Below are 216,375 nucleotides of genomic sequence, written 5' to 3'. Positions count from 1 at the left end.
GGTTTAAGTGTAACCAAAGTTTTACCGTGTATTACAAATCAGGGATCGATGGCGGATCCAGGATCTTGAAGTTATGAATTATGGCTAAAAGATTATGCTAAAACGGAACTGGATCCGCCTATTATGAAGATGGGTCATGCAAAGTTGCATAGTGGGTTTTTTCTATTTCTGTATATTTGTTTATGCTGCCAAGATTTTACCAGCTGTTTGTTATAGCAAACTCAAAATTGTAAGATCTAAAATAATTATGTGGCATGGCTACTAAACATGTTTTTCATTTACGCCTAAAATAATCAAATACTGTATATGATATTTGGCTTATAGAACAAGAAGCCATAGCCAGTTGGTTCGTAGGTTTTAAATAAACCATTTGATTAAACCCATTTTTTTCTACAGTACCCTTTCAAACTTCAGACTAGCATCAAAACTTCTAGTAATTAGGCCTGGCCGGCTCTGGTCCCAATCTTACCTAACCTAACAGGCAAATTCATTGACTAGGTGAAACTGGAAACAATCTTTTCTTCAGTAGTCCCCGGCTTCCTTTGGTCCCCTAGGGGGAGGTGGACAACCACTAACAGTCATATCAAAGTAATGGGTTCTTTTGGTGTTGTGATGCTTCTGTTATGTGTTCACAGACATAGGTTTTGTGTATTATTTCTGGTCTGCCACGTTATTCCTGCAGTACAAAATTTTGTTGCCAAAATATCTTGTTTTCTGAAACAAAGTTGTGTATTCCTCGGAAGAAATCTTCCACTTAATTGTATTGTTCAACCATCCATTTCTTTTGGACATCCCACTTGAGAGGGCACTTTCCCGTAACGAGGGGGTTTACGGCTAACCCTGGAAAACATTTAAGACGACACTAGTATACATTGAAATAAAAAAAATGAAATTAAATAAATGAAAAATAAGCAATGGGGAAACTTTTCTAAAAGTTTTTCTTTAAAAAAAAACAGGGTGCTAATGATTCGCATGGTGCTATATCTGTCCACTCATTATTATTATTCAATTTCCGAATATTAATAATTGCTTTTAAACTTAGGATATAGTTGGTTAATTGTATGTTAATCATTCCAATAGTTTTAAAAGCATATTTTAAAAATTAAGTTATTATCTTGGTTTCTTTTCTCCCTCCAGTTTCCCTTACAAAGATTAAACTACTGTGATTAAGATTTTTGATTAAGGGTAGCTCCGGGAATAAAGTTTCAATTGTTTTAAATATTTTTCCTGTGCGGCTACTTTTTTTTATTTAAAAAGAGAAGAAGCTTATTTCACCTCGCCCGTTCTGCTTTACCGCTGACGACGAAGTTATTATCAATGTTTTTGCAAAGGTTCATAGTTTACAATAGAAGTTTAAACCCGGACCTTTACATAAACGTGAAGATTTGAGTAGAAATGTACTGTTAGTACTCTATGAATATTATAGAATACGGTATTTATGTCCCCAAAATTATTATACCTAGTTAGGTTACCTCCATTATGCTTTGCAATATAAAAGAATGTTATTGTCTTCCAGTTACATAAGTTGAATTACTTCTTGTTTCCTTGACTTTCTCGGTCAAGTGTCTATTACTCATATTTATATTAAGCCCAATTGAATCCTGGGTCAGTAAAATGTTCCTATTTATATTCAAATGCATTGCTATAGAACTGTTCACTATTTATAGTAACCTTGTAATTATACAGTTACTTTATATTAAATATGTATCAATTTACTAATTTGGCAAGTAATACGTCCCTAACATAAAATTAACGAAATGCCATTTTGAGCGTCGCGTGAAATCAAAATATTTCCTCAAAAACTTTTTTTTTTTTTAAAGTTTATAATAAACAATGGATAGGCCTACAATGTGCATTTTTATTTTATTATTATCCAAAAGTTACTTCTGTTTTGCGAGGTTCTGATTGTTATATCATATTCAGTATATAAGGGAATATGATGGCCAACATTTATAGCATGGATTGTCAGTACATTAATCAGGCCTATAATTAATAACTTTTAATATACAAAAACAGTAAACGTTAAGTCCTTACCTATCATGTTTATGAGCCGTCATGAATGAAGAATCCGGCTCATTACAGATTAGGCCTAAATACCTACCATTTAATAAGTTTTAATCTAGTCTTAGATTGGATTCGTGTTGACTTTTAATAAAAATATTTTCACAGTTTCAGAATGTGAATAATAATTATATCGTATATTGTTTTTTTTGTTCCCGCCATTAAGTCATTTTGCATCGATGCGAGTTAAAAAATGTAGCTACACGCTTCTAAACTGCGCAGTAGCGAGGCTAACCGCGGCTGTTCTCACAAAGGACGTAGTAAGTCGCCGGAGCGATTGTAAAGTTATTTTATTTCCGTGCGAAAAATAAAATCCGTGTTGTGTTGTTTATAGATTACGTGACTCATTCTTTTAAGATACAATGATTGTGTTTGTATTCGTCGTACAATAACTCTAAATCAGGTTGTCATTGTTTCCCTTTTCCTGGTTTCATTTGTCTTTTGCTTGATCGTCTAATTCTTTGTAAAACCTCTTAAAATAAAATGAAACTACCAACAATTCAAACTTGATATTTCAATGCGTCTGTTATTAAGCCAAATCACTGAATTCGTAAATATTTGTGATTTGTATCGAATTAAGCCGAATAATCCACTTAACTGGTGTTGTGATTGCATACGATATTGAAGCGATCGTGATTATATCTGTTCTTGTAGCAGCAGCCATTAATTGGCAAGTTCAGGATAGGAGGATTAGACTATGACAATGACATCCGGTACTGTATACTTGGGGGGAATCTCACAAATTCGAACTAGACTTATTCACAGTAGGAGTCACCACCAAGAAGTATGGCATCCCGTGTTGTGTTTATATTGTTAACCTGTGTTTCTTATGTTGCTTTTGGGTGCCAAAGATCTGGTGAGCTGTTAGCCATCGTTGAAGATGTAGTCACGTTAAATTGTAGCTACAATGAGAAATTTAATTCTAGTTTGACGCTATCGTGGGTAACAATTGCCAGTGAATCGGGAACAATCACTAACGGCTCTCAAGTCGTTGCTGATCAAACTAAATACAGCTTAACAGATGATCGAGAAGAGATGACATACAATTTAGAAATTAAAACTGATTCTACGGATCTACCTAAGCGTTATGTCTGTTCATTATCGGATGGTGAGAGTGCAACCGAATTGTATTATGGATATTCTTTAACTGTTTTACCAAAACCAAAATGCTCGTTAAAAGCGAAACAACCGAGACGTCGTACATCGCAACGCGGTAAGAAAATTGATCTAAGATGTTCTTGGAATGCGTCGGCTTTGTCAAAGCCACTCTTGGTGTCGTGGGTTCAGATACATCATCCTGATGTGTTAGATGAAGAAACGATAATGGAAGTTCCAGAACTGAACACTGCCACAAACACTTCTCAATACCAACTAACACTCTCACCAGAACATTACGGTGATACCTTCGCGTGCGTTGCGCGAACAGAAACCTCAAACAACACGATAATTGGCTGCAGTTACGTAGCACTTACGCCACCCGACATTACCATTACACAAAACGGGGATTCTGTTATTGGTGAAATTGCGTTATTTACGTGCAATGTGTCTGGCTTTCTAACCAATGACTTTGGGTTCTCATGGACCATAGATGGTGTTAGCATTATGGAATTAGAGGATAATCATTTTAAACTGATTTCTGACAATGTTTTAAAGATTAATGCACTTGAATTAGCTGATGATGGTTTGGATATAAAGTGTCTTGTTACAGAGGATGATATCACATTCAGTGCTCAATTTTCAGTTGCTGTCCAAGACATGCCGGAACCAAACTCTGAAAATATATTTGTAGTTACTGGTATTTCCGTTGCAGGTTTTGTTGTGATATGTGCTGCCATTGTTGGGCTTGTAATTGTTATCAAACGTTTTTGTAATTCTAGAAAAATAAAGGAGGGTACTCATACCAACACACAGAATACGGCAAAAGAAAACGCTCACAATAGTACTTCAGATGGTGATGATTCATATTTAGCGTTGCAATATCCTCACTCTCCATCGGCCTACGAAACTTTACAGTCTGGAAAATCTGAAAGGGCGCCAAATGAAGAACCTTCTTCGAATGATGATTACACTGATTTAGGCCCACAATATGAATCTGTTGAAACAAGCACTCGGTCTAAGAAAGCAAATGCTGGGGACACATCTAAAAGAGCGCCACAAGGAAGAAAGACTACTGCACCAAAAAAATCGACAAATAAAGGATCCTCTTCGAATGATGATTACACCGATTTAGGTCCACGTCTTTCATCACAATATGCATCTCTTCACGTGAGCATCCAGTCTAAGAAAGCAAATACTGTGGACAAATCCGAGGAGTCTCATTATGCAAATCAAACAGCTGTTCCCAATGACTATGCACATGTGTATGATTATGCAGAACCAGTAACTGGAATTAAAATCGTTTTAGAAAGAGACACAGTTTATGCAAATGTACTTTAAAGATGTATTGTCCCCCTGAAAAAAATTTTTTTTTAAATATTTTTGTTGAATAGGCCATTTTAATTGCACATAAAAGTTATTCACTTTGACCTCAATTTGGATTGAAAAAAATAATTTTTTACACGGGAAAATCGCAATTTAATGCAAAAATTAACCAACCGGAAGCTATTTGTCTGGAAGACAAATGTGTTCCGGTTTAATTTAACCCTTGACCTGAGTTAGCTCATAAATATTCATATTGTATGGATACATCGTGTGGATGATGATGCTTTCCAAATCAACAGCCTAGCCAACAACGATAGCAATGTATGCGTGCGGGAGAGAGTCGAGTAGTGATGCGAGACGAATCTTGAAGAAAACAAGAAAACTATAGCTAGCAGAATGCTAAGTTAGAATTACAGTTGGTAACTTTGATGTTGAATCTTATTCATTTAGGTGAGTTTTTGTTTCGCTAACAGGAGAGGCCTAGCTAGGCCTAGGCCCGAATTTGCTGCTACTGTACTACTAGTTTTCTTAGTCTACTACTAGGCCTACTAGTAACTACTACTACTACTAGCACTGACAGTCTCGAGTAGCCTAACTGCTGCCTACTTCTGTCTCTAGAAGTAGAGAGTGTAGTAGGCCTAGGCAGTACACTGCTAGCTAGGGCTACAGTAGAACACCACCAGAAGGGATGTATTTTTGTTTTAATCATGATGAATTGGTTTAATTTTTAAAGATTTCGACTATCTATTCGGCAGTGAAAATTTAAAAAAAAAAAAATCTAAATATTGTTTTGGATGTTTTACTGATGCAATATTTTTAAAATATTTTCTGTATCAAATGCAATAGGTTCAAATTAACATTCTGCAAATAAACATTTTATGCAGATATTTTGACACAAATTCCTTTTTTTTTTTAGGTTGATTGATTGAACAATAAGAGCAAGTAGTGAGAAACATAAAATGTATCGTACAGTGGCAACATTCACAATTTATTGAAACGTTTCTTACTATTAAAATGACACTTTGTAATGGATGTGAGCGATCTTAGAAGACTATAGCTGTCGTAATTACTGCCACAATCAACACATTGATAATTAAAATTGACACAAAAAACAATACAGGAATTCAATCAGATATACTGTATATATATATTTTATTAACTCCTTTTGCACTGTAATATTTACAGTAAAATTATGAAGTGTAAGTAAATTTGAAGAATTTATCCTGTGTACTGTTGTAGTAGTTTTTTTTTTATTTATTGAATGTTATGTTTACAAAATAATATACTGTACATATAATACAAAAAAAATGATACAATATTTTACAAGCTGGACAAGAACATATTGGCCGAATGCAGCAGGAGAGTCAGAAATATTTTTCCTGCAATATCCAATCATATTCCAATACCGAGTCTATCATTGTTGTCTTTGGGTGACCTCTGTTCCAGTCTTCATCAGCTCAACGTAAAAGCAAAGTATGAAAATCTGGAAAAAATAGATCATGCATATTTAGTGCAAAATTGGGCTAGTGAAATTGCTTACTTTGACATAGTCAAATAAGTATACTACCTTTCTATGGTAATTAAAACACATTACTTATAATGTTATAACTTATAAAAAGAGAAAATAAATATTTGACTTACTACAGTACAGAGAACATTTGTTTGTGTTGTAAAATGGCTAAGCTGACTTTTCCCCTCTGTCTACTTGTACAGTGCTGCTGGAAGGTTCTCAATTTCAGGCTTGTATTGTATTGCAACCATTTTCCCTGAAAAATGTTTGTTTTATTTTTATCATAAAAATTAGTTAAACAAGCTTCAACTGTAAATATATATGGTACAGCAAGCTGGCTGTATTTTCGGAATGTAGCTAAGATTGATGGCATATAGCCTAGGCCAGTCTATGAAGAGTACAATGTATAGATAGGGCCTAGCTGGGCATCTTCTGCAGGGACCCGATTGTCACAGTCTGCTTGCTACTAGCCTACTAGTAACGCCGGCGTACTAGTAATATGCAGCAGCATGTATTAATTATTCTAGGCCTAGCCCTGAACTGAAAAAATCCCAGGTTAAGTTAATTAATTTACCTTCCTGTTATTATTGCGTTATATATATTATTATTATTAAAATAACCGTCTAGGCCTACTTACCGACAAATTAACAGCTCAGCTTTACATATTTATACGATCAGGCCAGGGAAACCCACAGTCGAATCGCGTCGATCTCTGGTGGTGGTGTTGTACATACAACGTGCATCGTCCATTGTTAGATCAGATCTCTGCTGTGTGGATGCTCATTAACATATCATGCATATGTATGAGTTAGCTCTACCGGCCTAATTTCTGAGCCGATGAGTTCGAAAAAATGGTAAACTTATTTTGATTTTTTTATAAGCGAAATCAATATTTTTTTCGGATTTTTTTTCGGTGGAAGTGAATAACTTTATGTTAACTACTAAACGGTCTATTCAAAATTTGATTTTTTTCATCTTTATTTTTCATTTTTTGGGGGACAATACATCTTTAACCTATGCTTACTAGAATTTACATATTATTTAAATTGAGGTTGAGATATACAATTTACCGTAAGCCTATATCTATGAATTGGCCATTATTTTGATAACTATTTGATAATAAAATACTTGTGCAGGTATATTTTAAATTGCTTTTGTATCTGTATACTTAGAAAATGGCGTGTTTAGTATATGACGTTGATATTGAGGTAATGAATAGAGATGTTTTGATTTATTAACTACTGTATTTTGGCCAGGTTCTGGTCCATTTAGGGATCCAGTCTGCTTTTTTTTTGGCCATTTTGTTTACAATGTGTATATCTTTGGTTTTATGTATGGTATATTTTGCTACATCCCGCATTTAAGTAAACATGTTTAGATTTTCGGGTGAAAGTACGTCATTAATTAAAGCTATAATTATTCAAACAATACTCATGTAACGGTTTATGTCGCAATTATTTCTTATTATCGTAATTTGAATATATCGTTTTGAATAACCTTGTCTTAAAGTTAACTCAAGTGTTTAGAATATAATATCTATTATAACACTTACATTTATTACCGGTACTTACTAAACGTTGAGGTTTCAATGTAAATAGAGCATGATCAACCTAATGTATCGAGGTTGTGACCTATTTATTCCCGCTTTTTAAATTCTTGATTAACCTACTGACAACCTCCATGTGAACAAGTCTTCTTAAATAATATTCTTGCATTTTCAATATTATATTGTAATGTTACTTTTCTACGTGAAAAAAATACAAGGTACGGTAATCGTAAAAAAACACAATTATTTATACAATAACAGGAATTGTTGAATGACTTTGAGTGTTCAAGATGGTAGCCAAGTACCCAGAACATGATATGATAATGTTTCCGACTCGTTTTTAGTTAAGTTTCTTTTCCTTATTTTAATGTGCGAATCGGTTTATTATAATATGTAAGAAGTTGAAACCAGCAATCCAAAAGTTGAGATGTTTGCGTCAGTTATAGTAAGCCAAACATATTTTAATAGGAATCTGCAAAGGAACCAACTGCACATTTTGTGTGTAGTTTAATAGGAATAGAGAGATAACTGTTGTATCAATACATCTATTAAATCGATTATAATTTGTTTTGTTTCTGAGCTTGTAGCCTTTATGTGGACATTTCGTGTTTGGATTACGTCTGTACCGTTAACATTGGAATCGTGCTAATTCGAACAGGATTTGCCTTCACAACAACTGAAAAGCATGATGTCTAGTTTAGCTTTCATGGCTTGCTTTCTCGGATGTCAACGAATTGATATCGTGACCATTGTACAAGATGTGGTTACGTTAAAATGTACCAACGGTAATTCAAGTCTAACGCCACGTTGGTTTAAATTCGAAACCAATGATGGATTTTACATCACAAATGGTTCTAAAATTGTGGTTAGTAATCAGAATAAGTACAACTTAATTGACGATCGAGAAAACATGACATACAATTTAGAAATTAAAACGGATTCTATGGATCTACCCGAGTTTTACATCTGTGTGTTATCGGATGGTGACAAAGTAATTTCTATTGCTAATAGATATTCGATAACTGCTCTACAGAAACCTACTTGCTCGTTGGAAGCAAAACGAAACAAACGTGGAAAACGTAGCAAGAAAATCAATCTAAGATGTTCATGGAATTCGTCAGCTTTGCCAAAGCCACTCTCTGTGTCGTGGGTTAAGATACGTCATCCTGATGTATTGAATGAGGAATCGATAATGGAAGCTGACTTGCTGAAGACCAAAAAAGACTCTACTGGCTACAAATTAACACTCTCACCAGAACATTACGGTGATACCTTCGCGTGCGTTGCGCGAACAAAAACGTCAAACAACACGATCATTGGCTGCAGTTATGTACCACTTACGTCACCTGACGTCAGCATCGCACAAACAGAAGATGCTGTTGTTGGCGAAATGTTGCATCTTACCTGCAAGGCGACTGGGTTTCTGACTGATGACGTTGTGTTCTCGTGGACCATTGGTGGTGTTGATATTATGGAGGTAGATGACGATCACTTTAAACTGATCTCTGACAACGTTTTAAAGATTAATAAACTGAAATCAGCTGGTTTGGATATAATGTGTCTTGTTACAGAAGACGATATTACATTTAGTGCTCAATTTATTGTCCAAGACGTACAGAAACCAAACTCTGAAAATATCTCTGTCGGTATTTCTGTTTTAGTTGTTGATGTTGTAGGCCTCTGTGCTGTCATTTTTGGACTAGTCAAAACCTTATATTATTCTACAACTAATGATAATTCAAACGCTCAAAATAGTACTTCAGACGGGGATAATTCTTATTTAGCGTTGCAATATCCTCACCCTCCATCGGCCTACGAAACTTTACAGTCTGGAAAATCTGAAAGGGCGCCACAAGGTAGTACTGTACCAAAAGCATCGGCAAATAAAGAACCTTCTTCGAATCATGATTACACTGATGTGGGACCTCAATATGAATCTGTTGAAACAAGCACTATGTCTAAGAAAGAAAATACTGGGGACAAATCTAACAAGTTGCCACAAGGAAGCACTGTGCCAAAAGCATCGGCAAATAAAGAATCTTCTTCGAATGATGGTTACACTAATGTAGGTCCACAATATGAATCTGTTGAAACAAGCACTATGTCTGAGAAAGAAAATACTGGGGACAAATCTAACAGGGCGCCACAAGGTAGTACTGTGTCAAAAGCATCGGTAAATAAAGAATCTTCTTCAAATAATGATGATTACACTGATTTAGGTCCACGTCTTTCATCACAATATGAATCTCTTCGAGCGAGCACCCAGTCTGAGAAAGCAAACACTGTTTACAAATCGGAATGGGCGTCACAAGGAAGTAGTGTGCCGAAAGCATCGGCAAATAAAGAATCTTCTTCTAATAATGATGATTACACTGATTTAGGTCCACGTCTGTCATCACAATATGAATCTCTTCAAGTGAGCACCCAGTCTAAGAAAGTAAACACTGTGGACAAATCCAAGGATTTTTATGCATATCAAGCAGATATTCCAATGGTTGTACTAGAATAAAAATCGCTGTAGAAAATGAAACGGTTATATGCATATTTTTTGTTCACAAAAGAATAGCACGAGAGAATGTAGGCCTACTATATTCTGACATTTTGGCAAATTCTTGCTTTGTTAAAATAAGTTTTGTTATATACTCATTTTGATTATTCAATGTATATAATTAAATAACCAAAAATGTTTTAAACCATAAATCTAATAAATGTTTTAACTTTTGTTCATGTTCTTCAAGCGACCACTCAGTCTAAGTGAGCAAATACTGTAGACAAATCTAAAATGGCGCCACAAGGAAGTACTGTACCAAAATGTGCCACTTGTTTAAGTCAAAGCATAATGTACTTACAGATCTGTATCGAGACAGGAAGAACATCCTTTTAATGGTAATCTATCATGATATAGATAGGCCTATAATGTATGATATTGAACCCATGAATTGTATCCGAGAACCAGTAAATTTAGGATAGGATTAACACTGACGATAATAATATCCGGAAAAGGGTGCGGAACTACTTATGTAGTAAATGAATAGGAGTCTTGCTAACTTGAAGTAAACTTGTATTTATAACAACCAAGAATTATGATGTCCCGTGTTGTTTTGATTGCGATGCTGTCATCTTATTATGCTTGTGTAGTTTTTGGATGCCAACGATCCGGAGACCTGTTAGCCATCGTAGGAGATGTAGTCACGTTAAATTGTAGCTACACTGAGAAACTAAATTTAACGGTAGCTTATTGGGCTAGAGCTACTGAAGACGGCATAGAAGAAATGATCACTAATGGATCTAAAATCTTGGCTGATCAAAATAAATACGACTTAACTGATGACCGAGAAAACATGGCGTACAATTTGGATGTTAAAACCGATTCTACAGGTCTATCAATTTACGCATGTGCGTTATCGGATGTTATCGATACAACCAAGCATGCGTTTTTGTACACTTTGACTGTTTTACAAAAACCGAACTGTTCGTTGAAAGTGAAACAACCTAGACGTGGTACATCACAACGCGGTGAAATTGTTGATCTAAGATGTTCTTGGGATTCATCAGCTTTGCAAAACACACTCTTTGTGTCTTGGGTTCAGATACGTCATCCTCATCATCATCATCATCATAATAACATTTATTTCCTTCATAATATACAAAAAAATATAATACACAAAATTCATGACAACAAGAAAGATAGTTAAAACAATACAATTTTTTTTTTCTCATCTTTAACATGAATAAAACAATATTATGAAGGAGGCACAATTTCTAAAAAGCAAAAGCTTGTGTTGAAAGTGCCTGAACAAAACAAAAAGTAACTAAAATCAAATTAGTAAATAATAATAAATGGTATATAGGAATAAAGTAATTACCATAACGGAATATGAAAACAATAAAAAACTGAAACCTAGAATATAACTAGTTAATTAATTTACTTTTGTATTAGATATTGTTTAGTGTTAAAGACGAAGCTATGTTTGTTTGCAGAAGTTGTAGGCCTAATTTTGTTAGGAAGTGAGTTCCATATCTTGGGTCCAGTAAATCTAATATTATGTTGAAAAGAAGTCTTTTTATGTTTAGGAATATGAAGGTTATTGAGGATTCTTGTGGAATAGCCGTGAAATTCATAATTGGGAGAAAACATATCGCGTAAATGAGATGGAAGAAGAGCATTTTGGCTTTTGTAAATAAATAAACATTGTTGGAAAATATTAATATCTGTTAATTTTAATAATTTGAGAGAACGAAATAAAGGATCTGTACTAGTTCTAGGTGAAACATTCGAAATTATTCGAATGATTTTCTTTTGTAGTATTTGAAGTTTATTTAAATTAGATGGGAATGTGTTACACCAAACGATATTGCAATATAAAAGATATGGCAAAACAAGGGAGCAGTAGAGTGTTCGGAGAATATGATGTGGAAGAAAAGATGCCAGTCTACAAATTATACCAATATTTTTTGAGATTTTGTTTTCAGTCTCAATAACATGGGGTTTCCATGTCAGACGACTATCAATGGATACATCCAAAAATTTTGCATGATTGACCATGGGGAGAACAGAACCATTTAGTTTAATTTGCAATGGACCTAATTTAATCGGCATCGTACTACTTCTAAACAAAACATAGCTGCACTTTTTTAGATTTACAGAAAGGCTGTTTGCCAGAAACCATTCGGATACATTAATTAAACTTGTATTTACAGTGTTAAATAACGACTCTAAGTGTCGATTTTTACAGATTAGTGTTGTGTCATCTGCATATAAAAAGTAAGATAAAGATACTGACGAATTGTAAATATCATTCACATATAAAAGAAACAGAAGAGGACCTAGTAATGAACCTTGTGGTACTCCACAGGTAATAGGCAAATAGTCAGATTGGGAATCACAAAACTTGGTACATTGGTAGCGGTTGGATAAATAGCTCTTAAATAAATTGAGAGGAACACCGCGAATACCATAGTGATACAGTTTTGAAAGAAGAATGGGATGGTTAATGGTATCGAATGCTTTCGATAGATCGACAAAAACACCAATTGCAAACTCATCATTTTCAAATGCATCTATTATTTCATTGGACAAATCAATTAAGGCCATTGCGGTATCAAAATGTTTGCGAAATCCAAATTGCTTATTGCATAGAATATTATTTTTTTCCATAAAGGCATAGGTTCTATTATAGATAATTCTTTCTAATATTTTAGAAAATAGCGAAAGGACTGAGATCGGTCGGTAATTAGATAAAGTGTCCTTTTTTCCTGCTTTAAAGATGGGAGTAACTCTTGCCAATTTCAATTTATTTGGAAAAACTCCTTTTGTTAAAGACAGATTAAATATGTGACATAGAGGTTTAACCAAAAGGGAAATTGATTGTTTAATAACTTTTGGACTGAATTCATCAAGTCCTTGCGCTTTATTAGTTTTAAAACACTTGACAATATCTATAATTTCTGTATCAGACACTGGACACATAAATAAAGAGTTTAAAGTAGGTAAGGGCAAATACGTTTTAAAATAAGATTGATCGGTTGGCAATTTTTTGAAAGAGTTGGTCCAATTTCGACAAAAAACTTATTGAATTCATTTGCGATTTGAGACGGGTCTTCAATGGATTCACCATTATTGCCTGTTAGAACAACTTTCGTATTCAAATTCGGAGACCTTTTAATCAAGGAGTTAATTACGCGCCAAGTACCTTTAATATCATGTTGACATTGAGTGAATCTGTTTTGATAGTATTCGGTTTTAACACGTTTAATAAGTGAATTTAAGGTATTACGGAATTTAGTGTATTTTATTTTATTATGATTGGTAGGATTATTTAGGTATTTAGCATATAACTTGTGTTTATATTTAGTAGATTGCAACAGACCATTTGACATCCAAGGTTTTAATTTTGTGTTTTTTTTACTTTGCGTAGTCATTGGAAAATGTTTATTATATAAAAGTTTTAATTTAGTTTCAAAAGTATTATAAGCTTGATTAGGTTCTTGCAATAAGTTCACATCGTTCCATGTTATTACGCTAAGCTCTCGTTTAAATTGTTTGATGTTATTTTCATTAATTTTCCTAAAAGGTTTATTTGGAGGTCTACTGACTGCTTGAGTATTTTTGTATGTTAAGGTAGATATAGAAAAAACAGGTAGGTGATCGGAAATATCGCAATAGAGCTGTGCTGTGCTGTGCTGATGTGTTAGATGAAAAAACAATACGGCAAGTTCCAAAACTGAACACGGCAACAGACGCTTCTGAATACCAATTAACACTCTCGTCAGAACATTACGGTGATACCTTTGCTTGCGTTGCGCGAACTGAAACGTCAAACAACACCCTCATTGGCTGTAGTTACGTACCACTTACGTCACCTGACATCACCATCGCACAAACCGGGGATTTGGTTATTGGAGAAATTGTCCTGTTTACATGCGATGCGACTGACTTTCTGACCAATGACTTTGTGTTCTCTTGGACCATTGATGACGTTAATGTTTTGGAATTAGATGACGATCATTTCAAGCTGATTTCTGACAATGTTTTGCAGATTGATAGATTGGAATTAGTTGATACTGGTTCAGATATAACGTGTCTTGTAACAGAGGGCAATGCAACATTCGGTGCTCAATTTTCTGTTGATTTTGAAGACGTACAGAAACCAGATCTTTCTCTCATTATTGGTATTTCTATTGCAGGTTTTGTTTTGTTATGTGCAGTAATTGTTAGTCTAGTAATTGTAAAAAAACGTTTATATAATTAGAAACCAGACAAAAATCTGCTCAACCAAATGCCAACTGATCAGACAGTATGTAAATCAAGTAGCTGTTCCAATGGTTTCACAAGAAACAACATTGAAAAATGAAATCGTTACTATTTGCACATTTCTTTAGAAATACTTAACTTTTTCTTCATGTAAAAATATGTTTTGCTACGCCAAATAAGGCTTTATTTCTCCATATACAGTAGTCGATTTTGTGTCACCATGTATGTTAATTCCTTAAGAATTATGACCACAGACTGTCATAAGGCCAAACATGAGTATGCTTCCTAAATAGATACATTTATTGTATGTGTATGGGGTGCTACTACTATACTGCTGTATAGTACTTTAGTTATAGTTAATAGGATAAGAATCAGTAATGATAACAAAGCTGTAAAGAAAGAGTCTAATGCTTCTTATTTTGTACTATCCCTGGTACATTGCTTCCTGTAGTATTGTCATGTGAAGGTTGTAAAACACTATTTTGTTGGTACCAACTGATACCAACAAGTACGATATTTCCTGCGCGATATATTTCTTTCTTTACAAAGCAGTTTAACAACTAAACACACCGCTTAGGAGGATGTGTATACGTCTAAAATATTTATTGAAGCCAGTCCTTCGCTTGTATTTGTCAAGGTAAGATAGCTCTCCCAATAACTCTGAATCAAAAGGTTGTGGAATACTTCAGAATCTTCTGCTTTCACACAAACTACCATCATGATGTCCCGGGTTGTTTTTATAGCGGCACTGTTAAGCTATTCTTCTTGCGTTGTCTCTGGATGTCAACGAGGTAGCTTCGAGCTGTTAGCCTTTGAAGACGACGTAGTTACATTATCATGTGACTACGATAAACTACTTGATGATCAATGGCCAACTTGGTTTATAATTCATGGTATGGGACAAGGCAAAACGATCACTAATGGCTCTGACGTTTTGGTTGAAAATAAAGATAAATACAGCATAACCGATGACCGAAACAACATGACGTACGATTTGAAAGTCACGCCTGATTCTGTACATCCAGATGATTTTGCTGTTTGTGCCTTAGGAAATGATGGTAATATAGCTAACCACATTCCATATTATGGTTATACCGTAACTGCTTTCCCAAAACCAAATTGCTCCATGGAAGCGAAACGAAACAGACGTGGAAAACGCAGTAAGAAGGTTAATCTAAGATGTTCTTGGGATTCGTCAGCTTTGTCGAAGCAGAATCCACTTTCGGTGTCATGGGTTCAGATAAATCATCCTGGTGTGGTAAATGAGGAGACAGTCATGGACGCTCAAGTCCTGAAAAGAAGAACAAACTCTGTTGGATGCAAATTAACACTCTCACCAGAACATTACGGGGATGCCTTCGCGTGCGTTGCGCGAACTGAAACCTCAAACAACACGCTCATTGGCTGCAGTTACGTACCGCTTGCGTCACCTGACGTCACCATCACACAAATAAAAGATTCTATTACTGGCAAACATGTGCTGTTTACATGCGATGCGACTGGCTTTCTGACCAATGACTTTGTGTTCTCGTGGACCATTGATGGCGTTGATGTTATGGAATTAGATGACGATCATTTTAAACTGATCTCTAACGATCTTTTGAAGATTGATAAACTGAAATTAGTTGATAATGGATTAGATATAATGTGTCATGTTAAAGAGGACAATGTTACATTTAGTGCCCAGGTATATGCTACTGACCAAGAAACAGATACGCACAATCAGTTAGAAAACGAATACTATATTACCGTTATATAGCCCAACATTAGTTAAAACGTCTACTATAACGATGATTTAAATATTTGAATAATAATCATATTTGAAACAGTTATATAATGTTATTGTTTGAAGGTTTGCATGGCGAAATCAAATGTTGATATAAAGTTTACGGTACACCACGTAGCTGCTTTGATCGTCCTCATGAGTGACAATGCCTTCTCACACTTGAGGACGATCAAAGCATATTGATCGAACCGTCGAGAAACTCAACAGTTCTTTTCAGAACTAACATACGTGGTGTACCGAAAACTTATATCAACGTTTTTCAAGTTACTATACATGTACTGTATATAGAATTTAACAAACAGTTTATTCAAATTAACGTTTTTATAAAAAGTTGGTAATACTCATTGTAATTGAAGTAATAAAGATATTAGCTAAAACTTTGAATATGTTATCATTTGCTGTCCCGACCCGACAACACATCCTATCCGCTTCGCTGACTTAAAATCGTGGCCTTTGACATCTAAACGTACAACACGTTACAAGTACAACTTCGTTTCGTTTTCACGGCCCGTATTAACGTTTATATGCTCTCGCATCGGCAGTGATGTCTCTACTTCCGAGTTACTATTTAGCGACGACCAGTGCCTGCAACTTAGTACTTGTACATGGAGAGTCTAGAAGTCGGCGTAAAAACGTTTAAGGTATGTCTGTAATCTTTTGATTAGATTTAGTTTCCTGTTAGGTAGAGTAAGGATTTCCTATGTACCATAATAGTACTATTATTGTGTATTATTGCTACGAGTGACCTCGGTGCACTATGCGTCACGTAACGGAGTTTTCTGTCTCTAGATATAATATGCACAACATACAAAGTACTAGAGATTAGTAGAAATAACGTATATTACCTATCGTCTTACTTGCCATTTAATGTACGATGTCGGTATTGGTGGTATATACGCACCTGCTATTGTATACAATTTGTACCACAGATGGTGTAAGAAATAGTCCGAGGTTTGTAATAGGACGACGAGGTAGGATATATTCACTGGATGTATGGATATTCATTATTATAATAATTTGTACCTTAATAGGGAATACAATTTCTGCATGTTTTACCTAACCTTTAGTAGGCCTACATTTATAATCCGAAAAATAGCACCAGTCGCACTTTGTATTAACGCGTCGAATTCTGTAATAACGCGTCGAATTCTGTAATAACGTCTCGAATTTTGTAATAACGCCTCGAATTTTGTAATAACGCCTCGAATTTTGTAATAACGCGTCGAATTTTGTAATAACGTATAGCACTTTGTAATAACGTATAGCACTTTGTAATAACGTATAGCACTTTGTAATAACGTATAGCACTTTGCAATAACGTATAGCACTTTGTAATAACGCGTCGCATTTTGAAATAATGCGTCACATTATTTGTAATAACGTGTTGGACTTTGTAATAACGTGTAGCATTTTTAAATCATTGTTTTCGCATCAAGTAATATGGTTATTGGCTGCAGTTACGTACCGCTTACGTCACCTGACGTCACCATCACAAAAACCGAAGGTTCTGTTATTGATAAAATCGTACTATTTACGTGCAATTCGACTGGCGTTCTGACTGATGACGTTGTGTTCTCTTGGACCATTGATGGGGTTAATATTATTATTAGAATTAGATGATGATCATTTTAAACTGATCTCTGACAATATTTTGAAGATTGATAAACAGAAAATAGTTGATAGTGGTTTAAATATAATGTGTTTTGTTAAAGAGGACAATATTGTATTCAGTACCAAAATGTATGTTACTGATAAAGCTACTGTACACTCGGAAAATTGGAGAGCAAATACAGTATAAGGATTACTCCTATATCATACTAAAACTGAAATAACCAAATTGGAAAAATAAACAGATATATCTTTGAATTTATTATAGAATGTTAATTATAATATAACCAGTGCATTCACATTTTTGAAAAGAGATTGTTAATAACCATTCGAACTATCTATATATCTAAGGACATATTGTTTACAGTAACATCCTTTTGTTTTAAAACAAGGCCATATACATGGCTGCAATTGCGTGCTCAAGTAAGTGTTTACCGACCGACCAACCGACCGACATAGTGAGCTGTAGGTCTACTTTATTTATACAATAGATAATACCGTTTATAAGAGTGAGAACAGCGTCCTCTACAGCTTTAAAATATAATGTTGAAAAGAAAAAACGTAGTAGGCCTACCAGAGACCTATGATTGTGTCATATAAAGCAATTTGTCTTTTAAAATCCCTGTTGCATTGTTTCCTATAGTCTTTATTACTTTTCTGTTGGTACCAACTGGTACCAACAAGATGATATTTCCTGCGCAATCACTGCCAGATGCTTTTCATACGTCCAAGTAGTAACACTTAAAACGTTTTCTGTCGAATGCAATTGCTTTACAGAAACACAGAAAATACCAATCATGGTCCGCAATGGTTTTACAGCGGTGCTGTTAACTTGTTCTTTTTGTGTTGTTTTTGGATGTCAGAGATCTGTAGAGCTATTAGTTATTGAAGACGATATAGTCACGTTGAATTGCACTTACTTTAAACAACCGTATTCACGTCTAACGCCAACTTGGATTACAATCGATATCGATACCGATATGGCTACAAATACTATCAGCAATGGTTCGGAAATCGTTTTTCGAAATCAAGCAAAAAACAAATTCAACATAACAGACGATCGAGAAAACATGTCTTATAATTTAGATATTAAAATCTCGTCTGCTGATTCTACGTATTATGTTTGTGCGTTATCTGATGGTGGTCCCAGGATGGAAGACTTTTTATTTTATGACGGGTATTCTTTAACTGTTTTACAAAAACCCAACTGCTCGTTGAAAACGAAGCAACCAAGACGTGGAAGACCTCAACTGAGTAAGAAAGCTAATCTAAGATGTTCTTGGAATGCGTCAGCTCTATCAAAGCCACTCTTTGTGTCTTGGGTTAAGATACGTCATCCTAATGTGTTAGATGAGGAAACCATCTCGGTGGCTCAAGTGCTGAAGACCAGAACAAACTCTGTTGGATACAAATTAACACTCTCACCAGAACATTACGGCGATGCCTTCGCGTGCGTTGCGCAAACTAACGCATCAAGTAATATGGTTATTGGCTGCAGTTACGTACCGCTTGCGTCACCTGACGTCACCATTGCACAAACAGAAGATTCTGTTATTGGCGAAGCTGTGCTGTTTACGTGCAATGCGACTGGTTTTCTGACTGATGACTTTGTGTTCTCGTGGACCATTGATAGTGTTGATATTATGGAGGTAGATGACGATAACTTTAAACTGATTTCTACAAATGTTTTGAAGATTAATAAACTTAAATTAGGTGCTGATGGTTTGGATATAAAGTGTCTTGTTACAGAGGACGATATTATATTCAGTGCCAAAATAAATGTTACTGATAAAGAAATAGGTACTGTACAAATATAAGGATTACTGTCACTTATATCATACTAAAACTGAAATAACCAAATTGGAAAAATAAACAGATATATGTTTCTTTGAATTTATTATAGAATGTTAATTATAATATGAACAGTGCATTCACATTTTTGAAAAGAGATTGTTAATAACCATTTGAATCGAATTATATCAATAAATCGATAATCTACCTATATGTCTAAATACATATTGATTACAATAACATCCTTTTGTTTAAAAATAAGTCGACTGTATTTATTCATGTAAAAATACTGTTTAGAAGAGTAAAAACAGCGTCCTCTACACCTTTATCAAAATGATATGCAACATTTGCTACGATAATGATTAAAATATAATGTTGAAAAGAAAAAAAGTAATAGGCCTACCAGAGACCTATGATTGTGTCATATAAAGCAATTTGTCTTGTAAAATCCTTGTTGCATTGTTTCCTGTTGTCTTTATTACTTTTCTGTTGGTACCAACTGGTACCAACAAGATGATATTTCCTGCGCAATCACTGCTTTGTTATAGGCTGTTACAAGCCAGATGCTTTTCATACGTCCAAGTAGTAACACTTAAAACGTTTTTCTGTCGAATGCAATTGCTTTGCAGAAACGACGGAAAATACAAATCATGGTCCGCGTTGTTTTTATAGCGGTCCTGTTAACTTGTTGTTTTTGTGTTGTTTTTGGATGTCAGAGATCTGTAGAGTTATTAGTTATTGAAGAAGATGTAGTGACGTTAAATTGCACTTACTTTAAACAACCGTATTCACGTCTAACGCCAACTTGGTTTACAGTTAAAACCACTACTAATACAAATACTATCAGCAATGGTTCGGAAATCGTTGTTCGAAATCAAGCAAAAGAAAAATACAACATAACAGACGATCGAGAAAACATGTCTTATAATTTAGATATTAAAATCTCGTCTGCTGATACTACGAATTATGTTTGTGCGTTATCTGATGGTGGTCCCAGGATGGAAGATATATTTTACGACGGATATTCTTTAATTGTTTTACAAAAACCTAATTGCTCGTTGAGAACGAAGCAACCAAAACATGGAAGACCTCAACTCGGTAAGAAAGCTAATCTAAGATGTTCCTGGAATTCGTCAGCTCTATCAAAGTCACTCTTTGTGTCTTGGGTTAAGATACGTCATCCTGATGTGTTAGACGAGGAAACCATCTCGGAGGCTCAACTGCTGAAGACCAGAAAAAACTCTGTTGGATACAAATTAATACTCTCACCAGAACATTACGGCGACACATTTGCATGCGTTGCACAAACTAACGCATCAGGTAACATGGTTATTGGCTGCAGTTACGTACCGCTTGCGTCACCTGACGTCACCATCACACAAACTGGGAATTCTGTTATTCATGGCGAAATTGTGCTGTTTACTTGCATTGCGACTGGTTTTCTGACTGATGACTTTTTATTCTCGTGGACCATTGATGGTGTTGATATTAAGGAATTAGATGATGATCATTTTAAACTGATCTCTGAAAATGTTTTGAAGATTAATAAACTGAAATTAGCTGGTTTAAATGATGGTTTAAATATAATGTGTGTTGTTACAGAGGACGATATTACATTCAGTGCTAACGTTAATGTCACCGTTCAAGACAAAATAGTAACGGAAAACACATCCAACTTTAAGAAAATAAACATACGGTGACAAATTCGACTTTTGTTATATAGTCAACTCAAACAAATAGCCTTTTCTCTTATATCATACCTGTGTTAGAAACAGCAATAAGTAAAAATATTTTAGAAATGTATAGTTTTAGGTAGTAGTTTTCAGTGAGTATAATTATTAGTTGTCGCCCTCTTTTATTGTTTTGTCATGAAACATATTACACAGTTCTTTAAATATGATATAAATGGATCATTCCAGATCAAAGAATAAATAAAATAGGTTTCTAAGTGAGACCACTTGTTTCCGATATGTGTGTTTTATATTGTTACTCGCTTTATTACATTCTCGAGTTACTGTTCTGTTCACGAGTTTGCTTTTCGTTTCTTGAAAAAATCACAATCATTAATAATTATCCGTTGCTTCACCAATTTGAGATTGTGATTTCGACATGGAAGTACGAGACCTAGACGTTAGATCATAGTATTTGTGTCCGTTTCTTTTCCAATCGGTAGAGCGCGATCAAGTGCTTTTTCGTGGATCACATTTGTTGTAAATATTTCAATTCGTTTAACAAGGAAGGGTCGTACATTTCGTGAAACGGAACTGGTGTAGTTTTACATCTATCCTCAATAGGAGGTGATAGACTCATAATGTAGGTGATATACCTTCCTACGCATTTTTACACTTATTAGTCGCGTGCAACGCGACTCTACAGGCTCACTACGTCGGTGGGTCGGTTGGTCGGTAAAAACCCAACTTGAGCACGCGACTGCAGCCATGTACATGGCCTTGTTTATCTATTTCCAGTCGCAATCAACAGTCGAAATACGCCACTAACAGAATGGATTTTAAAAGTTAAATAAAAAACGAGTTTTAAAGTCTTCCACTAACAAAAATTAACCAATCAAATCAATCGATCAATTTAATCAACCAGATTATTCGATAGATTTGATATTGTTACTTAAGTCATTACCCAGTTGTATCAGGGAAGAGCGAAATTTCACTCAAGAGTATCAAATATATTAACGGCAAATTTTGTATAAAAGTCATTAAATTAAACACCGCATTGATGACAAATAATATCAAATAACATTATGACAAGACTGTTTTATAGCTAAAATAAGACAAACGAAAATTACAAAACAAGTAAGCGCGCGTATGTAAAACTGTAAATACTTTATAGTGCTTTCAAATAATGATGTTCTGATACTGAATTTGTCATGTTTTAATGAATCAATTAAGTCCGCATTTTTGTCAGAAAGGTGTGCGCATATTTTAATAGTCGGAAAACGTGATGAACTTTGCAAAAAATACCAGATGATACAATGACATGTTATGATTACAAATGGGGTAGGCGATGACAAGATAGTTAAATATCGACGATCATGATGCTACTGATAAATAATAACCCGAGGAAAAACTACAAACAGATCATTAAAAGCACAAAAACATACAAATGTAGTCGACAAGTTGCTTTTGTATCAGCGTAATACCATCTGCGCGATACCCGATTAAAACCTATTTATCTTGCGTGGCCAATTCGTACGATTTTTTTGTGACAATTACACACACGCTTAATTACGCTTCTTGATTAGGATCAAGAAACTGACCATAAATCATGAGGAATGTTGCATGTTCGACTATAACTTGGCAATAAGTGAAGGTTACGAAATAATTATTGATTCGATTTTATGTGAATTTGGAAGGTATTATTTCTATAAATATTTCTTTATTCGAATAAAAATAAATTCTCCAATAATACTTATGATTGACATTCAAGTAATCCGGAACAAAAAACCAAAATCTTAAAATCAAATAATCTAAAACCTTTGTTAAGCTTGATTTCGTCTGTGGACGTTAGCCGTAACGTAAGCCTAGTGGGAACCAAGCTCTGTTAAACTGATAAAATGACGTTAAGAAATATCAAAATCTACTAGAATAAACATTTTAGTAAGCAAAAACACTTTTTTTTTTAAGCCCCACAAATTGGTTTATTTTTTCGCATGCGAATCGACCAATCAATTTATTTCTTTTTCTTTCTTTTAGTTTCTTTTTTTCTCCTTTTTTCTTTAATTTTTTCTTTCCTATTTTGCTTCTTTTTAGTTTCATTTTTCTTTTTTTTTCTTTCTCCTTTAGGTTTTTTCTTTTATTTTTCCCCTTTGTTCCTTTTTTCTTTTTTCCCCTTTTTTGTATCTTTTTAGTTTATTTTTCTCCCTTTTTATCTTTTCGTTTTTGTATCTTGTTTTCTTTTCTTTTTTCAAATTTGAGCACGCGACTGAAGCCATGTATATGGCCTTGTTTCTTTTACTACTTTGTTCTATTTTTGTCTATGTTTTTCTCTTTTTCCTACTTTCCCGTGTTTTAACTTCTTTTTTCTTCTTTTCTCCTATTTTTTGTCCCTTACATCTGTTTATTCTACTACTCATTTTTCTCTTCTATTACCGAATTAAAAGTGTCAACCAGATTATAAAAAAGTAATTAAAAAAGTACTCGCGTTATTTAACAGGTTGATAACTGACGACAATTTAAACATTGAGTGGCTAATTACCGTAACCTATGACGTGTGACGTATACGTTTAGTGCGCTCCTTACCGATCTCAAATAATGAACCTATGACGTGTGACGTATACGTTTAGTGTGCTCCTTACCGATCTCAAATAATGCATCAAACTTACTGACAATTGAAGTGTCGTTATTAAATTATCATTATTGCTATACCCTTTTGACTGGTTCACCGAAAGGCGAAATAAATAGAGATAAACAACATTTAATTAACAAATTCACTTTATTGTTAAACATGTATGAAAAATGAAGAATAATTAAATCAGACTTTAAATAGGTTACTTAAAATAGGTTACGTTAAAAAAAACAAAACTAATAATGTTTTCTCATATAAAATATAAATAAAATTCAACAAAATTCCCATTGGCAGTTTTTTCAGGTGAATACAATTTTTCTTTAGAAGTACTATTATGTGACACCAACAATTTAGAGGACAATACATCTTTAATGTTTTGGGGACAATACATCTTTAGTATAAATAATCAACGAATACTGTAATTAAAATTATAAATATTGTATTTTTATTATTAAGTCTGCGCTCAAATGTTGCGTATAGGCCTACTTAATTGATCTAATTTGCATATACCACAGGTGGACGGCTTCGCATTATATTTACTGCATAAGCATGGCTGGTAAAAAGCCATATTATTTCCGTAGCGAACGTTTATTTGTTGGCTAATGAAATTCAGGCAATTTGTGCAACAATAACAATACTAACGATCAATGAACGAACCGACTTGTCGTACTCATGTTTTCCCATTTCGCTCTCAATTAGATTTTGTCTAAGAAGGTAAATTTGCTTTAATGAAAAGCCTTATTTAATTGAATCTCACATTCCAGTTATATTTTTGTAACTCTAGAACAAGCAAAGACTGAACCGATTTTCTGCTCTTTCCGTTGGCGTATTGATCTCTTCACACCCATTAACCGCATTACTGCTAACGCGAGGTGTCTAGCCTCAAGGTTAACGTAGATCTTGGATAAGTGACACTGCTTAACACCTACACATGACAAATATGACAAGTATTTACTCCACTAAACGATATGTTTAAGTTTATTGCCTAACACACATTGTCATATCTCTTAACTCTTTCGTCGTAGAACAATTAAATCGGTGTACAATTACGTCTTTATTTTTGCCCTAAGCCTACATTTATGAAATTAAATTCCATTTCTTTAATTGTCATTACCATTTAGTAGTAGTCACTTTTTGTTTTATTATGTTATAATACTTTTTTTTTAAACTAATTCTGTTAACTGTTATATTTACTTATATTAACTTATATTAATATTTATGTCTCGCGTGATTTTTAAAATATATTAAAACAATAATAGTATAATAATGGTATTAAACAGTTACTCATTTACCAAAAGACGAAGACCTCTTACTGTGTACTGTAAACATTAGCAATCTTTTCTATGTATATTGATAATGTGACCTATCACCCACTCTATTCAATATTTAATAGTATAGAATATCGCGATATCCAGATTTTTATTTGGCAGGCCTAAGGTAATATCATTCACATTCAAGACTGGGACAATCTGACTGAACTTTACTTTGATAAAGAAATATGAGGAGGCATTCATATTTTAAACGAAATTGTTAGTAAACCATCACTGTCGACATCGCATAAGAAATGTTAACACATTACCATTGCCGCTGTTCCCTATTAACCCTATTAAAACAACGTTCTGAGTGGGCCTTTCGACTTAAAGTCATTAGTAAACTCAAATCAACGAATATTGCACCAAGAATACATGGTTATAACATCACTTATGTAACGCAACGTATTTTATTAAGTCTTTTGTATGCTTTACCAACATCAAGGTGAGAATTTCAATAAAACAATGTTTTTAAAGACTTCTGGACGTATATTACATTACTTTGACTGGGAAGCGGAGATTGGAAGACATTTATCACTAAATTGACCAATCAACGTTCACACTGAATACGTTAAGTAAGTAAGTACTCGCCAATCAGAAACTCGATTTCAATAACGGCAGATGTACCATCGTGATGACGTCATGATCATTGCGTTATGAATTTTTGATTCCAATGTAATCAGTGAGCTGTGTGTCCGTTGATTTCTAGACGTGCTTCGCAGATCACGCGAAACAATTTCAGAACAGAAAACATTTATTTTATCTGAAGTTAAACGAATTTTATTCAACCGAAGATGACAGAAAATCTTACAAACATTGACATAGAAGAGCAAGGTAAGATTATTTTTAAAATATAAAACGTGTTTTATTGTTGTTTTTTTTTTAAAGTTTGACCACAATCACACTGTAGAATAATTGTTTATTTCATATTTTAAGTTTTGTAACGAGTTTTTGCTCATTTAAAAATGTCATTTCAATGTGACTTACAATTTTTCAGTAAGCCTAGAAATCAAAATCAGCACTTCAAATTGTTTCCCAGGAACTCGCATATGTTGCCATTAAGTGTATAACAATTATTTGAGACGTAAGCCTAAACAATATATTGTTTTGCCAAATTTGGTTAATGTTTATAATACAGAATGTTTTTTTTTTCGTATTTTAGTGGTATTTTGCAGAATTGTACAATTCTCAAACTCTTAGTTTGTTTAAATATAGCTTAGGCCTATAGTTTTGTTTGTGAAAATAGTTTCTCATCTTTTTAAAATCAACACAATTAGTGACATGTTTGTATAATAATATATTTATGGTAATAGCAAATTTGTCTAGTAGTGAAAGTAATTGTTATCAAATATTTATATGTACCATTTTGCGCACTGTACGCGACGGAATCCGTCGCGTTGTGGTAATTGGTCAAATTGCGTTGCGCTTACGTCCTTGCCATGCGTCCTTATTGGAAAAACCATGCTTTTGAAATGGTTGTACTTTATAAATCAAGTTTGTGATTATTGCAAACAGCAAAGATCATTTACACTGTCCAATTGTAAGTTGTAACGATATGCTTGTAAATGAATATCATCTTATCTTGCCAGTAATTAATTTTCTCCAAAGATTTAATCTAGATAATTAGTTTAACCCAACAAGTACAAAAGAATGGGTACAACATAGATTTGATGAAAATTAGGTTTACAGTGCAAAATACGAAATATGCTATGTTTACTAATTCACCGACAGTTATTATTTTGTTGTCATAATTCTTACAGTCATGTTATAAGAGACATTCATTATTATCATCATAAGTATTATTCTTAAAGATGTGTTGTTTCCAAAAACATGAAAAAATTAAGATTGGGCCTAATAAAAAAAATTAAAGAAGAAAAAAATGTAATTTTCAAGTTAATCACTTCCGTAGAAAAAAGAAATTAAAAAGACAAAATAAGCGGTTAAATTCAACAAACTATAAACCCATTGACTTCCAGTCAATTTTTCCTTAAATTACAATTTTATTTTCGATCTAATTTTTGGTCAAAGTGATTAACTATTATGTGACATTAAAATGGCGCATTCAACAACAAAAATGTAAATAAAATTTGTTCAGGGGGACAATACGTCTTTAATAAATAGAGGCCTAATCTTGTTAAAAACATTTAGTATTCATTTCACAAGATGTGAACAAAAAATAATGAAAGTCCATCGACACAAAAATATTGGGGGAAAATGTTGTTAATTTATAATGTTAGGCCTAAGTATAAATTGTTTGGGCATATGTGTGCCTACTCTTTAATAAATAGAGGCCTAATCTTGTTAAAAACATTTAGTATTCATTTGACAAGTATGTGAACAAAAAATAATGAAAGTCCATCGACACAAAAATATTGGGGGGAAATGTTGTTAATTTATAATGTTAGGCCTAAGTATAAATTGTTTGGGCATATGTGTGCCTACTCTTTAATAAATAGAGGCCTAATCTTGTTAAAAACATTTAGTATTCATTTCACAAGTATGTGAACAAAAAATAATGAAAGTCCATCGACACAAAAATATTGGAGAAAAAGTTGCTAATGTATATGTTTTGTTAAGTGTGCCTACTAATAAATGTATTAAAAGATAATGATCAGTGAGGGTTCAGTTGCTACACTTGTAAAAATAATAAGATGTAAAAACAGTTTTTGACTTGCTTATATGGAAAATCTTTATGTTTAAAAACATTTTTAAAACATTGAAACCAAACCACGAAATAAATGATATTAATTAATAAACTAATAGGAATAATATAATAATTACAATGAAATAAACATTTATATTAAAGCAGATTTATTAATCTAAAGTCTTGTATCATTATTTTAGGATCTATGTTAAAAAGAAGAAGCAGATCATCGTCATCATAATCATTATTTTGATCATTATTTATCATCATCACCACGATCATCGTCATCATAATCATTATCATCATTAGAATACCGTAAACATTGTATCATCATCATCATCATCATCATCACCATATCAATTACAAAAATTACAAACAAATTATAAAAATAATATTTATTTCATTTTATTTAAATTATCACTCTTTCATTTATACATTTTTATTTTACTTTTTCAATCAATTTGTGTAATCACAATAATTTAAATCATTTTATTCGATTACTAATAAAAGCTATACTAGATATAAACAGTTTTATAAAAGTATCGGTGTTTGAATTTAACAAGTATGTAAATCTTGAGCCTTTTTAAAAATCTTTTTTATAAATCTTTTTTAAACATCCACATACATCATCTGGTTTTACATTTTATAGTTGTTATTTATTTATCTTGCTTTGTTACGGAAAGCAAACACAATTACTTATATTTTTTTAAAAATTAAACATGTTATGAAATTATTTAAAATCTTTCTACATAAACAAATAATGTTACTTGGGAAAAAGCAAAAGTAATGAAACTGTCGTTTTATGGTGTGCTTCACCTAATCCTTTTCTGAGATATATAATACTTCTATTTCTGATTGTCATGGTATTTATTTATTATTGTGCCTTGAAAAAATAAAACAAACACAAATTATAAACAAATTATTTTTATTTGAATTAACATGAAACAAATTAATGTCAATTAAACATAAAAATAAATACTAATATAATAATGAAATACCAAGCCATAAAATTATCATAATAATATGATGATGTTTGGTATAATGAAATATTTATTATCCGTATATATATATATATATACTGATAATAAATATAAAAAATACGTTTCATTTGAATACATTATTGATAAAAAAGGGCTTTAATTTTTTTTCTTCCAAATAATACCAAACAATGGAAAGTAGACAATAAAAAATACCAAAAATAAGATACAAAACAAAACGGAAACAATTTTCTTAGAAAGTATTTAGTAAAAATAATAAGTTCTGTCTACACTATCAAACATTATGTGACAAAAAATGTGCCCATATATGGACATGATGATGTCATATCACTACCATATTTGGGCATATAACTACCATATTGGGGCATATCACTACCATATTGGGGCATATCACTACCATATTTGGGCATATCACTACCATATTTATATAACATACCTGGTCTCTTTTGTTTTACCTAAAAATCAAAGGATAAATAAATCTGTTTTAATATAAATGTTTATTTCATTGTAATTATTATATTATTCCTATTACTTTATCAATTAATATCATTTCTTTTGTGGTTTGGTTTCAATAATGTTTTTAAACATAAAGATTTTTCATATAAGCAAGTCAAAAATGGTTTTTACATCTTATTATTTCTAGCAACTGCCATTTTTGATTAAAAGTCGCTGACTATTTTTACTTTCTTTTGATAAAAGATGTCTTATATTTTGATCAGCTCGACAGAACAGCTCACAGCAATAAACCAATACATTATTCAACGATAATTCATCTCTCTGATCTTTTCATTGAATAAAGATTGTAATTTCCTGACGCTAAATATGTACTGTAATTCTATGTACTGTATGTTGTAATGTATCATTTTTGCTAAACAAACGTCCCTCCTTTCAAAGTTCAAACACATCGTCGATTGGCCGTCGACAGTATTTTCCTGTTGACTTTGTCCTAAGTCGACATTCGTTGTCTTTTATCTTTCGTGATTTTGATTAATATGAGTTTTTAGAACGACAGATGAAGATGATAAAAGATTAAAGCGTTTAACTTCCGGAAAATACTCATCAATTTATTGTCACTCTTTATTGTAAAATCATGAGAAATTTGGGAAGAGGGGGTTTCCGGCACCGCCAAGTATTTCACATCAAATCAAAAGATTCACTTCCGTTTGTATTATTGATAAACAGAGAGCATGCCACGGCGCGGTGTGGTAACCATTGCTATTTCCCGTGCGTGTTTTGATTATTTTCGATACTTTGTATCTCGTCATTTTAAATTGTGAAGGAGGGGCAGGTGGAAGAAATCGCCATGGGCTGTAACCCCGAGGAACCATATTCTCATCAACTATCTCCTTCGTAAATACACATCTTCATTTAGCAGTGACTATACGATGCCATCACACCTGTAAACCAATCAGCAGTGTACTGGAGATTTTTTTTCTACCTAACATCGACCCGATCCTCAAATGATAATACGCCTGAGACATCTCTTTAACGTAAGCGCTTAATCCACCAATCACAACGCCCCGATTCGTTCTTTTCTTCGGAGAATCTTTAGGTGATTATCAAAACCAGAAATTGATGGCTGCTAATCAATGTACAGAATTAACACTACTCGACTTAAACGACTGGCATTTAACAGATATAAGAAACGCAAGGTGTCTTTCGTTTGTGTGATATTCAAAAAATTGTACAAATGAACAAAGAGTAACAAAGTCATTTGTACTAATCTGTATAATTAGTGAATAGATGTTCAATTATTGAAAGATGTTTTACATTTATTCGAAAAATACATTGCGTTTATCGCGTTTGATTTGTTTGTAAAATCAAGGTTTTTTACCGTAAATTAACGCGTTTCCTTTGCCCAAACATATAGTCATTTTGTCTTGATATAATTAATTAGCATAGAAACGATTATATTATAGTTGTAGTAGGGCATACCATACCGTAACCTAAACTTGTATCTGATAAAAGGCGTCATATAGGCCCTAAAAAAGTATGACACTATAGTAAAGTCTTGTATGGAGGTGTGTAGGCCTACATTTTGTTTCCAGACATACGAAATGGGACCTATAAAAGCTACAATAAGGAACCAATCATTTTACATTATTATGCTGAATACTCAGACCTGTGCCTAACACCAGTCTTATACGACATGTTGTTTATATAATATGTTATTGATTGACTCGCGTATCATACAGCTATAGTGTTCGACCGCGGGTGGTTACTAGACGCGTAAAATAGGAAATGCACCATTGCATGATGTGCACTCAAGCGCACAACACCAAACGCCAAACGCGAAAAGACGGATCGAAGGCAATGACTTTCTACACCTCTATAACACCGACTAACAATATAAATCAGATCTATTTTGCCATCGAATTTCAAGCAATTAATTCGACATGGATGTAAGTTTTCGCTTCATTAACCTTCTTATAGCATGGAATGTTAGCCTTCCTGTTATACTGGCTGATATGGTAATTGAATTGAGAGAATCAAGCCGAATATACAACTCAAACGCTTGGGCTTGAATTCCAGAGGCTAGAGAAATTATCATAAATGGGCCAGAAAACATCCGCGCGCTATATATTTCATTGCGTCAATCCGTGTCTTGGTGCCGTTGTATCATGTTTAAACCGAAGTTCACAATTATATGAAAATGGAAGTAGTGTCATCAAAGTATACCGACTTGGAAAAAATACAATCCCATTTCACCTGCCCCTGCTTCCAATCGTTTAATTTGTTGAACGGTAATAAGGGTTATCCTCATTTCGACACAAGTTCAAATTTCCTTTGCGTGCAATAATAAAAGACCGGCAGTAGTAAGCGATTAGTTGTTTCATTTGTCGTTATCTCGTTTAAAATTTAAGTCAAACGATTATGACTTATGCGTCAGAGGAGTAATTAATAGACAAAGCAACACACACACACACACACTCATTTAGGGGTTGGGGGGGGGGGGGTGTTATTTTACCCGTTCATCCTTGAAGATATACGGAAATTGTTTACAATGTAAATTGCTATACATAAAATAACTGTATTAGCGTATCATGTTTTTATAATATAATATTTTAAATAAATAAATTGTAACAATTATTAAAGTAAACCAGTTATTTTGTCATCCTGGTGTATTTCATTTCCTTCATTTATTCTTTATTTTGTAATCAAATGTACATATACAGATACAAAGCTCTTAACTATATATACATAATAAAACAATACAATAAAAATACAAAAGCCCATGGACCACAAACTGGTAATACGTGTACATTACATTAAATTAAATTATTATTTACCAATAATGCGACCATTTGGTGATATAAATGAAGTGCATAGTTATTAAAAATATTTTGATTGATAGTAATATTATTATTACTTGGTATTAGGACAAATAAGCCTCGTGAATTAAAAGTTTATGAATTATGTAAGATCATCGTTAGTTAATTTTGTTTTAGATTTTCTTCATCCTTTTTTAAACGTTACATTTATTTCTAGCTTGAAATATTTAATTACGGTAACGCTTAAAAGTAACATATTTAAACACTGTTGTTAAAATAGTTGATTATAATCACCATTGATAGCGAATATTCTCTTAAAAATACATGTTATTGAGTGAAACGTTATCCGCCATCAGATAAAAAGAAATTTTTCCTAATTAAAAAAATTGTTGATGATTATAGTTAATTTTTTTAGACGTTTAGTCGCTTGTTGAAAGGTTACTAACTTCCGAAACAATAAAAAAAAAATTTTTGAACAAATTGAACGTTAAATTATTATCGGAACGCGCTAAAAAAAAACCATTTTTAAAATGTGTAATTATATTACTGAAAAGATCATTGTTCGTTAATAGATAGCGAGGATTCTTCACAAACCTGTTGTTACAACAACGATTTAGCGCCTGGAGCTATGATGTATTGTACAACAATATGAATTCATATACGTATGACAAATTGATGTTGAACAATGGTAAAGAACGAATAAACTTGAGTTCAATAGGCTATATTGTACATTCATGCCATGTTTCTTTGCACAATGAATTTGTATTGTTGACTTAATAACTCTATATACACCGTAAATCAAGGATATATACATCTAGACATAATACTTGTCTGTGTATTTGTATTATCTATGGTGTTGTAATAAAAAAAATAATGCAATAATGAATAATATTTGTATCATTATATTGTAAATCAACGTATATTACTTTTTAAAGATCTATTATTTCTAAAAACGTGAAAAATAAAGATGAATAAAAGTCCATTTTATAGATTTGAAAATTTACTTCTAATTGGCTTCCAGTTGGGAATTTAAATTACGGTCAGGCAAAATCAATTTTTAGATCCAATTTTTGTCAGTGATTAACTATAATGTCAACAAACATTATTTTGTTAGTTTGTTCAGGGTTAACTCAAAAATATACTGTATATATATATATATATATATATATATATATATATATATATATATATATATATATATATATATATATATATATATATATATATATATATATTTTTTTTTAAAAATTCTTACTCAGCAATGTAAACTGAAGCAATGTAAAATAGGCCTAATATTTTTTTAATTAATTTTAATGACATGTTGAGGCTAAAATCCTTATCATTGCCTTAATGCGCAAAGTATGCTGTGATCACAACCATATTTCTGCTGTTTGAACCAAAATCCTTCGTCCATAAACAGGAAATGTATTTATTTATGTATTATTATTGTGATAATATGAAGTTATGTAAAAGAAATCATTTTTATTTTCACAGGGCCAAAATCGCTCTTTCCTGGTATGACATGCAAAGTTTGCGGAGACATTTCTAGTGGAAAGCATTATGGGATATACGCCTGTAACGGGTGTAGTGGCTTTTTCAAAAGAAGTGTACGCAGAAAGCTGGTATACAGGTGAGCACATCACCAGAGACATTTCTTAGCACAAAAATACTTTTTCATGCGTTAACATTAATAAAGCGTGGTTCACACTACTAGCGACTCAACGTAACGCAACGCAGCGGCTTTTTTGACGCAAAGTGCTGTATTGCGTAATCACGAGTGAGAACAGACGACGCAACAGTGCTGCAAATATCGCAGGTTTGATTTCACGCAGGCGGGAGTAAACACAATTATTGGAAGGTTCTTAAGCTTGGTTCCCACTAGAACGTAACGCAAGGACGTAAACGCAACGCAAGCGTTTGAACCAATGACAAGCGAAGTTATAGACAGCAATCACAGGCGAATAAGCCATCGCTTGTGATTGGTCAATTCACTTGCGTTGCGTTACGTCCTTGTGTTGTGTTGCGTCGCTAGTGGGAACCACGCTTTACGTTGCGTAGATTGCGTTACGTTGCGTCGCTAGTGGGAACCAGGCTTTAGTTGTTGGTATCTATATCCTATACATAGAGGAATTATCCAGACCTACACGAACAACGCGTATTTAATACCGGTGTCATTTTGAATTTCCACGTCGGATGTATCATAATAGGCCTATATAGGACGTGAGAACCATCATGTTTTTTTAAATGACGTAACATTTTGGTTGTTTCTCACACAATCCGTCAATGAAACCGGGTTAAAATTAGCGCGTGTATAAAAACTATTTTTTCCCCCTTTTTTTCTTTATTTCATTTCAAAAACATTTCATCTCACATTTCAAACTATGAACTATTTAGGATGTCACGTATTATTGCAATGGCATTATGATATTTTATTTGAAAGTCCAAGTACAATACCTGCCATGCGTTTGCATGGTGCATCACGTCATATGCGGTTAATCACAGTAGTATCGGATGATAGAAATTCACTCCATTGATGTTAAATATTATAGACTGTCTCTTTAAACATACGTTTCGTCTTTAAACATACATTTCGTCTTTAAACTAATAATTGAATATTTAATTTCAGCCACCATTTAATTACCTTAGACGCAACAGCTTTGTTGAATCGAATCAAACACTTGACTTAAAACTCAAGTTCCTATTACATCATAATAAAGTTACGGAGCTATAACTCATTCAAAAGCTATTTGACAGTAATGAAAAACAATCACTTGAACTCGTGTTTGCACACTAACGGTTGTCTTGTTCAGACACTTAGCATCGCGTATTTGTCTGTTATTTAACCAAACTCCAGCTAATTAGTTGTATTGACTTGTGTGTTGATATATTCAACGATTTTTCTAGCGCGGCTCTCGGTTTATGATTGTAGAATGTAGAAATGAGTCAAAGACAGAACTCGAAATTGCCGATATCAGGTTTCATAAGACATCGATCGAAGCAAACAATAGGTAAATTGGAGATTAATTGTTATACAAGTGATTGTAGAGAGAAGTGAGCACTTCTTCACATTGGTATTTCATTTCACTCTACCCTGGTATTTCTACCAAAGGCCTACTGGTAATATCAAATCGATAGTAGCACGTGTTGTTTAAGAGAGGTGACAGTATTACTTAAGTAACGGCGTATTATTATCGATTATTAAAACATTAAACGGATTTGATGTCTAATAAATACTGTTGTGACTGAATGAAAAGTTCAGTATACTAAAGCTTGGTTCCCACTAGAACGCAACGCAAAGTGATTTGACCAATCCCAAGGGATGGATTATTCGAACAGCCGCTTGTGATTGGTCAACTCGCTTGCGTTGTGTCTACGCCCTTGCGTTGCGTTCTAGTAGGAACCAAGCTTAAAAAATACATTTCGTCGCCTGTTTCCAAAACTTACTAAAGACACAGACTAAACAAAAACATTATGTCCCAAGTGATCTCGATATAAATATAAATAAATGTATTACCTTATACAGTAGTATTACAAGACAGTTATAACATAGTATATTATAGATTAAAGTTTGAATGTTGTTTTAGGTGCCAAGCAGGTACTGGTATGTGTATGGTGGATAAGGCACATCGCAACCAATGTCAAGCATGTCGACTTAAAAAATGTCTCGAAAGTGGAATGAATAAAGACGGTAAGATATTGAAATTAAAATTCCATATTCTAATATCCACACGTCATAGATATAAGAATTACCAAACAGTTTAACAGACTTAAAATGTCCTCATCTCTTAAAAACAAAAAACTCCTTTTTCATCAAAATGAGATGTGGAGGTTGGCGGTAAAGATGTTCATCTACCAGTCTCTCAGTCAAAAGTCAACCCCTGCCAGATATCAGAATTTGTTCTCATGACAAAAAACAACTTTGTATGTATGTGAACTGGGGCAGTGAAATTCCTCTTTGATTAACGATAAAGGTTGCATTATCAAGCAATTGAGAAAGATTTGCGAATGAGGTACTAATGAAATTATACAAATTTTATTTATAAATCGACACGCATCATCAACACCAGTCTTTTAAAATGATTTTTAACTTAGTGTCGTAACTAAGCAACGGATCTTTTTAGAATGATGGATATGGCGCGAAATTAATGATAGATGGCGCGAAATGAAATTAGACGAAAAAAGCCATGCAACGCAGCACATACGCTATTGTGCGTAATCAAATCGATTAGAAACTATTCTCAGTAATTCAATCACAATCCACCATCCATATACTTTTGAAATCAAATGTGATGGCGCGAAGAGCTAAAGGTTTTAATTCAATTTGTACGAAAGTGTTGAAAGCACTAAACGTATGTAATGTATGCCCTTCCGCACTTCGAAACATATTAACAATGTATATTACATTAGTAAAGTAAAACAGTGTTTGTTCTGACCACAATGATTTTAATTCACCATCATTTTATTGCCTAAAGATGAAAACTGTGAACATAGACATGAACATAATTCAATTCAAATTATTATTCTAAATAGGAAAGTTTGTATGGCACTAGGCCTATATAACATATTACAAAATCGCATAATCAGTAGTAGGCCTACAAAAGTATAAAATATCGTTTAAAAGACATTATGAACAAAATATTTTGTTATATATTGTTATTATAAAAATTATAGTTGGGAATAAAATATTTAATTTCATGTAATTCGTGTATGTAGGATTGGATCCATGACATCATATACTTTTTGACAAAAAGATTTAATAAACTTGAATCCACTTTTACACATTTTGGCTCGCTTGCACTTTCAGGAACACATCTTAACATTTAATAAGAGAGCACTATACCATTTTGAGAAAGCTAATTGAAGAGCCAAAACAGAAAACTCAAATTTCCACAACATGTTTTCTTGTTAACTTGTGAAAAAATTAAATTGTAGGCCTACTGTATTTTTTCTCAGAAACAAATTTTCATTTTAAAACGTATGTATCACTAACCCCTAGTATATTTTCTAAACCATTAAAATACATTTTATAATCCTTAACTGTTGCGTGTCATCAATGCTAATAAGTAGGAAATTCATTTTAAACTTCGTCGCTATCTAGCGATCCTAGGAAATGGTCATGACGCCGTAAAACAGATGCCAAGAAGAAACTGATAAACAAGTACATCATTTCTCGAATCATTAAGGCTAAAACCGCGACCTGTTGTCATTGATGAAGAAATTATTTTAATTACGCCAGAAAACATTTGATGGATGAAACAAATTACCTACTGATGAGCGATCATACGGTGTATAATAGTGTACAGGAAAGATAACAACTCGAACAATTGTTTTTATGACGTATGCGGATAACATCTTCTAAAATTACATAATACATTTTTTTTTTCTAAACCTTTTCGGCAAAATATAACAACGTATTTTTTCATCATACTTGTCAATGTTTTTTGGGAGTTCTTTGCAATACGGTTGCCATGTTTTGTTTATTGAACTTCAACCTTTCATTTCAGCTGTACAAAATGAACGACAACCCCGCAGTACGTCACAAATCAGAATTGACCGATCACCAGTGGTCACTGCAGTTGACCACAGAGAGATGTCATGTAATGGTCTACACACTAGCCGTGATTCAAATTTGTCAAACCACCAAATTCAGACGAATGGACAAAGAAGTCCAATAGCAACGCACCGCTTCATGGTTGGTTTGATGAATGCTGAAACGTGTGCAAAGTTGGAACCCGAAGATGGTAGGTGATTAGATCATTACTACTGGTGATCTTAAGGTGGAGTGGGTTACGTGTTCTTCATTTGTGACAGAAATGAAATGATGAACTTTTTATATTACTATAACGTCTTTATGATATTGTTTCATACCCAATTTGCATATCTTGATTAGGCCCTCCACGGATTAGGCCCTCCACGTCCCCACGGCAGTCAGGCTCTTTGCCTATCACATGCTAATCCGATATTATCATTACACAATCATCACTCTCCGGTATATACAGCAACTGCCGCGACTTTAACATTACTTAACTTTGGTGACGATGAGCCGGTGTTTCAATGCTGCATATCGGTACATTATGAACTTTTCATATCACTAAAAAGATCACATTGCTTTTTTAAACAGGTAATCATACAAAAACACTCAATCCAATCCCTTAAACCCGTTTCTCCTCCCAAAATCTATTTAGCTTACATCATTTTAAAAACTTCTCAATCCGCATTCGATTGTGTTTTTAAAAGTACCCGTTCCTTGTCTTTCTTTTGAGCCGTTAATTTGTTTTCATTTCACCAACAACAATCAAAACTCCAGACGTAACGGTCATTGTTCTTTGTTGAGTACAACATACTTTGTAAGAAAATCCAGTTAACTAACATATAGATTACATCCTGAGGGTCTGGATTAGCAAAGACTAACCGCTTTTCAGACAACCTTAGCGTTCATTTTAACGTCCCTGGACAATCCAAATCGATAGAAATAAGCAAAATGGGTAAAACTGAAGCAAATAAATAAAGCTCCTTTCGCAACAATCCAATTATGCATCAACTTGTTAAAAATTATCTCACCTAATATACCTTCTCATATTTCAATGAAATATTAACAATAACTAACGTTTATAACTTCAAAGGCGGTAAGAAGTTTAGTTGGTTGAATTATGTCATGGTGACCATCATAGGGATTAGAAAATCGTTTGTAACAATCGTTGAAACTGTGACGGTGGTGTAATGCAATAATCTCATTTCTTTAAAATGATGAGATTTAGTTTATAATTAATTTAATTTATAAACACGCTATACCTCATGATTGTAATTATATTTTTACTCATTTTTTACATAATTTTGTGTTTAAAACCTCAAGATTATCTTGATGAAACTGTTTCGAAACCTATATTTCTATACCTTATTTGCATATCTCGATGACACTGTATTGAAACCTTTTTTCATACCTAATTTGCATTGATTACACTGTATGGCATTCTATATTTTCATACCTAATTTGCATATCTTGATAACACTATAACAAGTTCTATATTTCCATACCTAATTTGCATATCTTGATGAAACTATATGGAATTCTATATTTTCATACCTAATTTGCATAGTTTATGATATTGTAAAAAAATAACTAAAATTATCATTGTTATTTAGCAATACAAGTTGCCGAAACGACTGGCTACATGCAGGAAGAACAGACACCTTATGGAATGGAATTACTTGGAGTGCCTCGAGACTTTACCTTCTTTCACGAGGGACGCGAGAACGTTTATGAATACTCGGCACGTCTTCTTTTTATTGCTGTCAAATGGGCAAAGTCACTACCATCATTTGCTCACCTTCCATTTAGAGATCAGGTGCATATTTTCTTTATTTCTTTCTTTTTTCAATAAAATTTATTCCATAATGGTAAGACAAATAATAGAATAAGAATAAGAAGAATAATAAACAAAAGAAACAGTAATACAATACAAAAACAAGAAAAGGTAAATAAGAGAAAGGAATGCCATCATGGGGTCATGATTAGAAGTAAAAACTTTCTCACCATGACCCCGAGGGAGAGAGAAAAAGACTGTGTATAATAAAACAATTGCAAAGTAAAAAGTAATGTTCTCGTATATTGTTCAACAATATCCAGTGTCTTAACATCAGCTGCTGAACCTATATGATACAATTTTCTCCTGGGTCTAATTCTTTTAACATCTTCATTTTGATTTTAGGTCATTCTTCTGGAAGAGTGTTGGAGTGAACTGTTTCTCTTATGTGCAATCCAGTGGTCAATGCCTGTTGAGTCCTGTCCATTACTGACCATCTCTGAGTTCTTCAAAAACTCCGAGATCAACAGTAAAACATCGATGATTCTTGCTGAAATTAGAGCTCTTCAGGAGATCATAGGTCGTTTCAAGGCTATCGGAGTGGACGCAGCGGAATTTGCATGTATGAAGGCTATTACAACGTTCAATCCAAGTAAGTCACTTTAGAAAAAAAAAATACTTAAGTTATACTTTTAAGCATGTTTTATTAAAACTGATGGAAAAGCCTAACTTTGTGAATGTGGAAAATAATTAAATAATGTACACATAATATCCCGACGATTTCCTGCATGAATTTCTTCTCATATTTCCTATTCATGAAATATCTGTTGGGGTTAAGTATTTGTTTTCGGGTGCCCCATAACAACAAATCCTTAAAAAATCACTGAACCACTAAAATAATTATCATTTCTTAAATTATCGATTAAGAAATTTGATTCTTCAAGATGCAATCTAACAAATTGAAATATTATTTATTTTCATAACAATCAATACAAATTAATTTCAGCAACAAAGGGATTAAAAGATCCGCACCAAGTAGAAACACTACAAGATCAGGCGCAGATCATGTTGAACCAGCACATCCAGGCTCGCCATACATCGCATCCAGCAAGGTAACATGCATTTCTTCTACGTTCACCGCCTACTAATTTGTGTACTTGTCTAAGTATATTATTTGCTTTGAACACGGTTTTATTGACCTATTGGTTCTCGTCCTTATTGTTTTTTTTTATTTGGTATATATCTTTGTTTCAAGGTTTGCATGGCGAAATCAAATGTTGATATAAAGTTTGCGGTATACCACGTATATTGGAAAAAGAACTGTTGTCGACGTTTCGTGAGGTTGATCAAAGCATATTGATCGAAACGTCGAGAAACTCAACAGTTCGTTCAGAACAAATACGTGGTATACCGCAAACTTTATATCAACATTGGTATATATCAAAAGACCATGTCTATATTGGTTTCAGAATAAGATGATGACGTAAGAAAAGCATATTAAAATCTCGATTTATCTTCAATAGGCCTATAGGCCATCTATCTATTTATTTTTCCAACTTACTTACGCTAATTTATTTCGCTCAGTTTCTGAGCGCTTCGTTTTATTATTCTTTACTGGTTTTCAGCAATTAACGCCGAAGTTTGTCCCGTTTATTGAAAACAGCCTAATTGCTCTTATTGACTTTTTGTTTTAATGTTTTTATCTTCATTTTCAGATTCGGTCGCTTACTTCTTATGATGCCGTCTTTGCGATTGGTTTCAGCAGACAAAATCGAGCTTCTTTTTTTCCGACCTACAATCGGAGATACGCCTATGGAACGCCTACTATGTGATATGTTTAAAAATTAATATAACCTTACCTGTACATATTTAATTGCATATTAATTTATTAAGTAAATTCTCTAATATTGAGATAATGTACATAAAATGGGGCGACTGCAATTTATTTAATATCAGATATGTTCTAAGGATTCACTGTACTATATAAGACTGTTAAAAAGTATACACTGCGCGAAAGAGATTCATGTACTCTCCATGCAATATTCGACAAATTAAAAATCAGTTGTAAAGCAGTCGTTATTTAAATAAAAATAGCGACGATATCTATAAAAGAAAACGTCAGAATTATTATATTCTTCATTTACGAAACTCAAAGAGCAAAACGTAATTCCTCAATGTTCAATAATATGAGTCCCTGTTTAATTTTCTAAACATATTTTCCATCCACTTGGCGAATTTAGTCATTTTCGCAAAAACAAAAGAATCTCCCTATATTATATACGGTACTCTTTCCACACGTAAGGTTGTGTCAAATTCCTGAGTTATGATTGGTAGCAAAACACTCAAGGAACTATAGATTTCGTTGCATAAATAGATTTGAAAGATGGAAATAATGCGCTGCGCAGGTGTTTAGAGTTAACGCGTTTTCGATTCGCGTAAACGAATTCGCCCGTGGAAAGCAGGTTTTAAATTTACTTTTCTTTAATGGTCAATATACGATAACCTTGAAGCACAATTTAACACACAATGCAGCTCTATGTATTAGCCTACAGTATTAATCTTCTTTAACGTTAACTGCTATTGTAATTATATTAATAAATGGTCAGATGATTTATTCATCTTGTGTGATAAATAGCTGCCTGTCATGATAATATTGCGCGCTAAATAATAAAAACGCGCGAAAACAATAAAAACGCGCGAAAACAGGAAAGTGTTAAAGAGGGATTAGCTTATACATGGTCATCGCGGATTAGAGCCTGGAGTGCGTACAGCGCGTACTAACGCAGGTGTAATTTAAAGACAAGTTGATGAACCTGTATATTCATTGTATGATTTCTATTTGTTTCCTGCTAATAGTGATAGAAAAAGATGAGAAAAACGCTCAATAGTTGATGGGTCACCTGTACACGGATTTTATTTGTTAATTGTATTTGATGCGATCAATTTAAATTGAGCAGTAGGTTTTTCATAACTTCAACGAGTTAGACAAGATATCTTCAGTTAATAGACATATAGGCTAATTGCCGCAAGCCTTTATTGAATGGTATAAACAAATATTAGTTTGATTTTATTGACTTTAAACTTATCGAATGTTATTATTAAAATGTTGTTTTATTCTATAAACAATTGTAGAAAAAGTGCTTCGGGGCGGCAGACTCGACTTATTTAACGACGCTCGTTCTGCTTCACCGCTTTCAGAAAATAAGTGGGGATGTTTAGCTGTAGCTACCCTTTAAATATTGTAGATTATAGGGTCTAAAACTAATCGATGCAGAATGAAGAGTGTACGTTGAATCTCACAAAAATGTGTAAATATGGAGTCGTATACATTCTTAAAAATGTTGTTGACTAGACTGAGGATGTAATAATACCGAAAGTGAGGCAAGCCATTATGATTCAATGTTGAACTTGCATTGTAAATATAATATATATTCTTTAAGATGATCAAATATAGTTCAAAACAATAATAATGGTTTGCCTCAGTCGTTGCGAAGTTTGTTTATCATATCAAACTTAAAGTATCATTAGATCCTCTAGATTTTATGTGATTGATTAGTTATATAAGATCAATGATTTGGTTTGCTCTTGCAGATATACTACTACTATACTTGTATATATACTGTAAACTGAATAAATACTTGTAAAAATAATAAATATCTGAAATAGAGTACCCGTAGGAATGTTTCTGTAGGTGTAGGCTATATGCACTCGGGGAAGAGAAGAATGCACCAAAGCGCACGCCGCTCTTTCAAACTAATTCTGTTTGAAAAGGGAAAGTCCTGCTAGATTTTTTACATTATAATTTTCATAAAATTATGCTCTTATAAAAAGTTTTAAATCTGGACTATATGCAAAACATCATGTACACTACTCAGGAGGATGTGCAGTAATGTCAAGTAGGTGGCTCTAGGTTCAAATCTTGGTTTGGGTAGTTAGAATTAATATGAATTGAATACTGTATGTACAACAAAATGAAATTTAAATCACACATTATCAGGATTCAATTAAAATTTATTAGATAAAATATACAGACGATGAGACGGCATAGGCCTAAATATATACTTGTACTTATTAGAATAAGCCATTTGTCTCTGAAATATTTGGAATAAATTGAATTTTGAATTATTTATAGTTGTATATTATTTTTTGGCGAATTAAATTCAAATGAATAACAACGCGCTGTTACAGCAAAACGCCCTCTCTCGTCTGGAATCGAAACATCATAAACATGGCGGAGTTCAAGAAAACAACAACTGCGAGGTTTCCACGTGGTGGTAAAACTTTGACAAAAGAGCAAGAATATTGGAAGAATTTTCAGGTTAGAATTATCTAATAGTTAATTAGTTTAGATTCCAACTTACTGATGTTATTTTATATAGGCCTATAGGTTTTCTTAGATTATATAGGCCTAGGTAAAACTACTAGGGCTAGAAGCTAGACTAGGGCCCTGGCTTACACTACAGTGACAGGGGCCGTAGTAGGCGTAGAGTACTAGGGCCTAGGCCTAGGCTAGGCCTAGTTGGCAGCCACTCTCCAGACAAAGTCTTGGGTAACACTAGGCCTAGCAAAAATGAAAGTGTTTGTTGCCTACTATTTTTTTAATTAAGTTTTAATTTTAATCATACACATTATATTTAATAATATGCTAATCTGAATTATTTTCCAGTCTCTGATGAGTTTGAGTGTTTGTTTAAATACACATTACAAACCAACCTAACATTCATCAATCATCAATCTACAATGACGATACATAAATATCTAAGTAATTTATGCTTTTATTATAGTTTCCAGTGACGGTAAAAGACTATGCTGGAATCACTCACATTAACTTCTCACGACTAGAACCCTATCAATTTGTTACATCCTCATCAACCAGGGTAAGAAATGAATCCCTCATTATTGCATTATACTACTGCTGTACTTCTTTTTAGCAAGCGATTGCAGGTTTTAAATCCATTATAAATATTCTATACTACAGTACATACGATGTTCTGATTAAATAATCTTGGTTATTGTTTTTCCCCTCTGAAGTAACTGAAAATGCCACAGTTTTCTTAATTAACTAATAACAATAGGGAAACTTTCATGTTTTTAATGATGTACCACTTTAATAGTAAGCACATACAATATATATATAAAACTATAGAGGTAGCAGCAAATGCAGAATGACTGTTTGACTCAATAGCTACATAATCACATGATGAATCTTTAAAAAAAAAGATTTCTAATGATGTAAGATAAAAATATATCATCATGACTGAACATACCTATTTCTATTCATTATTTCGTGTTAAAACAGGTCCAGATATACAACCCTCTGACAAATAAAGTAGATAAAACAATTTCGCGATTTAAAGACATAGTATATGGCGGGATACTACGAGATGATGGGCGACTCTTGGTGGCAGGCGGAGTTGAAGGACTGGTGCGATTATTTGATGTTAGCGGGCGTGCAATACTGCGTACTTTCAAAGGACATGATAAGTAAGTAGCAAATATTAGTCATAAGTCGTTGTTTTAAACAATGAATGCCAGCACGTTTTTGAGACAAGAGCATAAATTCAATTCCTGCTAAATTTATCCTGCAGCACTAAACATGTGATCATATTTAAAAGAATGCCTGTACAGTTATAATTAATTCAATTTAACATTTCTCTCTTCAGAACAATACAAATAACCAAATTTTTAGCGGATAACACCCATATCATGTCATGCTCAGATGACCAGACAGTTCGATGCTGGGACATTCCAAGTGAAACAGAGGTGGTCAAGTTTGAAGACCATTCAGATTATGTTAGAAGTGGTTGTATCAACCCAGCTAGTAAAGATGTTATTGTTACAGGTTAGTGTCTTAAGAGTCCTTCACACCTGTTCCAACAAGCTTCCTGTGCAGCGACGGCAAATCGAACTTGAATGTTTCGTTTTCATGATTCTCCACATGGCTATGTGCCAATTGATACGCGTAGCCGCGTGAAGATAAAACATACATTGATGCTCCATTTGATTTGCCGGCGCCTAGCCAGAACAGGTGTGAAAGAGACCCTTTACACTTTTTAAAATATTGTCAAGAAAATTATCTATGAATTTGGTGTATAGAGGAGAGATATTATTAATGTTAATGCGTTGGAACAAAACAAAATTATCATATTAGACATTGTCACAACAATTCTAAGCAGCAAATCCATTGTATGAAATGAGATATTAATGTTGAGCCAATAATCTATGATTTCCTAATATTTTATATTGTGAACATATTATATTCCATTGTAGGTTCTTATGATCACACTGTGAAGCTGTTTGACCTTCGAACTAAGGCCAGTATCTTGTCAGTTGACCATGGTCAACCGGTAGAGAGTGTCCTCATGTTCCCTGGTGGAGGAGTCTTTATCTCCGCAGGTTAGTCACTTTTTCAGTGTTATTCTTGGGGGTGGGGGCGGGGGTGAAAGAAGCAAAATTATACATTATCCTTTAGGTATGATTTATTGTGGATACCACCTCACGACTAAGATAATCTGTCTACATATCTAACATTCAATTTAGCTCAAACTGCCTGTCTCCGCAAAGTCATTTATTTTAAATCCTCTGTGCTGTCTTATCTAGGTAGGTAAGACACCTGTACCCTAATGTTGCTTGTTATTCTGATTTTAATGTTATTTAATTTACATAAACCAGGTGGAAATTACGTCAAGGTATGGGATGCCCTCGCTGGTGGTCGTCTTCTAGCAACTCTTGGTGAGCACCACAAGACAATCACATGTTTATGTTTTTCTGGCAAATATGATCGCCTTTTTACAGGATCCCTTGACAGGTAGGACGATTAATTTAAATTTAGTTTTAAACAAAATATTAGTGTAAAGAATAATATAAATAGTTTTGGAAGGATGTTCTACACTCAGACTTCTTAATGTCCCGAATACAAACAAACATAGAATGTTCAGCAGTGTCTCCCTTCAATGTTTTTATTTTTAACGTTTTCTTTCAGGCATGTCAAAGTTCATGATGTAACAACATACAAGACAGTGGCTGGAATTACGTGTTCTTCACCAATCCTTAGTGTTGGAATCTCTGTAAGATATTTTGGGGTATTTTTTTTCATAATTCGTGGTTGGGTAAAAATAACCAGTGCATATTATTGATGGAAATTAGATAGTAATTAGTGCTTTTACATTTAATTACCTAATTGTTTATTTATTTTATATGTGTTTAATTTAATTAGGCTGATGATAAAACATTAGCTGTTGGAATGGCAGATGGTTTACTTTCAATAAAACATAGAAAACAAGAAGAAAAAAAAGAAAAGACAGAAACAACCAGAACAGGTCCAGGGTCATCCTACCAGTATTATGTCAAAGGTCGTATGTATCAACCAAAACAGGTAAGTAAACAATCTGAGACTCAGGATAGTCATGTGATGCAGTTTCAACCAATCATATTAACGTAAATCATGTTCACATAATTACATAGGCTATATAATATTATACAAATAATAAATGTTTATGAGTGGAATGGTACAAATAACAAATACAAACACGAAAAAAATTACTATTAAACGATCGTTTAATAGTGCGTACTATTGCATGCCATGTGACCCACATTCGTCCAATCAAATGACAGGAATTTATTTAGGTGTTATTAAAGACATTGTATTTTTTATACTTTTGTTTCAGAATGATTTATTAGTTGATCATCGAAGGAAAGAGAAGATGGCAAAATATGATGTTCATTTGAGGAAATTTGAGCACTCTAAAGCACTAGATGCCTCATTACAAGTCAGTAGTGTTCTTTTTGCTATTATTTGATAAATAATTTATGAATTAGTTGTTAAATGATATAGATAGTGTTTTTTTAATTATAATATTTAGTTTTAGTCCCTGTGTCAGTTTGGCATTTTTTTAGAACAATTACACCCTTTTCTTATAATATTTTGTTTTCTTCCTAGACCAATGTCAGAACTATTACACCAAATGTCACCATAGCAGTTTTGCAGGAACTGATAAGACGGGATGTTATAAATATGGCCCTTTCTGGACGAGATGAAAGATGGTTGCGTATTATGGTCACATTCATCAGAAAGAACATATCCAACACAAGTTTTAATGCAACATTAGTTGATGTAGCTAATGTTTTATTAGGTATGTCATTTTTGAATTTGTTATTTATTTATACTGGGTAAGTCAAAGAATAGTCTCCCAGAGGGCCCAGTTTTGATCAGTCGCTGTGTGTGTACTACTAGTACACCGGGGTAATCCCCTACTTGTCTCGAAAGATGTACTAGGTTCTTTAAAGTGCACACGAGCTAGATGTGTACACTGGACCTCAGTTTATAGTCCTTATCGAAGAAAACTTGTTCTACCACCAGAACCATGGTGCGAGTGAGCCTTAAACCCTTGCCGATGTTATGGCTACATAATCATGGTTCCTCTGTCTTAACCGCTCGACCACTCCACACCAAAAACAAACCTGCTCAGCACTGAGCTGACATCCAATTTAAGATGAACACTGCAGGCCAAAACCAACATAAATAAATTAAGTAATCTACAATAGAACCCCTATAATGGGGACATCTTTGGGTGCGGTGTCCTCTTAATAGGGGCGTCGCCTGAACAGGGTGTCCTCTTAATATGGGCGTCGCCTGAACAGGGTGTCCTCTTAATAGGGGTGTCCCCTGAACAGGGGTGTCCTCTTAATATGGGCGTCGCCTGAACAGGGGTGTCCTCTTAATAGGGGCGTCGCCTGAACAGGGTGTCCTCTTAATATGGGCGTCGCCTGAACAGGGTGTCCTCTTAATAGGGGTGTCCCCTGAACAGGGGTGTCCTCTTAATATGGGCGTCGCCTGAACAGGGGTGTCCTCTTAATATGGGTGTCCCCTGAACAGGGTGTCCTCTTAATATGGGTGTCCCCTGAACAGGGGTGTCCTCTTAATAGGGGTGTCCCCTGAACAGGGGTGTCCTCTTAATATGGGTGTCCCTTGAACAGGGGTGTCCTCTTAATAGGGGCGTCCCCTGAACAGAGTGTCCTCTTAATATGGGTGTCCCCTGAACAGGGGTGTCCTCTTAATATGGGTGTCCCCTGAACAGGGGTGTCCTCTTAATAGGGGTGTCCCCTGAACAGGGATGTCCTCTTAATAGGGGTGTCCTCTTAATAGGGGTGTCCCCTGAACAGGGTGTCCTCTTAATAGGGGTGTCCCCTGAACAGGGTGTCCTCTTAATAGGGGTGTCCCCTGAACAGGGGTGTCCTCTTAATAGGGGTGTCCCCTGAACAGGGGTGTCCTCTTAATATGGGTGTCCCCTGAACAGGGTTGTCCTCTTAATATGGGTGTCCCCTGAACAGGGGTGTCCTCTTAATATGAGTGTCCCCTGAACAGGGTTGTCCTCTTAATATGGGCGTCGCCTGAACAGGGTTGTCCTCTTAATATGAGTGTTCTCTGAATAGGGGTGTCCCCTGAACAGGGTGTCCTCTTAATAGGGGCGTCGCCTGAACAGGGGTGTCCTCTTAATAGGGGTGTCCCCTGAACAGGGGTGTCCTCTTAATAGGGGCGTCCCCTGAACAGGGTGTCCTCTTAATATGGGCGTCGCCTGAACAGGGTTGTCCTCTTAATATGAGTGTTCTCTGAATAGGGGTGTCCCCTGAACAGGGTGCCCTCTTAATAGGGGCGTCGCCTGAACAGGGTGTCCTCTTAATATGGGTGTCGCCTGAACAGGGGTGTCCTCTTAATAGGGGTGTCCCCTGAACAGGGTGTCCTCTTAATATGGGTGTCCCCTGAACAGGGTTGTCCTCTTAATATGAGTGTCCCCTGAACAGGGTTGTCCTCTTAATATGGGTGTCCCCTGAACAGGGTTGTCCTCTTAATATGAGTGTTCTCTGAATAGGGTTGTCCCTTGAATAAGGGTGTCCCCTGAATAAGGGTATCCCGACTGCATTTACTTTTAGACTGCCAATTTTTCAACTCGCAAACATATCATCTTTAATTTTGAGGTACTGTACACTAATGGGACAGAAACGTATTTCCAGTCATTCCTATACATTTATCTAAGTTTTTCTTTGTTTTTTATTTATTTTTTTTTCCTCTTTTATTTCTTCAGATATTTATTCACCAGTTGTGGCAGAATCTCCAGCTGTTACTAACGCACTTCGACTGTTAAGAAACACGCTAAAGCAAGAGCTAGAATTTCAAGACAATTTACATGAAGTTTCAGGGATGTTAGATTCAATATTAGCAGCGTCACAATCACGGCCGTCAGTGACAGTCACCAGTTCTAATGAACCTTTGATTAAACCCTTAACTGTCAACGGCATTTCTTAGTATTTTTTTGTTATTAATGGATTTAATAGTTTATTAAAAATATACAAAACCATGGACACATGTGAATTATTCTGCTTTATTTTTAATTTATGTCTTAAATTAAAAGCTCAAAAAAGTATCCATGTCCCAGTCAACTTGAGCACTTCATTTTAAATGATCTATTTAAAAGTATTGGATTGAAACTGGATCTGAAGCTATAATAGCTGAATGTAAGGGAGGTATAAAATAATTATTCTATACCTTATTTTATACCTCCCTGATCAGAATTTCGAACAATTTTATAAACATGGACAATTTTTTAATAAAAACTAACGTTTATTAATAAATGTATCGTTGTACCGCACAGTACACACTACAAGGTATAAAATATAATCAATTTGCTTTTTAAAGTACATGAATGAATCACAATATATTAATAATAAAAATATCTTTATAGAATACCTACTGCAAACAAATTAGAACATTTGACAAAAATATTACAATATAAAGTCATAAGGCAAAAATCTATTGTGCTTAAGTCAGTTTCAAAATAACCTAAGCATTTTTTTTTTAAATTGTCCTCTTAAATTTAAAAGTACTGACTTGAAAAATAGCCTCTAATCAGTATGTCAATATGTATGTACAGTTCTAAATTTCACGCATGAATGGTCACGGAGCAAAACAAACCTTACCCATTGTTTATTGCCATCATTTACGTCTTTACAGTAGAGCCGGTAGGACGTGAAGTATGGCTACCTCAGTAACTACAGAAGATATTATTGTTCTTGTAATATATTTTGCATGTGTCCTGTCGGTGGGAATAGCAGTAAGTATTTACTAACTGGTTTTTATTCGGATAGGGTTAAAGTAGGTCAACCAAGGACACCGACCGACAATACAACTTAGGCCTAGCCCCTTTTAGTACAAGTCAATACAATACAAAAGGTTTAGGGCCGGACATGCTCTTAATTAGCCAGCCAATTCGTTTAAACATACACTCAGATTTGCTGGTGGTTGATCACTCAGCTTTATAAATCCATTTTATTTTATATTTATCAATAAACAAAATGAACTTTAAATAGGGTAACACTGAGCAGTGTAAAAATGAATTTAATAATCTTGTATATATGTTAATATAATATATTGTATAATATTGTTTATCAATTTTAAAAGGCCTCACCATAGAGATATTTTAGTTCACTATGGCCTCACTCAGAATATCAATTGGAATTTTTATATCAATGAAGGGTATAGTTACCATAAAGTTTAACAAACATTTATTTAAATTTGTCTTTTGATGAGGGTTCAAAACAGTCAAAATGATTGTTATCATCAAACCAGATTCTATTCTTGCTGGTTTTCTAGACAAAATTGTATTTTTTTTCATTTCAGTCATTATTTCACTCATCAAGATCTACATCAAAAGAATACTTTTTGGCTGGAAATTCTATGTTCTGGCTACCAGTAAGTACAGTAATGATTCTGTGTACATGGACAATTTGGACATATGTTTAGCAATAGTATAATAATTATGTATATTGGTGTAAGCTAGTTGACAGTAAGTCCTTGATAGCAGATGATGCATACTGTAGCTGATTAAGCTGTCCTAATGATGATGACATCAAAACATTGTACTATCTTATTTTTTGTTGAATGAAGGATTGACTGTTCTATTTAATGACTCGGATCCGACAAATTAACATATTCTCTTCATTTCCACAAATACTGTACAAAACAATATTTGTTTTATTATTTGTTTACACACATCTGTTCTAAACGTTTATAGTCTGTTACCTCTACCATATAGAGTGGTATAATCCCACTTCTGGTCTAATCCCACCCCTACTTTATTTCTGATTTCACAAACAGGAATTTGGATATAGTCCCAGTATTGATTTTTGTCTGGATGTAGACTAGAAAGTAATGCTTAACAAATCATGTTTTTCCTGAATCAGGGATTCCCCGGGTATAGTCACACCCCCCTACTGTAAGTTGGCACAATTTCATGTTCTAGGAGGGTGGGGTTATACCAGAGGATATATGGTATAATCAACAAATATAGAGAGTTTATTTCATGATGTAATTAGATATTCTAACCAATGAAATGTTGCTAATGTAGGTGGGTGCGTCACTGTTCGCAAGCAATATTGGTAGTGAACACTTTATAGGTCTTGCTGGGTCTGGTGCTGCGAGTGGAATAGCAGTTGCAGCATTTGAGCTCAATGTAAGTATGAGTCACCAAGATTCCTCCAATTCAGTTCTTATAAAGGTGATGCCTGGATGTTCCAAATATGGTGTGCGGCATCAGAAAAACAAAAAAAATATAATATACATTAATAAATATAATGGTACTTAAATAAAAGTTTATTTATATGGTGACAATTTTTGTTGAGCGCATAGACGTTTATTTGAACTATATAAATCTATCTTTTATTTTTATTTTACAACGTTGTTTGACTGGTAGATAACTTCAGAATTTTAACTTAACGTAATTATTAAAGCAGGCTTTATCAGATAGGCAGTCACTGCTTTTACATCAAAAATGATTCTCGCAAAAGATAAAAAAACTTGGAAATAACAACTTGGCTCATAATGTACCAATCATCATCCTATGTGTGTATTTTGAAAAACTTTAAAAAAATCTACCTATCTTATCATATGGAAACTGACAGTATATAAATATATTTTGAAAATTTAATGAATGCATGTTTTGCTTTTCTATATAGGCATTATTTCTACTTCAATGTCTTAGCTGGATATTTTTACCAGTTTATATGGCTGCTGGTGTATATACGATGCCGGAATACTTATCAAAGAGATATGGTGGTCACAGACTACAGGCCTATGTAGCTGTTTTGAGTCTTCTGTGGTATATACTCACTAAAATATCGGTATGAATTCATAATTTTTATAGAGCCTTTAATTAATTAATAAAAACAGGTATTCTTAAGCCGTATCTACACTATCAAACTAGTTTGACAAAAAATGTGTGATGTGACATGTCCATATTTGGGCACATCACATTTTTTTTGTCACATAAAGTTTGCTAGTGTAGACCAAGCTAAAGATGTATTTAGAGAAGGCTGAGCCTGAATTATAATGAGAAAATGGGGTTTCCATCCCCCTGTTTTCCTCACCGACTTTCCTTTCTTGAATCCTCCTCTTTATGTGACAACAAAAACTACCGTGCCCATATATGGACATGATAATGTCATATCACTACCATATTTGTGGCACATCACACCTTTTTAGTCAAACTAGCTTGATAGTGTAGACAGAGCTTTATACTGAAGAAGTCACCCAGTTTATAAACGAAATAACATAAACATTTGTATATTGTTTATATACAGGTTGATCTGTATGCAGGGGCTTTGTTTATCAATGTTGCATTTGGATGGAATATCTATGCGTCTATTGCCATTTTACTCGTTATTATCTCTATCTTCACAATTGCTGGTAAGCAAACGAATCAATTATCTCTATTGTTATTCATAAATTCCTTTGAATCATCCTGGTTTAGAAAAGTAATTCATACCTTATACTGTATTTTAAATACACAAAATAAGTGCACCTGTTATCCCAACCAACAGATGTGTAACATTCTTTCAGATTAACTAAATTTAAAATAATCCTTTAAAAAATAAATGAAAAGCTTATTGTTATTTATAAAATATTTCATTTTACAATATTCCTATAGAAATATATAAAAAGCTTATTGTTATATATAAAATATTTAATTTACAATAGTCCTATAGAAATACATGAAAAGAATAATAATAATCAGAAAATCACAGAAAATAATTTTTATAGTTTTTAATCAATATATTTCCATAAAACCGTTTACTGTGTTTAATCATAATATATTTAAAAATTAATTGTTCTTGTTTTTTTAGGAGGGCTTGCAGCTGTTATTTACACAGACACGCTACAAGCATTTATAATGTTCATTGGAGCGGTTATATTAGCTGCAATTAGTAAGAAATATCTGAAATTTAAAAATAATACTAAATAGTGTTGTTGACAGAAACTACTGAGATGACAGTAAGAGAAGAAAGATATTATACCAGAAAAATATATAAATAACTACTAGAAATAAACATCTGGCATTGTGTGCACTTAAAGTACGTAAAGCTCTGTCTACACTATCAAACTAGTTTGACAAAAACAAATTGTACCCAAATATGGTAGTGATATGCCCAAATATGGTAGTGGTATGCCCAAATATGATAGTGGTATGCCCAAATATGGTAGTGATATGACATCATCATGTTCATATATGGGCACATCACATAATAATAATGATAGTGTAGAGAGAGCTATAATCCATTATCTTTTTTTTTATTTTATAGGTTTTAATGAAATTGGTGGTTACCAGAATCTTGAACCTTTATATGCAACTGCTGTGCCAAATGACACGTTATATAATAACAATTCATGTGGCCTCCCACGGGAAGACTACTGGCATATATTCCGTGATCCTTGGGATTCAGATATGCCTTGGCTAGGCTTCTTCATTGGAGCACTGCCTTCATCTCTCCAATACTGGGCAATGGATCAGGCAAGTTGTCAAATATTTTTTAAACTGACAGACAGTACAAGTTTGATATTCCCTCGCTAGGAACTTCAGAAATGAAAGCTAACAGATTGACATCAGCATCTCTGAGTACCTAATTTTAAGTGCCTTCTGTTTATCACAGGTTATAGTTCAACGTGCATTGTCAGCGAAGAACCTCTCTAATGGAAAAGGCGCAACATTATTTGCTGGTTATCTCAAGATACTCCCTATGTTTGTTATTGTTATGCCTGGTATGATTAGTAGAATCCTCTTTGCAGGTAAGTCTATGACCCCATTCTTTACTCTTAGAAAGGTTTTTTCAAAGATGCACTTTCTTCCTAATAAAAAAAAATATGTTATTTATAAATGTTAGGGTTCACAAAAAACTGGACACCAAAAAGAAAATGGTAAAACGCAACTTTTGATTTTTGGTGACCAAGTTAGGTCATGTAAATTGATCCACATGCAGGGTTGTGACATGCTTCCTCAATCTATTCTTTGACAATACGTAAACACATATATAATACTCTGAAGGCTTGGACCCACCTGAAAATCGGACATTATGGTCCAGTTGAAAGAGGCCCAGTGATGTGACTGTAACTTGTTAACATCAATTCTTTAACATTTTAGATCAAGTTGCTTGTGTAGATCCTGATGTCTGCTATAAGGTATGTGGTAATTCTGAGTCATGCTCCAACATAGCTTATCCATTGATGGTAGTTGAACTGCTTCCCTCAGGTAAATAAGAGAAAGAATCTAAAGCCTTGTCTACACTATCAAACTTTATGTGCCAAAAAAAAAAGTGATGTGCCCATATATGGACATGATGATGTCATATCACCACCATATTTGGGCACATCACACTTTTTTTTGTCAAACTAGTTTGATAGTGTAGAGAGAGCTTAATGCAATATTAGGCCTGGTTATGTTGCCCAAGCAACTGATCCTAAATTTATGAAAACTGCTTTGAGAATAAAAACAAGTGAGAAATAATATATCCAGCATGAAAATCTCTAAATTTTATAACTCCAAAACATTGTAGAGTCCAGTTTGGGTACCATAGGCAGTGGTTAGTAATAAAACTCAAAAAGTAGTAGCTCCAATGAATCTCTTTCTTTATTTTACACATTGTTACAGTTAGTATAAACAGACATCTGTAGCACCTGACTGACAAAGCATGATTTTGACAAATAATTCTTTCTCAATTCATTCATAGGTTTAACAGGACTAATGCTAGCTGTCATGTTATGTGCATTGGTGAGCTCACTAACGTCGATATTTAACAGTTCTAGCACCATCTTCACTCTTGATATTTGGCGAAAATTGCGACCATACTGTACGCAAAAAGAACAGGGTATTGTTGGAAGGTATATAGTCAACTCATATAAAACCACACCTTTTTACCTAAATGTCTTGTTTTTTAGAAAGTAGTCTGATTGTAAAGAATACATTTTACATACATACATAGAGAATAAACACTAGTCAAATAAAATGATTGGTTCACAATCTTATTCCTAAAAAGGTAGTAAAGCAAAGTTAAGAACGTCTCAACGTTTCTGTTGTTATGCTACTACTGCTGCTACGACAGGACAAACATTTGGGTTCTTTTTTTGAAAGTTAAAAGAAAATTCTGGTTGGTCACACAATTAAAATTAAATTTTTTTTTTTTTTTTTTCAGATTATTTATAGTTCTAATGGTTATAATCAGTATATTACTAATTCCTTTGGTGGAGTCATCCAACAACGGAGAACTTTTTTACTACATACAAAAGATATCGATCTATCTACAACCACCGCTCACTGTTATCTTCTGCCTTGGTATATTCTGGGAGCGAGCTACTGAAGCTGTAAGTAATTGTTGAGTTTCTAGTTTAGAGTGTATTTGGACTTCTCAGATTTGATGGCCCAGCATCATTTTTTGAATTTGTTATTTATTTATACTGGGTAACCTCTTCAGTCAAAGACTGGTCTCTCAGAGGGCCCCTACTAGGTTCTTTAAAGTGCACATGAGCTAGATGTGAACACTGAACCTACGGTTTATAGTCCTTATCCGAGAAGACTTGTTCTACCACCAAAGCTGTGGAGCGAGCAAGCCTCGAACCCTTGCCGAAGGTTATGGCTACATAATTACGGTTGGCCACTCACAACATATGTTGTTTAGATTTGTTGGCACATATTTCAATTCCCTGCTCACTAGAGGGCGTATCAAAAATTTAAACAAAAAAAACAATACACACTACTTTCTTTCAAATTTATTTAAAAATCTAACCATTTCCCCTTAAAAATAATTACATTTTGTTTTCATAGGGAGCATTCTATGCTCTTATTGGAGCTCATCTTGTTTCTCTAATTCGCATCATTTTGGAGTTTGTATATCCGGAGCCTGCCTGTGGTGAGCCTGACGATCGGCCTAGCATCATGAAGCTACACTACTTTTACATTGGTACTATTATTCTGGTCATTGCTCTGGTCATACAAATCACACTCAGTTACTTTACAACACCAGTTGATAAAGATAAAGTAAGAATTTTTAAACATTTATAAAGTTAATAGTATACAAATAATGAATGTTTATGAGTTTAATGGGTTGAATATTTCATGAGTTAAAAATACTATTTAACTGTATATAAGACAATCTTTCAACAAATGAAATATTCTCTCCATTCAACAATAACAAAACATTCATTGTTGGTTTTATAACACATCTATTATTCTAGTAGTAAGTAAACTTTTATTCAATTAATCCACTTGTTTCATCTCGGTTTTTGGCAGCGGAGTAGGAAATTAAAAATGCTTTTGAATACAGACAAAAATAATTACTATTTTTACCTTTTTATAAAGTTATTTAAACTAACATGGTGGACACGATATGGCGACCCTAACAGAAGTGATACGCCACTAGTAGACAATGAGGAAACAGAGACTGGTAACTATGGATTGAGTACAGTGTCTAATGTTGAAACTGAAATACCAGTTGATAATGAAAAAACCAATCAGAAGGCTCCAGCTGTAACAGGTAACATACATTAGTATAAACTACACATCTTCAGACATCTTTAGTTTTTTTTATTGTAATAGGACGAGTCCATACACACTCATGTTTTAAAGTTGGCAGAATTACAAATCCCTCTGGAAGTGAAGATTAATTTCCATAAATTAGCAGCAGTGAAATGCCAGAGCGGTTAAGTTTACTGTAAAGAGCTGTCAACATCGGCAAGGGTGGAGGATGACTCGCTCTTAGTTCTGGTGGTGGAACAAGTCTTCTCGGATAAGGACTATAAACCGTAGGTCCAGTGTACACAGTTATAACCTGTGTGCACTTTAAAGATCACAGTTCATTATTCGAGAAAAGTAGGGGAGTTACCCCAGTGAACTGGTTCACAAAATAGCCCCTATCTGATTAATTTACTATTGGTAATCCTTGGCCACATTGCCTAAAGACATAAAATAAAATAAATATACTATTTAAACCATTGTAACATGTGTTTAATAATTTCAGATGATATTACCGACATACAGATTGAGGAAAATGCTAATAAGACAAATGTATTTAAGTTTTTCAAGTGGTTCTGTGGCGTCCCAGACGAAATAGAAACAGAACCAAAAACAACAGAAACATCAAGAAGTATAGGGCAGGAACCAAGGCATAAACTCATATTAAACAGTGTGTTAGTAGCTCTGTTAGGAATCTGTATCTTTTTATATGCTTATTATGGTTGATGCATTTTTCTCAGTTTGTATTGATTGTATAATTTAGAATATTTTTTCTTTTTATTGATGTATTTAATGAATATTCCGAAGAAACAGCATGGTGAATATAATAATAGAGAATATTTTAATAGAATGAAAAAAAACCCAGTGGTCTAAAGGTTAAGAAAAATCTGCATATCAAGCAAACTGTTCCGGTTTCGAATTTCGATTTTAGCGACTTTTCCATCTTTATCGTTTTGAATTTTTCTGTGCCTGTGATGAGTATATGTATATGTATATATATATTTAATTGAATAGATTTACAAATATTTTAATATTGATGTATAAAGTTATTTTAAGTCTTTTTATTGGTATAGATATATATATATATATATATATATATATATATATAAAAGTTTTACATCCGGGTATGAAGCGTCTCGCATACACACAGAGTCAAAATACTATTTTGGACTTGCACAGTGTGGACTCTAACCTTACGGTTTTCATTAAATAGATTCCATCCTATCCATTCTAAATATCTTATTTTTCACTTTTGCATTCTTCTTACTCATCTCATTCATTTTTGTCTTGGTGAAAAGGGAGAGTATTTTATATTCCTCCCCTGAGTTTATAGCCTCTCTACACGAACACGAACACAAGCTTTACAGAATAATTACAACTGTCAATCAATTTTTAATCAATTTTTATCGTCTTTTATTAGGCATTTTGTTAATTATTTTATATATTTAAATTACTTTTTTTAAATGTAAAATAATGAATGCAATGTTTTTATTACAATTACTTTTAACATTGTAAGATGCGCAGAACCCATTATTCGCCTCTGTGCATGTTTATTATGGCCGATTTTCGACCCTTTTATTTTTTGACATAAATGGTTACTATAGCATAATAAACATGCGCAGAGGCGAATAATGGGTTCTGCGCATGTCAATTGTGCTATAGTAACCAGTTTTATAGAGAGAAAAAAAAAGGTCGAAAATTTGCCATTTTTTGAAAAATCCCTGTACTATAGTACAGGGAAATTTTCGAAAAATGGCCGATTTTCGACCTTTTTATTTTTTGACATAAATGGTTACTATTGCATAATAAACATGCGCAGAGGCGAATAATGGGTTCTGCGCATGTCAATTGTGCTATGGTAACCAGTTTTGACATAAATGGTTACTATAGTATAATAAACATGCGCAGAGGCGAATAATGGGTTCTGCGCTTGTCAATTGTGCTATAGTAACCAGTTTTATCAAAAAATAAAAAGGTCGAAAATTTGCCATTTTTTGAAAAATTCCTGTACTATAGTACAGGGAAATTTTTGAAAAATGGCCGATTTTCGACCCTTTTATTTTTTGACATAAATGGTTACTATTGCATAATAAACATGCGCAGAGGCGAATAATGGGTTCTGCGCATGTCAATTGTGCTATAGTAACCAGTTTTATAGAGAGAAAAAAAAAGGTCAATTGCCATTTTTTGAAAAATCCCTGTACTATAGTACAGGGAAATTTTCGAAAAATGGCCGATTTTCGACCCTTTTATTTTTTGACATAAATGGTTGCTATAGTATAATAAACATGCGCAGAGAAGAATAATGGGTTCTGCGCATGTCAATTGTGCTATGGTAACCAGTTTTGACATAAATGGTTACTATAGTATAATAAACATGCGCAGAGGCGAATAATGGGTTCTGCGCTTGTCAATTGTGCTATAGTAACCAGTTTTATCGAGAGAAAAAAAAAGGTCGAAAATTTGCCATTTTTTGAAAACTCCCTGGACTATAGTACATGGTAATTTTTCGATAAAATGGCCGATTTTCGACCCTTTTATTTTTTGACATAAATGGTTACTCTTGCATAATAAACATGCGCAGAGGCGAATAATGGGTTCTGCGCATGTCAATTGTGCTATAGTAACCAGTTTTATCAACAAAAAAAAAGGTCGAAAATTTGCCATTTTTTGAAAAATCCCTGTACTATAGTACAGGGAAATTTTCGAAAAATGGCCGATTTTCGACCCTTTTATTTTTTGACATAAATGGTTGCTATAGTATAATAAACATGTGCAGAGAAGAATAATGGGTTCTGCGCATGTCAATTGTACTATGGTAACCAGTTTTGACATAAATGGTTACTATAGTATAATAAACATGCGCAGAGGCGAATAATGGGTTCTGCGCTTGTCAATTGTGCTATAGTAACCAGTTTTATCGAGAGAAAAAAAAAGGTCGAAAATTTGCCATTTTTTGAAAAATCCCTGTACTATAGTACAGGGAAATTTTCGAAAAATGGCCGATTTTCGACCCTTTTATTTTTTGACATAAATGGTTGCTATAGTATAATAAACATGCGCAGAGAAGAATAATGGGTTCTGCGCATGTCAATTGTGCTATGGTAACCAGTTTTGACATAAATGGTTACTATAGTATAATAAACATGCGCAGAGGCGAATAATGGGTTCTGCGCTTGTCAATTGTGCTATAGTAACCAGTTTTATCGAGAGAAAAAAAAAGGTCGAAAATTTGCCATTTTTTGAAAACTCCCTGGACTATAGTACATGGTAATTTTTCGATAAATGGCCGATTTTCGACCCTTTTATTTTTTGACATAAATGGTTACTATTGCATAATAAACATGCGCAGAGGCGAATAATGGGTTCTGCGCATGTCAATTGTGCTATAGTAACCAGTTTTATCATAAAAAAAAAAAGGTCGAAAATTTGCCATTTTTTGAAAAATCCCTGTACTATAGTACAGCAAAATTTTCGAAAAATGGCCGATTTTCGACCCTTTTATTTTTTGACATAAATGGTTACTATTGCATAATAAACATGCGCAGAGACGAATAATAGGTTCTGCGCATGTCAATTGTGCTATGGTAACCAGTTTTGACATAAATGGTTACTATAGTATAATAAACATGCGCAGAGGCGAATAATGGGTTCTGCGCATGTCAATTGTGCTATAGTAACCAGTTTTATCAAAAAATAAAAAGGTCGAAAATTTGCCATTTTTTGAAAAATTCCTGTACTATAGTACAGGGAAATTTTTGAAAAATGGCTGATTTTCGACCCTTTTATTTTTTGACATAAATGGCAGGGGTCCCAAGTCTACCGCTACTCGCGGTAGTCTACCGCTTTTAGTACCCATCTACCGCGCTACCGCTATCTCGACGTTTTCTACCGCATTTTTATTTTTTTACCGCATTTTCAAATTTCCCCATATTTTTGGCCAAATTGATTTACGGTTACACCCAGGCTCAGCCCAGGTCAACAATAGTCAATAACCAGACAAAAGTGAGGCAGGATGTTGAAACAATGTCTATTCATGCAGTCTCCGTGGTCTATTAATGTATTTTTATTTGTATGCACTGCCTTTTGTTAAACCGTAAACAATAATATAAACATGCACGGTACTACACGCCGGACGTAGAAAAAAAGAAGCGTGCAACCAACCATGAATCAATCACGTGGTAACCGGAATAAGCGATTATTAATTTTGGGAGGATCCAAGTTTTAACTAAATTAACGCTTTGATTACACAGTGGTTGAGAAACGTTTTTAATAGTTATTACATTTTTAAACACCCTCGTAATTAATGGACTCTACTAATGTTGATCCGCTGCAAAGAACAACAGATCGCACATCGCACGAGGTTGTTGAGGCGGTGTTTTATTTGGTTTTACTGTACGATCCGATAATACGAACATGTTAAATGAATTCGCCAAGCAAGTACTGTAGGCCTACGTTTAATAAAAATTTACCTAAGATTGTCGTAAGCTCTTTTGTTCAAACTTGTTATTTATAGCAATAATCCACCCGTTCCGGCATGCACGCTAGGCCTCCAGCCTAGACCTACTCCTCGATCGATCGATGTCGCTGGTGGGGAATTTCCCAGCGATAAGAAATCGGCGAAATAGCTCATAAAACGGCCTACATTTTAATGTTATATCTTTAATGCCAGTGTAATTACGTATGGATAAAACAATATAAAACTCAATGTTTTTCGCGTAATGAAGCATAAGACGGATTCGGGATAGTTTTTGGGTTTAAAAATGGTAGCTAGCTAGGCTAGGGCCTAGAAGTAGAAGCCCTAGGCTATAGGCCTGTGCCTAAAAAAAATGAGTAAATTCTATTGGGCAATACTATCATGTGTAAATATTGTACATTATGTAATTAAGTTAAATTATGTTATATACTGAATTTTAGTTACAGTATATATTTTTAAAATTCTTTGTACTGAGGCTATAAAAATCAAACGATTGATTGATTGATCCATAAAAAAAATTAGAATGTAAAAATATTGATGGATAAACCTATGTAAAAATTAAGCCAACTTATAAATATTGTATATTATGTAACATATTTAGTTAGTTAAGAGACGTAAAACGACACGCGTGTTGATTTTCGATTCCCCGCGCGTTGACTTTCGACGCCCCGACGAATTGAATGTGATTCACGACAAAATCTCCTGCGAATGGACTTTCTCAAGTTGGGACCTCTGAAATGGTTACTATTGCATAATAAACATGCGCAGAGGCGAATAATGGGTTCTGCGCATGTCAATTGTGCTATAGTAACCAGTTTTATAGAGAGAAAAAAAAAGGTCAAAAATTTTCCATTTTTTGAAAAATCCCTGTACTATAGTACAGGGAAATTTTCGAAAAATGGCCGATTTTCGACCCTTTTATTTTTTGACATAAATGGTTGCTATAGTATAATAAACATGCGCAGAGAAGAATAATGGGTTCTGCGCATGTCAATTGTGCTATGGTAACCAGTTTTGACATAAATGGTTACTATAGTATAATAAACATGCGCAGAGGCGAATAATGGGTTCTGCGCTGGTCAATTGTGCTATAGTAACCAGTTTTATCGAGAGAAAAAAAAAGGTCGAAAATTTGCCATTTTTTGAAAACTCCCTGGACTATATATAGTACATGGTAATTTTTCGATAAATGGCCGATTTTCGACCCTTTTATTTTTTGACATAAATGGTTACTATTGCATAATAAACATGCGCAGAGGCGAATAATGGGTTCTGCGCATGTCAATTGTGCTATAGTAACCAGTTTTATCAACAAAAAAAAGGTCGAAAATTTGCCATTTTTTGAACAATCCCTGTACTATAGTACAGGGAAATTTTCGAAAAATGGCCGATTTTCGACCCTTTTATTTTTTGACATAAATGGTTACTATTGCATAATAAACATGCGCAGAGAAGAATAATGGGTTCTGCGCATGTCAATTGTGCTAGGGTAACCAGTTTTGACATAAATGGTTACTATAGTATAATAAACATGCGCAGAGGCGAATAATGGGTTCTGCGCCTGTCAATTGTGCTATAGTAACCAGTTTTATCGAGAGAAAAAAAAAGGTCGAAAATTTGCCATTTTTTGAAAACTCCCTGGACTATAGTACATGGTAATTTTTCGATAAATGGCCGATTTTCGACCCTTTTATATTTTGACATAAATGGTTACTATTGCATAATAAACATGCGCAGAGGCGAATAATGGGTTCTGCGCATGTCAATTGTGCTATGGTAAACAGTTTTGACATAAGTAAATGGTTACTATTGCATAATGAACATGCGCAGAGATGAATAATGGGTTCTGCGCATGTCAATTGTGCTATGGTAACCAGTTTTGACATAAATGGTTACTATAGTATAATAAACATGCGCAGAGGCGAATAATGGGTTCTGCGCTTGTCAATTGTGCTATAGTAACCAGTTTTATCGAAAAATAAAAAGGAAATACGGTAGTGTCTGTAGGCCTACAAAAACAATCCCAAAAATGAATTAATTATAATATATCATGTTTTAAAAGGTGTCATTCATTATTCTGTATAACTTATATATATATGTCAAAAGTGGTTGAAAAATGTGTCAGTTGAGAAAAATGACGAAATTTCGACCTTTTTATTTTTCGACATAAAGTGGTCCCATGATACTATAAGATGATGATATGGTACTATACGTGCACATATAGCAAGATTAGTGCATATTAATTGGATTTTTAAAAGGTCGAAATTTTGGTGATTTTGACAAAATCCCTGTACAGGGATTTGCTCGAAAAATGACAAAATTTTGACCTTTTTATTTTTTTCAACATAAAGTGGTCCTATTACACTATAATATGATGATATGGTACTATACGTGCATATATAGCAATATTAGTGCATATTAATTGGATTTCAAAAAGGTCTAAATTTTGGTAATTTTGCCAAAAATCCCTGTACTATAGTACATGGATTTTCTCGAAAAATGACCAAATTTCGACCTTTTTATTTTTCCACAAATGTGGTCCCATGACACTATAAGATGATGATATGGTACTATTCGTGCACATACAGCAATAGTAGTGCATATTAATTGTATTAAAAAAAGGTCCCATTACGCTATAAGATGATGATATGGTACTATACGTGCACATATAGCAATATTAATGCATATTAATTGGATTTTTAAAAAAGGCCCAAATTTGGGTGATTTTGCCAAAAATTCCTGTAAAATAATTTGAGGTTAATATATATATTTTCATGTAATTTGAATCCTTTTTAAATTTTTAAAATGAAATGTAATTCTTTGTGGAGAGTCTCTTGATGATTATGTTTGTTATAACATTTAGGTAATCTTGCCTCATTGGTTTACATTTCTCATATCTGTTTGATTGTTAGTGTTTTATATATGGCAAAATAAATCTATGATATTATAAGTTTGTAAAATTGACATAGCTTTACTATTCACCACCTCATGTTATATGACAACAGTGATACAGCATTTCAACTTTAACTCAGACAACTTTGTACGACAAGGCCCGACGAGATGGTAGGGAGAAAATTAAACATTTTTAAAGTTCTTCCGGCGATCTATAAACTACGCCTGACGCTATTTCAAGACGACTTGTCTTGTCGGGATTCAACTCAGACAGCACCGATGAGTCAAGACGTTTCATCAAGCTTCGTCGTATGATGCTATCTGAGTTGGCCTTTAGGATTTTAATAGCAGATCATGCTTTACACCAATCACCTATCTTGTTTAGATAGTAAAACTTATAATACTGCAGGTACAGTAGTCGAACCTAACTTGAACGAGTAAACGAACATGAATGTGAGACTGTACATCCTCATTCAGCAAATATTAACTTATAAGCTAATGTAGAAATAATACAGCATTTCAACCTACAGTAAGACCATCAGGTTGTCTTTAAGACCATCAGGTTGTCTTTAAAATCATCTGGTTGTCTTCATTTCTGGTTATAGTTCTTAAAGCGTTGGTTCATAGGGTTGTCTGGGCATTTCTGCCATTGTTTCTTAAGCATCTGCTTCAACTGAGATAACCTCAAGTTTGGATTTTCAGCTTTAAGTATGGGTAACTGTTCTGCTTCGTAAGCGGTATAAGCGGCTTTCATCCGCTTTTCTGGATGCTTCTCAAGCTGTTCTGCATCAGCGACACTGTTTAAAAATAATATAAAATTATCATTTAAGCATTTTGAGTATATTTTATAGCACATTAAATGATACATATTTATAATGCGCTTTTAGACGATAACTGTGTAAAAACTTTCATGGAGTTGTGGCTTGGTGGTTATGATGGCTACCACTCCAAGGGTCTTGGGTTAAAGTCTTGTCACATGTCAGGATTTTTTCTGATGACAAATTACAACTCCACTCCCAAAGACTTGTAATAAGACTTTGTTTATGTAGAGCATCTGTATATGTTTGTCTTGTGAACCTCTGAGGGTCCCTAATGATCAGCAATTGCTGGATGGACCACTCTCATTAAATATGGTAAAAAAAAAAATCTTCCTTATGGATCCCTTCGTGTCGAGTTCTGCCATCAAACGGCTCTTATTCGTCTGTGCAAAGTGCACACAAGTGTACACTGGTCCTCATGTTTGAGGGCCTTGCTCGATAAGACTTGTTCTACCAGAACTACAGTTGAGGAGGCCTTGAACTTGTGGTTACCCTGCCTAATCCTAAACGCTCAACGAATTGATTTAATATTTATTCATTTTTGTAAAATTCTGTTGTGGAAGTTGTAAATTAAAAGTACAGCAGATGTTTCTGACTTTGACCGTGTATTTATTTAATACTCAAATTTTAAATTGGTTACTTTATTTTAAAACATGCATAAATAAATAGCAAAGATAACTGCAGTGGCAGATGGGTAGTATAGCGACAATTGCATTGTTATTACAATAATGGCTAATATTAGCAAGACTTTGTTTAGACAAAAAAGACGATAATTGTGTACATGTGGTAACCATGCTTACCTAAGCACAGAAATTGCTTCTTCAACACTTCGTGCTTCTACAGCGCCATCTGTTGCCAATTGTTGTGAAGCAGCTATGTTAGGATTCACCTCTAATGGAGCATCAATATGGCTTGTTGGTTCCTTTAAGGCTTTAGCAACTGGAAAATTATCAAACACCCATAAAATTAGATGAGGTGGTGGAGGGTTTTCAATAAAGCTCTGTCTACACTATCAAATTAGTTTGACAAGAAAAGTGTGATGTGCCCAAATATGGTAGTAATATGCTTACAGTAAATGGTAGTGGTATGGCATCACCATGTCTATATAGGGGCACATCACATTTTATGTTTGGTAGTGTAGAAAATTTTTACATGAGGGAAGTCTTACCAGGGAATTTGAAATTAAAACCGGTGTAAGACAAGGAGGATTGATGTCTCCGTTCCTGTTCAATCTTGCAATAGACTGGATAATGAAAGAAACAACACAAGGAAAAAGAAATGGGATTCAATGGACTTTATGGGAACAATTAGAAGACCTGGACTATGCTGACGACATTGTTCTGTTGTCACAAACACATCAGCAAATGCAAACCAAAACCAGACTTCTTGAAGAAACATCAAGTATGCTTGGCTTAAATGTAAACATAGCGAAAACTAAAGTAATGATGGTCAACACACGAAATAATCAGGCAATCCAGCTAAGGAAAGGAGAAGCAGAACCAGTGGAAACTTTTACTTACCTTGGTAGCAAAGTCAACATCAGAGGAGGGACAGAGGAAGATGTTAAAGGAAGGATTGGGAAAGCACAGGTGACTTTCAATATACTAACAAAAGTATGGAAGGCAAGATACATCAGCACAAAAACAAAGATCAAAATATTTAACTCAAATGTCAAATCAGTACTGTTATACGGATCAGAAACATGGAGAACTACTAATCAAATAATAAGGAAAATCCAAGTGTTCATCAATAAATGTCTGAGAAGGATTCTCAGAATATGGTGGCCAGAAAAAATAAGAAATGAGGATCTATGGGTTAGGACTGGACAAGAGCCGGTGGAATTTGAAATTAGCAGAAGGAAATGGAAATGGATTGGTCACACACTAAGGAAACCAAAACACAACATAACTAGGCATGCCCTAACATGGAATCCCCAAGGAAAACGAAAAAGAGGACGCCCAAGGAACACATGGAGGATGGAACTGGATAAGGAGGTGAAGGATGCTGGCTATAACTGGACAGAGGTGGAAGGAATTGCCCAGAACCGTGTGAGATGGAGACGTGTAGTTGATGGCCTATGGACTGCTAAGTGTAACAAGGCTTAAGTAAGTAAGTAAGTAGTGTAGACGAACCTTTGATTTATACAATCACAAATTTCATAATGGATGTCAAAGAAATCACTCATTGTATATTCATCAGTCATAGCTTGCATTAACCATGCACCAGGGAGGATATTTTTAATTATTTCTCCCTTCCAGTCTGCATTTATAGCCTCAGACCAATATTGAGGCATTTATATATGTTAAATATATGACAATAAAAGGGGGAGAGCACACAATGACAAAAAAAAAACATAGATGTTCCACTACCTTGATTTTCTTTTACCTCTTAATATTGAGATGATACATATTTATAAACATCGGCGCAAGAAAATTGCCAGTATATTTTATTGAAACACTTTGAGTAAAGTCCAATCCGCACACTGTAGAACCAGTAGAATTTACCTCGGTAAAATTAACCATGCCAGCTGAGAAGTCCAATCCGAACGTGCGTCTCGGGTAACCACATGACCGTCACCATGCAAGTCCATCATATACAGGTAGTTGTTAACATCACGGTTACATTTTGATAAAACCATGGTAAAACTTACTGTGTGAAATTATCCATGTGCGAACAATGGTCAAATTGACCAAGTCCAATGTGAACAAGGCTTAACACTTACCTCTTTCTGCTGCCTCTCGTTCACGTTGAGCTCTTATTTCCGCTTGACTGACCTTTGCCGTCTTCACTGTTTTCTGCTTTATAATGCTTTCTTCTTCATCAAGTAACCTCTGACTGTCCTTTTTTCTTTCTACAGTTTCAATTCGCTTCTTCTCTTTTTCAGCCTAGACAGCAAAATCAATAAATAGAACATAAAGTCTGTTTTACACTAATTGTTTATGTGAGAAAAATCGAGCTACCATTTCCACAACAAGAGTGAATAGCTGCGATTTTTATTTCCATCACATGTCTGCTGAGCTTTTTGATTCATATGAGTGCTCCTTAACACGTGACAACTCATTTTCTGAGCTCTGATTGGTTGTGAATGTTTGCGTTTTGCAAAAGTAGAAACTGCTCAAAATACTCAATTCGCTGAAGTGAAAAACTTGAGGAAATAGAATTCATCACAGAATTTTGAATATGTATGGGCATAAAAAGCTGAGGTTTTCGATTGTTAATAAATTCACCTAATGTAAACAGGCTTAAAGGATTAAAATCATCTAAAACCTTAAAATTTAAAAGAAGATGCAATACACTAACGTCCTTATTTATTAGGATAGTTATTTTTGCTAATTTAACAAGAAACAAAAACAAATTATGTTTGTGAAATCATTTCTAGACTTTTAGGCTGTTTTGTAATCAATTAATGGTGCAAATTTGGTACAGTACATTTTCAAACCCACTGAGCACAAACAAAGATTGGTTGGCTGGGGCAGAGATTGAATGGAAGATAGATAATTTCCACCCACCTTTCTGTTAGCTTTTCTTTCAGTTAATTTATCATCATCCTTCCAGAAAGCATCTTCCTTTTCTTTCTCGACTCGTGACTTTTCAATTTGTCGGGCTTCTTCCTTCCGCGCTTTTGCTACCACTGCTTTCGAGTTTTCTCCTTTAAACTTTTTCGGCATTTCTCTTTGATTACTGCACTGTAACAATTACCATTCCATTGTCTTTGACGTTTTCATACATACAGAATCTAGAAAGAAGGATGAAATAATAATTAATATGAATAAATTTACGGATATATAAAACTACACCACTGCTACATACAGTAGGCCCACAATTATCAGTCATGCAAGGCTATATCCAGCTACCTTGACCAACATGCATGCTATAGTAGCTAGGCTAGCTACTAGTCAGATTTCTGCTAACCTAGGTCTAGGCCTTAGAGTAATACTAGGCCTCCTAGTACTAGTAGTAGGCTACAGAGTGCCCCGTACACCGCAACCGAAAGCGGTCCAACCCATACTCCTGAGAGTCTTAGGCTAGCTGGGCCTAGCTAGGCTCGGTCTAACCCCGTGAAAAGGACTGGGAAGGCCAAAGTGTCTAGTACAAGCATTACTTTCGATGTTTTAATATATTTTCCTTACCACTCCTTTTTTTTCTGAGTTTTTCGATGATTTTCAGTCTGTTTTCATGCACGCATATTGCATAATCAAATAAAATATAGGGAGCCCTCTATCGAAGATAAACTTTTTTTTTCTTTTTAGCTTCCAAAACGGAACAGACATACCATTCAACCAGTTTAAGTTTAACTTAAAAAACAACATTATTATTAATACTATTAATAATATTAATAATACAAGAAAAGATTATATACTCAAACCACACAAATACACCGCAGATTTAGGAATTCAAATAAGGCGAGCTAAACCATAGTCAATAGAGTTAATTGATTGACTATAGTATTATGGTTAAACCAGGGAGAACCCACACACTTATCTCCGTAGGCCTACCCCACCCTACCTATCTACAATGTGGCTACATCAAAATGGATATTAATACTGCACTGTGTAGTATACAGTACAAGCATGGAGGAAGTATTGGTACAAGTAATGGGATTCGTTGTTATCAATGAATATTGAAAACGCCATCTATAGTTCAATTGCATACTTGAGTTATGCTCAGATCATACAGGCAGTATTTCAAACAATGTTGACCGAATTAGTTAGCCGTGAACATTCAGAACAGAATGACACATAATTTACACGTTCTGATTTGAAGCGATCAGAAGGCGGTTTATATCAAAGTACAGAACGTGTGCGTGAATTGGAGTTTGAATGAACATGGATGAACGACGTATGCTAAGAAGATAAAAGAGTCTTTTTTTGGATGACTCGAAGACGCTGTTTTTAAAATATAAAACAGTGTGTCTTGACATTGAAGGCTGTGTGTGGTGCACTGTGGACGTGTATTCATATAATTGAATTACACATTATGCGCATACCACATTAATAAGATGACACTTTCATATACATTGGATTACATGTGATAATTCGAAATAATATATATTTTTTTATTTTACAACGTTTGATCAAAATCTAAAGTGCTTTTAAAGATGCAAGAATAACCCGGTGGAGCCGTAAATATTGGAATCGTTCTAACATTATATTAGCAAATGGACCAAATAATGTAATATTTGGAAGATATTGTTGGAGATTTATTGGTTACGTGATATGTCATCAAGGTCAAAGATGAGGACGACAAGCAGTAGTTCCCTAGCAACTCTCCCAGAATTTAAAATTGCTCTGTTGGGTTGTCCAGGCGTTGGGAAATCAGGTAAGATGCTTAGTCGAACTTCAAGAGATAAATAATACGTATGGTTCACTTTAGACCTAAGGGATGTGTAAGTATGATGTTTTGTGTGCGGTTGTAAAAATATGAATATATGGATTTTGTCTTTATTTCGATAAAATTGTTAATTAATTTTCTTGGGTTTTGGCAAAAACCGAAATTAATAGTAGGCCTACAAGCATTTTTAAATAGTAGATGGTCCAATCTTCAACACGTGGTCCCTGATTCCAATAAATTATTAGAAGGTTGTTGCTTACAGGTGAGTAGAGTGGTCGTATACGGTAGCTCTCTTTCACATTGGTCCTAATAGTATAGTTGTCCGATATGTCAAGTCTACCCCGTCTACTGACTAGTCATTAGTGATTCACCCCGTGTGGTACAGCCGTATCGACAAATGATCGTTTCTCCTCCTAGCCTATTTGACAAATGATCCTATCTAGATATCTAAATATCGGTATTTTTAAAACTACGTACTGCGTACTTAGTTTAATTATAGCTGTGCGTACCAATAATGTCGACATTGATACTTAAGTCTACTTGCACAATTGCAGTTTACAGCGCTCATATTTTCAATTGCGATCGTAACATTACAACTTTTATGTCTAATGTTCTTTAATGTTTCCGTTTTTAGTAGTTTCACCGATTTGTAAACCCGTATGATGACTTAACGAACATTTCAAACTTCTCCTACTGACAATTTAATGACAGTGTTTGCCAGTCGAATCTCATGCAACTATAACTATAAATGTATTAAATAGTGCATTTTTATCGTCTGTAAATCTGGTTGTTATGCGAATCGTGATGCTTTCACGCAAAGTACTCGGGATTATAATTGATATGTTTTTATCGACATGGTTTTTTTAAGATCTTTGTAGTCGCTAGCTACCTTTAATATGTCCCTGATGAGCAAGATTGAATTAATTGATATATGTGAATGATGCTTGACGAAATGCGCGGGAAAAATTAGAACAGACAAGTGCTGTGTTCTGAATATCTTCATGATGTGTTAAAAATCTGCTACGAATTTGATGTGGTATTCCGCATGATTTCAATAAAGTGTAATGATCTGTGTGTAATGGTTAATTACTCGCATCTGGAATTATCATTAGAATGTAATGGTGGTATAAACATCTGCGCATGTGTGCGTTTGACATGATATCGTTTGGTTAGTAATGGTAGATTTCATGATGTGTCAATGGTTACCGTTAAATGACGTCACAATGGTGAACATTGAGTTGAAAGTAATTCAAAAAATTAGATTTTATTAACTCTGATAATAAGAAGGTAAATTTACTTTTTTGTTAAAATTTAAAAAAAATGAAATGTGAAAAGTGATTTAAAAATACACAGTTTATATTACGCGTTAAAAAAACATCATTCGGGAGCGGATTCGGGGGCAATTCCTATTAGGAAAAAAATTTGGGGCAACGAAAAAGGGCACGTAGGCCTATAGGCCTATGTTTTAACACTTCCGACACAGACACCCCTAAACAGTTTGTCTCAATGGTGGAGTCCCCTTAATAGGGTTTTATACCGTAAAATGATGACAGGACCACAATGTAAATCAGGTTTTCTTTTAGCGGATTGTGTAATCCTGTATAAAGATGTTGTTAAATAAATAAAATAAATAAATAAAATAGACATTTCGTTTCGACTACGTCACTATCAACTACAAAAACAGCTGCTGTTTACATTTCCTAAATTTATTTCTATTTATTTTTCTATCGACAACAGACGCACGCGTAGTATTTGTTTACACACATTCAGTTTGCGATTAGACTGATGTAAAGTTGACGAGATTTCTCTACAGTCTATTGAATACGGTACGAGGATGAATTTCCAATGTTCAAATCCATTCGTAATTTTCATTTGCAGTTTTTAGTGTAATATAAAGCTGTATAGTCACCGAGAACATCATGGCTGCAGTCGCGTGCTCAAATTTGAGTTAGGTTTACCGACCGACCGACCAACATAGTGAGCTGTAGTAGAGTCGCGTTTGCACGCGACTAAAAATTACTCGAAGAACGCTCCGCCATTATACAGATCGACAGAACGATCGAGCTGAAAGTAAGCTCATGAGCTTATATTGGAAATATAAGCACTGTTAATGCAGCTACTGATTCTGAATAATCCACGGATACCCTTTTTCGCTGTTTAAAAATCCTATTTGAATTGAGTCAAAATCATTCACAAGACTTCAACTATTACTAGAATATAATTTCGTACTTATTCTCAATTTAATTGTATCGTTTAAATGTTCTGATTAAACCGAATACATCGCATCATCAATCACATCTTACTGTTTGATTGTAATTTAAATGTGTTTTCATACACTTTTTATAAGCAAACTAATACAATTAGCACTGCTACTGTTCTTTCAAGAACTAATGTTAAAATATTTCTGTATAATGGCTATTAGTATAGTTTACGGCACGCTATCATCGATAGTAGTTTTTTCTTGTTTCTATAACCTCCGCAAAAACTTAATTTAAATTAATTTAAAGTATGGTTCAGTTTATATAAAACCACATGAGAAAGAAAAAATATGTAACCTACGATTTGACAGAGGTTACGATTTTAATTTTCTAACAGGTACCATTTCTTAATAAGCCCTGAAACGTACGACTCAGCATCTATAATAATACCCCAAAGTAATATTAACATGTATGATGGCACACTGAGAAAAGCAAGCAAGTATCTTTTTTTACAGCTACTCTCTTAAATTGGTCGACTGAATATTCAATCGATACGGTTGATTTTTCAACTTTTGGCCGACTGTGAGTAGGGACAAATCGGATTGATTGAAATAACGATTGAAGATTTTCAATCGATTCAAAGATTGAAAAATTTCAAACTAAGAAGATTGGAAAAATTATTTTTTCAACCAAAATCGATTGACTTTTTTGTTTAAATACGATGCTTAAAAAAGATACGTTTCTTATATATATTCCATTTTGATTTTATTGAACATAACAACAGTATATTACAATAGTCAAGACACTGCTGTAGTCTTTGTCTTTCAGTAGTATAATTATAAATTCAAAAACTATCTTATATGCCTTGGTGATATACCCTAATTCTTGGGAGGGCATCTACAAAGTCCACAAATATCATTCAGGAAAATATAGTGCAGCCTAAATAAAAGCCCAACCATGGCTTCTATAATGTGTCTGAATGAAAGTACATGTTGAGTTATGATGACCATCCAATTGACAATAAATATGGCTGTGCAAATTTTTGTCCTGAATACTATTTTCTAACATCTGTTGCATCCTGTAAGAATAACAAAAAGCATAACAAACTGTTATTTATCATAAAATATTTGATAAATGTACGCATCTTTAGTAGTAGTACTGTACTATCTTTATCATTGATAATTTTTTATTTTCAATATGGTCTTAAAAAGCAACGGTGAATAGTTTTGCTATTCAATATTATCAGAAAAGAGTATCATATAAAACTCTTTTCTCTAATTTAAGTAAATTTTGACATTCGTAATTTTTAAAATGAAAATAAAAACTGTACTATTAGTATTAATTAATATGCTTACATGGATATGTTGAATGAACAAATTCACAGCTTCTGATTTGGTTCATGCTCTGTAGAAGATTGAGACATATAGTATGCTTCATATAAATCAGCATAACAAGACCATTAGGCCTAGTGCACAAAATAAATTATAAAACATTAATAATAGTAACACAAATAGTAAAAATAATAGGCTAGTTCAGATTCAGTCAAGCCACCAATAATTAGGCAATCTTTTTCTAGCATCAGGTCGGTATGTCGAGTAGTTTCTTCTAGGTTGGAAATATTTTTTAATCCAGTCCCTGTTCAGTTTTAAAGCTTAAAAAACACGAATTTATACACAATTGACATGTATAAATACAGTGATTTAAATACAGATACACAACATATTATTATTACTTACTATCAAAAAATAAATATAAATCGTTCAAGATGATGTCCATGTTGTTATTGTGAATGATTGCAGCCCGAAACATCATTGACATTGTGTAGTCAAGCATTTTTCCTGTGCAATAGATAGAAATAATATGTTTCTACTAAATGTTATAGTACTGTACAGTATACACAGTATAGCCTATCGTCATTATTTATTAATATTATAATTATTAATTATATCATAATTTATTCGTAGGACGCCTAGCTAGGCTAGGCCCTACTAGAGGCTCTAGCTATAGGCCTAGCTAGGCCTCTAGGGCCTAGTCTAGGAAATAGTATTAAAGTAGGGCCTAGGCTTAGTAACTAGGCCTAGTCTAGCCCTATTTATTAGACCTAGCTCTTCTCCAGCTAGACCTACTAGTTAGGCCTAGCCTACTAGGCTAGTACTAGCCTAGGCTAGCTAGGGTAGGCCTAGAGAACGTCATCAAGAATTACAACAAAGTAACGTTTTTTTAGTATTCATTAAAATTGTTTATACAATGGAAATGCCTATTCAACTAGGCTAGGCCTAGCCTACCCTAGATAGAATAATATTCAAGGCATAACACATTTGATTTAGTAAATTTAACCTAGGCTACTCACTAGCTAGGCCTATAGCCTAACTCGGTAACCGGCAAAAATAAACTCGAGCCGTAACCGTACACCACACTCGCTGCTGTCACGTCAACTAGCCTACTAACTAGGCCTAGATCTGTGCTGTGGCCAGAAAATGTGCGCGGTGGTGGTGGTGTGAATGTAGGCCTCAATGTAGCGTATGCCTTAGATTCAATTTAAAATAAATGATTACCAACCTTCTAAAATAGATATTGATTCAATTGGTATATGTTACGAATACGGTAGCTCGTAAATTGTAGGCAAAGAATCTAAAATACGATCGAAGAGCATGAAGACACTGACTCTGAAGATCAGGCGGGCGGGAAGCGAGGAGAGGGAAGACAAACTTTTGTTGTCCGCGCGCTTTCACGTCACAATATATTAGGCGCTGATTGGATGTTGTAATCAAACTTTCTATCAGTTGAAACTTTATTTTCAACTGGAGCGTATTTCACATTCATGAATACCATATTCAGTCTAAAAAGTTTGGTTTTAATCATCAAACGTAAATACGATCGAAATTTCCAATCGATGAATTTAAGAGAGTACATTCTCGCGCTAACCTGATGACAGAAACACAACCGGTATTATGTGAAGTTTTCAATTTGGCAGAAAACCAATTACACCTCCAAAAATAGATACTTGATTGTTGAAACTAATGCAGGCGTATACATTACAAATTTGTAATAAATGGCAATACATGTCTAAAGTACCTCATTTCTGGTCAGTTTGTTAGTTTAGCATTTCTTTGAACTGTGTTGAACGTACAAAAATGTGAATGCATTTGTATATAATTATACTGTACAACATAAAGAAGAGACACAAATAAGGCATTGTTATTGTTATGATTCCAGATAGTCGGAAGTACAGTACACCTGTTAAAGGGGAGCTCCAGGTTTAAAATGTCTATTTTCTATTTTAACCCAGCTTTTTCCCGAACAGCGGTTAAGCGGGCATGAAATATGTCCTCTTTTCCTTTTGCGGTGCTACATACAGGATAAGCCATTGAGGCTGTTACTAAACTATAAACAGATGTTTTCACAAAATCTGACGTTAAACTGTACCGAGAATCATCAGTACATTTAAGATACTACGGATGGGATTTGAACCACCTCTAGCCTGGTGTTGATATCTCTAGACCATACCACACATACACCCATCCACCCACGCTTCTCAACATCGTACCTTGAACACCGCTGCATTTATGTTAGCCTCTTCTGTAAGAAGATAATTATTCATGGATTGATTGATTGACCGAATCCTATATTAATATAACTTTTATTTCCATTTAGGAATAATCGTGCATCGAACTATTTAACATTAGCATACTAATACTGTAAATTGCTGTATAATGGGTCAATCACCAAACCCTAAAGCAATGACGTAGACCTAAATATAATATACATTTTGAATCTTTCCTCTGGTTATAAATTCAGCTGCGACTCGGTCGTGATATTTACCGAAACTAAAATGCATTTGACCTTTTGTAACCTTAGCTTCCGGTTTCAAAATGTCACTTATCATTAATCGTCCACCATCTTGCTGTCGTGGGGATCTACTTTTTGTTTTGCCAGGTGGAATGCTATGGATTTATTCAAAATCCTGATCACCGACAATTTTAATAAAATCACGTTCCGATTATCTCTAAAGGAGTGTATATCCTTGCCCGAGAAATTATTTATAATTAGGTTTCAGTGACTGACTACAAATGGATAACCGTAGGCCTACGTTCACCGTTAGAGCATTTTGAATTATTATTATTTGATAGGTTACCGATTGGATCAGTTAGATAGTTTCGATTCTCGGCGTGAAACTTAACCTTGACATAATAGGCCTAGACCGTGACACGCGGGTTTAAAACCATGTTATCATTCTCATTTAATGTTACAAATTATGAAATGCGTATCATATTACTACAACTCATTTAATACACGTTGAATAAAGTAATTTAAAATGACAATATTCAGTTGAAGACAGGTGCGGATTTACACTTATTCCTCGTTTGAAGCTTGGTTAAACGTGAAGGCATGCACCGTCCGATACCGATGGATCATGCGCCATAAAAGTGGAAAGGAACATTTCTTCATGAGTATGCCCATAGAGATATTATATAATATCTCTATGGTATGCCAAACTACATTACGTTCTTTCTCTTTATTATGTCTTCGAAATCTCATGCAATTTTAAATCGTACAGTTCACAATGTAGACAGGTAGGCTATGCCTAATATTGGCATAAAGCATGTAGGCCTCAGATACGACTAGGCTACTCTAAATACATATTTCGATTTACCATATTTGTATTAGGCCTACCATACCATTATTATCTTATTAGAAGGAGAATAAGGAGATAATCCCGACTTTCATAAAGCCCTATCTACACTATCAAACTTTAATTCCCCAAGAAAATGTGTCGCTACCATAGGCCTATGTGAGCCTCACTACCATGAGCACATCACATTGTCAAACTTTTGATAGTGTAGAAAAGCGAATAGACTCTCAATATATGGCCTCTGTTCTGTGCAATAACAATGAAATATATTATATTTCATAATATGGAGACGGGAGAACATTACTGATTTCCCACATGTCATAAATCAACGAACAAAACATTTTGAAATTGTAATTGGTTTTTTAAATAGTTTCCGCAATGATCTCATATTCCTATAGCGTCCGTGAGACTCAGTAAAAAATGTTGATATACGCTATAAAACATAGACAAAAGTCCTGACAACCTTTAAAATATCCAAGAGATTATAGACGCACTGGGACTTGCACCATACCTTATACCTGTTATAATAACTTTTTTTTTAATAATATGAAAACAATATTGATTTACATTGAGGAAGGTGAGAGGCGCCAGTAGGCCTACTCAGAACCGATTTTTATAACGAATATGAATACTAAGAAAGACGTACTTAGTTAAGAGGTGAATTTTTTATTGATATTTACTATTTATGCCCATTTCAATTTGAGTAAATACATTTTAAATGGCGTAGACTCCGTAAAAACTGTCGCCAAATTCTAGGTACAAAATCAAGTTATCAATTTACGCTTTAAGTGCGTACAGAAATATGTTTTCTTTCGTTTTATTTTTGTCGAAATACTAATAGTATTATATTGATTTATATCTTTCAGCCCTTACAGTCAAGTTTATTACCAAACGATTTATCAATGAATACGACCCAACGTTAGGTAAGCACGATGCTAAATGTACAAACTTGTGCTCAAAAAGACAAGTTGCAAGCGATAGATTATTCGAGCTGCCGCTTGTCATTGGTCAATTCGCTTGCGTTGCGTCTGCGTCTTTCTTGCGTTGCGTATAGTGGGAAACAAGCTTAGGAAACAACGCAATGACGTAAGCGCAATAACCAATCATGATGCGATTATCATGCATCGCAAACACTATGACTGATATGATGCTAAAAGGTTTTATACACATAAGTACAAATCTAGAATTGATCACAGACTAAGCTCCAGCTACACATATAAATAAGACGCCTTCTTGTAAGAATCACCATTTCCACAGTACAATGACCTACATTTACGCGATTCACCTCTTCAGTCTAGGCAGGGAGACTCCCTGGTCTAGGCTAGGCCACAGACAACTTCCATCCCTTTGACCTATAAGTACCAAAGAGCATAACTCATGATGCAGACGTTACTTGTCGCGACGTACTATTTTACACCTGTCGTCATGGCGTAATTGATTACACACCCGTTGGAACGCTACACCTTAAAACGAATCAATCATGTTTGGTCGCGTGTCTAACCAAGACAACTGATGATGTACAAATATATACAAACAATACGTCGATGTATCCCTTGCATTTCCATGAATAAAGGGTAGTCGATCCTCCTCCCTAATAACCTTCACTCAAAATGCAACATCTATATAAAGCACTTCCCACAATTGTAAGGATTAACAACAGGACACTGAGCTCATCTTGCCAAGATCGAAACTCGTAACAACAATCCTTTGATCTTAATGTCTGTCTGCAACAACTACCAAGAGTTCTGTACTGTCTGAGAAATCTACATAATCTCCGCGGCGTGGAAATGGACGTGTTGCAGCCTCGGATGAATCCTTTGGTCTTCAGATCTCAGCATCCTATATTGTTTTGATTACTTGGGTTAACTATGTTTATTTGCATGGAGCCCATCTTCCCGCCAAAAGATACAAAATCATGACGCACGTTTGAAAGCGCGTCGTAATCCATTTTATCGATAGAAAGCAATAACGAAGTTTATTTTCGTCTAATCAGTCATCACCTCATGTTCACTGTGCCAATAAACCACACGCTACACGGATTATTATTCTTAATCACAAAGTCAAAGTAATGATGTAGTGTAGACAGGTAAAGGTGTATCCATCACGCACATATTTACGTCACAGATTGGTGTAAATGTAATCTTTACTATTTATTCAGGTGTAACGACTCGAAAAGAAAGTTATTTTTTTAGCGCTGCATTTCTACACGATAATGACGCTATTTTGGCGTCTTTAGCTCTGCTGTATATCATTGTATAGTAGGCTAATTATAGGCAAATTTTGTGATAGGCCTACAGATACTTTCATATGTGATCCATGTATCATAGACCATAAGACTAACACTATAACATAATACAGGCACATGTAATACATATGTGATACTGTATTACAGAATGTACGGACCTGTGACACTCTATAACATAATGCCATAATGTGGTGATACAGTAAATCCCGAGAACATGCAATCTGTTTTAAGGCATCTGTGATTCTCGACGCAACCACCGCCAGTGTGACCGTCTTGTGTGGACAAAGCTCACAAAACGCGGAGCGGACGGGCGGCTGAGCTGCGGAAACCCGTATACGGTGCGTATACACCCTTTAACCCATCTCAAGCGGCAAACACAGAAAGTCAACTCGAATAATAAAAGTCCATGCTAAACATGAAACCTCTCAAACGTTATGGAGTGATTAGACTTAATAGGAATCAATAATTATGTATAGAAACGAAGAACTATCTTCTGAAAACTGAGACTGTAAACGGAGGATGTAATTCCAGATAAAGTATCTTTAGTTACAAAAAATAATTAAAATAGCGAGTTCACCTGATACTTTAGATTAGAAGGGGTATCCCTTCTGCTTCAAGATGATATTCAATTGAATTTCAATCAAGTTTGCTGTTTAAACATACTTCCTTATTTAGGAAGGCCTTGACAAAATATTGTAGGACTCATCAGTCACCTTCTCTATCTATCTGTAGGCCCTACCCTGCATATATAAATTTGTTTTCATTCATCAGTCGACCAGTATTGTTCGTCTTATACGTGGGTCCTTCTCACTTTATTTCTTCATAAGATATTGCAGATATAATAATATCGAAATTAGTGTGTGGATTAAACTGACGTTATTTCGAAATATTTCCTTTATTATTATCCCCTAATAAAGCTCTGTCTACACTATGTATGAAACTAGTTTGACAAAAAAAGGCGTGATGTGCCCAAATATGGTATAGTGATATGCCCAAAGGGTAGTGATATGACATCATCATGTCCATATATGAGCACATAACATTTTTTTGTCACATAAAGTTTGATAGTGTAGACAACGCTTTACCAACCCTGGCTTTACAAATGATTATTTTGAAATATATGTTTTTACATAATATTCGCTATAGGCCTATACCTCTTTGTGAACGGTACGATAATTATGCAATAAACTTCTTAAAAATATTTTGGATTATTTTAAGGATACTCATGATAGTCAAGATTCAAAGTGAATAGTGTTGGTGATAGATTAAATTATCCTAAGGTCTGCTTGACCTTTTTCATTAAATGTTAAATTTAATTAAGTTTCCAACATTCCATTTATCACATACGAATCACATTTATCAACGTACACGATCCTAACCGTAATAACACATGCAAATTCATTTATATCTAAGCATTGCTGCTGAATGCAATTTTCTTATTAAAGACCACTCAGGTTTAGTGGCCTTCAACAATCTATCTAAAATTGCTCTATTCCAATTCCACTCATGAATCTTCTTATTAAGCTCCTGTTTACACTATCAAACTAGTGTGATGTGTCCATATATATAGTGATATGCTTAAATATGGTAGTGATATGGACACATCACATCATCACAGTGCGATGTTCTAACATAGTCGTCTGCTCGATTTAATTCTATATTAGATATAATATAAAGATAGGCCTAATACAAACATAGGGTAGACATTTCTCTATGCCTGTTACTCATGCATACGTTTTACTATAATTATGAATTATGTTTAATTTCATTATTATTGATTCGTGGATATACAACGATTTTAAAAATAGAACTTGTCAAGAATAAAAATAATACGCACAATCATAAATAATTATTCGCGTTGGGAATTTGATATAGGCCTAGAGTATAGTACTGTATAAGAATAGAGTAGACCTATCTTATGATGAACAAAACATGTACAGTAATTAGATTTTGTTATAAAAATTTATCATTTAACATGGCGCCGAATTGCGATACCTAAGTGCTGAACTTATCTAATTGGCGTCTTGGCATTACATCATATGCACGTGCTTGGTGGGTATTAAACCGTGCTTTTTGCGATACACGTCTTTACTATCAATCTTCAGCCTGTGTTACGCACTTTCTATCTAATGAAATCCATTTGCGGGCTAGCGATTGCAACATTATCGGTAAAGATACAATTTGTTATAATCAAACCATCAGTTAAATGACAACGTACGGTAACCTCGTTTATTGCAGGATAGTGCGTATTTATGTACAGAATTAACGCAATTTCGGATTATACGAGCCACAGGCCTGCTCGCTGCAATTCACGTAATCATGTCTGTCTTGCGTACATGCACTTATTTAATATTATTATGCCAATACTAGATGTTATTAGTGAATAGATAACGCTACTAAACTAGTTTGATATATCTGTGTTATTGAAATGCTTTGCTTTTTTATTAGAGCACAATAGTACATTCTCTAAGAAAACAGCATGTAATCGCCAACAAATAAAAAAAAAACATTTCTAACTTTAGATTTTATATAGGCCCTAGGCCTAAAAACTAATAAAATCATAAGAAAACAAGCCGTTTAGCAATTTAATGTTTTGAACGATATGTTGAGCTGATAGGTAGAAATGGTTACCTCAGCTTAACCAAGAAAGCCTAGACATATCACACCCTGTGCCCTTTGTTTAAGTTTGTATCACGTGCCATTTAGTATTCAGTTATTGCACAGTAAAAGTTCTATTTAACGGTTCTATTGAATGGTTCTATTACTGTACATGGCAGGTTAAAAAATAAATTTTGTGATTGTTGCCGTCTCCACGCCCGAAATCGGAGTTGCTTTCGGCCGGCACTGATAAAAGATGGAAGCAGCGGATTAATTGAAGAAAGTTGATGCTAGAAACGTAGTGTGTGTATCTCGCCCTCGTTAAATAAAGTAAATCTTTCAACTCACAAAATATTCTCCCAAAACATTCAATTTAATGTATACTACTAAAAACGATGTAGATATGCATCCAGGTCAAACCATAGAAGTAACATTATAAGTATTTCAAATCCAACCGTAGAGGAGACATTTACAATAAGGATCCGGGTACAGAATACAAATTCGTTAATAAATCTTCAGTAAACTTTTCTCAGCTGGGGAGTTTAATTTTGTCACAACAAACAGATTATGGTGAATGATTTAAAATGAAAATGCTGTTTTAATGGTTTTAGGAGAGGATTTTGTCGGTTCTTATTTATATGATACGGACAAATGTCAGATTTGTACGCTCTGTTCCAGATACTGCGGTACCAGTTTACATCACCATAGCAGAGTTCTTCACAACCAGACGTTCTACATGCGTGTCAGCCAAAACAAAGTCCTGGGGTGGGTGATGACGGCTCCCGAACAAGTTTCATATAGAATACAATAATGAGACATACAGGATTGACGGATGGTTTGTAGGGCCCGCGAATGTAAACATGAAAAGTGTAAAGATTACCGCAAATTTCAAAAGAACATGGTAACATGACTAAAAACAAAGCTGGCACAAATGTCAGTTTCAAAGCCGGTGGTCTATTCAACGGGGCCTTTGTACATTCTTCTTCAGATATTTAATGTACATTATTTTTAATTTAAAATTACCAGTTATGACCTACTTGTCATAGTTGCTTGAAGGCAAACTAATCCATGCTCTATATTTGGTATGCCACTTACTAGAGAAATTATGATTACATGAAGATTATATAGACCTACTCGAGACATTTCGAATATTTTAAACTCGTAAGATTTCTATCAATTCCATAGGAAGATTTATCAACCGTTAAATAACTATAATATTTTCTATATTAATTTTAAAAAGTTTATTTTTGATTTAATCTTTAGAAAGATAAATTAGGGGAACTTGGTCACTCGTTGGTACCAATATACAAGGGTGTACATTATCATGTGTCGTGGAATTGTGGTGGTCATGGTAGTGGAAATAATAGTGTTGGCCAGTATAGTAATTGTCACCAGTCATCAATGTTTGCAGCTGTCACTAGGTAGACCTTAATTGACTATTGAAAGTCATCTAATGTGTATTAATTATTTGTAATGCCTGTCGCTATATTCACTCGGTGACTTTCAATAGTCAGTTAAGTTCTATCTAGTGACAGCTGCAAAATCGAATGCATTGTAGCAGTAGGGAGTTGTAACTTTCTGGTAGCAGGATCTGACAGGATGACAATGGTTTTCTTGACAGCAAATTTTATGTCCGTATCCATTGTTGTGGTGTTATTTACAGGACGAAAGTGCCGACACTACAGCTACACTATCATGGAATTCAGAATGATGGGGTGTGTGCATCAGTGTTATTATTTGTGGTGAAATAATGATGACATTACATTATATACTGGTGTCTAAATACGTAACATTTTAATTAGAGATGTCAAAGAGTGTAACTATATCAGTAGACTAGTTGTTTTCACCAACCGCCGATCACAAAATCGTGACCAACTTCAATAACTTCTTAAAAGCTTCAGCCAAGGGCAAACATTTTCAAACGTCAAGATATTATTTTCATAAGAAACAATATTCAAAAACAATCCGAGGCTGTTTTGTATCGAATAACCTCTTTTAATTGCGGTATGACTTTGCCTTCGGTCCGTCTACTCGTCAGGCGGTCCACACCGGTGAAAGAGGGTGATGATCTCATAATTGGTTATTTTCACTGAATTCATTATTTGTCATTGTGTACCGTTGTGTCATATATCATGATATTACTAGCGTATTATAAACTGATTTTCATATTACCTTATAATATTTCTAAAGTGCCATATTTATTAACCGTTCGGGGACATCGACTTATGACTCATGGCAACATTTTAGTTGGTCTCGTTTGATTTCCTTTCGTTGCCAACGTGTACTTTGTAGGTTAACCGGATTTTACATGACTTTCGACCAAGTCATGTCCGACATACGGAGTGATACCAACAACAAAAAACCATACAGTGGTATCGGGATTAATACACAATCTTTCGTACAGAAAAGATTACCATAGGATGACTCCAAAACTGGTCCATATTAGGCCTACTTGACAATATCGTTAGGTATTCTGCACCACACTTCAACGGCGAACGTACGCATTTCAGAACGGAGAAAAACGTAACCGAATAGTATTATTCTCGTGTACATGATTCGGGTGGGTTTCTGAATTACAGAAATGTTATTATTTACTAGTTCCGATAATCAACTAATCTTATATTATATTTATTTTATCTTGAGCTGATATTTACTTCCAGACAGTTCGAATACCCTTAGGCAGTGATGGCCATGAAAGCAAACCAAAGATTATTTGATTCCATTAGAAATATAGGCTTTTTTTTCTATTGTCTTCGTGTGATGTAATTTGTATTAAAGAAAAATGGGCGTCACGCTTCTGTGTGATGATTCACGCTATTATAATATTAGTGTACTATTGGAGGGTGCCATTTTCATGTATTTTACATGGATTATTGATAGATATTCACACAACGTGTTAACTATTAATAATTATGGCTACTAGTCGTTTAGCAGTTTATAATTAAGTAATGGAAATCGGGAACATTTTCGAATCAATCAAATCAATACTGTATATAGCAGAATCCCTCCGGGGAGTGGGGGGAGGGCACCCTTATTAAAGGGAGTGCCACTTTCCCGCGAAACGAACCAGAGTGTTTCTAACACAATGGTCACTGAAATGTTCAGAAATATGAAATTATGACAATAATATTGTAAAAAGCACATAGAATGTTTGTAGTTACCATAATTTTCTAACGGTTCAATCCGGTTGTATATAAATTAATAATGTTTATAATAAATTATTGGCAATATGATTTTTCTTACATTGATATAACTGTATTAGTCTTTTATAATACATTTACAGTACGTGATTGTCTATCATGTGAGGGCGCTATGCATGAAACTTTACAGTCATAAGTAGGCCTCCCTTTTCCGTCTTAAGTTGGTATTATACTGTATTAAAACATTAATAATACTGTATATTAATTTTGTTTTGCTTTACAATTTCGTATGTGTTAATTTAGCTGAAAGGGCCTTCAAAATATTATCATCTTTATTATTTGTCATCAATCTTTAATAATGACTTACAAGTTTCTGATAGAATATTTGATAAATTATTTGTTTGGCTTTGATTTACCGCTAATCAATCTCGAGTATACACATTGGACGCTGGAAATAATATGGTAGGCCTAGTATTCGCACACGTGTGTAGAGTGATATTATTGACTGATGGAATGTCAATATTGTTTATTTCCATCATTTTATTATCCAACATTTCGTAACACTTTCAAATCACTTATTAATTTGGGCAAAAGCCAATCAACCGTAATTAATTTCCAATGTTTATATTCAAATAACGTTAAGTGGTTCGTAATAGCCATCTTGTAAATTTTATGATGTAGATTGTCGACTTGTTACTTGGAATTCGTCTTCTATTTTGAACTTTTACGACGAATAAGAAGACGTGACACGTGCCAAGGTCATTTGTGACGTCACTTTGATCTTGGCACAACATCGGTTCATTCATACTTTTTAAATAAATTTATAGGAAATATCATATTTGTTCGTGTAATTCTCATAACTTAAAATTATAAAATAAACCAGAATGGTGTTCCGACTAGGACGCAACGCAAGTAGCCTAATTTAACCAATCACAAGCGATGGATTATCGAGTTGTCGCTTGTCATTGGTCAACTCACTTGCGTTGCATTTACGTCCTTGCGTTCCGCCCTAATGTCTGTTTCCCACTCTACAGACGCAACGCACGGACGTAACGAAACGTAAGTGATTCGACCAATCACAAGCGATGGATTATTACAACTGTTGTTTGTCATTGGTCAACTCGTTTGCGTTGCACTTACGTCCTTGCGTTGTGCACCACGTATAATATGCTTTTATAATCCTGTCGGTGATGTATCACTTTACTGATAGCTGTTATTATAAATTCTGACATCACCGTTCAAATGTCATTGTGAGTGAATATACATCGTATTATTAAATTGATTATGTGTTTATATTCCGGTCCTGCCTACGTACAATAAAAATAATTACGGTAGATGACAAGATACTCTATATACAAATCATTCACCTCTGTAATACACGGTCATCAGAGTGATTTCGCACGCAATGAAAATGATCCGTATAAGTATTATGTACGGTGACCGTAATTGTACTAGATTAAACTAATTAAACCGCCCCAGCGGAGAGGGTAGTGGTTAGCGGTTAGCGGTTGGGGTGGGGGTGGACTGGCGGGCGTGAGTACCTCATTCCGGTTGGAGGAGTGAGGTAGGCCTAATGAGATATGAAATGATTGTACTGGGATAGGATAGCTCCTGTGTGGGCGGGTATATTTGCTTGTAAACAATTGAATTATGATTGAGGATACTCATTGTCCACAGTGCGTCGTTGACTTTTACTTTTTTTGACAATTACAAGAAACTTAATTTATTATTTTTTTTTTCAGAGGATTCGTATACTAAAAAAGATACTGTTGATAACCAGGTCGTCCTTATTACGCTTCTCGACACAGTCTTCCAGGTTAGTAATCCGGCCGCCGGTCCAATTGGTAAATATTGCATGAAAATGTAAAAGAATCTCCCATCTCCGTATTTGTGCGTAGGAACTATAGAGATAGACCTCTTAAAACACCTTTTATTCTGCGCGAACCATCTCCTGGATGTCGTGGCCGATATATACACGCCACAAAGCCATCGATGCATAGGAATTAGGAACATTGGATATCGAAGCGGAGAGGGTTTCTGTGATTACCGAATTGTTTGCTTTGGGACACTCCTATTCAGTGAACAACCCTATTAAGAGGACACTTTCACGTGAAACGAACGTGGGGTAATATATCCTGCGATCCTTATTTAGAGGAAACACCCCTATTATTATGAGAAAACCTAATTTTTGGATCCTGGCGGCGTCTTCTTAATTTTTACTGTAGGCCTATATATTCTGCTTTATAGGAGGCACGTGACATTGAACGGTACCTGGATTGGTCGGATGGTCTTTTGGTTGTCTACAGTATTACAAGTAAACAGAGTTTTAATGAAGCAAAACAGCTACTTCAAGATGTGTTCGAATTACAGAAAAACAATGGTGAATCGACAGAGATCCCTGTCGCCCTCATCGGCAACAAAAACGAAATGGAAAGATACAGGTAAGCCTAGTCTGGGCTCCAGACGGAGTTTTTTCTTAATATTAGTAAAAATATAAATATTTTTGCACATATGGCGTTTCATACGTGTATTTTGTATTTTCAGACAAAAATCGCGGTCGAAATAAAAACAAATAAATAAAAAAACAAGCACGAGTGTGCGATACTCGGGGTACAGCGAAAGAAGCTGTAATGACGTCATAAGACCGCGCTACCAAATACGGCTATACGGTACCATCTTCGAGACGTGATATGGCTGCATCCGGTTTGAAATTAAAAAATGCGGCTCTATAGCTTTGAGGAAATGTCACTGTAGTATATTCATGCTAAATCTGAGCTCAATACTACCATGAATAAGGGAGGAGTAGTACTTTATAAATCGCACTTTTTGCTCAATAGTGTCCAGATGGAAGAAGAAGAGGAAAAGATGAGAGAGTCCTAGACTCAGGTACCCCGAGTAATAAAACGAGATATACTCTATATCATATTACGTATACAGTATATTTCACCATAAAGTTAAAAAAAAAATAGGTTTCGCCAGGGCTCGAACCGGGACCTTCTGCGTGTTAAGCAGACTTGACAACCACTACACTACGAAACCTCTTACACTAAAAATGTGGGTTACAGAAAGTTTTTTAACCCATTTAAATTACAAATAAATGGTAATAAGCACAAAGCAAAATAAACATGTGTAAAAGTGATAATTACCGATTACACAAAATAATTATTTTAAAAAATAATAAAAATAAGATATACTCTGTATAATTATCATATTGCGTATACAGTACTTTTCACCATAAAGTTTAAAAAAAAGGTTTAGCCCGGGCTCGAACCGGTACCATCTGCGTGTTAAGCAAACGTGATAACCACTACGCCAAGAAGCCGCATATAACTACATAACACTGTGGTGTGTGTCACACATTGTGGCTTCTTAATTAAACAAATTAATTAACAAATAACAATAGGTGATCATTTTATTCTAAATGATCACCTAAAAAGCACGAATGTGCGATACTCGGGGTACAGCAAATGAAGCTGTAATGACGTCATAAGACGGGATGTGACGTCACATACACATCAATAACCTACCAAATACGGCTATATGGTACCATCTTCGAGACGTCATATGGCTGCATCGGGTTTGAAATTTAAAAATCCAGCTCTATAGGTTTAAGGACATGTCCCTGTAGTATATTCATGCTAAATCCCAGCTCAATACTACAACTAATAAGGGAGGAGTAGTACTTTAAAAATCGCACTTTTTACTCAATAGTGTCCAGATGGAGAGGAGAAAATGAGTAAGTCCTAGACTCGGGTACCCCGAGTAAAAACAATACAGACTTGGGGCAAGTCTAAGGTAAGCCGGTCGACTCGGTGGGAATAAGACGCTGTGCGCATGACAGAAAATTGTACTTAACACAAATTGCTAATTGCAACAATATACAAAGTGGTGGTGATGATGATGTATGAATGTTTAGGATATGACAGATGCTCCTTCTTAAAGCTCGGTTCCCACTAGTGACGCAACGCAAGGACGTAACGCAACGTAAATGAGTGAGGATATGACAGATGCGCCTTAAGACTGGTTCCTTTTATGACGCAACGCAGTACACATGCGCAGCGCAAGTTTTTGAATTGACCACAAGCGATTAATCAATCGAACTCTCGTTTGTGATTGCTAATATTAATGAGAAGCTTGGTTCTCATTTGGAGGCAACGCTAGGACGTAAGCGCAACCGCAAGATAATTTCGACAGTCATTGATAATTGATGATGATGATCCTTTGCGCGAACCAAGCTTTTCCCACACTTGGGCGCAACGCAACGACGTATGCAAAACGTAATGAAATTGATCAATCGCAAGCGGTAATTCGGATATCCATCATTCGATCCATCAAATTAATCTCTTGCTGCGCGCTTACGTCGTTGCGGCGCCCCAGTGGAAACCTTTGACCATAGTTCCTCTACTTCCTTGACTAACCGATGACTGACGTTCTTTCACTAATGTTTTCTTTCTGTGTTCGAATTGTGTACAACATTATCTTTTCAGACAAGTGAGTAAAGATGAAGGGACTATCCTGGCTACCCAATACGCATGCGCATATCATGAAGTTTCAGCGGCTGGTGACTTTGAAGATGTTGAAATTGTGTTGCACAAAATGGTTCGTGAAATTAAGAGAGAAATCGAGCGACATATGCCAATAAAACCACTTTTTATATCGGAAGATAAACTATTATTATCGCCTTCTGCGGCAACGAGTAGTAAAGAACGAGGTGACAGATCAAAGTCTCCGTCGCCAAAACCACCGAAAGTAGTTCAGAAAAAGACTGTAACAAGTTTTAAAATATTCAACAAAAAGGGGTTCAAGATATTTTAAAAGACGAGAGCTTTCATCTTTGTTTTGTGATTTAGCTTTATTACCATGGCAATCAAACAACAGGACGCTGCCATGCTCGACCAGATCACAGGTTTTACCTCTAGTTGCGACACTATCAGTCTCCTCCCCTAAACGCTTGACTGATTTTTGATTGGCCAATCAAAATGAATGTTTAGCAACATTGTCAAAATGAAGGTTAACGGTTAACATAATTTCAATTCATGGGGAAAAAAGAAAAAATCTGAAATATTGTGTCTAGTCTACGGCTTTGTATGATGGATTCGTCGAAGCCTAACCGCAGATCCAAATCTGTTACGATATCCTATCTTGGCAAGTCGAGCTCAGTGTTCTGTTATTTGATGGCCTTGGTTCTACGAAATATATGTTATTATTCATTCTATGTTATACATTATTGTCAAGCCGAATGTGCGTTACATAAGACGTGATTAATGCCTTAAAAAAACGTTCACACTGCGCCCGGATTCCGGTCCGGTGACCGGATAAATAATCCGGATTCCGTACAAAACGTTATTACGTGTGTGGTCGATAAAGGTAAATGCATCCCGGAAGTCTTCCCCGTGCACCGCACCGAATTCGGGCTGTGTGATTTAACGTAAAGCTTGGTTCCCACTAGGACGTAACGCAAGGACGTAAACGCAACGCAAGCGTTTTAACCAATGGCAGCGAAGTTATAGACATCTAGCAATCACAAGCGAATAAGCCATCGCTTGTGATTGGTCAATTCACTTGCGTTGCGTTACGTCCTTGTGTTGCGTCGCTAGTGGGAACCACGCTTAATGCTCTTTGACGTATCATGAATGAATATGCGTTTTTTACGTTTGGATGGATTGACGTGACTGATATTTAGTTTGTATTACTTATTGAAGTAAATATATAAATGAAAGAAATGATGATATAGTAAATACTTAGCAGAATATGAAAAGCAAACATGTCGCGATATACTGTTACTTGAAGCATGGAAAACAAAAATGTAAGTTAAATACTTATTTCTGCCTAAGTATCTCAATTGTTCCTTGCAAATGTATAATAACAATAATAACCATCACTTGAAATCAATTGTTATGTTTTATTGTCATTCGTCTTATCCTTATCTATTTGATTTTAATAAGAGCCTAGCCCCCCCGAATAAGTGTGATAAGAAATACATGGACTTACTGCCAGACATTTTTTTATTTATTCAATTTCTGCCATATAGGCCTACATAACAAAGAAGACAAAACAATTATAAAAGGAGGCACGGAAAGACCAAACAGGTGCTAAACACCTATGCTAGTTGGTCAACCCAGAACAGAGAAAAATAAATAAATTACGTTCTACAATAAAAGCATCGACAAGAAAGCGACCTAACATTGAAATAAATAAATAGATCTGAGGTTTCCTGAAATATAAACGTAATGAAATTTATTTTCCAAAAAATAGCGCCACCAACAAAATGTTAATGCAGAAATAGATTTATTTGAGTTTTATAAACGTTATTTAAGTTATTAGTAAATGAAATAAATGAAATGAATTTAAAATCTTCATCTCTATCATCGTGGATAAAGAATCAATGCTCCAAGAAACCAAAAAGAGCGATGACTGAAGGTACTGTACATTATGATCTTATTTTATTATTTTAGGTGACAACTTCGTATTTAATGTGTTTATTAAAGTTGAACAATAGCATTATGCTAAAAAGTTCTCAGTTGACAGTAATCCGGAATTGTGTAACCCGAGTCGTACCCATGGGACGCAGAAATACGGAAATAAAGGCCGATGTAAGTGGACGTAGAAGGGTCTTCAAATGGTCTTTCACAGGACCTGTATTATAATAAACACATGAGCATAATGTCATGCACTTAAAATAATGCAACAATTAATACTAACATGAATATCTAGTTGTTATGAGATTTAAAACGGTAAAATGAAATACTATAATAAATGCAAGCATAGCTGCTTGATGATGAATCCCTTCCATTTTTTACTCATCTTCACCCTCAATGTAACGCCCTGCAGCTGCTCCTGCACTAGCAGCAGCCTAAGTGCCGTAGGATACTCCAGCCGCTCCAACTGATTGAAGTGTAGCCACTACGCCTCCAGCTACAACTCCACCTCCGCTCGCTATAGCAGAAGCAGACATCATTGCCGCTGCCGCAGAGCCAGCAGTAATGCCGGCTGTCGTAAACCCAATAGCGGCTGGGCCAAATCCAACCCCAGCTACTGCTAAGGCAACTCCTATCAAGGGGAGTACTGAAGCAAAATGAAAAGAAATAAAATTACAAACCGGTTTAAGATCTTCCCACTAAATACAGTTCAATCTATCGATAATTGTTGGCGAAATAACAATTTATAAAACACAAATATGACAACGTTTTCTATAACAATAGAAATAGCACTACTCCTTAACAGCCAAATACAAAAATAACACACCTGGTGTTTGCTATGTGTTATTTTTGTAATGAATATTCACAAGGACATAAACATCAAGAATAAATGTCGTTAAAAACGGGAATATCTTTACATTAAATTACTTGATTTTTATTAAGTGTTTCTAGTAAGTGAAATTAGGTAGTCGAGTAAGAAATATAAGAATTACCTATAGATGCATTAATACATTAAATTCTTTTCGAGTTTTTTTCCCTAAATTATTAATATTGGGCACACTTTCGGTTAAGCCGATAAGTTCCAAATGTGACATGCATAATCCAAGATTCAAGACAGAATATTAACATGAACAAAATATTTCTATGCCTTAATTGCATTATAATTACCTGCTTGAGCTGGTTGGATTGATGCAATGAGACAAATAAAGATGATTGCCGATACTTTTGACATCTGCAAGAAAAACAATGTGTGTTATGTTGCTTCGTCTGTTTAACATGGCTTTTTCACAAAACCAAATACTGTAGTATCCACCCAGCTCGGCGTGAGCAGTTCCATCACACCAGATATAGCCTACTCTCAGGCCCGTTTTAAACTGAGGCTTTTAGTAGATAATGTGAGATTAATGTATAGGCCTACCCTACCATAACACATTACAAAACTTACTGTGCTAAATTCTGATGTAGTGGTTAAATTGATATGCAATTTCAAACGTTTTCTGGAAGTCTGAATACGTTTTCCTAGACTCTCAATCTGATATTTACGATCGATTTCTCTCGTACAAATACCATCATACGATATTTGCTTCTGTAAATAGTAGGCCTAGTTGGTTTTTCCAACATGACATCTGTTTTATGTTTCAAATCTCTGACATCGATTAAAAAAAGGGACAATGAGGGCTGTGTATTTACAATCGTTATTAGACAGCCTGTACATTTTGCTAAGCCACACTTGACGTCATAGCAATTTACGGCGACGACGACTGTACGACGAGCGCGCGCATGGCGATATGGTAAATCTTTCGATTGTTCTGAAATCATATGTTGTACATTCCTAATACGGTGTCAAAATATGGCTCTCGGTAAAGTTGTCCTTTAATAAACTGCACACGCAAAGAGAAAAACAAAAGAAAGGTATAATTAATATGCTAAAATAGAGAATAATGTGGGAAAGGTGAAGATGATGAACATGAAAACATCGTGACCCAAAGCTATAAAATAACTTGTTACACAAACTTTACTTCGAGTTTACGATGAACAGCCCTAATTTTGGACACTCCTATTCAGGGGACACTAACGAGGTGTAATATTATGAACACTGCTTTTATCCCCAATTTAGAGGAAACACCCCTATTATCAGAAAACCTTATTGGATTACAAGTAAACAGAGTTTTATTGAAGCAAAGCAGCTACTCCAAAGATGTGTTCGAATTTCAGAAAAACAATGGTGAATCGACGGAGATCCTGTCGCTCTCATCGGTAACCGTAATGGAAAGGTACAGGTAATACCCGTGATATTATAGAGTATAGTTATTGAATCCTTGAAGATGTAATCGTAATAAAGAACCATCATTTGAAATATTGTCATCCGTTTTAATAATTTCAATAATTCTTCTTACATGAGAAATGCATTATTTACATTTTTTCAAATACACCTTATAGCTTTGTAATACTTTCTTCAGTTTGTGTTTATAGTAGCATCATCAGTTACGCTCATGTGTTTGTTGCTATACCCAGTTGGCAGTTACGTACATTACACACCTTATTAAAGTAGGGTACTTCACAGGTACTTTATAGGTTTTTTTATGCCCGTGTATAATAGGTCTAATGTATTATATTTGTGTATATTTTTTATCGTTCTTGGTTTTAATGTTAATTTTATGCATATGTGTATATATTGTGTAGGTATGTGTATGTATATATATGTTTGATATATGTAGTATGTATTTCTATATATACGTGTGAATGTATTGATATTATATACATATACAAATATGAATGAAAAAAATCAAGACTCAGGTTAATAATTCAACATATTTATTAACACTACAAACTGTTTCATGAGAGAGATAAAATACCTCCTCAATCTTCAAGTGTTAGGCTCTAAGTAATTAGAAGCGGCTGTTTATAGTTAATATATGCAAGCAACAAAACAATAGTTGTATACTCAACTGTTCTATTTATCAATAAGTGTCTTTAATTAGTAACCTTTATATCTCAATAAGAATTTTCTTCTGTGTCTGCATGTGCTAAATAATTCGTTTCTTTGACTAAGAGAGCAAATATCTGGCTTAAATATAATGAAATATTTCTCTTGCAGACATAGTTTGCAGCGTTTACTTATATTGGAATAAGGCTTACATTTGGCTAATACTCGCCATTTAATATTATATGTAATGTTGTCATCTTTAGTTTCCAAACATGTTAGCTAAGCGCTGTACTATTTTTATACTTTTCATTACAGAATGAGCTTGTATGCCCATTGTATCTACACTTAAATGTATTTTCTGTCAGTCCAACATATGTTTCAATTTTGTTAGTGCCATTTCTTGTGACAGCATGGTATACTAGGCCTACTGTTAAGCATTTCCCTAAAGGGCAAATCAAATACAAATATATAAACTGAAAGATACACAAATTATGATAAATAAGTTAACAAACGTTTCATAACTAAACAGCTTTTTTCATTAAACATGCAATATATTTTTTAATAGATAACATAACAAAAAAATATGCAGAAAATAATGTAAATATATATACGAGATTCTGTAATTGTTGAATAAAGGTGGTAGTTAACCACAAAAGATAAAAAAAAAGAAAAAAAAAAGTAGTACTTCACAACTAATAATAATAATAATTCAAAAATCAAATCAATTAATAACTGCACTATGTGGTATGTACCGAGTGAGTGCGCAGACTTTAAATCATTTTATTGATTTTCTCCATATAAACCATCAACCGATATTATATTGACTATTGTTTAGTAGCTTTTAAGTAAATTCAAGCACTTTTAGCGAGCAATATCATTAACACACTCAGAAAAGTATTAAATAATGATCAGACCATAGAAGCTATAATTCCTCCATGATCAAACTAATGGAAACAAACGAGTAACAACTTTAAATTAAATTTGTGCGATGCAACGCTTTACGCAATTATCAACTTGCGTATCTTTAATCTTATTCTTATTTGGCGAGGTAATCTGCTGCAGCGCCTCCTGCAGCAGCGGCAGTCGCATAAGCACCATACGATGCCCCAGCAGCTCCAATAGACTGCATTGTAGCCACTACGCCTCCGGCTGCTACACCACCGCCACTAGCAATAGCCGAAGCTGACATCATTCCGGCTGCTGTAGACCCGGACGCAATTCCTAGTGCCCCAAATCCTAATGCCGCTGGGGCAAAGGCAATAGCGGTTACCCCTAGGGCAGCTCCTGCTATCCAGTGACCGACTCCTATAGATAGCAATAAGAGAAAGACATATTTATCCTTTATCAAATAATTCAAGCGATTTTGTGTCATTTATAAAGGCGATATTTCTGATTATAAGTCGTGTAAATTAATTAACTGTTCATTCTTCCAATATACCACTATCCAATCCAATAATAATTAAAGAAATAACAACTTTCCCTCAAAATAAAACCTAGTCCTAGTGATTGAAAGAGAATGTTCAGATCAGATCTGATGAGTAATAATGGGAAAATTCCATCCAGTCCAAGAAAACGCAGCCATACTCAGGAGACCGGAATGGTACCAGGTGCGGATCCAGAAAGTTAGCGAACAGGACTCTTTTGATATAGGCCTAAAGCTGACTTATTAGGTAGGGCCTTACCTGCTTCAGATGGTTGGATTGCCATAGATGCAATAAGAGTGATACAAATTATTGCTGATACCTTTGACATCTGAAACAAAAAACAAAGCCAATTGTATTGATTCGCCTGATCGAAGGACATGGAAAACTGGCCACCCTGGAGGAATCACAATGTTTTTATAAGAAGAAACAATGTCAAAAAAGTAGGCCTATCTATATAGGTCTACTTGTTGTAAGCTCAAATTATCTTATTTATTTAGCGCTATGAACAAGGGCAGACCCAGACAGAAATAGACGAGATCGGCCACTGAATATTAGGCATAATTTAGGCCCCTGTATAATTCATATATCTATTCATCTATCTATTTTGAAGAAATCAATACTTCGTCAATTGACAATGTATGCTTAGATTAGATAGACCCAATTGATGTAGCCCAATTAGTCACTTCTTCGATTTCCTTCCCCGATGCAATCACACAAATATGACATACGTTAACTTACTGTGCTGTAGTCAGTTATTTTGACCGGTAAATCTAAATATTTCTTCTGAAACACGGAAGGCGCACAATTGAGTGTTGTAGAACTATTGCGTCAATCCTTTCAAAAAGTCTGAACTGGGTTTTTCCCACATTACCGAATGACACGTCATTTCCAAATGGGAAAATGAGGGCAGTATTTGCAATCGTTTGACTGAAAGCCATTGAGTTATTTTTTTAGTCGCGTGGAAGCGACTCTATAGTTCACTATGTCGGTCGGTCGGTCTGTCTGTCTGTCGGTCTGTCTGTAGGTCTGTCTGTCGGTCTGTCTGTCTGTCGGTCCGGTATCACTATGCGTTTTATCGCTTTATGACCTTATCTTGATATCAGTTTAATCTAGCTAAGTCAATTTTTCACAGAATATTTCTTATGGCCAGGAATCGATGTGGTTATGTTTTCACGGTGCGCAATAAAAAATTACGCGGTCTACGCACGATTTAACGAAATCACGTTTGTAATCATATCTTAACAACCATGAATCACAATTAAATAAAATTTGGTACTCATAAATTTCAGGGCATAAATCATCATATGGCAATACAATTACGTGCGTAGCGCATGTAACGCATGCGTACGCGCGCTTAAAATGTTCAAAATTTATTTTCGATGAAATAAGAGTACGTTTCAGGCAATTTTAAGCGTTTACAAAATTGCCATGAGTGCGCAGATTTTTGCGCGCGCACTGCGCGTTAAATGTTATTGCGCACTCTTTTTGCCCGATTTCTGTTTTCTTGACTTACTTTTCAACTCGAAATTACGTTATACGAGCACGTCAAAAGTGACAGGCTACGCACGTGTAAATTAAAAAAAATATAAATGTTTTTAAACATTTCAACATTTTTAAACATGTTCAGTAATTTCGGTCAGTATAGTTCACTATGTCGGTCGGTCCGTCTGTCTGTCTGTCGGTCTGTCTGTCTGTCTGTCTGTTTGTCTGTCGGTCCGGTATCACTATGCATTGTAGCACGCGACTTAATGGCTGTTGGCCTTGTTTTCTTTCGAGATATGTTTTTAAGAATAACAATTATTATACAAATATTTCTTTATAATTTTGTTTAATAGCAATATTATACAACCCTCGAGTTTAATATTTGGTTGATTTTTCTTGGGTGTTAGGTAGGGGAGAAATATATAAGGGGGAAAATCCGAAAAGTAAGAGATTCACTTTCCCCCAAAAAGAGAGAGGATCGAAACTGCTCTACCGCGCAGGAAACAGCCCATGATATATTAAAAGATCATGACTTTGTTGTTGAATTACTATGCATACCCGGTACGAAAAAAGTACGAAATCTATCTGTAGGCCTATCTTATCTTCATGAAAACGTCTAGGAGTAGGCCTATAGGCCTGCTATATTTCAGCCGAAGAAATGCATCAGTTTCATAGAAAATATTAAACGGTACTTTCATTGTCATTGTTAAAAATAATGAAAGGTATATAACAACTTAACGAATTCATTCAATGTAATAAATACATTATTGTTAGAACAATTTAACTACTCACAGTATCGAAGAAAAATCCACGTCTTAAAGAAATAAAATGATAACATGTCTTACTTCGACAACAGCTAACATTCTTCTGAGGGCTCACGCAGCCTGTTCAATATAATGTTTCACCTGATATGTAAATACGCACAAATACCAGTGAACAATAGCAATGCAGGCCAATGAAATATTTATAGTTGATTTCAACTAGGTAACATCGACAGCATAAAATCGACGAAAGGACTGATAAATTAACTATAAGGTCTTTTAATTTCATTTTCATTTCATTTATTTTGTCTCCATAAAAGTACAATATAAAACGTGGACAAACAACAAGAAAACATCACACAAAACCAGGCAGGGAGAGGATTCCTAAAAGGTTAACTTAATCACTATCTAGTAGGTCTCCTATTGCACTGATTGAAGAAAAAAAACATTTAGAATAAGATTTATATAAACATTAAAAATGCATATAATACTATATCAAAATAAATTAAAATATATTGCAATATCATTAAAACTCGTCAATACATAGCAAAATCTTACTTAAAATAAATTTTAAGCTTATTTATAAAAGTCTTAATACCTGTATTTAAAATTAATGATGTCTCTAAGAGGCCTACTTCGTGTGACAAGACTATTATATATTTTTAAGCTTCAAAGTTTCTCACGTTTTGAAGCATATTTTGTTATAACTTGAATAAATTTGTTTTGTTATTGTCGGCCCAATTTGAGGTATAACCTTAAAACGTTGATCAAAGCAATATGAAACAAATAAAAAAATGAATAATATTTAACTGTTATTTTTATTTAAGTAAAATATAAGAAAACGGATATAGGCCTAGTATATACGGGGCGCCATCCGACACATTGCAAAAGACAAACCATTGTTTGCAAAAGAAAAGCCATTGTTTGCAAAAGACAAACCATTGTTTGCAAAAGACAAACCATTGTTTGCAAAAGACAAACGATTGTTTGCAAAAGACAAACCATTGTTTGCAAAAGACAAACCATTGTTTGCAGAAGACAAACCATTGTTTGCAAAAGACAAACGATTGTTTGCAAAAGACAAACCATTGTTTGCAAAAGACAAACGATTGTTTGCAAAAGACAAACGATTGTTTGCAAAAGACAAACGATTGTTTGCAAAAGACAAACGATTGTTTGCAAAAGAGAAACGATTGTTTGCAAAAGACAAACCATTGTTTGCAAAAGACAAACCATTGTTTGCAAAAGACTAATGTGTGCCGGATGGCGCCCGTAGTATAATATCTATTGTTAAAACATCTATAGAATGAAAAACATCACATATACAACTATGGCATGAATAATTCCTCTTTGGGAAATGTTAAACATATCTGTGATATTATAGTGTATAGTTATTGAATCCTTGAAGATTGCATTGTAACTATAGCTTATCATGCAAAAAAAGGGAATTTTGTGCGCTTTACGCAATTAACTTGTGTATCATTAATCTTCGAATAAGTAGTCTGTAGCAGCGCCACCTGCAGCAGCGGCCTTCGCATAAGTAGCATACGATGCCCCAGCAACTCCTACTGATTGTAGTGTAGCCACTACGCCTCCAGTTAGAACACCACCACCGTTAGCAATAGCCGAAGCTGACATCATTGCGGCTCCTATTGAACCGGACGCAATTCCTAGTGCCCCAAATCCTAATGCCGCAGGGGCAATGGCAACAGTGGTTACCCCTACAGCAGCTCCTACTATCCATTGACCGACTCCTATAAATAACAATAAGAGAAAGACATATTTATCCTTTCAGATAATTCAAGCGATTTTGTTTCATTTAATATAAAGGCGATATTTCTGATTATAAGTCGTGTAAATTAAATAAACTGTTCATTCTTCCAATATACCACTATCCAATCCAATTAAGGAAATGACAACTTTCCCTCACAATAAAACCTAGTGCAGGCTAGTGCACTGATAATGACAGAAAATGTTCAGATCAGATCTGATGACTAATATGGGGAAATTCCATTCAGACCAAGAAAACGCAACCATACTCAGAAGACCGGAATGGTACCAGAAAGTTCGCGAACAGGACTCTTTTGATAATGTATAAGATATCCGACTTATTAGGGCCAATTACCTGCTTCAGATGGTTGGATTGCCATAGATGCAATAAGAGTGATACAAATTATTGCCGATACTTTTGACATCTGAAACAAAAAACAAAGCCAATTGTATTGTTTCGCCTGATCGAACGACATGGAAAACTGGCCATCCTGAGGATTTACTATGTTTTTATTAGAAAAAACAATGTCAAAAAAAGTAGGCCTAGGCCTATAGGTCTAATGACATGGAGAACTGGCCATCCTGATCGAGGAATTACTATGTTTTTAGAAGACAATGCAAAAAAAATGTAGACCTATTTAGGTCTTCTTGTAAGTTCAAAATAATTGTCTTATTTATTTAGCGCTATGAACAGGGGCGGACTCAGACAGAAGTAGACGAGATCGGCCACTGAATATTAGGCCTAATCTAGGCCCCTGTATATAAAAACTTCGTCTATTGACATTGTATGCTTAGATTAGATAGACCCAATTGATATAGCCCAATTAGTCACCTCTTTGATTTTCTTACGTCCCCGTTGCTATCACACTCTGATTTTTAGATAAAAAAATGACATGCGTTAACTTACTGTGCTGATAGTCCGTTATTTTGACCTGTAAATCTAAATATTTCTTCTTCTTCTAGCCGCACAATGATTAGTGTAGGCCCAATTGTGTCTGTTATGCGCGATTTGAACGATTTGCGCAATTTGAAATTGCGCAAAAAAAATCCTTGCGCAATTTGAATTGAAACATGTGTTTCAAATTGCGCAAGCAACGTATTAAATTGCGCAAGTAATCTGCAAATTGCGCAAGGTTTTTCGACAGATTGTGAAATCATGTACACCCATATTTTTATAGTAATTTCTAAGAATGATTCAAATTTAAAGATAAATATCGCATTTCCTTATTTTAGTAGTGCAAATATTGTTATAAGTTAGCATACCGTCGAAGAACCGACGAAGGAAAACGAAGCGGTGGTGTTCCACCAGGCGGGCGCGGCGCGGGCGGCCGGCTATACTACTCTAGCCTAGCTAGGGTCTGGACTACTGATACTGACTAGGTTACATAGCCTAGCTTAAACTAATATTAAAAACTTAAAAAGTGAGTATTAAACATTATCTTCATTGAAATGGTCTTATTTATATAATAAAATACTAAATTTTAAACTCCTCTGCCTAGGCCTAGCCTATAGCCATGTATGGGAAAATTTACAGTTCGTTTTCAAATTGCGCAAAGGTGTCATATTGCGCAAGAACTATCTTGCGCAATTTACAAATTGTGCAGCGCAATTTAAAATTGCGCAAAGATTTTCTTGCGCAATTTGAAATTGCGCAAGTTGATTGCGCAATTTGAAATTGCGCAAAAAAATCCTTGCGCAATTTGAAATTGCGCAAATAATTCTTGCGCAATTTAAAATTGCGCAAGGATTTTTTTGCGCAATTTCAAATTGCGCAAATCGTTCAAATCGCGCATAACATGTCAATCCTTTCAACAAGTCTGAACTGGATTTGTCCATGGAGGAAATATATAGATATATATTTCCTCCATGGTTTTTCCCACATACCGAATGAAAATAACTCAGAAAATTTAACTTGTTACACAAACTTTACTCCCGAGTTTACGATGAAGTAATTCAGGGGACACTTTCCCGTGAAACTAAGAGGTGTAATATTACGATTTACACTTTAGAGGAAACACCCCAATTAACAGAAAACCTTATTGGATTACAAGTAAACAGAGTTTTATTGAAGCAAAGCAGGGGTGTCACGAAACCTAAGACCACGAAAGCTAAAACCCCCTAAGACCTAAGATAACGAAAGCTAAGACCCAAGACCTAAGATTACAAATTCTAAGATAAACTACAACTTAAAAAACAATACTTGTTTATCCATACATAATTTTAAACATAGTAGGTTTCATTTATTACCATAAATATAATTAAATACTACCGCAAAACATAGAAAAACTCATATTATTTTCGCCCGTTGAATAAATGTATATTTTTTCTTTACAACAAACAAACTTGACGGGTTGTTTGTTGGTATATATTTACTCCATTGTGTTGGTTCAGAGGAGGTTTTTCTTTCGCACCTGCCTTGTATTTTGACTCCAAATTTGTTAACTAACTTTATCCTGAATACCTAATATCCTAAATTAGGACTTATTAAGTACTTTAAGGACAAACACATAAAAACAAATAAATAAATCCTTTAAATTGATGATTGTACATACGTGCTTCTTTGTATAGGCCTACTGTAACTCCTCCCCATGCTCAATATTTTTGTTTCTATGGAGCGCCAAAAGAGCAACACTAATAGTACAAGTATAAAAACAGAAAGAAAACGAAACAAAAAACTTATTATCATGATTTTTAAATTAAAATTAATTTTCGAGTATTTATTCCTTTATATTCACTAAAAAATGCGTTAAAATAGATTGACTCCACTGAGTTTTCAGCCCTCTATATAATTTTTGCTCTTTTGACGTTCCATAGAAACAAAACATGCGAAATTCGCAAACAATGTTTGTGCGAGAAAAACGTCTGTAAAATCATCCATTTAAAAATGTATTTGTTACTTTTTATGCGATTCTTTTTCATAAAAGTGCTAATTTTAAGGTGTGGCATGCAGAATAAATGTTGGAGTTAAAATACAAGGCAGGTGCGAAAGATAAATATTTTAATTGTATGTCTGTGATATTTTATGTACTGATGCCGAAATAAATCAAATCAAATCAAATGTAATCTTAGGTCTTGGGTCTTAGCTTTCGTGGTCTTAGGTCTTAGGGGGTCTTAGGTTTTGTGACACCCAGCAAAGCAGCTACTTCAAGATGTGTTCGAATTGCAGAAAAACAATGGTGAATCGACGGAGATCCTGTCGCTCTCATCGGTAACCGTAATGGAAAGGTACATACCCGTGATATTATAGTGTATAGTTATTGAATCCTTGAAGATGTAATCGTAATAAAGAACCATCATTTGAAATAATTGTCATCCGTTTTATAAATATCAATAATTCGTCTTACATGAGAAATACATTATTTACATTATTTCAAATACACCTTAACTTTGTAATACTTTCTTTAGTTTGTGTTTATAGTAGCATCATCAGTAGTATGCTCATGTGTTTGTTGCTATACCCAGTTATTGGCAGTTACGTTACGCACCTTATGAAAGTAGTACTGGACAACTAATAATAATAATAATTCAAAAACCAAATCAATTAATAACTGCACTGTGGTAGGTACCGAGTTCGCAGACTTTTATATTAGTAGCTTTTAAGTAAATTAAAGCACTTTACTAACCAGCAATGTCTTTAATACACTCAGACAAGTATTAAATGATGATCAGACCATAGAAGCTATAATTCCTCCATGATCAAACTAATGGAAACAAACGAGTAACAATTCTTTAACTATAGCTTATTCATGCAAAAAAGGGAAATTTGTGCGACGCAACGATTTACGCAATTATCAACTTGCGTATCGTTAATCTTAATTGGTGAAGTAGTCTACTGCAGCGCCTCCTGCAGCAGCGGCAGCCGCATAAGTACTATACGATGCCCCAGCAACTCCTACTGATTGTAGTGTAGCCACTACGCCTCCAGTTAGAACACCACCACCGTTAGCAATAGCCGAAGCTGACATCATTCCGGCTCCTATTGAACCGGACGCAATTCCTAGTGCCCCAAATCCTAATGCCGCAGGGACAATGGCAACAGCGGTTACCGCTGCGGCAGCTCCTGCTATCCAGTGACCGACTCCTATAAATAGCAATAAGAGAAAGACATATTTTTATCCTTTATCAGATAATTCAAGCGATTTTGTGTCATTTTAAAAAAGGCGATATTTCTGATTATAAATCATGTAAATTAAATAACTGTTCATTCTTCCAATAATCACTATCCAATCCAATAATAATTAAGGAAATGACAACTTTCCCTCACAATAAAACCTAGTGATAGATAATGAAAGTGAATGTTCAGATCAGATCTGAAAATCTATCCAGTCCAAGAAAACGCAGCCATACTCGGAATGGTACCAGGTGCGGATCTAGAAAGTTCGCGAACAGGACTCTTTTGATATAATGTATAAGATATCTGACTTATTAGGGCCAATTACCTGCTTCAGATGGTTGGATTGCCATGGATGCAATAAGAGTGATACAAATTATTGCTGATACTTTCGACATCTGAAACAAAAAAACAAATCCGATATTGATTCGCCTGATCGAAGGACAGGGAAAACTGGCCACCATGAGGATTTACAATGTTCTATCGGACGCAAACAGAAAATATTAAACACGACGATAGATATTTTCCTCAGCGGCACGCGCGTGGACGATTCCTCACGAATTCCCCGGCACGGCGCCGGAAAATCCAATTCGAACGCCAATGTTTCGTTTTCACGCGGCTACGCACATATCGATTGAGGCATAGCCGCGTGAAAACGAAACATTGATGTTCGATTCGCCGGACCGGAACCGTGCCGGAACAGGTGTGAAAGACCCTTTACCAAAGATTATATAGCGCCGCTACGCGTAGCGGCGCTATACAATCTTTGCCTTTACTCATCATGCCAGCAAAGATTGTACGCGGCGCTATAATACAATCTTTGATGCCAGTTGGTTTGGCCGATAGCTCTAGTGTGCGCCGGGCTTTAGAAGGTTTTTATTTATAGGTTTTATTATATTATAGGTTTTATTCTACGCTAAAATTATCTTATGTATAACTATTAGCGGTATGAACAGGGGACGGACCCAGACAGAAATACGAGATCTGCCAGTGAATATTAGGTCTGATCTAGGCCCCTGTATAATTCTTTATATGCGAATTTAGGCTAGTAGCCTAGGCCTAGTCTATTTAAGAAATCAAATGGTTGCCTATTGATTGAAATTGTTGTAGGCCTAGCAAGATAGACCTAATGTAATTAGGCCTAGGCCCTAGTCACTTCTTCGATTCGATTTCCTTCCCCGATGCAATCACACTCTGATTTTAGATAAACATATGACATACTGTAACTTACTGTGCTGTTGTCCGTTATTTTGATCTCTTTCAAACCTTTCAAAAAGTCTGAACTGGGTATCTGCTATCTAATGCTCTAGGGGATCTGCTAATGCTCTAGGGGGGGGGGGGGATAGAGTAATTGACTGAGGAGTAGGGCGCCCGCATCAAATTAGAAAGTCAAAATCATAGAGGGATCTGCTAATACTCTAGAGGGGGGTAGAGTAATTGACTTCCTAGTTTGGAGGGGGCGCTGCTCCATGCTGTGAAATGGCGTCGCCCAGTTTGACCTTTTAACCCTGTACTTCCGATACTGTGTTTTGAATGCAAATTGAAGAACAGGAGATTCTTGTGTTATAAGTTCTTTGCTGAAAGCCATTGAGTTTTTTATTGATATGTTTTAAAGAATAACAATTATTATACAAATATTTCTTTATAATTTTGTTTAATAGCAATTATAAAACCCTCGTGTTTAATATTTGGTTGATTTTTCTTGGGTGTTAGGTAGGGGAGAAATATATAAGGGGGAAAATCCGAAAAGTAAGAGATTCACTTTCCCCCAAAAAGAGAGGATCGAAACTGCTCTACACCGCGCAGGAAACAGCCCATGATAATTATATTAAAAGATCATTACTTTGTTGTTGAAATACCATGCATACCCGGTACAAAAAAAAGTACGAAATCTATCTGTAGGCCTATCTTATCTTCATCTAGGAGTAGGTCTATTAGGCCTATATTTCAGCCGAGGAAATGCATCAGTAACGTTTTAAAATGGCGTAAAATGACAGCTAGACGGCATGGACCGGGGCGCGCGACCGGGGCAAGTGGTACTTTTCTATAATGACTGGACCCTACTCGCACCAACCCATGTATCGTCATCCCGGTCCATGCCGTTTATAACGTAATTATAGCCCTATATATCATCCGGTTATATTGCATTTTTTTTTTTTTTAACATAAATTGTAGTAACGTTTTAAAATGGCGTAAAATGACAGCTAGACGGCATGGACCGGGGCAAGAGGTTTTTTTCTTAAATGACTGGACCCTACTCGCCCCAACCCATGTATCGTCATCCCGGTCCATGCCGTTTATAACGTAATTATAGCCCTATATATCATCCGGTTATATTGCATTTTTTATAAAAACGTTAAATTGTAGTAACGTTTTAAAATGGCGTGAAATGGCAGCTAGACGGCATGGAACGGGTCAAGTGGTATTTTTCTGAAACGACTGTACCCTACTAGCCCCAACCCATGTATCGTCATCCCGGTCCATGCCGTTTATAACGTAATTATAGCCCTATAAATCATTCGGTTATATTGCATTTTTTATAAATAAAAAAAAATTAAATTGTAGTAACGTTTTAAAATGGCGTAAAATGACAGCTAGACGGCATGGACCCGGGCAAGTGGTATTTTTCTGAAATGACTGGACCCTACTCGCCCCAACCCATGTATCGTCATCCCGGTCCATGCCGTTTATAACGTAATTATAGCCCTATTATCATCCGGTTATATTACATTTTTCATTTAAAAAAAACTTAAATTGTAGTAACGTTTTAAAATGGCGTAAAATGGCAGCTAGACGGCATGGAGCGAGGCAAGTGGTATTTTTCTGAAACGACTGGACCCTACTAGCCCCAACCCAAGTATCGTCATCCCGGTCCATGTCGTTGATAACGTAATTATAGCCCTATAAATCATACGGTTATATTGCATTTTTTATTAAAAAAAAATTAAATTGTGGTAACGTTTTTAAAATGGCAGCTAGACAGCATGGACCGGGGCAAGTGGTATTTTTCCGAAATGACTGGACCCTACTCGTCCCAACCCATGTATCGTCATCCCGGTCCATGCCGTTTATAACGTAATTATAGCCCTATAAATCATCCGGTTATATTGCATTTTTTATTTTAAAAAACGTTAAATTGTAGTAACGTTTTAAAATGGTGTAAAATGACAGCTAGACGGCATGGACCGGGCAAGTGGTAATTTTCTGAAATGACTGGACCCTACTCGCCCCAACCCATGTATCGTCATCCCGGTCCATGCCGTTTATAACGAAGTTATAGCCCTATAAATCATAGCCCTAGTTAATCTAAGCCGTAAGTATAAAATCATTTAATTAAAATATTACACATTATTGCGCCCCATACATGTGAATGTGAATGTCGATCGAATAAGAATCCAACTTCACAAAAAAAATGAATATCGAATAAGGAATAAGTGTCCAACTTCACGCCGGTCCTATTATACTATAGGTCTACTTTTTGAAGCTCGAATTATCTTATTTATTTAGCGCTATGAACAAGGGCAGACCCAGACAGAAAAGAGACGAGATCGGCCACTGAATATTAGGCCTAATCTAGGCCCCTGTATAATATCTATTCATCTATCTATTTAGAAATCAAAACTTCGTCTATTTGACATTGTTGTATGCTTAGATTAGATAGACCCAATTGATGTAGCCCAATTAGTCACTTCTTCGATTTCCTTCCCCGATGCAATCACACTATACTGTAATTAAGTTTTTAGATAAATAAATGACATACGTTAACTTACTGTGCTGTTGTCCGTTATTTTGACCTGTAAATCTAAGTTCTTCTAGGCTCACAATGAGTTTGTAGAACTACTGCGTCAATCCTAGACTTGCTCCACGTCTGTATTTATTGTCTTTTTTATCTCATTCCATTAATCATTAACACGTCGTCGTTAAAATACACTCAAGTAATACACGTATGAAACGCCATATGTGCAAAAATATTTATATTTTTATTAATATCTGAACTAGGTTTTTCCATGGATTATTAATCCATGGTTTTCCCACATAACAAATGACGTCATTTCCAAATGGGAAAATGAGGGCAGTATTTGCAATCGTTTGGCTCTGAAAGCCATTGAGTTATTTATTTTTTCTTTCGAGATATGTTTTTAAGAATAACAATTATCATACAAATATTTCTTTATAATTTTGTAGCAACCCTCGGTGCTTAATGTTTGGTTGGTTTATCTTGGGTGTTAGGTAGAGGAGAAATATATAAGGGAGAAAATCCGAAAAGTAAGAGATTCACTTTCCCCAAAAAGAGAGAGGATCGAAACTGCTCTACCACTCAGGAAACAGCCCATTATTATATTAAAAGATCATGGCTTTGTTGTTGAATTACCATGCATACCCGGTACGAAAAAAAGTACGAAATCTATCCGTAGGCCTATCTTATCCTCATGAAAACGTCTACAGTAGGCATATAGGCCTATATTTCAGCTCAGGAAATGCAGTGGTTAATATTTCATACAAATAATGAAAGGTATTTAACAACTTAACTAATTCATTCAATGTAATAAATACATTATTGTTAGAACAAGCTAACTACTCACAGTATCGGCAAAAATTCACATCTTAAAGAAATACGATATAAGTCTTACTAACATTCTTCGGCCGAAACAACGCACACGCAGCCTATTCAATTAAATAATGTTTCACCTGATCAGTGATATGTAAATACGCACAAATACCAGTGAACAATAGCAATGCGACATAATGCGCCAATAATGCATTAATAAAAGAAACGTCGGAAAACTTTCCGTACAAAAACACAAAGAGAATCCAAAGATAACTAAATAATTAATAATGTGCGCAATGTGAAGATGAAAAATTTGCAAAAATGAAAACATCGCCCGAGATTATAAAGCTAAGAATTAAATTGTTATACAAACTTTTCTTAATTATGATGGGGAGATTTTACGATCAGTAAAAACGCCCAACTCCTAAGCCCTGTCTACACTATCAAACTTTATGTCACAAAAACAAAATGTGATGTGCCCAAATGTGGACATGATGATGTCATATCACTACCGTTTTTAAGCTTATCACTACCATATTTGGGCACATCACATTATTTTTGTCAAACTAGTTTGGTGTAGAGAGAGCTTTACCAAGGCAATCTAACGTAATTGTTCACTATCTGAATTGACAAGAATTAGGCATTGTTTCTAACCTAACGTGAAACATACCAAATGTATTTTTTTTTTGTACGGAAATCTGCAGGCCAATGAAATATCTATAGCTAGTTATTTTCAGCTAAGTGTATCGAAATTAAAACGATAAAATCGACAAAATGACTGATAAATTAACGATAAGGTATTTTAATTGATGTCTCAAAGAAGCCTACTTCGTGTGACAAAACTATTATACATTTTTTAAGCTTCAAAGTTTTCTCACGTTTTTGAAGCATATTTTGTTATAACTTAAATAAACAAATAACTCCATCTCTTCGTGTTGTTATGAGAAAGTTAATAGACAAGCACTTAACCTAAAATACCATAAACAGTTTGGTTCATGTCCAAATTAACCTCTGAATATTAAATATGTTGCGAAACGCAGTAGGTACAATTCTAAATCCGATACGATGTTAAAAGTCAAACGCTAACTCTCCGCGGATTGGTTTATTTTGAGGTTTAATTTTAAATTGCGATTGTGTAAAATGTAAACATAATTTCAAACTACATTCCATATTAGCATCGTTGTAAATGTACACCAATTACAGAACTTTAGTCTTAGTTTAGACTACCCTACTTTGTTTTTCTAACATTTACAGGATAATGTTGCTGTCATTACTGTTTTAACATTGTATACACATATGGGAACAATGTCCAACAACTTTTATGTGGCTTTTCACATGATTAAATCCATTTTTTACCTCCCTTATTTGGTGTCCCCATGGAAAATTTACAGGATAGGACCCAGCAGCAACATTGATTATTGAATCTTAGATTAAAAAAATAATCAGCCCATCAAACCTTTTGTGGCTTTTCACATGAATAAACTTTCTGGGACGATTGTACGATATTTAGTTTTTATCTCACAACCATCACACAAACGGATACAAATTACTTTTAAAAAAAAGCTATAACGAACTGAATAGAATACTGTACTGCACTGAATCAATATACAGTTGAATCCCTGTTTTGGGAAACCCTATTAAAGGGACATTACCCGAGGGAAAATATTATGTTACATATTATAGCGATAGGACGGCCAACCCCTATTTAATGGACACCCCTATGAAGTGAAATTGTGTTAGGTGTCGAAACTAACCCTTTAAGCTTGGTTCCCGCTACGCATCGCAAGGACGTTTGCGCAACGTAAAGCTTGGTTCCCACTAGGACGTAACGTAAGGACGTAAACGCAACGCAATCGTGTTGACCAATGACAAGCGACATTTGGAATAATCCATCGCTTGTGACTGGTCAACTCACGTTGCGTTACGTCTTTGTGTTGCCTCTCTAGTGGCAACCAAGCATAAGTGATTTGACAAATCACAAGTGATGGATTATTCGAACTGTCGCTTGCCATTGGTCAATACGCTTGCGCTGTGTCTATGTCGTAAGTATGATGGAATTGATATCGAAGTACATACATTAAAAAAAAACCAATCACTATTTAAATAGATTTGACAGCGGTACACTGTATCAAAAGGTTTAATTTTGCCAAAATACAGAAAATTATTTATATTTCAATGAATATTTGAAATAAAAATTACAAAAATACTATAGATACTACAGTATAAATAGACTAAATGAGTGGAAATCGTTAGAATACGAGTTTACGTCTAACGGAACTTTTTAACTAATTAAAAATTATCATTAAATAACCAGATCATAGATCAATTAACGTTACAGATAGAGTAACCACCAATAATAATGCATCTCTTAATAGGAGTGTGTCCTCTTAATAGGAGTGTGTCCTCCTAATAGGAGTGTGTCCTCTTAATAGGAGTGTGTCCTCTTAATAGGGGTGTCCTCCTAATAGGGGTGTGTCCTCCTAATATGAGTGTGCACTCTTAATAGGAGTGTGCACTCTTAATAGGAGTGTGTCCTTTTTATAGGAGTGTTTCCTCTTGATAGGAGTGTGTCCTCTTAATAGGGGTGTGTCCTATTAATATGAGTGTGCACTCTTAATAGGAGTGTGCATTCTTAATAGGAGTGTGTCCTTTTTATAGGAGTGTTTCCTCTTGATAGGAGTGTTTCCTCTTGATAGGAGTGTGTCCTCTTGATAGGAGTGTGTCCTCTTGATAGGAGTGTGTCTTCTTGATAGGAGTGTGTCCTTGATAAGGTTATCCCAAAAGAGGGGTTCGACTGTGTACAGAAAAATTATAACCCTTGTCCCTCAGAATCTGCAGAATACCCACAATCCACTTCCATTTTCTGAGGGAGACTTTCATCAGAGGTTGATAAGTTAAAAGGTTTCTGAGGTAAACTTTTTTTCCCACCAGATGATGCATTCAATAAAAGGTTCTGTTTTTTAGCTAGTATTTCCACTACGTTTTGCGTTGTCTTCTGAGGTGGACAAGGTTTAGAATTTTGACCATCTTGTGTTGAGGTAAAAACAGATGGTAATCGTTGAAATATGACCCGGGATGATGGCATCACATGAATCGATTGTAAAAGTGAAGATTGCTGCATCAAATGATTTGACGTTGCATACTGTGCTGCCTTCCGCGCATTTGCCAACGCTAACTGAGCGGCCTTCTCTTGTTCTTGTCGGTATCTTTCAATTTGTTGTTGTTGCAGCTTTAATTGCAGCGCCCTCTCTCGTTCTTTTCTTATCCTCTCTTGATCTTGCTTCTCTTTCAAGACTGCCAAGCTTTGCTGTGTTTGCTTCTGGTAAGCCTCTGGCGAAAGTTTTTTTGCAAACTGCGCAATTTGATTAACTTTTGGAGTTGAAGCCTGCACACAGTTATCTGCATTTTTAGGTTTCTTTTCTTTAACAACGACAGCGGCATTTGGAACCGGTAAATCAAGTAGATTATGCTTTTTTAATAACTCTTCATGAACGTACCAACAATCACGATCGTAACCATTACGTCTTTCACGTACTGCGATCTTGTTAATCTTTAGTTTCATTTGACGAGCGGATATACTAAATTCTGCATCAGCGGATGGTGTGGCTGGACGGCTTGAACTTTCTAAATGATCATTAACTGGCGATGGTTCTCTAATATCAGCACATGTAGCATTCTTACCAGGCGAAAATTCACCTTTTACTATATTTTTTGTACCGGCATTTTGTTCCTTCTTATTCCAGTATTCACGGAATGTGCGACTTAGTGTCTTGATTCCGGCTGTGTTCCCATGCACCAATTGCATTAAATCAGGTATTGCTGTTAAAAGTAATACAAGAAAAACAAAATTCAATTCACATACAACTGAGAAATAGCACTCTAGATTCTTTGGCTAGTTGAAACTGTCTCAGTAAGTTTCACAGGCCAAGCAGGACTTATAATGAAGGAAAGTTAATGGGTTGGTTGCATAAGTTATGGCAATCTTAATATTTAATATTTACTATTATTATTATTATACTAATATTCAGTTGGTATTTCTTATGTTCAACGCAATGCAGGCCATAAAAATCAGTACAAATCTTTTATTTTTTAAATGGAGGCTTACTTCTCGATATTTCCTTTACTGATGCCCAAAAACATCAATGTAGTCAGAAATGTATATACAGTAGAAAACATTCTTTGGGATACCACTATTCAGGGGACACCCTTATTGAGGGTTTCACTTTCCTGTAAAACTATCTAGGGGGAATATATGTTTTAACACTACAGCCAACCACTAATAATGGGATACCCTATTAACAGGACGCTTTTTGGGTCACAAAGGTGTCCCCTTAGAAGTTCTGCTGTATTCTAAAACCTGAATTACAATAACAACTTAAAAATGTTTTTTTCTCACCTTCTTTAGGCACACCTTTTCTTCCCAAAATATTTTTTCCGTCAGCTTCACCTGCAGATTCAGTTTTTTCTTTTGCAGGTGACCTGCTAAAACTAGTTGATATCGGAGTATTTACTAAAACGATAGCTGCATACTGTTGCAATATTTTCCATTGTTTTGATTGGTGGTCGTTGTCTTCGCCCACCCAAATTGGACCAATCAGCTCTGGTGTTAGAACTTCAAGTTTCTTTTTTAAACCAGCTTCCCATGCCTGGGCCTTAGCTGCTTGCTTTTCTTTCATCTTTTTTATACCATCCTGAAATAACATGATAGAAAGATGTTATGTTTAATGATTTAAATTATATAAATTTCATAGCAGTTCTTATATTGATATAATATCTTAATAATATATGTCTAATAGATGTCTAATAGAATGAATAAATTGAATTTTACACTGTTTTTAAATAACTAAAATTTGCTTTATAGGGTAAAAGCAGTGTAGAAACTATTGTGAAATTAAAACTCAGCAATGTTACAAGAATACTGTCACAAGACAGAGCTGAAAATGAACCTGGGTAACCTCCTACACTTTACAGTACGGGGATCTTTTTAAGTGCACAACGGCCAGAAATGTACACTGAATCTACAGTTTTAAAACCTTATCCAAAAAGATTTGATTAAGCCCTGTTCACACTGGATTTAAAAATAAAGAGTAAACCTCTGTCTACACTATTAATCTAGTTTAACAAAAAAGTGTCATGTGCCGACATATGGTAGTGATATGACATCATCATGTCCATATATGTGCACATAATTTTTTTTTTGTCACATAAAGTTTAATAGAGAAACTTAAAAGGTATACCTCGCATTCGTTACCACCTTCATCTTCGGACAGGTAACCATGGGGAACAAAGAACCCATCATCATCTTCATCGTCATCACTAGCTGGTTCATCTTCACCCTGATTTTACAATAAAAGTAGAATTACTATGATGGTTCACCTGCATTAAATATTATAAATGTAAAGGTATTATATTTGTCCTCAACCTGCTTAAACCTGTTTTGGTTTTAAAAATTAAATTAAAATAAAGAGATCACATCCCACCCTAATCCTCTCAGTTCGTTGTGCTGTTGGATAAAAATGTAACTAATATTTCTTGCTTAGAAGTTTAATAACTATAAATGATATACACATATTTGTTTATATACCTCAGAATTAGACAAACTCTCTCCAGGTTCTTCCCATTCCTCATCACTGTCCACCTCATAATCAAAAATCTTCAAAAAATAAAATCAATTTAAATGCTTCAGTAAAACAAATAATTATAGAGTTCTTGTTATATTACGTTGAATTAATGAATATGATCATGTTTAATACTGTAATACTTTGAGATAACACAACTAAAATTCAGTTAAATACTTTATTATTCATGGACAATGAAGCTCAATAACAACTTGACAAACCTCATCCAAAGCAAATGGGTTCCGGGCTCGTACTTTCGCACTCTTTTTCCTCATGGTTCCATAAAAAGCAGGCCGATAATTTTCATGGAATTTAAGAAACTTGCATTTAACAAGTTGCTTCCCTTCCGAGATGACAACAACATCAGGTTCAATTGGCCTGAAATTATACAAAAACTCAAATCTACTACATTTTTTATATACTAAAAGAGTTTTACTTGTTTACTAGTTGTTAATGGCAATGAATTTAATATCTTACAATAGAGTGTACTCGCGCGCGGGAAATGCAGGCGTAGTGTCTGATTGGCCGATTGAGGATGCAACCTTAAGCTCTGTTTACACTATCAAACTAGTTTGACAAAAAAAAGTGTGATGTGCCCAAATATGGTATTGGTATACTTAAATATGGTAGTGATATGACATCATCATGTCCATATGCATACATCACATTTTTTTGTCACATAAAGTTTGATAGTGTAGACAGAGCTTTATTCGATATGCTTCTTTTTGAGTTGTGTTGGAGTTGACTATCTAGTTGTAATATAATACATCTATGGTTGTTAACTAGATAATTAGTGACAACAGCAAAAACAAACAAACAAACCTTGGCGTTTTTAAATCTTTCCCTGGCTTAAATCCAGCACACTTGATATCTTCCAAATATGATGCTGCCTCAATCTATTAGACAATAAAAAAAACACAGTTAAACTTTATCAGTCTTAATAATTTTTACTCGGGGTACCCGAGTCTAGGACTCTCATCTTCTCCTCCGTCCGACACTATTGAGTAAAAAGTGCGATTTATAAAGTACTACTCCTCCCTGTTCGTATGCATCATATTTGAGCTGGGATTTGGCATGAATATACTACAGGGACATGTCCTCAAAGCTATAGAGCCGGATTTTTTAATTTCAACCCGGATGCAGCCATATGACGTCTCAAAGATGGTACCATATAGCCGTATAAACTATTTGGTAGTGAGGTTATTGATGTGTATGTGACGTCACATCCTGTCTTATGACGTCACTACAGCTTCTTTTGCTGTACCCCGAGTATCGCACATTCGTGCTTGTTTCTTCTCTAAATAATTAAATTTAATTAGTCATATGTTCCCACATTTACTACTTAATGTTGAACCACTTTCAGTACCATTATCCACACATAATTTAATTTATCTCAAAATGCCTAGAAAGCAAACAAATCATTGCCAATTTCACCTTGCCATTATCAATACCAATTTACCTGGTTGCTAATATATCTTGTCAATTCTTGTTTTGCGTCATCATCAATAACTCTGCGCACTCGTGGTGCAAGGGTCATTCCATCTTTCAACTCAAATGCCGCAAATGGACCGCAGCTTAGATTAGGAGTGGTTTTCTCACTAGGAGCAGCAGGTTCCGGGGCTTTGGTAAAAAAGTTGAAAAATTTCTTTTCTTGCTTTTGCTGTTTCAGTCTCTGTATAAATGGAATATTTTGAAATATACATTATTGCCCTTTTTTAAGCTACAGTTTCACAGGAAAGTGTCCACTTAATAGAGGTAGTTGTTGGTACACAAATACAGCCAACTATTGAACCACCCCGGAGAGGGGTTAGAGGTTGGCGTGGGTGTTTGTGTGGCAGCTGTACAACCCCCTCGGTACAGTATGTTTTAGTTGAATTAATGTACAATACAACTGTTAAATAATTAATAAATCCTACTTTTTCTTCTTTCAGTTTACTTTCTTCCTCCTCCTGTTTTCGTTTCTCATCTTCTTTCTTCTTCTTTTCTTGTAATCTAGCCCTGTTGAATCATCATATAAATTCTTTTTAACGTTTATTTCCCACATAAAGAACAAAATTAAATGTATTTCTGGACTATTTGTTAGGATGATTTAGACATTCTATAACTTACTGGGTAATTAATTTATAAGACATCAAGCATTTAGTATAGGTTTACCAGGAGCGCTAATAGATAGATAGTGGCCTCAAAAAGGCCATTTGCTTTCAAAATATCATATTATGGCATATCATGTCTTGACACAATGAAAAACACAAATGTTTCCTATTGGTTCTCATCTTGTTATTGGTTCTATGGTGCTACATTACATTATTTCTTTATCATTTGTATTCCTTACTCTAGTGTTTCTTGTTTCTTCTTCTTTTCCTCTTCTTTCTTTTTCAGTATTTCTTGTCTTGATTCTTCTTCCTTTTGTTTCTTTTCAAGTCTTTCTTTTTCCTTCTTCTCTTTTTCTAAATCCTTCATTCGTTTTGCTTCTAGTCTTTCTTTCTCTTTTGCCGCTTTTGCTTCGTCTCTTATTCTTTGTTTTTCTGCCTTTTCTTCCTCTAATTTTTGTTTCTTTTCCTTTATAAGTCTCTCCTGTAGAAATCATACAACACAATAATACAGTTTTATGAGTTATAAAGATACCAAAAGTCTATGAACTTCCACAATTACACATATGCAGTTGAACCTTCTAAAAGGTTCTCAGAAAGCAGCATCGTGCATAAATTGCCAAATACAAAATTTACCAACCTTTTCTTCTTGTTTTCTTTTTCTTTCAGCCTCTTTTTCGAGGGCTTTTGCTGACTTGGGAGTCTATAAAAAGATGTGTAAATAGATTTTAAAAAAATTTTTTAAACATATAATTAAATCAACCAAAATATCGTAATAATTATTGGTAGGGTTTTTCCTGTTTTTAAAGTTAAAATATTTAAAACTTTGTACCTTATTTGGAGTCTTTCCTTTTGTGACAGGTGTCCTTTCCTTAACTTCAGGAGTTTTTCCTGCAACTACTGATGCTGACAACTTCCTAACTGGTTTTGCACCTGTGCGGACATGAACTGGTGTTGTTACCACATCCATCTCACCATCTTTAGGACTTACTGTTTTGGAATTCTCCTCTTTCTCACTTGCATGCTTGGGTGAAATGATGCTGACTTTAGAGGTCTTTGGCGTGTCTTTCAGAAACACACAGTCGTAATCTTTTGACGTCTTTGGCGTGTTGATAAGAATTATACAATCGTCATCTTTTGATGCATGTATAGACATCTTTGGTGTTCCAGTAATTATAGAACCGGTTGTATCTTTAGATTTTGTTGCCGCGTCTGTGAGAATGAAACAATCATCATCAGCCTTTAGGGGTGAGTCTGTAATGATTATACAGTCATCATCGACAGTATACTCAGACTTTTTTGATCTATCTGGATTCATTTTACATTCGTCCATTACAGAACTACCTTTCTCTGTAGCTGTTGGTGACTTCTGCACTGAAGTATCAGGAGAGGCTTGTATTATGTCAACTTTAGGTGTTTTAGATTTCTTCTTATCAAGAACCTCTTTAATGCACTCATCAATGATTTTGTTGGTGTCTTCTTCATCAGGATTCTTCGATTTCAAACCGCATCTCTCAATTACATCCTCGCCGTCTGAGGTAGAAACTTCAGGCTGTTGTGTTTTGTTAAAAAACTGATCAAGTACAACAGGCTTTGATGACTGAGAACTACTATCGGCTTCTAATACCAACACGTGACTTGAGGCAGCTTCGGAGCTTGAGCTCACTTCAGCATCAGATGTGGAATTACTTATAGATTTAAATTTTTTTACTGGTGCTAGTTTTGGTTTATTTTCAGATGACTTTGTTCGGCTGACTGGGGACTCTAATGATTCTCCAGACACAGCACGTTTTCTTTTATTTGTTTCTTGATCTATCTGCGTCGCTGGCTTTTGGTTAGGTGTCGGTGATGGCGTTAAAAGTTGGAATGGCAATCGACCTAGAAAATTAGGAAAAAAATACAATTTAGTTGTCCATTTGAAATCAGGCAGGTTGATAATTCTTTTTGTTTTGTTTTTTTATTATGAGAACCCTTTTATAAATTAACTTTGACTCTAAATCTTAAAACAATGCTCTTATAAACAGTCTTTCATGCTTGCCATATCATTCAACCATAGGATGCACTCTTCGGATTAACATTTCAGAAATAAAGTATAACCTACAATGGCATAGTCCAACAAGAGAATAAGGCCTTGACCTTTTAGGCATCGGAGTGCGATCACTCACCTAACACACTCCTACTGTATGATGCCCATGAGAAGCACAATTAAATTTAGTAAACATCTACATCAAGACACAACAACTCAAAGCCTGCAGTATTATACATGCAAAACAAGATATTTTCAGTTAACTGTAGATGCAACTTGTTACTTACATTGTTTTAGTTTTTTTGATGGAGGGCTTACAATAACATTTGTTGCTGGTGGCCTGTCTATACCTTTAAAAAAGAAACTCATACAGATTTAAAATGGACCTAAAATAAATTTTTAATTATTCACATTTGACATGTTCAAATTTAATAAACAGAACATTGATTGGTAGATAAATTTGCCAAACAATTTTTGTAATTCATTGAATGTTTTTCTTTGTTATTTAATGTTTTATTTTATGGGTGCACTATGAAATAAGTCAAAGAAATAAAATGAATAACAATATTAAAAACTAACTAATTAAAATTAACAATAACAACTGGATTAATTAAAATTAAAAAACAACATCAATTTCAAAACAAATTCAAAGGCTGCAAATAAACATTTTATTAGTAATTGTCACATGATGATGAATAATGCACTTGTCAATTGTATGACCCAATATACGACCCCTGGGAGAGGTACATCATTTGTCTGTGAATACCATGACGCACCCATGTGTCAAAATGTGACTTACCTTTAGGTGACCATGACGCACCCATTTTGACGCACTGTGACCATGTTGTTTATGATATGGTGGGTGGTAAAGTGACGGACATTGACACACCATTGTTCATTGATGTGACGTACCATCTAGCTAGGTTTTTTGACGCACCCCTGCGTCAATAATTATTTGTAAATGATGCACCCATGACGCACCTTTCCTGGCGCCCTTTCCTGGCTGGGGGTCGTATAGTGGGTCATACAATTGACAAGTGCATATAAATATTATTTAATACAAAATAATCGTAAATTCATATATTATTAGGCCTAGGCCCTAGGCCTATTTATTAATAATAATATTATTATAATATAAAATACTCTTTAATTTAACACAAGAGGCAACTGAGCATGATCAGTCTAGTAGGCTAGGCCTACCCCTAGCCTATAGAAATAGGTCTAGCTAGCTCTGCATGCCCAATGCAATGGCAATGTATGAATGCAGCAGACCCCAGCCAGGATAGCCTACTAGACTACCATCTAGCTAGAGAGAGGCTGGGCTAGTCCAGGTACAACTGTGTTGTGCTGTGATACAGTTAGGCCTAGTTAGGCTACTTAGCTTACTCTAACTAGGCCTAGCCTAGGCTAGTAGTAGGCTAGGCTAGAGGCTAGCCGCTAGATTTACGATTTACAAACCCAAACATATTTACCAGCAAGTGAAGCATTTCTCTTTTTATTTTCTTCCATTTTGCCTGTATCTACTAGATACTCTCCTATTATATTATACTAAAAGATATGTATTTATTTTAGATACAATTTTACATGGATAATCGGCAAAAATTATGCTCTGATGATGTTGCAAAAAAGACCTTTTCTCCTGATGATAAAAACTGACTTGTTCTTGGCGCGCGTAAACACAATTAATCAATAGATTTAACAAACGCCACAATTGGCCAACATCACCAATATTGTATTTCTCTAACCAATTGTTAAGCCGCTCTGAAGAGGCTTAGTTGTAAAATCTATGACGTTGATCATCCCGGAAGTAAATAAAGGATTATCTACTCTGCCGCGAGAGGGAGCAGCATTGGAGACTCAAGTTCAAGAAGTTCCTGCAGGGTCAATTATAATGAAATTTGTATGAAAATAACATATTATTATATCCAAATAACGCAAGTTTTAATTTACAGTATTAATTATGTTTCAATGTAGGCCTACTGTATGAGGTCATAACATATAGGCCTATATGTATAATAAATTGCCAACTGACTTCTACTGTCTGTGTCATGCATGTGGAAAAAATTATAAATTTGTCTTTTTTCATATTGATTGTGGGTCACATGGCGTGCAATAGTACGTACTATTTAACGATCGTGTAATAATATTATCCTTGTAGGAAAAACAAAATCTGCATGAAATCCATAGAATAGCAACTGTTGTTTTGCGAACATTTAATTTTAACTTTTCGTTTACTTTTCAGTTATAATGAGCATTGGTAAATACTTCACAAACTTGGAAGAGAATTCGATACGTACAAACATTTCCGACTTCGTTCACATTGGCAGTTTCTATGAGGCATGTAGGGAAATCTTTGATGAGGAAGATCTCTTACCGAACAACATCGCTACAGAAAATTCAAATGAAGACCCAGAAAAAAGGGAGGCACTTATTAAATCAGAAATTGTGCAGTTGATGGAAGTTGAAGATTCCACAATTGATGAACTTGGAACAGTTTGCAAGTAAATTAGCAGATTTTTTTGTGTGCTTAACTTACCTGAATAAACAGACATTGGCCTATATTCTCTGAGAAGAGTTATATCAAAAAATTCATTAAATCCTCTCATAATACCAACAGTAACACACCAATTCTGGTTTTTATGTTCCAAACATTTTTATTTCACTTGCCAAACAAGTAGAGTAAAGTTGTTGGATTGGCTCAACTAGATACACCTAAGAAGTAAGATATGTTGTAGGCCTATAATTATTTTTTTTTAATGTATTGTGTTTGTCAATTGTAGCCCTGATAAATTGATGTGTGGCAAGCTGCCTGATGAGATAGCACATTTTGATCTGGCCAAGTCTCTTCCTAAAGGTGGTGAGCATCTTATGTGTTTAGGGTAAGTGCTTTGACCCATAATGTAAAGAACTGTAAATCGTCAACTAAACACTCATTTGCTGGGTTACGCCCAATGTGAACCAAGCTTTACTTTACACCGAAAACAACCTTGAAAGATAAATTATTTATGGTAGTTTTATGAATTGTGAATTAATTGGATAAATAAACTTAGATATTTCATACTTTCATAATTCAATTTTTAATTATTATTGGGTACACACTTACATACTAGACAAAATCAGCTACAATTTAAAGCCCCATTCCCTACGTTTTTTAGATCTAATTTAAGATCACAAACTATATTTGATGTAAAAATAATACTATATGGTCTTATTGCGATAACTTTTTTCGTCTTTAAACGGTTAAAAATGTGAAAAATAAGTCGATTCTAATAATTATAGCGGCCCGCTATAAATCCCAAAATGCATTGCGCGCGGATTGATATTTTTGTTTTTCACCTGTAATTCGCCCACTTTTCGATCGATCGTGAGGCCAAAACAAATGGAAGACTCCTAACTTTTCAGCGAAAATACCGGGTTTTCCCCAATTTGTATCAACGGAGTCTGGCAAAAATAGAAAGACAATTAATGCAGCAACTATACAACGTCAGGCTAAGTATATAGCTAGCGTACGATGTTCGTAGGTTACCGATGTTTACCAGCTAGGCCTACAAAACTAAGCCTAGCTAGGCTAGGCCTAAGACCGTCCACGAGAGGTCGATCGCCGCGAGCTACTTAGGTAGTGCATTGTTTTTCACTTTTTATCATAATTTACCATAAAACGTACATTTAAGACAAGGAATGACATGGTTTAATGTTTTTAAAGTGATATATATGTATTATTTTCCAAAAAACGTCCAAAATTGCAGGGAAGGGGTGTTTAAGTTCGCTTTTCTATTTAATCTTTTATATAGATTTCGTAGAGCTGAAAAGATGAAAAGAACACTTGGTGTCGTATCAAGTTACCATAAAAACAGATTTGACATTGTAAGTTGAAAATATTATTATATTATACTGTAGGCTATAACAAAATCTCCATCACCTTCCTTAAATTGCTTGCATTCTGCTTTGGAGATGATCTGTTGACCCGCTAAACATATCAGATACTTATATTTTTTTTAGAAACATGGAGCTAAGACTACCGACAAAGACATTGACATCTTAGATCAACCACAAGTAGTAGTGTCTGTTGCCTTTCTAGAAAAAAATGTCAAATTTATATGCAAGGTAAGTACAGTGCAACATTCAATCCATCACAAATTGATAACCATTTATCATTTATATTTTTTCTAAAAAAAATGTCACAATGTTATGCTAAAAATAGTTTAAAAAAATTGTGCATGTATTATTTTAAAAATCTCAACTTTTATTTGCCAAAACATTCTTCGCTCTATCTACTGCTTCATTATCAATATTGTAATTTTGTCTGGGTGGGAGAAACATGATTTTATTTTCTTCTCTTGACTTGAATATGATTTCTTTATTTTGTTTGAATTTTGTTTATAATGTGTATTATAATTTATTTTGTTTAGGTTGACAGGGAAATTCTTGTGCTTCCAGAACAATATTTATCTGTGCTTCTTGATCGTTTAGTTTGTGTGTCTGATCTTCAAGTTCCAAATGAATGTAGTGAAAACCCTGATCTACCACAAGATATTCGATTCGATTCACTTTTCAAGTCATCATTCTTGTTTATTGAGGGGACTTTTTATAATGACTTTAGTGATGCTTTGTGTACTGATCTTAGTCAGTAAGTACAGTTTTGGCTCTAAATAAGTTAGTAGATCGACGCTCCTCTCGACTGTGCACCAATTGATATACGCATAGCCGAGTGGAAACGAAACATTGACGTTTGATTTGCCGGCGTCGGACCAGAACCGTGAAAGACCCTTTAAGCAAGGCAAATACACTTCAAATTTAAAAAGTCTTAATCTAAGAGAATAAAAATATCCTTAAATATTTTACTTGAGTGAAATAGTAAAGGATCTCACTTAAGTATGATTGGTGAATACAGCCACAGAGTTTTAGTGATATATCCAAATATGGTAGTGATATACCTAAATATGGTAGTGATATACCTAAATATGGTAGTGATATACCTAAATATGGTAGTGATATGACATGATCGTGTCCATATATGGGCACATCACGTTTTTTTGTCACATAAAGTTTGATAGTGTAGACATTAATATAATTCTATTATTATTTCAAGACCCATAATTAAGTGGGCCCAGGAACGCAATTTGGAGGGATCTGAATCATTCAAGACAGCTAACATGGATAAAGTGACCATTGCTGATTTAAATGTACGCCTTGGTTACCCCTATCTCTACCAGCATCAGGGTGACTGTGAGCATGTCTTTATGTTTACAGATATACGGTGAGGAGTTAAACAGTATTTAGAATTATTACCTCCGCCAGAATGGCGAGAGGTTATGTGGTTGATTGAGTGTTTGTTGGCTAGCATATTGGATTTAAATGTAATAATTTTCAATCGTAGTGTAAAGCTTCCCAAAACATGTTGATTTCTCATTTGTTTGGATTGGTGCAATAGCAACAATTTGTACAACAAACAGATGTGCAAACTCTCTGTCTCTCTCTAATAAATATAGTGTTCCTAAGTGTGGGGAATCCAGTGTAGAATTTAGTACCTAAATCTGTTGTTTTTTCCTAGGTTACTTCACAATGAAGATTGCCAAGATCTAAATGCATACCCAGTTGTAATATATAAACGTGTTCGTTATATGAACATTTGTCAGATCTGCAATGAACGAGTCTCAAGGTAAATGTATTACCATTTATCATATGTTGTTCTTTCATATCATAATTTTTTTTCAAGTATTATTAGAATATTATTGCTTTATAATATGAATAATATTGAAATCCATTTTTTTTTTATCCAATAAATACATTAAGTACAATAAAGTAGTACTCACCACAACAACTTTCCGCAAACCCTTTATTCACATTTTTAAGTACTGTAGACTGTTGATGTCTGTCTGTCTGTATTTTTCCATTGTAGATGGATTACCAAAGAGGATACCCACATAATAACTGATCCAGGATTCTTTTGTGAACGTTGCTTCAAAATGCTTCATTATGATAAAGATGGCCAAAAAAAAGGCAAGTTCCTTGCATACCCATATATGGATTTGGGTGTATACAATTGAACAGTGCTAATGACCTATTGGATCCTGGCATATCCATATATGGACATGGGTGTATACAATTAAACAGTGTCCGTAACCTATTGGATCCTGGCATACCCATATATGGACATGGGTGTATACAATTAAACAGTGTCCGTAACCTATTGGTTCATTGCATAACCAAATATGGACATGGGTGTATACAATTGAACAGTTTCAGTAACCTATTGGTTCCTTGCATACCCATATATGGACATAGGTGTACACAATTGAAGTTTCAGTAACCTATTGGTTCCTTGCATACCCAAATATGGACATAGGTGTATACAATTGAATAGTGTCCGTAACCTATTGGGTGATTGCATAACCAAATATGGACATGGGTGTATACAATTGAACAGTGTCAGTAACCTATTGGTTCCTTGCATACCCATATATGGACATAGGTGTATACAGTACAATTGAACAGTGACCTACTGGTTTCATACAAGGCAGGGTAAAACAGTTAAATGCTACTGTACCGATAAACGTTATATTATCTGGAGCCATTCACTTTTAAAGAGCCTGTGAAATGTGTATATTTTAGAGGGTGTATGCTAAATCCTTGGTTGTATGTAGGCTTATCCACATCCATCCTGTGGACGTCAGCTCTTTGAACTTCTCGCAGTTTTATAAGCAGCTTGGTGGTTAACGTGCTTGACTTTTCAATCACAAGGTCGGGGGTCAAATCTGACCTAGTGAAAGAGTGAGTGAAGTAAGTTACAACTCCACTTACTAAGCCTCAAATGAGACTTGATTTGTAAGCACAATAAATTATCAAATACTTATCCATCCTGTAATTGACGAGTTGCTCGCTGTTGGTTGTGTAAAAAAGTTGAATAAGCTAAACATGAAACAGAAATATTTCTGGACAAAAATAAAGACTTTTTTTACAAAATGAAAAGAAATTTATTTTTCACTGTAAGTTATATTACAAGGTTTACCATTCGCAAAAGAAGGTTGTTTATTACAAAATCAAGCTTAAAACACAAATCATTTTTTCTCCATGAAATAATATCCACCTCTGTGGTTTTTCTAAAGTATTAATGTTCTCTCCAGGATGAGACCAATCTAGTGGTCACATGTTAATTATTGTCATTAATTTATGGCCACCTTAATTTAACCAATTTCATGGATTGACCAGTGACCATGACCTAACTGGTTTCTTGCATACCATGCAGACATGAGCGTACAATTGAACACAGTGTCAGCGGCCTACTAGTTTTATACCAGAGTAAAAAAAGGTTTAATACTATTCCAGCAGAAACATTGTGGTGTACAATATAAACTAAGCTAAAATATCACAATTTAACATTTTAGCTTAAACAGACTCACAGTGCTGCAAAGGCCCTGGGGAGAAATCATGATTATAACTACAATTTATAGAATGTATTTCTTAAATAAAAAACAAAAAATTTGATTCATTTTAACTTTAAATCACAAGGCTTTTCGATGATAATCCGGGGGTGCAACTTCATAGTCGCTTTCTTGGAAAAACGTCGTTGAGTTTTTGTACAGGTATTTCAGCAGATCGTGCACGTGTGTGAGAAGCAGTGATACGCTTTTTTCATCAAGGGTTGTGTAGGCCAACATGTTGCCAATTTTCACTGTAAGAAAATTTACACTAATCTCAACTTTTGAGGTTGCATAACAGCAAAATTACACAGATTAGCAGTAATGGTAACTGGTAAATGGTATTAACGGAAATCAAAAATGTAGTATCTATTTACTTGTTTACACAAACCACGGAGCGGGCATATACAGATTCTATGTGGGACAAGCTACGCGGTTTTCCATTATAGTTACCACTCATATGTGTACATTGGTCTTAATTATGGCAAACAGAAATGAATATTAATCATTAATATTAATTCATATATCAGGTGATGAAGAACATGTAAAGGTTTATATATCTTACCGAATAGACGTAGTAAGTGATGTGCTCCATATACTTTTGTCATTGGCTCATCAGGATGCTTAGAAAGTACCTGAAAGGAATTTGAAGAAGTCCAAGTTATCATTATTAAGACAGAGAACTGGATACAAATTTGAAGCATTTAAAAAGCTCTATATACACAAGTTAAAATATAAAACTGTTACATACATCTGCATATTGAGGCCTTTCAAATTTATAGAGAAGCTGTGTTCCAAGCATCGTGTTAAAATACTCTTTGATACCTTGCGTTATCTCAACAATCGCACTTTCTCTAAAACAAAGTAAGATAGAATATATAAAGTTTACAATAAAACATAAAGATTCCAAGATGATTGGCCTGTAAAGGCCAAATCAGACAGCATCTTACGGCAAAACTTCAAGAAATTTCTTGATTCATAGATGCTGTCCGTTTAATCTTTACTTACTTGGCAGGCGATAGATCCTTCTTTAATTTTTTGTGCTTTATGTAATCGTCCAGAAGTTGATCCACGGTAGTTTTTGCAGGAAGGTGCACCAGCTGTCAAATCAAATAAAAAAATTATTATTTTATTTTATTATAAATTTAACATAAAATGGTATGTCTACAGTATCAGACTAGATTGACAAAACAAGTGATGTGGCCAAATATGGTAGTGATATGCTTTAATATGGTAGTGATATGCTTTAATATTATATGGTAGTGATGTGGCCAAATATGGTAGTGATATGCTTTAATATGGTAGTGATATGCTTTAATATGGTAGTGATGTGGCCAAATATGGCAGTGATATGCTTTAATATGGTAGTGATATGACATCATCATGTCCATTGGGCACATTACATTCTTTGGTCACATAAAGTTTGATAGTGTAGACAGAGCTTTACAAACAGGATAACATACATACAAGGCCATATACATGGCTGCAGTCACATGTTCAAGTTAGTGTTTACCGACCAACCGACCAACATAGTGAGCTGTAGAGTCGCGTTGCACGTGACTAAAATGTCACTTTTCATATTTGCTGGGTTTTTTTCAGTAGTGCTTAGTAAGGAACATGTTTTATAACATTATTATAATAATTTAACATAAATTACGTTAAATAGCAATTTTGTATTTCTCATCTTTTATACCAGGCCTAGGAAGCCTAGCCACCTAGTTCAAATTTAGGAAGGTTGCGAGACCTCCCTGATGATAGGCAAAGAAAGATGAATTTACCATACCTGCTTCTGTCTTGTCACCAAGTCCCAGTCATCCACTAGAATCGGTTTCAATTCATCTGGTATCTTAACTTTGATGTCAATTTTATTTATAAATGTCTCTTCCTGTAGTAAAATTATAAATATAGATAAAGTCAAAACTACTATTACAATAATCATAATAATGAATAATAATTAATTTGGAGAGGCTAAAAACCTATCATGAAATGGACAAAATGTAAATACCGATTCAACCGTGGGATCAAGTCTTGCCCGCTTTTTTCGTGGTGCATCTACTGAGCTTGTTGATGTTTCTGTTTGTGAGGCTGAAATAATATTGTAAAATTAACAATCATAAGAGAGAGCATTTGTAAGTTTGACTGTTATACAAATTTATGCACAGACATATACACATGGTCCTTAAACTAGGCGAGGTATCTTTCCTGGTTAACAATTAAATACATACAACATCATAATTTTCATCAATACATATTTTTTTTGTGAATACAAAACAAGAAACTGATGTACGTCCAAACATGGTCACAGTTGACCGATTTCTCCATCCATAACGTAAGAACACAAACTGAACTACAATCATATTATAACATTGATAAATTCATTTAATTGAAATATATCCATGTATTTACCCTTCTTGGATGCTTTTTCTTCTTGTGCTTTCTCTTTATCTTTTTCTCGGTCCTTTTCTCGATCTGCTGGTTTCTGTTTTGCTGCTTTGGCTTTTGCTATTCTTGTTTTATTTCTACAAGATCCAATAAATTAATGTCAATACTTGTAACATGCAAGTTGTAAAAGTCTTAAAAATCTTAAATTAATTCAAAGGCAGATTTTGAGAATCATCGGTCGTGAATGTTGGTTAAGTTTAGATTTCTTGTGTAACAACACCAGAGCAATCTTGAGAAGGCAAACTATTAGTGTAAAGTAATGAACTATTAATCAAATAGAGATATATTGCACACAAATATTCTATGGCTGTATTTTCACAATTCACACTTAAGTATGTCTACACTATCTATAAGTAAAATATACTGTAAATAGGTTTGCTTTTAATTGTTTGTATATATCTATCAAATATGCAATGTATTTTCAATTGTTGTTCTGTAACTTTTAATGCAAGCAATGGAATTTTCAGAAATGGATGAGATTAAAATTTGAATCTTTTAATTTTTGGCTAAGTTTGATTGATGGATATGGCAGCTTGTTGCTACAACTGAGCTGCTATGTTTATGGTAAAAACAAACTTATTTATAGTGCTATCTTTTTGCTGATACTTACAAATGGGCAGCTAGTAGGTCTTTTTGTCTTTGGATATTTCCGTCATTAAACTTCAATACTCGGCTTTCAGGTACCCACTCATCCCAACTAGAAAAGGACAACATAACGTAATTAACTGTCAGAAATTTGAAAATTTATAACAACAAAAATACTATTTTTAAAAACACAAACAAATGGTATGTCACATTTATAATTACCCTATGTTAATTATATTCTTAAAGTGTGCACACTTACTTCTTGTTCCAACCATTGTAATGAATAAAATACTTGATTGTCTTTTCCTTCACATTAGATTTCACACACTGGTAACAGAAATAAAAATGATTTACACATATCAATTAAAACTTAAAAGATATACTTTATTGTCATGTTATATACTGTATTATGAAAATATGAAATTTATTTATTTGGATAAACAGTACTACACTTGCATAATAATACTTACACATCACTGACTTGGGAAATTACCAATAAACAGATAAGTTTGGTAGATTACTGTATATCAGAGGACTACTATATCTTAATGGGTTTCTCCAATCCATGTTTATCATATGCCATGGGATGGATACCGGTAATCTTTTTAAATTTTAGTGGACTTACAGTACTTGTTGTAAACTTATATAAATGCCCAAATATGTAACAACTGAATATAATTTTTTATTATAAGTTTTTTTACAACATACTGTAAATGCCAAATGGACTATCAAATATTACCTTTGCTTCATACAAAAGTGGTCCATGAAAACACAAAACTCGTTCACCTGTTGTAAAAAAACAAATATTCCTTATTCAAAATCATTATGTTATGCCTTCTACAGGTACTAGCTACTGTAGTACTAGACTACTAGTGCTAGTACTTTTTTTTATATATACAAAAATATTCATGTACAGTACACATGTTAAAAGACACAGCAGCAACAGAACAGAAGAGAAGGGAAAACACTTTGCTGCTGCAGGTGTTAGAATGTTATTTATTGTAGGACTAAGAGGAATTAGGTGAGAAATCGAAGGTATAACGTGCGAAACAGCAGTAGCGCCAAATAAAGTAGGTTGCTTCCATTCTACAGATGATGGGCGAACCGACTTCATAACAAAGACATGCCAAAGCCAAAAGGGCAACTGCCGCACCGTACACCGCGTCAACACACATGTTGTCATGTTGAGATATTCATTGTCTTGTCACTCACGAGTTTATCTTAATTAAACATATTATTAACTTTTACCATTCAAAAGTATCTACGGATATCCGTGTTTATATTTCATTTCAACTATTAACATTAATATAATATTAAATCAACAACCTTCTGTAAATTTAGTTGGAATACCATCAGCAAACTTTGCTTTCTGAGGAGCCATGTTGTGTTTTTTTTTCTTCTGCTCCACAAATGTCAAATGAGGTCAGAATGTAAATAATAAATGAATTTTAAAAGGCCATAAAAATAAATTGCTTCAAATAAGGTAGTATAATTGAAAAATGAATATAATAATACTAAATTTATACTAACATTTTTTATATGTTAAAACAATAAAACTGCTTAAAAAAATTTCAAAATAAAGAATTTAATTAAACAATACTTATATTTACGATTGCAGACGACAAAATCCTCCCACTTTGAAAGAAATGTGTTTTTTGTTTTGCAAATTTTTGTTAAAAAACAATTATCAATATTTATTAGAATAGTAATACAGTAAACTGTTTTATAATGTTATTTACTAGACTAAGCCTATTCGTAATTACCATACTTTAGTTCATAGAAAATAGCTAGGATTTATTACTCCAAAGAGTAAACATACATATCTATTCCTAGGCCTAGGCTAGGCTATATAAATTTCCTAAAAAGTAACAAAACTAGCCTAGGCCTAGGTCTAGCCCTAGAGTCCTACTCTGTAGCTGCTAGCTAGGGACAACAGTAGGCCTAGCTTAGTACTAAATTAGGCCAAGAGTGTGCACATAATTCAATTTTTTTTGATAAAAAAAAACAACTTAAATGTTCGTGTTTCTTTTCAGAAATTTTAAAATGGCATTAAAAGGTATCAAAGTGATTGAGCTTTCCGGACTGGCACCAGCACCGTTTGCAGGGATGATTCTAAGCGACTTCGGGGCTAAAGTAATACGTATTGATCGTGTAAAAGAAATGATGACTGTCGATCGTTTAGCAAGGGGAAAGTTTTCAATCGCATTGAATCTAAAGATGCCTGCTGGTGTAGAGGTGATGAGAAAACTTTGTAAAACTGCTGATGTTCTTATTGAACCATACAGACCTGGTATGAATGAGAGTAGTATATTGTTACTTACACAATTAGTGCATATTGGCAAGATCAATTTAACAATACAGTTTACCATAATGACTACAGTCAATTCAATTTACTCCATGCTGTATGGCAATCTCTTTCCAATGATTCAACCAAAGCTAAACTCTCATTTAATGTCTTATTCTATTTTAAATATTTTAAATAAAGTGATTTATTCATTGTTTTTCTTTTAACTTTCAGGTGTAATGGAAAGGATGGGTCTAGGCCCTGAGATATTGATGAAAGAAAACCCAGAGTTAATATATGCAAGAATGACGGGCTTTGGGCAGTCTGGTGCATTCAAGTCTATGGCTGGCCATGACATCAACTACCTTGCTTTAACAGGTCAGTAAGTGAATGTAATAGGTATTGTATTACTCTACACACAAATATGAAAATCTAAAGCTCTGTCTACACTATCAAACTTCATGTGACAAAAAAATGTGATGTGCCCATAATATGGACATGATGATGTCATATCACTACCATAATTTGGCATATTACTACCATATTTGGGTACATCATACTAGTTTGATAGTGTAGACAGAGCTTTAGATGTCATTCATTGGCTGGCTTATGATTACACCCAAAAAAATGTAGTGAATCAACCTATATCCACAAGTTCAGGGATTGCCCTGTGAGAGCCTATGTTACACACACTTGTTTATATACTGTATATAACTAAGTCAATTCATGAACTGATTGGTTATAATGTTACATTTTTTCCAAGGTATCCTGTCACTGCTTGGCAGAAAAGGTGAGAATCCTATAGCTCCAATTAATCTATTATCGGACTTTGCTGGTGGAGGATTGATGTGTTCCCTTGGGATTGTAATGGCTCTGTTGGAAAAAGCGAAATCGGGAAAGGGTCAGATTGTTGATGCTAATATGGTAAGATTGCATATACTGGTAGTGGGACGATTCAGCCCAGGGACCACTCAAGGCAAGAAAAAGTGCATCAATGAGTGGTAGATAAATGCATATGCATACAAAGAACGAGCGTGACATAGTGGTAAAGCACATCAGGTTAACATATACAGTTCATTGTCAGAGATATGGTTCAAGACCTGTCTGTGCCATATTGCTTGTATATTGTACACATTAAGAAAATGATGCTACCTCAATGCCTTGTCCTTCTGATTGGACTTAGTTAGCCTTTGTACATAATGCACAATAAACTTGCTAGTAGGAAGCCTGCTATGCTGATTATGGTAGGTGCTGAACTATGGCTGTCTTGGATCTGTAGAGTGCTCAGTTCTAATTATACCCAATTTCGAGTTGAGGGCAATAAATAATATATTTAAAAAACACTTTACTTTGATCACAATAACAAACAAATTGAACATCTTCATATGCAAATGAACACAAATATGTAAATTAGTATTAAAAACAACATGAATTGCGTTACAATTTTAGGTTGAAGGCACAGCTTATTTAGGATCGTGGATGTGGACGTCCCGAGACCTTGGTTTTTCGAACAGAGAACGTGGAGAAAATTTACTGGACACAGGTGCACCATTTTATGAGACATATAAAACAGCTGATAATAAGTATATGGCAGTTGGAGCAATAGAACCGCAGTTTTATAGACAACTTTTGAAAGGTAACTTTTTAAAATTTATATTGATGTAAATATATAGTAATTAAGGAGAATTTCAGAAAGTTTGTATTGTGTACTGAACAAAATATACCAAAACTGCCTAATATCATGGAGTAAAGATTCTTTACTCCATGCTAATATAGAACAACTATACTATAGTTCTAAGCCAGATAAAGCCAGGTAAATATTTATCAACTATTATTTATCAAAATTATTATTATTTTTTGTTTAAAAGATGAGGGCGTATCAATGTGATCTGTTGTGCATACAATTTGGATCTAGTGCTATGCCGAGTGTGTTAATGTCTAGTTATCTAATCAAACTTGAACAATACCATAAAATCTGTAGTAGTCTAACAGTTGTGAATATCTGTATATTAAGCCGAAGGAGATCTGTCAGAATTAGAAAAAGTTGTCCCCAAATGAGATTCAAACCTGGAATCTTCTGCTCTATATGCACCCCACCATTAGACCACTGAGGCTTTATGTTCAAATCTGATTGGAAAGCAACTCTTTAACACCCTCAGTGGGAGTTTTCCATATATTGATATTTTTATTTTTTTTCATTACATCACTTAATTAGGGCTTGGCATTGACGAAGATGATTTTCCAGATCAGCAGAGCCAGGATGATTGGCCCGTAATGAAACGTCACTTTTCTCGCATGTTTGCAAAAAAATCGCAAGCAGAGTGGTGTCAGGTGTTTGACGGTACCGATGCATGCGTCACGCCAGTATTATCTTTAGACGAAGCACCGCAACATGCTCATAATCGTGACCGGCAATCGTTTCTAACAAACACAAAAGGCGAACGGGAGCCAGCACCAGCACCAGTTCTTTCGCGGACGCCAGCCAAAGTGCGGGATATGTGCCAACCTGTGATTGGATTTGATACTGCTGCCGTACTGAAGGAAATAGGTTACTCAGATCAAGATATAAAACAATTAGAAAACAAAGATGTGATTGAAGTTGGTTATCCACAATCACATTTATAAAAATATTGACAACTTATGCTATTAGTATGATAATTTTAAAAAAGAACTGATATACAGTACTATGTCAAAGAATGTAATAAATACCGATCGCTTAGAAAAACTGTGGAGTTGTCAACACAGGCGGTTTTTTATGTGTCCCCTGCTCTAAATATGAAATGGGTATAAGTTAAAAATCTCTACCCAGTGATAATATAGAAATGTTGTAGTAATATATAAAAATGGGAGGTTTTAATCAATCTTGAAATATTGAAAGAAAAAATTAAAATAAATTACTGAAAAATGTATTTCAATGTATATCTATTTATTTTATTTTTTAATTAATATAACAATTTTGTTGATAAAGCCTATTCAAGTATAAATTAATTAAAGTATTTTCTTGTTATTGTATCCCTTAAATGAACACATTCTTAAAATGTTGTACATACTAAAATATAAAAATGAATAACAATTGGATTGGAGGATAAAATTTTCAAACTGAAAGTTGAAAGAATGATATGGAATTGCCGCTGCAGTGGGATATGCCATTGAACAAGGCCTAGCAATCTCTTCATCCTCAAATATCGTTTCAGAAATTTAGGTCCCATCTCTGCTCTGACTGAGCACCAATGCATCAGAATATATTTTAAATTCAGAAGATTCTGCCATTTCAAAAAAAATTTGGAAACAAACATTTAATAAAACCGCATGAACACTATGGAACCAGGCTGTGCATAGCTTACATGGTTATCAGTTAATAATTAGTGTTGCTAAGCAACATTTCATTATTACCTACTCAAGTATGTGCTTAACAAAGAAGCTGGACTTAGTTACCATCTAAAATTTAAACAATTTTCAATATTAAATACGTTTTGTGGTATATTATTAATTCATAATGAAGTCAATGTACTGTATTCTTAATGCAATAGGCACTATTTTGTAGGTAGCTTGTTGTTTAAGACCTATATAATTATGCTAAACCATACCATTTCTTGACAGTAAAAATGTAATTCACACAAAACCATGATGCTCTTATTAATTTGATATTAAAGATTGGTGCATAATTTATTATTTCATATCATAAGCAATTTAATTTTATTGATTTTTTTTATATGTAACAGTTGTAATATTTTGAAAGACTTGCACTCCAATTACAACACAATATTGTAGCCCAGAGGATGTTCTGGTGATCATTTATATAAGAAACATGTATCTACTTAACAATGTAACTCATTCGTTACCCAGGTTACATAACAGTACATTCCTTCTCGCTGTTCTCCAAGTGAATGAATTTAATTATTTTAATAAAACAGATGACATCATGATGACATCACGACTATTGTTTAATGCAAGTGAAAATGTTTTTCAAGGTTTTGTCTTGAGGCAGTCATGCAATTACGATAATGAAACCTGGTAATTCATGTGGTACAGTCATATTCTATACTTGTTTTGTTGTGATTAATTGTGCAAGAATAACGAGTGCATTACAAATGCATTATGACCCAAATAACGAGCACTCAAATTGAGTGATGGAGGAGAGTTCGTGAAACCAATTTATTGAAGGACAATCAGCAGTACACATAATTTGATTGGGTGAAGTAGTTGGCAAGACAAAGGAATTGATTGGTTGAGCTTACTTAATGGAGAAATTGATTGGTTGAGCTTACTTAACAGAGAAATTGATTGGTTGAGCATCCCTAACATCTAACATTAGGACAGAGTGGCTAAATAGACCACAGGACAGAAAAAATTATTGGTTTCCAGTTGGGATAACGACAGCACCAGGTCACATATAACTGAAACAAGTACTAATTATATCGCTTGTGTACTTAAAAGTCCAATTTGTAAAAATACGACTTGTTTAAATCAACTCAAGAATTTGACATTTTCCATTAAGAGTAGGAAACCACTTTCCGATAAACGATAAGTGAATTCTGCTGGTAATAATAAGATTATGTTAAACAAAAGATGTACGAACTATAATTCATTAGGATTTATCAACGCCTTTATTCCATATTCATATTGAAAAGAAAAAATGATCCGCACAAAAGTTTTGATTTTGACTCGACACACAATGCGTTGTAAGACCATTAGACGCTGCATGATATACAATTTCATCAGGAACGTTTTTTTTTCATTCATTTAAATAAATATATAGAGTAAGGCTATATTTATTTCCAATGCACACTACCAAACTCACAAGCCTCCTAAACACATAAAAACCAACTGTATTAATACTGCAGTATTCCGTTTTACATTGTACCAATCCACAAAAACAATACCGATCGGATAAAATAATATGGGTAATTATTATTAAGAAGCTTTAATATTGCGATGACCTATGACATCATATGGAGGCAATATCTGCACACATTTAGTTTTTTTTCATTCAGTCATAAGAACCAATATAATATGTCAGTTCACAGTGAGTTAAACTATCCACAATTGCACACCACCTTTCTCAGAATGTTATTTAATAATGTAAGGTTCTCACAATCAACTCAAATAAATCCCCATCCCTTATTCAAGTGATTTAGGAATCTTCCATTAATTTACATTCACTGTAAACATTCAAATATCTTGTACACAATAAAATCAAATTCTGAAAAACAGTCAAATTAAAACATGCAATATTCTTTATTCAAAGTATTTTTTCAACATTGTAAAAACATTACAATTCATTAGCCCACGATCGTGCAAATGAGCTTCCATTCAAAAAGCCAAAATAACTTCAGCTTATGCATCAAATGTTTAAAACTATAAAATAAAAATGTAAATTAAATCAAAGAATTACCATGGTTCTTTATACACAGGGTTTCTTCACACTTGTTTCTTCTGTTACACGAACTTATAAGGAGCAACAATCGACATCTTTATCAATTAAGCGTTAAAATTTATACACCAATTTTTAAATCAACAATTTATTAATAGTAAAAACATGGTGGCTATTTCGCTACTAATATCGCAGACAGGTTAAGAAGGGGCAATAATTATATTTATTTACAAAATACATTGAAAAAAGAAAAGCAGTATCTGAGTACAAAAATAACAAAATGTGTTTGGAATTATTAATGCAAGATATTAACAGGATTAAATGATGACACTTCTCCGGTAGATGTATGGCTGGATGCTCATCTAGTATCTGTTTGAGTTGTCTCTCACACTAAAGAAAAGAAAGAAAATAAAATGATTATTCAGATAAATGAAACACACTATGTAACTGAATCGTTCACAAACAATGAATCTAAAAATCTGTCTACACTATCAAACTTTATGTGACAAAAAATGTGATATGCCCATATATGGACATGATGATGTCATATCACCACCATATTTGGGCACATTGCTAGTTTCATAGTGTAGACAGAGCTTTAGAATTAATAAAGATATTAAATACCCCTTTCACATCACCTGGTAAACGTCTAAAGTTTTAAACACATCGGGACGTACACCTACAAAATACTGGTGCAGACGCCCTGTTGCGTGTTAACTACAGAGTTTTGCTAGACAATGTAAAAGGGGTATTAATGCTAACCATCAATGGTAATGTGTAATCTGGTAAAGAAAGACAATGATCAAATTTTTATGTAATGTTTATAAAACTGCTTTTTATTAAGAGAAAAAGCTGAAAATAAACAATGAATAATGAAGTTAAAAATACACTCAGCAAAATCCACATAATAAATCTTGAATCTGAATTAATAATTAACCACTAGTTAAATGATTCAATAAAAGAGTTATGACCACAAGTTCAAGGGTCAAATGTCTTCCATGATAGAGTTGATCTCTGGATGTGATGCATTATATACAGGTTAGCAAGTGCAGAAATGATGTTAGCACCTCTCACCCTAAGGCAGACTAGGATTTTATGTTTGTCTGGGTTCACAACAACAAAATCACTAGTCTTCCATACGGTTTGAAGCAGAAATGTTAACCAGGTGAGACTGGATGAGAGAGACTAGCAAGAATCAAGTAGCATGAGTGTTGTTATAGTTGTATTAATAGTATATGATTGTTATTATGATTATTGTGAACACAGCATTGTTTTAATTAGGCACAGCAAAACTAATTTTATGTTAGTATTTTTAAAAATTAGTTTGCACTTGTCAAAAAATAAGTTTCATTTGAACAAATGTGGCAAAAAAATGTTCATAACAATTGTGTAAATCATCTATGTTTAGTCAGCTTTTTACGTTTTTTTTTTATGAATAAAATTTATGTTTACAATTTGGCTAACTAGCAATAACATCTTTCTTTGATTGTATATATAATTTAATGTATTTATTTGTTTTTTTTAAAATATCAACGAGTCAATTACACATTAAAAACATTTCTATTTGTTTTTATACTAAACTATACTATTTAAAAGAAAACAAATATTAAAATACATTTTTTACAAGGGCATAAAAGTAAAAAAATTAGTATTAATACTCTATGGATAATAATATGAGCATATTTTAGTTGAAACTAAAGTGAGAATTTATCTATAGAAATTTGGCATATTACTTTCTTTTCTATGTGTCTAAATTAATCTGGCTACTTTTGTTAGTTAGTGTGCAATACATTATTATTATTCTGTTAATAATTGAGAGGTTAATAAAGTTAGCTGGTGATGTTGTTATTCTGTGTGAATTGCATACTATATGCTATCTGCAGGAGTCATGCATTCTCTAACTCGATAGCAGAACCGAAAACCTCAGATCAGTACAAGTATCCCAGCATACATCATGCGTTGTTACGATTAGTCGATGCAATTGTCAGGCCCACAGCATGCAGCCCCTATTGATGTTCTCAACCAAAAGTAGGCCTAATCCTTACAATACAGTCACTATTATTGAATACTGTAGCATGCGTCAAGGCTACAGAATACTGCAAATGCTCCTCAAAAACCAGTTTAAAAATGCTAAACATATTAAAATCAAGCTGTTCATTGAAACTTAAAACATTTCTTTGAAATGTTTATTTTTTGGTGGGTCTTGAAAAAACCATTTTAAATTTTGAAACAGTTTCAATATCAACTTGATTTCAATACAATTTTTTTAGTTTAGATGATGAAATGTCATGCATGAACGAGTTAACTACCTTTGTTGCAGGAGGTACTGTGCATTTTGTATCTGTTCCGTTCTGCCTGTGATTGTGATAACGCGATCTGTTTGGCCTGGTAAAGCATTATCAATCTTTATCACAGCACCGCTTTGTTTTCGGATATTTTTTATGCGTTCTCCGTTTCGGCCAATAATTGACCCAGCCAACTGCAAGACAAGAATTATTATGATTTATTAATTTGATTTATTTACACATGTTTTTTAAATAAATTAAATATAATACAGTTATTTACAGTTTTATTAGTTCGCTTTGTCTAAGAAATATTTTCTAAATCGAGATTGTTAAATTTTTAAATATTTAATTAAAAGGAATTGACACAAAAACAAATATATTTCTATGACTGTATAATCTTTTAGGTTGAATATAATATTTCACAAACCTCTTTGGGAATGGTGACTTGAGCAGATTCACCTTTGACCTCGTCAAAGCCACCACTTCCTCCTCCACCACCACCACCGCCACCACCACCTCCTCCTCCTCCACCACCGCTGTAGCCTCCATTAAATCCACTTCCAAAGTCACCACCCTAAGAAAAGAAAATTATTATTGTTAAAACACATGTACCTTTTATTAAATAAAAATGTAATTAAAAATGCAAATAATTTATTAAGCAGATTGAATTAGATTTTAGGTCTTTCAACACTAATTAAATGTTATAATTAGGTTTGTTCATTGTTATTTTATCCTCTTTGAAACAAATAAGGTAGAACATTCACTATTAGCATTATTTACCATATTGTCGGAAGCATAGTCGTAGTCATCAAACTGCTGTCGTCTACCTCTCGGCCCTCCGCCGCCACCTCCTCCTCCGCCTCCCCGTCGTGGTCCTCCACGTGACATAAACCCTCTTGGTCCACCACCCATTCCTCCTCCACCACCACCAAAACCACCATGTCTTCCACCTCCTCCTCCTCCACCCATTCGTCCTCCGCCACCTCCCATTCGTCCTCCTCCACCACCAAATCGTCCTCCTCCTCCGCCGCCACGATCAAATGATGGATCTCCGTAACCGCCATATCCTCTTGCAGCAAAGACATTGTAACAATAGGGGTCATATGGCTGAAGCGGTCCTTTTATGGGTGTCTATAGTAGAGAATTACATAAAGACAGTGTGTTAAAAGTCATCCAAAATATTGCTATGTTAGTGCATTTCAATAACCATTATGGAGTACACTTCAATGTCCAATATGAGGTATAATCAATATGGGGTGCATTTCAATATCCAATATGGGGGATAATCAATATCTAATGTGTGATATATTTAAATATCCAAATATGGGTAAATTTCAATACCCAATTTGGGGTACATTTCAGTACCCAATTTGGGGTGCATTTCAATATCCAATATGGGGTGCATTTCAATATCCAATTTGGGGTGCATTTCAATATCCAATATGGGGTGCAATTCAATATCTAATATGGGGTGCATTTCAATATCCAATATGGGGTAAATTTCAATATTTCAATGTGTAAATCTACATTCTTAAAATGTCACAATATGCACTTACATCTTGTAAGACTTTCTGTACTTTGTGCATGGCTGATGATACTTTCTCAATGACGCCAGCCATCTGAACAACACGATCTGTTGAGTTGGGACACACATCTTGGTATACTTTGATTGCTGCTCCACTTTGCTGAATTTAGAAAAAAAAAACACAATTAACTTTTAACGTTCCTGTACACACATAAGTAGAGTTGATATTTTGCAAATGCATCCAAAAAGCAAGATTTACACCAGTTTATAATATCTTATGAATAGGAAATTAATATAAAATTCAAAATTAGTAAAAGTGAATACATACATCTCTAAGTTCTTTGATTTTGAAGCCAGCTCTACCAATGACAGCACCAGCTTGGCTCTGATGAACTAACATACGAACCTCAATCTGAAGTTCATCTACTTTTACCTCTTTGTCGGGACGTTGTTTGTACTAATGAAAAAAAAGTAATTGATACACGTTAAGATTTAACTCATTTTGTGATGCCTACATTGTCAATACGCATTACCACTAATACAAAATATCAATCCAACATATTAGGCAATGTTTTTTATTAGTTAATAATAGTTAATACAAAGGATATTTTGTTTTACATACAATTAACTTAATATAGGAATGGATAATGCCCTAGCTTCTTCCTGGGAGATATTAACATAACAGCTGTAATGAAAAAGGCCTCGGCCTCCTAGGTACAAATTTGAACAAAAGCATCTTGTTCATGCAAGCTCTAGGCTGGTCCAATGACTAATTTCAAATCAAGGCAAGATATAATAAACAAAACCCAACTGGTTTGTTTCCTCAAATAATGGGAGTGGTAAAACTGCAACGTAGTTTTGTTTTGTGATCTTAGGGTCTTTGATTCAAATCCTGTCAGTTGGCATGATTTGCAAACCCATTACAAAACCAACTGTACTCTCAAAGTAATAAGACTGTGTAGAGCATCTTATGTGTATGTTTTTTTTATGAACAGGGGTGCGAATGAACTCAGTTATGGCTCAACTCAAACTTGGCAGCATAACAATTTAGTTCATAGGAGCATTAATAAGGCAAAATTTCAATAAGTCAGTAAGGTGTTACTGTACCTCATCCCAACTTGGTATAGTATCCATAAGACAAGCAATAGCATCATCCTGGGCTGCTGTAATTGTCAAGATCCTATATAGAGAACAATACGGGCATTACTACCACATAGATGTGCATGTTTATAATCCACCACCCATATCGATAATTCTCAACAACGACAGGCACACTTTCAGGTATACATACATTACTTTTTGGATTGTGTAGAAAAATATTTTTTAAATACAAATTTAGTACAATTTGTATGACATGTGAAATAACGCTTTACGGTTACTTTTAATGACAGATAATAAATAGATGTTCATATACAGTGTATACATTGCAAGTGTGCCTGTTATCTTGGTAGTATACCACATCCCATGTTTAATTAATTAACATATTTAAGTATTGTTGATCCAAATTTAGTGATAATATAATTGTTAAGTCATTGACATTCCATTAGTTCTATTAGATTAAAAACTGAACCCAAAGAATCAACAATGACCATTAAGATAGATATCTAATACATATAAAACAACAAAACCCCCCAAAATGACTGGTTCCTAGTCTAATATGTCATTATAACAAAACCCTTTAATTAACATACTGTGATGAACATATTATTAACTAAATTGACTCTTTGTATTAATGTTGATAGTTTACATACGAGTCACATTGGTAAAAACCCTTTTAAGAAGGGTTATTTTAATGAATAATTAAATATATTAATTAATGTGTATGAGTATGACCTAACTAATGTTTTCTACAAAGGTAAACAAACCGGGATGATTGGACATACCGCTCTGGCCCGCTGCAGTCGGGCACGTTAACTTTTCCATTGTACTGGACGATCGGGCCAACAGGTCGGGAGAATGTGTGGAGTCCCGAGCGGAGCGGGGCCATAGGGTTCATGGATAGATTCGGACAGGTACGGACATCAAGTTGGGTAATGGCACCATGGTCGATGGCGATCAGTGACGGGAAGAGTAGTAGATGGGACATAGTAATGGAAGGAGAAATGGGCACGGGGTTAATGGCGTTATAAAAATACATCATATATTCATAATCAATCTTTTTAACATTAAGGTATTACCATATATGGTCAAAGAAAAAACAATTTTAATTGCTATGCGCTGTTAATATATAAATTTGCTTGGTTACGCATGAATGAGTAAAACTCCAGAGATGCAATTTTGCGTCAAATTATTAATTATGCTTTAAAAAAATAAAGGGCTTATTAAAACATAAGCACATTGTGGTCTGGCCATTTATGGTAATACTCATTATCATCAGAAATAAAACATGGCGGAATCTTAATATTACACAAGCTTCAATTTAAAATTCATTGACATATTATATGGATTTAGAAGGCTTGTCATTTATATTTACTTATTTTCCTCTTTGTCGTCGACAAAGCTGACATTATATGCGTAGTCTTAGAAACATTGATTCGAAGTTTATAGTAATCAATAATACAGTACATGACTGACAAATAATCTCAATAGAAGTATTTCAAGTCATAAACCATTTTCATGAGATGAATTTAGACTTCAGTAAAAGCAAGTAAATCATTTTATGATAAAAAGACTGTTGGTTTGCTGGTTTACTATTTGTTTTGTACAGTGTAAGATACAAGATATTTGTATTGTCTTTATAGAAAAATACACAAGTAAAATTAATTTACCCACAGCACCGTTCATTTAATTTGAGGAAAATATTCATGAAAATGGTTTATATCAAAACAATATAAAATTCTTAATATTTCATATAAAATCTAAACACAATATAATAATATCATAATATAATCAATTTAAGATAAGAACAGAATAAATACTAACGTCTGATCTCAAGCGCTTAATGTTGGTACCTCCTCTGCCAATAATTGCACCGGCATTCTGATAAAACAAAACATTAAAAATTAATAAATTGACTACAATATTACATTTCTGTTTTTAAAAATCAATATTACTGCTACAATACTACAAATTATCATATTAGCGGTCTATAAATTAATTTTTTTTGGGGGGGGGGGGGGGAACCATACCTAGAGTATTATATTTTATAGTACAGTAGGACAACATATCAATTAATGTTTAATCAGATCACAATGCAATTAGGTGTAGTTGGTTACTTGAATGTTTCCGTAAGAGAGTACACATATAATTTTAAGATTAACACAGAAAATACAAATGTCTAAAACGAATGAGCATATGAATAGCCTCAACATAATTAACAACTAATTTGCATATTAATTGATTGCCACAAGCTTTTGTTCAGACAAGACTGCCTTGAGCAGCTGAAGTAAAGCTGGTCTTTAACGACCTTTTACCCTCAACGTTTATAATTAACCAACCAAAATGCAGATTATAATAACATATTAATTTAAATACAAAATATTGCTTATTGTTTAAGTTGGGTAAAATAATAATGATAAACTGTTTATTTAGAACATACCTTACTCATAATCATGATACGTAGGGTTATCTCCGGACCATCTCCACGAGGTCGTTTGACCGATTGTTCTGGAGACCCAATATCTTCATCACGATCACGTTTGTTGCCTCCTACAAAGAAAAAAACAAATTTATAAAAAATCCAAAATATTTGATAATTCCATTGAAACCTAGAAGTTATTCTTGCCACACCATGCCGCCACTCTTTCCATATTAGTATTACTGTACAGCAAACAACAAAATAAAATACAAATATAATCATACATATCGTGAAATAAATAATATTCAAGAGCATCCTGAAATACTGATCTTAAAGATGAACATTTCCTAAGAAATAGAAGCTGTAAAATAATTATAATAATTTATTCCAGAAGTGAATTGCCTCAAAAGCAAATAATAATTTACAACAAACTATGGCATTCAATCTGCTAGTCTTCGCTTGACTAAATGTCTTGTAGATTCCATTGCTTTTTACTATGTAATGTGTATTATCAGTCCCTTGATAATGAATAAATATCAAGTACTCATCGCAGGGAAGACCACTACATTTCACGCTTGAATGCCCTTCACAGGCAGCATAAACTAACTATGCCTGCATCACTATTTTCTCTAACTCATAGAATATTTAAATCACACTTATTCTAAATCGTATCAATTTTCAAAAAGCAATTTTCTTTCCGTACAAATGTTTCTTGAATGAACGCAAGGAAATATCAAAATCGAATTAGAATATTATGGTCATATTATTATGTAGTTACTTAAATTTAGCTAGCGGCAATTAGCATTAAAATCTATAGCTATCCACTCTACATTCTCATTTCACATTCATTCTGTTCATCTTCATTTAAGTCCTTGTGGTTTTCTTTCAAATCCTCAACATGAAATCCACTTAAATATTCCAAGTGCTAGCTTGCTAGCTCGCTCAGTGCTCTAGTCATTGTCGTTTTTTAATGCACACAAACTAACGACACAATACTATTTAATTTGTCCAGCAGTCTGGATACGTAATTTCCTTTCTTTTTAAATGTTAACGTCTACGACCTTGGTTAGTATCATTTGCTTTAAAGGTCCTCCATTTCGTAGCCGTTTTCAATACACCTGCAGTTATCTAACATGACTCATTTACTTTTAAGATTAATCTTTGACCATATTCAATTTATGAATAAGCAGATGTATGCTAATTATTTTCTACTCCATATACGATGCATTAATAGGAAATGAGAAGAAAATAAAACCATTGAACTATAGGCCTAAATTCCTTTTCACACATATAATGTGAAAACTTATTTATAAAATATCAATTTTATATAGTATACAAGTAAACAGACGGATATGAGGCAAATATTAATAAAGGCCTAAATCCCTTTTCAATACAAGTAAACTTACTATAGATGTTTGTGTATCCGTCTAGTATGAGGCAAATATTAATAATTACTAAATCCCTTTGTAAAAGTGTACACTTATTTATATCAATTTCATACAAATAAACATACTACACACTTTTGGATATCTGTGTAGTACGAGGAAAATATTAATATAATAAGTTAAAAAAAACTCAATTTTCTTACACTTTTCAACCAAATGATCTTAGAAAAATGTCAAACTTTAATACACCGCATTAATTGTATTTTTAGTAATTACAATCACAAGTTAAATTCCCTTAGGGTGTCTTACCGACATTTGGACATCCTAATTTAACTGAACTTAACAGTACTTGAACAAAACAAAAAAAGATTTAAAAAACCATATGCAAAAACTAAGGTATATTCACATTTTTTAAATCCTGTTTGTTATAATTTTTTTAACTTATTTTATAAAGTGATATAGAATTTTAAGAAATGTGCCTTTGATAATCAGAATAATATCAATGGTAAATGTTACCGATTTTAATCTATTTTTTTCCCTTTCCTGATTGTATTGAGATCTGTGAAATGTCCTGATTGTATTGAGTATGGAGATCTGTGAAATGTCCAACTGATAGTGCTGTATGAAATTACAATTTGTTAATATAATTTTTACAGCTTCTACCTTGATAAAAATTAATTTCTTGTCTCCAGTCTAGAAAGAAGGAGCCAGCTTAATAAATTAAATAGCCACTTTCTACATCACGCTCTTAATTCTATTTCAATGTATGGTACTGGTAGACAAACAAGCCTATTCCTGCTCGCTATAATTTGATGGCATAGCGTTCATTAAAACATCTGCAATTAGCACTCGATTCCATTTCGCCACTCCTTGCTGTTCATTTCCCACATGTTTTTAAAGAAAATACAATTTCCTCGTTAATAAATCTACCCGTTGCTTAGCAACTAAGAATATAATTACAGAGAGAACAATTTTTTATACACGAATCAATCCATCTTTATAACAACATAATTCGGTTATGTTTTAATCAGAACACTAATCCAGACCTATTGTTTTTAATATTAATTACATTAAATACATTTGTAGACCTTGTACTTTGTACCCTGTTACCAAGGAAACAAGATATGGCGGACAAAGCCAGCGTGTCATTGTGTTTCATGTCACCCTTTCAACCATCTCATTTGCATATTTCTTCACTCACTTTTCACATTCTTACTGATTTCATTTTAATCAAAGTATGGGTGTGGCTATGAATCACTAGTATTTGTCATAATAAATTTCTCAAAAAGTAATTAATCTTTATTAATTTTTGTACTATTAACAAGATTCTCATTTGCTATTTTATCATGTTGTAAGAATAAATTATAATCAATCGTTAGAGTTAAAAATATTAGTAAAATAATGAGGTGCACAATGTACAGTATTTCAAGAACTTGTTAAAAAAACAAGAATGTGCTATAAACATTAATAAAATATTTTAATTGCAATTTACAGGTGAATTATACAGTCATTATTATTAGGTTACTTAACTAGAGTGAGATGGACAGTATACTGTAGAGGAAAACATTTTTTTTTTAAATGTGTAAATAAATCTAAAAACATCTATTATAACAGAGTACCCGTTCTACAGACTACCTCATAGTATTTCTCGTCTTGTGTTGTTTTTCTTAATTCTCAACAGAAACATTCTTTCATTTCGACAAGAGACGTAGCACTCAAAGATTGTTTTTCTTCTTCAGCCTCCGAGAATGAATTAACGAGTTAAGAAAATATGAGATGGATTTAATATCGAATCAGTCATTCATTGCAAATTGGTTATTTCACACACTTCATATTCATAATATCACAACAATAATATACAAGGTCTTTATAAAAGCACTTTGCTTATATTATAGTACAATTTTAATTTCCTGAATTGAAATTCATTTTTGTCATATTGGGTAAAAGTGCAAGGATTATATTAGAAAGGTGCTAGTGTCAACTCTCCCAATAGCTGGACACCCATGGGTTGCCTACTAACGTCCGGATTTATGTCAAGTCTGGTATTCAAAATGTGTAATGGTAAAATTGGGACCTTTTTCTACTGGTTTTGTAGATTGCAGTCTTGATATAATACTATAATAAACACAATGTTCCAACTATTTATGTTTGTATTAAACCGAAAGCTTATTCTTCACTGTTTATGTGCTACAAACACATGCCTGTATTTGTACAATCAAAATGCACTACAATCAATATATACAAATAAACAACATTATGCAATCGTACAACATCAATGTTGTTGATCGATTCAATTAGTACCAGCTTTTTCAAACTGAAAACATTGCCGACATTTCAGATTCAGTACAAGTGATGAACATTCTTTAAACACATTAGATAACAACACAAATGAATTAGAAATAAATTAAGGATGAATTAGTTTTATTGAATGAAATTCAAAATGGATTTGTGACTATTGACGCAAGTACTAGACATTAATAGGGCTTTTGCATGTATATGTATAAGTTTACCAGATGTTTGCCAATTGTCGGTCAAGTCTTCGGAAGGTTCACATTTTATAACTTGTTTGAAGTCTACAAGATTAAGTAAAGTATACACATTAAGATTAACCTGAAAATGACTACAATAATCAACAAAATATCTTGCAAGCCTTTGTCAGTATGTACATCAATAATACAGAATGCCATGTAAACCGTAATGACATTATAATTATTATATTATTACTAATTTTGTTACATTCTAGGAAGAAATACTATGCGCATAATTGGTGTACAAAAACACTTGTTTCTCAGTTACTACTGTAGCAGAACAACCGTCAAGATAAAACTGCCTGACCAACCAGCACAATTCTACCTTCAATCAAATTTACAAAAAATGCTACAACAAGCAACAGTATTTTGTTACACTACAGCAATAATGTATTGGGAATTATTTTTCAAAGTACATTCATTGGAAAAAGCAATATCTCATTAATATTTTAGATTTAATGATTAATAATGTACCTTTTCTAAATATAATACATCTGAACTTAGATAAATGAGAGTGCCAGTTCTTTTATATTTCGTGAAGCAACAGTAATCAAATGGGTTATAATAATTGTTGATCGAACTGCAAACAAAGAAGTGGACCTACGCATGAATGGTCTAATATAACACTTGCATCTACAATGAACTAATTATTACCACCAAGGCAACAATAGCATTTCTTCATTAAGCCTAACAAATTGAGTATTGGGCCCAGAAGATCAATTCCTCCTTTGTCTCCAAATTTTAGTGAATAGGGTGAGGTCAGCATCTATTCTGTTGCTTTGTTAGATCAATACAAAGGCTGGTGGTGCGACCCTTGCTCATCTATAATGCAAGTCTAGGCCTACCACCTGCTAGTACTCAACATTAAATACTGAATATCATTAGCTAATAGCAAACAGTTTGTCAATTCTTTGTATATCAATATTTGAACAACATCAAATTTTAACGAGTTATTAATATTCATGACTAAAAACGATGTTTGATGAAACTAGAGATGCAGTACGAAACAAATAAATATCAATATCCTAAACCCAACAGGTTCAATTCAAGTAAAACAAAAAATTAAATTTTTAAATGCCAAAAATATAATCATAATAACCATCCAATCATACAGTAAAGCTTTTAAAATTCTACATGTATTTTAATTTCCTAAAAAAATTGCTTTAAAAAATAGAATTTAAAGAACAAAATGAATACATCATGATTATCTACAGAATGTATCGGGTGATTATGCAGCCTTCTACAAAATAATCATATGATTTGTACAGAATTATTCGAGTCACATGTCACAGAGAGAGTGAAATTAAAGTCAGCAACGTTTTGCCCAATATCTGATACATGATAACCAATAAAATAAGGGACTACACGCATATGTAATCAATTTAGAAACAAAAAAAATAAATTGAATATTTAATGTGGGAAATGTAAATGTGTCTTACGACTTAACCCAAGACAACAAGCTATCAGAATGGATCAGTCTTGTAACACCTATCATGTTCGTGACTACATCAATATTTCTGCTTTAATGTATAGTAGTACTCCTGCACTGAATTTATGATGTAGGTATTTGTTATTATTTCAGGTTAAATTTAAACTCTTTTAGATGTTATTAGAAAATGTTACATCTACTAATAGTATTATAAAGTATATTGTAGTTGTACATACTGTGGAAAAAAAGACTGGCCTTATAAAAACAAATTTTGAAAAACTGCTTTATAAACTAGGAACAGAACTACACACATGCTCAGCCATCAAAAGCAGTTAGGTTCAATAAATTAAAGGAATCGTTATAACTTAATATCCACATACAAAAAATACAAGTTAGAGTAAAGTATTGCTTATTTGATCTTTTAAATAATAATGCATCACATTTCCTAATAACATTCGTTTCAAAAACACGGATTTAACATCCAAAATAATTACATGTAAAGTTCAGTAGAGCTGTAGGTCATTTGTATGCAATTCCACTGTCATGATTAATTCATCTGTACTTAAACCTACGCACATTAACATCCAGAATTCACACACCCACCTATCATGCTGCTTTTTAATATTCTAAGTTGAGTACAAACAACACAAAGCGCGAGCAGTCTGCTTCTTGTGTTTTCTTCATTAATTCTTTAAATAAATCTCAGAGCAGCCTATCTATTATTAAAAATTACAGTCGCAAGATAATTTGAATAACTGGGATGATGCATTATGCTGAATAAAATCCAAACCAACGATTTCACTGCAGCTGCATTATATAATTCAACACTAGCCTCAAGAAGCTAATAGAATTTACGCAATTTTTTGAGAATATTTTGCATACTATTTCCAATGTATGACTGTAAATTATAATAAACTGATCACATTTTTTAATATCTTAAATAGATAGACAATGCTATTAAATTAGAGTGAATATAGAGTAGATAGACTCTTACAATCAATTACCAGTGCGGAATAGTGTGTTAAAAATAGACAGTAATGGTTAACTATAATGTACAAAATATTATGTATAGGTTGTAAGCCTTACCTTCGTTGTCGCCAGCCATCATTTGTAGTTTAGCATCGATGTTGGACATAACGTCTTGAGAAGGAAAGCAGTATGATGTCAAGCGAGTCAATAGCTGGAACAGACTGAAAAAAAGAAAAGAAGCCTCATCTATATATGGATTAAACATTGACCAATCACAGTGCACGTAGCAGGTGTATCATGCATATGCTAATGATGCTCATTAGCATATGAAAACCTGTGGGTTTGTTCAATTCAATATACTGGCAGCGCTGACATCTTAATGGATAGTCAGTACTTTTTACACATGGGCCAATAAACCTACAATATTAGCTACTGTACCTTTCATTATCATGTACATATTCTTATTATATTATTATGGATTTTTTGTATTTAATACTTTATCAATAATTATATATGTTCTACAAGGATCATTCCTTTTTTATGCATATATCTCAACATGTGCATTGAAATAACTACACATTGTATTATACCATGAATTTCATTAAAATTGTAAAATTGATATTTATCTCATAAAAAAATAGTTTTTAAACATGGTGGGTTTATGTTTGCGTGTTATAATTGTCAAAATATCATTATAAAATATAAATCAACCTAACACAAAAAGTATAGCAAATAACAATGGTTAATACATATATTAAACATTACATTAAATTAAAGATTAGTTGCTATTATAAATAGAAAAAAAAATGTTGTTAGCCTTTTAATATTTGGGTTTACAAGCAAACAAAATGCTATACAAATATTAAATTGTGAAATAGGATACATATTTCATATAGTATGTTTTTAGATAATTTTTCATAATTCCTAAAGTCACCTTCCATAGAGGTATTATTTTACTAAATAGCTATAATTATTAGTTCCACAAAATCAATAACTTTAATAAAAACAAGAAAATATAGTACAATTTTCCTAAATTCTATTTATTAAATTATAAATTTGTTAATTAATTGTTTGCATGCAAGGATTTTTTCAAGAATATGCTCGCATTGATATACTGAAGATACATGTGATTAGTATATATGACAGAGTAGTAGGTGCTACAGTACTTCAGTATGGGGTGGTTGATTGGTGGAACCATGATATAAAATGACATAGGCCTACACAACAAAATTATAACTTGTGTTAATCTTCTGATATACATATTGTATTGCTAAAACAAAATTTATATTTTAAAACAACACGAGGTATTGTAATCCCTCTCCAAGGTGGTTCAAATTTGTTACTAATGTATCTTGAAATATATTCTCTAACAACAGTAACTATCCTGTTGTATGTCATCTTAACATTACACACACATCCAGAATGAATTTATATACAACAAGCTGGGTATTAAATTGAAAACAGGCAAATTATTCAAATTAAGATTACTAATGGCAGTTGAGTATCCATGTTCTTAGCATAATTATTATAAGATAAATATTACCCATTGCAAGAAAATTCCCATTTAAAACCCTACTTTATAAACAATCATGTTTATTAAATTATAATAACTTACTTTTTTATCATCTGTTTTTGCATTTTTAATTATTTATTGTAGGTGAAATTTTTATTCTATCATTCGTTCAAATGAATAGTTGAGTTTGAACTAACTCAGTAGTGAAGTATTAAATATAAAAAAATAAAATATAGAAATACTGTTGTGGTCATGAATTGAATACTCTACTGTTGGTAATTGGTATTGTTAATTATTTGAAATATAGAAATTTGATATTAATAATTAAGAAAATAAAAAAAGGGGTAAATACAGACAATTGTGTATTGTACAAAGGATAATAGAAAAACTAAAAGGCCAAAGGGTGTGTCAACCATTTCAAAGAATGGCTTTTCAGGGCTTGGAATTAACCTGGGTGGATGATTGGAACAACATACAGTAGAGACCGTTTGGACGGAACAAATTTACACGTGTAATGGTCGCGTGTAAATTTGTTTTTTGAGATAAACTTGCTGTTTCAAAAAACCACCTCATGAGGTGGATTTTTCAATTACACCTTAAACCGCAAGGTGATTAACCGCAAGATAAGGAGCAATTTTTACGTGTTTTTAAGTGAAATATGACCCTGCTGGGTATTTTTTTGTTACAGTAGTTTACACCTGTAAATTGTTCATCGTCCGAACGATCACTGATTACACATGTAAAGTTACACATGGAACTGATTTTACGTCCGAACACAGCCATAAACAAGCTTTGGTCCTCTTAGGCAGAATATTATAAATTTAACAATGTCTTCTTAAACCTGATACATACGAATGGCTATATTTTCCTATTCTACAGCAACACCCTGTGTATACAGTTCTCCCTATTTTTTTCAATATAATTGATTATGTTTGCTGAGAACAAACTAAAATTGGCATGGAATAAATTGACTTTCTTTTAATTGACACATTAATTATAGCCAACTAGAATGTCACAATATACAAAGACCTGTCAATGTCTATCATAATAAGTTTATATTTTTCTACATAAACAAAAACCATTTCATATAATTTTATGTCCAAATTATCACCTATATTTTATCTCAAAAGATCTATTAAGATATTTTTCTACATAAACAAAAACCATTTCATATAATTTTATGTCCAAATTATCACCTATATTTTATCTCAAAAGATCTATTAAGATATTTTTCTACATAAACAAAAACCATTTCATATAATTTTATGTCAGAATTATAACCTATATTTGATCTCAAAAGATATTTAAGATATGGTAAACAACATGATCTTAATTAATGCAAATCTGAATATAAACTAAACCGCTGTCTACACTATCAAACTTTATATGACCAAAAAATGAGATGTGCCCAAATATCATAGTGTTATGTCTAAATATGGCCGTGATATGATATCATCATGTCCATATATGGGCACACCTCATTTTGTCATAAAGTTTGACAGTGTAGACACGGCTTAAGATCTATGACCAATTTCAACATTATAATTTAAGATCAATCTGAAATAATGTATGCCTGGAGAATGAGGTGCTGACTTAGCACTTAGCTTATTTAACTTCCTTCGTATGGGATCACCATGACAACATCTTTATCATTGTCTAATTAAATCATGTCTTTACAATATTAAAAAAAACTATGTCGCATAAGCATTATAAGAAAAAAATATACGACATTAGATTAGGATAAGCGACGACGCCTTAGTATTTTCACTGGTTATGTAAATGATTATCGCAACACAGACTGACTATAAGCCTGTTCATTGAGGGTTATACAATAACATAAATACTGTACCTATATTAAATTTTGATCATGTTAACATTACTATACATTAAACCTAGGAATTTGATAACCTAGATAATAGATTAATTATGATAGTAGAGTGGGACCATTCTTATTTAAAAATTTTAACATGAACAAGTCGGGTTTTGTACATGCACAATGTTTCCTTGTAAAATGTTGTATAATATTAATATTAGCCACTCATTCACCTACAGTCAAACAACCTATTATATCATTATTTGAGATCTTATGACGTGAAGTAGCCATGTATTTATTTGTTCTACAAAATATAAATAACATTATCAGAGTTCTTTCTGAGAAAGTCTCATCTAAAATGTAAGGTCTCTAAAAAGTGTAAAAACAATTAATCTGTTCCCAGATTTGTTTTAAAGCCTTGAAACCTACAGGTCCAACTATTAACACTGTATCCATCATTTTAAGAAATGTACACAGGTCAGTTCATAATCTTCTGATACTTCTCATGTAATACAGTAATTTACCTCGACATTTCATCTGTGTATTTTAATAGCACAAGATCAATAAGAATAACAAAGAGGACAATATAGTAATATTGTTTTTGTTATGTTATCGCTTCCAAAGTTAACGCACCACGACTAAAATTCAATAATGTCAAACACGAGTGTATCTTTACACGGCATGTACAAGACGAAATGCAAGCAGTTGTCGACGACTAATATTGCCTCAATTCGTTCGCGCCTTGCACATGTTATACACTTTGTGCCCTATCAAATTTCATTTATTGTGAAGGCATAATGGAACAGTAGATTGTGTACAACATGCGATTCATTGTCCAAAACGGCCAACAATACCGCCATTAGTACTACCCGTTTAAAGCATCATACAACATCCGTCACAGCATGCTGCAAACCGCTTTCAAATTATCTTTAATTTTACTCAGATTTCAAACATGTACTTATTTTCGCATGTTACTAAACCGTACACTTCAATTATTATTATGATAATTACATACAAAATACATGTAAAATTCTAACTTGATTTTAGCAACAGTGCAAGAACTAGAACAGTAATTTGTCCTATAAACAATAATACCCACTGAATGGCAATTCACGATTTTGTGAATACATGTCAGTGTACTCCAATAATATTATTAATATTAATTATAAATTAATTCCATTTAAAGGCAATTAGTGAGGTACCAATTCCTAGACGCATTTAAATATATGACCAAATGTCGCTTTTTACTAAACCAATCCAGAATCTGTCTGCCTCCAGCCTATTACTACTGTAGCTTTGTTTATTTTCTTGTATTTTTAATACCGGTTGAAACTAATTTATTCTGTTAAATCTAGCTGGTAAAACAAGCTTCGAGAGAATACAGCTTGGCACTAACTAAACTGTCTAAATTGTCTAACTACGACAATCATGCAAGCACAACACTAAATGCAGGAATTATATATAAACTAGCCTTTACTTAAAACCATTTTAAGAAGCCAGTCAGAATTAGGTCATTTTAATACCATATTTAGGAAAATCAATTTAAAATCTTTAATTGGAATAATTGGCAATGCAGAATGGACAAAAATTGTATTCTTTATGTTATTCTGTATAATATTTTTTTAAATTGTAACTAAAAAGGGTATTGCTAAACCCTGCAAACCTCCAAAAAAACATAGCAAACCTCACCAAACCAACATGAAAGTGATTGAATCATGTAGTGTACAACCCACTGAGTTGAGTATGTCCATGTAAAAAAAAATATATTGTATATTAAAATGATGTTTTACCCCCAAAAATAAGTGGTTAACAGTAGAAATTTAATATTTTTTTTACATGGATATACCCAGTGGGTCGTACACTACATGATTTAATCACTTTTATGTTGGTTCAGTGGGGTTTGCTATGTTTTTTTGGGGGTTTGCTATGTTTTTTTGGAGGTTTGCGGAGTTTAGCAATACCCACTAAAAACATTCATAATTGTGGAAGCATTGATATTGAATTTACTCAAGTTTGTTAGAAATAATAATACATAACCATTAACACCTGTACCATTCCTATTGGACAAGTTTACCCGTAGCCATAGAAACCAATCAATATAGTTCTTAACTACAGAGGGAGTAGACATATGGTGATTAAACATGGCTAATTTTCTAGACGACCTTGGCAGTACTGTTGATTTTAAAGCTACTACACAGTATCTGAAAAAAAAAACATCTTACAGAAAAATGAATTTTAATCTTCTAAATACAGGAATTTTCGGTTGAAGACCTTTATTGTTTTGCTGCTCTTAAACACACAGAACTGGAAAATAGGGACGTTGTAAAATAGAAACAAAGTGACACTGATCTTTAGTACTGAACTACTGTGTACAATCTACCGAAAAGAAGAAACAGTATATTTTCCAGTTATTTCTTTGGACATTACATACTGTTCACAATCCATACTGTTCACAATCCATACTACTACACATTTATATCATTAAATATTAACATATTTCAACAATCTCCATAATTGAACAATTTACAACAGAATAAAAAAAAAACACTTGGTAATCACTAATGTAGAAAAATGTTGCCAAGCAACAACAAAATGTCAGAGAATTAATTATTTTAACTGTGAGCTTTGCTTCTCCAACATTTTTTAAGAAAAAGTATTTTATTTTGTTTTCACTTAAATTATAAAATTCTTTTAATTATATAAAAATGATATTGAATTCAAATTGTTTTCCAAAAACTGTGCCCGAGAATCGGTAAATCAACAGTTAACAGCTGGCCAGCATAATAATCCCACCCCCATACTTTTGTGCAAAATTCTGTACCCAAACAAGCCCATTATTGTCTAAGTGGTGAGTTGAGATGTGGAACTAAAAAAGCTTATTTGTCCTTTATCAAATCATAAAACAATTTTTGCATACATAAAAGTACAACTCTTTGGGTTATACCAACCACATAACTATGCTGTAAAGCCTGTTTTCCTGTCGACGTTAAGTTACGTTGAGTTGCGTTGAGTTGACATATTCAACGATTTAACAGGAAAAGGGGGTAAAAATTAACATTGAAAATCGTTAAAATCTTAAATCGTTAAAGTTGAACTCGGTTCAACTTTAACGATTACGATCGTTAAAACTGACCAATCAAATGGTCCACAAATTACGTCATTGCAGTTTGTGAAAAAATAGGTACGCGCTGACAATTCTTGAATGTTTACAACGCGACGATGTTTTTCACCTTTTTTGTACACTTTTAAGGTCTGATATTTAAAAAAAACAAGTGTAAGTTAAATTAAATTATAATATTAAACCAATTAAATTTAATGTTTGTCTTTAGTGTAAACCTAGATTAAGATATCAACGAAAGCATGTCCTAGGCTGGGTTTAAGCATCAAAACCCGTAACTTTTTCAATTTTCACGCGGTCCCGGCTGCGCGTGGCCGGCCTTAGTTTTGCAACACTTCACGTCCGCGTGTCCCAGTAACGCTCGAGAGAACCAAGAAACTATGAACGATCGCGTAAAAATGTGTAAATATTAGCGGTCTGACTCGATCATCGTCATCGCTATTTTATTTTCAACTTTAACGATTTTAAACTCAACGCAACTCAACGTATTTCAACGTCGACAGGAAAACAGGCTTAAAAAACTGAATGATTCAGTCTACTAGCCTAGCTAGGCTGGTACCGCTAGGCCTATACATACAGTAACAAACAACACACGTGATCAAAGCCTTGTCTTGGCCCTACCTAGTAGGCTAAGATGGGATCGGACATGGACAAAAAAATGTAATAACTAATAAGTTTACAATCAACATTACATAAAATGATGCATAAATAATACTAGGCCTAGCCTATATTATACGCATATTATAATGGAACAACAAAAAAAAGATCAAACAAATTCTTGAAATTAAATTAAATAAAGATGGGTTTTTTTTGTTAAATATTGATTGTTTTTAAATTATATTATAAAATAAATTAAAGTTCGACAAAACATTTAAGACTAGCCTGGTGACACACATGTATTATCAATACAAACATTAACACGATAATCCTAGGCCCAACATGAATAACATTCTTGACCGACATGAGCGGATAGGTTAGTGACGCCGCCGCGGTCAAGATCTCCATGATAGGCCTAGGCAAACAGGGTTACTCGCGAAGAGGAAAGAACCCACTTTGATGTTTACCTAATAATGTCTTCATAACTTAGTAATCAACTTATTAAAGAACGTATTACAAGATATAAATTGATTATGTCTGTATTCAGTGTAATGTTAGTATAAAATAATTGTTAAAAAGTGAGCATTTTAGAATACCAACCAAAAGAATGTGTTGGACTTCAGAAATTTTTTCAGAAAGGCGTGCCCCAATAATAAAATGGCGGCTGGTTAGCGCGTGGGTGGCTCTTTCAAAAAGTTGTTTCACGTATTGCAATTTGTATAGAAATACAGCTAAACAAAGAACAAAATATAAAACTAAAATAAATTTTGAGGTAGGAAAAATAAATTAACAATGTTATATAATATCATTTACTGGACATGAATGTATATACAATCATAAATATTACATTCATGCATGTCAAAGGTTACGATTTTATTTTGCGATGGCCTGGGAAAACGTAAACATTGATTGAATCATTTGCTATAAATATTGTGTTTTACCTCACAATATATATGTAATTATAGTATTTTTAAAATTCTCAAGTATTGTTTTAACTAGCCTAAGATTGCGATTTAGTTTAAAGCAGATTCACTTTCGCTAGGCGGCCTAATCCTACCCTAGCCTCTACCTCTAGGCCTAGTTAGGGCCTAGCCTAGCTTGTTGTTCTCTAAATTCTAGCCTACTAACTATGTGGGCCTAATAGCCCTACTACACTAGCTAGTAGGCCTACTACTACTACACTCTAGTACTACTAGGCCTACTACTACTAGCTCTACCACTACTACTACTACTACTACACTAGAGGCGCAGGAAGGACCACAATGGAAATAAGTTTGCTAGGACCACAATGGAAATAAGTTTGCCGTCTCGGTACTTTTTGTGTTTTTATCCTATTGATTTTGTATCAGAATAAAGAAATATAAAAATATAATAACCTAGCTAGCTAGAGAGTGGGCCTCATGGATGGCCTATCTTTGTGCCTCCTGCTACTACTGTATATAGCCTAGGCCTAGCTAGCTATTATTACTTATAAATAGAGGCATACACTACAGATTCTGATCTAGCTAGCCTACTAAATACTACGCTAGGGCCTGCTGCTTTTATTTTTAAGTAACAATAAAACACATTTTAATTTTATTGTATACAGAGTTCCATACTATTCAACCAAGTGAACATGCAGCAAGCCACTGACGCTGTTGTTCCTGTAAATAATACATCAGAGGTTTTTGACCAAATACGACCACGCAAGATCCCAAACCAGAATATAGTTTACAGATTAAGGCAAAGAGAAACACATGTCCGTAAGCCATGCACCCAATTCCATTGCGCTCGACAGTTCCATCAAAATATTTTTCCAAACTATACAATAGTGAACTTGAAAAAGCCGCCATGCTTTCTTAGGAAGTTTTCCCCGAATGGACAGTATTTCATCGCATTTTCTGCAGACCAGACATCTTTGGAGATTTACAAATTCCTCGGGTCTCAGGCAGCTGGGGAGCTATTGAAAAATGCCAATGGTCACATGACAAAGGACGATGCCGATCCAGAATCTCATAAAATTCGTAATAACATTTTTGACAGTTTTTTCCACTTAAAACACACTGTGAATGTGGCACCTAACGGTGAACACTTAAACAGAGAATGCAGCCTGTTCACCGATGATGGACGCTACGTGATTGTTGGTTCTGCCGTGTTCATTCCAGAAGATCGGCATTTCTTTGACATTTACAGGAATAATGAATCAATCTCGCCAAACCCAAAATTCATGTTGGAAGACTATTCATTGCATATTATAGATTTGGAAACTGGAGTTCTGTGTGACACAAGAAAATTCAAATGTGATAAAATATTCCTATCTCACAATCAAGGAATTTACCTTTTCAAGAATATATTAGCAGTACTTTCTGTGCAGCAACAAACAGTACATATATTTCATGTTACCTCTGATGGCAGTTTTATTGATGTTCAGACAATTGGTAGATTCTGTTATGAAGATGATGCTTTAGTTTATTCATCCCTACGTGTTGAACAGTCGCATCCATCACACAGACAGGGCAACCAGTATTCTGATCCTACTATCAATTCTTTAAAACACCGTTTACTTGTGTATCTCTACCTTAAAGCCCACAACGAAAGAACACCTGAAGCTTCTAGACAATACTTTAGGTACTACCATCAGTTTAGATCTCTACGAATGTGGAAGATGCAATTACTTGATGAAGACCACCTCTTGCTCAAGTATTCAAGCGAGGCTGTTGTGTCTCTCTTATCTCAGGATCCCAACTCTTTACCCTCATTTTTTGTTGTATACAACATGGTTACGACAGAAGTAATAGCAGTATTTGATAATACTTCAAAAAAACTCTTAGAACTTTTTGAGAATTTTGGTGATCTGTTTCGCAATGCCAGCCTTCATACGTTTGCTCAGTTCACGTGCTCTAGTAATATCTACGCTCGTCAGATTCAAGAACGTTTTAAGCACACCATAATAAACGCAAAGTTTGGCGGGCACACGGAAGCTGTTAAACGTCTACTTGCTCAGTTACCCATCAGCTCTCAGTCATACAGTAGTAGTCCATACCTGGACTTGGCTCTTTTTAGCTATGATGATAAGTGGGTGTCAGCCATGGAAAGACCAAAGACATGTGGTGATCATCCAATTAGGTAAATAGCCTATAAATAGTAGAATGAAACTGAAGATAATGATATTTTAGGTTATGTATATGTGGGTCCCATTGAATCCATACATCTTAGGCTGATCTGCAAATACACTGGCAATGTCCTAGATTTAAATACCAGATAATAACGGCTGCATGTTTTGTATAAAATGATTCTCCACACAATAACAAAATGTAAACCTTAGCCTCTACCATGGTAAAAGAACACTAAAACTAAGACTTTTTTCATTGCATTTTTGTTCGCCATAAGCATCTCTTTCTTGATGGAAACCAGCATGTTAAATTTTTTTAAAGTTTTCACTACATATTCATTTATGTGTTTTTTCTACAGATTTTATGCTAGAGATTCTGGTTTGTTAAGATTTCGCATTCAAGCCGGTGGAACTGGACGTTCAACGCCTCAACAACCACCTCCAAGAAGACTAGTAGCATTCACCTTCCATCCCCATGAACCATTTGCAATATCCGTACAGAGAACAAACGCAGAATATGTTGTCAATTTTCATGTACGCCACCCAGCAGCATTGAATCATGATATACGATCAAGCAAGAGCGGGCCATCGTGGTAGTAACAGATTGAACCCAAAATGACATTTGTTTTGTGCATTTTATTAATGATGCTATATTATAGTTGATACAGAACATTCTTGCTTGTCAGGCCTGGTGCTTATTTTTGATGTTTTGAATATGCATGGTTGTGATTAAGGTAGCATGTTATTTATGCGGACATTGTGTGTGAACAGATGTTTATTTCTTGACAAAGCATAGCATGGAATAAAATGTAAAACATTTCTACTTGTTTTCTAAATCAGTGTTTTTTGTTTATTGACTTGTATATAGAGGTGTAAAATAGACTCCATGTTTATACAGTATATAATTTATAAGCCAACCATGGGAAAATTAGTTTAAAGTTAATACCAACTTCTCTTCTTACCATTTTGGTGCGTGGTGGATCCAGATTTTTGAAATGAATCTTGCCCTATACACAAATTTAGGGGTAGGGAAACCCGAATCCGCTCACGGAGGTGATGGTTGGTTTTTAACATGTTTATACACATGGTAGAATAATACCGGAACCGGAGATCAAGGAGTTTATCTGTGGTTGCGACACGATAAGTTCCACGCCCCTAAACAGGAACCGCGAGCCAAGGAGAATAGGCCTATGAGGACTGTTTGTATTTGTCGTAGCCAGAGATAAGATCAAAGGACTGTTACGAGTTCCTATCTTGGCAAGAAGAGCTCAATGTCTTAGATTGCCTTGCTTAAAAACAGATTAAATACTTCTTTCCGTCAGGAAATGTCACTTGTAATACACAATTGTTCATTTACAAGAGTTGTGTAAATATAATCTCATGATTTGGAAATATGTCGTACAGATTAATAATATATAATAACAATGTGATCGACGTACTTTAAGTAGTTACTAAGCAAACATCAATTAATTACTTAATAAAATGAATGATAGACAGTTGACGAGTAAAGATTTAATTTAATATCGGGATTCGTTTGATAACTTTAAAATAAGACTATAATTAATACGATTTGAACATTTTAAATAACTATACACACGTACCAAGCAATCTCCATCCCCTCTCTCCACCCTTCCCAAATGAAGATATCTGTCTGATGGTATAGATTAAGATGACGTGATCGATGTCGGGAATGATGTCATAAACTACCTTTTTAATGGGATGTTTACAAATAGAAGATGTGTCAACACATATATCAAATCTAACCGTTTTTACGTTGAATCCAGCGTATCACTCTTTTCTGGGTTTATAAAGTTTACAGTGCAATTGTGACGTCAGCTGGCTATTACAATGCATTAAGGATATGTTTTAATGTTTACTTGATTTCCTACAAACATGTTCAGAAATACATATATCATACTTTGTACCGTATCGATCAAACATACTGAAGTATAGAGATTTGGTTTTGAAACTCGATGGGTGCATCAGGAGAATACGCCCGTATAAGATCATGACTAATTGGTAGTTCAACAGATGTCATACAGGTAAAGGATCAATAAGTATCAATAACGTATTTAATATTTAAACAGTGTAAGTTCACAGTTGCTTGATAATAATGTGTTTCAAATCCGGTGTTGAATCCACAAAAATAGCTCTGCATCATGCAAATGGGAACCAAAGGATGTACAGCCAGTAAAAGCCGAAGTTTACGCGGAAGTTTTACGTGGTAACAAATTTACATTAGTTTGTAGGTAAATAGCTATTTTGCTATAAGTGGATTCAACACCATTAATATTATTAAAATTGTATTCATTTGTTACACGTGGATATAAAAGTTGAATATTGAACAATGTTAATCGAAGCTTTCATTACATTCACTAGAGAATCTTTGGTTCAATAGTCGATATATTGTTTGTTTGTTGATGTGATATGAATAATTTTGAGGCGTGTCGGTGGTTATAGTAATATAGCCTGACAAAGTTTTATCGATATTGTTTTATATTGAACAACTACTAAAAGTATGCAATTATTCACACTAGTCTTCATGGTACTATGAATATTATACATTCTTGAATAAAGTTGGGGCGTGTTGGTGGTTTTCAAAACATATTGTTTAACCTCCGTTTATAGAACTTTCAACCATAATCTTCATTTTTTCCAATTAACTCACAAAGCATCACCAATCACCTTATCAAGCCCTTGGAACGACGGTATCAAACATGACAATCGGAGATCATAAACCTTCAGCTCAATAGAACACAACAGACCTGGTATCGATCTGTTTCATCCTAATCAATAGGCAATTACAGCATCCGTTCTTTGATCATCTTAGAATATAGAATTTTCGTTGTGTAATGAGATAAGAATGTTGGCGTATAAATGACGTCAAAATAAGAAGAATTTTCCTTGTGTAAAGAGATAAGGCGTAAGGTAAAATTTGTATAACGATGGGCATGATAATATTCAGGTTTGCATGTAAAGTACAAACAAAACAGTTACACACAAGGTATTCCCCTTGGAAGTCGATTATTTTTGCATGTATTGTATTTCGTTATTATTGTATAATTGAACGTAAAACAAAACACAAAACCTGTAGCCTAAAAACGAACGAACAAACGTAACACATGTGAGCAAAGCCATCGTCAAACATAGTTAACTACAGCACACCTGTATATATAATAGCACACCTGTGTGCATAACCACCGTCACACCTGTTAACCAACAACACACCTATTTAAACCAACAACACACCTACGCATAGCCACCGTCGCACCTGTTAACCGACAACACACCTGTTTAAACCAACACCACACCTACGCATAGCCACCGTCGCACCTGTTAACCGACAACAAACCTGTTTAAACCAACACCACACCTACGCATAGCCACCGTCGCACCTGTTAACCAACAACACACATGTTTAAACCAACACCACACCTATACATAACCACCGTCGCACCTGTTAACCTACAACACACCTGTTTAAACCAACACCACACCTATACATAACCACCGTCGCACCTGTTAACCAACAACACACCTGTTTAAACCAACACCACACATGTTAACCTGTTCCGACTAGAACGCAACGTAACGCAGCGACGTATCGACGCAAGGTGATGTATTGCGTAATCACGTAATCAAGTGGGAACCGACGACGAAACAGTGCTGCAAAGTCGCAGGTCTGATTTCACGCAGGAGGCGGGGCAAACACAATTATCGGAAGGGCATTTTCTTACGTTGCGTATCTAGTGGGAACCAAGCTTTACGCACACGCAATACTTATTACGCTCAGTGCATTATGGGTGGTAGCACGGATAGGTATACCCAAATAAATTTCAAATAAAAATAACTTCTTTCAGTTATTATATGGACATTAAGTCTGATACAAACTTATATGGTAGGAATACCATACAATGGCGGCCATTATTGCGAATTGATCTTTGGAAGTTTTTATTACATATTGACTGATGCATAATTTCAAAGTAAGCCAATCTAATGAATTATAATTGATGATGCGTGATCAAATGTAGTGAGTTTCTTCATCAAAATCTAATTTGTTTTGCTGTCTTTTGTTTTGCCTAGTCTGCCTCAGTAGAATGATTGCCACCAAACAATAGGAACTACGTGAATGGTTGTATTATTTATAGCGCGCGTACTTAATAACAATATGCCGATGGGCAAATATGAATATCAAACAAGCGTTTTTCGTTATATGAACACGGTATCGTGAAAATAATAAACAGTAATCGTATGCGATATCAGTAAAATTCAAACTCTCATTATTCTGTATTGAATATTAATTTTTAAGTTTTATAAATTATGTACAGGTAATAATAATGTATATATTTAACAAGACACTATTATAATGTTATAATAATAGTTACGCGTTTAACCAAGTATTTCTAATATTAATATTTTTGTCTTCTATTTCCTGATCTCTGGAGGTTTGATTCGATATGATTTTTTTGATAACTTTTCTTAAGCTTTGTCTACACTATCAAACTAGTTTGACACAAACAGTGTGATGTTCCCAAATATGGTAGTGATATGCTTAAAAGTAGTAGTGATATGACATTATCATGTCCATATACGTACGGGCACATCACATTTTCTTTGTCACACATAAAGTTTGATAGTGTAAACAGAGCTTTAGACGCATGTTTAGGATTTATGTTTGGTGTGCAACAAAACGAGTGCGGCCATTATTCGTGACATGAACAATTAAAAGAGATAACAACTACATGCTTTTTTCTTTTAAATGTATTTATTGACTCCAAACTAACACGATTTCCAATCAAAAATACATGTTACAGGCCGGAGGTCGACCAGTTAATGTGTGCATTTTTATCTATGCTAATTCTTACGTTAAAAAATAACACGAGTTACGTATGGAGGTGTTTGAAAAAAGTAACCACTCGATATATAAAAGAGGCCTGGGTGTGCCTGCCATGTGAAGCATTATATTGAGAAAGTACCCCCACCAGGGATATGAAAAACCTCTAATTGGAAATTAAGAAATTAGGACCACAACGGCACTATCTCAAAATGCACACGTGACGTGTAGGCCTTCGCGAAAATGTCATCTAATCTACCACATACAGCTCCGGATTCACACCTTTTCCGTTTCACGGAACGATAAACGGCATCGTTCATTAATTTATACGATCTTCGATTATAAAAAAACACTGGCAGTTTTCCGTTCCGTACGAGTGTAACATTCACCAGTGACCTCGTGGACAGAGAGGAGTGGGTTTAATATGTATACAATTACAATTTTCATTTATTTCTCCAGGAAGAGAAAACATATATATTAAAGGGGAGCGAATTATCTAAATTATAACAAAATATATTTCCACTTCCACCATTAAGCTATGCATTATTATAACACGCAGTAAACCCATATTGTTAATTAAATATGTACAAGTTATTATACATACAGCCTACAAAATAAAAATATATACGGATGCCTTAGTTATTAGGCTTAAGCTAACTGATTCAATATTAAAGCGCTATTGTATTTCTAAATCAATTTTACAAAAAATAGTACTTAAAACCGAATGTTTCAACATAATATTGCAACGATTATTATCTATGCCAACATAATGGTCCCTGAAAAAGAAAAATGCACATATTGGGAGGTGGTAGGGATGACGTCATAGACGGAACGATGACCAAAACACAGATGGGTAAGTATGTTCAAACAATAGTATTAACATGGACCATGTATTAATGAATTTGGAAATTAGGTCCATGGTATTAATAAATATGGAAATGATAATGTTGACATTGATCACAATGACGTCATGTATATGAGGGCAAGGATGATATAATCTAATGATGATGACGATGATGAAAGAAAAGGAGAAAATAGAAAAGGAGAAAATAGAAAGAGGATAGTAACTCGAAAATGACAATCTGAGGTCTGACTCTACGTTTCGTCCTTTAAGCTTGGTTCCCACTAGGTCGTAACGCAAGGACGTAAACGCAACCGTGTTTGACCAATAAAGCTTGGTTCCCACGACGTAACGTAAGGAGGTAAACGCACAGCGCGTTGACAAATGACAAGCAGTTTGAATAATCCATTGCTTGTGATTGGTCAACACACTTACGCTGCGTTACGTCTCTAGTGGGGACCAAGCATTAGTTGAAAAATATTCTTGACAATGAACACTGTTCTAGGAATGACGAAATTATACAGAATCATCCGTAAATAAAATAATATAAATAATATTTTGGAGAGAGTTAATTATACAGTTTTTAAACAGTATTATTCTGAATTTGGATCCAAAAGAAAATGATAACAAATGTACACGATCAAATGGCTTCACGGTTGCCATATTTTACTCTTTTCTTTTTCAGTAGATATTATAAATGAGTAGAGGTGCGATGAAAAAATATAAATCGTGATAAATTAATAATGAAAATGAGAATGTATTGAGTGAAATTATTAATTGATAATGATTGTAAGGAATTTATATGACTACGTTAATACAAAATGACCAAATATTACAAAATAAACAAAAGTTTGATACGAATATCTTTGGATTAATAATGCACTACAGGTTATATATTTAAAGGAAAAAAAGGTAAAATATCAACATTCTTCGTATAAATCCTTCGGAAGAATTATCATAATAATTAAAATTAAACATATAGAGAAATAACAATTTATTGTTTAAATATCGTATCTCTAATTCCCATTTACAAAATAAACATTTTTATTAGCTTAAATATTTATAAACACTTTCCATAACTGCATATTTCAGCTAAATTTACCAGAAAATATATATTTACTAAACAATATGGAGATTTCGCAAATTCGAGACATTTTGACGTCGACGACCAACCAAACAATAATATGGTTCTCACAGATTAAACATTCCCTATAAATTAAAGCTACCCATCTAATGTGTGTTTTTTTTAAAAATCCCATATAATAGATGCTTATACATTTCTTAGACTCTGTGTCTAAATAAAAAAAAAAAAATATATATATATATATAGAAACTAACTATTGTACTATTTTTTTGTATACTTTAAACACATTCTTCACTAGCTATTGGTTAACTGAATGACAGTAAATTAATACATAATTATCAAAACGTCTGTTCACACGTAAAAATACTTTTCTGAACATAGGACCACGATTGAGCAGCCACGAGATCCCTGTTCACACCTTTTGTTTTAGTTGGCACTACAGAACTAGAGCTACAGCTAAGTTATACCTGTGCAAAAAGGCCTATATTCATCTTCATATATTAAATAAAGTATAAATACAACAGTTCATAACAATAGAAATGATCTATTCAAGAACAATCTGTTTTCTAAAAACTGTTCATCTTATTAGTAGCCTAATAATAACAAAAAAAGTTATTATTTAATGGTTAATTTAATATTATTAATTATAATAAACTTCAATACACTGTTTACTAGAAACGTTATGCAAATTATGTAGCATGTAAATATACTGTATAATCTGTTATCAAATACAGTACATACATGGAGGTACATACTGTACAAGTCTGTGGATAATAAATATGTCTCTAAACATATTATTATGTTGTTTAATTGCCTGTGAATAAATCATTAAAGTCATTGTGAGGAACAATAGCGTAGACATTGTACATGTTAATCATTTTGGTACTCGTGAGTGAATAAGCTGCCATTCGATTTGGAACAGGGACATTTCGGCCAATGTATGAAATATCAAACATATGACCATCTCAAATAAAAGCAAGGGATACTCATATACACATACAGAGTAAATATAATTTTATAGTACACAAATATCGTATTTGAACAAACAAAAACCTCTCAATTTGTTCATAATTAGTAGGTGCAAAGGTTACTGTCAATTTTAAGGTCTAACTCTGCTGTATTTAGTGTCCCAGATGTCATGATGTGTTTATCAATGCACATGCAACATGTAATTACTAAACATGTTACAATATTCAGACATAACAGGATATGTCCATCTAAACATGTTATTCATTCATTCCCAGAATAAGCTTACTGATGAAGGAATAGTATTGAGACACAATGTCATAATTATATATCAATACACACATACACATGTTGATTTGCAGTAATGTTAACACATTAGTACATTTATGTGTCTAACATACGTATGTGTCTAACATAAACATGTGTTCATTTGCAGTAATTTAAACACATTAGTGCATTTATGTGTCTAACATAAACATGTCATGTTTGTTAAACATGTGTTGGTTTGCAGTAATTTAAACACATTAGTGCATTTATGTGTCTAACATAAACATGTCATGTTTGTTAAACATGTGTTGGTTTGCAGTAATGTAAACATATTAGTACATTATGTGTCTAACATAAACATGTGTTGATTTTCAGTAATGTGTCACATTAATACAGTACATTGAAGTGTCTACTCATAAACACTACAATGCGTCTACTTATAACACATAATGCTATCATGTCTATACTATTGTTGTGTCTATAAAAACACAAAGCATTACATGTTTATATGGAACAAAACACAGTAATGTATGGCTAGGCTAGGCTAGGCTAGGCTAGGCTAGGCATGGCTAGGCTAGGCTAGGCTAGCTAGGCTAGGCTAGGCTAGGCTAGGCTAGGCAGTTATGAAATAATCAACAGACAACCATTATTCTATGTACATATATTATGTCACTTTTTTATGTCACATTCGTAATCTTTTCATAGAGCTGCTTCTTTTGCACGATTACAGATTGATCATTTCGATGTAATTCCTTGGAAAGAATCCACTGCGTCCGTCAAGCTCTCCCTCTATCCAATTGTCATCAATCTCACTTGTGACGGTAATTATGTCACCTTCGTGGAATCCTAGCTCTCCTTCGTTCTCGGGTTCGAAATCATAGAGGGCTCTGCAACATTGTGATGAAACACCTACAAAAAAGAGAAGAAAAATTAATTTAAGTTCATTTATATTTGCAGATTGATTATTATACTGCGGATTGTACAATCAAACTTGTCTCCCCAGTCTCAACCAGACATTTTGGAATTGAAAGAAGGGTTGTGGATGTCTAGCATGCGTCCATGCTTATAAAACATTAATCATCAGAATGTTAAAACAATGCATTTGTTATTATCCAGTTCGGATGGAGTATAATGGTAACAAATAAAGGTCTTAACCCAATCAAAGACTACTTCATTTAGACCACTCTATTTAAGGACCTCTCCGAAAAAACCCTCTTTGATTAAAAGATATCTCTGGAAAGACTTGTCACAATGGAAATAACAAAACAGAGATACTTAAAAATACACAAATGATCCCACAAATGGTAAAAAAAAAAAGCAGTTTTCTTTAGCTCTCTCTATTTAATGTTATGCTCTGTCTACACTATCACACTAGTTTGACGTGGCCAAATAGGGTAGTGATATGACATCATCCTGTGCACATTTCAGTTGTATAGTGTAGACAGAGCTTTACACAAATAATATCTCATGACCTCAATTGATATTTCTATTTCTTCTGTTTTTTTTATTTACAATGTGAACAACTAATAAACAGAAGACTTTTCATTTTCTTTAACCTTTCAACCTTGCTACAGATCTTTTACATACATTTTATAAAGCTTAAATATTATTATTTTATTCAAAAATATTACTAAGAATTAACTTATTAGTTGTTACTTGGAAATATGAATAAGATTTCATATTTATCAAAAATGTATCATCTACCCTAATGAAAATTAATGTTCAAATCCTATTGTATTGTGTACCAATAAACGCACTATGCTAGGTATAATAGACTAATGAAGAGAGATGGAGAGCAGAAAGAGGTTGAGGTGGAAGGTTGTGACTAAAAATGTGATGTGCCCATATATGGACATGATGTCATATCACTACCATATTTGGGCAGATCACTACCATATTTGACCACATCAAACTAGTTTGATAGTGTAGACTGAGCTTAAGAGACAATCCATCTACACATCTATATTTAAAGCCCCATTCCCTACGTTTTTTAGATCTAATTTAAGATCACCAACTATATTTAATGTAAAAATAATACTATATGGTCCTATTGCGATAACTTTTTTCGTCTTTAAACGGTTAAAAATGTGAAAAATAAATCGATTCTAATAATTATAGCGGCCCGCTATAAATCCCAAAATGCATTGCGCGCGGATTGATATTTTTGTTTTTCACCTGTAATTCGCCCACTTTTCGATCGATCGTGAAGCCAAAACAAATGGAAGACTCCTAACTTTTCAGCGAAAATACCGGGTTTTCCCCAATTTGTATCAACGGAGTCTGGCAAAAATAGAAAGACAATTAATGCAGCAACTATACAACGTCAGGCTAGGTATATAGCTAGTGTACGATGTTCGTACGTTATCGATGTTTACCAGCTAGGCCTACAAAACTAAGCCTAGCTAGGCTAGGCCTAAGACCGTCCACGAGAGGTCGATCGCCGCGAGCTACTTAGGTAGTGCATTGTTTCTCACTTTTTATCATAATTTACCATAAAACGTACATTTAAGACAAGGAATGACATGGTTTAATGTTTTTAAAGTGATATATATGTATTATTTTCCAAAAAACGTCCAAAATTGCAGGGAAGGGGTCTTTAACTAACTCTCAATTGTTATTCCAGCTCTCCATTATAATGTCAGAGCAGTCCACTGTACTAACTTATTCTAGAATAATAATAATATGTATACCAGTCACTTAAAATGCACTAAAGGTTGTCTAATTGTGGTTGTTCAGGCCCGTAGCCAGAATGCATCAGAGGGGGGTTTTCTTGACACCAAGTATTTTGCGAGCGCAGCGAGCAACTGTAGGCTGGGGGCCAGGGGGCCGCCAAGGGCCCCCGGTCGGGAAGCTTTGGCTCTCAGAGCAATTTTGGTTGTTTTAATAAGCTTACAGAGACATTTTTTACCTACTAAAATCTGGGTTATGCAGAGAAATTATATAGTAGGCCTACAGTATGGAAGTTAGTAGTACTGATCATGAAATACAGCTTTATTGTTGCAAAAAAGTATATTATATTAGGCCCTTAAGTAATTTCTTATCCTATAAACATAAAAAACAAATAGTACCGTATATTTCGGTGTACAAGTCGCACCTGTGTATAAGACGCACCCATAACGGAGACTGAAATATTAGTATTTTTTATGTAGTCGATGCATAAGACGCACTTATTTCTAGGCCGAAATTTAAACATTTTACAATCAAAACAATGGTATTTTAATAATAAAATAACGATATTTGAGACATATTAGAATCAAATGATATAATTTAGTTTGATTGCCTTTATTACATCGTAATCAGTCTCTACTTCAACTGAACGTTCAATGAAAAGGGAAATCCCCATATTGTTTCAGTTACGATGCACTGTGTGGGTAGGGCTAGCTCCATGGGCTAGCCTAAGTCTATTTAAGTAACTTTAATTTCATATTATTTAAATTTATACCTTCTTATTGTGTGTATGACCATTATAAAATCAATCCAAATGATGTTCAGTTTTTTGGGCTGATAATGAACCAGGAATATCATGTTGGGTAGGCCTGTATGAAAATCTTTCCTATTTCCATGCATGCATTACAGCAATATGAGGAGAGAGCACTAACCATGTGCTCCTTGCCTGGTGGCCAGCACTGTTGGCCATATACACTATAAGATTAGGGGAAGCTACTTAACACAATAACAACACACTCTTTTAGATATCGCTTGACATACGAACTATTGACTACATGATTATAAAATTATGTGATTGTTGACATAGAGATGTAATAAAAATAAACCACCGTGATCAAGGGAAATAGTTATTGTGTAAATAAAATGTGACACCACCGTAATTAATGGACTCTTCCATAAATGTGTTGCGCTGTGATGATGCTGCATGCTGCTAGAATACACACCCGCGAGTTCAGAGAGTATTGCTAGGCCTGGGTAGAATATCTAATGCGTACTGTAATATTAATTAATACAGTCGAGGATGACAATTTACCTTAACTAAAAATTCAATAAACAGTAATCCTTGTTACCACACTGTGGTTAGACAGGAGTGAGTAACTAGCTAGGCCTACATTGCAGAGTAGTAGGCCTACACTATTTTTAATTAATTTAAGTATTAGTAGGTAATTAAATTAATTAGGGTTACATTTAGAGGTCAAATTTGCGTGTCAAAAGTGCGTCTTATACACCGAAATATACGGTAGGCCTACGTACACGTACCGATTTAACTCAGCATCATTTTTATTCAAGTTTAAACAGTGAAATTCTTTTGGTTTAATGAAAAATATTTCCAGGAAAAAAATAAAAATCCCCAAAAAGATTGAACTGAACTGAACGTGATCTTGTGCGTTCCGAAGCCCGGCCGAAGCACGCGATTGGTCAGTCCATTTTTCTGTCATATTTATAACCATTATCTCTCAACAATCTCTCGATCTCACGCTCAGCAGTGACTTTGACATCGTACAATCTGTATATTCGATCGATTTAAACATAGTCAATAGAAGTAAATGACCAAAAAATCTGCTATAATTGATAATTAATTGCACGATTTTGGAAGTGGGGCCTTTGTTTTTCAAGGGGGGTTCGCTGGTAAAAGGGGGGTTCGCGCAAAAGGGGGGGTTCACCCGAACCCCAAAAAATCCCCCTGGCTACGGGCCTGTTGTTACATTTTCTATTTGGAAAGGAATAGAATTTTATGATTCATTCAGTTTAATGTGGTAAAAAACCTTTTGTAAAATACTAGGGTGGCAACTAAGAGCAAAAAGACAATTATGTGTTTTACTAGTTTAATCAAACAAATAAGAGATGCTTCTACAAATAAGCTTCTGCACAACAGTGGTTTATATATTCATGCTTAAGTTGAATGATATTTCCCTTAAATACTTAGTATTTCACTTAAGTTAATAATTTTTAAGAATTAGTATTTATTTAGATAGGAGAATTTTAACATTTGTGTATTCAATATAGGCATGTCTCTATGCAGCCTAAGTGTGAATGGTAAAAGTGCCACAGTTGTAGATCACTTGATAATAATAATAATAATAGTTTATTCTTATATAGCGCATATAAGCAAGCTCTCAATGCGCTGAACATTATTACCGCAGTCATTTTTGTTTGTTTTTTGGATCAAACACGGATAGAAACATACTCCCATAATGCAGCTAGTAATCAGCGCAAAGTTGTGTCTTGATCTAACCGGGTACCCATTTATACACCTGGGTGAAGAGAGGCAAACGTAAGTAAAGTATCTTGCCTACGGATACAAGCAATGCGGCGAGAGTTGGATTCGAACCTCGATCTTACGATCAGTAGTCGAACGTCCAACACACTGCGCCACACGCCCATCACTTGATATAGTATATAGAAGTATAATAGGACATTATTAGTGGTTATGTTGCAATGACAACAACAATGGATGTGCTTTACAACAGAAATAATAGTGTTGTCATTTGACATGCCATAATGAACAGAATTTATTAAAAAGCAACAGTATGGGTATGACATCGCCAGAGGCAAGGAAATTCGGATAGATTACAATTGGGGTTGAATTAGACCATGGAGAAAGCTTAATTAGGACTTATACTGAAAATACTTCAACAGAAAATAGAAAATAATGATAGGAAAATTATTACATTATATTGTTGGGTGTTCCAATATAAAAAAGCAAATTAGGTTATATAGATAATATTAAAAGTAAGAAAACCTTGGAGCTATGGAAAATGAATGAGTTTTTGCTAATAACATTGTAATGTTAAACAAATTGGATAGACATGAAGATTAAATTTAAAAATTTTTAAGGGATGGGTAATTAAAAGTTGAATTGAGCAAGATGATGAAAATAAGTATATTAAGGAGAATAAAGGTTTGGTTTAGAAATGGCTACTTTGATAGATTGTTTTTATAACTATTTACTATCCAATAATACCTGTCTAATGGATTCATGTTTTCTTCAGCATCCAACTAAGGATGACCAAGACTTACCATTCTAACATAGCCTTTTTTAATTACTTCAGGGCAATACTAATTATAAGGTTCCCCAGCACAAATGGTGTGTCGGACATGTTTAAAAAGATAACAAAAAATATGAAAAAATATATACAAAGGGTACAGGTATAGTGCTATTATTAAAATAGTGCTGCTAATTATTGGCTAAGTGGCCACGCCCTACAGAGGAATTCTAGTTACAATATTTTATTACAGTAACCATTAATAGAACCATAATGATAATAACAACAAATATTTGAATTAAAGGTTCTTTTTTTTAAATAGTTGCTGCTATATAGGTTAATAAAGATGTTACAAACATTGAATTGTTTGAACATATACTCTTTAAAGTGTTTAAGAGTTACAGTATAATTTCTTTGGCAGAAGAAAGAAAAAAAGAAGTAGCATTGTGTACTTTAGTATTCTCAATGTAGTGAGTATGGCAAAACATCTGACCAATAAACTATATAGTTCATTGATGCAGAATTAGGCCTACAACATCATATTCAATAAAGGATTGAACCATCGCTTTTTCAAAGAGATTCAAAAGTATGTCCTTTCCAAGTTTTGGTATCAAAAATTATTAAAATTTTAAATATGCTGATATATAGTATAAGAAAGCAGAGTAGGTAAAAACTGAAGTCATAATGCTAGGAAGCAATTAATTTCACTACAAACATGATGGGGATAATCTAGCATCCAATTATCTAAATGAAATAGCACTATTGTAATGGATTGCCATTAATAAGGCGACATACAACAAAAGAACACCATACATTGAGAAAGGAGATAAGATAATAAATATAGTAGACAAAATGAATATAAAGTAAAACTTAATATAAAATATAAGAATATGAAAGAATATGAATGACCAAAACTCAGAATTAGTAACATTATGTATGTATATAATCATGTTAGAAAAACACTATTTATTGCTTTATGCTGATAAACAACTCTAAAATGGATAAATGTTTTTTTATTTTATATTATTATGTTGTTTATTGTTTTATGTTTTTTATGTGAAAGGGTCCTGCGAAAACAGAATTGTAAAATTCTCTATGCTGTATCCTTGCCATCATTTATATTATGAAACTATGTTTACAAACGATGAGTAAATAAATGTGAATTGAACATAGACTTATAGAATAAGCAATTTCTTATATATACACCAGATATTCTTCAATCTTTTTAGATTCCCCCTTGTTTGATACATATTTTTGTATTTTATGATTCATATGTATATCATACTTACGTAACCATATGTAAACCAATCTATGTATAATATATATTAACAAATGGAAAGAAGTGTTACATACAGTATCTACTGTATCTACTGTGTTTCTACTTTGTGGATAAACAAGAGGTTGATTGAAATTTCCTTCTAACTTATGTAAATTAAGTAAATTAAAACTATGTTGCAGAAGAAACAAATATCGACTGTTCTTTAACACAGTCACACAAATAATGAGTCCACTGTTACATGGAAAATCGGACAACACCATATTCATTGGAATCAACAATGTATATTGAATGACTTATATCAATACCAGTTAGCTTTATTTAGAAGAACATGCCCAATCAACTGTTATTAACAGAGTCATACAGGTAATAGTCTAAAGCTCTGTCCACACTATCATACTAGTTTGACAAAAAAAATGCCAAATATGGCAGCGATATGTATTTTACACATAAAGTTTGATATTGTAGACAGAGCTTAAGACCACATGCTTTGTTAGATGAGAAATTGGCCATATTCATAAGGATACTGATAAAAAAATGCTGCTTGACCAACCAGTACTGGTTGGAAGAAATCATGCAGTTATTGAGTAAAGTCTGCAGACACAACAATCTAAATCACAGTCTAACTGGCTATTCATGCACTTTCCAGTCACTGTTTAATGGGCTATGATGACAATTCTAGTTAGTTCACAATGCTCACCAGCCCCGGGATTCATTGAAACACCAGGAGGAATCCAGCGACAAAATAGTCCAACAAAAGATGTTTCTTTTTTAATGTTGTTCATGGGTAAACAAATTTGCACTGATGGAAACTCTTTGGGGTACCACTGGATTCTATGTACTGTAAACCTACATATAGCATTTTATGTCCAGTATCTTATGCAAATTCTGTAATACAGTGTCATGTGCATCACATGTGATGCTTGTATTATGTTAAAGTTAGGTTAGGATGACCTATGATATGGGAGTGATTCTGTAAAATTATAGATACAGTCAGCCATGGGTGTGTTAAAGATCCAATTCATTTGCATACATGGATACATTATAACATTGCAGTATAACTACTACATATGTCTGTCCCAAAGGCCCTAGTGGTCGTGTTTCATGGGATAAACTAACTGGTTGCTTGCAGGCATGCGGTGAGCGGCCGGCCTCAGAACACTGGCCTATGATTACCCGTTATTTAATAAACCGTGCCTGCGTTAATGTTGTTTAATGAACACTCAATAAATTCCACTTCTTCATTGTGCTCGTTAACTAGAACATCTTCAAAGTCGGTACTAAACACATCAAAGGCTATAAAACATATTAAAAAATAAATACATTTTTATGAAAAAAGAAGATATAGGGCGGTTTAGAGAATCCCTACACCTGTAAATTTAAATAAATGTATAAAATAAAACAATACGAGATGAACTATTATTTTATATTTTTCACTAAAAAAATAGATATTGTATTATTTTGAAACCTGAGCTGCAAAGAAGAGATCTAATAAGATCAAAACAGTACTGTCTGCAAATTGGAAATTATCAAATATATATATTTTAAAATTTCACTGATGAAGGGCTAGTGTTGCCCGAAAGCTCTGCTAACTTTTCCGGCTGTTTTATTTTATCGTTTTGATTTAGCTTTTCGCTTTTTGTTTTTGTATCTCCATTGAGATCCAGCCACTGATACCAACAGCATTGTCATTTTTTCAGTAATTTGCCTTTGGATTTATTTTAAAATTTCATACACATCCAATATAACTCCCCAATTACAGGATGGATGATCTATATTAATGAACACAGCAAGTCTCCTTGTGAGACATTGGCATCAGCTAGATAAAGCCAATTATTCATGAGGCTTGTATACACTGGTTTGGTAGTATTGTATATTTGCTCTGTGTTTTCCTCTATGCAAATTGGAGTTAAAATCAACAACATATCCTATATACAGTACGGCTAAAACCACGTTGAACTTGGATGGGAAAAAGTTTTTATGGCAGAAATGCTATTGATACTGTATGGCATGAAAGGTGTGCATCAGCCCTAGAAGTTGTTTAAACTAGTATGTTCTGGCCTGCTGCGTCATCAGCATCAGAGTGGCCGGCGTCTTATCAGCCTTGTATCATACGAGTTGATGGTCCTACTGAGGACTATGGCCAAACTACTAGTGTTACCATTACCTTTTTTTTATGGCTGACTTCTGTCATAAAAAGCAATGTCACTTAGTCTTACATTCATCTGAATGATGACTAAGCCAGGATGGTTTAAAGCACATTTGGCTGGTCCCAACATTGACCAAGGGCTTCTCTCGTCCAGTGCCCACCTTAACCAGAGGAGAGGCATAAGCCAATACGTCTGAGGCAGATACTAGATGCAGGGGCTGCCATAAGAATCAGCCGTGCTGATTTCAAATGCCTAATGGACCCCAGTTCCATATACAGCACCCAGTATTCCCAGATTCTCTCCCATCCAAGCTCTAACCAGGCCCAACGTTACTTAACTTCGGTGAACTGACGAGAACCAGTGTTTCAACGTGGTAGGCCGTATTACCTATGAATGTACTAAGCAATTTAAGACATATAACACACACTGGGTTTGACAACAGCATTAATTAGGATTGTGAGCTTCCAAGCCCACAAAAGCTGCCATTGAATAATACACCTACACACTAATGTACAAAATATTAAACTTGAACATATTTTACATATTTAATGATATGGGTAATATAATAATTGGTAGTATAGTAATATAAAATATAAACTATATCGCAATTAAGAACCACCATAATTAAATTTTATTTACACTTTGACATTCAAAAGTTAATTTCAACCAAAGAAAACCAGACTTTTTAGAAACGAGAAAAGAGTTAAGACTGTACACCATTCTAGAAAAATTCTGAAATGGTTATTCTTGAGGTAAAGTTATGTCATGTGACACTGACCATCAAATTCTTCTATATTATTACCGTATATTTAATAGCATACACATGAAATAATCTGCATTTCTTGGGTAAAATCTCCTAATACGGTCAACAGCTCAATAAAAACAGATGTAGACTATATTTCTATTAATAATATTGTGTGTGACTGTATATTACACTTAATGTGTACAGTGTTTTATTATTTTAGCAATTCCTTTCTTATCATTTCACTTATACTATAACCTACAGTATTTACCAATGTTGGACATTGTAAATTTTATCTATGAATGAATGATTAATTATCTCTTTTCCACCACTTACAATAGCACATTTTGGTACCAATATTATTTATACAAGAATTCATATAGGTTAACTTTATATATTTGTGATCGCAATAGAAGATTTATAGTGTGTTTTCTATCATATTGGTAAATTTACACATATTGACCTGAAGCTTAGCCAAATACAACAACACATCTTGCAATCAATCTTTCTCTTCTATTCAGATGATAAAATAATACTATTTGTAAGCTTTATGACGTTTTAATGCTGGAGGGCAGCCTTATTTCAAGATTTAAGAATGAACTAAAACAGCAGCAAACACAGTTCATATTTAAGTATTTTATATTCACAGAATTATACTGTATATTAAAGATGTATTTTCAATTTTGTTTTTGAATATGCTATTTTAATATCACATAATTTAAAGCAAAAAAATAGTCAAATTGGCTGCCAGTCAATGGGTTTTTGGTTGAATTTAACCGTTTATTTTTTCTTTTTTAAAGGGTGAAAACATTCTTTTTGCATTTTTTTTTCTACAAAAGTGATTAACTGCAAAATGAACTAGTCTGATTTTAGTATTATTAATCTTCATTTTTCATGATTTAACAAATTCTGTGAAAATTTAAGGGTGTTATTATATTCGGAATACATTAAAAATATTGTTTACAGTCTTTTCGCTGTGGATTCAGCCTAAATTAGGGTGTAGGATTATATTCAATAATTATATTTTTTAGCTTTATATAAAAAAAAACCTAGTAAGGACACATTGAAATGGACATAATTACACAATTATTGACAAAAATGCATTTAAACTGGTTTTCAATTAACACAAGACACACTCTGGACAGAAATATGTTTGTCTATAATATGATTAAAGAGTCCTGAGTGGTGGAAAACAATAGAAATCTAGTCCCTAGATGCATTTCCGCCAACCTCTGATAATCGCGGTGTGATGTCACAATGATAGAGGGCGCTGCATGGTTAAACTGTAGTTGAAGAATAAATAAATTATTAAAAACAAATATTTAATGATCTTTTGAAATTTTAGTTTGTTTTTATTGAAAATTATTAGGTTTTAAAATGACTACTTCAATAAGCCTATTCCAGAATATCCTGAGAATCACTCAGGCAGGTTGAACGCATTTTTTGGTTGGCTAGCAAACCAGGCAGCGCCACCTACCGTCGTGACGTCAGCACCGTGACACTCTATAGAAACTGCTTTTATATCCAGATAAAAACATAATAATAAAATCAAGATGCAAAACTTTGCAATACCATAGTAAACAAATCTTCGAGTCGGAATGTTGGAAATGAAAAAAGGAAACTAAAAACATAGACTATGATGAAATAAATTGTTTTAAATCCAAGTGGCGTGTCTACCAATGAGTTGCGATCAAGGGTGGATCCAGATTTTCTAATAGCCCTCCCCAATTCCTAAACCACCAAAGAAATCCTTTCGTTGGAAGCGTAGGTAGGATCACATAAACAGCACATGGTTTCACCATAATTAATCTATAGCTATAATATTGTCACAGGTTTAAGGCCTAGTGTGTCTTTCGGAACGAGTAGGGGTTACCCCTGTGTATTAGTCCGTTTCAGCCTATGTTGTGTTCACTGTGTTAGGCTAAAAACTCTACTAGTTGAATCACTTTGTTATGGTTTTGCCATAATTAATCTATATATATAGCTTTAATATTGTCACATATGTTACATATAGTGTGTCTTTTGGAACGAGTAGGCCAGTACCCCCGTGTTCTAGTCCATGTCATGTTCACTGTGTTTAGGCTAAAAACCCTACCAATTTAATCACTTTTGTATGGAAACTACCACAAGAGTGGCTCTATGTGAAAAGGGACTATACCAATGTTCATAATTAAGTGAACTTGCAATTTTAATATTATTTTGATTTTAAACACAATTATAATTGTAGACGCTACTTTAATCCATGCCGAATTCTCATAAAATTATTTAGTTTTCAGTATACACTGTATACAAATTATTAATAAAAGAAAAGTATTGATAACTAATGACAGCATTACAATAAATTTGTAATTTTGTTTTTTTTAATTCCATTTTTGCATTTTGATCAAATTCTAAAATTCAGAAAACACAATTTAATATTGATTGATATTGATTCGGAGCCAAAAAAGCACATAATGAAAAGAGCATAAAAACTCAACAATATTACCTAACATAAAACTACTATATTGTTCTTTAGAACCTTAACTAATTTCACGTGTAAGGAATTTAATTTCACCAAATAAGGTACTGTACTGTAGTTAAAACTAAAATGTTACAAGTTTATAACTATAGGGGGCAGTATTTTAAAATTAAAGAAAGAACCAGTGTATTCTTGTCATTTGATTGGCTTACATACCCTTGTACCAATTACTTACTCATCTACACGGTTTGGGGTATACTGTACATGGCATCGACATGTTCAAATTTTTGTAATTATAAACTTTGTGTAACTAACATACGGTACTGTGAATGGTGTTCACCTGTCATATGCGCCATATAACTGCTTTTTTTTTTCAAAGTTTACTTTAGAATAGACTTAGGTTTTACTGTTAATGAAACAAGTAATTGATGATTTGTATTTGTTGAATTTAAAAATTGAGTGGTCTATTCAAGGAGTTAAATAGAACAGTTCATTCAATTCATAAACATTCATTATTTGTAAATTATGTGGTAAACAAATCATCCTAGGATATGCTAAGTAGCTATTTGTGAATTATAATGTCCCCCTCTAAGGGTCTTTCACACCTGTTCCGGCACAGTTCTGGTCCGGCGCTGGCAAATCAAAATCGAATGTCAATGTTTAGTTTTTACGGTCCACATGGCTATGCACCAATCGAAATGCGTGTGAAAACAAAACATTGACGTTCGATTCGATTTGCGTTTAAACATGGCTTTGATTACTATAATGGAATTCTGAAAGAACTTTAAACCCAGATTAGACACTAACGAAAATGCTAATGTAATCTTTTTTAATCAATCATAAATAGTGAATATTATTTCATGAATAACTTAAACGTAATCGTACTGAATAAGAAATCTAAAAAATCAGCATTATTGTATCAAAAAATAAACATGATTTCACCTTGAAATTGCAATTACGACAATGAATATTAATGCCAATCTCTCAATCAAATCAAGAGTAAAGAAGTCAATAAGTTGTTGTAATGTGGCCCAGCTATATTATCAATTTTAGTCTTAACTATATCATAACAAGTACAAATAAATAAATAAGATACTTCTGTGTTCGATAGGGTTATAATACATATTCAATAAGATAAAAAGCGTGACCCCTATCATATTTATTTTCTTCAAAAATTGTATCAAAGTAGAGATACTATGTTTGACAGAACATAAACCCAGTCAGAGGAATACCATTAAAATAATAATAGTTCATAAGGGTCATTTTCAAGTTATATTTACAGATATATATATATGTACAGATCTTTTATTTCCTTCTCAAACCATAGAAATCCTCAAAACTCCAGTGAAAACGAGTATCTATATAGATTTCTTCAATAAAATTTCTTATTAAACAGAGTACACATTATTTTTGTTAATACTCTGATCATAAAACAATGTTCATAAACATAATACGTAAACTAGTTGAGCATGGATAATTACGCATTCTCAGAATGATAAGACAACATACAAAAATAATCTTGGTAATTACTTTCTTTCTAATCTATGCTTATAGTATTTTAATATATCCATAATCTAAATCAAAACCAAGGTTAGACTTTGGAAGACGGTTGTCTGGCTTCAAACTTATGTGAGACTAAAGAAATATATTAAGAAATATAATGCTGTACTAGAAAACTATATGTAGAAGGTACTTAAAATGGGTATATGCAAATCAGGTCCTAAGAATAAAAAAAATTTACTAGATTTATAAATTAATATTTTATTACAATATTTAAGATTTTGCTAATAATAAATTTGTTCACAGCATTTGCAGCAGACATGTGGTCTTTTTAAACGGACTGCCAAATAAGGCCACCTGTATTATATTTTTGGAAATCGTTTGTATACTACTACAGTAAGATACTGACTTTTTAATAATAATAATATAATTCTTACTGTTACTTGTTAGGCCTGTGAACCTAGAAAAGACAATTTTTATAGGCATGTATTCTGTCCCTACAACTTTCTAAAAAAATAATGATAACATTTGAAACGTAAATCTAATCTTTAAAGGGATGTATTGTCCCCCAAAAACAGGAAAAATGAAAATTAATGAAATCAGACTTTGAAATTCAACCAAAAATCCATTGGATGGCAACCAATTTGACTATTTTTTGCTTTAAACCACATTTTTTTCAGGTATATACATTTTTTTTCCGATCCAATTTTTGGTCAAAGTGGATAACTATGTTACATTAAAATATTCAACAAAAATTGTTTTAAGAATTATTTTTTCAGGGGGACAATACATCTTTAGTTGCTTATCATATAATACAATATTTTTAGGCTTTTTACATGAAAATCTTAATTTCTATATTTTTTTGAAAAGATTATTTCTAGCATCATGTGTCAAGGGTCAATTTTATCAATGTATTCTGGGATATATAGTTGAAAGAAACAGATGTTTTGTTTTCACATGAATAAAACATGGACAATTAAAACAACACACCAAGGAGATGAAATAAATTAAAACTTAGATTAATGAATTATTAATAAATTACACTGAAGCTGAGCTTATTCTAGTAATCTCTTTGTACTAAACGGAGATGAAATGATAAATTAAAACGGAGAACAAAAATTGGTAGATACATTTAGATGATGAAAACCTTGTTTAAATCTTGGTCTGTTGACAGCTGTCTACACTATCAAACTTTGTGACAAAAAATATGATGTGCCCATATATGGAAATGATGATGTCATATCACTACCATATTTGGGTATATCCCTATCATATTTGGGCACATCACACTTTTGTTGTCAAACTAGTTTGATAGTGGAGACAAAGCTTTAAAGAAATCATAAAATATATATATATATATACGGTAGCCCTGATATGTCATTGTTATAATAAGTGATTTGTATCATCTGTATTAATCTGTTATAACTAGAACAAGACCTGTTCCTGTACACTTGCGATATACATCAAATGCTAAGATTTTTTGGTTTGAAGATCAGGGGACGGCAGTGACACTTAACAAAGTATACATTAACAACCAAACTGAGAGAGAGGCTAAAAATGTGAAGCATTTAGAACGTTGTATAATAAGATACTGTAGTTCAATTCAATTTATATTTTAATTAACATAAATGTTCTGCTGAACACAAAGCATAGCAGAATTCTAGTTTGTCAACCTGCACTTGAAAATTCATTAATTGTTTAATTAAGTTGGTGTCATGATTGATTAATTAGCAGCAATTTCTAATTTGAAAGGTGAAATCAACAAGTCTTATCAGTTATTATGTCAATCACTTATGTTTCTCACTGCAAATGAGCAACCGATTCTGTGTACTGTATCAACACATTTTATTATTTGTATCATAGGTAGAAACCTGTAATACAGAGTCACATATGGCACCTGTTAGGCTTCTGGTCTATGATACAGGCATCATGTGATACATATGTGATACTGTATCACAATTGACCTATGATACTGTGGATACTGTATCGATAATTGGCTAATAGGAGCATACAGAACATATATAATTAAGTTTTTTTTAAATAAAGTTGTTTAATGTATATTTATTTTTTATATCCATTCGATTTTAATTCAAAAATATTTCCCTAACAAATTTCTCTACGTTTAAACATACTATACAAAATCCAATTTTAGAGGAAAAACATTTCATAGTTTTTATATTGTTTTTAGTCAATATTTGTCTATTGAAAACTCTGTCATTATTAATACCTGTTACTGTTTTGTTTGAATTTAATTTTTGCTTAATGACTAAGTAAGAATAATAAGTGTACTTGGAATAATGACGACGTACTTATGGAAAATGAACATTTGAAAACATAAATAAAAAGAATGAATAGAGAAAGTGTTCGTAAAAACTAGAAAGAATAATATTGTCAAGGTTACCGTCTCTAAATATCTTCATGACCTTTTGATGTATGCATAACCATAGCAACGTCTTCATAATGAGGTTATGAAATAATACAAAGAACACTCCAATATCGGCATGGAAACCAAATTATATGGACATGATACCACAAAACGAATTAACTGGCAAATTACAAAGGGTATTGAACAAATTGGTTGCAAGGACCAAAATACAGAAGAGAAAAGATGAGTACATGTTGGTGGTTGAAATACTAATAAGAATTAACAAAGAATTTGAATTGACAGGGGATGTGACCATAATGAGAAAGGGAAACAGGGTTGAAATAGCTAGTGGGAAATGTGATATGAACAGAATGAATACAACTAATAATAATAAAGAAAACGACGACGATGTTACTGTTAGTAAAAGTACATCAAATATCAAGTTGAGCCGTGCTAATGTTGGTTACAGTGATGAAGATCTTTGATTATGATAACTAAAGATTTCTGGTGCTACTAGTGATGATTAATGATTATGATGATATCAACTAAAAGTGACTGATTAATGATTATGATGATTGATGATGATGATGATGATATCAACTAAAAGTGATGATTAATGATTATGATTGATGATGATATCTACTAAAAGTGATGATTAATGATTATGATTGATGATGATATCTACTAAAAGTGATTGATTACTGATTATGATGATGATTGATGACGATATCACCTAAAAGTGATTGATTACTGATTATGATGATTGATTGATGATATCAACTAAAGTGATTGATTACTGATTATGATGATGATTGATCATATCAACTAATGTGATTGATTACTGATTATGATGATGATTGATGACGATATCACCTAAAAGTGATTGAATACTGATTATGATGATTGATGATGATATCAACTAAAAGTGATTGATTACTGATTATGATGATGATTGATGACGATATCACCTAAAAGTGATTGAATACTGATTATGATGATTGATGATGATATCAACTAAAAGTGATTGATTACTGATTATGATGATGATTGATGATGATATCACCTAAAAGTGATGATTAATGATTATGATAAAAACTGAAGAATGTTGTTTTTATTAATGATTGTGATAATGATGATGATTGTGATAATAATAATAATGATGATTACAACAATATCTACTGAAAGTGATGTTTAATAATTGTGATGATGATGTCTACTAAAAGTGATGATTAAAGTTAATGATTATGCTACTGCTGATAAACATGATGGTGATTGTTGCGGATATATTCGTATTGATGTAATTGTAATTGATTATAATAATCTCATGAATTTCTGTTGATGAATGTTTGATATTGGTCCTTATGAATTATGATAAAATAATGATATAAAATGATTGATTAACTTTATAAAATCAATTCAGTGCATGATTTTAATGTAACTAAATACAGAGGCACTGAACATTAAAACATTATTACAAAATGATATGCAAAGTTGGGAAACTGAACTAATATGCAAAGAGTGATATGGCGCACTATGGCTCTAGTTTGAATATACATAACCCCTCCCCCACCACCCCACTTAATCATCTTCAGTTAAAAAAAATGTACCTGCCAAATAAAATACAAAAATAAAATTTTCTGGAAACATATCAAAATACAAGGCATTGCAAAAATCATTAAATATAAGAGAAAATTCAATTTGATGTAGATAAATTATGATATCTTAATAAAAACTGAAATATCATATTTTCTTATCAATCATTTTGTAAAGAATTTTATCAAATAAATTGACAGTGACGAAGGAAACAAAACATAAAAAGAACTTCTACAGATATTACGAATCAAGCCGATTACTTTACGCTACATCGTACCATCTTTATGTTTTTTTAACACTCGTACGGCAACCTAGATATCTGAGTGAGATCATTTTCTTATATATGAAGAAAAAACAGATTCCATTTTCAAAGTAGATGTGTTTAGATTACTGCCAAAGGCATAGCGGTACGGCAGAGGACACAATGAAAGCTATATTCATTATGAAGAATCTTCACACAAAATTATGTGCAGAAAATGTGTGTTTGAAATAGTGACATAAAACAATATTCTAGAAGTATTTATTTAAAGCTTCTATAATTCACTACAAACTTTATATGGAGGTTTTGCACCATTATTAATACGCTAAATACATTTTGTTATAATAGCGAAACATGTTTAACAGAGGGTGCTCTCCTTTATACCAAGGCGGTAAATTTTAACTATTGGGCTACTAGGCATGAATTGAACAGAACTTTAAATTTGTCATTTACTTATTCACGCAATAAACCCAATATTTCAAGCAACTAAAACGGAAAATGAATGACTGGTGTATTAAAAACAGTGAAAACGTTTAAAATTCAAGGACTTGTACAAGAAAAATAAAAAGTTATTTTGTTTTCAAAGAGAATAAACGATAAAATGTTCTCCATTATAGAACCTAGATCGTAAAATTTTCAACTCATCCGTGGAAATACTACAAACAATAAAAGTCCTAGTTTAATAACGGTAAAATTACAAGCCATAAAATTTATATGTACATATAATGCTGATCATGAAATTAAATTCTATTCGATATCATAATTCGGTCAGATTGCTTCCTATTCTATCCATATTTTCATTTCACTTTACATTAACTTAAATTTATAATGTAAACACACGGTTCGAAATGATGATGATTTTTTGACTCAAAATGTAAATTAAAAGCAAATTTCATATAAAATTCATCTTCATGTTCTTCCAACATAATTTATTAACTACCACACACATGGCGCAAACAATAATATTGGTGAATTCTATGTTTCTGAGTGAAAACATTAATGGAGAGCTTTCGCTTTTCAACGACTTGAATCCGTTGCAGCGTATCACCCATTATAATTATATAAAAATTAATATTATTTTTTGGCACAGAAATAAAATTAATGGTATCACAGAATGAAATCGTAGAACTAACTATTAAAAAAAATTTCATACACATCTAAAGCAGGTAACTAATGTCACTTACAGGATGAATAAGATACATACTTAATTTGAAATCTAACTAAAGTATTGATAACAACAATTTTAAATGTAAATATGTATGTTTGTATGATGTAGTATGTTTAAGCCGATATTAGCCCTTGATGGCATTTGCAGCAATAAAGAAATTGAATTGAATTGAATATCAAGTCCGACTTGAGGTTTAAAGGTGGAGTACAAACAGCCATGAGTTGCTGGGTCAGGATTGAAACCCTGGACCTTGAGATTTGATGGCAATCACCTAGGTACACTACCAACAAGTATGATGAAAGAGAAGAGCCGTAACGAAATTAAATTACTTTTGTAATTTGATAATAATTTTCTTCTACTTTTTTTATTGAAGGGTTCATATCATAATAATTATAAACATGGTCTTTACATTGAATAATTCAATTAAAATAAGAAATAGAAGGTAAATATAAAAGGAAGAAAATTATCAAATGATTTAATGGAAGAGTAATATTCCTCTTCAAGTCCATGTCCTCAAAATGATGATGATTTCGTTTGACAAAAGCAGTTGTTTAATTCAAATTAACAAAAGATCCTCATATGAAGTTAAATAAAAACAAACGAAAGAGCTGGTTGATGAACATGAGTTGTCAAATATCATGGAAAACAATCAATAATTGAATGAAGGTTAAGAAGAAGGTGGAGGTGTGTGATTGGTTAATGATCAACCTGTTGATTGGCCAATCAGCTTCTTCCAACTGTCCTTAAGGAACAAAAGCATTAGAAAGAGTAAAACTGGCTCTCAAAGACTGTAAAACAACCCAATTGACTCTCACGTTTATTAGGTTGAAATTCGAATAATATGAAAACAATACCTATTGATTTTATGAAAATGTTTTGCCATCAAATGCTTGTTTCTTATTCATTGCTGGTTCTTTTGTGAAATAAAAAAAGGAAACAGCAATTTGAGTTTGTTGATGATTATCGATCCACTAGCAAATGTAATTACATGCACTAAAGAAAATTTGGGTACTTCGATATTAGACAAAAAAAATGGCAATACAACTAAAAGTATGAAATAAGTTAAATAGTGTTTATATAACATTATTATACATGATATAATAAACCTAATATTTATAACTACTTATACAAAATAAAACATCTGAAAGAAATAAATTAGTAAGAATAATATAAATAAAATTATGATTGGATATTATATTGAAACCCATTTTCTAAAATACATTTTATTAAAAAAATGAAAAACTACTTAGTCATAGTTAAATTCCATAATAACTGCTGTAAAGTTGAAATCACTCATTTAAGGGTATTTAATAGCAGAAACATTGAGGGGAAAAATAGTTCAAAAAGTAGTCAAATTAATATGGTGATCGCAGGAACTAGAATTGCACATTGTAATATACATTTAACACAATATCTTAAATCAATCTAACCCATCACCAAAACCAACAAAAAAATAAGGCACAAATAAAAGGTTAAATATTAATTATTAATTCAAAGAAAATATCAATGTAAATATTATTTTTAATAATCCTATTATCACCATCAATAAGCCTTGGTTGTAACCGATAAAAACTTACTTGGTATTATTTCATATTCGTCATCTGGTCCTGAAAACAGACATGGTCACATATTAATTAATACAAAAGATTTTTGAGATGCTGTCAGATCGGGCCCATGCTTAGACCATCAGGCCCAACTGAACCTAATCCCTAAAATAATTAGGCAACACCTAAACATTCAACCCAAACACCTAAATATTCAACCTAAACATTCAACCTAAACACCTAAATAAACTGAATCAAACATCTTTAAGTAACCTAAACACCTAAACATTCAACCTAAACACCTAAATAAATTGAATCTAACATCTAAGCACCTAAACATTTAACCTGAACATTCAACTAAACACCTAAACATTCAACCTAAAAATAACACCTAAACACCTAAATAAACTGAATCAAACATCTTTAAGTAATCTATACTCAAGAGTTGGGTGCTGGGAGGAGATGGATGTGGTGGGCCACAATTTCTAATATCTTTTTTAAGGTTTTTGACCTAGTTTTAGAAATACCCTTTTATTATAGCAAGATTTACATCTTAATCCCAAACATAAGCTAATGCCTAACCAATCAGTGGAATCTATTACGACGTATTTGTAATACTTTACATGTATTAAAAAAATGTCTGCAAATTTTGCTGTTGCTTAATTTCTTTCGTTTAGTTTTATTGTGACTATACTTCTGTGACTGATTACTGGTAACAATTTGGGGTTGAGGAATTGGATAAATGCAAAATATTAGGCAACGGTAAAGTGTGATGCTCCCAAATAGGGTAGTGATATGTCCAAATATGGTGGTGATATGACATTATCATGTCTATATACAGTATGGGCACATTTTCTTGTCACATAAAGTTTGATAGTTGAGACAGAGCTTAAGAGTGAAAACAGTGCACAAATGTACCTGTGTCACTGCACTACAAAATGTGTAATTTATTAATTGTAAATTCAATTTGAAATGCACATGAGACATTCTTATGTTTACAGTGTAAACAGCATGTTACTTTTTTTAGTAGTTACTATATAAATGCGGTGCCAGGGATGTAGCTATAGCCTCGTCTGAAATTTTTTAATTTTCACCACCCACCCCAATTCCCCTGCACAGATCGTCTATATTGTATATAATTATATTTAAAGCATCTTGCTTTACGGCCTTGCATGCTATGTCAGTAGGACCAATATTCATGTATAGTACACCAGTAGTAGCATAATATTTGACAAACTTTGTCGTAATTAAATCAATTTTTATGTTCCATTGTTATGCATAAATTCCACATAATAATTTAATTATTTTGTAAGACTAACGATTTTATTATATTTTTATGAGATATCAATAAAACGGACAATTGTTTGGGTGCGCCCATGAATATAAGATTGATTTGTCCTATTTCACAGGCCTTTAAATTGACTCAATAAAAAAAATATTATTGCTTAATTTATGGATATGAAATCAATTTTTGTCTATAAACAACAGAGGGCTCACTTCATTCAATGAAAGAACATATGAACACGAACTTAAAAATTATTAAGCAATAAAGTATTACCCACCCAAGTACTTAAAAATACCTATATTTCCTTATGTATGTGTATTAACTATTTTACCAGTAATTGTTATTACTATATTTATATTGTAGTGTGAAGTATGCCACCAATATGTACAGTAGTTCTTAATACATTATTATTATTATGTGTATCATATCCACATAGTGAAGGATTACATTCCCAAGTAGGCCTACTTTCTTTCTTTTAACTTAGTGTTCTCTGTATTTATAATTTTTCCAGTAATTGTTTTAATATTATGTAGCTATTGTTATGTGAAGTATTAGTCATGAACCACTGTTATAAAGGTAGTTCCCTATAACTATATTTATATAAATCCATATAGTGGATATAAATTACAAAAGTTTATGATTATTTACCATAGTGGGTTCTCATTGCATTATTGTAGTAGTATTTCATTCAGTGTAATTTTGATTACGTATTTTATGAGATGTGTACCATTGCTTAAATTCTATGTAGTTGGCGTTTTTTCAGTATACATTTCATTATGCCATTTAACATATCAAGAATTAATCTATTAAAAATGACTTTATTTATTATGGTTTATGATGCACTGTACTATAGGTAATCATTATAAAGGCTGTCAACCCCAAGGCAATTCTGCTTTGACTTTTAGATGCTAGAGGGCAGTAGATACATTTAAATGGTGGGTAGCCAATTTATAACTAAAACAAGGCCAACGTGTATATATTTGCACTACACAGTTTAAGTTTAGAGACACCTTCCCTACGTTTTTTAGATCTATTTTAAGATCACAAACTATATTTAATCTAAAAATAATACTATATGGTCCTATTGCGATAACTTTTTTCGTCTTCAAATGGTTAAAAATGTGAAAAATAAGTCAATTCTAATAATTATAGCGGCCCGCTATAAATCCCAAAATGCATTGAGCGCGGATTGATATTTCTGTTTTTCTTCTGTAATTCACCCACTTTTCGATCGATCGTGAGGCCAAAACAAATGGAAGACTCCTAACTTTGCAGTTTTCCCCAATTTGTATCAACGAAGTCTGGCAAAAATAGAAAGAAAATTAATGCAGCAACTATACAACGTCAGGCTAGGTATATAGCTAGCGTACGATGTTCGTACGTTACCGATATTCACCAGCTAGGCCTACAAAACTAAGCCTAGCTAGGCTAGGCCTCAAGACCGTCCACGAGAGGTCAGTCGCCGCGAGCTACCTAGGTAGTGCATTGTTTCTCACTTTTTATTTTGTATTGTATTGCTATTGTATTCATCCTCTCTCTAAACTGCTCTGCGATCAGTTGCCATTCTACTGTTATTTCTGCCCTGGGAGTTACCAGTCTATTACTGTAATACAACATAATTCTGAACCTGCTTCATGATGGAAGAGCATAGAGTTTAAAATGCATACATCATCAACTCAATTTTTATGTCCGTTTGTAGCTATATTTTCTCAGTCAAACTGTTTGCTCTATGGTCAGTACCATTCTGCAGTTAGTCCTGCCCTGGGAGTTACCAGTCTATTACTGTAATACAACATAATTCTGAACCTGCTTCATGATGGAAGAGCATAGAGTTTAAAATGCATACATCATCAACTAAATTTTTATGTCCGTTTGTAGCTATTTGCATCTTTTCTCAGTCAAACTGTTTGCTCTATGGCCAGTACCATTCTGCAGTTAGTCCTGCCCTGGGAGTTACCAGTCTATTACTGTAATACAACATAATTCTGAACCTGCTTCATGATGGAAGAGCATAGAGTTTAAAATGCATACATCAACTCAATTTTTATGTCCGTTTGTAGCTATCTTTTCTCAGTCAAACTGTTTGCTCTATGGTCAGTACCATTCTGCAGTTAGTCCTGCCCTGGGAGTTACCAGTCTTTTACTGTAATACCACATCTTCCCTAATTCTAATTCTGAACCAGATTGATGCACTTTGCTTGTCAGGTATGAAACAAATAGTAAACGCACTTGACACGCTTTGACCTTTAGCCTTTATTGTGAACTTTTAAATATTATAATTCTATGTAACACTTTGCTACAGATTGCCAGTCCAGTATACTATTACTAGGTAATTGTTCATTCTTACATGACAACATATACACGTATCAAATAATACTCCATTAAGATTAATGAAATACATATAAAAGAAAATGTCACATGCTTCTAAGCCATATTGCTCATAAATAAAATAGTAAAATTATAAAATAAAGAAAATAATCTGATACTTGTTTCAATGGGAATACAAAACAATGAAAGAATTGAACTAAATAATTATTTACGTATGTTGTAATCAGACATTTGTAAGAAAAATCGGCCGTTAAGCACTAAATGATGATACTATATTTATTGTACATAGGAAGGAGAACCATTATAAGCTAAGACATAGATAATATTATCTAATCCTCCTTAGCCTCCTTTTCTTAACTACACCATTTTAAGGGAACACCTAGCCTTGAAATGAATGTAGAGAAATAAATGACCCCCTATTTTTACTTAAACTGTGAAATGAGGGGAAATGTATGTGTTAACTCTATAGCAAACCCTATTTAAGGGATACCCCCTATTAAGGGGACACATTGTTGGGAACAGAAGGTTGATGATAAAGTACTACTTACTTGGTGGTGCTTGAGATGGTGCAGCTGTGTACCTTGAATCTGGCTGGCTCTCCTCTTTTGTTGCCCCATTCAAGTCGTTATTGTAAGAATTCTTAGATGCCCTGAGTGGTTTACGGTCCATTCGAGGACGGTTTTCTGCTTCTGTTTTTCTAAAATATATTATAAAAATAGTAATGTAACACAGGTCTTTTCTTTTGAGGTGAGGTAAACTTCTACACACCAAAGTACAAACAGCACACCTACAGCATCCCTAAATGTATTGAGGAGTGCAATTTGTAGCACACCTATAATTTTAAAAAGACAAGGTCTGGTAATATAATATCTTTATCTTTGTAATAAAGTACCAAGATTGAACTAATTGGATTTGAATACAGAGGAATTTAGTCACCTAAGTAAACCTAAAGCTCTGTCTACACTATCAAACTAGTGTGACAAAAAGTGTGACATGCCCAGATATGGTAGTGATATGATGTCACCATGTCCATATATGGGCACATCACATTTTTTTTTGTCCCATAAAATGTGATAGTGTAGACAGGACTTAAGTAAGGTACTTGATTAATCATTTGCTTAACATTAGAAGTTGTTTCTGATAATATGATTACTCTATTGTTAATCAACTAACCTGTTACTTAATGAATCTTTAAGGTTGTCAAGTATCTCTATTGACTGTGTGTGGTACTCTAACAAGGCCTGGACAAATGCATCCAGTTGTGCGACTTGTTCAACCTGATGCCAAAAAAAAAAAATCAAAATCAATGGTTTAATAAAAAAATACTTAAGTGATAATAGGAATTATTAAGTCTTATGTATACAGGTTAATGTCTTCTGCTACTAATAAGTCAAGTGACTGAGCAGGTATGGCAGGGTTCCCGCAAACCATAGCCACATAATTGGTACAGGTTGAAGAATCTTCTTAACCAACAATTCTTCTCGGATAAGTACTTAAAACTGTCCATATTCAGTGAAAACATCTGGTTTGTGTGTACTTTAAAGAACCCGGTACATTTTTGGGAAGAGTATGAGCTTAACCTGGTGCACTGATCTATATCAATCCCTGTCGTGAACAGACGAATGAGCACTGTTTGGTACCAGCACTCAACATAAAGGAATCCTTGAATATTGTTGTATATGTTATATCTGATCCACCCTGCTTTGATTTAAATGGTTATTAAAAAAAAGCGGATATAAATATGAATCCGGGTTCCCATTATAATAGAGTAGTGAGAGAACTTACATCATTTTCGATGACATGCCTCATTCCGTCTTCAGCTAATCTGAGTGACTCTTCAAATTTCTCCTCAGCTGTTCGAACTTCTTCCTCTGGCAAATTCGACCCTAAAACCAAATAGAAATAATTTAATCAACAAAATTATATCTTTAACGGAGTTATTACTATATAGTTAAAAACAATCAATATTAGTAATAGTAGAGATTAATAAATGCTTTTAAAGCTTGTTTGATACTAGGACGTAACACAAAGAGGTAAGCCGCAACACAAAATAAATTGACCAATCACAAGCAACAGTTTGAATTATCACGTTTGATTGTTTAATTCGCTTGCGTTGCGGCTTATATGTGTGCAATGCATCCTAGTGGGAACCAAGCTTTAGGCAACACAATACAGCAAAACATCTTTGATTTTGGTCAAAGTAGTTATCTTATAGAGAAATAAAAGTATAAAGGTATTCATATACAAGCATAAAATTAAGTACACAAATTCTATTTAATCATAATTTTGTTTAACTTTTTAAATCTTTTAAAACAACATGCACTTAAGTTTTTAAAGAAAAGCATACATAATTTTTGCATCCTTGTTAATGTATTGTTAGTAAACTACTTTCAAGCAGGCAAAAAAAACTATAAAATACTAAGATGATTTTCAGTAAAAATATAGCCAACACAATTTACACCCAATTTTCAGATACATTCATTAAATTTCCCACTAGCCTATCTACAGTATGACCACACTCTTTCACACAATAGCTAGTTAGTGGATCTGTAGCTTCTTGGTTAACATGCTTGTCTATAGGGTTCAATTCTGACCTAGTATCAGAGTTGAATTGTTTTAATCCACTCATTAAGCCTCACATTAACACTATATATTTAATATAAATTCATCCTGCAATCAGCAAATAGTACTATCATAAATATCACAGCAAATGATTTTGCAATGTTCTCAAAAGTTATTGTAATAAATTATTCTTGTGTTAGAAAATGAATTCATTATCAATATCACATCATATTTTTAAAAAATAAAGAAAAAATAAAAAGTAAGATTAAAAAGAAGAGATTTAACATCCCGTAGAGCTCCATGAAACTTTGGCCCCAGGAACCTACACTATGACCCCTAACATTAATATGAAGGCCCTTGCAGGCACATCCATGACGCTAAATTCTAATTGTCTATTTGTAACCACTGAGTAACATTGTATTTAGATATTCATCTTTCATCTGCAAGGTTTTGGTTATAGGAACTACATTGGCATGACTATACTGTATGATTATATAGTATTTGATTCACCGCAAAACCTGATAGTTCATAGTTCGTTTGTCTACAATACAAGGCTAGGAAATTAATTTAATAACATTTGTAAGTGTAAATATTTAAATAATACATAAACAAATAGAAGGGATGCATTCAAAGCTGAACCAAACAATGTTCACAATTAATGTATTAAAACATATGCAGTGGTGGTTATTTCGTGCTTTTAGAATCGTTAGACATTTAGACAGTGAGGCCTACCTTCTGAACTAATAGTACCCAACATACCGAAAACTACCCCAATAATAACATATTTTGGCAGCAAAGAAAAAAAGGAGTTTAATATTTTAACAAGGAATATCCTACTGTAATCATGGTCTTTAATATAGTATTTATATAAAATAATAAAAAACAAATTAATATAACTTTCAAACATGTTATTGCAATAAGTATTTTGTTATATCAAATTGCTATTGTTATTATTATTGTCTTTACACAGTAATAGTAAAGTCCCTTGAAGAAATTCCTATTCTGGACAATCAATAATAATATTAATGAAAGTAACATAAAAACAGTAATCAAACAAATAATTAAATCATCTCCTTTTACATGTGACCATGCCAAGCACTTGATTACAAACAAAACTCATCATTAGTATGGCTAGTCTGGCATGCTTTAAAAAAAAAAAAAACTAAAAATAACCTAAAATTGTTTGTGCAAAAAACAAACCAAAAATTACCAGTGTTGCCAACTAAGACGAGAAATCAGTGTGAATTAGCAGTATGCAATGAAAAAAAAAACAAACAAAAAACTCGCAAACAAAATGTACTCTTCTATCATTAAAACCAAGCAACTTTGGGCTGGCCCAAGTGCCTAGATATATTTCCTGCAAAGTCTGGTTTCAGAATACATTTATATAGTACAGTAGGAAAGACTCTGATTTTCAGAGTTTCTGTGTAGGGAAGAACTTTAATGAATTTTTTTAATACTAAAAATGATCGCCATAAATGAACGAGATTTGGTATTGATTAATAATTGATATTACAAAAATTAAGTTAATGAAATATAAGTACATTTTACAGACATTTGAAACGGATATAATGATAATAATATTCTAATAACCATAAATTATGACATGCATCATTAACATATTCTAAAAGCTTTTCAGATTAAATTATTCCAAATAGGTAATTTTTTTCAAAAAGCAAAATGAAAGTAAAGATCACATATCAGTTTCGGTATTGAACATAGTGCTTTGAAAAGTAGTAATATTATTATTATTATTAGTCAGAAATGTTATAATGTTTTGGAATAGAAAACTACAGTATTAGTATAGTTAGAAGTAAAGGAGCACTGTCAAGGTACACACTTGTTCCATTTTACACGGAAATAGAAGACAACTCTTCCTTATATGATTTTCCATTATTTAACAAAATGGTGCAGACCTCCAAGTGTTTGTGAATGTAACTTATTCATTTATATTAGGAGAGTGTTTAAACTGTGTACATATTATCAAGTCTAAAAGACAAATATTGCTTTATAACATAAAAAATAATGAAAACAAATTCAAATTTACATTAGACAAAAGTTTTTAAAATACTAAACAAAAACAAATTGTAAAACAACAATATAATTGTTTACATTAGACAGAATAACAATTTATATTTAATTGTAGAAAAACATAAACATATTGTTTTTAAACCACTTTTCTGAAAATGAAAGTAAAACTAAATTTAACTGTAACAATGGCAAGACAATTAAACAAATGGTAGGTATGACGATTTTGACAAATATTGAAACAGATTAATTACTTATGTAATTTTGATTTCTCAAAAAATACCATAGAAAAATTTTGAGAAAGTCAGTTTTTCAAAAGAGTTTTCGATTTGTCATGACCTTCAAGAAGAATTGAGGGGGCAGGGGGGAAACATGTGGGAACATGCTTCCTTACTTGATTCCTAATTAGGTCACCACAGGTCGTGACAAAGCGAAAACTCCCTATTTATAACATTAGCTCTATATAGATTTAGAAGAAAATGGTGAATAAAAAAGATAAATTACCTCCTGTGTGGTGAAACGAGATGAAGTGACACAGCAAAGAAGTGAAAAAAAAAGAATGATATATACAAATGTTAGTGAGTGAGTGAAGGTAAAATGAATTGCAAAGTGGTTATGGTGAAATGACCTCGGGTGAGAGAGGCAAATGCAAGTGTCTTGTATAAGGATACAAGCAACGAAATGGATTCAAACTTACAATCTCACAATCAGTAATTCAACCTCCAACACACTGCGCCCTTACGTGCATTGTTCACTCATGTTTTTGAAATGGCAAGTGTTTAGTTTATGGCCGACGTATGTCGCAAACGACAATGTCAATTAGTTTTACAACTAATTTGAAACTAAGCCAGGACAGTTTAAAGCACATTGATTGGTCCTATCATTGATCAAGGGCTTCTCATCGGCAAATACGTCTGAGGCAGATATTAGGGTCTTCCATAAGAGTGCTGATTTCTAATGCCTAACAAAACCCCAGATACAGCACCCGGTATTCCCAAATGGTCTCCCATCCAAGCTCTAACCAGGCCCAACAATGCTTTTAAGTTAAAACTTCTGTGATCTGATGAGAACCGGTGTTTCAACGCTTATAATGGCAAGTGATGGTACTTAATAAGACTGACAAATTCAAATCATGTTGACATGACATTTCAATGTAGTACAGTGATTCATAAATAAACAACATTTGTTACTTGTCTGAACCAACACAGGATGTACAAGTAGTGGTTATAATGATAATAGAACAACAATTGATTAGTATAATCTGAACCATAGTGCAAAGAGCAGTTAAAGAATGACAATCAATTGAGCACCTGCTAACCCAGAGAATAAAGAATTTAGTATGCGTATTCTTAAGCGAATGCATGTATTAATGAACGATAATACTTATTTTATATCACCTAGCAAAACTCTGGAGTATGCGCGTATCAGAGTGGGCACCATATAAAATGCCAGTGTTTGACAGTTGACACCCCGGTGTGTGCAAACTCCCAAGTTTGGTATTAAAGGTGATGTAAAAGTGGGTATCATTCTTGCTATTAATTTCAACTTGGGAATTGTCAAAGTGACAAAAGAGAATCGTTTAATTTGACTTGGGGCCACAAGATGGCATTATTATATTACTGTATATCAATCGTAAGATTTTATAGGTAGCAAGCGCAACATAGCTTTAACTAATACAGTAGGATCATGAATAACTGTTATAGTATAATTAATATTCAGGTATTTAAGGGAATGGATAGAAACTGATTTTTGGAAATGGTATCTCAATTGAATAAAGGACTATAAGCTGCATTTGTAATTTTATATAGTAATTTTTTTTAAATAAATATTTATGAATATCCACATATATGGAACTTTCTGAGAATGTACATAAAGAGAATTTCAGTTGATGATAAAGTTTAAAAAAGATTATTCATAATACCTTTAGCTTGTTTCTTTTTCTTAAAGTCAAAGTCCAGACGTCTGGAATCAACTTTCTTTCGGTGATACTATAAAATGTCAAAAATTCATGAATTATTACTTTCAATAAGAGAAATTATCATTATCTACATTGTCATTTTGGGATAATCTTTACATAAATAAATAACTTTAAAATACATTTTTTGCAATTCTTACAAATATTTTACAAGCTGATTGTCTAAAACTCTGTCTACACTACAAAAATAGTTTGAAAAAGTATGATGTGCCCAAATATGGTAAGTGATACGGCCAAATATGGTAGTGATATGACATCATCATGTCTATATATGGGCATGTTTGATAGTGTAGACTTTACAGGCAGAGGTGAATAATATATCAGTACTTTTATTCAAACAAATTATTATTAATTATAAATACAGTTAAAGCAAAATTAATTGAATTGAAGTGTTTGAACAAAACAAAAACCAAGACACAGTTATTAAAGAGAAAAAAAAATGTAATTATTACTAACAATTTAATTTATATAATAATATAATTTAATCTATGTTTCTATTCTATATTATCAATAATTATGTAATCTACAGGTTTACACAATGAGTCACGAATAACAGAAGGAAATTTATTTATAATTGTCATCCTTTTCATATCCTAGATTAAGAACAAGGAAAGTCAATTTTGCGCTAGACATGACATCACAGTTCGGTCTATCGACGTGAACTCTGTTTGGTCTTTGGGGAGAATATACAGATACTTTAATTAGGTCCGAGTCAGGATGTTATTCTTATAGATAGCGAGAATGAACAGATAGATATTACTATAGTCAGTAGAGCTGAATATTGTAGTTTCTTTTTTATTCTAATCTAATTTTCCAGTATATAGGATGGAACAATATAGATGATTTATTGCGGAAAACATTGTAATAAAAAATAATTTTTTCTCAATAATGTCTTTTTCTTTATTGAAAATTAATTATTATTAATTTCATATTGCAAAGTTGCATTGTTACTTTAGGGAGCGAAGTTAATTTGTTTAAAATCAGAAGTAAAAATTATCATTCGTTGGGCTCAAATCTAACCCTAGCCATCAGGGAAAGCTCAGTGGTTTAGAAGTATGAATGCCATGCTAGTGATCTGGAGGTTTTAGGTTCAACTGTTACCTGCAAATTGTTTGCAAATGTTCTTCTTTTATTTTTATTGTGACCTTAAACAGCGTATGCTGACAATCAAGGGGTCCTCTTGAAGAGTGACAGTGGCTGTGTGTATACCGGAGTAACTACCTACTCGTCTCAAAATACACAAACCACAAATGGTGTTGGTAGTCTATTACGTGCCTGCTTACCTGAATAAACCCGACAATAGCCCTTTACCACGAAGTGCGAAACAATTACGAAAAGAAGAATTTTACCCGAATTCACCTCATTAAGAATGGTACAGTCCGCTCTAGCGCCCCCTTGTGGGACCACTCCCACGTGTTACCGTCATCATTTCTTTTGGTACTGTCACGAAGACAAGTCACGAAGTTTGAGAACGTTGCAATACGTCACAAACGAGGAAGAAAATACGAACCTTAAGAAGCTAGCCGAGGCTAAGTTGATCTCTTATATACTATACATTGTATAAGGATTAATATGTTGGAAAACCTTGCCCTGTTTTGTTAATCTAACAGGGTAAAAATACCGTTAGACTAGTTAATTGTTGTTGATACGTTGCAAATCGTTGCCTCGTCTACGCACGAGGCAGAAATTTTTCTCATACCGGGACTTTTCACCGGCATAGAGTAGGCAATACAAAAGAATCAGTCAGGCGTAACCACTGTAACATAGTACGTTAGGAACGAGATACTCTGTTAGGTGTGTGTTTGTGTGCTTTCTTTAGGCGTTCTTTGCCATCATGCCAAAGCAAGAATGCATCCAGTGCAGGGGCCCACGATCAACAATTAAGTCTCGAAAGGGTTCTTTAAAGTGCACACGAGCCAGATGTGTACACTGGACCTACGGTTTATAGTCCTTATCTGAGAAGACTCGTTCTACCACCAGAACCATGGAGCGAGTGAGGCTCAACCCTTACCGATGTTAATATGGCAAGGTATTACGGTTCCAATGTCTTAACCGCTTGGCCACTAACCACTTAAATGTATAACAATAAAGTAAAATTATATCAAAGTAGGGCAAACATTCAACAATCAAACAATTGTTAAATAATTAGCAATAAATAAATAAATTATAAAGAAACATGATGGATGGATATGAAAAAGGAAAGAAACACACATTATCAAGTTAAATGATAAACAATTTTCATACATTGACTTCCTTAAGATCTTTGGTTTTGAGGTGGTTAAGAGGATCTATGAAGTTGGTTCGAACTTGCAAATCCAGATGGTCTTTTACATCTCCAAGTTGTTTCATGGCTTCACCACAATCATTAAGAGCTTGACCTGGAAAATAAGTATGGAAGGTAATTATGGTCAAAAACCTTCTGACCAATGATTCTTCTAAATATTAAAACATGTGGATGGACAAACCCTCTGGGTTTATTTAAGTTTCTCCAGCATAAGTGCATTCTACTGTTATTACATAATGATGTATCTTATGAAAATAGAATTAAAATGTAAGAAAATACTGACTCGCCAATTTTATGCTTTGTAAACAAAGTGAGGCCTAGGTTGTGGCATTGTATTGGGCATCAGAAAAATCCTGGAACTCTGACAGGATTTGAACCAGGCACTATGGGATTGGTAGGCAAGCAACACCAAGCCACCATTTCACAGACACTGATATGATTTGTTTTTTTTACTTTAATATTTGGTGATATTAAAATGGCCTATTCAACAAAATAATTTGTTTTCAGGACAATATTTGAAAGGTTATGTGTCTTACCGAATGAGGAATCTTCTCCTAGCTCTGTTCCACCCTTAATCATAGTTTCTCCCAAAGCAGTTTCAACCTGAGGGTACCGGCTACCCTTTGCTCTCATCTGAAGTTTGATTCTGGCAGCTGTTAAATGTGTATCGAAAAAAAGTAAGGGTAAACGAACACTAATCACATCAATACTAATCCTGTTCTATGGGTCAGGATTCAATTTTGGATGTCAATATTTGAATCATGTACATTGATATTAGAAAAACAGATAAATTATTTCATAGTTCTATAGTTTATTGTTTTTATGAAACTTTGTTCGTCCTTCAGTCCAGGTTCTGTAGGTTCAATTTGTGTTTCTTTTAGATTCTTTAAAATTTATTTTATATTTGGTATATTTGGTATAAAGACACTAGGCATATTTGACCGGTCACTCGCAAACACCTTGCAATGATCTACTCCCAATGCTTGCACATGAACAGTGAGGAGATTGAGGATCAGATTATAGGCTGCTCAAAACAACCCAGTCGAAAATGCCTACATTCATCTTTTAAAACGTTTTTTTTCCATGAAGAAACAGTGTAAAAGCTGTTAATTGTCAAACCTGGATTAGGCTGAAGGAAATCAGATGTTTTTGCCATTAGATCATCGACGGCACTTTCAGTTTGTTCAATTTTCTATAAAAAAAAACATTTTTAATTGAAAATGTTACATTACATCAATTTCTCTTAATTCTGCTCATTTAATAAAAAAAAATAATAGAAATTTTCATACGGGCAATTACTGTATAATAATTCCCATGTTAATTCTAATCTAGACAGGAGATTTCCTGCCCTTTGACCTTGTTTCAACTGTATGTCTGTTTGGTATTATAATCACAGTATATCCTCTCGATCTTGGTGCTTGTTTTTATTATAAACGTTGCACTATATTCTAGAAACATTTTCCTTTATTAATAATAATAACATAACTAATATGTGAACATAATCTGCTTTCACTTCTAATAAATTTCCAATCATTTAGAGTACTTTATGTTCTTCCTCTATAGAAAAATGTTGATTTACTGTAATACATTTTCCCGTTATTTTTCCTCCATACTGTTCTCAGAAACAGAATGAAAAGAAATGATGATGGTGATATGTTAGCATGTTCCCCCATAGCAGAATGTTCCATTGACAGGTAGGGGTGTTCCCCTGAAAATTAATTTGTTCATATTTGTCCTTCACTTTTTGGGGAAAGGGATATTGTGGGTTTACACTCATAGATTATAGTACCACTCACCATATCTGTTTTTTTTTGTTTACAACATGAAAATTGGAAGGAAAAGATTTTTGTAATTAGCCAACTGCCACACCTTCATATAGGTTTACAGATCTAAAGAAATTATCGAATATTTGTTCAACAAACCTTTTCTAGTTCAATAAAATCTTCATCCATTTTAGTTTTTTCTGCTCCTCCAATCTTCTCACTCATATACTGAAAGAACAACGTATGGTAGGAAGAAAATGTGAGAATACTTTAAATGGTACAGTTAGTGTACAAGGAGAAAACATACAGTAGTACTACAAAGTAATCAAGAAGGCACTGTCATCTGTGAAGACTCAACGCAGTCAAGAGGTAGCAGCATATATATATATAATATGGGTAAAAAATCATAATTTTATTAATCAAAAAATAGATTTATGCTAACTAAAGTATTACTGGTCTGTAAAAGTGGGTAATAGTATAGTATTAAGTCTTCTCCTGAAGCCTTACAACTTTCTTATGTAAAGATAAAATAAATATCCTTAACTAGCTTGGCTTATATTAATAATGATGTTTAAAAAAAAAAGCCCTTTGTGGAAAAAAAAAGTTTTATTTATATACTTAGAGTAGAGTAATATTACTGTATCAGAAATAACCATACCAATATACAGGTACGTATATTATCATAATACAATGAATGGATGGATAGGTCTAAAAAAATGTAGGACATAATAAACAAGACAGAAGAACAATAGTTTACAGTGTAGTAATAGATTATGATATCAACTGAATATCCTCAGGGTTTATCATCATACAATTAAACTCTGTCAAATGAGGAATGTAAATTTGCAGTTTGTCTTGTTTTTGTTTTTCAATAAACACTGAATCTCCTTTATCATTTTGTACTCATCTTCTCCCATAGGATTTCACTAATTTAAATAGTTAAAAATGTACTCTATTTATGACAAAAAGCATTAAATTAATTCGACGTTGAAAGAATAGTAAGTATACTGTATTGACACTATAAGTATAATATTGAGAAATCAAAAAACTATTTGTTTTAAATGAATTAGGCCTGCCAAGCAATGTGTGCAGAATTCCAGAACATATTTCTTGTTAAAAAAACAGTTAGTGTGCATTCATTTTTATTTTTGGTAAATTGTTTCATTGCTTATTTAAAACATTTACTGTTATAACTTAAAAACACTACAAACAACTGATAATCAGTATTAACAATATTATATCAATAGAATGTTGGATTTCTTTTCATTTATTTTTATCTATAAATTGTTTGTTTTATAGTGTTAATATGCAATTCAGGCTTGTGCTTTTATGTGCAATTTAGTTTAATAAAATAAAAACAGTAGACATTTTCATTTTGAATATATCGTAAATAATAAAAATGTAACAAATATGTACAGTAATCCTTGGTTTACTGCAGCACTGCCGTTCAACTTGTTGACCTAGTGATGTGATTGTGATGTGAGGCTATATTACAATAGAATCTGAGAACAATCATATTGTACCAGATAATATCCTTCCTTTAAAGATAAAATTAGCATGTAAATGGGAACCATTCACCAGTGCAATATTTGATGAAAGTAAACACAAAGTGGATTTACGGTATGCATCATAAACCTTTACTTAAAGGTACTAATACTACTAGATAGTACTAATAGTAGTTAGTAAAAACATCCCTATCATAATTATATTTATTAAAGAATATGTAGCCTATAATTATTACAGTTAGCCATATAAAATTCTATCATCCGGTCGAAAGGTTTATTATTTCTGGTTTTACAAAAGTATTAAACCTATATGTACAGGAAATAACCTGGCTAAATTACACTGTACATGTATGGACGATGTACACAACAATATTCTTCATGTCATACATCTGCCATTAATTAGCGCTCATTCGTTAATTCACAACGACAGACATGGACCGGGAAACCGAGGTATTGTACCGTAACCACTAACTCCTTGGAAAGATGCACTGGGTAAGCTAGTGTACAGTGCATGTACACAAGCCATAGTATAGGTACTTTACACTGGAACTCTAGTTTTACAATTACATATCAGAAAAATGGTCAAGGAGAGCCTTGAACCCGTGCCAATTGACTCAACTTGACAGCATATCTAATCTTTACTACACCAATTAGCAAGGCCATTGACAAGGGGGTTAATAGGTGGTTTGTTTTCTATCAAAATGCAAAAACCTACAACTCCTGTAGGCTAGTTTTAGGACTTTACCATATTATACTAACTGTATCTATACTTTGAAAAAAGGGTACAGAAAAAAGGAGGGTTTGTTTGGACCCTATAGAAGCTGTATGCATAATACTGTAGATTATATAGTAAAGTAAAGATTTGTATAACACCATGTATTTCCTAACAAGGAAGTTGGTAAAGTTGACATGTCTGTTAGTTGGCAAAGTGAGGCTGATGCTTAATTGTGCTTGTGATTTGCTTCAACTTTACTTTGCCAAGCAAGCTTACTTCAGAACTTTAACTAACCAAAACATTCAAATCAAACCAATCAAATTTAACTAGATCCCCAGTGTAAGAAAAAAAAATTACATGGTATACCACAAACCATACTTTAGGTTAGTAGTATCTACTATATTTATTACCATACAAATTACTTAAATTCATAAGTAATATTAATAAACAAGATCTTATGGACGGACATGATGACCACAAATTGAAAATATTGGTTTAAAACATATGATTCTTATACCGTGATTATAAAGGCTTGCCAGTCTATTGTCAATGAACAACCATTTAGGGAAGTTAAACGATCTATTCCTTCCTACTCAAACCACAAGCATCGAATGTTGCCATGAGTAATATTATGAAATTAGTATATCAAGGTTAGTAACATATCAATTAGAAAGAAATCAAGAAATCAAGAAATCAATTAGAAAGTATTAAAAGGTGCTCTATTATTACAGTATACAATACAAGTTACCATTTTGAGTCAACACTTTAGAATACATAAGGTGATGTAGCGAATAAAAGTGGTCCAAATAAAGTGGTCCAAATAAAGTGGTCCAAATAAAGTGGTGTGGTGGCAAGGAAAAGGAACAATCTCTGGGTTGTCAAAGGCCGCTTTAAAAAAGTGGTCAGGTTGAAACTTTACCAACCGTACTGGTGATTACTGTATTATTGATATTTGGTATTTATTTTTCAATTCAATTCAATTTATTTCTTCCTTCAAGAAAATGAGGTAAACATAATAAATTCCAGTAAAATTTATAACAAGGCAATTGATGCTAAAAAAAAGTATACATTAATCAATAAGAGGAAGTAGGCAGTGCCCAAGAAGATAGAAATCTTGTGGCGGGCCCGCCTATTTACAGACTCAGGTAAAGCGAACTAAAATTCAAGAAAATAGGATTTAAAATACAGGACGTAAGGACAGGGACATAACAAGACAGCAAAAGGAGGAAAAAAAAACACGATCAACAGAAAGACACCTAATCAAATCCTGACCAAGTACTGACAAATGATACTCGTAAAAATTGCCGGAATAAAAAAAAAAGAGATCAATACTTAGCAATACTTAGGTATTTCTTAAGTTTGGAAGAAAACGTTTTTATTGAAATAGAGTTGTCGATGTCAGAAGGTAAATTGTTCCATAACTCTGCAAAGTTAATTTTTCTCTATAGGTAACCATCGTAAACAAACACGATGAAGCAACTATGTATATACTGTATTTAAAATCAATAAAAATATTAGTTTTGCCTACAGTATGGTAACCAGTTCAATTAAACTACAGTACTGTACTTCACACTCACAGTTTCAGATTTTAATATATTTTACATCTGTATCATTGTGTATCAGTTAGATTTTATTATATTCATTTTAAATGTGTCACTAGTATTAAATATTTATTTATTTTGCCCACACTAACTAACAGTTTATTGTTTTGTTGTGTTTATGATATTATTTCATTTTAATAACATTAAATCAATCAGTCACTATTCATAGGCCTATTAAGGATACAATATTTTTAAAATCCACTATAAAGTATAAACATTTCAATATTTTTAGCAACTACTAGATTTTCAACTGTTCATGTATGACCTCTAAATACCAACTTAAGTTTGAATGAATCATACATTTTTCATAATGAATTTCCAAGCGCACATATATTGATAAAACAGATGTATTATGCAAAACGAAAGAAAATATTATTAATAATTACCATGCACACTACAGTATATAATAAATTACTACAATGTTTACTATGTATTCCTTATTTATACCATTGCATTTGTAATTTTTTTCAAAAGTATGTAATGAATAAAAATCTGAATATCTGAATGTATCAGAAATCAATTTCACCAAAATTAATTAAACAACTTTTAATCATTTCATTACTGTAATAGTACAAATTTTAATCTCTTTCTTTACCTTCAATTTGTTATGGAAATACCATTACCAGGTCCAGGCAAACATGACCTACTTATGAGAGAGTTATCAAGGCTTTTTTAGGCCTAATTAAATATTATACTGTAATATGGCTATATTTACACAATTGACAGATCTGAAAAACAAATTTATTAATATGAACTTTTGTTTTGTTGTTTATCCAAGATTAGGCCTAGGCCTATATTCACATGTTTTTTGCAAAACTCTCTATACCAATTATCCTTTATATTCATAACAAACTAATAAAAAATCAGCTAAAGTAGGGCCAGCCAGCAGTTGCAGCGGAAAAAGACTAGCCCTAGGCCTAGATAGATAGCCTAGAGCTAGCATTCTACTCTAGCCTAGCCTACCCTCTAGGCATAGTAGTAGTAGAAAGTAGAGTAAGGCCTAGAAAATGGTTTTAGCCTAGCCTAGACTAAGCCTACTGTAGACCTAGTTAGTAATAGATAGATTAGTAGGCCTACAACTAGGGTCTATAGGGCCTAGGTAGCCTGGCTAGCTAGGCCTACTAGCTAGGCTAGGCCTCTTCAAAGTTCTCTAGTAGGCCTATAGGACTAGCCTACTAGGTAGGCAGTAGACGGTCTTACCTGATTCGCCTTGTTTATTTGTTTTTTTAATCCAGAGAAAGACATGATGGTTATTGTTTGTTTCTTCTACAACGATGACGTTAATGTTACAGCATAAACAAACTTTATTTCGACCTGAAAAAATAACGTAAAAATCCGATTCGTACTGTGTTGTGTTTTAATGAAACGGTACCTCCTTCTTGCTTCTATTCTGCGAGGTATATTCAGGTATATAAACTATACCAAACTGGCGAGTAAATCATGTTTTACTTTTTAAACCTCGCAACGTCTGGTTGAAAAGGCTACTCGGACCAATAATTTCTATTAGCCTAGGGGTTATTGCGATTTGGACGTTTCTGATTGGTTGTAGCCATGGACTATATTGATTAACACTGTTCTGATTGGTTGTAGCTTTGAATACATCTTCTCGGAACTCGTCCTTAATACAATAGCAATTTAGCACAGTGTTTTACTATATAACCAGATAAATATTAGGAAACATTTAATAATTTGATAAATGACATTTAAATATAAATTTAGGTAAATGTCTTTTGAAATGAAATTAAATAAATTATAACCAATTTGGTTAGAGTAAAACACAATGATAAAGAATAGGAAACATTTAATAATATGATAAATTACATTTACATAGCAATTTAGCACTGTGTTTTACTATAACCAATTTGGTTAGAGTAAAACACAATGATAAAGAATAAGAAACATTTAATAACATGATAAATGACATTTACATAGCAATTTAGCACTGTGTTTTACTATAACTAATTTGGTTAGAGTAAAGCACAATGATAAAGAATAGGAAACATTTAATAACATGATAAATGACATTCACATAGCAATTTAGCACTGTGTTTTACTATAACCAATCAGATTAGAGTAAAACACAATCATAAAGAATAGGAAACATTTAATAATATGATATATAACATTTACATAGCAATTTAGCACAATGTTTTACTATAACCAATTTGGTTAGAGTAAAACACAATGATAAAGGATAGGAAACATTTAATAATATGATAAATGACATTTACATAGCAATTTAGCACTGTGTTTTACTATAACCAATTTGATTAGAGTAAAACTCAACGATAAAGAATAGGAAACATTTAATAACATGATAAATTACATTTACATAGCAATTTATCACTGTGTTTTACTATAACCAATTTGGTTAGAGTAAAACACAATGATAAAGAATAGGAAACATTTAATAATATGATAAATTACATTTACATAGCAATTTATCACTGTGTTTTACTATAACCAATTTGGTTAGAGTAAAACACAATGATAAAGAATAGGAAACATTTAATAATATGATAAATTACATTTACATAGCAATTTAGCACTGTGTTTTACTATAACCAATTTGGTTAGAGTTAAACACAATGATAAAGAATAGGAAACATTTAAAAATATGATAAATGACATTCACATAGCAATTTAGCACTGTGTTTTACTATACCAATTTTATTAGAGTAAAACACAATGATAAAGAATATGAAACATTTAATAATATGATAAATTGCTAGCACTGTGTTTTACTATACCAATTTAGTTTTGGATAAAGAATATGAATTTAAAGAATGGATATAATATGATATGGTACAATATGATTTTCTCCCAATTAGTAAGAGTGCACCTAACAAGATCATGTTCGCTATTTAAAACTCACATTTTAAAACCGTAAACGCATAAATTTGCGGACATACTCGTAAAACACACTTCCAGAGATTTAATAATTTTAACAGTACTACAAAATCCATAATATAAAGTATTATAGATTTGTACAAAAAGAGCAGAACAATTAAATTAACTGTCATTACATCTACTGAACTGTCTCATTACATCTACTGAAAAATTCATCGCGATGAATTTATTTATAATACACCAATCAGATCACACGCAATTAGTATGGAATGCCAGTTTAGGCGATGATAAAATCGCGTCGATGATGCAATGAAAATTGCGTCGATGTGATGAAAATTGCGTCGATGAATATAGTATTGATGTAATGAAAATTTAAGTCGATGTGATGAACATTGCGTCGATGAAAATTGCGTCGATGTAATGAAAATTGCGTTAATGTGATGAAAATTGCGTCGATGAAAATTGCGTCGATAAAAACTGCATCGATGAAAACTGCATCGATGAAAATTGCGATCTCCCTGCCGGTATGATTTGAATATGATGTCATGGATGCTGGACATCTGAATTTTATGTACTGAACTGGTGGATTAACGGAAGCAATTAGCTAGAAGATATAATGTGTCCGAAAGGACAATAATGGATCCATTGCTAAAATGTGTTGACAATAAATCACTAAAATGTTAATCAGTGCATATATTTCAACATTGTTTTAGTGCGCGCTCACTGTGCGCTTGTCTATAACGCGCGCTAGCGCAAGCGGTAAACATGTTTATCATATCAAAATATTCAGAAACCGTCAATTTTTAGCAACATAATAACATTATTAACATCATTATTAACATCATCATTTACTTTACTAGTAGTCATTTCATCATTGATTGAATTAAAACCATTTGGAATTTTCATAATCAATTAAATTCATCAAATCAATTTTCATCGATGCAGTTTTCATCGACGCAATTTTCATCGATGCAGTTTTCATCGACGCAATTTTCATCGACGCAAATTTCATCGATGCAATTTTCATCGACGCAATGTAAATTGCGTCGACGCAATCTACATTGCGTCGATGCAATTTTCATCGACGCAATTTCATCATCGACGCAATTTTTATCATCGCCAAAAACTTGTGTAAAACGGCGTTCCATAATTAGTGACGAATCGCATATTCGCCGTTTATTGTTGAGGCGCGTAAACAGTGTGCGCAATGCACGTTTTCTTCCCATGACGAGACGAATCGATATTCGACGCTTCGTGTGACGAATAATCGCCAAATTGTAATTAATATAATTAATTAATGAAATAAGATGCGCAGTTGATGTTTGCATCAATTGTTCTTTAGAATAAATACTTTCGAAATACAAAACAAAAAATGTGTGGTGAGTGACGATATGTTCAATCATGGACCTATAAATTACTAATTTATAGGTCCATGATTCAATATCTGTAGCTTCAATTCAAACATAATGTAACAGAAAATTTGAAGCGTAAAAAACGTTCGTTTACACAACACTTTTCGCGTATCGTATTCAGAAACGTTTGAAATGTTGTATAGATATGTTCAATAAGACAAAACAAATTATAAATTTCAAGACAAATTGATGACTTCCATTATTTGCATTTCTAAAAATTCACACTTATGAAAGACCATACATTTTCAACATATTCGTTTTTTCTGTGTACCGAGTTTAGAAACTTTTTGAATACCAGACGTATTTTTTTGTGATGCTTTTTCATTTGAATTGTAGTATAAAATGTCATTGAAACGAGATAAAAATCATACAAGACATGTTATAATAGGTTGCTCTATATACATAACAAAATTAGTTCTTTTTTTTGGTAAGAATCGCCAATGAAGTAGAAAGTTATTTCAGATGTAGTGTGCATTTATACGTCATTAATAGTAGGCCTAAAATATAATATTAAATATTATAAAGAATATCAAACATTTTATGTTATGAAAAATAAAATTTACATATACGTTTATCATTGTGTTTTACTATAACCATTTTGGTTAAAAGTTAAACACTGTGAGTGATAAAGAATAAAACTGTTTTAGTTTATTTAACCCTAACCCTAGTTTGAAGCGATCACATATTTAATATTCATCGCTAAGAATACGTATCGTTTTGAAAAACGTTTGATATTTGGTAGATATGTTCAATATAGGTTCTTACATCTATAATGCAAAAGAAATATCCTAATAGTTTTATTTTGATTTCTGGGAATCATCAATGAAGTAAAAATGTGTTGGAAATGTATTGTCTTTCATAAGTGTAAATGTTTAGAAATGCAAATTATTAAAATCACGAATTTGTCTTGAAACTTTTATTTTTTGTTTGTTTTATAGACGTAAGAACCTATTGAACATATTTACCAAATTTCAAATGTTTCTGAATACGATACGTATTTTTTCGCGATGAATTAAGTATGTGATCGCTTCAAACTAGGGTTAGAGTTATATAACCTAAAACAGTGTCTATTCTTTATCACTGTGTTTAACTGTGTAACCAAATTGGTTCTGTAAAACAAGATGATAAACTATGTAACTTGTATTTATTATTATTAAATTATATGTATCCTATAATGTAATATGAAAAATAAAATGTACATAGTTTATCATTGTGTTGTACTAAAACCAATTTGGTTAAAAGTTAAACACGGTGTTAAAGAATGGAACTGTTAGGTTATTTAACCCTAACCCTAGTTTGAAGCGATCACATACTTAATTCATCGATAAAAATACGTATCGTCTTAAAAAACGTTTGACATTTGGTACATGTTCAATATAGGTTCTTACATCTATAATGTAAAAGAAATATCATAATTTGTTTTATTTTGATTTCTGGGAATCATCAATGAAGTAAAAATGTGTTGGAAAATGTATGGTATTTCATAAGTGTACATTTTGAGAAATGCAAATTATTAAAATCACGAATTTTTCGTGAAATTTATATTTTTTGTTTGTTTTATAGACGTAAGAACCTATTAAACATATCTAACAAATTTCAAAAGTTTCTGAATACGATACGTACTTTTTCGCGATGAATTTATTATGTCGCTTCAAACTAGGGTTAGGGTTATATAACCTAAAACAGTACAGTATCTATTCTTTATCACTGTGTTTAACTGTGTCACCAAATTGGTTCTGTAAAACAAGATGATAAACTATGTAACTTGTATTTATTATATTATTACATTATCCTATTCTTTATCGTAACGTTTAGATAATAAGATATACTTAATATAATATTTTGCTATGTAAATAACATCATATAATAAATGTTTCATTATCATTGTGTTTTACTGTAACCAAATTGGCTATAGTAAAACACAATACTAAATTTGTATGTAAATGTATCATATTATTATATGTTTCCTATTCTTTATTTGTGTTTTACTGTATCCAGCACAGTGCTAAATATCATTTATCATAGTTAAAATGTTTTACTCTAACCAAATTGGTTATAGTAAAACACAGTGATAAATTACTATGTAAATGTCATTTATCATATTATTAAATGTTTCCTATTCTTTATCATTGTGCTTTACTCTAATCAAATTGGTTATAGTAAAACACAGTGCTAAATTTCTATGTGAATGTCATTTATCATGTTATTAAATGTTCCTATTCTATATCATTGTGTTTTACTCTAATCAAATTGATTATAGTAAAACATTGTGCTAAATTGCTATGTAAATAATCATTATTATTAAATGTTTCCTATTCTTTATCATTGTGTTTTACTCTAACCAAATTGGTTATAGTAAAACATGGTGCTAAATTGCTATGTAAATAATCATTATTATTAAATGTTTCCTATTCTTTATCATTGTGTTTTACCATAATCAAATTGGTTATAGTAAAACACAGTGATAAATTGCTATGTAAATAATCATTATTATTAAATGTTTAGTATTCTATATCATTGTGCTTTACCATAACCGAATTGGTTATAGTAAAACACAGTGCTAAATTGCTATGTAAATGTCATATATCATATTATTAAATGTTTCCTATTCTTTATCATTGTGTTTTACTCTAACCAAATTGGTTATAGTAAAACACAGTGCTAAATTGCTATGTAAATGTCATATATCATATTATTAAATTCCTATTCTTTATCATTCTGCTTTACTTTAACCAAATTGTTTATAGTAAATCACAGTGCTAAATTGCTATGTAAATGTCATTTATCATATTATTAAATGTTTCCTATTCTTTGTCATTGTGTTTTACTCTAACCAAATTGGTTATAGTAAAACATGGTGCTAAATTGCTATGTAAATAATCATTATTATTAAATGTTTCCTATTCTTTATCATTGTGTTTTACCATAATCAAATTGGTTATAGTAAAACACAGTAATAAATTGCTATGTAAATAATCATTATTATTAAATGTTTCCTATTCTATATCATTGTGCTTTACCATAACCGAATTGGTTATAGTAAAACACAGTGCTAAATTGCTATGTAAATGTCATTTATCATATTATTAAATGTTTCCTATTCTATATCATTGTGCTTTACCATAACCAAATTGGTTATAGTAAAACACAGTGCTAATTGCTATGTAAATGTCATTTATCATATTATTAAATGTTTCCTATTCTATATCATTGTGCTTTACCATAACCAAATTGGTTATAGTAAAACACAGTGCTAAATTGCTATGTGAATGTCATTTATCAAATTATTAAATGTTTCCTATTCTTTATCATTGTGTTTTACTCTAACCAAATTGGTTATAGTAAAACACAGTGCTAAATTGCTATGTAAATGTCATATATCATATTATTAAATTCCTATTCTTTATCATTCTGCTTTACTTTAACCAAATTGGTTATAGTAAAACACAGTGCTAAATTGCTATGTAAATGTCATTTATCATATTATTAAATGTTTCCTATTCTTTATCATTGTGTTTTACTTTAACCAAATTGGTTATAGTAAAACACAGTGATAAATTGCTATGTAAATGTCATTTATCATATTATTAAATGTTTCCTATTCTATATCATTGTGCTTTACCATAACGAAATTGGTTATAGTAAAACACAGTGCTAAATTGCTATGTAAATGTCATTTATCATGTTATTAAATGTTTCCTATTCTTTATCATTGTGCTTTACCATAACCAAATTGGTTATAGTAAAACACAATGCTAATGTGCTATGTGAATGTCATTTATCAAATTATTAAATGTTTCATATTCTTTATCATTGTGTTTTACTTTAACCAAATTGTTTATAGTAAAACACAGTGCTAAATTGCTATGTAAGTCATTTATCATATTATTAAATGTTTCCTATTCTATATCATTGTGCTTTACCATAACCAAATTGGTTATAGTAAAACACAGTGCTAAATTGCTATGTAAATGTCATTTATTAAATTATTAAATGTTTCCTATTCTTTATCATTATGTTTTACTTTAACCAAATTGGTTATAGTAAAACACAGTGCTAAATTGCTATGTAAATGTCATTTATCATATTATTAAATGTTTCCTATTCTATATCATTGTGCTTTACCATAACCAAATTGGTTATAGTAAAACACAGTGATAAATTGCTATGTAAATGTCATTTATCATATTATTAAATGTTTCCTATTCTATATCATTGTGTTTTACTAACCAAATTGGTTATAGTAAAACACAGTGCTAAATTGCTATGTAAATAATCATTATTATTAAATGTTTTCTATTCTTTATCATTGTGTTTTACTCTAACCAAATTGGTTATAGTAAAACACAGTGCTAAATTGCTATGTAAATGTCATATATCATATTATTAAATTCCTATTCTTTATCATTCTGCTTTACTTTAACCAAATTGGTTATAGTAAAACACAGTGCTAAATTGCTATGTAAATGTCATTTATCATATTATTAAATGTTTCCTATTCTTTTCATTGTGTTTTACTTTAACCAAATTGGTTATAGTAAAACACAGTGCTAAATTGCTATGTAAATGTC

General features: G+C 33.4%; 16 protein-coding genes and 3 long non-coding RNA genes across 26 annotated transcripts; 8 read left to right on the top strand and 11 right to left on the bottom strand.

The window, feature by feature from the left end:
- Positions 1-4,786: 4,786 nt before the first annotated feature.
- On the top strand, positions 4,787-6,127 carry LOC140051428 (uncharacterized). The gene is made up of 2 exons (XR_011845523.1): positions 4,787-4,932; positions 5,399-6,127. It is a non-coding gene; the product is annotated as an uncharacterized lncRNA (long non-coding RNA).
- On the bottom strand, positions 5,861-6,931 carry LOC140051427 (uncharacterized). The gene is made up of 3 exons (XR_011845522.1): positions 6,630-6,931; positions 6,124-6,248; positions 5,861-5,965 (listed from the first exon to the last, which is right to left on the bottom strand). It is a non-coding gene; the product is annotated as an uncharacterized lncRNA (long non-coding RNA).
- An 18,856-nt stretch (positions 6,932-25,787) lies between these two features.
- LOC140052018 (photoreceptor-specific nuclear receptor-like) lies at positions 25,788-41,152 on the top strand. The gene is made up of 8 exons (XM_072097390.1): positions 25,788-25,920; positions 33,495-33,630; positions 35,585-35,688; positions 37,505-37,741; positions 39,144-39,346; positions 39,710-39,956; positions 40,311-40,416; positions 41,020-41,152. Exons 1-8 carry the CDS (start codon positions 25,881-25,883, stop codon positions 41,150-41,152), a joined length of 1,206 nt encoding a protein of 401 aa, XP_071953491.1. The 5' UTR covers positions 25,788-25,880.
- A 2,380-nt stretch (positions 41,153-43,532) lies between these two features.
- On the top strand, positions 43,533-49,684 carry LOC140051823 (U3 small nucleolar RNA-associated protein 15 homolog). The gene is made up of 11 exons (XM_072097142.1): positions 43,533-43,622; positions 44,089-44,181; positions 44,604-44,788; positions 44,968-45,146; positions 45,575-45,700; positions 45,977-46,112; positions 46,287-46,371; positions 46,521-46,679; positions 46,972-47,073; positions 47,244-47,436; positions 49,387-49,684. The coding sequence occupies exons 1-11, from the start codon at positions 43,533-43,535 to the stop codon at positions 49,605-49,607; spliced, it is 1,569 nt and encodes a 522-aa protein (XP_071953243.1). The 3' UTR covers positions 49,608-49,684.
- A 649-nt stretch (positions 49,685-50,333) lies between these two features.
- LOC140050872 (sodium/mannose cotransporter SLC5A10-like) lies at positions 50,334-58,206 on the top strand. The gene is made up of 14 exons (XM_072095838.1): positions 50,334-50,412; positions 50,979-51,050; positions 51,706-51,810; positions 52,313-52,477; positions 52,937-53,042; positions 53,480-53,560; positions 53,936-54,144; positions 54,284-54,419; positions 54,772-54,879; positions 55,358-55,508; positions 55,820-55,988; positions 56,449-56,661; positions 56,983-57,157; positions 57,641-58,206. Exons 1-14 carry the CDS (start codon positions 50,335-50,337, stop codon positions 57,859-57,861), a joined length of 1,989 nt encoding a protein of 662 aa, XP_071951939.1. The 5' UTR covers position 50,334; the 3' UTR covers positions 57,862-58,206.
- A 6,357-nt stretch (positions 58,207-64,563) lies between these two features.
- LOC140051165 (coiled-coil domain-containing protein 124-B-like) lies at positions 64,564-69,534 on the bottom strand. Its single transcript, XM_072096297.1, has 5 exons — positions 69,453-69,534; positions 68,832-69,058; positions 68,045-68,207; positions 66,123-66,261; positions 64,564-65,301 (listed from the first exon to the last, which is right to left on the bottom strand). Exons 2-5 carry the CDS (start codon positions 68,988-68,990, stop codon positions 65,094-65,096), a joined length of 669 nt encoding a protein of 222 aa, XP_071952398.1. The 5' UTR covers positions 68,991-69,058; positions 69,453-69,534; the 3' UTR covers positions 64,564-65,093.
- Positions 69,535-70,027: 493 nt separating this feature from the next.
- Positions 70,028-91,251, top strand: LOC140051479 (ras-like protein family member 12). Its single transcript, XM_072096701.1, has 5 exons — positions 70,028-70,641; positions 78,351-78,407; positions 87,210-87,283; positions 87,715-87,908; positions 89,955-91,251. The coding sequence occupies exons 1-5, from the start codon at positions 70,539-70,541 to the stop codon at positions 90,280-90,282; spliced, it is 756 nt and encodes a 251-aa protein (XP_071952802.1). The 5' UTR covers positions 70,028-70,538; the 3' UTR covers positions 90,283-91,251.
- On the bottom strand, positions 73,378-75,737 carry LOC140052166 (uncharacterized). The gene is made up of 4 exons (XR_011845588.1): positions 75,411-75,737; positions 74,588-74,689; positions 74,207-74,316; positions 73,378-73,929 (listed from the first exon to the last, which is right to left on the bottom strand). It is a non-coding gene; the product is annotated as an uncharacterized lncRNA (long non-coding RNA).
- Positions 91,252-91,349: 98 nt separating the features above from the next.
- LOC140051480 (uncharacterized) lies at positions 91,350-93,518 on the bottom strand. Its single transcript, XM_072096702.1, has 3 exons — positions 93,331-93,518; positions 93,054-93,117; positions 91,350-92,532 (listed from the first exon to the last, which is right to left on the bottom strand). The coding sequence occupies exons 2-3, from the start codon at positions 93,115-93,117 to the stop codon at positions 92,321-92,323; spliced, it is 276 nt and encodes a 91-aa protein (XP_071952803.1). The 5' UTR covers positions 93,331-93,518; the 3' UTR covers positions 91,350-92,320.
- Positions 93,519-94,683: 1,165 nt separating this feature from the next.
- Positions 94,684-98,601, bottom strand: LOC140051545 (uncharacterized). The gene is made up of 3 exons (XM_072096794.1): positions 98,511-98,601; positions 96,495-96,564; positions 94,684-96,117 (listed from the first exon to the last, which is right to left on the bottom strand). Exons 2-3 carry the CDS (start codon positions 96,562-96,564, stop codon positions 95,849-95,851), a joined length of 339 nt encoding a protein of 112 aa, XP_071952895.1. The 5' UTR covers positions 98,511-98,601; the 3' UTR covers positions 94,684-95,848.
- A 181-nt stretch (positions 98,602-98,782) lies between these two features.
- On the bottom strand, positions 98,783-101,246 carry LOC140051384 (interferon alpha-inducible protein 27-like protein 1). Its single transcript, XM_072096585.1, has 3 exons — positions 101,157-101,246; positions 100,605-100,674; positions 98,783-100,233 (listed from the first exon to the last, which is right to left on the bottom strand). The coding sequence occupies exons 2-3, from the start codon at positions 100,672-100,674 to the stop codon at positions 99,962-99,964; spliced, it is 342 nt and encodes a 113-aa protein (XP_071952686.1). The 5' UTR covers positions 101,157-101,246; the 3' UTR covers positions 98,783-99,961.
- A 2,306-nt stretch (positions 101,247-103,552) lies between these two features.
- LOC140051544 (uncharacterized) lies at positions 103,553-108,287 on the bottom strand. 4 transcript variants are annotated; one of them, XM_072096792.1, is made up of 3 exons: positions 108,121-108,287; positions 104,689-104,758; positions 103,553-104,330 (listed from the first exon to the last, which is right to left on the bottom strand). In XM_072096792.1, exons 2-3 carry the CDS (start codon positions 104,756-104,758, stop codon positions 104,062-104,064), a joined length of 339 nt encoding a protein of 112 aa, XP_071952893.1. In that variant the 5' UTR covers positions 108,121-108,287; the 3' UTR covers positions 103,553-104,061. The 4 variants fall into 4 exon arrangements, with proteins under 4 accessions (XP_071952893.1, XP_071952892.1, XP_071952891.1 ...); XM_072096791.1 differs by having other exon boundaries at positions 108,131-108,287; XM_072096790.1 differs by lacking the exon at positions 108,121-108,287 and adding an exon at positions 105,592-105,708.
- A 2,726-nt stretch (positions 108,288-111,013) lies between these two features.
- LOC140052156 (uncharacterized) lies at positions 111,014-120,263 on the bottom strand. Its single transcript, XM_072097593.1, has 13 exons — positions 120,116-120,263; positions 118,931-118,993; positions 117,450-118,495; positions 117,258-117,320; positions 116,860-117,101; positions 116,444-116,525; positions 115,987-116,199; positions 115,350-115,423; positions 114,749-114,905; positions 114,494-114,562; positions 114,147-114,245; positions 113,306-113,600; positions 111,014-112,728 (listed from the first exon to the last, which is right to left on the bottom strand). Exons 1-13 carry the CDS (start codon positions 120,150-120,152, stop codon positions 111,719-111,721), a joined length of 3,450 nt encoding a protein of 1,149 aa, XP_071953694.1. The 5' UTR covers positions 120,153-120,263; the 3' UTR covers positions 111,014-111,718.
- Positions 120,264-120,324: 61 nt separating this feature from the next.
- Positions 120,325-125,547, top strand: LOC140051392 (snRNA-activating protein complex subunit 3-like). The gene is made up of 9 exons (XM_072096593.1): positions 120,325-120,543; positions 120,886-121,144; positions 121,424-121,522; positions 122,435-122,507; positions 122,643-122,747; positions 123,053-123,270; positions 123,733-123,900; positions 124,195-124,302; positions 124,543-125,547. The coding sequence occupies exons 2-9, from the start codon at positions 120,891-120,893 to the stop codon at positions 124,688-124,690; spliced, it is 1,173 nt and encodes a 390-aa protein (XP_071952694.1). The 5' UTR covers positions 120,325-120,543; positions 120,886-120,890; the 3' UTR covers positions 124,691-125,547.
- A 91-nt stretch (positions 125,548-125,638) lies between these two features.
- Positions 125,639-130,484, bottom strand: LOC140051059 (mortality factor 4-like protein 1). Its single transcript, XM_072096137.1, has 11 exons — positions 130,415-130,484; positions 129,828-129,874; positions 129,348-129,415; positions 129,114-129,200; positions 128,468-128,580; positions 128,067-128,146; positions 127,845-127,946; positions 127,070-127,161; positions 126,813-126,915; positions 126,627-126,696; positions 125,639-126,315 (listed from the first exon to the last, which is right to left on the bottom strand). Exons 1-11 carry the CDS (start codon positions 130,467-130,469, stop codon positions 126,146-126,148), a joined length of 987 nt encoding a protein of 328 aa, XP_071952238.1. The 5' UTR covers positions 130,470-130,484; the 3' UTR covers positions 125,639-126,145.
- A 226-nt stretch (positions 130,485-130,710) lies between these two features.
- LOC140051260 (alpha-methylacyl-CoA racemase-like) lies at positions 130,711-135,248 on the top strand. 3 transcript variants are annotated; one of them, XM_072096409.1, is made up of 6 exons: positions 130,711-130,793; positions 131,122-131,378; positions 131,607-131,750; positions 132,136-132,296; positions 132,822-133,008; positions 133,588-135,248. In XM_072096409.1, the coding sequence occupies exons 2-6, from the start codon at positions 131,132-131,134 to the stop codon at positions 133,995-133,997; spliced, it is 1,149 nt and encodes a 382-aa protein (XP_071952510.1). In that variant the 5' UTR covers positions 130,711-130,793; positions 131,122-131,131; the 3' UTR covers positions 133,998-135,248. The 3 variants fall into 3 exon arrangements, with proteins under 3 accessions (XP_071952510.1, XP_071952511.1, XP_071952509.1); XM_072096410.1 differs by having other exon boundaries at positions 130,738-130,801; XM_072096408.1 differs by lacking the exon at positions 130,711-130,793 and having other exon boundaries at positions 131,050-131,378.
- A 1,343-nt stretch (positions 135,249-136,591) lies between these two features.
- Positions 136,592-158,073, bottom strand: LOC140051234 (heterogeneous nuclear ribonucleoprotein K-like). The gene is made up of 12 exons (XM_072096374.1): positions 158,026-158,073; positions 150,502-150,605; positions 144,095-144,204; positions 143,479-143,535; positions 142,440-142,483; positions 141,664-141,736; positions 140,885-141,013; positions 140,588-140,716; positions 139,812-140,162; positions 139,459-139,530; positions 139,056-139,225; positions 136,592-137,136 (listed from the first exon to the last, which is right to left on the bottom strand). The coding sequence occupies exons 2-12, from the start codon at positions 150,548-150,550 to the stop codon at positions 137,109-137,111; spliced, it is 1,212 nt and encodes a 403-aa protein (XP_071952475.1). The 5' UTR covers positions 150,551-150,605; positions 158,026-158,073; the 3' UTR covers positions 136,592-137,108.
- Positions 158,074-158,307: 234 nt separating this feature from the next.
- LOC140051332 (DET1 homolog) lies at positions 158,308-161,313 on the top strand. The gene is made up of 3 exons (XM_072096517.1): positions 158,308-158,380; positions 159,014-160,530; positions 160,876-161,313. The coding sequence occupies exons 2-3, from the start codon at positions 159,041-159,043 to the stop codon at positions 161,111-161,113; spliced, it is 1,728 nt and encodes a 575-aa protein (XP_071952618.1). The 5' UTR covers positions 158,308-158,380; positions 159,014-159,040; the 3' UTR covers positions 161,114-161,313.
- A 7,788-nt stretch (positions 161,314-169,101) lies between these two features.
- Positions 169,102-208,918, bottom strand: LOC140052596 (endophilin-A2-like). Of its 3 annotated transcripts, XM_072098231.1 has the most exons (12): positions 208,743-208,918; positions 203,881-203,949; positions 203,078-203,150; positions 202,495-202,611; positions 201,919-202,052; positions 199,620-199,687; positions 196,404-196,438; positions 194,895-194,995; positions 194,283-194,386; positions 193,658-193,806; positions 189,530-189,559; positions 169,102-169,417 (listed from the first exon to the last, which is right to left on the bottom strand). In XM_072098231.1, exons 1-12 carry the CDS (start codon positions 208,785-208,787, stop codon positions 169,233-169,235), a joined length of 1,110 nt encoding a protein of 369 aa, XP_071954332.1. In that variant the 5' UTR covers positions 208,788-208,918; the 3' UTR covers positions 169,102-169,232. The 3 variants fall into 3 exon arrangements, with proteins under 3 accessions (XP_071954332.1, XP_071954333.1, XP_071954335.1); XM_072098232.1 differs by lacking the exon at positions 189,530-189,559; XM_072098234.1 differs by lacking the exon at positions 196,404-196,438 and having other exon boundaries at positions 199,621-199,687.
- Positions 208,919-216,375: the final 7,457 nt, after the last annotated feature.

This window comes from Antedon mediterranea, chromosome 6, assembly GCF_964355755.1.
Source record: "Antedon mediterranea chromosome 6, ecAntMedi1.1, whole genome shotgun sequence".
NCBI lineage: Eukaryota > Metazoa > Echinodermata > Crinoidea > Comatulida > Antedonidae > Antedon > Antedon mediterranea.
The sequence above is the reverse complement of the archived record's forward strand: the minus strand, read 5'-3'. Positions and strand labels throughout refer to the sequence as shown.

Bases quoted from the DNA above. Each gene is read 5' to 3' on its own strand.
- LOC140051332 (XM_072096517.1), top strand. From the start codon at position 159,041: ATGCAGCAAGCCACTGACGCTGTTGTTCCTGTAAATAATACATCAGAG. The intron at 160,531-160,875 runs GTAAATAGCCTA...TTTTTTCTACAG, and splicing joins TGTGGTGATCATCCAATTAG to ATTTTATGCTAGAGATTCTG.
- LOC140051479 (XM_072096701.1), top strand. From the start codon at position 70,539: ATGTCATCAAGGTCAAAGATGAGGACGACAAGCAGTAGTTCCCTAGCA. The intron at 87,284-87,714 runs GTTAGTAATCCG...TCTGCTTTATAG, and splicing joins TTCTCGACACAGTCTTCCAG to GAGGCACGTGACATTGAACG. The intron at 87,909-89,954 runs GTAAGCCTAGTC...TTATCTTTTCAG, and splicing joins AACGAAATGGAAAGATACAG to ACAAGTGAGTAAAGATGAAG.
- LOC140052156 (XM_072097593.1), bottom strand. From the start codon at position 120,152: ATGGAAGAAAATAAAAAGAGAAATGCTTCACTTGCTG. The intron at 118,496-118,930 runs GTAAGTAACAAG...CTAATTTTCTAG, and splicing joins ATCAAAAAAACTAAAACAAT to GTCGATTGCCATTCCAACTT. The intron at 114,563-114,748 runs GTTTGTCAAGTT...TATTTTTTGAAG, and splicing joins ACCCATTTGCTTTGGATGAG to ATTTTTGATTATGAGGTGGA.
- LOC140050872 (XM_072095838.1), top strand. From the start codon at position 50,335: ATGGCTACCTCAGTAACTACAGAAGATATTATTGTTCTTGTAATATAT. The intron at 50,413-50,978 runs GTAAGTATTTAC...TTTTCATTTCAG, and splicing joins TCCTGTCGGTGGGAATAGCA to TCATTATTTCACTCATCAAG. The intron at 51,051-51,705 runs GTAAGTACAGTA...TTGCTAATGTAG, and splicing joins ATTCTATGTTCTGGCTACCA to GTGGGTGCGTCACTGTTCGC.
- LOC140051384 (XM_072096585.1), bottom strand. From the start codon at position 100,674: ATGTCAAAAGTATCGGCAATAATTTGTATCACTCTTATTGCATCTATG. The intron at 100,234-100,604 runs GTAATTGGCCCT...TGTTATTTATAG, and splicing joins AATCCAACCATCTGAAGCAG to GAGTCGGTCAATGGATAGTA.
- LOC140051234 (XM_072096374.1), bottom strand. From the start codon at position 150,550: ATGTCCAACATCGATGCTAAACTACAAATGATGGCTGGCGACAACGAA. The intron at 143,536-144,094 runs GTATGTTCTAAA...TTGTTTTATCAG, and splicing joins GTATCATGATTATGAGTAAG to AATGCCGGTGCAATTATTGG. The intron at 139,226-139,458 runs GTTTGTGAAATA...CTTGTCTTGCAG, and splicing joins AAGTCACCATTCCCAAAGAG to TTGGCTGGGTCAATTATTGG.
- LOC140051059 (XM_072096137.1), bottom strand. From the start codon at position 130,469: ATGGCTCCTCAGAAAGCAAAGTTTGCTGATGGTATTCCAACTAAATTT. The intron at 129,875-130,414 runs GTTGTTGATTTA...TTTTTACAACAG, and splicing joins TCCAACTAAATTTACAGAAG to GTGAACGAGTTTTGTGTTTT. The intron at 128,147-128,467 runs GTAAATACATGG...ATATTATTTCAG, and splicing joins AGAAAAAGCATCCAAGAAGG to CCTCACAAACAGAAACATCA.
- LOC140051544 (XM_072096792.1), bottom strand. From the start codon at position 104,758: ATGTCGAAAGTATCAGCAATAATTTGTATCACTCTTATTGCATCCATG. The intron at 104,331-104,688 runs GTAATTGGCCCT...TGCTATTTATAG, and splicing joins AATCCAACCATCTGAAGCAG to GAGTCGGTCACTGGATAGCA.
- LOC140051545 (XM_072096794.1), bottom strand. From the start codon at position 96,564: ATGTCAAAGGTATCAGCAATAATTTGTATCACTCTTATTGCATCTATG. The intron at 96,118-96,494 runs GTAAGGCCCTAC...TGCTATCTATAG, and splicing joins AATCCAACCATCTGAAGCAG to GAGTCGGTCACTGGATAGCA.
- LOC140051480 (XM_072096702.1), bottom strand. From the start codon at position 93,117: ATGTCAAAAGTATCGGCAATCATCTTTATTTGTCTCATTGCATCAATC. The intron at 92,533-93,053 runs GTAATTATAATG...ATTTTGCTTCAG, and splicing joins AATCCAACCAGCTCAAGCAG to TACTCCCCTTGATAGGAGTT.
- LOC140051823 (XM_072097142.1), top strand. From the start codon at position 43,533: ATGGCGGAGTTCAAGAAAACAACAACTGCGAGGTTTCCACGTGGTGGT. The intron at 44,182-44,603 runs GTAAGAAATGAA...GTGTTAAAACAG, and splicing joins TTACATCCTCATCAACCAGG to GTCCAGATATACAACCCTCT. The intron at 47,437-49,386 runs GTATGTCATTTT...TTATTTCTTCAG, and splicing joins TGTAGCTAATGTTTTATTAG to ATATTTATTCACCAGTTGTG.
- LOC140051260 (XM_072096408.1), top strand. From the start codon at position 131,102: ATGTTCGTGTTTCTTTTCAGAAATTTTAAAATGGCATTAAAAGGTATC. The intron at 131,379-131,606 runs GTATGAATGAGA...TTTAACTTTCAG, and splicing joins TATTGAACCATACAGACCTG to GTGTAATGGAAAGGATGGGT. The intron at 131,751-132,135 runs GTCAGTAAGTGA...ATTTTTTCCAAG, and splicing joins CAACTACCTTGCTTTAACAG to GTATCCTGTCACTGCTTGGC.
- LOC140051392 (XM_072096593.1), top strand. From the start codon at position 120,891: ATGAGCATTGGTAAATACTTCACAAACTTGGAAGAGAATTCGATACGT. The intron at 121,523-122,434 runs GTAAGTGCTTTG...TCTTTTATATAG, and splicing joins GAGCATCTTATGTGTTTAGG to ATTTCGTAGAGCTGAAAAGA. The intron at 122,748-123,052 runs GTAAGTACAGTG...TATTTTGTTTAG, and splicing joins ATGTCAAATTTATATGCAAG to GTTGACAGGGAAATTCTTGT.
- LOC140052018 (XM_072097390.1), top strand. From the start codon at position 25,881: ATGACAGAAAATCTTACAAACATTGACATAGAAGAGCAAG. The intron at 25,921-33,494 runs GTAAGATTATTT...TTATTTTCACAG, and splicing joins CATTGACATAGAAGAGCAAG to GGCCAAAATCGCTCTTTCCT. The intron at 37,742-39,143 runs GTAGGTGATTAG...ATTGTTATTTAG, and splicing joins AAAGTTGGAACCCGAAGATG to CAATACAAGTTGCCGAAACG.
- LOC140052596 (XM_072098231.1), bottom strand. From the start codon at position 208,787: ATGTCTTTCTCTGGATTAAAAAAACAAATAAACAAGGCGAATCAG. The intron at 203,151-203,880 runs GTTTGTTGAACA...TTTTTTTTATAG, and splicing joins ATTTTATTGAACTAGAAAAG to AAAATTGAACAAACTGAAAG. The intron at 196,439-199,619 runs TATTATGAATAA...TATTATTGGGGT, and splicing joins AAAAAGAAACAAGCTAAAGG to AGTTTTCGGTATGTTGGGTA.
- LOC140051165 (XM_072096297.1), bottom strand. From the start codon at position 68,990: ATGCCGAAAAAGTTTAAAGGAGAAAACTCGAAAGCAGTGGTAGCAAAA. The intron at 68,208-68,831 runs GTGGGTGGAAAT...TTTGCTGTCTAG, and splicing joins AAAGAAAAGCTAACAGAAAG to GCTGAAAAAGAGAAGAAGCG. The intron at 65,302-66,122 runs GTAAGCATGGTT...ATTTTTAAACAG, and splicing joins GAAGCAATTTCTGTGCTTAG to TGTCGCTGATGCAGAACAGC.